The sequence below is a fragment of the Erythrolamprus reginae genome, chromosome 1, assembly GCF_031021105.1.
Source record: "Erythrolamprus reginae isolate rEryReg1 chromosome 1, rEryReg1.hap1, whole genome shotgun sequence".
In the NCBI taxonomy this organism is placed as follows: domain Eukaryota; kingdom Metazoa; phylum Chordata; class Lepidosauria; order Squamata; family Dipsadidae; genus Erythrolamprus; species Erythrolamprus reginae.
Window position 1 is genome coordinate 125,550,968 of NC_091950.1, and position 253,693 is coordinate 125,804,660.

Consider the following 253,693-nt stretch of genomic DNA (forward strand, 5'->3'; position numbering starts at 1 on the left):
TTAGATGGGTAGCTGCTGACTTCTTTAGGCGCCGAACAGTAAAACCCCCAATGAACTACTCACTCATACCTGAAGTTGGGATGCGGTTGGGATCAATTGTGGTTGAGTCCCGGGGGGGGGGGGGGAGAGAAGGGAAAGAGAGGAGGCAAGGAGAGGCAGGCCTTGTGGATTGCACCAGAAAGGGAAAGGGGTTATTCACTTTTAGAGAGGATCCAAATGATAAGAGTAAGAGGCGGAGAGAGGACCCTGAGTGGGGATTGAAATAAACTCGAGGGAATCCCTCCCAAGTTTGGAAGTCACACTCTGCTTCTAAACCTATGGTGGAATGAGTTTAACTTTACTGAGCCGAGCCGAGAAAGGTGTGAAGTGGACCATTCCCTTAAAGAGCTTCTACCGACGACGCCCGGAGTCGACGGAAGGCAGACGCTTGGAAGGCCGCAGGAACTACTCCGGAGTAAGCAGGCTGCGCTTTAAGGGCAGATCGTTCCAGGCGAGCGCCTAGATTCTGCAGCAGAATTTATCTCAGCTATTTATCTCCGTCTTAACTGCGGGGGGGGGGGGGGGACTTGGAAAGGAATGCGTGAAGAGAGAGTGGCGCGTGAAGAAAGCGAAAGGGAAGACGAGAGACAAATAGGCAAAGTATTGGATTTAAGTGATAGACGACCACTGGCCTGTGAAAGGGGCGAAGTGAGGAGCCCTGGCCAGGGGACAGCTAGAACCTGGCCGGCTATTCGTAAAGGCTGTGAAGGGGACAGTTGGGAAGCCTGACCACTCCCACTCCATTTTCCTGGCCCGCAAAAGCAATTCTGGACATTCTGACGAACTTTTGGGTTCTCCTTAACAACCGAGGGGGAAGAAAGGCAACGCAGCGCTTGAAAAAGAGACGGGGAGGAGATTTAAAACACAACCTGTTGCTTGAAAGGCAAAAGGCTCGTCCAATTTTATTTTTATTTTAGCAATTCTTCTCCTCCCTATCCCGAAAGTCAGTTCCCGAATGTTCTCACGGGTGGGGGGGGGGTTTGCGCCACTAAGGAAATAGAAAGTGACTTTCCCTTTTTAAAGGCACCGAGGGCAAGGGGTTTTTTTTAGTGTGGGATGCAGACGCTGAATTTACAAAAGTAGAGAGAGCGTTGGGGAGGGAAGGGGTGGCTTTTGGGGCTTTGTATTTGGGGTTTCGCCTCAGCCACCCCCCACCCCTTCCACAAGGTCTCCCCTTACCCGCCCCGCCCCTCCCACCGTATGTCCAGAAAGTGACACGGAAACTTTCCTAAGACTCCCACTCCCTTCCTAAAGGCCAAGCCTCAGCGCACCACCCAAATCTTCTGAAGTCCACCCATATGTGTTTTGGGAAGAACCCGGACAAAGTCTAAAGCATTTTTTTAAACAAAAACAAAAAAAACCCACAAAAACATCCTAATGTTCTCCCTAATTGGGAAGAAAAAGATGGCAGGAGCTTGCTCTGATCTGGTTGCGTTTCGATTCAGCTGGGAGAAGAAAGTGCGTGCGCGCGTGTGTTGATTTTTTAAAAGAATCTAATAAAAGCTTTTCTTTCTCTGAAACCCGATCGAGGCTCTTCAAAATATTCCGATCCATCTGAAGGATGCCCCGTTTAGAAAAATCGGTATTTTAAAATTCTAGATCATTAGAAATAGACGGTCTGGAATTTAAAATCTGACATTCCTCCCAAACTCAAAAGGGAGTGTCCCAATTAACATATGGTATCCTACAATTTTTCTGCTTCTTTTGCAAATGAGAACTTTTTTGTATATATAATTTTGGATGGATATTTTGTAATTCCACGGATGCCGTTTTTGCAACAAAACTTATTTTACAGCATTTTTTTCTACTCAATGCAAACAGTTTGTCTTACCTACAGTTTGTACCTTGTGCCCTGAATGATTTTTATTCCTGTGCAACGTTTCTCCTTTTTTAACGATCACTTCATATTGAAAACGAGAGAGAGAGAGAACACGACAGTTAGGACATTTTTTTAAAAAAGAAAGAAAGAAAACGCGCACAGGTATTCTTTGAAAGATTTCCCCCCTTTTTGTAATAAAGAGAAAAGTTGATACACAGGTTCGGAGAATGGCAAAGATGCGCAAAGCGCGCTTAAGGTCCGACCAAAATCGGTAGATGATGAAGCGACCTGTGTGATTCACAAATGCGCAGATTCCTTTGGCTGCCCGCGAATGCGCGTCTAAGTAGAAGACGGTTACATATCTAACTCTTGAATGTGTTACTTTGCGAAACCAAGGCGGTACTTCTGGTCCTTACACCTGGATGAGTAAAAACAGATCCAGAGTCAAAAAGTACCATATCTGACGCTCTTCCATCAGTCTGGCAGCGCACTGCCAGGCGTGAAACCAGCCAAGGCGCCAACAAAGCATCAGGTGGGAAACGTTTATTGGCAACCCAAGCGCATTTCCAAGGCGGAAAGGGGCCAATTTGGAAACCTCGCCTAAATCTAGAAGAGACAGTGCGAATGATCTTTGCTAACCTGGAAGGGGGGGGGGGAGAGAAATTAGGATTAAGTTACAAAACAAATGCATACTTGTTGCGTGGGGCTCAGGTGGGGAATTTACCACGCCTGCCCGCTTAATTTGATTTCAGCAAAGAAGCCTCTTTTTCCCCCAAGCCACAGTATGACTTCCCCCCCCCAAGATGTTTGCTTTTAGAGGCGATGGGGTGGGGTGGGGGCAATCTGAGCCTTTCCCAGATCGGAGAGGAAGGGAGCGCGCGGTGTTTTTTGGTCGCCCCTCCTGATCTGGAGGAACCCACGGATTTTAAAAAGCGTGTCTATCTCGTCCGGGTAAAAGTTCCAAACCCTCTAGCTCGCCTCACTATTCTGGACCTTTTTATTAATTCTCCCGCCACAGGATTTTGAACTGACGGGAGGGAAAGAGACGCCGCTGCTCCTTAAGTGAGATGCTGCGTTGATAAAGCCCCGAGCGCAACTATCGAGCTATCTTGTCATTTCCCCCTGCTCTCCGCCGGCCAAAAAAGAAGAAGAAGAAAAGACCCCACTGAGTTGTTTCGTGGCCGAGATGGACAGAGGGGACCAAAGAGAGTCTTGGCGAGCTATCAGGGCACGTGGAGTTTCAACAGCATTGGGGAGCGCAACAGCAGTTTGGCAGATCGAATCTCATTAGGCTCAAAGTTGACTCAGCCTTCCATCCTTCCGAGGTGGGTAAAATGAGGAGCCAGATTGTTGGGGGCAATATGCTTATTCTCTGCAAAAAAACGCTTAGAGAGGGCTGTGAAGCACTATGAAGCGGTATATCAGTCTAAATGCTATTGCTAACATCCCCCAAGGTGGGCCAACCCGACGGCCCTGACCTTCTTTTCGTTGATTTCTTCATACAGTCTCCCTTCTCCACCACTGTCTTTCCTCCATCCCAGTACGCCAAGGAAGCCAGTTCTCGGTCAGGCAAAGGTGGGAAATGCCACCCCGGAGCCGTCTCCCTGGACGGGCAACCCGGAGCCTATTTCCAAGGGTGGGAGGGCAAGGCGGTTGGCTGCGAACGAGGAGAAGGGCGAAAGGAAAGGACCAAGCAAGCCCCTCGTCGCCTTGTCCCAAAGCTCAGTAGGAGGACTAACAGGACTTCCTTACGTTCCTGTAAGTAAATCAGCGGGGCTTACGTTGGAATAAACGTTGAAAGAGGTGATGGGAAAAACTTATTCCCCCTACCTGGGATATCGACTGGTGTTTCGGGAATAGGGGAGGGACCGACACGTGAGAAGGAGGAAGGAGAACGCATGAAACCCGGTTTAAACAACTCAAACAAAACTTTCAGAATAAAAACCGCAGGCAAGACCCGCTAACATAAGTCCTAGGCTTGAAAAAGCGGAAACCAAAAACCGCTTAAAAAAAAAAGGTGACACAAAAGTTTTGTCAGGCCAAGGATAGCGGATTCATCCTCCCAGGACGAGGGTGCCGGCGGTCGATCGGGAATCCACTCCACCCGCAGCTTTTTCCTCCTCCGAAGAGATTGGGTTGGGGAGGGGGAAGTAAATCATCCCAAATCATTCCCCCCTCCAAACTCCATCCCTATGCGCACAGAGACCTTGCTGAACTCTCTCTCTCTCTCTCTGTCCCACTCTGTCTCTGTCTCTTTCTCTGTCTCTCTGTGTGTCCCTGTCTCTCTCTCTCTCTCTCTCTTTCTCTCCCTCCGGTTGCGTTTTTGTCCCCGCAGCGACAGTGACACCGCAAGCAATCAACCACCAAAGTGACTCAATCGCCTTTACCTGCCTCCCTCCCTCCCACACACTCCCGGCTCCCTCCCCCATAAACAAAAGCGAGAAAATCATCTGGTTTTTCACCCCCACTCCCATCCACCCCCCACCCACCCACCCTTCCGCCAAGAGACAATCCCAAAGAAAAGTTGCGCGCGAGACCTTTCCCCTCCTTGGGAAAGTTACTCGGGAAGACATCCCCCCCCCTCTGCTCCACGCGTGAAGTTCAAAGGCAAGCACGAAGAAAAAGCTGTGGCATTGGGGGGGGGGCGCGGAGGGGGAATCTCCCGCTGCTGCCACTGCTGCTGCTACTACTACTAGTACGACTACTGAGAGAAGGCTGGGGTACTTACAGTGCGAGAGGGCAGGCTGCCTGCGGAAAGCTGCGATTCACCGAAGCTGTTTGGAGGGAGGGAGAGAGAAGGAGGGGGGAGAGCGCCAAACTGGATACACCTTCGCCGCGGTTCATCACATCTGCCAGCCTCGCTCCCCTCTCTCTTTCATTTCCACATTCCCTTTGTTCCTGCCAAAAAAGAAAAGAAAAGAGAGAGAGAGAGAAGTCTACACGTCACATCAGAGTCCCCAGATGCAGTCTACACCAAAAGAAGCGGGGAGGAGAAAGAGAAAAATGAATAATTCAATCAAATAGTAGATCGTCTCCAAGGCAAAAAAAAACCCCAACCCATATACAGTACAGTATTGTACCTAAAGCAACATAAGATAACAGAGACATCCCAAGCAGGTAGTCCCTAGTAAATACTCCTAAGGGAAGTGTCCTTTGCACAAGTCCGGGGCCCAATTCAAAACAAAGTTTCCTTTAAAAAAAAAAAAAGTCACCTGTCGCCTCACCTTTCTTTCCCCCCCCCCACCCCCAACATCCACGTGCCCACGCGCTTCCTCCGCACCTACCCTGAAAAGGGAGGAACGACGCTCGCTCTGAATGGAAGGGGTCAGAAAGTCCCCAGAAGAGTCTCCGCGGCGGACTTCAAGAAACGCTTCCAAAATCCAGGCAGGGCCGGCTGCGTTGAAGCAGCCCGAGCGGAAGGAAAAGCGGCTTTTCTGGAGAAAGTGTTTTAAAATCCCCTCCCGGGCTCGCGGTCCCGCCTCTCTCCCCGCAGCCCGACCACTCACGCGCCCTCCGCGCCCTCCCGTCCTCCCCCTACCCCGCTCGCTTCGTCCCTGCTTGCCACTCCGCGGCATCGCCCGGGCATCACCTTACCGCTTCCTGGATGGCACGAGCAAGCCTGGCACGCAGGGCAAGGGAGGCTCCCGCACCGGCCCCCGGCTACGGGTCCGGGTTCTCTGAGACTACGGGGCGCGGGTGAGGGGCGGGTTAAGACCGCGGCCGCGAACTGGGGAGGCGTTGGGGGATGGACGTTAGTCAATTGACTTCTGGTTGAGCTGAAGGGGGGGAGGAAGAGGAAGAGGAGGAGGAAGAGGAGCAAAAGGAAGAGGAGAAGAGGAGGAGAGGAGAAGAGAAAAAGAGGAGGAGGAAGAGGAGCAAGAGGAAGAGCTGGAAAAGAAGGAGAGGAGGATGAAGAGCAGGAGGAGGAGAAGAAAGAGGAGGAGGAGGAGGAGGAAGAAGGAGAAGGAGAGGAGGAAGAGGAGGAAAAAAGGAGGAGGAAGAGGTGGAGGAGGAAGAAGAGGAAGAGGAGGAGGAAGGGGAGGACAAAGAAAGGAAGAGGAGGGGAAAAGGAGGAGGAAGAGGTGGAGGAGGAAGAAGAGGAAGAGGAAGGGGAGGAAAGGGGAAGGAAGAGGAGGGGAAGAGGAGGAGGAGGAGGAGGAAGAGGAGGAAGAGGAAGGGGAGGAAAGGGGAAGGAAGAGGAGGGGAAGCGGAGGAGAAAAGGAGGAGGAGGAGGAGGAGAAAAGGAGGAGGGGGATGAAGAGGTGGAGGAGGAAGAGGAGGAGGAAGCGGAGGAAAAGTGAAGGAAGAGAAGGGGAAGTGGAGAAGAAAAGGAGGAGGAAGAGGAGGAGGGGGGAGGGGAAGAGGTAGGATAAGGGGAAGGAAGAGAAGTGGAGGAGAAAAGGAGGAGGAAGAAGAAGAGGCGGAGGAGACGGACGACGAGAAGGAAGAGAATGGAGAGGAGTTGGAGGAGGAGGACAAGGAAGAGGAGGAGGAAGAGGAAGAGCAGTAAGAGGAGACGAGGAGGAAGAAGAGGAGGAGGAGGCGGACGACGAGGAGGAACAGAATGAAGAGGTGTTGGAGGAGGAGGAGAAGAAAGAGGAAGAGAGGAAAGAGCAGGAGGAGGTGGCAGAGGAGGAAGAGGATGTGGAGGAAGGAAGGAAGGGAAGCGGAGCTAGAGAAGCAACCGGCTCAGATGCCCCACAGCGGCCCAAGTGAGCGAGGCAGCAGCGCCAACCTTAGCGCCTCTCGTCCCTTCCTTCCCCCATTGAAACTGCCCTTCCTTCCTTTTGGGGAGGTCAGCTGAGCTCTCCTCTCAGCCTTTGACACAGAGTCGGTCTATGTGCCCCGCTGCCTCACATTGACCCTCCTCCATCCTCCTCAGCGCGCCGGCCTTTGCCAGAGAGGTGTGGGACTCCAGCCCCCATCGTCCTCCGACCACAACCTAGGCGCCACGGCGAGCAGGGAAAGCCCGAGCCTTAAGGAGGGCGCCCCGTTGTGGGAAGAGCGGCGCGAAGTCACGCAAGGCCAAAGGGGAGCCAGGTAAGGAGCGGGAAAGGTGAGGCGGCGGAGTGAAAGCGCGTGTTTTCAAAGCGGGGCTCGGGCGGTTGTGACTGAGGAAAAAAGCGCGTCGCTCCCGCGTGCTGAGTGAGGAAAGTTAAAGAGGAGCCTCTCCTCTGGAAGCCTTTTTTTTTTCCCTTGGCGGGCGGGCGCAACGGATCTGAAAACCAAAACATTAGCCTCCCGGTTTAGTCAAAGGAAAGCCACGCCGGGGAAAGACGCCTGAGCTTGGCCAACTCCTGACGCCCGCCGGGGCAGAGCGATCGGCTTGGTGTGGCTAAAACGCCACCTGGAGGCCGGTACGCGAATAGCAAGACCGTGGGCGGTGGGGTGTGGGGGAGAGGCGAGAAGAAGAAGCAGGAGCGGTGAATGGACTTCTTGCAGGACCATAAACAGCAGCAACAACAACAATACTCTGAGCTTTAAAATAATGACAGGGAGGCCAGCAAAGGATTGGAAAAGGTATATAGCAGAAGCGCTATTGAGCGAGGGAGAAGAAATCGTGCAAACCTGAACCTGATGAGGTTTGAGGGAACCTTCCAAATCTAGTAGGTTTCTGCTGCCAATCCCTGGATTGTGGCAGGGGAAGAGATCAAAACTGCCGCCATCCACCTTCAGGTGAGCCATGGGTGGGCACCCTCCAATCAGTTCAGTGGTAGCTGGATTTGTCAGTGGATCTGCTTCTCACTATTCAGAAAGTTAGTCCTAAATCCTCTTGTCTTCAACTCAAGGATTGCGCTAAGCATTCTAACCCTCCAGCTATTTTATTTCGGAATAACTACCATTGAATTTAGTGGGATTCGCTCTCTAATATTAATTAATTAAATAACATTATGAATCATTGACAAAAGGATGAACAAATTCAAAACGACAAGATTTGAACTCTAACTCAAGTTTAGAAACTTAAAACTTTCATCTATGTTGATAGTAAAGATCTTAAAAGCTGTAAAGTAATTTATAGATATGAATTTGTCTCTTCTTTCTTCTTTTTTTGTTTTTAATTTTTCCTCTTCTCTTTCCTTCCCCCTTTTCTCTCTTTTTCTTTCTCTCTTTAGCCTTATTTTCTTCTATATATGTAAGCGTGTATTTTGATGTATAACTGTATACTCTAAATTCATATACATTTGTACCAATATTTGCATAGTCCTTTTGCTTTATGTATCCCCTCCCCTATTTATCTTCAATAAATATTTTTTAAAAAAAATTAATTAATTAATTGGATTTGTAGGCCACCCAACTCTGGGCAGCCAACTGCTGATTTAGGCAACCAATTGCAGTCAGCCTCCATATCCATATATCCTTGTAATATTGTAAGGGAGGATGTTATGTGTGTATAATTCAGGAGTAAGTTCCAGGAAGCTAGAAAAGTGGGGTTTATTTCCAGCGAAACGTGTACAGGTTTAATAAAACCTAGCCGAAATCTGGGAGCTACAGTTTTGTCCGGAAATATTCTTTCCAACTGTACAGTGGCATTAAATAAGCTAGAAAGCAATACAAACGTTCTCTAGAACTTAAAATTAGGAAGTATTGCTTGTACTAAACCACAATGGGAGTGTTTCTTATTTAAGGGGTGGCAAATGGACTGCCTCTCCAACCAACATTTTTATCTGGAGAAATGTTCATTTCTTTTCTATGCTTGGTTAATAGCTAGTAATTCTGAAAGGGAAAATAAGTTTACTTTGACAGGCACCAGAGTGGAAAGCTAATAATTGAATAACGAAGGTAGCCTTCCAGTAATGAAAAATTAAGTTTCCTATTTGGAGATCTGGGTGACTTTGAGCCAGTCACTCTCAGCCCAACACACCTCAGAACTTTGTTGTTGTGGGGAAAATAGGTGTGTTGGATTTGTTTATTGCCTTCACGTTGTTTGTAAAAATAATAAAATTGAGATACAAATGCCTAAAAATAAATACCGGTATATATTTCTGAAATTGATCTTAATGTTTTAAAAATGTTCTTTAGGACAGTCCTCCATTCTTCAGCTAAACATGAAGATTCATGAGGAATCTCTATTCCTAGATAGTCCTGCTGAACAATAAACACTGAAACATTTCCTGTTAGATGTTAATATCTCCTATCTACAGAAAAGGCCATAATTTTTTTGTGTGTTTACCTAGGGAGTCGAACATGCTGAAATAATAAGTAGTGAATAAGTACTTTCTGAATAAGTAGTCATAAAATATGGAATTTTTTTCCCATAATTCAATTATAAGAGCCAGTATTTCTTCTAAAGGTTATAGCAAGGGTCTCCAAACTTGGGAACGTTAAGACTTGTGGACTTCAATTCCCAGAATTCTCCAACCAGCATAGCATAGCTGGCTGGAGAATCCTGGGAGTTAAAGTCCACAAGTCTTAAAAGTTGCCAAATCTGAAGACCTCTGGGTTAGAGACACTTGGCTAGGAGCTGAGAGATTGTGAATGAGTTCCAGTCCTGTCTTAATCATGAAGCCAAGTTTTGGCAAGTCATTCATTCCCAACCCTAGGAATAAGGCAATAGCAAACCACTTCCAAAGTATATCACCAAGGCAACTGCATGCTCTGCTCCATGTAGTTAGAAATCAAGACTGACTCAGAGTTACACAAAGGGGTTGCGGGGAATGAATGGAATGATAAGGAAAACCGAACCATGTTCCAGAGTTAAGAATTTAACTAAGGCATGAGTTACAGTTACTTTTTGGTTTCCATAGCATGAGTCAAAGCAACTGTTTTTTCCACTAGCTAAAGACATAACCCTGAGATCATAGAAGTATCCAGGTAAAACACTGCCACGTTGTGGTATCGCTGAGCTTTTAGTCCTGCCTAAAAGCAAAGTTGTATTCCATAGTCCAATCCTCTACCTTTCTCCATGTTCTAATTTCAAGAATGTGAGGATGCCAGACCATCGCATCCCTAAACATCTCCTCTATGGTGAGCTGTCTAAAAGAAAGCGATCACATGGGGGACATGTGGAAAGCCTCTTTCAAGTCCCTCGATATCCACACCACCACCTCCTGGGAAACCTTGGCACAAGATCGACCAACCTGGCACTGCCAGACATTTGAGGTCAGAAGAACATTCAGAGCAGAAGAGAAGCGAGCACTCTGCAAAGCCAGAGCTGCAAATGCGGCAACAATGGTGCCCACACATGTGGCAGAACATTTCGTGCCCATGTAGGCATTACCAGCTACCTGAGGACACATCGCATACAGCCCACAACCCATTAGATGTCAAGGTCCTCTTCGAACACGATGGACAAACATCAATTTCAAGGAAGAAACAGTACCCTTGAATGTTACCTAATGTCCACCTTGCATTGGACAAAGGCAGACAAACCAAATCTAGATGAAACTGTTGGTAAACAGAGACTCAGACTTGGGGTGCAGAGATGGAACTTTTTCTGAATGCAAATAATCTTGGGGATAACTTTTTTCCCCCCCAATTGCAGCAAGAACAATGACTGCAACTCTTCCTTGGTGGGTTAGACTTGAAGAAAGACCTTAATTAAAAGCTGTCTTGACTACTGCAAATGCTGCGACAATGGTGCTCACACATCTTGAAAAGTGCCTGGAAATGCCAATGGGGCAAATTGCAGCACCCAGCTACTGACTGATACAAAGTCCAGAATTCTTATGATGCCTACAGTGAAACAGCAATGCTGTTACATAGCATTACATAGCAGGCACACAACTAAAGAAGCTGAGATTGATGGTTACTGCTCTAAATAGCTACCAATGGGATTTCCTGCAAAAGTGCTTCTCCTTTCTGGTATCTCAGAGATAATTATGTCAAGAAGGGAGTTTCTTCTTGAGATTCATCTCCCCAAAGTTTAGCTACCAGTTACATAGGAAAAGGAAGGTTTTGTCTCTCATTCTTCCAGTAGGTAGGGAGAAAGTTTAAAAAAACATCCCGTCAAGTTGGTGATTAATTAACAGCTTGCCACACTATTTATAGAAGGCCTGACATTTATGGGAGCTTGGGAGGGGCAGTTTTCATGAGGGAACAGCCACAGCCACAATCACAAAGCATTCTTTTGAGTGGGTCAAGGCTATCCAATATCTACCCACCTGGGTGGAAGCGGAGGAAGGACCTGCCATGCTGGCACAATCTGAGTGGCAACGTGACAAGTTAATAGATGTTGTGATTCAGCCTGAGGCTCCTCAGGGACCGGCTGGATCTTTGCCGGATCCATGCCCAGAGGAGGAGGACAGTGAACAGGAGGGGGAGGACCAGGCAGACGGGGGAGAGGAACGTCAAGAAGAGGAGGAGGGAGAGCAGCCTGAGACCCCTGGGGGGGGGTTTCTCCCCAGCTAGTAGCCTGGATTCATTGGATGAAGACGCACAGGCTATAATAGACATGAGACAGCGACGTGCAGCTCAAAGACGGGGCCAATTAGAAAGGTATTTCCATCCCTGAATTGGCAACAGCTGGGTTTGGGTGTGGTTCTCCTCAGCAGGGTTGAAAAGGCAGGCCCGCCCTTACAGTCTTGTGGAGAGTTATCAACTAGGAGTCCTGTGACCTTGCTTTGATTCTCGGCGTCTCTGATCTTGGCTTGTGGCCTAGAAGTCTGGAAGACTTGGGGGAGGCGTGGGTTTTATTATCTCCAGCGTTGTTTTTGCCAGCAAGAATCCTGTTTTATTGCCTGGCCTTCGTGAAACATCTGTGAAGCTTCATAGTGTTTCTGTTTTTGTTACCTGTGTTTGCTTTGAATTATATAAACTGCCTTTGCTTTTTACCAGTGTGTCTGGATACTCTTTTTGGTTGGTGTTGGTGTCTGGGGGGACCCAGACAGAACAATAGATAGGAGCCAATGGATGTGAACTTTGAACTGAATGAGAAACTCAGATTCAGGTTTTCCAGTGTAGGTGCCAGGATGGCTTCAGAAATAAATTGGAATTTTGAGGAGTACTTTGACTTGGATTCTAATTTAGTTTGGATGTTACCTGATACCTTGACACATCCCTTTTTTTGTTTGTTTGTTTATAATTGCATTAATTATATCACGTTTTATACTCCGGATCTTTGTTGTGATAAGCTGTCCCAAGTGTTGAGATGGACAGAAAGATAAGATATAAATTTAAAAAAATAAATAGACGTTTATCACTTCTAGGAAGATTAAAACATAAGTTAATGTCTACATCTCTGGGAAAATCAAGGGCAGAGTTTAATTGATTTATGTAAATCTGGATTGCTAGCATTTCCTTTGCCTACCATTTCACTCAGCTCACCCTATGTTCAAATAAATCAAGCTATTACTTTATCTGAGCACTGTCAAGAGACTCCTAAATCAATTGATACTATATCTGTGCTTTAACGCGAACAGTTCCACTCATCAAACTAAGCTATACTGCACAGTCTGTAAGGAAACAGATCCAGTAGGTTAAAAAAACACAAGTTTAGAGATATATACTGTATATATATATAGAGAGAGAGATCTAAACCTTGTCTACAAAATCATGTGAGAATATTAAAACAAGCACGCCCTGGAAAGTTTATCTGCTCAAACCTCATTGGAATAAATAAAATGTGTTAATGTCTCAGTAGTGTTTGATGCATTGTACTTTAACCACTTTCTTATATGTACTATATACTGGGAGAACATGGTTTCAATATCCCTTTTATATGATTGTTATATATGCATTATTTTACTTGCATTTTGATGCCATCTGCATATAATTACCATAATAATCATTTTAAAGTAACGCATTGTAGAAAAATTGTTGCAAGATGAGCCTGATTCTGAAAACTCTTGTTTCTCCTTTCTTGTCGTGGTATATTTCAGCTAGATTCCAAGACAAAGCTGAAATTTACATCTATTTAAATAAGTAAAACAAACTTTTGTAACTAATGTAAATGGACCAGCTATTGCAGTCGTTGAACTCATATTTATTCTGTTTCCCATTTTGGCTGATATAATTTGAATGCATACTTACAGTACTTTGAAGAAGATATTTCCAGTAAATTTATAAGCAGAGTTATAGTGATTTTTTTTAAAGCAGAAGTCTTAAATGACATTGAAATAATGATGTGCATTATTATTGCTACAGAACTATTAAAATGAGCTCATTGTCATGATTTCTCCCACTTACCTAGAAATTAGCCACAGTGAAATCAATGAATCCATTTGTGGGTAAACAGCAACGATAGATAGATGTTAGAAAAGGTCCATCAAAATCTGCCTTACAATGTAAAGTGAATCATTAGAGTCCAAAGCAAAATGCTTCTTCCTATTGAAACATGTCTCATTGACTAATGGGAAAAAGTGTTGGGCTTAAATATAATAATGTTTTTAAACTGTCATTTCTTTCAAACTTCTTCGTTGTGGTTCCTAACTGTATAAATACGAACAAGAAACAGATATTTTTTTTCTGGAAGAAAGACAATTAATAAATGAAAGTGTAAGAAACAGACATTAAAAGTACTCATTAGCACTTTCCAAATGAAAGGTGTTACTTTATTGCAGTGTATGCTGAAATAAAATCTTTGGATAGAATCTTCACAGGATCTAGTGACAAATAACTTGAATCAGGCAGCTGTGTGTTTTCCTTTTTTTAATTTTAAAAAAAATACAAAATAGCTTTTGACATACAGAGTTATTTTTATTTGTACGGTAAGTAAGTATGCAACCTTTGCAATATGTCATTTGACATTCTGTGATTGTATTCATTGTCGAGCATTGTATTTGTGATATGTAAACTTATGTACAAAATGCATAGGGTGTTATTTGGTTTATTCTAAAGGCTATCTCAACTGTCAGTTAACATCCACACTTGCAAGTGAGTATGGCAGGGGACACAATAGATCAAACACTATAGATCAGCAAATCAGAGCAGAAATTATAACTGTGTAGGCATTTCTTTAATATATTAAATATAAATATACAATGTGACATTTCTTACCTAACACAGTATGCTAGTTTTTATACTTACCTTCTTTTTTCCTTCTTTCCACCCTGAAGGATTTTGTCAGCATGCCATAGCATCAACATATAAAATTTACAAAATATAAAATATATGTTTTATTTTAAAATTTAGTTAGATAGATGATAGACAGAATTTAAAATAAAAGTGAATAGATCGCTTATATTGCAAGCAGTGTTTTCTAAAATTTAATTCTACTATGTGGAATTTTACTAGCTATGACAATTTATTTAAAATCAAATTTAGGTAGGACCTGAACTTTTTTTTTTAAAAAAAAGCTTAAATCATACAATGTTAGTTCTGATCTTTCTATTTCATATTGTTTTGGATAAATTTTAGGAATCATTGCCATTATTGTCTGCATGTTATTAAAATTGCATTTTAATTACACAGCTTTGCAAGCAGCAACAATATGTGTAGTTTCATAAAACAACTAGCATAAATAAGTACAAGAGGAACATGAAATAAAACAGAATAGTGCATTTTCAATGTCTGTGAGGCAATGAACTAACAAAACGATGCAATATCATATTGAAATGTTAAATTACAAGAAATTCAATATATTCATATTTCAAAAAGGCTATTATTGAAATAAATACATTGAAAATATTGAATTGTGTGATTCTAAATAGTTAATTAATGCTAGGTGAACCAACATAGATACAAAATTCAAAGTATTATATGGTTCTAGGATGGTTGAAATTTTTCATGAATACATTACTTTTCTACCTAATTATATAAATGTAGCAATTTTTTAAAGATAGACTACTGAGGCAATAAAATTCTGATTTTTAATAAAGGAAACAATAAAATACTATAGACAGCATTTTATAACATAAATAAACAGGAAAGATTTCTTGTAATCATTCCTGATTGCTTTTCACAGCACTTGGGTTTCAGTAGAGAGCTTACTATAGAGAACGGTGCCCAGCTTTCGGCAAGATTCAAGTACATAACTGTGGGGCTTTTTAGGACTTTGTGTTTTAATGAGTACTTTACTAAGGTTATTTTTGTCAAATAGATGGCATCTCTGTATGATAAAACTATCAAAATATCGGTAAAATTCTTCAGTTGTTCCATATAAAAGGCCAAATAGATTTAGATGAGCAGAGTGCCACAAAAAATCAAAGGTTTAATGCAAAACACATTTCCACAGGCTCAAATGAGGTACGTCCATCATAATCAAGAGGGGGGGGGGGAATGCCTGGGCTAGAAAAGACAAGAGAAGAACATAGTGCAGAGGTAGAGCTCAGGCCTTAGCAGAAAGTCTCAAACTGAATTCCCAGCAACATTTAGTGGGCATCTGCCCCAAAGCCCCTGCCAGTCACGGCCAGCGCAGAAAAGGAAAGCAAAAGGATTGGGATGCCATATCAGGCCTAAACAACAATCCTGTGACAAGCTGGTACTTTTCTTCATGGGAGATTCTGGGAGCTGGCTACAAATAGGCCTTTCGCTCATTTTCTCTGACAATCAAGAAGGAAAAACAGATGTTTATATAAAGCTGTTTGATCTGCCGTTTTGCAAGATATGCTCAAGGTTGATTTGTGGATGTCAAGGAGGAAGAACTGGAGAACCGCCTGCCTGGTGAGTTTCGAAAAAGTCTTTCCATTGGCTCAGTTATTGTCACTAATGAAAGAAACACTTTGTGCTACATGGCAGAGCCCAAATTCCCTCCCATGCAGTCCTCAAACACACCAACACATATGCACGCCACCCAGCCAGCCAACTCTTAAGATGTAATTTACAAAGATAATAATAATTTCACTTCTCTGAATGCTCCACATTTGCATACCGGGACTGTGCACAATGCACTCATAATGACAAGGGATCCTTAGCAAGGCAAAGGCAGCCGGAGAGCAGCATGTTGAAATCAATTTGAGAGCATGTTTCTCCTGCCCAGATCCCAGGTGCGGCGGGGCCTGCACAAACAAAACTCACATTCAGTTCCACACCTTTGCTGCACATGATAATCTGAATGATAATGCTGCCTTCCATGCTGCACCGCGAAGCAATTACAGGAGCCGTTCTTTTATGCAGCGTGCCGGGAGGGTGTGTGGAAAATTGTCGTTCCCATTGATTGTTTACCAAGCATTATTATTGTCATCTCCGGAGAGCACTTTTCATAGGATAAAGTGCCTTAAAATTGGCACTGATTGAGCTTCACCGAGGGCCATGTTGCATTATCGGATTCCAACACAGGCAGGAATTAACACAAAACAGCTGCACGGAGAATGTGCAGTGGTTTTTTTTAGCCCTACGGACAACGTGGAATCATCTTTGTGATTTAGGGGACTCAACTTCCAAATCTGCATTTATAGCATCTTTAAGTTTTTTTTTTTAATGTAATGCATAAAGAAGGCTAGAGGATTATAGCAATAGCACTTTTTTTAAAAAAATTATTTATTAGACTTCTATGCCACCTTTCTCAACCAACTCATGGCGATGTACATAATAAATATAGTACAAGTGTGTAGAAATCTAATATTAAAATACTAAAAAAATACCTAAAAAGTTGTAATACCCTGTTTATCTTAACACAGCCATCCACATTCATCCCAACTGTGCCAAGCCACTCATAACATCGGGCGGAAATAAGTCGATGTTATCAGTGCCTGCAGACCCCCATGCCTGCCAGCAGAGATGAGTCTTCAAGGCTTTGCGAAAGGCCAGGAGGGAGGAGGCAGGATGTATCTCCGGAGGGAGTTCATTCCAAAGAGCCGGGGCTGCCACAGAGAAGGCTCTTCCCCTAGGTCCCTTCAGACGACATTGCCTGGCCAATGGGACCTGAGAAGGCTTACTCTGTGGGACCTAACCGGCCGCTGGGATACATGAGGCAGAAGACAGTCCCGTAGGTAATCTGATCCTAAGCCATGTTGGGCTTTAAAGGTCATAACCAACACTTTGAATTGTGTCCGGAGACCAATGCAGCTCACGGAATGATGTTGAAATGTGGGCAAATCTTGGAAGATCCACAATAGCTTGTGCAGCTGCATTCTGCACTCTTCAAAGGTAGTCTTATATACCACTTGACAGTGTTTTGCAGCATCTCTGAGCAGTTTGCAAATGTCAGCATGTTGCCTGACAAACAAACAAACAAATAAATAAATAAATAAATAAATACATACATAAATACATAAATAAATACATAAATAAACAAACAAGAAAAAATTCCTTTCTTTTTTATTAAAATCCTTTCCTTCCACCCATGTCTACTGCCGGCGACTCCCCGCCCCCAACTCCCACGCCTCCGCCCCCAACTCCAATTCCCGGCTTCTTGTGCGCCCTTGGAAAAGGGTGCATGGGGGGTATTTGGGGGCGGGAGTGTGCACGCACGCGCAGCTTACAGGGAACAGTGGACCCAGAGACCTTGTAACTCCTTGAACTTTCAGGAAGAGTCAGTAGAAGTGAGTCAACAGCCAATGCAACAGATACGGCAGGAGCTTTGTGCTACATGGAGCCAGGGATAGCATTCTCTCTTGTCACTACAGTAATCCCTCATTTTTCCCAGGGGATGCGTACCAAGATTACCCATGAAAAATGAATTTCCGTGAAGTAGAGGAAATATTTTTTTTTAATGTATTTAATGAGTATTTGGACTTTTAAAACCCACCCTTTGCATTAAACAGTCATTCTATAATGTTTCTCAGCTGGAACATGTTATATCCTACCAGTTTCTTTAATAGAGTATAGTAGTAGAAGAATTTTATGAATTTTTAATGGATTTAAAATTTTCAATGGATTTAATGGATTTAAGCCCCCTTTGAAAACCCGTGAAGTAGCAAATCCGCAAAAGGTGAACCACGAAGTAGCGAGGGGTTACTGTACTTACACAGAACATTCACATTCATTAAAATATAATGTGGCTTGTTGGATTTATGGCTTAATGTTCGAGGAATTCAGTCAATAGTGCAAGAGGTGAACAAAGCTCAGATTGCATATAGTCTTCATCCTAGTTACTCTTACACCTCCATATGTAAATTTACACAGTTCCCATGCAGATTACACATTTCCACTTCACACAGCAGCTATTTGACAAGTTACAAGAAGCACAATTGTGATGGGATAAAAGAAGGTATGGGATGATTTTCCTAGCCTACTTTTGAAGAGTGAAGCAGTGGGATTAAACGAGGTAGCGCATGAAGCTCCTCATGTCACACAGAAAATATCTGCAGACTGTGTGATTCTCCCAATCTGCCTAGACCAGGGGTAGGCAAAGTTGGTCCTTCTATGACTGGTGGACTTCAACTCCCAGAATTCCTGAGCCAATCATGTTAGCTCAGGAATTCTGGGAATTGAAGTCCACATGTCATAGAAGCGCCAACCCCTGGTCTAGACAGTTTAATATAAGGTTAGGGTTTATTATTTATTTATTTGATGTATAAGCAAACAAATATTCACAACTCATAATACAACAGGCACATATATAATCAAATCATAATAAGCCAACATAAAATCAACTATAAACAGAATAGTTCAGTAAAAAAAATATCCAGCCACATCTCCTCTAGGTACAAGTAACAGGAAATCTAAGCCTCTAAATCCCTCCAGAATAGCTCAGTTTTTACTGCTGTATGGAAAGGCACTGCTTTGTAGCTGATAAGGCTTGGCAAAAGGCATGGTGAAGTGATTTGATAAGATCAAGGCTAGAACTGAGATGCGGTGAGTTAAACCATAAAATCTGCATCATAGTTTTTGTACCACTATTGATCCACTGCCTTTTCTTCTATGGCCTAAGGTCTGGTCAAAACCCATCCCCTCTTTTTCCTGTGAAGTGGACACATATGTCAAATGTGTACGTGTGAATACATAAATGCAGCTGGTATCCAAAACTATGAAAAGAGTGTCAGATACCCGATCCTTTACTATCCATGTACACATACTGGTTGAAGATTGGAGAAAGATGATCTACAGTAGTTCCATATTATCTGCAAAGACTGAGAGTGGGAATAAAAGAAATAAATTGTCCAGTGCTCAACACACAATCGTGATATTTACTTCCATAGAAATGAAGTCCAAAGAGAAAGTTACATCTTGGAAACATTCTTGTCTGTCACTATCTTTTCAGCTTTCAGATCAATCTGAGAAAGATGGCACCGTGAGTGCAGATGAATGAATGTATGACAAAAATCCCTAAATATTCAGACTTCCAGCTGATGTTGTGGCGAGATTGGACATGAGAAGCGGGTCTCCAAGTTCTCCCCATTGGAGGGCTCCGAAAGGAGCTAAAGCTACCCTGTAAGGGTGGTAAAGAAAAGAGGGGCATCCCTCAGGTCACAGAGAGCGGCAACTTTCCTGCTTCACCCAGGGCTTCTTCCCTCTCATCCACAATGAAGAGAAGAGGCAGCCATCAAGGCTGCCATGAAGCTGGGACAACTGAGGCAACAATGAAATGTGCACAAGCTGTGTAGATGAACAGCGACTAGAACTGGCGTGAAAAGATTCCTTTTTTATTCAGACAGTAACCTTAAAATAAAAGAAAAAAGAGGAAAACCCAGGAAGAGAGATTCTTAGAACTATTTCTTAAAGTGGTGAACAACCATAGAGAAGAAAATCCTAGACCCAAAAGAAAGGAACTAAGGGGAGAAAAGCTAGTGACCTTTTAAAACATAGAAAATTATTTTTTTAAACTGAGTAGGCATTGTTTTGGAAAGGCATTATAAAATGCTGGAACTATCTACTTGATATGTACTTGAATAGCCAACTTTGCTTCCATAAATGGAACTAAACATGGATTACCAATCAATTTATCAGACTTGAAACAATGCTGAAACCCAAGCTAAGAGTGCCACCTACTGGTGAATGGAAAATATACAATATCCCTACAAGACTAGGAAAATTCTTGAAACAACATTCATCTGGAGGACTGTGGTGATACTTACTATAACTATCTACTTTATGATTCCTGGAGACTCTATTGTGAGAATAAGAAAGACTCTTAAGTAAAGTAAAGTGACTCCTGATTTATGGAAGCTGCCTGGACTACTTAAATGGACCAGATTATCTCTGGGACCGCCTTCTGCCCCACGAATCCCAGCGACCAGTTAGGTCCCACAGAGTGGGCCTTCTCCAGGTCCCGTCAACTAAATAATGTCGTTTGGCGGGACCCAGGGGAAGAGCCTTCTCTATGGCGGCCCCGGCCCTCTGGAACCAACTCCCCCAGAGATTAGAATAGCCCCCATCCTTCTTGCCTTTCGTAAGCTCCTTAAAGCCCACCTCTGTCGTCAGGCATGGGGGAACTGAGATATTCTTTCCACCTAGGCTTCTACAATTTATGTATGGTATGTTTGTATGTATGATTGGTTTTTAAAATAAACTGATTAATAATACTGAGATGTAAAGAACTATGATTATTTAACTTTCTGAGGAGCAACATTGGACTTGAATATACTGTACTGTATTGTGTTTGGACTTGAGTAAGAGTGTGAATGATTAAAATAAGACTGGATGCTCCATCAGGGGGGAAATAGTGAGATTACAAGAGAAATGGTGTTGATGTTTCAAAGCATATGGGAGTACTATGACAAAGAATCAAAGAGAGACAAAGAATCTAATGCAAGACATAAATGGGAAAATAGGAACTATGGTACAACTGATAATGAATAAAGATCAAACAGCCAAGGAAAGAGAGGAGACAGCAGAAAGACTGGAGGAAAAAGATACAACAGCAAACAAAGCAAGAAGATGACAAAGATGATAATGACTGATGAAATGAACCAAGAGAAAAATACTTTAAGAGATTTAAACATGGAATTGGATAACCTGGAACATACTTTTGAAAGGGAGATAGGGTTTTGGGTAGACACTCTGGAGACCTGGCAGCTTAGGAGGCTAGAAAGGGAAGACTATTCAGACTGAATGGTTAAAACCCAGATGCTGATAGAGACAAAGATCCAAGAGAGGAGTATTGGAGGCAAGCCAACAAATGAGTAAGAGTTGAAGTATTAAAATGGGCAAGAGATGATGGTTAGAAAGAAATTATTATCACTTTTTTTTCTTCTAATACTGTGTAATGATGGCCTGATTAAAAACTAGAATAGAGGTAGAAATAGAAATACACACTTTTATTTAAAGCAATAGTTAGATGGAAAGATTGGAGTTTGAAATATGGTATTATTAGGTATGTTTAAATAATAGACGACTGGTACTTGAATGGCGTGTTGTGACTTCGAACAATAAAATAATGAAGGACTATAGATAGCTAGGTTAGGTTAGGTTAGGTTTATTGGATTTATATGCCGCCCCTCTCCGCAAACTCGGGGCGGCTCACAACAATAATAAAAAACAGTACAGTACACAATACCAAATCCAATGCCCACCCATCCAATTGAAATTAATAATCTCATAAAAAACAGTATATATAAAAAAAAAAAAAAAAAAAACAGGCACACAGTCAATCAATCAACAAAACAACATGGGCAAGGGGGAGGTGTTTTAGTTCCCCCATGCCTGACGGCAAAGGTGGGTCTTAAGGAGTTTACGAAAGGCAGGGAGGGTGGGGGCAATCCTAATCTCAGGGGGGAGCTGGTTCCAGAGGGTCGGGGCCCCCACAGAGAAGGCTCTTCCCCTGGGTCCCGCCAGACGACATTGTTTAGTCGACGGGACCCGGAGAAGGCCAACTCTGTGGGACCTAACCGGTCGCTGGGATTCGTGCGGCAGGAGGCGGTCCCGAAGATATTCTGGTCCGGTGCCATGAAGGGCTTTATAGGTCATAACCAACACTTTGAATTGTGACCGGAAACTGATCGGCAGCCAATGCAGACTGCGGAGTGTTGGAGTGATATGGGCATACTTGGAGAAGCCCATAATTGCTCTCGCAGCTGCATTCTGCACGATCTGAAGTTTCCGAACACTTTTCAAAGGTAGCCCCATGTAGAGAGCGTTACAGTAGTCGAGCCTCGAGGTGATGAGGGCATGAGTGACTGTGAGCAATGACTCCCGGTCCAAATAGGGCCGCAACTGGCGCACCAGGCGAACCTGGGCAAACGCCCCCCTCGCCACAGCTGAAAGGTGTTTTTCTAATGTGAGCTGTGGATCGAGGAGGACGCCCAAGTTGCGGACCCTCTCTGAGGGGGTCAATAATTCCCCCCCCAGGGTAATGGACGGACAGATAGAATTGTCCTTGGGAGGCAAGACCCACAGCCACTCCGTCTTGTCTGGGTTGAGTTTGAGTTTGTTAGACAACTAGACAGACAGATGATAGATAGATAGATAGATAGATAGATAGATAGATAGATAGATAGATAGACAGACAGACACCAAGTTAATGGATATTTATTTCTAAAATGTTTTCTATATCATATACTGTACGGCTGGCACACTTACGTAATGAATTACAGTACATTGAAATATATTATTTTAAAAACTACATCACTGGTTATATTCTACAATTTTAACAGTTGATTGAAGATTAGAGCAATACTGTCAGCAAATGCGTATCTACTGGGAAATCAGACTTATTTGTTTAAGAGGCTTTGCATGTGTTAAGATTCTATATATGTAATACAGAATTACTTAAGGTGCGTTTATTTATTTGTTTATAACATTTCTATAGCCTCCCATTTTATAACAAATTTGGGGAGGAGCTCCCAAAATGTCCTTTCATGATCTCAAAAATTGTCCATCCTTGGCAGAAGGTCAACTTCCGAGATAAACAACCGTATCACAATGCCGAGCATGATCCCATGCAGAGTGACGCATAGGGTGGAAGGGCAGGGACAGAAGGGCAGCGTCAGAGGACAGAAGGATGTCACTCTTCCCCAAAAGACTCTCAATGAATTTGGTTAGCTACAAAAGATGTAGAAACATGTGCGGCTTATCTAGACCATGCCTAATATAAAGATGTTTCAAATAATTAAGATGCAAATAATTGTTTTTCTGCCTTACTCAATTTAATGACTTGGGCATAGTAAGCAAACAGTATAAGCCATGCCAATTTTCAGTTTTATAGCCTCATCTTTCAAGTGCCTTTTGCTGGTGCTCTTGAGTCCGTTTCTTTCTTAGAAATAGATTCCTACGACAGATTAACATAATGCATCTTTTCAAGGATCGGGATCTAACATTTTTCAAAGGCTGTTTCATGAAGAGCTTGACTTTCTGTTCTTCCCTCCATCAAAATGAATAAATATGCATCATTCTGATTTGACAAGAGGTCTGGGTTTTTGCAACATGGTTTAAGGGAAGCTACTGTTGATATTTTTACATTAATTTATATCATTGATCTCTGCAGGGCAGTGAAAATGTAGGAGTTGCTTGGTTTATGTGGCAGGAAATAAGTATCTTTACAGACAGCTCTTGGAGGTTTTATTGTAAAGTGCAACATTCCCATTTTTAGTTTAGTGTTATAAAGCTGCAGAAGGTTGGGGTTCAATTTCAATTTCAGGATTCTGTTAAAGTGCTCCTGAGCTGCTGCAAAGTGCATTTCCCCTTACCATAGGAAAAGAGAGCAACTATTATCATACTGTATAGCAGAATGAGGCAGCAACCAAATGCCAGAAAGCTGCAAGATGATGTTTGAAGCAACCCAGCCATGTTTAACAGTACCATCTTCAAGCTGTGCTGTAACAGAAACATTAGCACTTCACGTGTGGTGCTGTCAATCTGTCATGGATGATGATCTCATTGGCCAAGCACTCTCTCAGTGTTTCTTATGTTTGGAGACCACAGAGCCCCAAGCTATTTTTAAAACATGGAACAACTATCATCACCTCTTTTAAACAAAGAAAACACAGTGAAATATTGAACAAAGCATGTTTGAATAACATGCTTCAGTTTTCATGCCATTGAAAACATGAGGAATAAATCTTAATGGGTTGTGTGATATACACTCGAGACATATATTTCATCCATGTGTGGATTAAGATTTATTAAAGAAATAAAGAAGTTTAACCAGACAGAATGGTGGAGTCCATTGTTGCAGTAGAATATGTAGTCTTGTTACCAGCATGGAAGAGGCACCAAAATGCTATTTTAGGTACCTTTTGTCTCATCTTTTCATTTTTGGATCTTTTGTGATCTTGTCTGTTACCCAGGGAAGCAAGTCTGGTGTAACCTCCAACCTCCGAAACCACACACACACACACCAGAAACAAGAATGGCACTATAGGTGAAAAAGTAGCAAGTGAAGAAGTGGTGGAGTCAAAAGAGGAAGCAGTCTGGAATATTATGTTCCCAGAAGCAATCAAAGTCCAGCCCACCTTGAATTGCATTAACTCTTATCTAGCGTCAATTTAATGCTGAGCATTAATTGACTAGATTCTTGTGTATAAGTTTGAATAATAAAACTTTTTACCTGGAATTTAATGAGTAGTCCTCTTTTTTCACACTGACAAGCGCTCTCTTAGGGCTCCAGAAAGTTTTAAAAACCTGGCTTTGACCACAAGCCTGAGGTTGATATTATTCATTCACCGTTTTGGTTGGTTGGTTTTGGTACCTATCAAATATTGTAGCCTGGGCTATCTGTTTAATGTTTTTAGCAGATGTTATATTTTGTCTAGTTTTATATGCTACCCAGAATTCACTGTAGTTGGGCAGCCAACAAATTTAAGTAATAATAATTCACCAGAAAATATTCCAACAAACCAAGGTTGAAGAGACCTTTTTAAAGGAAAGAACTATTGAGAATGAAGTTTTCTCTGTATGATTTATGGGACAGCCCATGTAAGTGTTGTCCTATCCTTAGCAAAGCACTGTATGTCTCTGTTTGCTACACTTCATTTTGAAAAGTTAACTAGATTTTCAAGCACCATTACTGGACAAAGTAAACAGTTGTAAATGTATCCCTGGAATATTACCAAATTGCAGCAGTTAAATAAATGGCATCATTTCATTTTAAGTTTTATGTGGAAATCTTAAAAATACAGTGTTTTAAAATGTTTACATTACTGTGTGAAAATTCTTTTGGGGAAGGCAAACTTTGCAGTCTCCAAATTTCCCATTAAAATAATTATGTATAATATTTTATGGAGTAAGAGAACAGAAAATATGCTATTTTTTATTTCAATGGGAGGGGCCAAATATGGCAATATGGGTGGGAAGGGAACACACAAGGACTAGCAGATTTTAAAAATTTTAAACATCTTAAAAGATGAGTGAATTAACGTTGTATTTTATGTAATTGCAAAACGTGTAGAAAAGAAATTTGCTAATACAGTGGGTTTTGCCCCTTTGACTTGCATTTCTAATATACAGATTCAGCCAAACTTCAATATGTAAAAAATTATGCTTTGGAGACATAATCAAAATTGATTTAAAATATAATAAATGAGGGATGAGGGAAAAATACATAACATTTATATTATGATACAACTAAAAAAAATGCTCTTTGTAATGAGCAACAAATCAGAAAGACCTCAGGAATTCCCTGAATTGTTCTATGCTAAATTCACTTGATCAGGAAGTTACAATCTTGTCAAACGGTCAGATTTGGTCAGATTTCACCCTCAGGCCTAAGTTGCTTATCCCCCACACTTCTCCCAGCTTTTTCTTAAGCCAATTTCAGAAATGGCAGTCTAAGATCGAAGTGGATGGACAACAGAGCTTCTCTGTTGGTAGTTGGCACCAGTTACTGGAGAAGAAATGGTAGGCCAGGCACCGAAGCCAATCGGAATTATATTGTTCCAACATTCAGGGAGTGGTGAGAATTGGAGCTGCTATTTGAAAGTAATGAACTACAGATAGACCTTGGGTTACAACAGCTATTGGGAAAGGCATTACTATTGTTAAGCAACACGGTCATAAACTACAACATCACATAACTACATTGTTCTGACAGTCCTGGGTGCCATCATTAAAGATGAACCTGCTGGTTGTTAAATAATGATCTCATGTGACTTCAACTTCTGACTTCCTGTCAGCTTCCCAATGACTTTGGGAATTGGCTAGGAATGGGGGAAAATACAACCTCATCGTCTATTCCAGGATTGTCAAACTCCCGGCCCACGGGCCAGATGCATTAGCCATGCCCATACCTGGTCTAGCAAAGTGGGGAAAAGTCTCAATAGGTCATGTGATGCCGCCATAACAACATGAGTTTGATACTCTGATCTATTCCTGCACTGAGGAAGTGGTGATAGGCCCCTACTGGTCAAGCTGTAGAACTGCTCTTTTTTTCTTGCCCATTGTTGGTTACCTGATGCTTTCATCGTCAGCTTCAATCCATCCTCCTCCACTCAGAGCCCATTCCTGCTTCCCATCCTGTATTCCAATGAATGTTATGCATCTCACAATGCACACAGAATTCACGGCAAGAAACAACTTTTATCTGGTGGAGAAATCAGGGTTTGGTAATACCTTGTCTTCTCCTGCAGTGAGATAAAGGTGAGAGGATGGCAAACTTTGCAGTTCAGAGAAGGTGTTTTATTTGAGGTCATGCAGGTTGGACCAAGAGACCTGACAGTTACATTTGGCTTTGGTTAAGATATCTATCATCCTTGTATCAATTATGTGCACACTTCTGAGGCTACATTTTCTCCTTTCCCAATTCAGAGATTAAAAATACCTAGGTTTTGCAACTTAGTTCTCTATATATCAAATATGCATTATTTGGGGGTCACAGGGACAAAGTCCAGTTGGTCAGCATCAAATACTAAATACAGTGGTACCTTGTGATACGAACCCCTCGTGATACAAACTCCTCGTGATACGAAACCGGGGTTTGGAAATTTTTTGCCTCTTCTTACGAACTTTTTTCGGCTTACAAACCAACCGCAGATCGCAAAATGGCACTCCGCTGGGCACCACCGCCCAGCTGTCACCTTTTAAAACAGCCGGGGGGCTTCTCGGCGTTCTCCCGAACCCGAACCTTTTGGGTTCGGGAGGCCACCGAGAAGCGCCGCCACCCAGCTGTCACCTTCTGAAACAGCCGGGGGGGCTTCTCGGCGTTCTCCTGAATGCCGAACACGAAAAGTTCAGGTTCGAGTTCAGGTTCGGGAGAATGCCGAGAAGCCCCCGGCTGTTTTAAAAGGTGACAGCCGGGCAGCGGCACCCAGCAGAGCGCCATTTTGCGATTTTTTTTTTCTTTTTGCATAGATTAATCGCTTTTATATTGTTTCCTATGGGAAACAATATTTCGTCTTACGAACTTTTCGCCCTACTTCCGGAACCAATTAGGTTCGTAAGACGAGGTATTACTGTATATTATTTCTGAAAACCCAAAGGTATTTCCTTTGATGTTACAACACAGTAAATAAATTACAGGGATGGTTTTCATTGTGCTTGGATGAATCTCCCACAATCACAACTATTTAGGAAACCTTCCTCAGCTCTGCTACCTGAGGCTGACAAAGGTCCCACGATTTCTTATGGCCAAAGGGCAGCCTTACTTGGGAATTGTAACCAAGTCTAGCTTAATGCAGAGTGACACAACTTCCCCAAGTGGGAAAAGCTGATGATGGAAGGGAGAAAAATTTTAATAAGTCCTTTTAGGAAAGCTTGTTGCTTAGATAAATAGTTTCTGACTTGGAGCAAAGCCAGAATCTAGTCTAGAAGGAGTTTTCCTAGATGGGCAAATCGACTCTGCTTCAATTCAAAAGGAGCACAATTTTGGCAATACATAAAATCAATCAATCAATCAATCAATCAGGGCTTCCATAAAATGATAATCACCATGTCTCATTTCAGAGCTCCACATGAAAAGAAATTGCATTGTCATGACACATAGCAATTACTTTTAAAATTACTTATTTTAAAATTTTAAGGTAAAATTTTGTCTGCCTGGTAGAAAGGGTTTTTTTTAAAAAAAATACTTGTTTGTCACAGTGGCTTAGTCAAATATTGAGCATCAAAACACAATTCCTTGATAGGGTTTTTGTTTGGTTTTTTCTTTTAAAGAAAGTTTCAGGAAGAAACCATCCAGCAAACATTAACCTTCCCTGAATTACCCTATAAAGGCAAATTGGGTGACATCCAGAGCCTTGAAATGCTTTTATTTATTTGTTTGTTTTGTCAAGTACATATTGGTAGTATACAAAGACATAACAATGTTTATATACATTATACTAGTAAGAGAGAAACATTAGGACAGGGGACGGAAGGCATGCTGGTACACTTTCACACAACCCTATGTTTTGAAGTGGTTCTCTATATTATATGTATGTGTGCGACTGATCTACAAGACAAAAGCAATTCGCAGTCAGCCAATACAATCAGGATCTGTTGTTAGTTTTGAAAAACTTCTTCAATTGAAAGTTTGATGGTTTCTTCACATCACACACAATCCAAACATAGCATTTCGGCTCAATGGGTTTCTCAGTGCTTACTAATTCAAGGCTCACAGATAAGATAGCACGTTGCAAGAAACAGGGTCCCTATCTGCACACAGCTACTCTTTGTTTCTTTGGCATATCTCACAAAGGATACCAGGTCTTTTGAAGTTTTGCCAGATGCTTAAACAATGCAACTAATTAAGTAATCAACATGTTTAAAGATGTGTGTGCATGTGAAGTTGGTGGATCCTGAAGATATTCCTGTTATAAAATAAAATAAAAATATTTTAAAACTTGGGCATTTGGAAAACACTTAGGATATTCTATTTCTAGACCTGTATTAATGATACCTTAATCCCCTGGGTTTCAGCTCTAACAGTTTCAGTACAAGTGTATCAATGTGAGTGCCCTTGAATTCTCTGCTTCCTGTTATTGCTTACACAATAGAATTACAAATCAGCTAATTCTTTCCTTATATTAAAAAAAAAACTCCAGTTGTGACAGATGAAATGGCTAATTTTTATGGCACATATTGAACTTTTAATGAATGGACTGCTTAATGTCTAATCCACCTGTCTCCATACATATTTAAACCCCCATTAAAACATTAACACACATTCACAGAAGCAAATCTTTTTCCTAGTTACATGAAGAATCAACTATTTATTCAACTATTCTTTCTTTACTATCTATATTGTACACAAAGCCATGAAATGGTTCCGCTTGGCTATTTATTCTGGTTCTGCTATTGTGTGGCATTTGCCATGTGCAGAAGACCCTCAACTCATTTCATTCTATTTATTTATTTATTTATTTATTTATTCATTCATTCATTCATTCATTCATTCATTCAATTTTTATGTCACCCTTCTCCTTAGACTCAGGGCGGCTTACAACCTGTTAGCAATAGCACTTTTTAACAGAGCCAGCATATTGCCCCCACAATCTGGGTCCTCATTTTACCCACCTCGGAAGGATGGAAGGCTGAGTCAACCTTGAGCCAGTGATGAGATTTGAACCGCTGACCTACAGATCTATAGTCAGCCTGCAATACAGCACTCTACCTGCTGCGCCACCCCGGCTCCTATTCTAAATTCTAACATTAAGTGTGGCATAAAATGTACCACACAAGCACTTTGGTACATGCTTCATATTACCAGGGTTTTTTGAAAATAAATACACTCATTTTGAGCCATATCATGGTTGTGGAACTCTACAAGACCATGACTCTGACCCTGAGAATCCCACTCATCAGTAGGATTGCTACTAGGGTTGCTTCTTCATAAGCCTCGGAGCACATTCATTCTTTTGTTTACTGGAAAATTTACTTTGTGGGGCAGCAGGCTTGGCTTGACATATTTGGTTTTCCAAGGCTTTTCCATTCAGCTTCAGTTATTCCAGCTACAATGGCTTCTGGACAAATTTCAGCACTACATTTGAAGACATCCTGGAAGCTTCAACTAGTTGGTTGTGCTTTTAATTTAAAAGGGAGATTATTTTACAGCTATGACAAAGCCAACTTTAGTGATTCAATCTGCTTTAACAATAATCTCTTCTACCTTGGCTGAGAGAGCTTGTCCACTAGCCATACTCGCCTCTAGTTATTTGTCTGGGTGAAATCTGAGATTAAAATATGTTTTTTGCCTAAATTCATCACTGTCTATTGGCCAAAACAGGCTAAACTGTTTGAGGCATTTTACTTCACTAGCCAAAAGCTCTTTATTGTTGTCCCAATGGTCCTAATGTTCCTTTCCATTCTGCCTCTAGATTTTAAACCCAAAACTCAGAGCATAGAAAGCTGTAAAATCAGGAAACTGAGTTTATTGAAAAGAGAGTAGCTATTAAATATCAGCATCTGTAAGATCAGCTTTCTGGTTAAAGATTATACTGTACTTAGCTTTGTGCACCTAACTTTCTCTCGTCCCTTCTTTTTCTTAATAAATCTAGACATTTGATTGATAGTTGAATGGTAGGAGGTCTTAGCTTCTATACAGGACCTTTCCTCCCATTGCCTAAAAAAATAAAACGTGAATTTTTATAAACAATTGTATTTATAAGCTTGACTAAAGAAGTAGAAGTGAGATAATTTTCCCCACTCACAGGTTCCCTGGTAGCTTGGAGATCACAGCTCCAGGATCAGGAAAAATTATGAAGTTACCTTTGTAGTTCCAGTAGAAGAGAGCATCTATAGCAGTGATGGCGAACCTTTTTTCCCTCAGGTGACAAAAGAGCATGCATGCATGCTATTGCACACGCGCAAGTGCAGACACACATAATTCAATGTCTGGGGAAGACAAAAACAGCTTCCCCCACCCACCGGAGGCCCTTTGGAGCCTGGAAATGGCCTGTTTCCCAACTTCTGGTGGGCCCAGTAGGCTCCTGTTTTGCCCTCCCCAGGCTCCAAAGGCTTCCCTGGAGCTGGGGGAGGGTAAAAATGCCTCCCCCATCCCCTTGGAGGATCTCTGGAAACCAAAAATACCCTCCCAGAGCCTCTGTGTGAGCCAAAACTAAGCACATTGGAGCTGAGCTAGGGCAATGGCTCGTGTGCCAAGAGATATGGCTCCCAGAGCCTTCTCTGTGGCGGCCCCGGCCCTCTGGAACCAACTCCCCCCGGAGATTAGAACTGCCCCTACTCTCCTTGACTTTCGTAAGCTCCTTAAGACCCACCTGTGTCGTCAGGCATGGGGGAACTGAGACATCCCCCCCGGGCATATACAATTTATGAATGGTATGTGTGTATGTATGTGTGTTTAGAAAATGGGTTTTTTTAAAATGTTTTTAGCAGTAATTTAGATTTGTTGTAAATTGTTTTTCACTTTATTGTGAGCCGCCCTGAGTCTGCAGAGAGGGGCGGCATACAAATCTAAATAAATGAAATGAATGAATGAAATGTGCCACCTGTGGCACCTGTGCCATAGATTTGCCATCACTGATCTATAGCATCTGTAGCTCATGGTTGAATTATGGAATCCTAGGTACTCTCTGAACTTTGTTTGCTTGTCTTGTTTTCTGACTAGGTAACATTATGTCATTTAATTAGGTAAAGAAATATTTGCAAGCAAATCACCAAACTTTTAGAGGACCAAGGACTTTACCGTAGTAATTCTCTGTACCCATCACAACTTATTTCACAAGGAGCTCAAGGAGCAGATGGAAGAGAGAATCTCTGTTTTCACAGTAGAATTCATTTTGAAAACTTAATTCGTTTTGTGTGCTTCTGCAAATAATTTAAAGCCTTTGTTTTTTCTCTGCCCAGAAGTATCAATGCATTTTTAGGCTCAGTGATATTAATGAAACTTTTCCCTGATATTCCTCCCATTAGAAACAGTTTCAATGTTGCTCCTTTTTCCAGGAAAGTTTTATCCTTATGCTTGTTTATTTCTGGTTAAAATCTTTCGGTTTTTCAAGGCAGATAAAATCTTGCAAATGGGTGTTCATTTTTAAGCTATAGTTTGCTATGTATGGTCTCTGTGTTTTTCTCTCAGTATTTTGATGGCATCACTTCAGTTACTTGTAAATTACATTTTTTATGATCTGTAAGTTGTCCATTCAAAGGTGAGTTCTGATTTAAGCCATTCTTGTCATTATAACTACTTAGGTTTTGCAATGGACTGCGAAAGCATCACAGCAGCCAGATCCACAAGGTACGGTTTCTCAAAGTGCGTAAATGTTCCTAGAACTTGAAAGAAATTAAATTATGTCCTGTTTTTTTTTTAAAAAAAACTTTTGTTTTTACATCTATAAAGTATTATTAATTTTAGATGCCAAACTTGTACGTTGTTCAAATCCTGACTAGATGTCAAAGTGAAAAAAACAACTCTAATGAATGGTCTTAGAAAAAAAATATATAGGCTGGTCCTATTAGTTTAAAGACACACAGAAAAAGCCAAAGATGACAAACATGCATAAAATTCAAAACATGATGGAAAAGAGAACAGGCAACTGAACCACATAAATCAGTGTTTTGAATTTTATTTCTCGGTGGGTATAATTGTACCTTAGTTTCTTATAATGATTTATTGAGGTAAATATTCTGTATGGTTTAACAGCTACAACTTCAAAGGGTCAGGCACACAGTCTCCCTTATTCATGAAGCAGCTGAAGACTGCTTGTGAATTAGCTCCTGTGTTCTGGGACTTGACAAAGTTTGTTTTTGAGATTCTTATAAAGGATTCATATTGATGCAGCTATTCAGATGTGAAAAATACTGTGCTGTAATGGGCAAAATAGAAAATCTTTATTGTAATTCCTCTGGAAAAAAAGTAAATATATTAAAATAAATGATGCAGAATGGCTTTTTAAACCAAAAATAGAGAAATGCTCCAAAGTTGTTTTCCAATTCTTCTTCTCTCAGTCCAGAAATGGAGAAAAGGCTTTTAAACAATGATATTTGCATTGAATGTCAAACTACTTTCCAATGCTGTCCAGCCATTAACCAATTTAAAAAATTGTGGTGATCCGTGATATATTGATTTTAACAGTTCTTCGTGTAATTCCTGCTATTTAATATCTACATGAAACTGCTGGGTGAGATTATCCAAGGGCATGGGGTGAGGTATCATCAGTATGCGGATGATACCCAGCTTTACATCTCCACCCCATGTCCAGTCAATGAAGCAGTGGAAGTGATGTGCTGGTGTCTGGAGGCTGTTGGGGCCTGGATGGGTGTCAACAGACTCAAACTCAACCCTGATAAGACGGAGTGGCTGTGGTTTTTGCCTCCCAAGGACAACTCCATCTGTCTGTCCATTACCCTGGGGGGGGGGGAATTATTGACCCCCTCTGAGAGGGTCCGCAACTTGGGTGTCCTCCTCGATCCACAGCTCACATTAGAGAAACATCTTTCAGCTGTGGCGAGGGGGGCATTTGCCCAGGTTCGCCTGGTGCACCAGTTGCGGCCCTATCTGGACCGGGAGTCACTGCTCACAGTCACTCATGCCCTCATCACCTCGAGGTTCGACTATTGTAACGCTCTCTACATGGGGCTACCTTTGAAAAGTGTTTGGAAACTTCAGATCGTGCAAAATGCAGCTGCGAGAGCAATCATGGGCTTTCCTAAGCTTCTGGGATTTAGAAGCCTTTTTTCAGCCTTAATAAGATGCTTACCAGTGAAGCGATCTTCCATGCTTTGCTAGCAAAGAGATATTCCCTTTGCCTGCTTTACTCACTGTTTCTCTCTCTGAATGTTTTAGAAAATATTTTTTATCCCCAACCAGGGGGTAAAAAGCAAGCATGTGTGCTTAAAACCAGCAAAATAATGTGCTGAAGCTGACCAGATAAGGACTAGTCACATGAATACCTGGTAGGCAGATTATTTTTTCCCCCTATTTTCCTCCCCCAAAACTAAGGTGCATTTTATACTGTGCTGCATCTTATACTCTGAAAAATATGGTATGTTAGTTTCCCATATTTTACAGCATCAGTAAAGTCCAATAAAAATATTTCTGACTTCATTATAATACTCATCTGTACTATCTTTTGCATCATTGTATGAATTTGTGCCTAAAATTCCATTGCTTTTTGAGCAACCCACTCTATGTGGGTAAAAATTCCCATCTTCATTTTCACTTACAACACTTTCTATTCCTGTGTATGATTTTCTCCTGGAACTGCTGGAAATTATGGCATTATAAAAATATAAACTATAAATCAATCAATAAATGTTTCCAGTCACCAGCCAAAATTTTTAAGGCTTGAGGCTCCAAGTTCACAACAGTGGATCCTGAGATTATGTTCCACTTTATTTAGTCCTTTCTGAGGAATAAGGCAGCTTTGTTTTCAAAACTCTCCATAACACTGTAAAAGTAGACATACTGATTTACTTGTGAATGTTGGACTTCTGTTTGAAATCTTTATTTTTATTAACAGGGACTATGCATTTTGCTCTTGCATTTTATACTGCTTCCCTGGTTTTCCCGGTTTATATATATATATTTCTAGATTAGTTTTCAGATTTATATATTATAAGTCACCCAGATGATTTTATTTTATGAAAATACCTATTTCCATAAACTGCAAATAACTTTCTGCTAAATCATACAGTTCAACAATCAACAATACAACTGGATAACACAGGACTGGAAAAATCAGTTTTGAGTTGCCTTTAATGTCATATTCATGGCTTTGTCATAGTCAAACACTGAGGCAAACTGGAGTTGTAGTATACAAAAGGGGGGCAAATCAGATAATAAAACCATTTTACAGGTCAGTACTATACTTTCCCAATATTAACTTCCAAACCTTTGTTGGGTTTTTTTAACAAATGCTGAGAAATTACACTATCTACAATCTACTCAGGGATTCTCAGTCATCCAGGTCATAGTTGTCCTAAAGGTGCTTTTTCAATAGGCAACTGGACTTTCTGGTTTTTCTTATTTTTAATTTATCTTTTTCTCCATCTCCACATAAATTTCCATACATATACCACAAATCATATTGAAATATGTATAATTATCCATTTCTATCCAATATTTCATAAACAAACATTCTAATTTTGTACCTTTTGTATTTCTATCACCTGTCTGTTTCCCCCAAATACTGTATTTCTTTCTATTCCTCTCCCTCTATCTCCCTCTCTTCCCTCTACCTTCTTTTCCCTTCTCTCCCTTTCCTATTTCCCTCCTCTCATTCTCTCCCCTTCCTTTTCTACTTCCTCTTTCTCCCTTTTATCCCTTCCCAGAGTAAATCTAATCATAATTCATTTTGTGGTTGACAGGCTGGTAACACAAATACCTAACTTCATTTAATTACTACTGTTATAATTCTGCCTTCGTTAATATCTCTTTTTGTCGCCTGGGTGTACTACGTTTAATTTTCCTTTTTTTTCTATTTTCTATTGCTTATCTTCAAAACATATTCATTTTCAAAATATACCTCATTTTATACATATCCTTCAAATACATCCTTTTTGAACTTCTTTTCCATTAACCTTCCCCTTTTCATCCATTCTCTTTTGGCCTCTTGGAAACTCCATTTCTGGTGGGTTTCCCCCTTTCCTCCCCTTCTCCTAACTTCTCTTTTTGGTTTACTTTTATAATAATAATAATAATAATAATAATAATAATAATAATAATAATAATAATAATATAATTGTTGTTGTAGTAGTAGTAGTAGTAGTAGTTGTTGTTGTTGTTGTTATTATTATTATTATTATTATTATTATTATTATTATTATTATTATTTAGATTTGTATGCCGCCCCTCTCCAAAGACTCGGAGCGGCTCACAAGAAAACAGTCCAAGGTTGGAAGGCTGAGTCAACCTTCAGCCTGCTGAGATTCAAACTGCCAAATTGACTCCAAAGACTCAGGGCGGCTGACAACAATAGCATTTAGACATATGTACGCTTCACAGTGTTTTTACAATCCTCTCTAAGCAGTTTACAGAGAGTAAGCATATTGCCCCAACAATCCTGGTCCTCATTTTATCACCCTTGGAAGGATGGAAGGCTGAGTCAACCTTGAGCCTTCTGAGATTTGATCTGCCAAACTGCTGGCAGGTGATTAGCAGTAGCAGCTTGCAGTGCTACACTCTAACCACTACACCACCGAGGTATACAAATACCTTCTTTTTTTCCTAATCCCTTTTGTTCCTTTTGAATGTCATTTGCTTAAATCTGCTCTCAATTCCTTCTAATCTCTTTTTCCCAATTTTTTAATTGATTCTTCTGAGCCCTACACTCCCCTCTATCAACTCTTTTCTTATCACTGTAAATCCTAGTGTAATCATCGTTCTGCTTTTTATTTTCAGTCCCTTTTTCTTCCATGTAGTCTCCTTGTTCCTCATTTTCCAACATTGTACATTCTAAGTGTTCTTTATATTTGAACTATGATTCTGTTTTCTTATCACCTCCATGATTTCCAAAAGATAGGTTTTTATGTCTTCATGAGTGTATTTTAACACCCCAGTTAATTCTTAATACATACAAGCCTCCATATTATCAAATTTAGTTATCAAAATATTTTAAATTGAAGCTTAAATCCATATATTTGTGTTTCAGTGTTTTAGTCTAACCATTCCAGTGCAAAATCCTGTTATCTTCTTTCACCAAAACCATAGCACAACGCACACTCCTTTCAAGGCCCAGGTTATCTTTGTAAACAAGGTCAATCTCCAACTCTCCATAAATAATATCTTCCCACAAACTGTTGCAATGTTTTCTTTTAGCCAGCAGATGGCACTGCTGGTTTCCTAATATATCAAACCAGTTGTTTTACTGAAATTTCCAAAAATGCTTGAAATCCACATAAATATTTTTTTCCAGATCCATTATTCTTCTTTTGGATTTCTCTAATTTCCACCAAGTCCAATTGCAAATATATCAACAATCTTCTTGGGCTTTATCTTGAGCTTGAATAATCTTCATTTATTCAAATATCTCTATGGTATTCCCAGTTGCTAGATAGCCACTAGTTTCCATTCTGGGATATCTTTTTCTGTCTCGTTTTAAATCTTCTTTTAATTTTAAACTGGCCAGTCCCTTAGCCAAATCCAGCACTATACTTTCACTCTGCTCCTTCTCAGATGCTTTGATCTTTCCCCCCAGACAATCCACAATCTCTTTTCCAATCTTTCCATTATGGCCATCTCTACTAATGGCGATGATTTGCCTTTTCAAGCTGCCAGTCAAAAGACTAATGCTGCCTTCCTGGAGGAGGGGGTGGAAATCCCCCTGGACCATTGCCTCTGTTCTTCACCACCACCTTCCTCCAGGGGGGCTCCATCCCGTTCCAATGGATCCGGTCCCCAATGGCTAAAAATTTGGTATTTCCCTTAGAGCTTCCAAGGAAAACATTGTGGCACAGAGACGACAGCCACACCTTCTCCCATTTTCTGGTTTTTCTTTGAAGACATTTCATTTCTTATTCAAGAAGCTGAAGAATCCAAGAAGCTGAAGAAGCTTCTTGGATGAGAAGTAAAACATCTTCAAAGAAAAAACAGAAAAACCAGTTGTCTCTTGAAAAAATACCTTTGGGATATTCAGGCGATTGCCCACTGCATTAACTCATGGACATCAATACCTGGGAAGCAAAAATTCATTTACTTAGATGCATAAATGTCTAAGTGAAGTTGCTGTTTGGATTTTTGCAGCTTGAAACTTTAGCTTTACTCATAAATTATTCTGCAATCCTGGATTTGAATTAGTGGCTTTCACTACAATGTGCACAATCAACTTCACTTCTGGAATGTATCTTCCACAACAATGAGTTTCCTAATTATTGCATCTGAACTATAGGGAAAAATACATAATCTTGATTATTCTGTACCAGCAGCATGCAGTATCATGAGGAAGCGCTTTCCTTCTTTAACCCCAGACAGGACTAGAAGAGAAAGGAAAATGATTTTATAGCACAATCTCCAAATCACCTGAAGGCAGGACAAGAAGCAATAGATAGAAACTAATTAAGGAGAGAAACAACCTAGAACTAAAGATAAATTTCCTATGAGGACAATTAATCAATGGAACAAGTTGCCTCCAGAAATTGTGGGCTGTCCAACACAGGAAGTTTTAAAGAAGAGATTGGACAGCCACTTGTCTGAAATAATACAGTATCCTGCATGAGCAGGGGGTTGGATTAGAACACCTCCAAAGATCCCTTCCAAGTCCCTTATATTTTCCCAAGAAAAATGCTACTAGCTAATTCTAGCTACAGATTTTGCTACCCTTTAAATTGAGAAGCAAGAGGCAAAAAAAATGAATTCAACCGTTGAATAAAGGCGGAGGAAAGACAGCCCAAAATGTTTATTCAGGGACCAATCGCTGATCAAATTCCCTCCCCGCCTAAATCCTTTTTATAAACCAACCACAAGTGACCGAAGGAGCGCGACGAACGGCGAAGAAAGACCTTCCCCAGCTCCATGTCAGAGAGGCTTCCGGGAATTGGAGTTCCTGTCTCCCTCCCAGAGGTTCCACCGCGAACGTTTTCCCCGCGTCTTCGCGAGAGAACTACAACTCCCGAGAGCCCTCGGTTGACCTGCGCCGCCGAATTGTGGGGTTTTTTCCCTCCCCTTTCCTCCCTCGCGCTTGCGCTGTGCAAAAGCTTGCAAGAAGGCGAGAAGGAAGAGGCAGGGTCGGCGGCGCCAGGAGCAGCAGCAGCAGCAGCAGCAGGAGCGGAAGGGCCGGGCAGCGGCCGTTCACAGGACGGTGGTCGGCCGTCGGGAAGATGAGTGCCACCAAGGAGTCCAAACCCGAGCGCGGCCACGGCGTGAAGCGGCCGGCCTCCCCTGATGTGAATAAGGGCAGAGGGAGAAGTTGGGCGCTGCGGGGCGGGGAGTTGGAAGTGGGGATCCGGGCAGGAGGGATTCTTGGGTCGCCGGTGGAAGGAAAGGGGTTGCTCTTCCCATCACGTAGAAGGAAGAAGAGTGATGATAGGGATTCCTTTCCTGGTTATGTAGAAGGATTTGTTCCCCCATGCCATGCATAGGTTGGTTTAACCTAGCCTCTCGCTTCAACACCGTCCCTCCTGCAGGAATGGAGGACTACAATTCCCATACTGGGGCAAAAGGGAGGGATTACAACTCCCAATGGTATTATGCGGGCAGGTGTCAATCGATGCATCTGGTTAAGAGGGGGTTCCAGAAGATGGCCCTTTCCTTGTTTCAACACCGTCCTTCTGCAGGAGTGGAGCACTACCACTACCATTCTGGGGCAAAAGGTAGGGACTACAACTCCCATGGAGTGCAGGCCAGTGTCAATCAATGCATCTGGATAAGGGTGGGTTCAAGAAGGTGGTCCTTTCCTTGCTTCAGCACCGTCCTTCTGCAGGAGTGGAGGACTAAAACTTCCATACTGGGGCAAAAGGGAAGGACTACAGCTCCCATGGGGTGCGGACAGCTGCCAGTTGATGCGTCTGGACAAGAGTGGGTTCAAGAAGGTGGCCCTTTTTTGCTTCAGCATCATTCTTCTGCAGTAGTGAAGGTCTACAAGTCCCATACTGGGGCAAAAGGGAGGGACTGCAACTCCCAGGATGCACGGGCAGCTGTCAATCGATGTGTCTGGATAAGAGTGGGCTCAAGAAGGTGGCTCTTTCCTTGCACATTAGTGCTTGAGGGGGGGAAACATCGTTTCTACTAGGGAAATGAAGAATTAAGAGTTTTTCCTGTTGAGATACAGAGAGGGAGACAGAGGCGACCAACCAACCCTTAAAATAGCTTATTATCTATCATGATTAATCTGAACATTGAAAAGCTCTCTGAGAATCGGCCTTTCGGCAGCAAGACCTTGGCATCCTCTCTCAGGCTGAATAAGAGTTGGCATTAAGTCTTCTGAAAAGCAGGACAAAAATATTGATGCGGCATAGCCAAAATAGAAAGGGGAGAACATGGTGTAAATGCATGTCCACTTGCAAAAATAGGTTAGTGTGCATTTTGTGTAGGAGTTGGTTCCAGATTTTCAACAGAAAAAAATTGAGATGCAACATACAGTATATTATTGCTGTAGAATCCTTATAGAAACATGCTTTTCCAGACTTTGAGGAGCTGAGAGGTACCATCCCAGTTATTAGTTAATGTGATGGCGACAAGTAGATTTTAGTATAAAAGTTGCTTTGGAGTAGGCTTCCTCTGCTGGACCTTGGAGATCTATAACCAGGAAGGTTTTTTTCTACCAGAGGCTGAATATGGTGCATGTTTGTACATTATGGACAATGCTGCGCTCTATGATTTTTATTTTCTTAATGCCTTCTAAAGCTACAGTATGCACTTGTAAGAACAGACTTTTAGCAGACTAGAATAAGATGTTTCTTTTTGTAATGTCATCTAAGTAGCATTGTAGAAAGGGAAAGAGAACTGCTCCTGGCAAGGTTGAAAATAAATGCCGGACTTCAGTTAATTAAAAGAGTGTGTTTCATTAAATAATTTCATTAAGATAGATTTATCTTTATTTCAATAGAGGAGAAAATTGGTAGCTCAGGGTTGTGAACTATTGGATTCTTGGTATTCTCTGAACTTGGTCATTTTCTTACAGATGTTTCATTGTCTGGCTAAGTAATACGGTGGTACCTCTACTTATGAACTTAATTTGTTCCATGACCAGGTTCTTAAGTAGAAAAATTTGTAAGAAGCAGCAATTTTTCCCATAGGAATCAATGTAAAAGCAAATAATGTGTGCAATTGGGGAAACCACAGGGAGGGTGGAGGCCCTGTTTCCTCCCAGGAGATTCCTAGAGAGGCCCCACAGAGGCTTCTCCCCGCCTTTTTTGGCCCTGTTTCCTCCCAGGAGATTCCTAGAGAGGCCCCACAGAGGCTTCTCCCTGCCTTTTCCGGTTACATTTTCGGAGGCTCGGGTTTGTAAGTGGAAAATGGTTCTTGAGAAGATGCAAAAAAATATTGAACACCCGGTTCTTATCTAGAAAAGTTCATAAGTGGAGGCGCTTGTAGGTAGAGTTACCCATGTATTTCTCACGCTCACACTATTCCTCCACTTTCATAAAAGGGAAATTATCCATCTCTTGAATTATTGCCATATTTTATGTTTAAAACTCTAATATATATTAGTCATTGGAAGGTGTCAGCAGGAAGTGTTTGCCAGGCAATACTACGTAGCTTTGTTGATTTGTGTTCTAATGGCTGCTAAAAGTATATTATCCGGAATTGGAATATTTTCCTTGCAACACATGACAGCATTTATTTTAAAACTGGCATTTATGTGAAATAAATAGGCAAACATGGTGCAACCATATGGAGCTTATTACATGTGTAGCTGCAATGAAAGTTGCGCTATAAATATTTATACTATCTGTATAAACTAACTGCTTGATTTCCCCCCCCTTTTAATGTGTCTAAAAACTATATTTCTTTTTCAGCCGGGAGCTGGGAGCTGGGAAGCAGCTGACCTGGGTAATGAAGAAAGAAAACAAAAGTTCCTGAGGCTGATGGGTGCTGGAAAGGTTGGCCTTTAACTTTCATCCTAGCAGTGCACAACTTTCAAAGTAGATTTGCTTGATTTTCTCTCTTTTTTAATAAGAATACAAGTTCTTCTTGAAATATCAACATCTAATAACTAAAATTTCAGAGGTATGATATAAAACTTTGTGTGTCAGAATCAGAACACCTGATGGAAAAGTTGTGCCAGAATTTAATTGCATTTTGCTTATGAATTAACACTGACCTTTTTGGTGATGTTTTGTGTAACTGTGTATGACCATGAAATCTTGCAATTATCTTTCTAAATGGAATTTTATTACTGTCTCTATCAACTTTATGTGAATTAACTTTTCAGGTCAGGACCTCTACACCTTCTCAGTAATACAATTTCCATTCATCTTGATGTCATTGTAAAGTACTCATACTTCTAACGCAAGTAGTCATCTGAACCATAACCCAGTTATGTACCTAGTACAGTTTAATATTTTTAAAGAGCATTAAGTAGTAATACTCTCTACTACCTTAAGTTTAAACAAGAAAATTAATTTCTAATATATACAGTAAATGTATACATTCATTTTTTTTCAGTGAATATGGTTGAATGGAAAAAGGTTGGAGACATTAACTCAGTGTTTCCCAACCTTGGCAACTTAAAGATGTTTGGACTTCAACTCCCAGAATTCCCCAGCCAGCAAATGCTGTCTGGGGAATTCTGGGAGTTGAAGTCCAGATATCTTCAAGTTGTCAAGGTTGGGAAACACTGTATTAACTAATTGTATGATGAAGTGAATGAATCTTATTGCACCCATTCATTGTTACAATTCACGGAGTGTCAATGCAATACTTGCATTGCTTACAATTCGATAGAATATTACTAATAGTAACACTAGTGTAAGCTTATTTATGGAAAGAAAGCTCATGCTTTCAGCATGAAATTGACATGTTCTTCTAGTTTCTCAGCAATTAATATTTAAAGCATATCTTGAACCATGTTATCAATGGGACCTGTGATAAAAATTATGGGAGATACAAGCAAGATCTGTAAGAAAATAACACAATTCCAACTTTGCTTTGGAGATAATTATCTATGGAGATTTTCAATCATTCAGGTCATGGTTATTGCAAAGGTGCTTTTTCAAAAAGAGCAACTTGACTTAATTGTTTTGTTCTCATGAGTCAGTTAGAACTAAATAAGTTTCTTGGATGAGATTGAAATGTTTTCAAAGAAAAAAGTAAGAAAGTTCACTTGCCTTTTTTTGAAAAAGCACCTTTGGGTTCAGAGTTAATTATTTTAATTAATTGTTTTTCTTTTAATTTTTGGTAAGGATCACTGTCATTTGAAATGTAAATAATTTTCAAAAGGAATTTATGGAAGTACAATGAAATGGATTGTCTTTAAAAAAATTCAGAATATTTGGCTTGTCTTTCAGTTTATTATCATTGCTGCAAGTAGCATCTGGATAATTTTGTTAAATGATTTTTATTGTTCCTTTGGCAGAATCATTTTAATTGCTTATTCAATGTGTTATGTCCCCAAATACAAACCCTGGAAATTGTGGTGCAAAATAAGAACATAAGTAGTTGCCCTCCTGGATTGGATCACTGGGCCATCTAGTCTAACAGTCTCTTCTTATGTTGGTCATCCAAGCACACAAGAAAATCTACTAGTCTCTAATCAGACAACATTCAGAGCCCCATCACACTGTTATGAAAGTTAATAGCTGTCGATTCCTGTAATTTCCATCAATTGGTCCAACTCTTTTTTGAAGCCAGCCAAACTGAACAGCACCACATTTAAAGGTGGACATCAGTAATCACAAAAATCTAAAGTTGAGTTGTGTAATTTGAGTATGATTTGGTTGATTAATGGCATATGTAAGTCTCCCTTAGCGTTGCCTGATACATATTTGAAACATAACATGGTAATATTGACAAATAATGCTTCGGAGAAAATGGTCTGCAACCTTGAAAACCCTTGCCATAATAAATCAGTCTTTAATAGAAAAATAGAATCATTGTGTTGGAATAATAATGTATGCTTTCTTCTAGAAAGAACACACTGGTCGCCTTGTTATTGGAGATCATCGATCAACTTCTCATTTTAGAACAGGTTAGTTTAACCAAAGTTTTGAAGGGGAATAAGTGTTCATACACTTGAATGAAACAAAAATGTTTTCTAGGGGACGTTACCTTTCTGATCGATTTACCTATACGCCATATAGATTTGATATTTCTATGCTCAAAGCCATCTTTTTGGCCACTAACTTCTACTGGCTCTCCACCATTCTTCTGAAGTACTATATTGCCCCCATGTGTAAGTAGCGCTATAAAACCAATATACCCTGTGACTGATTGTATCCTGAAGTGTCAGGGTACATGCTGTGTTTGTGCAAAAGGTATCAGAAAGTTTTGTTTATAGTTGGAGTTCTAGTTTTGTCCTCAAACAATATTATTTATTGCTATTTCATTCAATACATTATTATCTATTACCTAAATTAAAAACAATTACAACCTGCTGTATTTCCTTGAAAATAAACCCTCCTCCAAAAATAAACCCTTCCCGAAAATATCTAAACGTATGCGCAGCCACTCCCCGCCATTTCCTTTGGTTAAGGTTGGGGGGACAGAGCTGAAAATCAGGTAAGACAGTGCCCCAAAATAACAAGACTTCCTCCAAAATAAGGCCAAGTCCTTATTTTAGGGTTCCAAAAAATATAAGACAGGGTCTTATTTTCTGAGAAACACGGTAGACAAAGAGCCATTGTTGGCCCCAAGAATGAGACACGGGGTTATTTCTGAGCAGTTCCTTTATTGTTCCTCACCTGTAGACAGAAAATTTGCCAAACTAAAGCAACTGTCTGAATCAATATAGATCAGAGGTGAGTTCGTTCTAGTTCAGATCACCTGAACTCCTAGCGACCCGCTGGTGAGTTCAGGATGGCGCCACGGACCCGAATCAGTCAGTGCCAGTCCTTAGGTGCCACCATCTCTTTTTTGGAATTTTTGATGATTTTTTTAAACTGGACATTGTTTCCGCTGCTGCTGCTTGAACAGGGGCCCTCCCGCCCGACCCTGGGTTGAAACTGACCTTTATTCCTTAAGACGAAGCACAGCTGATCAGCTCCTCAGCTGTGTTTCGGTCCGATTCCAGCTACTGGGCATGCGCAGAAGCCAAATTGGATGAGGAAATGCGCACGCATGGACAGAGTGTACACATGCACGCAAAAGTCATGATGCGAACTGGCAGTGAGATAGGTAGGAACCCACCCCTGCTATAGATATACCCTAGGGATAGCAAGGGAAGGAGCCTTCTTAACTCTCTTCTTCCCAACCAAACTTTCTCTGCTTAATTGCTCTTTGCATTCTGGAATGCAGTCCCTCCCTCCTGGGAATCCGGACTATATTTCACCGCACATTAAATCACAGCACATCAGGTCCCCCACAAAAACATATTTAATCCGGGGCCAGGTTTAAGGGCTTTTTGAAACCCCAGGTGAGTGGAGATCACCCATATATCTGGGCAGATGCTGTTCCAGCATCCAGAGAAATTATCTTCCTAGGTCCTAAAAAATGGCAACATTTAATAGAAATGTGCGCCCATTCTGCACCGAATGGACAAAACCAATGGGAGGGAAGTGACCCTTTGCCATTAGGAATAAACTCTCTTATGGATTGGATAAACTCTAATGCTGCTTCTTTCTTTGTTGAAATTCAGGATTTGTTATTTGACTGTATGGTAATCAACATCTGTAACTCTATAGGGGAAGAAGATAAGAAAATCAATGATGAGCTGGAGACTCAGTTTCAGCAGAGTGTGGATAGCACCATGTCAGGAAGGAACCGGCGGCATTGTGGGCTTGGCTTCAGTGAGGTAATCTTCCTTTGGCTGGAGGCAGGGGCTCAAAAAGTCCTTCTTTGCCGTATTTCACTCTGTATAGTACATGTTTATGTAATTTACTTTGTATTGGCTAATGCGGTGATGGTGAACCTTTTTTTCCTGGGGTGCAGAAAGTGCATGTTCTCAAACACTATAATTCAATGGCCCCTTCCCATGTGCCCTACCCTCTGCGCATGCGCGCACAACCCCTGCTCTCCTGTTCCCTGACTTCCGGTGGACCCGGTAGGCCTGATTATCAACCCCCACAGGATCCAGAGGCTTCCCTGGAGCCTGGGGTGGGCAAATACGGCCTCACCTGCCCCCCCTCCTCCTGAAGCCCTCCGGAGCCTGGAAACGGCCCATTTCCTGACTTCGGATAGGTCCATTTTTCACCCTCCCCAGGCTCCAGGGGCTTTCTAGGAGTCTGAGGAAGGCGAAAATGCCCTCCACCACTCCCTCTGGAGACTGAAAACACCCTCCTGGAGCCTTTGCGTGAGCTGAAAGTTAGCTGGCCAGTGCATAAATGCATGCTGGAGCTGAGCTAGGGCAATGGCTCGCATGGTGGCAGGTATGGCTCCATGTGCCACCTGTGGCATGCATGCCATGGGTTCACCATCATGGAGCAAATGGTTAAATAGGACAAACTTTCATGTATCTGCCCATTCTTCATCACATAGATATTATATAGATAGCAAATATCATTCTTCTTAGCCAACATGGGGTTTCCACCCCTCCCCCTGTAGATGATGATATTAAAATTCCTTTGCTGTAGCCTAAAAGAATACTGCACTAGGAGATTATTGAAGTTAATATATAGAGTGCTGGTGAGACCACACTTGGAATACTGTGTTCAGTTCTGGAGACCTCACCTACAAAAAGATATTGACAAAATTGAACGGGTCCAAAGACGGGCTACAAGAATGGTGGAAGGTCTTAAGCATAAAACGTATCAGGAAAGACTTAATGAACTCAATCTGTATAGTCTGGAGGACAGAAGGGAAAGGGGGGACATGATCGAAACATTTAAATATGTTAAAGGGTTAAGGTCCAGGAGGGAAGTGTTTTTAATAGGAAAGTGAACACAAGAACAAGGGGACACAATCTGAAGTTAGTTGGGGGAAAGATCAAAAGCAACATGAGAAAATATTATTTTACTGAAAGAGTAGTAGCTCCTTGGAACAAACTTCCTGCAGACGTGGTTGATAAATCCACAGTAACTGAATTTAAACATGCCTGGGATAAACAAATATCCATCCTAAGATAAAATACAGGAAATAGTATAAGGGCAGACTAGATGGATCATGAGGTCTTTTTCTGCTGTCAGTCTTCTATGTTTCTATGTTTAAATGCCTGAGTTTAGGTTTCTATTACCATACACCAGAGATCCCCAAACTTGGCAACTTTAAAAATTGTGGACTTCAACTCCCAGAATTCTGCAGCCAGCTTAGCTGCCTAGCTGGCTGGATAATTCTGGGAATTGAAGTCCACAAGTCTTAAAGTTGCCGAGTTTGAAGACCTCTGCCATACACAATATATTATCAACCTGGCTGCTGTTTTGTATGTATTGATATTGGAAACAAATCACAAAAGAAAAGTATCTGAAAAACAAAACAAGCTCATATAAAATTGTCTCTGTCTCCGACTTTTGTTATTTTTAGCTGGAGGAGGATAAAGAAGAAGCACCAGAGGAGCCACAAGATTCCTCGGGGTCAGAAAGTTCAGAAGACTCCGAAAGCGATTCCGAGTCTGAGCAAGACGAAGTTGCCGAAGATCCACCATCTGCTGAAAAAGACAGCAACACCGAGGACCTACAAGCCAAGAAAGATGCAAAAAGCAGCTATAAAATGATGTTTGTTAAATCCAGTGGCACTTAGCTGCTTAGAGTAAGCCTTCTGGTTACAGTGCAAAGTCTTGGACTGCTTACGGCACAGATCTTCCCTTGGTGGTTTTAAATAAGGCCTTTTAGAGAAAGAAGGGTGTTTGCATTTGCAACACCGCACCAAGAAGCTATTTTTCTCAGCATGACTGCCCATTTTGTTTTGTAAGATATGAAAATAAAATTGAGCGGGGGATGTGCTTAGTTCTCAACCTGCCTTTAGATTCTTCTTCTCTTCGTATTCCCCGAAGGCTATTGAATTTTTCTTAAGTTTGACTGACTTATTGAAATGGTAATTTAATGTCCTTACGGGTGCTTTATTTTTTAAAGCAGTTTTTGCTGGGGTTTTGGATGGTATAATTATTAAAAAGTAAGAACGGGAGTTTCTCTTGTCCTGCTTATCATCCAAAAGAAACTGTATTGTAGGATATGTGCTGCATTACATTTTGCAAAGCTGTACAGCTGTTGAACGCGCGTGTATGAATGAACTGATTTCAAAATTATGTCGAGACAAGGAATGGCAGAACAATCTTTTAAGGAAGAGAGGAATTTCTTGACGAGGCATTATGGGTAAATTGTGCTATACCTATACATTAGCCCTAAATAGGTATGATTTTAATAAAGGAAAAATTAATAAAGTAACTTTTCTTTTCACTCTAGAAAAGAAAATCATAAGTATTGTAAGTTTCTGGGAGTTAATTAGTGCATTCATTGAAATCCATGAAGTTTAACATGGTTTATCCAAATAAACCATAACAAAGCATATGAAAGTATGTGTGTGTGGGTGTATGGATTAGTTTTACTACTACAATTTTCTCCAAACTGATGCTCTTCAAATATTGGGGGGCTGTTACATATCTAGAAGACATTTGGTTGAAGAAGCTAGGCTATAGCATTGTCACTCCTTTTATTATGATTTATTATTAATAACATTATTAACGACAACATATATACATAGTAAATATATTTTTGCGTAATAGTTCTAGCTGACTAAATATTTTATATAGTTTACTAGTTCTCTGCATCAGTCAATGATCAATTCACTTTGCTACTTCAAATAAAATTAGATTCATGAATTAATGGAAAAGTATGTTATGGAAAAGTCACAAATTTGTACTTGATACAAAAGGAAGCACTAATTTATTGTTCAGTTCATGTTTATTCATACCCTCTGTGCTGTTCTGTCCATCTTGTCTCTCATAATGCTCTTGGTAGCATTGGCAGCCTTTCCAAGATTTTCTTTCCAAGTTTCACGGTGCAGGAAATACACCTGTATTTGGTTTCTGTGTTAAGATCTAACACAGGCTACTGTTCAGAAAGAATTGAAAGAAGAGAAGTAACTGGCAGCTTGTGGTCAAAGGGAATGAACAGGAGGGCAAATGGGAACAGGATAGTTTTTGAGGGAGGAAGTGTAGATTTGATCAAGTGTGAATAAGAATTGTGACTAATGGAATGACGTTACTATATTTTTTGGAGTATAAGATGCACCAGAGTATAAGACACCTTAATTTGGGGGGAGGAAAATAGGGAGAAAAATCTACCTACTACTGTGTTTCCCCGATAGTAAGGCAGTGTCTTACTTTCTTTTTACCCCCAAAAGCCCCCCTATGTCTTACTTTCGGGGTATGTCTTATATTGGAAAAAATAAGACACACCCGGCCAACCCACCTACCCGAACCCGCAACACCCGTGTCCCGTAAAAAGTAGTAGCACCCTCCCCCCCACACACGGACACACATCCGCATCCCCGCCTGCCCACCCCATCCGGAGCTGCCGGAAAGGAGGCGGGCGAAGGAGGGTGCAGCTCCGGCCCCTCGCCTCGCCCGCCCACCCGGCGTCTCCGAAGCGCCCTTCGCCTTGAGCTCCCTCCGGAGCCTGCCGCCGCCGCCGCGCTTCCTCCGCCGGCCAAGGAGTCCTCCTTATCCGCGCCGGGTTTGGAGTAAGGCTTGAAGCTGAACTTGTCCTCGGCGGGCGAGGCGGCGGCCCTGGCCGAAACGGCGCGGCTCTGCCTGCGGCATGAGCGGGAGCTCCGACTGCGCTTCCTGCGCAAGCCCAACGCCGACAGAGACGTCCAAAGGCGGACGCTTGCAGCTCAGCGACATCGCGCCGAGGACAAGTCCAGCTTCAAGCCTCCTCGGCCGGCGGAGGAAGCGTGGCGGTGGCGGCAGGCTCCGGAGGGAGCTCGGGCGGTGGCCGCTCCGCCGCTTCGGCCAGGACCGCCGCCTTGCCCACCGGGTGGCCCTTTTTTAAGATGCACTGGAATATAAGACGCACCTAGATTTTGGAAGAAACAAGAAAAAAAGTATTCTGAGCCAAATGGTCTAGTAACATCACACTTGGCCAATAAAGAATTCTATTCTGTTTTATTCTAATGTTTCCTTTGTAAACACTTTAGCTGAAACCATGTTCATACATTCAACTTTAAGACTTGAGGACTTCAACTCCCATTCTAAGCTAGTCCTCCTCTAACTTTGGCCACTTTGCTCTATTTACAAAGAGCCATAAAGATTATCACAGGAGATTCAGGAAAGGAAGATCAAAGGGGGAGATAGCAAAGTGACAGTACCCTGTTAGTTGGCTCTCGCTAGGGTAGCAACTGGGGTGACAGCTCCTCAGGTAGTCTGGGAGCAGGCTTTGTGCAGGAAGGGCAGCAGTGGTGGGAAGGACTCACTTCAGGCAGCAACTGTGGCAGCTTCTCAGAAATCTAAATATTTAAATGTACATGTATTTTTACTGCTGCTGAAAGGAATGCTCACTAGCACAGCAACAAAGAGAGCAGCTTCTCAGTAATCTTTATTTATGTATTTATTGGATTTGTATGCCACCCCTCTTCGGAGACTCGGGGCGGCTAACAACATTAATAAAACAATGTACAATAATAATCCAATAAATACTAAAAATGATTAAAAAACCCATTAATATAAAAAACCAAACATACATACAGACATACCACACATGGAATTGTAAAGGTCCAGAGGGAAAGAGCATCTCAATTCCCCCATGCCTGGCGGCAGAGGTGGGTTTTAAGGAGCTTATGAAAGGCAAGGAGGGTGGGGGGATTTCTAATCTCTGGGGGGAGTTGGTTCCAGAGGGCCGGGGTCGCCACAGAGAAGGCTCTTCCCCTGAGTCCCGCCAAGCGGCATTGTTTAGTTGACGGGACCCGGAGAAGACCCACTCTGTGGGACCTAACCAGTCGCTGGAATTCGTGCAGCAGAAGGCGGTCCCTGAGATAATCTGGTCCGGTGTCATGAAGGGCTTTATAGGTCATAACCAACACTTTGAATTGTGACCGGAAACTGAACTAAATACACTGCTAAAAAAAAAATAAAGGGAACACTTAAACAACAGAATATAACTCCAAGTAAATCAAACTTGGTATTAAGGCTGGGAAACATTTGGAGTATAAGATGCACCCAAATTTTCAGCCTCTTTTATACTTCGGAAAATACGGTATGGATTTTTTCTGGCTGTGCTGGGTACACAACCAGAGTCAGCAAAAGGAGTTCAAATAGGAACAAGATACAAGAGCTCGTCTCAGGTTGCTGATATAATCTTAACCCCAACTGCAAGTTTAGACTTAACAAAAGAGATGAGCTGCTGCTTCCCTTTAAATTGGAAAAGTGGGAGTAAAGCCCCAAACCTTGCTGCCTCTGTTTGCTATGGATAGATTCACTCATTTGAGATTAGAGGACTAAATCTTGTGATATTCCTGTATGTGGATTATATTGAATTATTCAGAATAGTAAAAAGTCATTGATGAAGAGCTCCAGGAGGATATTTTAGACTGATAAATGGTCAACCAAACAGAAACCCTGCAATTCATCTGGTGGGTGTAAAATAATGCACCTGGGACAAATTTAACTTTATTATTTGGGGGTCATGATGACTAGCTTGATGATGATGTTTGGCAACTACCAACAAGCAAATTGCACATTAGCAGTCATTAAGAAATGAACTTAGAATAAACTCATCATGCCTAAATGTACATTTGCACATTCAGTTCTGGAATACTGTACAGTCAAATGTTTTGGGGGGGGGGATATGACTGCAAAAAAGTAAGCAAAGGAAAATAAAATATTTATCAATCATTTACCTTTTGAGACTAAACTAGAAGAAAATAAATAGGAAAGGGGACACGGTCAAGATAAAGTGGTACCTCTGCGTACGAAATTAATTCATTCAATGACCAGGTTCTTAAATAGAAAAGTTTGTAAGAAGCAGCAATTTTCCCCATAGGAATCAATGTAAAAGCAAATAATGTGTGTGATTGGAGAAACCACAGGGAGGGTGGAGGCCCTGTTTCCTTCCAGGAGATTCCTAGAGAGGCCCCACGGAAGCTTCTTCCTGCCTTTTCCGGCCCTGTTTCCTCCCAGGAGATTCCAAGAGAAGCCCCACAGAAGCTTCTCCCTGCCTTTTCCAGTTACAGTTTCGGAGGCTCGGGTTTGTAAGTGGAAAATGGTTCTTGAGAAGAGGCAAAAAAAATCCTGAACACCCGGTTCTTATCTAGAAAAGTTCATAAGTAAAGGGGTTATTAGGTAGAGGTACCCCTGTATATGAAATCCTGCAATCACTAAGGTTATTGGTAAGCCAATGAAACTAATAAAGAGAATACATCACATAGCAGTACAGTAAATATTATTTTGCATTTACAGTGAAGTGTGATGGTCACCAACCTGAATGGCTCTGGAATGGAGAAATTCATGGAGGACAAGATGAGTAAAGGCTATTGGTCTCCAATTCGCCAATTTATTTCTGAATAAATAACACTGTCAGCCAGGGAGCAATGTCCTCTTCTGTCATCTGGCTATAAGCATTCTAGAAACATTTGGGCTGATGAGAAACAAAATGCTGGGCTAGGTTGGGACTTGACCTTCAAAGTACTGAATTCCCAGCCTGCCTAAAAGGGCAATTTAATAGGATATATGTCATTTTAACATGGTGGAATCCAGGTCATTGTGGTTGGCTCGCATCTGGCTCCTTTGATCATGGACTTTGAGGAGAATGAACTGGGTCCATCTGGGTATCCAGTGTGCTTATCAGGAAAATTGGAAAGTGAGAGAAGGGAGAGTTAGGGCCTGGGGAACCTGCAGAGACTGCAGAACCCACAGTTGTGGTAAGGCTTGAGTCAGATGAGGAGGGGGATATTGTGGACTCAATATTAGACATAGGGTAAGAAGAATGTGAGTTAGTCAAGAATATCTCTAGCAATGTAGATCTAGGCATTGAATACTTGCTTGTCATCACTGATATAAAAGGGAGGATTATGGGAAACCTCAGTGCCGAAGTTCAATGTCCCTATATATAGAGAGAGAGAGAACTAGCAGCCAAAGAATCTCTCTTAAATCTGTCTGCAATCCTGATTTTTGAAGGCATTCGTGAGTACCTGTCAATGCCAAAAACTTGAATAATTTATTGAATTTAAGGTTCAGGAGGGAAGTGTTTTTAATAGGAAAGTGAACACAAGGACAAGGGGGCACAATCTGAGGTTGGTTGGGGGAAAGATCAGAAGCAATGTGAGAAAATATTTTACTGAAAGAGTAGTAGATGCTTGGAACAAATTTCCAGCAGACGTGGTTGGTCAATCCACAGTAACTGAATTTAAACATGCCTGGGATAAACATATATCCATCCTAAGACACAATACAGAAAAAAGTATAAGGGCAGACTGGATGGACCATGAGGTCTTTTTCTGTCGTCAATCTTCTATGTTTATTAGCTTTTGGATTTTATTAACTGTGCTGATAACGGTGGACTTTTGGCAGTCGGACTGACATTCCTATGATTTTGCTGCTGTTTCCAGCACATTTTTTTGTAAATAGACCAATATACATAGTGATTTTGCTTTCGAGTCTTCATTGGGTATTAATTACTGATAATCTCCCGGACCGCCTTCTGACACACAAATCCCAGCGACCGGTTAGGTCCCACAGAGTTGGCCTTCTCCGGGTCCCGTCAACTAAACAATGTTGTTTGGCGGGACCCAGGGGAATAGCCTTCTCTGTGGCGGCCCCAACCCTCTGGAACCAGCTCCCCCTGGAGATTACAACTGCCCCCACCCTCCTTGCCTTTTGTAAACTCTTTAAAACCCACCTCTGCCGTCAGGCATGGGGGAATTGAGACATCTCCCCCGGGCCTAAACAGTTTATGCATGGTATGTTTGTGTATGTTTGCTTTTAATAAGGGTTTTTTAGTGTTTTTAAATTATTAGATTTGTTGAACATTGTTTTATTGTTGTTGTGAGCCGTCCCGAGTCTCCAGAGAGGGGCGGCATACAAATCTAATAAATAAATGAATAAATAAATAAATAAATAAATAAACAAGCAAGCAAGCAAGCAAGCAAGCAAGCAAGCAAGCAAGCAAGCAAGCAAGCAAGCAAGCAAGCAAGCAAGCAAGCAAGCAAGCAAGCAAGCAAGCAAGCAAGCAAACAAATAACTAACTAACTAACTAATTAGGCTGGACAGGACAGGTCTTGAAACTTACCTGCCCAGGGAAGTATACATGGGGCTTTAAAGCAAGTTTCCATGAATGTCCATGTGTGTTTGTTTGTTTGTTTTTCATTGATAAACCAAGGTTTAAAATTAAAGAACATATAATTTTAATAATTTATGCTGCTTCTTTGTGTATTCTTAGCTAGCCCTTAAAAAATGAGCTATGCATTCAATTGTAAATTGTACCTTGGAAATTATTAGGAGCCAACTGATCAGCAGTGCTAGTAGCAATACTTAAGGTGATGGCTGGCAGAGCCACCCTTACATGCATTCTATCTCAGCCCAAACTACCTCATAGAATTGTTGTGAGGATAATCAGGGAGAGGAAGCATTTTGAACATTGTCTTAGAAAAAAAAGGAGTTAGATGAATTAAATAAAATCACCATCCAGGCATCTGAAGGTAGCCTGGCTGAAGTCTGCTTTCTTCATCACAGTGGGGGAAAATGATAAATATATCTACTGAAGATAGTGCATTTCATACTGTGGAAGCAACACCAAAGAATTCAATCAATGTGAACTAATTGAAACTCTAAACTTAATTATGATTACAATGCGGAAAAAAACATGTTCCAAACTGATAGCTCTTAAGATATGACGTCCACAGGTATTCCGTGGGTGAAAAAACACCTAGATATGTGATCCAACAATATGACAAATGTTCTGTTTGAACAATCCAGTTTGGAGTGTCCTGCTTCAGGAAATGATTCATAAGATGAGGGAGGGGGGGAGGGAGGGAAGGAAAGGAAGGAAGGAAGGAAAGAAAGAAAGAAAGAAAGAAAGAAAGAAAGAACTTTTTCACCTAAATAATTTTCAGGGAGATTAGGTGCCTGATTTTGAGTCCTATAGGATTGGGTGGCATGGTCAAATAAATTATTATATTTTCCCTACCAAAATAATTTTCATGTATTTTTAGGGCTGTTCTTTAATATGATAGAACAGTCAGATTTGTCTTGTCCTGCTATGGTATGAAATGCCACGATATGCCTAGACTTTTCAAGATTCTTAATAAAAGACCAAATGTCAGTTTAAAATAAGAATAAAATAAAAGGAGTGTAATAGCTAGGGGGAAACATACTTTGCTGCATTGCACTATGGGAGGAAAATCCTTCGACGGCCTCAGAAAATAGGATCACATCAAGTGTTTCTAAGAAAGGAGGCTCAAAGTTTCTTTCAGAAAGCCCAATTTTTAGGGCAGCATCAAAGGCCACAGGTCCTTCTAAGGCTATGGTTAGGGAATTCACATCAAAGATCGTGTGCACGCTAGTTCTCATGTCAAGGAGGGCTGCTGGTGGAAATCTCTTGTGGATTTACTACAGTCCCCAGAAGAGATTAAATTATGCACTGAAGTTGCCTCTATAACATGGAGACAAAGAGAATCAATGCCCCGGCTGGGTTTCCTAATCAAAGCTTGGCATCTTTATTTGCTTTGAGGTCTTATGAAGCGTTGGGAGAAACGTAGCAAGCAAGTGCTTCAGCAAAGATGGAGAGGCCAGGAGATGTGTTTGGTTTGAAGAAAGCAATCTCCTTTTATCAAACCTTCACCTGAAACTTCAAGCCTTTGCACGTGGCATCTAAAAAGGAGTCTCTTCCTTTGCCACAAGGTTGTTGGTACCGTATAGGCTTGATAATCATGAAGATTCATCCGAAAGAAGACAAACGGGCCTAGAACTACGGCAGCCAATCAGATCAGAAACAGTATTCTGCCTTCCTCATTTCATGATAGCCTTGTGAAAAAAAGATACTTTACGTTGTTGAACAGAATATAAAGGCAGCAAAGTCTGCTCTTCAAGTTAGTTCATGGGATTTTAAAAAAAAATGCCAAAGAGTGTGAAAGAGGTTATGACACTCCTTTTATCAATTGCTTTATTATTTCTTAAGAAACTAATACAAGTTTAGATTTATGCAGTTAATGTATGATAAAACAGCAGATGAACATACCAAAAAACAAATATACCAGCAATGAAATAGTGTGCCACAGGTTGGTTCCAGTCTTTATAATTGTCAGTTATACCATTCAGGTTTTCATATTTATTGAACATAATCCTCCCTCCATTAAACATTCTGCATTTTATTCTGCTTTGTATCTTTGCAAAGCCTGCTTGTGTTTCCAGGTGGCATCTGGAGTGAATTGGTCAGAGAATGCCAGCGTTTATTATTATTATTATTATTATTATTATTATTATTATTATTATTATTGTATTAGATTTGTATGCCGCCGCTCTCCGCAGACTCTGGGCGGCTCATACATAACACTAAGTTACAATACAGTGATTATTTATTTTTTCAGATCCTAAAGCTGCCTGCTGCTGGACTCTGGCCAGTATACAACAGGTAAGGAACTGTAAAAAATTTAAGCAGGATAAAACAAAACGCTGAGACAAAATAAAACCAGTGCTGGTTGTAATTAGTGTGACCTCATACCAGCCTAATTCCAAACCAGATCTTAAGTTTCTTTCTACAGTGTGGTTAGGACAACATGAATATTGAAGGATAGTACCAACTTAGTCCTTCATATTTCTCAAATCTATAAAATGCACCATGTAAAAATATATTTGTGCAGCAAATTCTAAAAAATCCAAATATTCAGTGCAATGAAAACCAAACCACACCAAACCAAATATAACTGCAATAAAACAGAGAAGCTCAAACATGTTCAGCCAGTTTTAAATATCAAAATTTAAAAGTAAATCGACTGAGCAAAATAAAGAATATAACATTGACACACGTGCTCCCTTTTTATATAGATTTACATCTCAGATTACTTTGTTCAGCTGCTTCAGATGTTAAAAAGCATAAAAGAGAAACAGATCCTTGTGGGGTTTTGTCAATAAATATAAGAGTGTAAAGTTATGATTACCAGAATGTTATTATAACCAACTTTGCTGAATAAAAGTATTATGTTACCTTTTCCTACCTTACTCAAGTATCCATAGGTGATTGTATTAAAAGCAACTGAGAAACAAAGGTGAATAGAGGGATTTTATTTAGGAAAGATTAGAATGGCCATGGTTGCCTTCATTAAAATGACCCACCTCCCAATGTCAAGTGGTTTCATTTTCTTAAACTGTCTTAAACAACTTCTGATTAGATATGCTGATTTTTAAAAAAATAGTATCTCCTTAGACTCAGGATCTATTTTTGATGACTTCGTAGAGACAGCCATGTATTTTTCTTGACAAGGTTCCTTTATCCCCCCCCCTTTCCTCAGATTCCAATACAGTGGTACCTCTACTTACGAACTTAATTCGTTCCGTGATCAGGTTCTTAAGTAGAAAAGTTTGTAAGAAGCAGCAATTTTTCCCATAGGAATCAATGTAAAAGCAAATAATGTGTGCGATTGAGGAAACCACAAGGAGGGTGGAGGCCCTGTTTCCTCCCAGGAGGTTCCTAGAGAGGCCCCACGGAGGCTTCTCGCTGCCTTTTCCGGGAACAATTTCGGAGGCTCAGGTATGTATGTGGGAAATGGTTCTGGAGAAGAGGCAAAAAAATCTTGAACACCCGGTTCTTATTTAGAAAAGTTCATAAATAGAGGAGTTTGTAGGTAGAGGTACTAGTGATTTCACTATATTTTTAAATATTATAATATAGTTCACCATATTTAACATGAATTAAACTGAGATAGTAGTTTCTCTATACAGTATATACGGTAGCATTCTAATTGTTAAACACAAAAGATTTGAAAAATGTTTAAAAATTGTAAAGCTTCCCTTGAAACACTGAAATCCAAGCCAAATAATCACAGTATGAAATCTAATATACATGACATCCAAAAGTATAGCCTTCTGGATGTGACAAATTCTCCAGCAATTTGAGGTTTTTATGTTTACAAATACTCGGTTTCAGTATTTTAGAAATGTTTTACCATACACTCATATCTTTAGCTATAGATATAGCTACCGGCATATATCTATATCTATCTCTGTAACATATCTATCACCTATCTAATCAAATTATCTGCATCCACCTATCCATCCATCCATCCATCCATCCATCTATCTAATCTATTTATCATTTCTTTTCTTTTTCTTTCTTTCTTTCTTTCTTTCCTCCCTCCCTTTTTTCTTCTTTCCTTCTCTATTTGGGTGTAAATAAATAGCATTATTTCAGGATAAATCTATAGATGACCTCTATAGAGTTGTTTTCTGTTAACAGAATCATCTATTTACTCATATTCCCATTTCTCCATACAAGAATTCTGTCCCAAATTATCTGTACTGATATTTAATGACACCATTAATTAAAATGCCAATTAAAATTGGAAATCAAGAGTTCATTTTTTAAAAATTCCATTTATGATTAGATCTTAGATTCTTCAGAATTTAAACCTCCTTTGCTTGTAGAATCGGTGTCTCTATCCGTATGTTCATGTGGTTTTCATGCAGCACAATGGTTTACAGTCCTTTAAATGTGAAACAAAGTTTCATATGTGCAGATGTGATCTCTTTTGTTAGTAATAGGTGAAGTTTGAAATTCTGGGAAAAGCATGTGAATCACGATTTACTGAAGAGTCACAATGAATTTCAATGAATTGTGACACATTTGTTAGGTACTTTCTAAATGATTGTTCTGAAGTCCCACACTATTGCCGCCTAGGCTAGAACAAAGTTCTCTCTCAAAGCATTATTTGACATTTTTATTTATTCCATGGGTCAAAAGGTTTCCTTTCCTTCCCCAGATCATGATTCTGCTCTAATGTCTTCATTTCCTCTTCTTCTCAGACTTACCTGTAGTTTAAAACATTCAAAGTGTGGCTTGGGCATAGAATACCTCAACAGGCTGTATTAAAAATGCCCTTTAAAAATCCCAAAGCTTTGAACTAAAAGAAATATCTCAAGAAGTTTTCATAGAAAGTTCATTGCAGTTGGTTCAATTCAGCCAGACTTAGATGCACCTTTTCAAATAATAGGGGGGGAGAAGTGTAAAAAAAAGAGGTCAGGCCCAATCAATAGGCTTGTTCAAACAGAATTCCAGTCACTGTGATGTATGTACATTTTGTGCTCTTCCTTTGTACTGAACACTATGAAGAAAGGTTACTTTAGCTAGTAGGCAGTAAAAGTCTTCGTCTTTTGAACGCACCTCGGCAGTCGCAAGGTTGATCAGGCAAAATCGCATCACAATATTTTTGTGTCTTCTCTGTGCTTCTGATACCTCTGTAATACACACACACACACCATTTGCAAATACTTTAAAAGAAGGAAGACAGAAAATCAAGGCGAGTGAACCCTCAAAAACATGCTTTCCTGATCTCTGAAGCTGTGCTTCTCTCGCAAGCGTGACAACATTAATTCACAGAGTTTGAGGAAACCTTTTCTAATAGCCGTTGTTTATTCTGAAACTATATAAATGCGGTTCATCACCCTTTTAAAAAAAATATTTGTTGGAACAGAAAGCTGCATTGGCACAGGAGGTAAGTCATTCGTCATAAACAGCTTGATAACGATTACAGTTGTAAATTAAAGAGTTCTCAGTCCTGAAGTGAGTGCAAACAGAACAGGTTTGTCTTGACCATATGGCCATAATTAGGACTTATTTCTGTCACTAAGCAACCTGATTGCTAAGAAAATTGCATCTGATTTTGCAATGTTTTTGCTGTGGTGGTTCAGCAATCCAAAACATGATACCATGGTCTTTCAAGACTGAAGGATGCCAATGTAAGAAAAGGTTCAGCAAATCACACAAACATTAAGCAAATCGCATCCAGCTTTGCCCCATTGATTTCATTTGTTGAAAAAGAAAAGAAAGTTACAACTGGTGATCATGTGACCCCAGGATGATAACAACATGAGGGCTGCCAAGCATCCAAAGTTTGATCATGTGACGGTGGGGAGGTGGCTACATTCGTGTGAGAACTGGTCCTATCCCTTTTTTAAAACACTTTTTCAGTGCTTTTTTTTCATAATTTTGAAAGGTTACGTAAAAAACAAGGATATATAGTATAAAATAACAGAATAACAGATTGGATGGGACCTTTGAGATCTTCTACTCCAAACACCTGCTCAGGCAGGAAATCCTCTAAATAAAATAAAAGTAAAGTAAAATATACTTCATTGTTGCTGATAAGTGGGGATAAGCAGCAATACTTATAATACGAGTCCTCGGAGAGGGGTGGTATATAAATCCAATAAATAAATAAAATACATTCACAGTATTCCTTAGTCTGAACCCAGGTTATATGCAGATAGGGAAACACTTCTTGAAAATTGGGAAACTCGGATTGAGGATGGAAGTGAACATTTTGCTGGAAGAGCGCAATTTAGAAGTAATGAGATCAATAAGAAAATAGTGGCAACGCTGGGGTTTGTTTCTGAATCCTCTGGGGCTTTTCCTAACCCTGATGTTTGCAAAGCCCTTAACAAATTAAGCAAAAGCTATTTCTAATCCATATTTATTTCATAAAGAAGTTTTAATATATATTGTAAGATCACCAATATCATTAAGAAGCATGATGTCTGTAACATAAGAGGTAAGGAATCAGTGGCCACTGGATGGTTTGGCCAAGGGACTCAGCAATTTATTTGAGTTCTAGGCTAGGGATACAAAGTCTTGTGTGATAAAAAAGGCAGAGAAAAACTGTGATGTAGTTCAATGTGGACCCTGAGAATGAGGGACAATATTATGATAGTAAAAACCAAATGCAAATTCCATTGCAGTCAACATTTGAAGAACAAATGATAAAACTCCAAAGGCAGATCAAATATAATGTTAATAGTTTAATATGTACATATATATTGTCTCCAAATTGTTACCTTTCATTTACATTAAAAATTTCTTACAAAATATTTCAACATTTTAATAAAGAAAAAAATAAAAGAATATCATTTTGACAAAATGTTACATGCTTGACACTGGCAGTATTCAATTAAAATATATTGCATTTTCTAAATACATTTATCAAGAATAGCTTCCAAATATAGCCAAAATACAATACAAATTCAAAAAATAATTTCAATCCAGTTACTATTTCATAAAAGACAGAGTCAGGTAGAAATTGTATCTCTTAACTTAATGACAGAAAACAAAAACTAGTGTTTCTCTTTATGTAATTTTCTTTAGTTGCTAGAATAAATATGTCCAATTACATATTGTTTACCAACTTTAAGAAAAGAATTAACAATGCAGTGTTAGATTTCAACAAACACCATTAATATAAATCTAAGGGAAAAGTTAACATAATCATTCTTATGAATTTATTCAGAGTCAATTTTGCTGTAAGAAACACTATTTATATTATCATTTGGGATAAATAGAGAATTTTGTCTAAACAAAGAAAACTATCATTGGCTTTTACGAATGTAAAATGAGATGATGCTACTTCATTCCAACCTGGTTTAAATTAAATTAGCCTGTTCCTCACATGGAGCTGTATGTGCTTCTCAATGTATTGAGTATTAGTATTTATTCTTGGATATTTGAATTTTCCACATCTGTTTTAATAATTCCATTCTAATCTGAAACAAATAATATGGACTCACTTCTACAAGTAAATACATAAAAGGCATGGATTGTAATACAGAAAGGGTTTCATTCTTTTTGAAAGATTTCTTCATTGACCGGTAGCTGCAAGGCAACATCACAAAGAGATTTTTAAAGTACCTCAAACTCTCAAAATTAGTTTGCTATGTAGTGTGCGCCTGTTCAAAGAACATCAAATGAAAGACAACACGTAATTCTCTGCAAATCTTAATTTGGGAAGTCAGCATGGAAGCTCCCCTCCCAACATACACATGAACTCTTCTTATATTACATTCCTTCTACATTGATACAAGTCATCAAAACTTAAGTACATCATTAATACCCACGTTCATAAGGATGTATATAAAATCATGACTACAGATCCTTTGCTGTCTGTGAAATTCTGTTCTCCATACACAATGTGGTTTTAACAGGAAATGTTAGGAAATTCCTTTAAGTATGTGCATTGTACTACACCACGCAATACCTACAGGTTTCATCTTTTCTGTAAAAGATTCTGCAACTTTAGTTGCACCTTTTTAACAGCTATCAGTATGAATGTCTCAATAATTTATACTGGGATTTTCTAATAAAAATAGTCTCAGGCTTATATGTAGTGGTAGTAATGTTATAAGCCAGTTTTAAGGAAACAACTTCTATTACACATGGACACACCCTGTGGCTTCTACAAAACTATACGTATTGTGATATTGTGGTGAACAGCCATATTTCTCTCTGCACCAATTCACTAATTTCAATCCACATCCCATCGCACAGTCTATGATAAGCCCCAGAAAAATAATCCTTGTATGACCGATTGTGCAATCTTCACAGCTACAGGTCTGAAGAGTCTTCTAGAGACTAAACCTGTCTCCAAACCAAATGTGAGCCCACCGTGACTTAAATCCATATTTGCTTTACTCCAGATAATTTGGATTATTTTTATACAACTGGTATAAAAATAGAGTACTAGAAAGCTGTACTAGAAAATACAGTACTAGAAAACTGTAATACATTGAATTCACCTCTGCAGGAGTATGAACAAGATACTGGACAGTTGTCAGCCCACATTTTTAATATAGCACACAATCACTAACTGCTTTTATTAGCTTTTTTGCCTAAGACCCAAGAAGAGAAATTTTACATTTTAGATTTTAATTGTCTGGGCCAGGAGCTAAATCAACATAGCAAATTACAAATAGTTAACAATAAATCATTTGTGCTGCCTTTGAGAATACAGATATTAAGAAAATAAATATTTGAGTAAAATGATGTATTAATAATTGTTTTGGTTATTTTAAATATTTCATTTTAAAGTGGGTGATCTGCACCTCCTGTGGGTGCAGGACCTTTTTGATGGATCACTTCCTAGGGGGATCAGTAACAAACAGCTTCCTGCTGAATATACAGGGACAAGTACCATGGCAAGTGTTGTTTTATTTAAAAAATAGATTTTGTGCGTAACTTATGCCCTCTTTGTAATAAATGTGGTGAATGTATGCATATGTATCTTAGTGCTGGAGGAAAAATTGCATGAGAATTGTATTTACATTGGGAAAGGGACTGGACTGAACTGAATCTATTTCATTGCTTATGCCCCAAACTCAAAGATGATATTTTAAAAATGTATTTCTTTTTACAACAGATAGACAGTGTTGCTAGATTAGTGATGTCATGTAGGACAGAGGTCTATAATGATTCTCAATTATAATAGACTATATAATTTATTCAAATGGGTCCATCTTTTGCATATGTTATATCTAGTTTTTGTATTTGTAGTTTTTGTATTTGTATGAGATCTGGAGCTATTGAAATGCTGATTGCTTCAATAAAATGTGCACCTGATTGTGGTCACAAAACCATTACCCCTTCTAAAATATATAAAAACTCACTATATATCTATCTAATGGGATAATGGTTTTCAAAACGTTCTTTTCTAAACACAAAATATTCAAAGAATATAATGATGCATCTTCATAGCATGCATCCAATTTTAAACATACACAGCCCCTTTTCAACTACTCTAATACATACCTTGTTTCTAAAAATATATATATTGTAATTTAGTGTAGCACATAAATCTTTAAAATCAATGAACTGATCAGCAAGACCTGCACATGTTTGAAGTATGGCCATTGCACATATTTTATATCAGTGTTTTAGGTCTTGGCAACTTTATGATGGGTGAACTTCAACTCCCAGAATTCCCCCAACAGAATGGGGTGGGGAATTCTGGGAGATTGTCCATATTCTTAAAGTTACCAAGGTTGAGAAACACTGTTTTATATACTATATTAAAAATGCTGTTAATTTATCTGATACAAAGTTTTTTTCTTTTTTGTTGTAAGAACGTTCTCTATACTTATTTATAAAATGTGTTCAAATAAGAGTAATTATGAGAGAAGGCTAGCCTGGAGGGTGCCTCTTCCTTCTTTCTGGTTGCATTTGTTCATTAGGCGATTGTTACTGGCACATTCCAGGAATCACTGTTCAGTTACTGCTTTGGCTAGCATAAAGAAAAACACAATGCAATTAGATATCGATGAAGCAAGTTTGCCAAAAAGCATAAATTTCCCAATTGCTGTAGTAATAGTGCACAGAGGTACTGAAATTTTGGACTGGGATAGGAATAGCTTATGATGGGGTAGTTAGATTAGATCAACTTATTGTGCTCTTCTGCTTTTTTATATACTTGATATATTACAGAAACTTCCCAAAAACCCCAGGAAACAAAATAACAGTGTGTTGTTAACCGGTTTTAATAAAAAGAAAGAAATCTCCCAAGCATGTGCAATTTACTCAATTCTAATATAGCACTGTATTGAATAAAATTTAATAGGCAGTAAAATTCAATGTGTATATAATATTCTAATGCAAAACACATAGCCTCAGAAAAGACCTAGACCTAGCAAAATTTTCTTTCAATGAAAGGCAATATATTTTAAAGGGAAAAAAAATAACACTATGAAACTGTATACAAACTTGGTTTATTGCCAGGGCAAGCCGCCAAAAGTATGGCAGGATTTGTTTCTGTGATAATGATTGCCATAACCTTTGTTCAATTTATGGCCTAGCATAAGGAAATGAAGGCTCTTTTTAGTTCTGCTACCAATGAGAATATGTATTTTATTATGTAACATTTATTTTACATATTTAATATTTAGTCTGATGTTGTTTAATATTTTAGGATTTTCCAGTTTCCAATTCTAATGGCAATTCCCATTTTCAATATGTGGTGCTGCTATTACAAAACCACATGTACACGTTTCACCTAAAATAACATCATAGCGATAAGGAAATTAAAACAATTTGCAGTCTCGTAGCAGTTCTTGACAATTTCTGCAAATACCTTGCAGGAATTTTTACTTTTCTTAATTGAAGGAGCAAAGATTCTTTAGATCACTAAAGTATGCATGCAGTTATTATTACATTTACAGAGAGATCCAACATAGGCAAAGCATATCATTAATGGCAAATATAGGCAGCAAGAGCAGTTAGTTCTTACTTTCAAGGTGTTTAGACAAATGTGTAGTGAAATCCATTGCTTAAAGGGAGAGGCTGAGGTACAGAAAGTGAGGGTGCTTTAGTTGGGTAAATCAATTGCGGAGCTAGAATGGATCACACAAAAGAATTAGGCACCACAATTCCTCTTTGTGTTTTTCCTCTTTCACACACACAGATATACACAGCTTAATGGGCTTGAATACAAGATAACAGGGCCAGCCATTGGTATGAATTGGAATACCTTTAGCAAATCAGCAGGTATTTTCTATACCAAAAGAATTTAGTTCTACAATATGAAAAATCACTGAGTCATTTTTATTTTATTATTTTATTTGTTGTGCCTTCCGCAGAAAAGGAAGAAAGAAGTATACCCTCTGATTCATCGGAGTGTGGCTGAGTGCCAAAAGCACATTAGAAAACTGTGCAAACCAAGACTCTATTAAAGGATATTGTGAGATTGTGGAATTTCTTGAGAATCTGTGTACAGTGTTCCCTCAATTTTCGCGAAAAGTCTATACCACGGTTTTTCAAAAATATTAATTAAAAAATACTTCACGGGTTTTTTCCCTATACCACGATTTTTCCCGCCTGATGACGTCATATGTCATCGCCAAACTTTCATCTGCCTTTAATAAATATTTTTTTAATAAACTTTAATAAATAAATATGGTGAGTAATAATCTAAATAGTTGCTAAGGGAATGGGAAATTGCAATTTAGGGGTTTAAAGTGTTAAGGAAAGGCTTGTGATACTGTTCATAGCCAAAAATAGTGTATTTACTGCCACATCTCTACTTCGCAGAAATTTGACTTTCGTGGGCGGTCTTGGAACGCATCCCCCGCGAAAATCGAGGGAACACTGTACTGTGTACTTTGGTGATCAATCTACCAGCCCTATAAACTTGCTCGGTGATTTGAGCCAATAATTGTCTCTTGGCTTGGTTTACTTCAAAAGTTGTTATAGCTTTGAAGGAAAGGTGGGATGTAAATCTAATGAATAAACAAATGTATACGTTCACTTTCACTAAGACATTTTGTTCCTCCTAGATGACCTGCTTGACTTTCTACCTATGTGAATCAAAAGATGTATATCACAGTGGAAATAATTCTAGCAAAAATGTCTTTCTCTAAGATAAATGTAGAACCTTTCCCCCCCTGAACTAGAATTTGCCATGGATATTAACTTGGAGTGCTGGCTTATTTTTTGAGAAGGCTTTTACAATAATCAATTTGTGGTATACTATTTTTTTTAAAAAATCACAGAAATCAGAGAGTATTTGCTGACATCATAAAAAAAATGTTGATGTGATTTTATGCTGCAGCTCACAACAGAAATCAAGATGAAATTGAAATTAATTAATAAAATATGAAATTAACTCGGCAGGCAATAGATAATACTGGCCCTGCTATACACTATGAAAATATCATGCTGTATTAGTAACACAGTGAAAGATTAAAGTATAAAGGAAGCACCATTTAGCAATAATAACGTCATCTGCCATTTCCATATACATTTAGTTTCCAGAAAGATTTAAAAAAAGCTTCACCAAAATTTCAAAAATAATTTGCCAAATCCAATTTTAAATCTTGGAATAGTTCAACCAATCAGTCAAATTTCACTGATTTGTTTTATTTTTATGAGTTTTACAACATTTTGATGAAAATGCCCGAACATGATGTGAACAGAATAAAGATGAGATGTTATACAAAGATAAAACAAGGGTCTCAGTGCAAACCTCTCCCTGCCCCCAAAGTAACAACCCTCCAAAGCCATGCTGATTCTATTGGAAACAGCCTCACCAAAGTCTAGGTTAGTAAAGGGCTCCTTCACTAAGGATTGCTTTCAATATGAAGACAACCCACTAGCACAACAGTTCATGGAGCACTAAGAGAAATACATTGTTGAAAACACATTTTTTCATCTTAATGTCTGATGCTGCAATCTATACACTGTCTTAGCAGATGAAGACGTCATAGAGAAAATTTTGTGTCGCATCTCTAGTCAAGTAGAAGGAAACTATAGCCAACCCTGAATACTTATTAATACAATGCATGGTTAAAATCCAGTGGTTCAGCTCCATAATGAAAACTATCCAATTAGGATTACCTAAGTAACCCAAAAAGTTATGGCCCTGATATGTGCAGTAACCCAGAAGAAAGGTATAAATGCTCATTGTGTAGCAGTGTAACTAAAACAATGCATTGTCACAGCCACTGCTTTATAAATAGAGCAGTACCTGCTACCTCTTTGCTCCGCTGAGAGGCTTCAGAAGCCAGTGCGTATGATATGGTAATCATGCGTTCTTGCTCATGTAGCTGTGAATCTACATTTGAAGAGATGTATTTGTCCTGAATTGGAGGCTGTAGGTTGTGAACACTAGGGTAAACATAAAAAGAAAAGTAATTAAAATGTGCTGTAGTCTCAGTCCACACCACTTTCCAATACATTTTCAATACATGGAAATAAAAAAGACTTCGGGGTTATCCTGAAATTATGAACGTGGGGATTATAATAAGTTCTTACAACATATTTATACAATTGGTGTTGTTGACAATTATTAAAAATACAGAGTATTAAAAATACAGAGAAGCTAATAGAAAAATAACAAAATCAACAAATGAAGGTTGTTGAGTTAAAAGCCTAGAAGTTAAGCTGCTGGCCTAGAAACCAGGAGACTGGGAATTCTAGTCCTGCCTTAGGAATGAAAGCCAGCTGGATGAATTTGAACCAATAATTCACTCAGCCCAGCCTGTCTCAGAGGGTGGTTTTCGAGGGATAAATAGAAGGAAGGAAGGAGTATTATGCATGTTTGTTAATAAAGTAATAAAGGCAGATAATAGATAATCTAAAAGATGCATAGATAGATTATCTAATAAATAAATAAATCTAATAGATAAATAAACAAGCTAGCTAATCAGCAGCAAAAAAAATTAACAAAGCAAAAAGTTTAAAGGCTTAAAATAAATTTTAAATGCCTTAAAAAGTAGAATGGCTCTTATAGGGCCTTGGGCAAGGGTGAAATGCTCCTGGTTCGCCCATGCCTATCGGTCGTCAGAGAGCCAGTTACAAAGGGAACGCAAGGCTCCGCCCACCTGCCCAGATACCGCCATTTGGGTTCTTTTACCCTCTGCACATGCACAGAATGATTTGCGAATGCGCAGGGGATAAAAGAATCCAAATGGTGGCATTCAAATGGGTGGGTGGAGCCTCGCACTCCCTTCGCAACAGGTTCTTGTCGACTGGTAGACACGAGTGAACTGGAGGATTTCACCCCTGCCTTGCAGGGATGATCAGCCTGGATAATTCACTAAATGCTGTCTTTGGCAGGGATCTACAGAAATGGAACATTCCCCAAGAAGCAATTGACATTTGGATTAGAGCCAGTTAAGGATTGTGAATGAAACATCTTACAACAAAAGGCGGACAGAAAGCCAGGATTTTACAGGTCTATGTTTATAACATATAGAAACAAGCAAGATTTGTTGTTCCAGTAGCCTCTTCCTACAAGATCTACGGAAGCAATAAAGTTGATCATATGTACATAACATAGCTTTTCATGTTTCCTGATATTATAAAGAGCAATTATGCACAAAGCCTTACCTTGATCTGGTAAGGAGATGCCTAATTTTTTCTGCCTTACGATGTCTTGCTTCCAATTCTTCAGGAGTGAGGGGGTCTTCAGGATCCATATCAATGTACCGTTCTGGAATGGCAACCTTGTCTGGCTTTGACAACTGGGGAGAGGGTTTGGGGTGGGTTTTTTTTAACAAAAATAATTATAAATGTTTACTATACTATGTACAGAACATTAAAACATTTGTATGTTCAAATACACAAAAGGGAAAAGAATATATAGACAATTTTTTTCTGATGCCTTCTTTTTCATCACAATTAGGGTAAAAGGAGTGTACAAGCAATACTAGTGAGAAAAATCTCAGATATATATGATTAGGTATAGTTGTTACATAATGAGACTTTGAGAATTCAACTTAAGAAGCAATTTCACTCTTGTTATCAAGATACCTTTTCAGGTATTTTACTTTTTAATAGAAACATAGAAGTCTAATGGCAGAAAAAGACCTCATGGTCCATCTAGTCTGCCCTTATACTATTTTCTGTATTTTATCTTAGGATGGATATATGTTAATCCCAGGCATGTTTAAATTCAGTTACTGTGGATTTATCTACCACGTCTTCTGGAAGTTTGTTCCAAGGATCTACTACTCTTTCAGTAAAATATTTTCTCACATTGCTTCTGATCTTTCCCCCAACTAACCTCAGATTGTGTCCCCTTGTTCTTGTGTTCACTTTCCTATTAAAAACACTTCCCTCCTGGACCTTATTTAACCCTTTAACATATTTAAATGTTTCAATTATGTCTCCCCTTTTCCTTCTGGAATAATCTTGGAATAATCTTCAGGAGTTAGACCTCAGATACAGATAACAATTCCAAATCCAAGCTGACATATTTAGAATTAATGGAGTAATTTTATTTGTTAGTTTCTCTTAATCTGACCATTTTTTCTGTTCTTTAATCTTTCAGTGAAATAAAATATTCTTCTTTTGGGCCACAAGATGGCTCTGTAGGTTTCGAAATACCTTGTTAAGGAGGGAAACACTCTCTCCCCCCAAAAAACCCCTCCTGATGATATTCTGCCTTCGGTGATTTCCTTCCTTCAATTTCTAAGTTTTCTAACATTATGCAACGTGCAGCATAAACCAAACATGGAACAAGAAATAACAATTTAAATAATCAGGATTCGGTTTTAAATCTGACGATTTAAACATTTTTAACATCCATAATTTCAGGGGAGTAGGAACCTTTTTCTGGAATATTCTAATTGGGCAGGCTGATTCTGATTGGAGGGCTCAGTTCTGAATGGACCATGGAATGAAGTCATATGCAGCTTTGTAGTATTGTAACTTATACCCAGAAGCCTACTGACAGCCAGTACAAAGTCTCAAGTACATCTATAATATGCTGTTAGCATTTAATGCTAATTAGGTGGGTCCCTGCATTTTGTACCAAGTGCAGTTTTTGAGTGATGTTTAAAGTTAGCTTTTAAAAAAGTAATTAGAGCTGTCCATCTGGGAAATGAAAAAAGCAAGTTACCATAGGTAGATCCTGCTCTTCTTCTCCCCCCTCCTCCTGGTAAAGCCATCAAACACCAACCAATTGGCAAAGTTGCTCCTGGCAACAGCCTCCACCTACTCATGTTGCAATAGCCATGAATCTAAAAGGGATCTTTGATTGGATCTACTACGGCCTGTTTCTTCCCATTACGGGAGTAAACAGTGCAACATTACCATTCTATAAAATTGTGACTAGTAGCATTTCTGTGGTTTATTATTTATTTATTTGCTTTATTTTATCAGTCCTTTAATACTATGGTAAGCATTGGTGCTCAGAATGATGCAACCAATATCATGGTGTCCAACATAATTTTTGCCTGTGGAAATGACATGAAATGGGGATGGGAAAAGAAGGCCCTGTCACATGCCTCAGAAAACAATCCTATTTTAAAATCACAAACTTGCTGAAAACTGTTGATTAACACTAAAGGGAAACACCTGGAGAGAAAAATAGTACAGTATATCAAGTTTGGAAAATAGTCAATCTATTTATTTATTTACAAGTCCAAGAATACAAGGCGATGCCAATAATTAGCCTTACCTCTTTGCTAATATCCAATTTATAATCTTCGGGCTCTAGATTTGTGTCTGTTGCTGCCACAGAGTCAATTTTTAACCAGTTATCTCCCATTTTTTGTTCTGTACACATTGCTCTTTCCAATAACTGCATGTCAAATTCTTGCTCCCGTTTCCACTAGTAACAGACAGGAAACAATGACATGTTTAATCATTGTGAGTAATAAATTAGCAAGTATTTATCATTACCTTTGAATAGGTAAAATGGAACCCAAGGGCTACCATAGTGTTTATTCCTGGAGTCTCACTTGATAGATCCTCTGATGAAGTCAGCCACATTTCCAACCAATAGAGATGAATGTAATGTCACGTTAGGAATCAGAGATAACTAGATTTATCTACAATCAGTGGTTCTCAACGTTTCTAATGCGGTGACCACTTAATACAATGTTGTGGTGACCCCCAACCATAAGTCTAGCGCCAGTTCTCCCAACAGAGCTTTAAACTGATTGGCAGGAAGGTCAGAGGGACACCCCCATTGTAAACACCTGATTGGTCGGATTGTAGAAATATGTTCCAAGGCGCCAGAATAGAAGCTTTAGTTTCAAACACCATGGGAAATTTGTCTTTTACCATGGTCTTAGGCGACCCCTGTGAAACGGTCATTCGACTCCCGATCCCTAGGTTGAGAACCACTGATCTACAAGAACAAAAATGTATGCCTTGGGGACAGCTCTTGGAAAATGTGATATATAAGGGAAATGCAGTACTTTGCTTACGAGAGACACATAACCTACAGTTGGATCAGATGTAGCCCCACAATCTCCAAAAGTTATTGTCATGTAATTCTTTTAAGTGAATGAGATAGACAGTAACTATATTAACTCTGTGATGGGATTCAATTTTTTAAAACTACCGGTTCTATGGGCGTGGCTTGGTGGGTGTGGCAGGGAAAGGTTACTGCAAAATCTCCATTCCCTCCTCACCGCAGGGGAAGCTTACTGCAAAATCCCCATTTCCTCCCAATCAGTTGGAACTCAGAGAATAGATGGTGGCAGGCCAGACACTGGTGGTATTTATCAATTCTCTGAACTACTCAAAATTTCTGCTACCAGTTCTCCAGAACTGGTCAGAACCTGCTGAATACCACCTTTGCATTAAGTACATTTAGTTAAGCAAACAAATGAATTTTTGAGATTTCCAAGTGGAGGAAATGCCAAGAGCAAGAGCACAAGACTTATATACCACTCCATAGTGTTTTACAGCCCTCTCTGAGCAGTTACAGAATCAGTATATTGCCCCCAACAATCCAGGTCCTCATTTTACCAGCTTCGGAAGGATGGAAGGCTGAGTCAACCTCAAGCTCATCAGGATCGAACTCCAGGCTGTGGGAAGAGTTAACCTGCGGTGCTGCATTCTAACCACTGTGCCACCTCAGCTCTTCAGCTGGTAAACTAACATATGTCTGAACAGCAGAGACACAGCTAGGGCAGGCAATGGCAGCCAGACAGTCTGCCTGGGCCAGTAGAGCTTCTTTGGGCAACCAAAAGGCTGGAGGATCACCCATTTCCAAAAGCAGCTCCATGCAAGGAACTGGGGGGAATCGGTGGGAAACTAGCAAGTAGAGCACCAGGAGCAGAGGAAGAAATAACAAGCTCACAGTTTCATGCAGAACCAATTTTAAAGACACCGGGTTTGCTTAAAATTCCATTGCAGTTTGGATTATATAAAAAATTAAAAGTTCCAAAGGTCTTCAAGTAGCAGAGTAACTAAACTACCTGGTGAGTGTTCCTTTTGCCTGAGGGCAAGACAAGATTAAAATAAAAAGTGGAGGAACAATTATAAGGATTTAAAAACAATTAAAAGCAAAAAAGCTTGCCAAGAGTTTGAACTACAGAAGTTTAAAACAGATGTTCAGGGAACATCTGAATTTGATAGATTATTTTAAAGCACTTTTGAATGAATGAATGAATGAATGAATGAATGAATGAATGAATGAATGAATGCCTCCATTCCAACAAGGACTGTTTAAATTTTATAAGAGGGATGATTGGTTAGTCTTATTAAACAAAGAGAATAAGGAAAAGTTGTGAAAAATCATGTGACCATACAACTAAGATGTGCTTAAAGGGACTTGAGTTAAGGACATAGAGAAAAAGAAAGAAAGCTTCTCATTACTTTTTGAAGGTTTTTTTCCCCTCTCTAAAATATATATATATTATGGGGGTGGGGAAGATTTGACCTGTTCACATTTTTTGGGGAGGAGACTTAAGGAAATTGGGAGAAGAAAATTGAAGCTTCATATACTCTAAGAACAAAATAGCCTACCTAAATTGCTGAAAATTGTGACAGAAGCCACAAAATGGTAAAGAATGCCCTTTTAAGAATTTGTTTTAAGTTCCCCACAAATGTTTATCATACCAAATACAAGTACATAGAGAACCCTGTAGAGAACACTGAAATGCTACACCTGCTTCTAAGGGTAGATTGGTTGGTTCACATTAATGGTGTCTTACCAATCACAGTAAAAGCAATCATACCTTTGTGTCAGTCATGGCTAGATGCTATTTTTAAATGTGTGCAGTAAAAGATGATAGCAGGCAAGCAAAATCACATCATTAAAAAAGAGATATTTGAAATGAACGGGGTTACTTAAAATACTAAATAATAAAAAGGAAAAATGTAATCCTGAGAATGAATAAGTTGTGCTCAAAAGGAAAAAAACCCAATCTGGTTTCTTATTTTAGAAGGGAATGAATCAAGAGTCTCTAAGCAACAAAATTAGACTCAACTTGCTCTGGGCCACAAAACAAAATTAGTTGAAACTAAGGCCTAATGAAATTTGAATTGGAAAGTTTCCAATTAAAATTAGGAAGAACTTTCTTGCAAAAACTCATTTAAAAACAACTTATTAAACAACTGCTGGGTGTAGAAAACCTGTAACTCATGCAAGCCAACCATCTCAGAACTGTTGCCGTTGTATTCACAAGAAGAGTACGCCACTCCTCTGCTTCTAATAAAATACCTTTACTAGGCTTGAAATTTTAGGCTTGGACAACCTAGAACTATGCCGCCTATGGTCCGACCTAAACGTACCACACAAAATTATCTGCTATAATGTACTACCTGTTAGTTCAACTTCAACCGCACACAATAGATACAAACTCAAAGTAAACCGCTCCAAACTCGATTGCAGAAAATAAAACTTCAGTAACAGTATGGTCAAGGCCTGGAATGCACTACCAGGCTCTGTTGTTACCTCCCCAACCCCCCATAACTTTAACCTTAGACAATCTACTGTTGACCTCACCCCATTCTTAAGAGGTCTGTAAGGGCGTACATAAGCGCACCAGAATATTTACTATTTTCAAATCTATGTTTACACTATACCTGTATCTGGTACATGTTTGACAAATAAAATACTATCTACCCTGTTTCCCCCAAAATAAGACATCCCCTGATAATAAGCCCAATTGAGTTTTTGATTGCATGGCAATAAGGTCAAGTGCTTATTTCAGGATTCAAAAAAATATAAGACAGGGTCTTATTTTCGGGGAAACACAGTATCTGTCTATTAGATGACTTGAAAAAATTATGAAGCCCATCAATATTTCAAATCAGTATTATGGATTGGATTGGATTGGATTGGATTGTTTTTACTTCAGATATGATGTGGTTTAGAAAATTATCTACTAAAATCAAATAATATAGATCACTGCCTTTTATGTTTCTTACTATTTACAAGCACTCCATGCTAGGAATATTTTTTAGTTTTTCCAAGAGATAGAACTTTAGCAAAATGTAAACTTACTTTCAGAGTCCTTGAATACTTTCAAAATATGATAACGTTCAGAATTACCATAATATACATTAAATCTATTAATTGCTTCCATCTTTTTATCTGATAGCCTAACTTTCAGACATCCTATAAAGCCATCCTCCAACTAAGATATGCTAACTCTACAACACTCATACAGTGATAAAGTATTACATTTATTTACATGTATATCAGGAGTATCTTTGACTATAAATGAAAGCCTAAATGAAATATGAGGGATTTGTGACATATAAATGAGCACATGTGATAAATGTATTTTCCCATTCAACTGCATTATTTCACTCCTTAGGCCACAGAAAATGTGCCCTACAAGGCTGGATGTCTGGACACTATATTGTTCAAGCAAGGCTTTTATCATGAGAACTTCTGAAAGAAGTATGTTTCAGAATGCTTATAAGACAATAAGTAGCCCCCTTTTGTTCCGAAGAAAAAGAAAATATAATCTTGTTAAGGTCTGCATGCAGTAGTAAGTGCATAATAGCTCTTGGGATTGCAGCCTGTTATAATTGGATCATTTATCTTCTCATTCAGTAGCATATTATTTATATGTAACAACAACAACAACAACAGAGTTGGAAGGGACCTTGGAAGTCTTCTAGTCCAACCCCTGCTTGGGCAGGAGACCCTATTACTACTTCAGGCAAATGGTTATCCAACATCTTTAAAACTTCCAATGTTGGAGTATCCACAAATTTTGGAAGCAAGCTGTTCCACTGATCAATTGTTCTAACTATCAGGAATTTTCTCCATAGTTCTAAATTGCTTCTCTCCTTGATTAGTTTCCACCCACTGCTTCTTGTTCTACCCTCAGGTGCTTTGGAGAATAGCTTGACTCCCTCTTCTTTGTGGCAACCCCTGAGATATTGGAACACTGCTACCATGTCAGCCCCAACCCTTTTTGTCCTTAGACATACCCAGTTCCTGCAACCGTTCATATGGTTTAGCCTCCAGCCCCCTAACCATCTTTGTTCCTCTTCTCGGTACTCTTTCTAGAGTCTCAACGTCTTTTTACATCATGGCGACCAAAACTGAATGCAGTATCCCAAGTGTGGCCTTACCAAGGCCTTATTAAGTGGTATTAACACTTTGCGTGATTCTATCCCTCTGTTAATGCAGCCTAGAACTGTGTTGGCTTTTTTGGCAGCTGCCACACACTGCTGGCTCATATTTAAATGGTTGTCTACTAGGATTCCAAGATCCCTCTCATAGTTACTACTGTTGAGCAAGGTATCACATATACTGTACCCATGCATTTTGTTTTTGTTGCCTAATATATCAATGTGTAGAGGTGTAGGGGTGTGGTGTGTGGTGTGTACTGAAATTTTATTTTAGACCAGAGAAGAAAACACAAGAGACTCAGTGATAGTTACCTTCTCCCATTTACTCTGGGCAACAACTTTGTAGAAGCAGTCTAAAGTATTTGGGAGAAATATATTATTCATGCACAAGCTCTTGATTTTTCACTCAAAATACACCTACATTTTATTTGTTAGGAATAGGAGCATCTAGTTAATTTGAAGGTAACTGCAGAAATAAAAATTGCAGACTTTAAAAATGGAGGTATTTCTGCAAGAAAAGTTCAATCATTTTCACAATTTCACAATTAAAGCACACGCTGTAACAAATGCCTACTCAATGTTCAAGCCAGGCCTGATTGCATCCATAAATGTAATATAAGGCAATATTAATCTACATGTTATGCTCAAAGAAATAACATGAAATCAGTATTATGAAGCATTTTTATTGTTGTTGATACGGAGTCTTTTACATCAATATCAAATGACAACCCAAGTATTCTGCTCAATATTTTAATGCCATATTACATTTAAAAATTGATCTTTTAAAAAAATAGTGCACTGTATTAAAAGTAGATTTACACATACAATTTATGTAACATTACAAACTGTGCAATCTAATTACATATTTCATTTTTACCATTTTGGTTGCTAAAGTTATTGTAGTGCTGTAAATTGTGCTTTCAAACATTATGTTTTGTGCACTGGAGCCCTTTGGGTAAATGATTTGTTTCTTCCTGGGCTGTGCTATTTTTTATTTTTACAGCAGAAATGAAGACCAACATGGTATGAAAATATGCTACATCGTTTCAATTGTTAAAATATTATGAAATGTTTGCATTAGAAATTATTATAAATTTTGAGAGCCATGGTTTTTAAAAAAAAAAATCAGGTTCAAATTCTGCTACTTAAATATGTGGTATGGCAGGGCTTTAGTTTTTTCTTATGTTTTAACATTACTTTTTAAAAATATATATATAACTGCAAAGGTAAATATCTGAATGCACCAGTTTCCTTTAAGTGTTTACGTAATTACTTACTACATTAATGGCTCATGAATGCCTTATAAATTAATGCAACCAAACAGTTATTTAAAATGGGAAACAAAGGTGAAAAGTTAATAACCAGCAACAAAAATTAGAAATTTAACAAAATGGATACCAAAATGCAATTAAGCCTGGCAGAAATTGAGTTTAGTTAGAAATAGTTTTAAATAATTAGAAACTAAAAAATATATATGTAGGATGAGTGACTTCAAAAGCAAGAGATCTTGTGCAATGAATTAGGCAGGTGATGAGCATAAATAATTCTAATATGCCAAAAGGAAAAGACAAAACAGTGATTGCATAAACACTCAGTTTTGAAAACCTAAATAAGAAGTCCTGTGGCACTTTGAAGACTAACTTTCACAGATCATGACGTATCTTACAAACAGCATGGGAAAAGAACAACATTGTTTACTTTTAAAAGAGGATAAGACCAGTAAGTCTCGCTCCTATAGGCTATGAATGAATGGGAGCCAGTATTGGGTTTAAGGAGCTAGACTAGAATTGAGAAGACTCTGATTCTAGCCCATCCTTATAGGCATTTTGTTTATTTATTTATTTATTTATTTATTATTAATGTATGATTAAATATTTATATTGCCTATCCCCACCACCTCAAGATTTGGAAGTTATCAAAATGACTATTTGACATTTTCTCTTGGGAAATGGATATCTATCTACTGTATGTCACCAGCAGGGCAGACTATATCTACAACAGGTCCACAGGTCTTAAAGTTGCAAGAGGCTTATAACATTCAATGAAAAGGTTTTCATCTGCAGTGGATTGATTTAGGCTGATTATGTATCAATAGAAAGTGAGAGACGTTGAAACTCTGTTGTTCGTGATACAACCATCAGAGTTTGTTCTTACTAAAAACAGGGAATAGAAATATCTTACAAGCAACAACCAAGGCCAAAAGGAAAGGTTTTCTTTGAAGATGGGGCACAATAGAGATTCTGAGATTATCATGGATAATATTCCTAACATCATGGAAGCATACAATGTGAGCCATTATTTATCCGTAAAACTATATCAAAATCGCAGAAGATAGGCCACCTGTAATCCCACAGACTCATTTTATTTATTAAAAAAATATGTTCAGAAGAATTGTTTATTAGCGCCAAACTAACCTCAATTTTGTATATGTGTTGTTTATTATTATTATTATTATTATTATTATTATTATTATTATTATTATTATTTATTAGATTTGTATGCCGCCCCTCTCCGTAGACTCGTTTATACATGCATGGGTGCCCCTACATAAATTAGATGTGTTATGACAGGGCACTATTGCAATCATCAGATCCTGATTTCTTTCTGTCATGCATTTCTTATGTAAATAATCAAAATCTGATATACTAAATACATTCTTATATCTAATCATTGAACACATTCTCATTAATTAGCTTGATTCTTGGATGATTATGTATTTAATGGACCCTCCTTTAACTCCAAAAAAATTATCATAACAAATATGTAAGTGTTTTGCAGTAACAGCCTAATGTAAGCTACTTCCAGTTTTTTTATAATCCTAAAAAACATGACCTATTAAAATTTAAACTCCTAGGGCTTCCTTAAACAGTAACGCTTACATATTTGCAGTAATTTTTTAAATTTATGGTTATAACTAGATTGCTTTATTTCAATTTTAAACTTACTTTACTTTCTATAGCTCCAAATTATGAAAAATGGAGACTTGCTGTGATTTGAGGACAGTACAGGAAACCAATCCCACTGAATTTATCTGAGATCATTCCTTTATTTAGGAAAAAAATCTTGGTAACCTAATCCTAAATTTTGCTATCCAAACTTTGATTACTGAGTGAACCTTCATTCACTGTGTCCGTCACTGACAGACAAACTGACATTTCTAAGACCAACAATATACCCTTTATTTGACAATTTTAAAAAGCAGCCCTAGTAATTTTAAATTGAATGTCTCTTCTGAATAAATACATCATGTCTATGGATTACAGCTATTTCCTGTAAATAACTTATGTTAGTATTGATGGAATATTCTTTTATAAACATATTTATTGGGTATGTAAAATATCAGTGATTGCAGTGGGAATGAATAATTGTCAGTTTATATTTAACTTATAATTATTTTTCCCTAATTGAATAGAGAGCCTTTCTAGAATATTGTTCACACCTTAGACATAAATGATCATTAGCAACTATATGAAATCATTAGATTTATTCCTATGTTTAATATTAATATATAAAATTTCTGAAAACCTAAAATGATAACCTATGAAGTTCTTATTTAACATAACCATACATACTATATTTTTTACTTGTGCTAATATTGTCTACTGGGCTCATTCATTTATGGTGCAATCAGAAAAAAAGTATTCTACTTTCATAATCTTGTGAGAAAAAAATGATTAAACCAACTTATTATCTACATTGAAATATAGATAATATATACATAGATATATTTTCTCACTGTACTTTTCTTATGCCAATTTATTTCCTACTTCCTATGTTAAATTGTCAATAATTATAGACCGAAGCCATTTTCTGTTATGCAAGCCCTACCTATTGAAATACCACCATTATATAATTAAATTAAGTAATACAAGGTGACATGCACTCTCAAATAAAAGTGCTTACTAGAGAAGCTACAGATCGTTTTGTTTTATCTAGTCCTGTTAAGGCATGTCTAACATACTGAGCCTATGTCTGCAGAACCAGGCTGGATGAATGGTCGTGATGAAACCGAATGTCTTTCTCCTTGACCAAGAGTTCTTTTGCGTTCACGAACTATTGCCTTTTGATGACGCTTCATTCTTTCTAATTGTTCTTCAGCACTCATTTTTCCTCTTCCGGGATCTCCAGAGTATAAACGTTCCAAGGCACTCTTTGGTCTTTCCTTGAAAATCACACAGAACATGTTTTTAATTATTTTAAAAATAAAAAATATATATATATGTGTGTGTGTGTGTGTGTTGTGTATATATATATATACACAACACACACACACACACACACACACACACATAATGATTCGACACAAAAATATGTAACCCTTCCCTGGTGCAGAGCTGAAGGGATTGGATACTGTAGCCTAGAGGATAATTCTCTGCCTTACAAGGCAACGGTTGCAGGTTCCGAAATAGATCTATCCTAGGCTCCCTTAATTTTCAAATTCAGCAAAAAAACATATGACATATATATATATATATATTAGTGTTTACTTTTTAATTAACTTACTGTGGACAATATTGCCCTACAGCTATGTTAGTTTAAGAGGCTGAGGATGACAGAACTATCCTTTCAGTGTTTTCCTTCAATGTAAACTAACCAAAAACACAGTATGTAAACTTTACAAATGTTTGTTTGGAAAGTATATAGCTTGGGAAAATATCTGATTAAATATCTAGGAGGAAGCAAATAACATAGAAAATAATATTGTAATTGGATGTGCAATTACCTAATTTTTCAGGAGAACATACAATTAAGAATTATGTTATATGACACAGACTTCAGTCAGGTCCTCCATTCTGGAGGGAAAATACTGACTGCTGATTGGCTGGACTATCTGGCAGCTCCCTATAGAAGGGCTGGCTGTCAGACAGAGCCTTTGCTGGATTGTAAATAGTTGCCAAATAAAGAGTTGATGTTTTGAAGCCACTTCTGTCTGCCTCTTCCATTCACTCTATTCAACAGAAACTGTAACAACCAAACTAACCCAAAGTGAGATCTATATCCACAAACTTATCTTGAAGTGTAAATAAATGCAGATTTAAGATGCTTCCAGAAAGATGGCTACTAAGTAGAACTACAATTCCAAATGATATTAGATAGAAATTCTGTCTTTCCCTCCTTAATTTTTCTAATAAAAAGGGAACAAGCAATGAGAAAATATGGGGAAATTTCAAATGGTGAAATTTCAATAGTATCTAAATCCTCAGCCCTATAAAAATCTATAAATGTGTAGGCCAACAATCTTAAAGCAGTCATCATCTGAATGACGCTTGTAGGTGGATAATTTCAAACTCGAAAGGATTATCAAATGCTAAAGCAAAATGACACTACTAAAGTATGACTCAAAACAAATGGCATCCTAATTAACGTATTTTACCTTGGAAGCATCCCTTCGAAGCGTTGAATATGATGAAACTGTTGATGACTGATGGAGTCTAGAAGTTGAACCAGATAATCCTTTAAAAAAGGCAAAAAATCTCTTCTTAGAAAAAAAATCCAGTTGGTATTGGTTAAATCTACGTTTTGTGGTAATTTTTTAAAAAAATAATCAGTTCAAATGTGGAGAGTGTTTAATGACAAAAGTTGGGAGTAGGGATGTGGACATTTCCATTGCTGCATTTCCTTCCTTTCTATGTACAACATACATGTACATGTATGCCGGAAGTGGCACACAGAGCCATCTCTCCAGGCCTGCCAGCCATCAGCCATTGCTCTTCTGGGTTCCAGCACAAGCATGCGTGTTGGCCAGGTAATCTTTGCAAAAGAAGGAGTGCCAGAAACCGGAAGAGCAGCTTCCTGGCATGCATGCATGAATTGGGAAGGTGAGCTTCCAATTTCCAGCATGGACATGTACACTGGCCAGCTAGTCTTCAAACGCACATGCGCCAGAAACTGGAAGACCAGGTGCAAACTGCTATTCCAACTGCTATTCCGATTTTCGGCACTCCTATGCGTGTGTGCTAGGTAGCTGGTCTTCCAGTTTCTGGCGCTCCACTGCGTGTGTACGCTTCCTTTCAGCACTTGGTGCCAAAAAGGTTCACCAACACTGCACTATGTCCTATATTGAGACATCAAAATGTCTCAGTTCTTCATTGAACTATATCCATTAAGGACTTAACAGGAATCATTGATTATTCTTTGCTTCCTAGATGCTGTAATCTGAATTTCATAGTTTAGTGTTTTAGGAGCAGGGTTTATGCATATATTTATTTATATACATATACTTTATTTTTTAAACCTTGCCTTTTTAAAGTTGTATCTGGAGTTTCAACCCAGCTGTGTGTCAAATGGAACTGTTATTTGGAAATGCAAAATCATAATAAACATGATTTTCTAAAGTGCAGAAATTTCAGTCTCTTCACTCACCTCGGGTAGGTAATGTTTGGTATCTATTATCAGTACCACGAAATCCGATGGAAGGTTGGCTCAGATCACTGCCTATTGTTACCAATTCAGGTTCGCTCACATATGAGCGGAGTTCTACCTACATGAGTAAATATACAATTCAACTGGATTGCAACATTTTTCATATATTGCCTCCCTTCAATTACAGCCTATTGGAAGACTGTAGTAGAATTGCAGTAAGATTCGAACTACAGTCTTCAACCTGGGATGGAATGCTTACCCTGTAATCCCCATTTATGTACTGTCCAAGTTCTCGGTCTCGTTTTCTTTCATCAGATTGACGTTTGAGACCACGCACTGATGTGTGCCTTATTACTGTAGCTTCTTTAGGAAGAGGTGGAACAGCTGGTGGGTTATCATCAGTGCTATATAGCTGTGGGAGAGGAGGTCTTGGTGGTGCTTCATCTTCCTAATATTGCATTTTTTAAAAAAAGAAATCTGTCCATTAATTCACGTGGAAAATAAATCAATTCTCCTGCTCAAATCATAGCAAATAATGTATATGAATTTAATACCACATTCCTTAAAGAGTTTTTTTTTCCTTGGAAATTCCTCAGTCACAAGATTTATAAGCAGATTAACTCAAAGCTTTAATTGCAACCAAGAACTTTATAAAGAAACCTATATGTTATTTATCTGACTATCTGTGTTCATTATCCCATGTACTACACAAAAGGAAATCCAATACCATTCTCTGTGAATTTTATACCATTAACTACAAGTAGGTGAAATAATAACATTTACAACCTTTGGTTTTAATTTCACTGGTGACTGGACTGGAGGTTCAACTTTTTTCACTTGTAAGGAGGGAGAAAACATTCTGGGCTGTGTATAAGGCTGAGGAAAAAGTCTGACTTCCAGCGAGGGTTTGACAGGACTAGTTGGTGGACTTTGCTGAGTAGAAAGTTTGCTGTCTGTTGACATGAGAGTAGTTGATGATGAAGGCACTAGAGGCTTTGAAAATGAAGGCACTGTTTTTCTTTCTGGAAAAATACACATTACATTCAGGGGAGCTCGGAAAAATGGTAACCATTGATAACTCCATAATAAACAGTATGAAAGTAAAACTAGTGCTTGGAAAACCACCTTAAGATTTATTGAAATGTGTTTTTTGAAATATGCAAGTACAGTGATACCTTGGCTTATGAACTTAATTGGTTCCAGGATGTGGTTCGTAAGGTGAAAACTCGTAAGACGAAACAATGTTTCCCATAGGAATCAATGGAAAAGCAATTAATGCGTGCAAGCCCAAAATTCACCCCTTTTGCCAGCCGAAGCGCCCGTTTTCACGCTGGTGGGATTCCCCTGAGGCTCCCCTCTATGGGAAACCCCACCTCCGGACTTCTGCGTTTTTGCGATGCTGCAGGGGAATCCCAGCATCGCAAAAATGGGCGCTTCGCTGGCAACGGAAGTCCGGAGGTGGGGTTTCCCAGTGAGGGAAGCCTCAGCGAAATCACAGCAACGGAAGTCCAGAGGCGGGGCATGCCAGCAGTGGTGGCGGGTTTGTAAGGTGAAAATACTTCGGAAGAAGAGGCAAAAAAATCTTAAACCCCAGGTCCGTATCTTGAAAAGTTCGTATGACGAGGGGTTCATAAGACGAGGTATAACTGTACATACATTTTAGGACACCATCTCAGAAAATAAAAGGCATCAGTAAATTATTATGTGAGAATGTTAATATACCAGAAACTTCATAAGGGAAAGTTAGCTTAGCATTTATGTTGGAAACATTATGAATTGCAAAAAGTGTGCCAAGTTGTTCCTTCTGTGATTCAGATATCATTAAAGGTAAAAGTTAAGGTTCCCCCGCACATGCATGCTAGTTGTTTCCATCGGATTACTCAGGTAATATAAAAAATGGAAGCACACATATATTGATTTGATAATATTCCGGTAGCTAGACATCAGCATTAAGCTTTCTTACCTGGATTCTTGATAGATTCGATGATGACTTTATAGTTGGATTTATTTGTACTTAGGCCAGCTGTAACATCTTCAATTCTCCACAAATCTTTCTGCATTTGAGTTTTCTCCTAAGGAAAAAGTGAGGGAAGGAGAACCAAACCAATATTGATTATACCAAAGAAATCAAGGACATTTTCTTTGCTAGAAAATAGTACACAATATAACAATTCTTAGATTGTTCGGCATTCTAACAAAAATATATATTTACACATAATTTGTATAATTTTCCTCTGAAAAGGTACAGTGAAATAAGTCAGTCATGCCTGCTGGATTGTGGTTCCTTGTTGGCTGCTTAAAGGAAGGAACAGAATAGAGCTGTTTACAGGATAAAATCCCCAAGAATCTATCATAACATGTTTTAAAATATAAAATTAGCAACCAAATTATAACATCAAACAGTAACTAAACATAACTAAAAACCTCCCCAAATGAGGTGCCATCAGCAGATAACAATTTATTTGATAGCAATAAATTAATATAATATACTTTGCACAAAGGAGACCACTCATATTTCTAATAAAATTTCCTTGGCAAACTAAAGATGTCTGGTCATCCCAGAAAAAAGGTCTTATTTGTTATTTTGTCATAGCATTGAACAGCTACCCGAGTGGGACATCAGATACTTATAAAGATTTGATGTATTTGCACATATGTATAGTTTTGGCATACAGTGGTACCTCAAGATACGAACCCCTCGTCTTACGAACAACTCGTGATACGAACCCGGGGTTCAGAAAAATTTTGCCTCTTCTTACGAACTTTTTTCGAGTTACGAACCGGCGTTCGGAGACTGCTGGGAAGCCGCGCGGCTGTTTTAAAAGGTGACAGCCGGGCGGCAGGGCTTCCCAGAAGCCTCCCGAACGCCGGTTCGTAACTCGAACAAAGTTCATAAGAAGAGGCAAAATTTTGCTGAACCCCGCGTTCGGCTTCGGGAGACAGCTGGGAAGCGGCGCGGGTGTTTTAAAAGGTCGCAGCCGGCCTGGGGGGCTTGCCAGCCCCCCCCCGAACCCGGGTTTGGGGTTTTGGGGGGTGCTGGCAAGCCCCCCAGGCCGGCTGCGACCTTTTAAAACACCTGCGCCGCTTCCCAGCTGTCTCCTGAAGCCGAACGCTAAAGCCCAACTTCCGCGTTCGGCTTCAGGAGACAGCTGGGAAGCGGCGCGGCTGTTTTAAAAGGTCGCAGCCAGCCTGGGGGGCTTGCCAGCACCCCCCCGAACCCTGAACCCGGGTTCGAGGGGGTGCTGGGAAGCCCCCCAGGCCGGCTGTCACCTTTTAAAACAGCCGCGCGGCTTCCCAGCAGTCGCCGAAAGCCGTTTTTTTTGCGGGGGGTTTTTTGGTTGCACGGATTAATTGACTTTACATTGTTTCCTATGGGAAACAATGTTTCGTCTTACGAACCTTTCGTCTTACGAACCTCCTCCTTGCACCAATTAAGTTGGTATCATGAGGTATTACTGTACTGTGATATAATATGCACCTGAAGCATTTTTCCCCTCTGGAGAAAAAAAGGCTCTACTTCCCATCAAAATTAGATCTCCCACCCAGTGAGATGAGTTTTGACTAAAGCTGCAAACTATTTAGGGAACTACAAAGTGCAAACATTGAAAATAGCCTCACCTGAGAATAACGTGATTTATTCATCTGTTCTTGCAGACTTTGTTTCAGCTGGTTCACATCTTTTTCCAATTTCAGATATTCATTCCAAGCATTTTCCATTTCCTATTGACAAAGACAACAAGCTCACTTTGCCTTTTCATAAGCATAAAGAACTATATGAAGCTGCTGGTTAATGAACCTATTTAAGCAAGTACTTTATGAAAGTGTAAATACAATTAAAAGTACTTTAGGCTACAAGCACACCGCTCATATGTACATGTAAAATTGGTCAATATAAAAAATGGCTTATGACATAAATGCAGAGCTTTCGTTTCCTTTCATTTCAACATCTACATGATAGCACTGGGTGAAATCATCCAGTTTTGGATTTCCATTTCATTATTGTGCTGATGATACCCAATCATATCTTTCAAATTCAGATTGTGAAGCAGTTGAGGTTCTGTCCTAGTACCTGGAAGCTGAGTAGGATTGGGTGGAGAGGAAACATTTCCAACTCAATGCTAGCAAGAGAGAGCAGCTGAGTGGGTCCCCCAAAGCTGGGTATCAACTATCTTTGATCTTGAATAGGATAGCACTTACCCCTTCAAGGTTAGTGTGCAATCTAGGAAACTTCCTGGATTTGCAACTCCACTTGGAGAGGAGCTATAGCCAGGTAGCTTTGCACAGCTTAACATGTGGTGCCAGTTTTTTCCTAGATCAGGGAGCCCTTCAGACTATCATTTATGAGTAGTCATTTTGGCCCTTGATATGCTCTATATGGGGAAATCCTTGAAGACCATCCAGAAGCTTCAACTGATCCAGAATGCAGCAGCATAAGTTGTGATGGGCATGTCTCAGTATGTCCATGTAACACTTTTGATTCATAAGATCCAGTTTGCTTCTGGTTGTAATTTTAAGTATTTGTTATTACCTATGAAGCCCTAGGTAGCATAGGGCCTGGTATGCCTATCTCCCACATATCGGTGTAGCCATTTTAATTTTGCAGGGCTGGCATATTCCAAATTCCTTCAATGAAACAATGTCATCTATTTGTATTCTGGAAGTATATCCTCTCTGTAGCAGTGCCGGCCTCTGAAACAAAGTTCTCCTGAAATCCACCACTCTGGTGTTCTACAGAAAAGCAGTAAAGATCTTCACCCAGATATTTGGCAAGGGAAAGATGAGAAAATTGTTTTTCATAGTTAACCAATCCTACTTCAACAACCACCAAACTACATTGCCATGCAGTTCCAGTAGGCTGGATATGGAAATTAGGATTATATATTAAAATAATTCTTAAAGCACCTTCTACTTACTGTAGATACTTTGGATATTTCAGCCCGAATACGTATGAGATCTTCTTGCAAAAGTTTCTGCTGATATGTAATTTTTTCTGTGTGCTGTGGTTGGTCTTTATATTGTTCCATCTGTCTATGTAATACTTCCAAGACAGATTCCAGCTGATCCTAAATAAAATATTTTAAACATTTTTTAAAAAATAAACTCCGTACAAGAAAAATTGGAGGACATTTTAGAGGATCTTCCTTTAATTTAGTGTTTTTTAAATATTAATTTTCTACCCCAAATATAAATGTCTGCCTGCCTGTGTCTTCCTCTCTCCAACTATCCATCCATCTCATATCTTATATTCTTCAAATCCAGTCTTGGATTTAGATACTGAAGGTGAAGAAATTTGTTCAACTACTATATATCTGGGGGGGAAAGACCTAGTTTGCATTATATACATCACATCTCAATTACTGCAATTTATTTTATTTAGGGAAACTTTCCAAAGAACATTGGTTCAGAATATATTGATTGATTTGTTAATGGGGATGGTGTATACAGTTTGTTTCTAGGTGCCATTTAATATATTTGTGAACAATTTAATAGAAAAATGTCTAATACAAATCTTTCCTCTTGCTACAGCAGTCTTCTGAGGCTGTTTTGTGGACTTTAACAAGCACAAAGATATGTTTAACTGAGACCATGAATAAAGTTTGAAAATCCCTTTCAGAAATTATACCTTCAACTTGTCTAAAATTTGGCTTTCTATAAGCTAGGAAAATGAGATAGATATACTGGCATCATTCAGTATTTTCCTATGGTTTTTAAAAATGTGTTCTTCCAGTTGGGAAGTTATTTAAAACAAACAAGATTATCAAATTCTTATAGGTAATCTTTTAAATGAGAGAAAAGTTATGAAATAAGTAACTTGAATGCAATCATGTTGCTGTCAAGCAACAGGGAAATCGGGATTCACGCAGTTTAAAAGAGTATAAAGATTTATTGCAAGTTTAAGCTCTCTACAAGAATCTGAGTGACTAAGAATCTGGGGAAATTAGCGGGAGTTAAGAATAGAAAGAAATTTAAAGTGGGCTGGACTTAGATGTCTCGTGGGTGCTCAGAGACTCATGACTAATGATGTGTTTGATCCCATCCTTGGATTTAGCCTGTTCATCTCCTAAAATTATCTACTTTTGGCTTGGAATAAATTGGAATAATTTATCAGAATAAATTATATCATAAACTGTATAATTACAAAGATCTAATTCTAGTTTTACTTCCTACATACTCAAAAATCAAAACTGGCCTTCCAGACATAGAAATCCCACAACAAAATACTACAAAAATAAGATGTAATGAGTTGCAAATGTGATTACTTTATTTTCTTTAAGTGCTCTTATTTTGTCTTCTAGGTCTTGCAGAATCCTGTCTTGTTCACAGAAGACACTCAGCTTTACCTAGAAATAAAAATAAATATGCACACAAGGTTAAATCAGTAAAACAAAATGAGATTTTGCAAGGATCAGAAAGAAGAAACTTTATACTTACATCAATATCACTTTCTCCTATTTTGATGGGTTTTCCATGTCGTTCTTTGAATGTATCACGCCCCGTCATCTAAAATATAAAGATTTAAGAATAAAAATCTGGAAGCCATAAAATGTTAGTAGCAAAAAAAAAATAATCCCTCATCCTTTTCTCTGCAAAAAACATTTTTCCCTTCTAGGAATGATTTGGCATGTTTGGTCTGGAAACAGCTAAAGACTTTTAAAAAGTATATAGAATAGAATGAATGAGCTGGAAGGGACCACGGAGGTCTTCTAGTCCAGCCCCCTGCTCAAGCAGGAGAACCTATACTATTTCAGATAAGTGATTTTCTAAACTCTTCTTAAAAACATCCAATGATGGAGCACCCACGATTTCTGGAGGCAAGCTGTTCCACTGGTTAATTGTTTTCGCTGTTAAGAAATTTCTCCTTAATTCCAGGTTGCTTCTCTCTTTGATTAGTTTCCAACCATTGTTTCTTGTCCTGGTCGCTGGTGCTTTGGAGAATTATTTGACCCTCTTCTTTATGACAGCCCCTCAAGGACTGGGATACTGCTATCATGTCACCTCTAATTTTTCCTTTCTTTAGACCAGTCTAAAGATCTAAATCTTGCAGCCATTCTTCATATGTTTAGTCTCCAGGCCTTTGGTCATCCTAGTTGCTGTTCTCTGAACTTTTTCCAAAGTCTCAACATCTTTTTTGTAGTATGGTGACCAAAATTGGTTACAGTATCCTGAGCATAGTTCCCTCTAAGCTGAGGGAACTATGAGCAATCGCTCACTTAAAAATCATCATCAACTCAGAGTTTTCCAAACCTGCCCAGAAGCCGAGAGGGAAAGAGTGAGAGGGAAGGAGAGAGAGAGGAAGAGAGGAAGAGAGAGAAACAGAAAAAAGAGAGGAAGGAAAAGAGAAAGAAAAAGACTGGGAGTAAGGAAGAGAGAAAGAAAATCAAAATTTAGTTTGAAACTAGCTCAACTATTTAAGTGGCATTTTGATATTGATAGAGTTGCCCTATTATGAGCTCACTGTTATAGACACACAGTACAGTATTTTATTTTGAAATTCTCTGAGGCAAAACAGGGTGGGTTTTTAATTTGTTTGTTTGTTTGTTTGTTTATTATTTGTGTGCCACCCAGTCCCGAAGGGACTGCCGCTCAGACACTATACTTTTCCGCCCATCCCCCCCAAAAATTAGAGGGAACACTGATCCTGAGCCAAATATATGTTATGGGCAAATGCTAGATCCAAGAGCTTGCTTTAAATTTGGTTCTGTTCAATATGGCAAATTTTCACATCATATAATTTGTATTTATAATATGCATTTGCATGCTCCAGGTTCTGTCTATTAGGGAATGCCACCGGGTGGGGCTCAGGTAGAGATCCTTTTCTGTAATGGTACCCGACCTTTGAAATATCATCTTCTCAGAGATGCGATAAGCTATTATTTTAAATACATGCTTTTGTCAGGTTTTGCTATCTGAATGCTCAATCAAACCTCTACAGTGGTTATGTTAAATGTTGTTAAGTGTTTTTATACATTGGTTATAAATTGTGTTATACTGGGGTTTTTTACATAGTTTTAATATTGTTTTTAATAATCATATATTTGAGATGGGCAGTGAAATAAATTCTTGTTCACATTACAACTTTCCTGAGAATTCATGTGACTTACAGAAAAATAACCATCATGTGATAAACAAAGGATTTTTAAATGTTATTTGTTCTTCAGGAAGCAGAAAAGAAATATGTGAGTGGGAAATTCGGAAATTATCAGTTCAGAATGAATCCCACATTAATTTGAGTCTTCAGAAATTACTACATGTGAATTGCAACTATATAGTTAATATTAATAATGCTAAACTCACCTTAGAAATCTGTTGAAATTACTGAGATAATGTATGTAAAATGCTTTGGACATTCAGAAACTGTTATTTAAATACTAGTATTAATACTATTATTTCTATTTACCATTTATGACTAACTGTCCCAGCTCCATCTTCAAGTTTCCATCATTGTAAACTGATAAAATGGAAGCCAGATTATCAAATATAGCGAGGCTTGTTGCCTTTTGTAAATAATTATGCTTTTCATTGTGATAAAGTACTGTTTTTAAAACTCTTGCTTAAAATATTTTGTACTTTTGACACTTTCTAAATTAAGCAAAAATTGAAACACGCATATTGACATAACAATAGAACAAATGTTCAGGCAACAAAATCTTTCTCAAACCTAGGGATTAACATTAAACCAAAGGGGGGAAATGCAATTTTATCCAGTACTGAGACATGTAAAATTACACTGTTGTGAAAGCAACAAAATTAAAGCACAAGAGCATGCTTTGTATTTCTGTAAAGGCAGAAATGGAATCACCAACACTAGTTCCCAACACATGAGAAAATGAAACAAAGCGCTATCAGGCCAGCCAATAATATTACAGAAAGCCTCCCCAAATCACACAACTTGCAAAAAGCTCGGGTGTTATATATGTGTCATGAGACACCTGTGAATGCTTAGCTATTTCAACACTGACGGCCACTCGAAAAGCAATGGAATGATTACATTTCTGTTACAAGCACTCTTACATTTATACTGGATAGTAACCCTTGCGCTGAGCTCTTTAGCACTTTGTAAATCAAGTTGATCAGAGGTCCATTATTTTTTATCTGTTTCAAACAAAATTTACATATAGATATCTTGTTACAGAGGTAAAGCTGGCACCAGAAGTCTATAAAAACAGAGAAATCAGAATACGGTATGATTTTTTTAGCATCATTTTTCTCCCTGCTGCAGTTTCATGATGCACATCAAAAACAATGTCAACCTTGAATGAAAGGATGTGTATACTGTAGCTGTGGATCAAGAACTGTGGAGAATGTGTATAGCCCAATGTGCTTAGAATAGGATGTGATAATAATAATAATCATCATCATCATAAACTAAGGTGGCAGAAAGAAAGGAGACGGACAAAGGCTTGTTTTCTTATCCTGTGCTATTCTCTGAATAAAACAATGTTCAAATCCTAAAGTTAAGTAGTAGTACCTACATGAAAAATTTATAACAACTACACAAACATTTTATTGTAAGTACAAGCAGAGTGATCTATTGGATTCTAAAAAGTTTTAAACTTGTTCAACGTTTATGAACTGTACTTGTTTTTGACTTTGAACATACTAGGATGATACAAGTAATCCTATCTAATGTAGCTGCAAATGGAGCCTGGGATTAGTCACCCAAATATAAATGACATCTGGGCAATCTTACCCAAGTTTTCCTATGAATATCCAAGGTAAATTGAAACTATGCAGAATAAGACAGAAATCTAACCTGAAGCATTCCAATCCAGATCTTGAAATAAGTATTTGAACTTCCACTCCACTACTTGATGTGGTGCAAGGATACTACAAGGTACTTAACATCCTACAGAATATTTTAGAATATCACAGATAAGACTCTAAAATCTCTTTTTCATTTTTATATAACCTCTGAGAAGGACGTGCGCGAAGCAAAACATTTGAAAAATTGAAGAAAAAAGATGGTGACATCCATAGGACTGGCTTATATTGTGCAATCTGGAAGCCGCTACCAATGTACAGTTGCCTTCCGCATTGGTAGCAATCCATCCCATATATATGTTTTTTTTCCCTGCCGAATCACCCTGCTATACCCAAATATGGGAGGGAGCATACAGCTTACTTTTTGCCTATGCTCCCTTCCATATTTGGGTATATCAGGATGATTTGACAGAAAAAAACCCCATATAACTCTTCCTTGGTACAAGCTGAGAGGAGGAGAACCTGTGGTCTAAAGGTTAAAGCTACTGCCTTACAGGCAAATTCCCCAGGTTCAAATCCCAGAAAGGGTCTGGCTAGCTGATAGAGCAAACTAGCTTGAAATAGATATACAGTGGTACCTCTACCTAAGAACGCCTCTACTTACAAACTTTTCTAGATAAGAACCAGGTGTTCAAGATTTTTTTGCCTCTTCTCAAGAACCATTTTCCACTTGCAAACCCGAGCCTCCGAAACTGAAACTGGAAAAGGCAGGGAGAAGCCTTCGTGGTGCCTCTCTAAGAATCTTCTGGGAAAAAACAGGACCGGAAAAGGTGGGGAGAAGCCTCCGTGGGGCCTCTCTAGGAATCTCCTCGGAGGAAACAGGGCCTCCACCCTCCCTGTGATTTCCCCAATCGCATGCATTATTTGCTTTTACATTGATTCCTATGGGAAAAATTGCTTCTTACAAACTTTTCTACTGAAGAACATGGTCACAGAACGAATTAAATTCTTAAGTAGAGGTACCCCTGTATACTAGTCTACCTTCTTTTTCATTATCAGTAAAAATATATTACGTGTGTATGGTATGCATTTATGTTTTATTTTCTTATTGAACCACGCTGGTATACCCAAATATGGGACGAAGCATACGCTTCTTCCCATATTTGGGTATACCAGGGTGATTCAACAGAAAAAAACCCATATACAATTCTTCCCTGGTACAAGCTGATAAAGTAGGAGAACCTGGCTTAGAGGTTAAAGCTATTGCCTTATAGGCAGGCAGCCCAGGTTCAAATCCCTGTAAGAATATGGCTAGCTGATGAGAGCTAAATAGCTTGAAACAGATCTATACTAGTCTCCCTTCATTTTCATTGTCAGCAACCTGACGGTGGTCAGAAAGACAGTCACTAAGGCAGCGTGAGGCTTCGCCCACCCTCCAGGATGCTGCCATTTGGTTTCTTTTACCCTCTATGCATGCACAGAACGCTTTGTGCATGTGCAGAGGGTAAAAGAAACCAAATGACAGTGTCCAGGTGGATGACCGGAGTTTCACGCTGCAACTGGCTCTCTGACAGTCTTCGGAGAGAGGTGACATACAAATCTAATAAATATTTAATACTTAACTGACAGGCACAAGCGAATCGGCAGCATTTCACCCCTGATATATATATATATTTATCCATCTATATATTTTTTATCAAGATAATGAAGTCTGGTGGATTTAATGCAGTGGGTTCTTTAATGCAATGGATTCTGTTGACAAGCTAGAAGGGATCAGATCTTGTTGCCAAGAAAAATACATGGATGCTTCTCTGAAAGAATTGGAAGTTGAACTTAACTTCTCAGAGACACTTAATTTCATCTTTGTAAAACACCAAAAATCTGTACAGACGGATTCCATTTAAAATATTCACATGATAAAACCTTGTTTTATCTAATATGACAGATTAAGATGACATTTAGTCTGAATGCAGTGCGACAGAAATTCCTTTAAGATACCAGATTCACAGCCTGAGTGCACAATTAAATTTGACCCTGAAACTGATACCCAAATAGAGCCTCTGATTAGCTAACAATTTTTATTTTAAAAATGTGTTATTATTATTTCCTCTTGGGGAAAGATGATCTTTTAAATGCAATCTCCAAGATGATTTACTGCAAGTTTTTTTTAAATCTGAGACACATTCAGAAACTTCAAATGTGATAGTAGATTCTTAATGGAATTCTTTTTTAATTTTATTTTTTTTAAAAAAACTAAATCTATCACTGTAATGCTTAAAGAGTTTTGTTACCTTTCTGAATACTGCTGGGCATAATAAAAAGCAGAGGTGAAACCCACAATGTCCTAAAATCAATATAGCCTTTTTTTGATATATGAAAGAAAATCATTATACTGAGATTCTAATAGTAAGTTATTTTCACGGCTTTACTTATTTTTCATACCTTACTATAGTTATGATTTGTGTGGTTTATCCTTTATTCCTATGACCCCAGAACCCCATAAATTTTGAATTTCAGCAGCAAAACATAAAAACGTGGAAGCTCATGGCAAAAAATTGCCTCGAAGCTCTGCAGATTTTCCCTTTAAATTAATATCAGAAATCAGCAATGGATAAAGGGATCAAGCAACTGACTGCTTTGCTATAATTCTCTTTTCCATGGCACTTGGAATAGGGAAGAAAAAAAATAGAATTCTTCTCCAAAAAAGAAGTTAATTTTTGAACTAAGTGAAAACCAACAGGTGTTCTTTTCTATGCTTTACTTAACATTCCCAGGGTCACTTACTTTATTCTATTCTAATAAACCAAACCCAGAAGTCAGGGCTTTGTTTTTAACTTCCAATTATTGGCTTGCTTGGTAAAAGCAAATCAAAGGTTCTGTTATGCAAGTAACACTGAATAAACCACAGGTGGAGCTCCCAGTATCTTGTTACATCACCACAAAAGTGCTCTGATTATATAATTGCATCCTCTTACCAATATATCTAGGTTGCAGTAATTGTGTGGTGTGATCACATTTTTCTTTTCTAATTTGTCTTCCTGCCCCTAGAAATACTGACCAGGTTAAACTAGATCACTGACCAGGTTAAACTAGGTTCCAATTGCCCCCATTAAAAATGAAATCGCCCCCCTGTGGGGCATGGGCTCCACACTGAGAGCCAGAATTTAGGTGTTCTACCGTTAGAAGGTATCCAGCAATCATTAGTCATCATTAGCCATGACTTTCACATGTCCAACCTGACATTAAGTAGCAGTGAGCAGATGCTCTTTCCCCATAGGTTGGTAAATAAAGAAATATGCTTTTGTATATACAGCACTTAAACGTTTAAGACTGTGTGCCAACATCAAATTTTAATTATAATTTTTTGAATTGTCATTATTTTGTTCTCTTAGAAAATTACATATTTAATTGGTAAAGGAAAATTACCATGGGTTGGATTTAGACAACTGGATATGGAACGTTTACTTACTCTCCTTTGCATTTCTACCTAAAAAGCTAGTTAAAAAGGGGAATGACAAAAAAAACCAAAGACCATCCTGGTAACAAAAAGAAGGACCTTCAAATTTTTGTATGGAACTTCCTGGATCTCCTTGAAAGAAACAGACTGAGCTTTGTTTTCATTTTACCATGAATATTTTATTTGCAATTTATTCTAGCTATGAAGAAAAGAAATCTAATTAGCAAGTGACTTATAAAGCAACCGTATAACATAACGAGTCTACGTATGACATAGCGAGTCTACGGAGAGGGGCGGCATACAAATCTAATAAATAATAATAAATAATAATAATAAACCACTAGGGAAGTATATTTGGGAAAAAATGAAAAAAGTAACATTGCTAGAATGACATTTTATGTGGACATGTTTTACCTTCAGATCCAAATATTCAAGGTCTTTCTTCAGCTGGATATAGGTATCGTCAGCCTGCAAATAAAACGATACAACAATATTAAAATATAATTTACTGCATAACAAGATTCTGTTTATCAAATATGCTTCGGCTAAAATCTGTATATTCAAGTGGTAGATCTGGTATGAAAAAATATTGATGATCACTATAGGGCAGCAAAGAGTATTGAATTTTCCGTTTCTCTTGGCTGCTGTTTATGATCATTTAAAGTTTTGCAGCTCAGATCTGATTGAACATAAATGAAAACTATCCAACAAGGAAGAATAGTTTGTTCTTAGCTTTTCTAAGTGAAAGTTATAGTCAAATGAGGTGAACAAGTTAATCAATGGAAGCAAACACTCAAAAAATAAAGACTTGTTAGCTACCAAATTGGTTAACATGCAGTACTACATAAATCCGCATATCTGAAATTATTTTTAAAACTTTACTTTTAGGAGTTAGGCTTAATGTTAGACTACTTAAATTCATCAAGTGACGCCACAGTCATAATTTTTAACCACGTTCATTATTTAAAGCATATGCTTTCCCTCGGGTTAATTCCAAGTATATTAAAAATACAGTCTGGTGACCACAATGGTTGCTCATTAACATCCTGAAACAGTGCCACCCTGCAAGCCAAATAGATATTTTTTTTCTAGTTCCCTGATAAGTAAAAGTTGAGACTAGGAGTTAGCTTAGTTTCTGATAGGAAAAATTCCATAGAAAAGTGAAAAGGCAAAGGGAGGGAAGATGTCTTTCAGAATAATACCAACATAGGACCACGCCTGCCCCAAGAAAATGCCTAAATTATATTTTGCATTGGTCCCAACAGAAAGTAGGAATGGTAACGATATAAATAATAATATATAAAGCAGAATCTTCTTAGGCATTTGCAATGGGAAATAAAATGAATCTGAAGCATTGTACAACTCTAAAAATAATTATAGAAGATGACTGACATTTTCTGTATACTAATTTATTTAGTCCGAACGTCAAACTGACATTCCTTACTTTACATAAATAGTAACTATGTGAAACTTCTCTGTTAAATTACAATTGGTTTCTGATGCAAACGAACCACCAATATAAGACAGAAATGACATAATTCTGAAATATATTATATGAATCCAAGAGGAAAGGAAAAGGGCTTTTTTCCCAAATGAATATTATAAACCAGTCATTTTACATTTGCTTATTTGGTTTCAACAATTTCAAATTTTTAAATTGTTGAAATCAAAGAAATGAAAAAGATGAAAAAATAGATGAAAAAATAACCAACAGGTTTTTTTAATGATTGCTTTGAACACTTCTCTACTGAATTAAAATCCTATAATGGACTTATATTTTTTTCTCTTCAATATCCAGTTATCTCTTTACTTGTCTTATCTTTGATTCATTTTGTTCCAACATGTTCGCTTCTCTTCCCTTTCCCTTCCCTGAATAGATAACATGCTTCTATTCTATGGTCATTATAATTTTCTCTACCATCTGCAAGGGAAGAGAAGATTGTATATGTATATATATGTTTATATGTGTGCAAGCAATAATGGTTTTTACTTTTTATATGCAGGTGAGGATCATTTAATTTTGCAAATATAATTTTCAAATAAGTTAAATATAAACTTTACAAATGTGCAAATGCATATTTTATAAACATAGATTTAATTTTTATTTCAATTAATATGCATATATATTTGTTTCTGTTATAGTGTGTTGTAATGCTCCTAGGAAAACTGCCCTATAGAAGTTTACAACAATCCATTTTTTTTAAATATGCCTTATTGCAAATACTGTATACCAATTCTATTCCCAGAGGTGAGATGAACCTCCAGAGTTAAGTTCTGAATCTGCCAATTAAGATGAATGTCTAAGCATGTTAGACAACTCTGTGGATGGCTGGTGGCACGAGGGTACTCTTGCTGCCTTTCAGTGAATATTTTAACTTCGACTCTTCTTCCTAACTTGCAATTTTTAACCTTGCTTTTAATTTTTGTTTCGTCTTGTATTTTAGTTACGTCTTTACATTATTTTATTATGTTGTTTGTAAATATCTCAGAGTCACTAGATAAGATGGGTTGTACAGAAAATTGATAAATAAATAAATGTTGTCCCTGTCCTTTTTGGGGGGGATGTGGCTTTTGATGGAATATTTCTGGGTGAGACAGATAGGATTATGAAAGAGAAAATCTGTATGAGCAAAAATGAATGATAACACCAGAATGACAATTTTGAATATGTGGTACCTTATAGGCAAATATTTATATTAAAAAGTTATTAGGTTAGTTAATGCATTTTTTGGAGTGTGGCTTCTGCCAGATACGCATATACATGTACATACATCATATAGACATATGCACATATGTATTTGTGTGTGTGTGTGTGATGTGTGTGTGTAACGCCCATCCATACATTGGTAACAGGAATGGAAAACCTCTAAAATTAGCCTCAGCTAGCATTGGCCAGCCCAGATTGATCTAGTGAAGAAGTTGGATACTCAGTAGGGTTTTGCCTGGAGGCATAGTATGCCTACAAGCAGTCCTCAATTTACAACCAGAATTTCAGGTTGCTAAACAAATCAGTTAAGTGAGTCATGCCCAATTTTACAACCTTTTTTGTCACAGTCATTAAGCAAATCTGGCTCCCCCCATTTTATCAGAACCCGACTGGAAAGGTTGCAAAAGGCAATTCCACCCCAAGACATTGCCATGGTGGTGAATTCATGCCGATTGCCAAGTGCTTGAATTTTTGCCATATGATCATAGGGATGTTGTGACAGTTGTAAGTGTGATGATTAGCCATAACTCACTTTTTTCAGTGCTGTTGCCCCTTTGAATGGTAGTCAAACAAATTATTCTTAAGTCAAGGACAATTTGCACTTTCACTTTTGGTGGCAATATCTACAATTTAGGGCCTCTATTCTTTCAGATAAGTATCATACTAACTATCCTGGTGGATTTAGACCACCCCTCATTGTTAAATCCATGACTGAAGGAAAGGAAAAAAGCAGGATGTGACAAATGTTGGTTTCCACTGTAAATTATCAGAAAGGCTTACCGGTACTTTTTTTTAAGTCAAAACAGATGAAACTACAAAACAATAACTTATTTTTTAAATAGGTTTTGTTTTAGAACATAACGCAGCATTCACAAAAGTAACACTGAAGCAAAATAACAGCCAAAATGCAGTTACTCATATGCCACAGCGCCTATAGTATAAAAATGCTGATAATTATTTGCGCACAGGAGCAAAGTAAAATTATGAATGATCCAGGGACTTGAACGGACGGAAGAATGGGCAAGGAAGCACGGACTCAAGCATGGCACCAGTGAAGCACTTGCAGAGTCACAGAACATCATATGCAGCACAGATGAGCCAATCAGCAGCTGACCTGATAAGTGGAATTGGTTGGCAAGTGCTGTAGTAACTGGGCGATTGTGTAATTTCGTATATGAGCCAACTTAGCCTGATGTCTCCTTAATCGAATGAGAAGCAATGTTAGCTCTTCAGGCTGCAGGTATTTGGACACATTGCAAAGAGGAAATTAGCAGTTTTCAGGGAGAGTCACCATAGTTTAAAAATTCTTTGCTTAACATGCCAATAAAAATGTTTAACTGACATGATGGAGCACTTCTATTTTTCTACTTTTGTGTGAAGGCTAAAAATGTACAAACGCACAAAACAGGGCCAATCCCTCTACTGGAATTCTATTTACAGTTCTGCTTTAAGAATCCAGTAGTAATGAAAAAGGCCACTATTAGTGACAGGAAGTTCAAATTACTTCATGCCATAAACATGACATGAAAAGTCAATAAAGATTCAGACAACCTTAGAAGTTCTATCAGAATCTACTAATACATAGACAAGGAAACATATATAGTCAATGCTTACCGATTTCCCATGCAAACTTGGAGCACTTACAGTATGGGTCATATATCCCATTGTGGGCATAGAACGTCTATCTATGTGTAGAGAGTTCTATACAAATGGAAAGGCAGCATTAAAGAGACATTTCAAATGGGAAAAATATTTTTCTATTCTTTTACACTTCAGTACTGGACTGATTTATACAACTATCTTCCTAAACAAGAAAATATTAATTTGTTAATTAATGTTTTTTTTTACAATATATGCACTTTTTCTACCTTTTTATATGAATATTATATCTTTTTACAAAGTAGCATTGTCTGTGGAGAGGGGCGGCATACAAATCCAATAATAATAATAATAATAATAATAATAATAATAATAATAATAATAATAATGTCACTGGTTTTTTTACATGGAATGTCTGTTTAAAGAACTATCACTGGAAACTTTTTTGCTTAATAATTAATATTTTTGTTCTAAAAGCTTGGACAATTTTTTGAAATCAAGGAGATTAAATGTAACATTCTTATAATTGTGTAGTGTGCTCAACCTTCTGTCTCTCAGGAAGTGAAAATATCTGGTTCTCATTCAGATAACATTAGACTAACGAGCAATTAAAACCTATGGGTTTTGTTTCTCTAAACCTAAAATAAGCTACATACTACAAGATCTGATCTTAATAAGAAAGTGGCAATAGATAACATACAACTTTACAGTACCCAATTATCAAATAATCTGCAGATTATGCAGCATGGTAATTTACATTAAATTAATTGATTAATAAGCTAGGAAAAACAGGTGGTTTTTTTCCCTATGTACTCACTTTTACAGTCTGGTTTCGAATCTTCCTTGGTGAGCCAACAAAAGGAACGTCTATTGTTTGTCTCTCCTCGGATGGTTTGACAGTAACCCTTTCTGCAGGTGTATGCGGTCTTCGTGATATAAAAACTTTAGGTGGTCCAGGTGGAGGTATTTCAGATGGGGAAGGGGGAACCGAAACTGAGCGTGGAACGTCTAATGAACTTCTTCCCTTACTACTATCTGTAAAGTCTGGAGAACTAATATAAACAGGTGCTGTTGGGCTCCCATGTTTAAACTGCCTTCTTTGTTGCCATTCGTACAGCTGCCAAACAGTGCCATCTTTATTAGCTTTCCTCTCATCGTGGGACATCTTCAAGTGGCTTACTCGATCTTGAGCATATTTGTAGTCACTTGGCAAATCACGATTGGAGGGAGGGGAGCTTCCAGAAGATTGCCTCGTATTCTTTGGCAAAGTATGATAATTTTCAGGAAAGGATACAGAATGGCTTGGTACTTGGCGAGTAAGAGTCTGGTCAGATGCAAGACTGTAAGAAAGTGGCCTTGTTATGGATTAAGCAAAAAGCAACTCTTATTAAAAACATTTGCAAAATTGAAATTTATAACAGATTTGGTTGGACAGATTTTTACAAATTTTGGAATATAGATAACAATGGTCCAGAATGTATGATCCATGGAAAACAATGTTTATAAGAAATCCCTCCATTATTATTATTTTTTAAAAGTAACTACAACAAATTTGTTAGATGTCACTACAATTTTGTATTCATTCACCATGAACACTTACCACTAGGTGGTAGAGTATACCATTCAACAAAATACTTCATCAACTTGAATTGAAAAAAAGAAATTTCAGAGCTTAATACTCAAATCAGTATAAATACACTGAATATAAATGTGGAGAAAGGCCTCTTACATACAATTATTTATTTACATTGATCTTATCTTGCAGAAGCCATTTCTAAAATATGATGTTCACCCAAAACGAAGGAATTGAAGTTGCTTTTGAATGGTAAATGTTGAGTCTACGGAGAGGGGCGGCATACAAATTTAATAAATAAAATAAATAAATAAATAAATAAATAAGTAAGTAAATAAGTAAATATAGTTTCATTACCTGACTTCATGTAAATTATTGTTTATAGTTCAAGACAAAAAAATAAAAAGTATGACAAATAAATTTATATAGTCTAACCTTTTGCACAATTAATAGACGGTTAACTTTGTCATGTTTTCAGAGAAAAATCTTTTACTTTGTATCTCAAGAAGTCAAGGAAAGCCTTGTAAAACCTAACCGCAATCAACCCCATACAGTGATTAAGAGTGGTAAGCATGACCTCTTGTTCAAAATGAACTTATAGAAGTGTACAAATAAGATTGGGCAAAAACTATGACTGCCCCAATAAACACAAATATATATTTTAGACCAAAGTTATGGTCTACCCAGGCTATAAAATAGAGAAAGCCGAAATGGATTGAAGAAGTAAAAGGTAACCTTTTATGAGTAACTGTTTAATCTGTGAGATCCTTGATAAGCAATTAGATAGGAGATTAGAAACTTTCATAGTTCTGATTTTTCAACCTGACCTTTAGAAATTTCTTTCTCCCGTACAATTTTCTAGACTCCATAATAGGAAAAATCACTTTCTCTATATGTGATGCCCAATCTAGTTTTATAGGTATTTCCTACCACTACCACTTTCCTTTCTGAAGAATTTGTATCCAAAATCTATATAACACTTACGGCTCTAAATTGTTCTTTTTAAAACTACTCGGTGGAAAAAAAACCAGACGTTGTATGAATATATATCACACTCAGAAAGATTGGCGTTACACTGGTCTGCACATTCTAATCACTAAATTCCAAGAACGATTGTTTTCAAGAAAAGCTTTATGTTGCTGCTCTTCCTATGTAATTTTGCTAAAAAGAGAATTAGGAAATCAGGAATATTAACTGGGACAACCAAGAAAAAGTACCAAACCTCTACTTTAAAATAGTGAAATACAGAACAAACTGTCCTAGCATACTAACCTTTTTGTGTCTCCTTTCTGGACCTTTACCCAATGTTCTACGTGAGTCATATTACTTTTCCTTTGTGTCTCCTTATTTTGTGTTGATCTGGGAATAAAGCCTCTTTTATAGGCACCGATACCATTCTGCTCTACTGGACCTGCATTTAATGAACTTGGAGGCATTCCATTCTTCTCAAGAGTTGCTTGAGGCCGAGAGAAACTTGATGCGGGATTCAGTGTTCCACCAGGTTCTAATGGTTGTTTAGGTTTCTCCCACTTGGAATCCACAGCCTTCTTCCTTGCAGTGTAGTGTTCATCATCTCTTACTTTTTTCATTTCTTCATGTTTGCCATATGCAGACATTTCGGCTGATTTTCTGTAGCCTCTTTTTGCATCAGCAGGTTCTAACTTCATAACTTCTTTGTAGGCATCAATATGATTAGCTTGAGGGACAGCTTGCTGATCTGTGCTTTCTGTACCTCTAAGGAAAAAATGAAATCCACAGACACTAAAGTCAGCACAATATTTTGAATCATTTATGTTTGCTCAGATTTTATAATTTAACTGAACAGTTTTACTGAAGAGGCTGCTAATACTTTCTGATCCCAGGCCTTTTAATTCCTTACCTTTAAAGAATAGAATAGAATAGAATAGAATAGAATAGACCAAATGTGAATGTACACAAGGAATTTAAATAACCACCCCCCAAAAAAAAAATCTCATGAAATTGATGGTTTCGTATCAAAATAGAGTTTTCAAAAAGTTTACAATTAATTTAGTTCTATATAAGTTTTAGAAGTCTCAAATTCTCTTGTAACTTTACCAGTTGCAATGCAATGGCTAAAATAATCAACATGCAGAAGAGCAGCATAGTGCATTAGCATGATGTTTAGTTTTTAGACATTATATTTGATTTCTTTTATTGCTTTATACATTTTTATATTGTATTATTGTTTTGTAAGCTGCCCTGAGTCCTTCGAGATTTGGCGGCATAGAAGTCAAATGAATGAATGAATGAATGAATGAATGAATGAATGAATGAATGAACGAATAAATAAATAAATAAATATACAAGCCTGGCCAGAGGTGAGATCAGAAGGGAAATGTGTATATATAAATATATAAATATATATTTTCTATATGCATATACATGATGAGCCTAGAACACAGGTGTCAAACTCGTGGTCTTACATTGCTGTCATGTGACATTTCACAACTTTTCTTTTCATAGAGCTGGGGTGGGCATGGCCTGCAATGCAAGGACTTTGGAATAATATTGAGGAACAAGTAACCAGGACTACAGAATCACTCTGGACTCCTCAAACACATATTACTTAAAACATCTGTTAAATGCTTTGTACAAATAGTCCCAATCAAACATGTTTCTGATTATGGAAGATTCTAAGTAAAAACGTTTGATGTGAAATTCAACTTGACAATACAATTAATTCAATATATATTTATTCAAGTCTTCTGCTGTTCAAAACTCAATCTTTGCTAATAATTATTTATTTTTACAGTGTTTACCTTTTAATAATTATCTTACATTATTATAGAAATCCTTTCAGATACGGAAATTACCAAAAAAATAATAATTATGCAACCTTAGAGGAAGAACTATGGGAGAAATGTATAATTATGGGCAGGCTATAAAGTGTGAAGTTTTAGATATTTATATTTAATTTATATTTTGCCTACAAGTCAATATTGATCCCTGGTGAGATCCTTGACTAGTCCTTGCAGTTTTCTTGACAAGGTTTTCAAAATGAAAATTATTATGCAAAGTCATGGAATCAATTATAAACCAATCAATTACCCTCCACCTTGAAACTAATAATCTGCTCTCTAACAAACAATTTGGATTCAGAAAAAAACTATCCTGCAACCTACAGCTCCTCCACTGCAAAAACATATGGACTACTCATCTTGACCAAGGAAAATATATAGATGCAATTTATATTGACTTCTCCAAAGCCTTTGACTCAGTGGTCCACGATAAACTACTCCTAAAACTCAAATCCTATGGCCTCTCAGGAGCCCTCCACAGCTGGATTACAGCATTCCTATCAAACAGACAACAAGTGGTTAAAATAGGAAGCACCATATCTACCCCTGTCCCTGTTAAAAGCGGTGTCCCCCAAGGTAATGTACTGGGACCAACTCTCTTCATTCTCTACATCAATGACCTTTGTGATCTCATTACAAACAACTGTGTTCTCTTTGCAGATGATGTAAAACTCTTCAACACCACCGATAACACAACTACTCTCCAAAAAGACCTAGACTCTGTTTCTGATTGGTCTAACACATGGCAACTCCAAATCTCAACCAGCAAATGCTCTGTCCTACACATCGGCAAAAAGAATCAGAACTCCAAATACAAACTGAATAATCAAATTATCACAGATAACCCCCTTTCGGTTAAGGACCACAGAGTACTAATTACAAAAGACCTAAGTGCCAAAACCCACTGCAACAACATCGCCAAGAAGGCTTCAAGAATAGTTAATATAATCCTACGTAGCTTCTGCTCTGGAAATCTCACACTACTTACCAGAGCATACAAAACTTTTGCCAGACCCATCCTAGAATACAGCTCATCTGTTTGGAACCATACCGCATCTCAGACCTTAACATCCTCGAAAATGTCCAGAGATACTTCACTAGAAGGACCGTGCATTCCTCCTCCCATAACAGAATACCATATGAAACTAGACTTACAATCCTGGGCCTAGAAAGCTTAGAACTAAGACGCCTTAAACATGATCTAAGTATTGCCCACAAGATTATATGCTGCAATGTCCTGCCTGCCAACGACTACTTCAGCTTCAACCACAACAAGAGCACATAACAGATTCAAGCTCAATATTAACCGCTCCAAACTTGACTGTAAAAAATACGACTTTAGTAATAGAGTTGTTAAAGCATGGAACTCATTACCGGACTCCGTAGTGTCATCCCCTAACTCCCAACATTTTACTCTTAGACTGTCCACGGTTAACCACTCCAGATTCCTAAGAGTCAGTAAGGGGCGTGCATAAGTGCACTAGAGTGCCTTCCGACCCCTGTCCTATTGTCTCTCCTATATCTTCTATTCTATCCCTATATCTTTCTTACATTCTCTCGTTGATTATTTTATCCTATACTCTCTCTTCTATTCTTTCTCTAATTCTATTTCCTCCAAGGTGTCCTCTATTATCTTCATTGTGCATTATTGTGTATTGGAATAAATAAATAAATAAATAAATAAATAAATTATTGCTCATTATTGTAAATAAATAAATGATTTTCTGCAAGCGGCAGTGACATGCAATATCCTAATACTGTATTAAAAGTTAAAGAAGTCTTTTTAAAAAAGACAATGTTTTTTAACAATGTATGATTGAAAGTATTTTTTTCGTTATGTGTGTATGTATGTGTGTGTGTGTGAGTTTCTTTGTTTGTTTGTTTGTTTGTTTGTTTGTTTGTTTGTTTGTTTGTTTAACAACCTCATAATCCCTTGCACGGTGGAGTCTGGACAACTGAATGGAGTTAGCAGAATCTTTACTGGCCGGATGGCCTTCCTGATGCTAACACGGAGATTTGTTTAGCCGATATATTCTCATTGGATCGAACTCACAGCCTCCTGATTGTGAGGCGAGAGCTCCACCTCTAGCCCACCGCACCACTCCAGTTATATCTACATATACATATATACACATGCAAATGCATGTACACGCACACATGCACACGCGCGCGCGCACACACACACACACATATACACACATGAACTTGCCTCTTTGGTGAAAAATGGATTTGCATAAGAGCAGCTTGATTCATAGCATGGATCCAGTCATTCATATCTTCTTGAGTATCTGCACTAAAGTAGTATGTGCGCATTCCTGAATGCTCTGCCTGAGAGCCAATAACAGAACTCTTATTATAAATATAAGCCCTCATTCCTGTATGGACGGCCTGTAAATAGAGAGAGAGATATATAAGGCATTTTAGACAAGGTCGAAGGATAAAAAGACCATGCTTTTTAAAGTACAGTAGCTATTTAAATTGCAAAATGTTTTAAATAATCAATATGGCCTGTGTTACAAAATATCAGGTGGTACCATTAAAATCACTACCTTAAAGTTTCTGTGTAATAGGATAATCATGAGTTTCCAAACAATCCCAATGATGCCACAGCTTGTTTCTGGCCTTTGTATTAGCTTAACGTTTTATAACATTCCCCTTATCTCAAGGAAATGGATAACAAAAATTACACTGATAGGCCAGCAGACTTTATGTTTTTTCATTCTTTAACTGAAATTATAAATACATTAGATTGCTGTGTAAATAATATATTGAGAAGAAGAAAATTAAAAATCTTTAACACTATCAATTTTTATTAGAATGAATATTTTTAAAGAGTTATTTTCTGTTTTTATTAAAATATAAAATGTTTATAAAACTGTTACTAAGATTGGTTATGATCATTTTTACATTATGTTACTGCACAATACAGTTTTATAAATGATGGCTAACATCCTTTGGATCACATCACATTTCAGGAAACATAAGTACAAAGATTTGTTTGTTATGATAGTTGATTTACATGCAGACAGCCACAACGTTCAATGAAACACAGAGTACAGAATATTTTGGGGAAATCAATGCAAGAAGGAACATCATACAAATTATGATACTACTACATACATGCCACATTAGCAATGACAAGGAAGGGAACTTAATGTCACAACTAAATCTGTTTTGTTATAGAGGCATATAGAAACACTTCCATTGCATGAGTCAAAAAGAGGGCTGCGAAAATGTTTAATGACCCCTCGCATCCTGGACATAAATTGTTTCAACACTCAAAATTATGTTATAGAGCCCTGAACACCAAAGCAACTATTCACTAAGGCAGCATTACTATTACTAATTTTGCTCATCATTCCTATCAACCATCTTCTTCCACTTATGACTGTATGACTGTAACTTGTTGCTTGTATCCTTATGATTTATATCAATATTGATTGCTTCCTGGTTGCTTATTCGTACCCCATGACAATCATTAAGTATTGTACCCAGGAGTTGGCTACTGCCAGGATGCGGGGAGAACATAGTGGGGTAGTGAAAATGGAGCTTCACCCTAGAGCACCCAATTTGCACTGAAAGATGTTGAAAGAAAATTCAGGGTGTCCTACATAAGCCACGCCCATAGTCTGGTAGTAAAAAAATTGGTAGCCCTTCATTGGTTGTACCTCATGATTCTTGACAAATATATCTTTTATTTTATGTACACTGAGAGCATATGCACAAATTCCGTGTATGTCACACTTGGCCAAGAAATAATTCCATTCTATTCTGTTCTGTTCTATATATCCAACACAGAGCTTTAGCATGAGAAGAAAATGTGTGAATAAATAAATAAAGCTAGCAAGCAGCATTTACAAATTGGCAGAATTCAGTTAAGATCTATGACAAAAGAAACTACTTTTATCTTTTCAGATTGATCAGATATGTATGGAAACAAAGAACTGAAAGTACCTCATTTTCTTAAAATGCTCATCAAGATACTCAGACCGATTTCCACTTAACTTTCTAAATGCACATCTACTCACATCTATTCTTCATTGCTTATTTGACCCCTATAATAATCATTAGGTGTTGTACCACATGATTCTTGACAAATGTATCTTTTTATTTTATGCACACTGAGAGCACCAAGGCAAATTCCTTGTGTGTCCAATCACATTTGGCCAATAAAGAATTCTATTCTATTCTATTCTATTCATACATTGTTTACTAGTACACATTGTCAAAGTTGATGTTGGTGATTCTAATCTATTTTGTTGTGAGCTCTTGTGTTCTCTCTATCTTGGTTGTTTGCTTGCAGATTATTACCAAATTATGTAATGCCATCACTGCTAGTGAGGGTAAATTTTACATTCTGTTTCTATACAGTAACTTGCTCTACCCATGTTGAGGTGTGTTTTTCTACTTGGTAGTTTTTTTATTAGGTTATTGTTTTCTGCTATTTTGTTTGTCTGGTGTTAATGAGCCGGGGTGGTGCAGCAGGTAGAGTGCTGTACTGCAGGCCACTGAAGCTGATTTGTAGATCGGAAGGTCAGCAGTTCAAATCTCATCACCAGCTCAAGGTTGACTCAGCCTTCCATCCTTCCGAGGTGGGTAAAATGAGAACCCGGATTGTGGGGGCAATAGCCTAGCTCTGTTAAAAAAGTGCTATTGCTAACATGTTGTAAGCCGCCCTGAGTCTAAGGAGAAGGGCGGCATAAAAATTGAACAAATAAATAAATAAATAAATAAATAATCACTGCTTATCTGGGTATAGATAATATAGGCTGTGGGAGATATGTATTCTGGTCTTTTTGTTTCCATCTTAGTTTTTTCATTTTATTTTATTTTTATTTTTTATTTTATTTTTGAGTGGTGTGTAAATGTGGTCTATTTTATATGTTTATTGATGGTTGAGATTAAAATGTCTAGCTATTAGTAGCGCACTAAAACCTCTTAAAGATAACTATCCCAAACCATAAAAATAAAGAGTCATTCTGTGAAAGGGGAAGGCAGTTTTAAAATAAAATAAATAAATAAAAATAAGAGCAGATTTATTGACTAGAATCAAATCTCTCACTACATACTTTAGAAATCAGTACTGAAAATGTCAGAGTGTGAGTTACTTTTCATTTAGATGAAATTGTTAAAAAAAATACTGCTTTCCTTAGCATAGACGTTGTATATGAGCCTCTTCGGGGGTTTTATGCAATTAGCAACAATAATGTGGTCAGTACTGGTCAGCATATTCTAGAATTAGCATAGTTATCCAAGTAATGGTGAGAATGACCAAAGGAGCCATAGCTGGTCTGATAAGCCATTTGCAGCTTGTATTAGTAAACAAATAAATTATGCCTGCTTTTAGTTGTGGGCTTTCTGAATTTTAAGTTGAGTTATACAATCATAATAAAGACTGACTGGTTCCTAATGCAGCAAACTACTTCCTTCAGTTGAGGGACTATAGAAAAACCTTTTCATTGGTAGTCCAGTTAAAAAAGCAGAAAGGAGAACTTTTGCCAATGTCCACATTTGGTGGTAAAAGAAAGCAAGCTTATACAATTAGAGTAAGCAACACATATTATGTTATCAGCCAACCTGCCACTAGAATGACTATCTCCACCATGTGTAACTGATAGCACAAAACAGCAATGTCTAAATATAAGCCAGTTATCTTTCAGCAGCACACCAAATAAGCAACACAAAAAGCTATGATTATAAGTGCTGAGACAATCAGTAACAGGAAAACACACAAGAATTTTGTGAGCCACAAATTGGGATACATAGTTCTAATTCACAACCATTTTCAAATACATCACATACACATTCACAACAGGGATGAAAAAGTGATATTTTGTACCTATTCATGCATTCAGATGCCCTTATTCGGGAAAGTGGGAGAAGGAAAGGCAGTCTCTTTCCCATATTGCACAAAAGAAGAAATAGAGAACAAACCCAAAGGACACATCAATAAGAACAGAACAAGAACAAAGTTGAAAAAGTTAAAAAAGATGGAAGCCTAAATCATTAATAGGAATTTGGTGTAAGTTCCAACCCTTAGAAACAGCCATTCACTCTTTTTATAAAATGACTGTGTGGAATTTTAATTCTTCTGAAGTTCATTTAAAATACCACCCTCCACAGTTTTTCTCATGCAAACATTTGGAACTGAAAAACAGCAGGACTGGTGGATATAATCAAGTGGATAGTCCTGGTTGGAAACAGTAAGGAATCAGCTGAGAAGACAGTTAAATAGAAAGCACAGAAAGACCATGTAATTACTAGCAATGTGCTTTTAAGATTTCCATCCACCCAAGAAAAATCAGTGCAATGTTTCCTAAGATAAGAAATATGCAAAATATTATTTTAACTGTGTTCATATATAATGTAGGACAACAACCATTATTACATAAATTAGCCTATGTAATGTTGGCTTTAGGCTTTCTGGCTACAGAATAAAAAATATACAGTGATACCTTGTCTTACAAACTTAATTGGTTCCAGGACAAGGTTCTTAAGGTGAAAAGTTTGTAAGACGAAACAATGTTTCCCATAGGAATCAATGGAAAAGCAATTAATGCGTGCAAGCCCAAAATTCACCCCTTTTGCCAGCCAAAGCGCCCATTTTTGCACTGCTGGGATTCCCCTGAGGCTCACCTCCATGGGAAACCCCACCTCCAGACTTCTGTGTTTTTGAGATGCTGCATGGGAATCCCAGCAGGGGAATCCCAGCATCGCAAAAATGAGTGCTTAGCTGGCAACGGTAATCCGGAGGTGGGGTTTCCCAGCGAAGGGAGCATCAGTGAAATTGCAGCAGCACAAAACCCCGGAAGTCCAGAGGTGGGGTTTCCCATGGAGGGGGGCCTCAGGGGAATCCCAGCAGCGCAAAAACGGGTGCTTCGCTGGCAACGGAAGTCCGGAGGCGGGGCATCCCGACAGCAGTGGTGGGTTTGTAAGGTGAAAATAGTTTGTAAGAAGAGGCAAAACAATATTAAACCCCAGGTTTGTATCTCGAAAAGTTTGTATGATGAGGCGTTTGTAAGACGAGGTATCACTGTATATTGGATTCTATAGATTCTTGCGGACAAAAAAAAATATTTCAGGAACGGAGGGAGGGTTAATAATGGGGGTATTTTTCAAACTACCAATGTATTTCAGACATGCTAGTTTACATTAAATCTACTATTTAGAAAATCATCTAATTTTTAAATGGAAAGCCATTAGAAATAAGAGCTGTTGCATGTTTTACTTCATTGGGAAAGACAGTGGGAGTAAATCCTGGGTTTTACTTCTAAGTAAATATATGAGTTTGTTCTACTAATATTTAATGTCAATCTATCTACTGGAATATTATCAATAAAATAACCTAATTACGCAAGGATCAATAATTCTGAAAGTAGTAGTTGTGACAATAAGTATTTGGAATAAATACTGCCCACATTTTTATAAACAATGCAAAATATTAGACAGAAGTATTTGACTTTAAAGATGGAATAATTTTATAATAATACATAAACTGATTTGGATGCAACGATGGAAAATAGAACATAGAAAAGAGAAAAGCACCGCATTACAACCAATCTGAAATACTGCTTTTACAGATTCATTCAGACACTACATTTCCCACCAAAGAAATAAGAAAACTAATTTGTTTATTCCACCATTTCCTACTATGAATAGCAAATTTTAATGCATGAGTATGCTGCTGTTATAAACATTAGCAATGGAAATTCATGCTAATATGACCCCTAAAATAGATTAACTACAATGTAATCTCCATCATGTCACCTTGAGAGACTATTTCCAAACCGCAGTTGGTGTGGAAAAGCAATAGCAGTGCACTTAAGACTTATATACCGCTTTACAGTGCTTTACAGCCCTCTCTAAGCGGTTTACAGTGTCAGCATATCGCTCCCCAACAATCTGGGTCCTCATTTTACCCATCTCAGAGTCAACCTTGAGGCTGGTGAGATTTGAATTGCCAAATTGCAGTCAGCCGGCAGTCAGCAGAAATAGCCTGCTGAACTGCACTCTAACCACTATGCAATCGTAGAATGCAGTCCCTGGAATGATGGAGAAAGCGGCTATAGTTAGGTTAGCCATACACTGCAGGTGCTGCAAGGACTATCTACGGTTTCCATATATAATTCAAAATATTAGTTTTGACTTTTAACATCCTCAACGGCTTGGCTCCTCGGTATCTGCAGGCATGCCTTTTCCTGGAAGAGTTATCTTATCCAAAGAGTTCATCCCAGCTAGAGATATTATCTGTACTCACTATGTGAGAATTTACAGCAGTGGGAATTCTAAAGGTTAAGGCCTCCCATATCCTGTTCGAAGTAAGTCTTGTTTCAACAGAGACATACTTCCATAAAGTAGTGAAAAGTGAATTATTTTGTAGAGCGTTGCAGCTACATAGTGTTCACAGAGATCAATGAAGGTGAGAATTGAACTTGAACGACATTATATTGTGTTTTTTAAACTGTATTATTTTCATTGACTGCTCTGTTTTTATTCAATCTAGTTTTTGTTTTATTTCATAAATTTAGCCATGATACCCACATAAATAACGCTGAGTGAGGTACACAAAGTTAAATACACCAGAACAATGCAACAAAATTACTGATAGTTCTTGCCTTATCACAGTTCATTTAGCAACTTCTTAAAACCCACCTCTGTCGTCAGGCATGGGGGAATTGAGACATCTCCCCCAGGCCTATACAGTTTATGCATGGTATGTTTGTGTGTATGTTTTGCTTTTAAATAAGGGGTTCTTAGATATTTTTAAATATTAGATTTGTTACTGTATACAGTACTGTATTGTCTTTATTATTGCTGTGAGCCGCCCTGAGTCTGCGGAGAGGGGTGGCATACAAATATAATAATAATAATAATAATAATAATAATAATAATAATAATAATAATAATAATAATAATAACAACAACAACAACCGTTCAAAGTTACAAAAGCACTGGAAAAAATGACTTATGACTGTTTTCTCACACTTAACAACTATTGCATCCCTGAGGTCACATAATCAAAATTCCGAGCTCCGATCCTTTGGAATCAATTACTCCCAGGGATCTGCACTGTCTCCAACTTAACAGTTTTCTGGAAAGCCATTAAGACCTGGCTTTTCCAGCAGGCCTGGGATTAGGTTGATTGCAAGTATGTATGGTTTTCTATAACCTTACTGCTTTTATTGTACAGTGTTCCCACGATTATCATGGGTTCAAACTTCGCAAAAAGTCTATACCACGGTTTTTCAAAAATATTAATTAAAAAATACTTCGCGGTTTTTTCCCCATACCACGTTTTTCCCACCCAATGACGTCATATGTCATCGCCAAACTTCCGTCCGCCTTTAATAAATATTTTTTTCAATAAACTTTAATAAATAAACATGTTGAGTAATAATCTAAATGGTTGCTAAGGGAATGGGAAATTGTAATTTAGGGGTTTAAAGTGTTAAGGGAAGGCTTGTGATACTGTTCATAGCCAAAAATAGTGTATTTACTTCCGCATCTCTACTTCGTGGAAATTCGGTCTCGGAACGCATCCTCCGTGAAAATTGAGGGAACACTGTATCGTTGATTTTATTATTAGATTTTAACTGTTTTTTATTGCTATTGTATTTATTTCTGCTGTTAACTGCTCTGAGTCTGTTTTGGAGTGAGTGGCATATAAATATATAAACAAACAACTGTGGCCCAAATTCACTTAAAATGTGTCACTTAGCAACATAAATTTTGGGCTCAATTGTGATTGTAAAACAAGGACTACCTGTAACCCATTTAAAAATTTAAAACCATTACAAAAAAAAACACTGCACATCAGCAGGAGAGCACATTCCATTTCCCTAGCAATACAGCCACTTAGCAGGTCCCACTCCCATGTCCTGGGATCACCAGACCAGATGACAAAGCCAAGTTTTCAGGCTTTACTGGAAGACCATCAAAATGAGGGTTAATCCAATCTCAGGAGCAATGATCTTCTAGTGCAGTATTGGTGAACCTTTTCAGCACCAAGTGCCAAAATAGGAGCATGCAAGAATGTGTGGGGGAGCACTGGAAATCAGAAGAGCAACTCCCCAGGATGCACGCACTGGAAACTGGAAGACTAGTTTCTGGTGCACAAAAAGATCAGCTGTTCAGCGTACATATGCGCCAGGGATATGTTTCCAACACTGCCGTGTGTGCAAAGACCAGCTGGCACATGGGCACACTGGAACCCAGAAGAGCAATGGGCAATGGCTGGCATGCCCAGAGAGTTGGCTCTGCGTGCCACTTCTGGCACGTGTGTCATAGGTTCACCATCACTGTTCTAGAAGATAGGTCCTGTGCCACAAATTTGTTGCCTTCCAGTCTCCCATCAGTTACATTCCTTTGTGGATGGGACCTGCAACATGCCTTTATTTTTATTATTTATTAATTTTTATATTTAAACTGTTGTAAATTGTTAGTTTCAAGGTTCACTGGGTAAACTGTCAGGGAGGCTAATTCATCTACCTCTATTTTTATCTTCAGGATCAGGAGTAATTTGAACATTTATATCTGTGAAAAATGGAGCATGTAATTTATTTTACTAATCAATACTGTACAATTTTCTAGAGTATAATTTAGTATACATATTTTATAAGGAAGTTAAAATTATGTATTCATTACAAGTTCAATGACACTTTCTTCCATCTATAAAATATGTACACTGATAAAATATAATACCACCTAATTAACCCACCATAGTAATTAAACTTTTGGGACTACCGGTATATTATAGATAAATAAATCTATTATCTCTTCTGGAAGCACTGCTGCCTTACTTTCCACTTGGGTGCAGTTTGTGGGTTAGCGTTTTTCATACACGTAATGAAACCAACAAACTACTTTGCAATTGCAAGAACTGTGGTTTAAGTTTATGATTATTTATGTAACATAAAATTAGCACATTCAGTGCTAATTACAGTTCCTGAAACAAAATGAAGAAAGATAGCCATGTAGCTATCTTAAATCACTTTTCCATTGTAAAGCAGCTAGCCAAAATCTTTAGCGTTATATATAACGTAGCATCTAATTATTTTTGGAAAGCAGAATACAAATATAGATGACATGTATTTTTAATTTGACTTAGATTTTCTTTTTAGTTAAGAATACTTCCAACCACAATATACCATCTCTTATGAATTATTAATTTGTTCAGCATTATATGTTTCTGGGTTTTAATATTAAGTCACAGTACTTAGTATTGTATACTACATAATAGCAACAATGCCTAAATTTAACTAAGAGTTGAAATGATTTTCCAAATGCAATCAAACTAATGCTAGTTGTGTTAATTCCATTCCTGATGACAAGCAGGGAAAAAAAATATTGCATATGCAACAAGGGTAAAACTTTGGAGTTTTCTAAACTATTATGGCAGAACTTCAGAAGCCATCCTCTTATCTAATGAACTTGTTTAAAAACATAATGTTTATAAATAAATTACTCTAACTACATACTTAGCATTTAGTTCTCTGAGAGGGGCGGCATACAAATCTAATAAATTATTATTATTATTTCAGTACAACACAGCAAACGAGATCACTATGCTGGATTTCGTATTTCATCACCAGTCGGGCACTTCCCAAGCACCTAGGACTGCGTGATGTAGCGGCAAATTATGTTTGCCAATCCCAGTAAAGCGGCCTTTTGCAATTGACAGATGGAGATTTTGTCAATTCCGATGGTTTTCAAATGTCCGCTGAGATCCTTTGGTACTGCGCCCAGCGTGCCAAGTACCACTGGGACCACTTTCACTGGCTTATGCCAGAGTCATTGCAGCTCGATTTTTAGATCTTTATATTTCACTAATATCTCTATCTGGTTCTCCTCAATTCTGCTGTCTACTGGGATTGCAATGTCGATGATCCATACTTTCTTTTTCTCCACGATCACAATGTCTGGTGTGTTGTTGTTGTTGTTGTTATTATTATTATTATTATTCATGTAATTTGCCAGTTGGAATCATTCCAGATTGGCTCAATTCAGGGCTCAGTCAAGGAAAATAAAAGTCCAAACCAATTGTTTTGCAAAATCAACCCAAAGACATTTTAGATATTGTTTTAGTTGCAAGTCTCAGAAAATTAACTAGCTTCTTTTATGACATTTTTTCAAGAATATAGCAAGTTTAAATTGAAAAAAAAAATGCCACAAAGATGCTTGAATTCTATTTTTCTATTAAATATAGAGGAAGATCTATAAACTTAAAACTAAGATATATGTGTATCAAAATGCAACACATCTGGTTGCTTAAAAAAACCATATAGTTTGCAATTAGTACATTTACCTTAAAGGAATATTTGCGATTTATATGATCTTCAGGTCCCACAGATGAAATTACATAACTAGGTAATGGTATACTTCCAAGAACAGCGTCTTCTCTGCTGTCTTTTGAATAAAAGAAATAATCAAGTTTCAATTTTTTAAAAAATTAAAACACAATATGCTTACAGCAAAACTAACTGGTGTGGTTTAAAACCTAAAAATAGTACATGAAGGACTTACCTGATTCATTTGGGATTGAAGCGTTTGAGCAAATATATACACACATTATCAATAGCACAGGAGCTACTAAATATTCACTAGATTCAAATGTACTTTCCAGTTGAGAGAGTGAGTACTTTAAAAACTAAGGAATGGTTACAATATAGATGCAGAAGGCTTTCGATTCAATCTTTTGCATTTCCAATAAAAAGAATAGTGAATTGAGAACTAGAATAAAATGTTATCTAGCCCTCTATTAAGATGATTTCAATTTCCATGTTGTTAAATATACTGCAAATACATTGTAGTATATAATTTGATGTAAATTACTTCCCAACAATATAAAAAATATAATCCAATGTGCTGTTTCCAATTGTCTTCAGTACATCCTGCAAAGCTTAAAGCAGAGAATAGAATAGTAATTTCTCAGTTTGGAATTGTTTCCCCAGGCCTCAGCTACTAAGTTTCATACCAATTCAAGGTCCTTGATCATGTTAATAACTAAATGATTACTCTTCTAATTCATTACTGCTGTCATCCATTTTTTCAAACAAAACTTGCCAGCTGACATATGAGACAAAATGAAGTATGTATGAAGAGCACAAACTGATGCATTAAGTGTCCACTTCACATTTTAAAAAGAAGATCAAGGCCTTTGTATGTTTCAGTTTGCTCTAATTAATCATTATTTAATGGAATCATGCAACACTGTTCACAAGGTTAAAGTATTCAAAAGAAATAGTGCTAGTGAAGATGTATGCAATGCCTGAATAAACAAACAGGATTCTTTTTTTATTTTCTCTACATGAAGAATACATACAATATTTGATCTGTCAGCGTAATTTCAGAAATGTATATATATAAAATACAACAGGCATTGAGGATAACCTTCCTCAAACATCATATTCACCCAAACAAAAAAAGAGTTAAATTCCAAATAGCTAAGCCCAAACCAGTAGTGGATAAATATATAAATATTTATATAATAGCTGAAGGGATTGGATACTGTAGCCTAGAGGATAATTCTCTGCCTTACAAGGCAAAGGTTGCAGGTTCAAGTCCCAGTGGGTATGGCTAGCTGATGAGGCCAAAATAAGGCTGAAATAGATCTATCCTAGTCTCCCTTAATTTTCAAATTCAGCAAAAAAACAAAAAAAAACATATGTGACACATACAGATAGAATTGTCGGCTATCAATAAAATTAACTGCCTTGGAAATGGCCCTGGGTTGGGCCGAGAGGCAAATAAGGGGCTGTGATGTTCCTTCAAATACACCAGGGTGATTCGACACAAAAATATGTAAGCTTTCCCTGGTGCAGAGCTGAAGGGATTGGATACTGTAGCCTAGAGGATAATTCTCTGCCTTACAAGGCAAAGGTTGCAGGTTCAAGTCCCAGTGGGTATGGCTAGCTAATGAGGCCAAAATAAGGCCGAAATAGATTCTATCCTAGTCTCCCTTAATTTTCAAATTCAGCAAAAAACAAAACATGTGATATATAAATCTGGTATGCTGCTTGTGCAAAAATCTTGTTCTCACTTATAGAATACAATAGAATAGAATAGAATAGAATAGAACACAACAGAATAGAATTCTTTATTGGCCAAGTGTGATTGGAAGGAATTTGTCTTTGGTGCATATGCTCTCAGTGTACATAAAAGTAAAGATAAATTTGTCAATAATTCTATTCTGTTTTGTTCTATTCTTTTTTCAGTCCCAAAAAGGGGAAAGGCCAGAATAAAATAAGTATTAAATAAATTAATAACTAATTAAAAGGAATTGTCTAAAAAAATATGTTGTACATTAATGAATGCATATCTGACTATACAAACCTCTCTCACAAAAAAAATAAAACAATACACCTATTTTCTGTTGTTTCTGCAGGAAGAATAGAGGGGGAAATGGATCAGGATTAAGAAATGGATGAAGAAAAGGGAAGGAACTAAGCAGGGAAGGAAAAACTAAGGAAGGAAGCCCTGTTTGTACTTAACAAAAAGTTTAATTTGTTAGAAAAGGAAATCTTCTCAAGCCATTATTCAGGTTTAGTTTAATAATAACTATATCCATTTGTATTTCTACCATTTTAATAGCTGTCTTTTAAAATGCATGGCTTCCTAAATTAACTGGTAAGTATATAAGGAAAATGTCTATGGAGATTCTCGGTCATCCAGGTCATGGTTGTCCCCATGGTCCTTTTTCAACAGTCAACTGGACTTTCTGTTTTTTCTTTGAAGACATTTCACTTCTCATCCAAGAAGTTTATTCTTCCCCAACATCCAGTCAGAACTGAAGAAGCTTCTTGGATGAGAAGCGAAACCTCTTCAAAGAAAAACCAGAAATTTCACTTGCCTATTTGAGGGAAAAGCTTCATCTTCATACATGGTAAATATGGTAAGTAGGAAATAAAAGGCTGGTTTCTATAGTCTCCAAAGACGATTATTTATTTACTTATTTTAAGCAACAGAAGCAATATTCACAGTTGCAGAAATATTTTTAAACATGATTTATATTCACTAACCTTTGTAATAAAATAAACAGTAATCAGCCAGCACAAACCACCTTCTTTTCCATAATCTCATTCCAGAGCTATCCTGAAATACAAATGACAATAGGTATCTAATAAAAACTTAGAATAAAATAACACATAAATATACTAAATAAAATCTGGAATGACTATGTGCCTCTTTAATGTATGAAAATGTGCTCAAAAAGAGCCAGCTATCATAGCATATCATAATCAAACCTACTTCTGAATGTTTTACAGCCTTTCTAGAAGGTAAGGAAAGTTAGAAATTAGCATAAAGAAATTAGTATACTGGAAAAAGAGCCTGTGTCTTGTTAGAAATGATTAATGCATATGTACTAGACATGGAGAAGACCCGCGTACAATATGCTTTGTCCCACTTTTGTTCCACTGTAGTTTTATATCCATAAATCTGTTATATATCACTATGAATATCGGCATGGTTTAATAGCAAGAATATACTTCTTAATTATAAAATAGACTTTATTACTATGGTGTGAAGAATTTGGGGTTTACCAGCATTGTGTGTAATAAAAAAGGGTACATGACTCCAAATTGCATGCTCAGGAGGAGGTGAAACGTATCCAGAGTATTCCCCTGGTCATTGGCCAGTTCCTAGAGGCGGTGGATCAGAACACAGCCATTGTTGGTTCTACCACAGGTACAATGCTCGTCCTTTTTGCTAGCTCTTGATTTGTGGAAAGTTGAGAGAAAATAACTTCTCTTTTCTTGAATTGCCTCCCTGGTAGATCGCAAACCCATTTTGATTTCTGCTAGATGGTCTAAGGCAGGGGTGTCAAATTCGATCCCATCATGGGCTGTATCAGGATTTTGTTTGCCCTTGGGCTGGGAGTGGACGGGATAGGCTGGAGATGGGGATGTCCCTTATCATTTCCTGATCTGGCCTGCGGGCCATGTGTTTGACAGCCCTGATCTAAGGGATGCTATTTCAATACCAAATGCCTCAAAGCAGCATTCTAAGTCATGCAGCTAGACTTCATGATCCCTGCTGCTCAGGGAGAAGGGAAGGACACAGCCCTGTATGAATGATATGTCCAGCTAAGTGATCTTCCATATTCCCCATTCTTTGGAAGTAGAATTAGGACCCTGTCTAATCTTGTGAATGTTTAGATGACTCTAAAGTGTGCAATAGGGTTGATATTCCTGGAGGGGTCTGTAATATGGTAAATGATTTAGCTTTACTAGATAAATGGTCAAAGCAATGGAAACTGCAGTTTAATGTTTCCAAATGTGAAATAATGCACTTGGGGAAAAGGAATCCTCAATCTGAGTATTGTATTGGCAGTTCTGTGTTAGCAAAAACTTCAGAAGAGAAGGATTTAGGGGTAGTGATTTCTGACAGTCTCAAAATGGGTGAGCAGTGTGGTCGGGCGGTAGGAAAAGCAAGTAGGATGCTTGGCTGCATAGCTAGAGGTATAACAAGCAGGAAGAGGGAGATTGTGATCCCCTTATATAGAATGCTGGTGAGACCACATTTGGAGTACAGTACTGTGTTCAGTTCTGGAGACCTCACCTACAAAAAGATATTGACAAAATTGAACGGGTCCAAAGACGGGCTACAAGAATGGTGGAAGGTCTTAATATAAAACGTATCAGGAAAGACTTAATGAACTCAATCTGTATAGTCTGGAGGACAGAAGGAAAAGGGGGGACATGATCGAAACATTTAAATATGTTAAAGGGTTCAATAAGGTCCAGGAGGGAAGTGTTTTTAATAGGAAAGTGAACACAAGAACCAAGGGGACACAATCTGAAGTTAGTTGGGGGAAAGATAAAAGGCAACATGAGAAAATATTATTTTACTGAAAGAGTAGTAGATCCTTGGAACAAACTTCCAGCAGACGTGGTTGGTAAATCCACAGTAACTGAATTTAAACATGCCTGGGATAAACATATATCCATTGTAAGATAAAATACAGGAAATAGTATAAGGGCAGACTAGATGGACCATGAGGTCTTTTTCTGCCGTCAGTCTTCTATGTTTCTATGTTTCTAAATTTATAAATTTGGATTCATGATGTATGTGAACTGACTCTACTGACTAATAGAAATAGAAAAATAGATCAGAAAGATTCAGCAGGATTAAAATTTAATGATGTGTTTAAAATGAGTTGAATGACTTTCCTCACAGTTATTAGTATGATTTTCTCATTTTATCTTTTCTTGTTTAACTTGATTCTTCTTTTATTCCCCCTACTTTGTAAATTAAAGCAACTTTTTAAAAAAATTTATAATACTCACTTGTTTGTGAAGCCAGCCTCTGACCACAACAGGAATATTAGGGTTTCTCCTTATAGCTTGATCCCTTTTCCCAAAGCTATGAACTTTATTGCTAGCTTTTACTAACTAAAAAAAAGCATATACAAGTTAAGTAAGTACATATGAACTATATTTAGGATTAACTCAAAAGAAACAGTAGAATAATACAAGAATTTACATTCCATTTTAATAGTGTAATTTACACCAGTAAAATAAGTATTAACAAAATAGTAGAAGCAAACATTTGACAACATCATAGTGAATTACTGAATGACAAATTTACAACTTTCCAGTCCTTCAAATCTTATCATATAACTTCTACAAACTGGGAGGTAGTAAAGACAAGAGTGAAGTACAGGTAGTCTTTGATTTATAATCACAATTCAGCCCAAATTTTACATTCCTAAGCAAGACAGTTAAGGGAATTTTGCCCTGTTTTACAATCTTTTTTGACACAGTTGTTAAATGAATCACTGCAGTTGTTATGTTAGTAACACGGTTAAGTGAATATGCACATATTTATATATTTATACTCAGATCACTGCAAGTTTTCTGTTTTAATATTCATGTGAACCTATAGAATAATGTTTCAGTAAGTTCAGAAAAAAGACATTTTGAACACAAAATCTGTAGAAGATGACCAGACTGAACTTCAGGAAGGGATCAAGCATGTCATCAGACTTGAATCCCTGTGTACCCATAAACGATCTGTCAAGCCACCTTGAATTTTATTGACTCTTATTTATGGCCAATTTGCTTTGACCTTTTAGTAATTCAGATCCTTGCAGGGAGATCTGGCATGCAACACACCTGTATTCATTTGAACTCCCCTTTCTCCTAATTTCCCATGTTTGACAAAAGCCCTGTGATAAATTTTCATTCATAAATGAAAAAGAACAAGCTAAATGCAAAAATGTCATAACTGGCCATTTGATACTATAGTACAATAATTCTTGGGAACATTTTCGAGTTATTTTGGGATTTATAATAGGGCTTGTAAGAATAAAATATAAAAATACTCAATTTATTATTTTTATATATCTGTTTGTCTTGCATAATAGGATGGGTATTCTTATTTTTGTATTAACAATTTTCATTAAAATATTTGCTCTCTGGGGTATAAAATTGGTATTTTCTTAGAAGTGTTTACATCAAACATCCCTCCACATAAGAGATGCTTATAAAACTAATGATTTGGACTTTTTTTTGCCCAGAAGAATCAACAGTAAATCCAAGCATCAAAGTATATTTTAAACAAATGCTTAGTACAAGAGCACAAGAGCAATGCACACTTATGATCAACCCCCACACATCTTAAAGAACACAGAAAATAGGTAAGAGGGATATGTCTAATTCAAATCTAAACTCATCCCTAAATTTCTTCTACAGATTTAATATAGCACAATGCCCCCAAATAGAGCTCATTCTCTTATTATGCTACATTTTGCAAATTTCATTAAAAACTCAAATTTACCTTGGATCCAAGTTTTGTCTCTGTAGTTGACGTAGTTACAGCAGTAGATGTCTCACTGACCATACTTGAAGGTCTTTGGTTTACCTGATGTTTGGACATATGTGAATTATGCCTGAAAGAAAGAAATCACAATTTAATTGATTGTTAATCTTTTTTGGAAACTGTGATACTGGGATAAACTAACTCTGAAAATGTTTCAATGTTTCTTGCTCACCAGTTCAATAAATAGCTTAAGCTAGATGAAACATATTAAAAATGGTAAAATCTTCAAATCAAATTTTATTCCTGATGGTTTACAATCCATATAGCTTTCTTAGCAGCAGTGGTTTGCTATTGTGTTTCTTCAGCATGTTTTTTTAAAAAACTTCCCAGTTTATTTTACAAACTTGGAATCCACTGAAAGTCTCTTAATTCTCTTAATATTTACATCCTAATCAGGCCTGGCCCTTTCAAGGTTCAAAAAAGCTTAGTCAGGTGGTGCTGTGTAATTGCATTATTGGCTTTGAAAAAAGGAAAGTATAGTCCTGGGAATGTAAACTAGATTAGGCCTCCCATAGGAACAAAGATTGCAACTTTCCCACCAAACTCTAGATTTAAACTGAAATCTGCACTCTCCAATTTACTTTCTAAAGTACGCCTCCTCCTTTCTATTTTCTCCCCTAACAACAACCTTGTGATGTGATTTGAGCTTAAAAAGAACTGACTGGCCCAAAATCCAGTATCTAATCCTGCGTAGCTTCTTCTCTGGCAATATTAATCGACTAACCAGAGCATTAAAAATATTTGCTAGACCAATTCTTGAATACAGCTCACCAGTCTGGAACCCGCACTGCATACTAAATATCAAAACAATCAAGAGAGTCCAAAAATATTTCACAAGAAGAGTTCTCCACTCCTCTGCTTGCAACAGAATACCTTATTCCATCAGACTTGAAATTTTGGACTTAGATAGACTAGAACTTCGCGCCTTTGATCTGACCTAAATGTAGTTCACAAAATCATTTACCACAATGTCCTATCTGTCAATGATTTCTTCAGCTTCAACCACAACAATACACAAGCACACAATCGATTCAAACTTAATGTAAACTGCTCTAAACTCGAAAATAGCAACAGAGTAATCAATCATCATGTCACTTATCGCGATTTCCCTCCCTTCACTAAACCAGGTGTGGGCTTGGCCAGTGTGTGACACATCCAACCTGCCAGCCACACGCTTGACTCCCCTGCCATATTGCATTTTATTTTATTTATTTTATTTATTTATTTTGTCATACAAATATAGTATTGTATTGTAGTATGTTTAACATAATATAAGTATAAAGTAGAGATAGAAAAGATAAAAAAGACATTTGGACAGGAACGGTAGGCACAAAGGTGCACTTATGCACACCCCTTACAGACCTCTTAGAAAATGGGAGAGGTCTATTGTAGATAATGTAAGGGACCGCCTTCTGCCGCACGAATCCCAGCAACTGGTTAGGTACCACAGAGTTGGCCTTCTCTGGGTCCCGTCGACCCTGCAGTCTAGTTTGGAGCGATTTACATTTAGTTGTATCTATTGCATGCTTTTGTGTTGATGTTGTTAAAGGTGAAGTAGTCGCTAACAGGGAGTACATTGTGATGTATGATTTTCTGAACAACAGTTAAATCAGTTCGGAAGCGGCGTAGCTGTAAATTTTCTAAACATAGAAATTGAAGTCGGGAGGAGTAAGGTAATTTGTTGCGTGAGGAGGAGTGGAGGACTCTTCTTGTGAAGTATTTCTTGACTCCTTCAATTGTATTAATGTCTGTTATGCAGTGTGGATTCCATACAGGTGAGCTGTATTCAAGAATTGGTCTGACAAATGTTTTGTATGCTCTGGTTAGTAGATCGGTGCTTCTAGAGAAGAAGCCACGTAGAATTAAGTTTGTGTCTATTAGTAATTTTTTGGAAATGCTGTTGCAGTGGGCTCTAGCACTTAGGTAATTGGAAATGAATACTCCAAGGTCTTTGACTGAGTGAGTCTTCTGCAAGTTCAGTTTTTCCAAGTGTGTATTTAGTATTCGGATTCTTTTTACCAATGTGTGGGACAGAGCATTTGTTGGATGAGATTTGCAGTTGCCAGTTGTTAGACCATTCAGCTACATGGTCAAGGTCCTTTTGAAGGGTAGAAGTATTATCAGAAGCATTAAATAGCTTAACATCATCAGCAAAAAGAACACAGTTGCTTGTAATATTGTCACAGAGATTGTTTATGTAGAGTATAAAGAGAGTAGGTCCTAGGACACTTTTCAATCTTCAAGTAACAGCACAGGTTGCAAAAGAAAATATGAGATTTAAATTGGCAATATGACAATTTTCCATCAGGGGTTATGGCTAAATAAAGTCATGGGATATAACATATTGCTGCACTGAAATCTCACTAGTCTTATCTAGCTTAACACAACCAAATAAAAGGTCTGACAAACGTGATGTCCAGAACGTTTCCATTGTTGTCACTGATATTCAATCAAGGAATACATAAAAACAGCAACTAAAACAGTTATTGTGTCATTGTTCATTATTTCCCTTATAAAAGACCAAACTATCAGGAGAAAGCAGCTAGTGAAACCATGACAATGAATTTCATGGTTTCACTCAAGTCAAGAGAAAATTGACTGCCGTCTACCTTCAATTTAATGTTTTTTCAGGACTCAACCATTTAACTGGTTATATATTTTAAGGATATGGAGTTTTTAATGTGAAATTTATTTTTCCACAATTACAAAGCATTTTAAAGGTATAAAACCTTTTTAAATATCGCAAATATAATACTGTGCATGAAAAATACTGAAACAAGGATGAAATATTATTATGTTCATAGCATTTTCAAAAAATGATCTGGTACACTAATAAGAGTACATCTTTTGATTTCTTATGTTTGTATCTGAGGAAAATACTAAAGAGTTGCATTTTCTTTGCTTCTATCTTTGTTTTAGCCCAAATCAATATTGTGAAGACTGCTTTTTTTTTGCTTGCTAACTTATGCACTTTTTGAAAAGGAATACACAATCTTTTTCAGGCTGAGGGGTTTACTGGGTCTATGAATAACATGATGAGAACTGTGATGGGAGATTACCAAGACAAAGAACTAAAATGAAGTCCATTATCATTCAATTAATTAAATAATATATGTATTATTACTCATATGTATCTAATAATTTCCCTTTGTCACAATATAAAATGTAATTCAGCCTCAGTTTTTTTTAATACAAGAAAGAATTATTATTTTTGGAGCCTGGGAGTAGTATAATGGGGAAAAATTGTTCCATCATTCATTCATAAGCAATTGGAATGAAACAAGAATAGACACTAATAGGCAGCTATAGAGAAAGCTTGTAGAATTTCAACTACTAATTAGAGGTTAAGCATAGTTATTAGATGTGTAAGCAAATCAATCTACTTACTCCTCTTGCAAAATGAACTCCACGTTTTCTGGGGAAAACTGGCCAGTCACTGGATGTTTAAATGTGGTAGTTTGGTGGTTGTGGCTGAAAGGCAAATCAAAATCTAGTTCAATACCAAAGCAAGCACTAATGACATAAAATAACATTTTACAAAAATCTTATTATACCTGAATGGCTTCTGCTTTGAATATGTTTGTTTCTCCCATTAAGCTGGAGAGATGAGATACCAGTAGTTTTCTGAATGTATTACAGATCAACTATTTATTTCAATCTGCAATAAGGATCCATTTATTATGCTCCCACTTCTGATATTGAAGAAAAATAAGCAATGCATGTTCCTATACTCGCTTTCAAAAACATTGTTTTTGTTTTTGAAAGATTGAAGTTATTAACATTTGTTTCTCCTAAATCATGGGCATTGCACTTACTGCACAGTGCAGTATGTCCTCACCCTATGGCTTCAGGGAATCCTCCCTGGGCTATAGTTGGTCAGTAAATAATGGCAAGACTTGGAGCGCTTGATGGTGCGCTGGCCAAAAAAAAAATGGCAAAAGACATTATCATGTGGGCTGGAAGAGACTGATGGGAGGGAAAGAACAGCACCCAGGATCACAGCAGGGGTAAGTTCTGGTTTCTTTTGCTGCCAGGGGCATGCTGCCAGGGGCATGCTGCCAGAAGGAACATGCGCATTGCATGCTCCACACCCAGCATATGCGCACTACTCACACAGCGTATACTCCACAAGCAGCGTATGCGCCCTATTTAAAAAACAAAATAGCGGCCTCTATGATGCTGCCAAGAGAACCAGCTCGGGGTGGTTCCAGAGACGCAGGCCGCTAAATTACTACCAATTCCATAGAACTGGTTTCTAACCAAGAGAAACCCACCTCTGGGTCACAGTAAAGGTAGTCCTCCGCTTAGCAACAATTCATTTAGTGACCATTCAAAGTTACAATAGCATTGAAAAAAGTCACCATTTTTCACACTTATGACCATTGTGTCTTTATGGTCATATGATCGAAATTCAAACGCTTGGCAACTGACTCATATTTATGATGGTTACAGTGTCCTGGAGTCACCTTTTTTGACCTTCTGACAAGTGAAGTCAATTGGGGAAGTCAGATTCACCTAACAACTGGGCTATTAACTTAGCAACTGCAGCGATTCACTTAGTTGTTAAGTGAACTAAGGCAAAACTTAACAAACGTCTCACTTAACAGCAGAAATGTTGGGTTCAATTGTGATGGTTAAGTCAAGGACTACCTGCACTTTGCCTTTTGGAAAAAGAAGGAGGGCATATGACAAAAGCCATAAGGTGGGCTGAATTCCCGCCACCTCTTCCACAAGTGAATTCCCGCCACCTCTTCCACAAGTGAATTCCCGCCACCTCTTCCACAATTCCAGTGGAAACGCTGAAAAATGCTCTGATTTTTTTGGTGTTTCTTCAGGAGCAGCAGTTGAGCTGATTAACTTTAAAAATTAATTGGATCAGGACCAATGGAAGTGCGAGGCCACTGTGGGGACACAGGATTATCTACTGTACTTCATTGCTGGTTAGACTTCATTACTGGACTTCATAAAGCAGATTTAAATGAACAATGACAACTATAGTTCCAAGGCTCTTTTAAAAAAAGAAAGGAAACCTGCACACTATTCAGTTAAATTCACAATAGTTGCACGTGCTTATTGGGAATAGTAAGTTTCAAAATGGTTTTAATGTCGGTTACAAACTGCAAGTGACAAGGTAGAAGAATAAAAAGGAGCAAGAGTTGTATTTTTAAACCAAATTTTGGTCTAACGAGGGGCCATCTTGGTTTTGGACTCAATTTCCTAATCGTTACATACAATAAATAACATAATAAGGCCAGTAGGTTATTGGATTGTCCTGCAGTGTGGAATTTTTGCTGTTCTCTAAGCTTGGCTGTTTGCTTGCAGATATTTCAGGCATTGATGATATTATCTAATTGGGTAATGAAATATCTGCAATCAAGCAAACAAGCTCGAAAAGCATCAAGAACTCTGCAATTCAATTCTGAGCTACAAATACTCGCTGCTGTTAGGTTCATCCTGAAATCCTACAGGTCCGCCACCGCTCAAGTCCATTGCAGTTCTATTTTACAATCATATTTTCTTTGTTGACTTACAATCTTGTCATGATTCCATATTACTGGTCACAACGTGCTTATTAGTGCTTTTGGGAGGCTCCTGAGATAACTGTACAGTTGCTATGGACAGCAAGTTTGCCGATGTTGCTGCATTTTATGTTTAATTGAATGAGTTTACTTTGCTACCGTACTTGATGTGCGGGGAACAGAACACTAGAACAAAATACATCCACACCGGCGTCCATGTATACAACAGGCACACACGCTGCATCACGGATTTCGAACAAATATTTAAACTGGCTAAAGTTCACTTGAACAAGGCACACTTGCTTATAAAGGTCAGCTGATCTTTTCTGTTAGTAAGATGCTTTCACGTTCTTTATTTTCTACTGGTTAATTATTCATACAAGGCTCAAGGTTAACTGTGCTTTGTTGAAGACTGGGATCTAATCGGCTGGAGTACAACTATACAAAAAAAAGTTGGCTGTGCATATCCATGTTTGATAGGTTAACTCCTATGTGAACATAAACCATTTGTTTGTTTTATATATGTATTTCCACATCCCTTTTTATCTCTTCACTAAAATTTGATACCCATTTGAAATGCACGATTTATAAAAATGTACATGATGGAAGTAGGAAACTAGATTCATGATGCTGAATTCACAGAATTAAAAGCAAAGTGCTGCAAAAGTACTGTATCCATTTAAAGTACTGTAATATAGGGGGTTATTCAGAATAGATTAATTCTAGTGATGGATATTTTATATAACAATATTCTACTAATAAAATGGTTCTGAATTACACATAACAATTTTGTAGAGTCAAGTTCTAACATGCTCTTTTAAGGAAGTTCAATTGTTTGAATGAAAATCTTTCTTCTGAACATTTCTTTCTTCAAAATAGCAAACACCACTGTCAGTGATTGTGAACCTTTTTTGGCTCGGGTGCCAAAAGGGTGCGTACGCTAACAACAACAACAACAACAACAACAACAACAACAACAACAACAACAATAGAAACATAGAAGTCTGACGGCAGAAAAAGACCTCATGGTCCATCTAGTCTGCCCTTATACTATTTTCTGTATTTTATCTTAGGATGGATATATGTTTATCCCAGGCATGTTTAAATTCAGTTACTGTGGATTTATCTACCACATCTGCTGGAAGTTTGTTCCAAGGATCTACTACTCTTTCAGTAAAATAATATTTTCTCATGTTGATCTTTTGATCTTTCCCCCAACTAACTTCAGATTGTGTCCCCTTGTTCTTGTGTTCACTTTCCTATTAAAAACACTTCCCTCCTGGACCTTATTTAACCCTTTAACCCTTTCTCATATAATAATAATAATAATAATAATAATAATAATAATAATAATAATAATAATAATAATTTATTAGATTTGTATGCCACCCCTCTCCGAAGAGCCCATACCCATAATGCAATGCCCTTCCCCCACCCATACACATAACCCCCCCACTGCCCCCCATGCATGTCCACAATCCCCCCACACTACCCTGCACATGCCCACAGGCCTTCCTGAAGACTACAGACTTGGGCTGTTTTTCGCTCTCCCCAGGCATCAGGAGGCTTTCCTGAGCCCCGAGGAGAGCAAAAACAGTCAAAAAGAAGGCCAAAAACTAGTTGGACAATGCATGTATGCTCGCTGGAGCTGACATAGTACAATGCCTCATGTGCCCTCAGATATGGCTTTGTGTGACACCCGTGGCACACAACTGACCTATGTTATGTACAGTGTATAAATAATGATCAACATTCTTAGATTTTTGGTTAATTGCACCAAGAGAACATTCAGAATCCATTTGGCCTGCTTTTTAATCTTCACCACAAACACAGATGAATCAGTGAAGAAAGCCAAAATGTATTATGGGTTTAAACTTCCAAATACATTTGCTTTTAAAATTACAAAACTCTTCACTGTCTTCATTTCTATTAATAAAATATACTCAGGCAGAATTGCCACACCATTTTGGATTTAGCTTCCAAAATTATCCTCTAACTTCTCATATAATTTAAAAGCAATTATTTATTACGTCTTTACTTTCATAAAGTAATAAACCTCACGCAAAAGCCTACTGCATACCTAATACTCAAATATTGCTTCTACATTTGCGTTCAGTGGTAATTACAAAAACACAATCATAGAATGTTAAAATCTTATGTAACTATTCTTTTAAACACTTTATGTATGCCTATTTATGTTAAAACACATGAAAAGCTAGCAATGCTAACAAACAGATATATTTTGGGATTAGAATTCAAGACCACCTAACCATGCCTGACAGAAATTTATTAAAAATTCATTTTTAAGGCCCATTTGGGATAATGGCAGCTAAAAGCTAACAATGTTGCTAGGTTTTGAATATTTTAAAGACAGTAACTATGGTATTAATATTAGCAGCTGATGCACGCTTGTAGCCTTTCTACTGCAGCTACAGACTTATGTTTTTATCTTTCATAACAATAGGTTGTATGCCACTAATTTTGTTACTTCAAGGAGTCTGGCTTAGAAGTTATTCATGAATGTTCTAGAGCAAGGGTGTCAAACTGGCGGTTTGCGGGCTGGATGTGTCATTCATAGGTCACACCCACCCCAGCTGCGCAAAGGGAAAAACATCATGATACATCACGTGACGACAACATGATGCGTCGAGTTTGACACCCATATTCTAGAACTAGAATGTGGTAAAATATCATCTTAACAACATATGTTTAAAACCTCACCTCTGTGTTATCAATTCTTTCGTGAAAGGGATTTAGCATCATTTGGTATGATGGTATCATTTTGTGCCTTCAATCTTAAATAATTTATTTAAGCTATTTAAATAAATCCTTGGAGGGGGAAGCATACAAATGTAATAAATTATTATTATTATTATTATTATTATTATTATTATTATTATTATTATTATTATTATTATTATGTCAGTACAACACAGCAAACGAGATCACTATGCTGGATTTCGTATTTCATCACCAGTCGGGTGCTTCCCAAGCACCTAGGGCTGCGTGATATAGCGGTGAATTATGTTTGCCAATCCCAGTAAAGCGGCCTTTTGCAATTGACAGATGGAGATTTTGTCAATTCCGATGGTTTTCAAATGTCCGCTGAGATCCTTTGGTACTGCGTCCAGCATGCCAAGTACCACTGGGACCTCTTTCACTGGCTTATGCCAGAGTCGTTGCAGCTTGATTTTTAGATCTTCGTATTTCACTGATTTCTCTAGCTGCTTCTCCTCAATTCTGCTGTCTCCTGGGATTGTGATGTCGATGATCCATTCTTTCTTTTTCTCCACGATCACAATGTCTGGTGTGTTATGCTTCAGAATTCGGTCAGTCGGAAGTCGGAAGTCCCACAGTAGTTTTGCTTGCTCATTTTCAACCACTTTTTTGGGCTATTATTATTATTATTATTATTATTATTATTATTATTATTATTATTATTTTCACTGTGCACTTTTTATTTACTTCAAGTGTGCACACTGGTTACTCATAAGATATTTATTTGTTTGTTTGCTTGCTTGTTTTATTTATTAGACTTGGAAGGGACATTGCAGGTCATTTAGTCCAACCCCTTGCTGGTGCAGGAGACCCTATGCCACTCTAGACAAATGGAAGTGCAATCTCTTCTTGAATGTCTCTAGTGTTGGAGCGTTCACAACCTCCGCAGGCAAGCCATTCCACTGTTTGACTGCTCTCATCATCAGAAAGTTCAACCTTATTTCCAGGTGGAATCTCTCCTTGGTCAGCTTCCAATTGTTGCTTCTTGTCTGGCCCTCTGGCGCTTTGGAAAACAGTGTGACCCACTCCTCTCTGTGGCAGCCCTTCAAGTATTTGTAGACTGCTATCATGTCTCCCCTGGACCTCCTCTTCATATGTTTTAGTTTCCAGTCCCCTGATCATTCTAGTTGCTCTCTTCTGCCCTTTCTCTAGTGTTTCAATGTCTTTTTTGCTCAAATATGTTTGCAAAGGATTTAAAAAACAACAGGAAGTAGAAAAATATTATTTTGGGATATCCACTGGCATTTTTAAAGTTCTGCTAAGTTCAATCTTTTTTAGAGTTCTCTATTCATTCTTCTAACCTTGTTTCCAGAATAATTTACATTTTGCACCCATTATTTTGGTGCATTGCTGCATGGAAAGGAATCATCCTGAACTGTGCCAACTGATGTAACCTTGGAGATCATGAACAGGTCATGTTTCCCTCTTTAGGTGAAAATACTGCGATTAATGCTTCTTAGCAGAATGGAGGAGTAACTAGATTTTAAAAGAGCATCTTAAATTAAATTATCAGGACTATTATTACGGCAGATAAAATTTTCAATTACATTATTCAGATAAATGAATAATATTTAGAAAGGTTATACATTTGGCTAACAGTTTTCTGCGGCAAATTGATTAAGAATTAATACCTAGTCAATACAATGTTACTGATTTGTAGCTCAACAATTTTTTTTTAAAAAGCCCGAGAAATGAAGTGGATTAGTTTTCAAGAGCTTTGTTAATGTTAAATGGAATAATCTATGATTCATCAAAACAAAAAAGTATCTCTCCTAAATGAATGTACTGTGCCAGAAGAGAAAAGGGGGGAGAGGGAGGAGGAAGAGGGATGGAATGAAGTATGAAGAGGAGGAGAAGGAGGAGGAGGGAGAAGAGGAGGAGGAGGAGGAGGAGGAGGAGGAGGAGGAGGAGGAAGAAGAAGAAGAAGAAGAAGAAGAAGAAGAAGAAGAAGAAGAAGAAGAAGACCACAACCACCACCTTAATTTGCTAATTACTAGATTCATGTTACAGCCATTATTTGCCAAATGGACATCTATACATTTACAAATACAAGGTGATTAAGAAAACTTCCTATACTACCACATCTTACAATACTGGACAACAAAGTATCAACAGTAGAGTCCTTCAAGTATCTACACTGACACTGACATCAAAAAAGCACAACAAAGAATGTTCTTTCTGTGCCAACTCAGGAAGCTCAAACTGTCCAAGGAGCTGCTGATACAGTTCTACAGAGGAATTACTGAGTCTGTCATCTGCACCTCTATAATTGTGTGGTTTGGTTCTGCAACCCAACAAGACAGACACAGACTGCAGAGGATAATTAGAACTGGAGAAAAAACAATTGCTACAAACCTGTCTTCCATTGAGGACATGTATACTGCACAAGTCAAAAAGAAGGCTGTGCAAATGTGCAAATACATGGCTTCACATCATGGCATTAAAATGCAAGAGTCTGTTTTTCTATCACATTTTCAAATAAAGTGCATTGGGTGTAGAATTTATGTTGTAATGATGGGATACATATTTCTTCACTTCTCCCTCTTAACCTCTGCCATGGATGCATATAATCAGGATATGATATCAGCGCAAGGAACAGAGTTTAATATATACAAATGAGAACCCAAAGAAGTATGAAAAGAGATAAGTTACATCACAAAAATGTAATTGTTTACATTACACAGAAATTTCAAAGGGGTAAAGATCCAAGTAGCTTTTAAGACATGCTATCATAATATTCAAAGGAAGATGGAGGATGAAAGCTAAGAAATATGTACAATGATTGTATACATATTTCTAACATCAAGCAACAAAAAAGACCATATTCCTGCCAAGAATGTCAAAAAATAAAGAAAAAAAACAAGACAAGAAAAATGTGCTGGAGAAATAGAAATTAATCCTGCAGAAAAAAATCAATGACAAACTTAGTGAAGACCACAAGGAAAAGTGTAAAAGCTGAACATTGAGAAAAAATTATGGTCAACTGAAAAAAAATTAATTTGGAGAATTGGGATTAAAGCCATTACTGAAATGTCTTTGGATATGAATTATTACATATGTTGGCAGAAATATGAGTCAGCAAGATAGTATCTAACTACTAGGGAATAAGTATTTTTATTTCTTGTGAACAGAACTATTTTTCCTGCTGAACACTATCTGAAATCTATTTATAGTTCTGTTTATTGGGAATCAAATACTTCCAATGATCTGACTAAATTTACTCAAAACCAATTTACTGTAGCAGTAAATCACAAGCTAAACATTTCACAAGCGTATTGATGATTACAAATTTTTGAAAATCACAAATAACACAGTATAAGACAAAAACATGATGATGATTTTTCAAATGCCCTAAATGCGTGTTTACAGAGTCAGCATATTGCCCCAGTAATTTGGGCCCTCATTTTAACGACCTTGGAAGGATGAAAGTCTGAAGCAATCGTGAGCCAGTCAGGATAAAACTCCAGGCAGTAGACAGAGTTAGCCTGCAATCCTGAATTCTAATCATTGCACTACCACATCTCATTGGCTTACCCCTGTGATTTTCAACCTTTTTTGAGCCGCGGCACATTTTTTACATTTACAAAATCTTGGGGCACACCACCAACCAGAATGACACAAAATGAGACTCTAACACAGTACATGTTATACGTATACTGCAGTTAATAATATAGTTTCTAAATGTATTTATACTCAGTGTGAAACCTGGGCCTGTTTCGATGAACACAAAAGGGATATCCTGGCAGGAATGGTGGCAACATTTACCTCCAATCCTGACCAGGATTAGAAATCGGGACCATGGGGAGGAGTAGCAGCTTCAACTACTCACCGCAGCCACACAATGACAAGTGTGCGGCAGCCCGAGCGGGGACCTTCTTGGGAGTGGATGAGAGGTGGCCTGCTATTGGTTCATTGCTAGTGGTCGGGATGAATCCTAGAAGGTGATTGGTCAGTGAGCGTTCCCTGTCCGACTCTTCCTGTCGTTGATAGCTGGAGGGATTGTGAGGGGAATGTTTATGTTCGGATGAAGGTGGCTGGCCAGATAAATTGCCTCCACAGGCCGTATCCGGCATGCGGGCCGTAGTTTGGGGACCCATGTTTAATTTCCCCACGTTACACCTGACCATGTCTCACGGCACACTAGTGTGCCGCGGCACACTGGTTGAAAAACACTGGCTTACCCAGTTTATGGGTAAAAACTGATAACAATAATGATAGTGTTGGTCTGTTTTTGTGTGTTTAATAAAAGCTTGATATACAAAGATTATCAAATACAATTTTTATGGCATGTATAAACTTTATCACTTCTCATTGTTTTGGATAAAAACATTGCTGAAGTATCTTTTAAACTTTGCTTTTATAAGTAGCCTTTTTACTTAACCAAGTCTTTCAAGAAAGTATGAGACAGAAATTAGGAATTTTAACTATGCTTCTTTATGGGTAAAGAAGCTACAGTATTTCAAATATTTAGGTAAATTAATTCTCAAATTTAATATGAAATTTTAAGAAGTCCATTAAACAAACATCCACATTTTCATTCAGAAAATTTTGTTCAATTGGTTGTATTCATTCTTTTTTGTTCAAAGTATTTACTTTTATCTTGTCCTCAAATATCACTATGGCAACTATTTAAAATCTTCTCTTAACTAGGAAGACAACAGAAATTTAATTACCGCAAATCATTTTGCAGTTCAAATGAAAATGTTTTAAAATGTTGCCAATAGTAAAGATATAGCCAATATAACTGAGATTTAAGTGAAACTACGTCATGAATAAAATTTATATACATTTTATATAAATTCACTTTTACATTTTATACAATTTATGTCTATGTTATTGACCCATTGAATTTTTATTAAGATGATTTATTGCTTATTAAGGTATGAGGGCCAAAGTACTTAAGCTAAGTTATGCCAGGTGCTCCTAGAAAAAAAAATCCCTATACTTCAGAATCCATTATATAGTAGAAAAGCACTCAAATGTATCTTTGAATGTGTTGTTTAAAGTATACAAGGAGTGTGGAAAACTTAACTGGGGAAAAAGCAGGAAAACTGGAACATGATGATAGGGGATTTGACATAGCCTTTCAGAATAGAATAACAAAGTTGGAAGGAATCTTGGAGTTCTTCTAGTCTAACCACCTGCTCAAGTAGGAGACCCTGTACAATTTTAGACAAATGGCTATCTAATCTCTTCTTAAAAACTTCTATTGATGCAGCATCCACAACTTCTGAGGACAAGCTATTGCAATTCTAAGTGTCAAGAAATTTCTCATTTCTAGGTTGGATCTTTCTTTGATGAGTTTCCATTTATTGCTTGTTGTCCTGCTTTCATCAGGTGCTTTGAGAGTAATCCTTGTTTAATGACCAGTTACTTAATCCTATTCTGGCAGAAAATAGCAAGGTACACCCATTGGATTTGCTTAACGACTGCAGTTATTCACTTTAAAACCATCAGAAAAACAGTGGTAAAATTGAGCGAGGTCACATGATGACTGCAATGACAACAAAAAGTCCTCAGTCGCTTTTGGTAATTAAGCAAGGACTACTTGTATTCTACAGGAATTCGTGTTTAAGGATCGGGTTAATTTCTTTTTTTATGTTTTCAAAGTTTTGCAGTCTTGATGGATAGTTCCTTTGCATTGGATTGCAAAGGTGTGTCTATAATAAGTTAATCAATGCAATATGAAGATAGGAATCATTTATACTTTGCATCTCTTATACCAAATTTGATATGCAAAGAAATCTCAGAGACTGCTTTAGCCAAAATGATTCGGTCCCTCCTTGTTAACTCAAACATAGAGGTCCTTATTAAGACCCTATACCCACATGAAATGCAGAAGTGAATAGGAAGGAAGGCCTTCTCAGTTGTGGCCTCTATTTTGTGGAATATATAGTTCTTAGAAACTGACCTAATGTCTAAGTTCATAGCCTTCATGAAACTTTTGAAAACTTTTCTTTTTAGGCTACTGTTTTATATTAATTACCAGACTACACAAATGTATATGCTATAGAGAAGATAACTAAGATTCTCTGTGTTATTTATTGATTGATTTTATTTATTTATTTATTTATTTATTTATTTATTTATTTATTTATTATTTGGATTTGTATGCCGCCCCTTTCCGAAGACTCGGGGCGGCTCACAACAAGTGAAAAAACAATCCAATACATAATCCAATTAATTAAAATATTAAAAAGTTTAAAACCCCTATACTAACATACACACACACAAGCATACCATGTATAAATTCGGCGGGCCCAGGGGGAGATGATTGATTTGATTTGATTTATATGACGCCCCTCTCTGAGGACTTGGGGCGGCTTACAACATATAAGAACAACAGAATACAATAGATAAATCCAATTATTTACACTAAAAAAACAATTTAAAATGCCCAGATATGCTAAAATCAATCATACACATTCAGACAACAGCCATACAGAAATTCGTCGGCCAGAGGGTAAGATCTAATAATCCCAAGCCTGGCGGCATGAATAAATCTTAAAACTCTTGTGGAAGGCGAAGAGGGTGGGGGCAGTGAGAATCTTTAGGGGGAGGTAATTCCAGAGGACAGAGGCCCCCACAGAGAAGGCTCTTCCCCTAGGCCCTGCCATGAAACATTGTCTAGTTGACAGGACCTGAAGAAGGCCGACTCTGTGGGACCAAACCAGTCGCTGGGACACATGCAGCAGAAGGCGGTCCCACAAGTAATCTGGCCTGATGACATGTAGAGATTTATAGGTGATTACCAACACTTTGAACTGTGTCCGGAAACCAATCGGCAGCCAATGTAGTCCGCGAAGTGTTGGAGAAACATGGACGTACCAAGGAAGGCCTGTGACTGCTTGAGCAGTGGCATTTTGAACAATGCATAGTTTCAGAACACTCTTGAAAGGTAGCCCCATATAAAGAGCATTGCAGTAATCAAAGCTTGAGGTGATAAGGGCATGAGCGACTGTGAGTAGAGACTCCCTGTCCAAATAGGGCCACAACTGGTACACCAGGCGAACCTGGCCAAATGCCCCTCTCACCATAGCCGAAAGATGATGGTCCAAAGTCAGGTGTGGCTCGAGGAGAATCCCCCCTCACCTGAGTAATGGACAGACAGGTGGAAGTGTCCTTGGGAGGCAGAACCCACAGCCACTCCGTCTTGTCGGGATTGAGTCTGTCCAGAGTTATTCGATTAAGTAGACTGGCAATAAAGACAATTCACTAAGAAAACTTCTCAACTTCAATGGAATAGTTTACTCCTTAATTTTATCTGGAATCTTTGCAAAGGTTCTCTGTTTAACATATAGCGTGAAGCAATGCAGCTAGAGATTTGATTTAGTAAGGTGCTACCTTAAACCTTCAATCCCTCAGCTATTGAGATTTCAATAAATTGATCCAAAAGTGGGTTGTTAGCGAACAAATGGAAGAACCGTTGTACCTACCTGAACGGTCTTCTCAGTGCACTGGAAGGAGAGTCCAACATGGGTATTACTCCAATCCTATTGGTAGAGACTGAGTTAAATTTACATATTAACTAGCACCGCCCCCTCTGCTCTTCCCATGAGCCAGTTTTAAAAACAAAAGAAACCATAGTAAGAGGATAACCAAATTTTATTATAACAACTCTTAACTGATAACTGACCACTCCGGCGTCCCTGTACCCAAAACTAAACTGGGTGGGTTTGGACTCTCCTTCCAGTGCACTGAGAAGACAGTTCAGGTAGGTACAACGGTTCTTCTCCATTGCATCTGGAAGGAGAGTCCAACATGGGATATACCAGAGATTTACGGCCCATGGGAGGGAGAAGGTCTTGTCAGGGACGTTGGAGATAAGCAAACCCTTTGTAAAACACGCCTCCCAAAAGCTGCCTCTGCTGAGGCAAAGGAGTCCAACTTATAGTGTCGTATGAACGTTGATGGTGCCGACCATGTTGCAGCCCTGCAGATGTCATCTATGGACGCCTGGGTAGCTCAAGCCGCTGAGGTCGCCACACTCCTCGTTGAGTGAGCAGTCACTCCTGTTGGTACTGATTGGTTACGGGCTCTGTATGCCTCGGCAATACACTCCCTGATCCAACGACTAATTGACCCTGATGATACTCCAAGTCCCTCTTTATCCGAAGCAAATGACACAAACAACTTTTCTGATTTCCGAAAAGCTTCTGTGCGTCTGATGTAAATCTTGACCGCACGGCGTACATCAATCTTATGCCACCTTAATTCCGATGGGTGACTGCCGTGGGTGCAAAAGTCTGGAAGAATTAATTCCTGTTTCCTATGAAACTCCGAATTGACCTTCGGAATGAATGAAGGGTCTAATCTCAACACTACTCGATCTGGATAAAAGACACAGAGGTCAGGTCGAACCGATAAGGCCGCTAACTCTGACACTCTCCTTGCTGATGTAATGGCCACTAGGAAGGCTGTTTTAAGTGACAATGTCCTCAATGGTATAGATCTCATAGGTTCAAACGGAGTTTTCGTCAAGGCTCTGAGAACCAATGTGAGATCCCACGAGGGAAACCTCCGAATCGGTGGAGAGTGTTGGTTTGTTGCTCCCCGCAGAAAATCCTTCACCCAAGGATGGTAAGCTAAGGAGCGAACTCCCTCCACTCGTATCATAGTCGCGAGAGCCGCCACATGTCGTCTCAGAGTGTTGGGAGTTAGTCCTCGATCAAGCCCAGTCTGTAGGAACTCCAGAACTGTAATGACCGATGCCTGTTCAGTGTTGATGTTTTGTTTGTCGCAGAAACTGCAAAAGGCCGCCCATGTGGTCTGATAGATCCGAGATGTAGATGGACGCCTTGCAGCCTGCATAGTGTCTATGACCTTCTCTGGTAGCTTCAATGCTCGTAACCTGACCCGTTCAAGTGCCAAATGGTCAGTTGAAGCCACTGGGGATCGGGATGTTGAAGTTCTCCCTGACTGAGGGATATCATGTGGTCCGGGATCCTCCAAGGGGGTGACATCAATAGTGCCACGAGGTCGGAGAACCACGGCCTTCGAGGCCAGTGTGGAGCTACCAACAACACCTCCGCCCTCTCTCGCAGTAGTTTCTCCACTACTCGTGGTATAAGATTCGTTGGCGGAAATGCGTAAAGTAGTCCCGGTGGCCAGGATGTCCGGAGAGCATTGACTTCCTCCGCTCCTGGCTGTGGAAATCGCGTGAAAAACCTCGGAAGCTGGGTGTTCTGAGAGCTGGCGAACAGGTCCACCATCGGAAGACCAAACCGCTTCACTGCCTGTTGGAAAATGACCGGGTCCAGCTTCCACTCTGACTGATCCAATGTGGACCGGCTCAGCCAATCCGCTTGTGTATTGCTGATTCCCGCGATGTGTTCCGCTGCTAGGGACCTTAGATGTTGTTCGGCCCAGCGGAATAGCGCCTCTGTCTCCTCCATGAGACGCTGCGACCGTGTACCCCCTTGATGATTCAAGTGGGCCCTGGTCGCCACATTGTCCGTAAGAACCAACATGTGCTGTTGATGTACTAAGGGTGCAAATGTCTGTAGGGCTAGAAACACTGCCCTCAATTCTAGAAAATTTATATTGACTGAAGTGAGTTCCTCTGCTGTCCACAGGCCCTGAGCCATGTGAGCTCCGATGTGGGCACCCCATCCGGTAAGACTGGCATCGGTGGTCAAAATGATCTGATCCTTCGTCTGGAAGGGGGATCCTCTGCTGATCGCGGCAGACGTCCACCATTTTAATGAGTCTCTGACTTTCTTGGGTAAATGAACCGTCCTGTGGCAATGGCTCACCTTGATCCTTTGAGCAGGGAGCAGGAACCATTGCAGCGTCCTGATATGGAACCTGGCCCAAGGGACTATGCCAATGGCGGATACCAGGGTTCCTAGTATCTTTGAAAGCAGTGAGAATGGAACCGGTCCCCGCTGAACACTGGATATCAAGTGTCTGATGTTGTCTTGCCTCTCCTGTGAGAGCGACACTGTGCCCTCCTGAGTGTCTATAATTGCTCCTAGGTGTAGGAGCCTGGTGGTAGGTACCAACTGGCTTTTCTCCACGTTGACTGTGAAGCCATGGAGTTCCAGTGTACGGATTGTCTCGTTGAGGTCTTTCTCTGCCGCCAGTTTGGACCTGGACAAAACGATAATATCGTCCAGGTAAGCCATGAGCCTGATGGATCTTGCTCTTAGGCTGGCGGTCAATACGTCCAAGAGCTTCGTAAACGTCCATGGAGCTGATGACAGGCCGAACGGCATTGCTCTGTATTGGTAATGTCGTCCCTCGGTGTAAAATCGGAGGAACCTGCGATGTTCCGGATGGATAGGGACGTGCAGGTATGCCTCCTTGAGGTCGATGGATGTTAAGATGTCCTGTTTCCGGATGGAAGCGAGAATGGTCTGCAGCGAATGCATCCTGAACCTTCGGTACCTTACAAAGAGGTTCAGTTGCTTTAGGTTGAGGATCAACCGGCAGCCTCCGGAGGATTTGGGCACGATGAAAATCATGGAGTAGAACCCCTTGCCCTCCTCCTACTGCGGGACCCGTTCTATAGCACGGATGTCGAGCAGGTGGGTAATCTCCCTGCGCAGCTGTAGTTTCTTTATAGTGTCCTTTATTAACGGGCAGCGTAAGAAGCGGCTGGGCGGTGGTTGGAGGAACTCCAGCTTGAGCCCGTGTGTGACCGTGGCTAGGGGCCATTGGTCGGAGGAGGTTAATTGCCAGACATTGCTGAAGCCCTGTAGCCTGCCTCCCAAGGGTTGGGGGGCAGCTGAGTCACTTCGTGCGTTTGAACCCTCTCTGGGTGTTACCGCGAAACGGTCTCCTGGACTGATGATAGCCTCTCGGCCTGTCCTGAAAGGATCTGCGGTCGCTCCTATAGGTCTGATTGTATTGACCCTGGGAAAAAGAACGCTGGCCCTGGTTGGAAGTGGTAGGATCCCAGCGAAAGGACTGACGCCTTGAGTAAGGAGTAAACCTTCTATCTGGTCGTCTGTTGGCCCTGGGAAGAACCTTCCTCTTATCCTTGTCCTCCACTAGTACCTTTTCCAACAAATCTCCGAAGAGAGTGGAGCCCTGGAAGGGTCCGGAGGCTAGGCGCCATTTAGACTTAAGATCAGCCTGCCAGTTTCTCAGCCACAAAAGCCGGCGTGATGACAGCGAGGTTGCCATGCTCCTCGTGGAAAACTTGGCCGTGTGAAGAGTAGCGTCTGCCGAAAACTTGGTCGCCGCCAATAATTTACTTAAGTCCTGGCGGAGACGCCCGTCTTCGGGTCCTAGTTGGGATTGCATCTCCTTGATCCACATTAGCGATGCTTGATTGATAAATGATGCGGCTGCTGCTGCCCTGAATCCCCAGCCGGACATCAAGTGTGACTTACGCAGCAATGTCTCCGCTTTCCTCTCCTCCGGTCTGAGGCTTTCCCCGGTCTCCGAGGGGACTAAGGCACTGGAGACAAGCGTCACCACTGGTTGGTCGATTGGGGGGAATTCAAGCAGCTTTTCCACCTCCTCGTCAAAGGTGTAAAATTTCCTTTCGAGGTTGGAAGGCCCCTGTGCAGCTGCTGGTTGCTGCCAAGGCCTCTTTATGCCTTTTACGAAAATGCCTGAAGCGGGAAAGTGGTCGGACTCGGGTTGAGGTTCCTCGAGCAGCGAGGCCGAGGTCTGGCTTGTCTCAGCGGCCTCTGCCGTTTTTGCAGTGCCCGGAAGGTTCATGACCTGCTTGGCCTTAGATAACAAGGTCCGGAATAATGCTGGTTTGAACAGCCCAACTGAGGGTGTCTGATCTGGTGTAGTTTCATCCTCTGAAAGGCCAAACTCCGGGTCACTGTCCTCAAACTGATCCTGTTCTTCCAACAAGGACCCCAAACCTGAGGGGGGCGGTGCCGACCAAGAACACGTGGCCTGCTGAGGGGGTCTACCGTACTGTTGAGCCCCGGCTATGTTTTGTGAGTACGCAGTTACAATGAGATCTTGCAGATCTGGGGGCAAACTTTGCCACGCCCCAGGCTGTGCTCGTAAGCCTGCTGCTGTGGGGGTGAAGGTGGCTGCTGGCCCCTGGTAGCTCATTCCTGCAGGGCCGGCCGACCCTGGTCTAACCCAGGATGTGCTGGGTGAAGGCATGCTCGGAGGCAGGTGCTGGAACTGCCGGTCTGGGGACCAATCTCCCTCTACTTCAGCCCCTGTAGGCCCAAAGGTAGTTGGGGGTGAGATGGGATCTGCAGAATGCCTCTGAGCCAGAGGGATCCCCGCTGGGGATGATTGCAAAGCTGCCTCCAACTTTTTTTCTAGCGCCTTAATGCGCTTCTCAGCCTCTTTGATGGAGGTAGATGAGGCAGATGAATGAGCTCTGGCCTTCTCTTTAGGTTTTCCCTTGGCCTTTTCTTTGGAAGGGGCAGGAGAGCTTGGGGGATCCTTCCCTTGATTCTCCTCCATGGTACTCACAAGTGCCAGTCGCTAGATTTTAAGGCTTTCCTGATTTCTGACCTCCGGTAGCTTGTTTCTCGCCCACCTCGTCAGAATCGCCAGAAAAAATGGCACCCTCGGTCTCCCGGGCTCTGCGCCTGCGCACTAGGGCGTCTTAGCCCGTTCGCGCCAATTCCGCCTCACCGCCAGCCAATTTCGCGCCCAATGACGCTCTCGCCGCACCAGCGCTCCCCCAAAATGGCGGCGCCCAGCCTCCGCGGCTCCGTGGGCTGCCGTCCGGGTCCTCCGACCCTGGGGCCTCTTCTGGCCTCCTCGGGGGCTGGTATGCCACTTCGCTGTGACCCCGCTCGTTCCTGGTGGCCGCGGAGCCTTCGGCGGCGGCGGCTTTCCCAGCGGCGCGGCGCTCCCGTTGCCTCATCAGCTGTGAGGCGCTCGGCTTCTGCCTTGCGAGCCGGCATCTAGCCTCCTAGTGGGGAGGGCGGACCTCCCCACCTTCGGCTGACAGCCTCGGTATGGCCTCGGAGGCCAGGGACCCCCAGGCTGGATGCTCCCCTACGGGGTGTTCCCACTGGGGGAATTCAAAAACCCCTGGGGAGGATCGTTGGGGGTGTTGCCCGCTGAGGGCAGAGACCCCAGACCGTCTGGATCCTCCTTGTCTTCACCCTGAAAAACAAAGAAAAGAGGATTAAACCGGTAATAACAATTTATTCACAATTTCTGTTTATTATTTTCCTAAGCTACAACTCAGTATGTCTCTACTCATTGACTGAGTTTTTAAAACTGGCTCATGGGAAGAGCAGAGGGGGCGGTGCTAGTTAATATGTAAATTTAACTCAGTCTCTACCAATAGGATTGGAGTAATACCCATGTTGGACTCTCCTTCCAGATGCAATGGAGAATATTCTCTGCCAAAGAAAAGTTGTCTAAGAAGAGCAACTATTACTACAGTATTGTTTTTAGGAGACAGAGATGGAGGACTTGGTATATCAGTAGCAGCACAGTGCTGGTGATCATATTTGAGGCCTAGTGACATGTTATTGTTTGGAGAGGTGAGACCTCAATCTCATGATATGATTGGACAAAAAAAGCCCTTTAATTACCATGTTGCCTAAGTGGGGATTTACTGCACAACATGTTTTATTAATAACATGTAGAAACCTTTTTATATTACAGAAAAAAATGGAAGATGAAAATATAATCTGCTACCAAACATTGTAGCTATTCAAGAGGCCGCATCAACCTCCGAAGAAATCCAGATCAGAAAATTGACAGAAACATTAAAATTCTAATTTCTGAATATTTGCTTCAAGCCAATCTTCTTGGCTTTCTACACTGGGATAGTTCATAAACAGTTGCTTTTTAATAAATATCTTTATGAATAAAGAATGAAGAACTTCAAAAATATACCCAAGAAATATACTGTAAGGTTTAATATAATAATCAGTTCTGTGAAATAATGTTTTTTTCAGTCATGTAAGATGAATCTTTTGGATACTGGCCAATTTAGATTACACGAGAGCTCTCATTTCCAGGAACAGATTAATCACACTTCATATGGAATTTGTACTTCTGAATCAATAATTTCAATAAGAGAAAAAATTGTGAAATAATGTTTTTTCCAGAAAACTAAACTAAGACAAACTTTTTTTTCTGCAAATACAAATTACCATAATATCATTATTAATAAGAATGCTGTGTAGCCTGGGATAGTCTTCTGTACAGGAATGTTTTTAAAAAAAATTGATCCCAATTTTCTGAGATTAGATACAAATAAAATCTAGAAGTACCATAAATGTTTTGAATTATTAGAAAAGTCTAATAGTGCAATAGAGTTAAGAATGCAATTTCAACTGTAGGCAAGAAAGCCAATGTCCAACTCTTACGTTATCTCCTGTTTCAACTCACACCTCTCTGTATAAATATACATGTAATCCTCAATTTACGGCCACAATTGGGTCCAGAATTCCTGTGTTAAGTAAGGCAGTTATATGAGTTATGCTTGATTTCATGATCTTTTTGCCATGGTTGTTAAGCAAATTACTGTAGTTATGTCAAGGTTGAGCAATTAATTTTCTCAAAGGCGCCACATGAGAAGCTGGGAATGTAGTGGAGGGCTGAATCAAACTAACCTAGTCAATGAAACCTGGTTTGATATCCTCAAATTCCGTCATGTCAGCTCCTCAGGCTGCTCCAAGTAAGAGGTGAGAATTGCACAGGCATAGAAAAAGACTTTGTCTCCTTGCCCTTCTGCGGCCACTGACTGACTGAAGGAGTTCACCAGGACTACACAGAGTTGGACCCAACCCAGCTTCTTCTCTTGCCCCCTGGGCATGCTTATTTACATTAGCTTTCTAATTTTTGATTGACCTCGTGGGTTGAACAGAGGCAAACAAAGAGCATAAGGAGCCAGAGGCTGTAAAATGTTCAAATCTGTGTTAAGCGAATCCATGTGGTTGCTAGTTAAATCTGGCTTCCCCCCATTGACATTCCTAGTTGGATGCTGGGCTGGCAAAGCCACAAACGGCAATCGCATGAGATGCTGCAGCCCTCTTAAATACATGCTAATTCCCACGTCTTCGAATTTTGATCCTGTGATCATAGGAATATGGCAACGGTCATGTGAATATTGGTAGTAAGTCACTTTTTTCAGTGCTGTTATAACTTCAAACAGTCATTAAACGAACAGTTACAACTCAAGGACTACACATAGAATTGGAACTCCTGAAGCTGAAAAGAAAGCAGGTAATTCTATTATGGGCAGATGTAGCATACCAAGAGAAAGGAACCACCTCCATGTGATTTTTTTTTCAGTTGAAAAGACAGTGAAACAAGGAGCCATCTCAGTGCAAAAGATGCTCAAAGATAGTCAGCTGAAAGCATCCTCCTCTCCAAGCCCAGCCTATCCCTAACCAAGTGACCATGAGACGAGGCAAGGAGGCAATGAAGCGTATTTTTTCCAGAAAGAGAGAGTAGACACTAGAAAACAGCAAAGCATGAGGAGGGTGAAGGCCCTTGTTCATTGAATATTGTGTGGAGCTTGGGAGCACAAATACCTTTAAGGTTTATGATACTGTAGTTGTTGGGCAGGATGCAGATCCCTGGTTTCTAATTTAATAAAACTAGATATTTGGGAAATAAATTGCTAAGGGTGCTTGGACAGCTCCTTAGACAACTCCTCCCACATTTCTGATCACAAACTTGCAAGCAGCTGGTACTAAAAAGATTGAAATCACACATTTCCTAGATTAAGTGGAAAAATAAAACTGTCAGGTTATCAGAATAGTTTTTTTTCTCAGCAATTTTATTAAAGAGCCTTTTTTTCTCTGATTCTCTAAGAAAAACAGCATTTCAGGCTTCTTTCTTCTAACCCATGATTTCTACAAAGTGAAGGAACTGCAGTACAGTATATTCATTGCAGGGTGTGTGGGGGAAAACATACATTACATACAGTACATACATACATGTAGGTCTATGCATATTCAGGTCTTTTCCTGTGTAAAGTTGAAGACTCCTGGCGACATTTCGACGAGGTCTCACTGCGTTTGGGGATGACTGCAAAGTTGAATTCTTTGACAAATGCCATAAACACATAGCCAGACTACAAACTCGAAACCAAACCAAAACAGCTGACTAGTCTGCAGGCATCAACTGCCACAACTACTCAGGATGTCACCCCTAATCTGCAAACATCAACTACAACAATTACTCAAGGTGTTAATTACCCCACCAAGTAATCAGGATGTTTCAACGCTGCCAATCAACCTGCTTGCAGCATCTGAGCCAGCACTCCACACCTACCCAGCAGTATTTATAGAGAGATGGCAGTTCAGACCACGCTTTGTGGGTCATCCCTCTCCCCCCTGCTGTTTAATATCTACATGAAACCGCTGGGTGAGATCATTCAAGGGCACAGGGTGACTTACCACCAGTATGCTGATGATATACAGCTCTACAACTCCATCCCGTGTCCACTCAATGAAGCAGTGGAAGTAATGTGCCAGTGTCTGGAAGCTGTCAGGGTCTGGATGGGCGCCAACAGGCTTAAGCTCAATCCAGACAAGACGAAGTCGCTGTGAGCACTGCCTCCCAAGGACATGTCCATCTGCCCTTCCATCACCCAGGGACCCCCACAGAGAGGGTCCACAACTTGGGTGTGCTTCTCGACCCACAGCAGACATTAGAACATCATCTCTCAGCTGTAGCGAGGGGGGATTTTGCCCAGGACCACCTGGTGCACCGGTTGCAGCCCTACCTAGATAGGGAGTCTCTGCTCACAGTCATGCATGCCCTCATCACCTCAAGGTTCGACTACTGCAATGCTCTTTACATGGGGCTGCCTTTGAAAAGTGTTCGGAAACTACAAATTGTGTAAAATGCAGCCGCACGAGCAGTCACGGGCTTGCCCAGACACTCGCATATTTCTCCAACACTCCATGGTCTGCATTGGTTGCCAATTGGTTTCCAGACCCAATTCAAAGTGTTGGTTATGTCCTATAAAGCCCTACATTACATGGAGCCAGAATACCTCCGAGACCACCTTCTGCCGCATGAATCCCAGCGACCGGTCAGGTCCCACAGAGTCGGCCTCCTCCAGGTTCCGTCAAGCAGACAATGTTGTTTGACGGGGACCAGGGGGAGAGCCTACTCTGTGGGGGCCCTGGCCCTCTGGAATCAGCTCCATCCGGAGATTCGTATGGTCCCCACCCTCCTTGCCTTCCTGGGGCCATTAGATCTTTGCCTCCTGCCCAATGAATGTGTTGATAGAATGTGGAGTAAATGGAATGATTGTTTTTTATGGGTTTTTTTGGGGGGGTGTTAGATTTTTAATTAGTTAATTGGATTATGATATTTTGGATTTTATATTTTATATGTTGTGAGCTGCCCCGAGTCTTCGGAGAGGGGCCGCATAGAAATCCAATTAATAAATAAAATAAATAAAATATTGTTTCCCCAAAAATAAGACCCTGTCTTATATTTTTTTGAACCCTGAAATAAGCACTTGGCATGCACTCAAAAGCTCGATTGGGCTTATTATCAGGGGATGTCTTATTTTGGGGGGAAACATGATAGGTATGTATGTGTATATGTATCCTCCTGTGAGTAGGTTTAGAGGATTGACAATAGGACAGACTTTTAATTAAATAAGAAATTTAATTAAATCGAGGAAACAGCTAAGTTTCTGAAGTTAGTTACTACTTTATATTGATGATAATGGCCCCGTGGGTTTCCTCTGACTTCAACATTCTAATATAAAGTAGACATCATTTATCTAAATATCCTTGCTCTCTGCAGAATTTGTTCCTTAGTTTCCAAAAAAAATTCAAAGGAATAAAACAGATGAGATGATAGTGGAAAAAGCCACCCTGCCCCAACATTTATCCTAAAAAGATGTGTTTGATAGGCACATCAGAAGACAATAAAAACACTGAGGAATGAGAGTGGGGTTAGTCTTCAGTAACCAAAAATTGGGAAGATCTGATAGCACCTTTTTATGATCAACAGATGTTATTAAAAGACATGAGATTGTGAGAGTTCACTTCATCAAATTCTCTAATGTTATAAAGGTGCTTCCAGACTCCTTCTAATAGATTAAAAACATGGAAACTGGGGGGAAATAAATGAAACAAAGCCGCCCCGAGTCTGCGGAGAGGGGCGGCATACAAATCTAAATAATAAATAAATAAATTCTATAAGGACCAATGTGGGTTTTTTGGGGGGCAAAAAAGAACAAGGAAGCATTTCATCTAAATAGATTTCAGGAACAGTGGCATTTGAAATACAGTATTATCAAATCTTAACAGCAGATCAAAGTAAGGAAGTTCTGAAGCTGAGCAGCAGGTTTCTGCTGCTTGCTGTAGAGCTTATTCTGAGGCCAGGGTGATGGCAAAGATCAGGAAAGAAAGTTTTCTAAATATCATGTCCTCACATTCCTACAGAGAACATGAATCCAATTTTCCATCCAGATCAGAGTATATTATTTGAGAATACTAGAATAACCAGTTGCTTTAATGAATGTGCGAAAAGCACTATCTCATCACCACGTTTGGCTGTTAATACTGCTAAAACTGAAATGCCAACAAAAATGGATTAAATTATGCACATAATAAATAAGTGTAAGTTTGAATTCTCGAAAAATCTTAAGCAATCTTCAAGTAATATTTTTATACTCTAAAAAACCCGTTATGTTTTAGTCATCTATACGTGTAAAGGAAAATACGTATGCATTAACAATTCGATGGTTTGCAAGAATTTGTTAAAGATATTAATATATTAACACTTTAAAAACAAAGTGCACCACATTGTATGTTTTGGCATTTTATTTATTTCTGGTAAGAACTGGACACTACTGAAAAATAGTCTCATAATACTGCACTGTACTGTTGATATACTGCTATTTTGTCATTGTGTTTACATTGTTAAACATCTATATGCTTATATTATTAATATTATCTATCTATCTATCTATCTATCTATTATCTATCATCTATCTATTGCATATCATCTATTGCATTATACTCTTTGAGATACTGTATATAAGGACTGCTATTATGTCTAATCTTAATTTTTTCATCTCTAAACCAAACATTAGTTAAACTATTCTTTTTAGGATTTATTTCCCAACACAGCCTATTAAAAAACAGGACAGGAATTCTTCCTTCTAAAATTTGGAACTATGCACACTTAATGCAGAAGTTTTTTAAAAAGTTATACCCCAAAGACCATCAAGTTGTTACCTACGGTAATTAAACTATGAAAGGACAACATCATTAATAATATTTAAAATATAATTGAATTCAAATACTGTCTTGGCTCCATCCATTACTTTTTGGCATGCAGTCTTTCATACACTCAAAGATCAAGTAAGGTCTTTAGTCAGAAAGAGCTGAGTAAGCCTATACCAATATAATGTAACATCATTTATTTTAATAATTTATATGGTCACACATCTTCCAGAATCATATTACATTTTAATTATCACAACATTGTTTTGGCTTTGGTTTATAATTAAGATATGCAAATTCTCTCAGCCTAACATTTCATCCCATGAAGAAATCCTTCTACTTCTGATGGGCAAAGATACAACACATTACTTTAAAAAAAATTAAATCTACCGTATACGTACCGTGTCAATTATTAAGAAATGGAGTTAGCATTATCAGTTGCTTTCTAGAAATCATGCTCTAACTAGTTTAAATCTGAACTCCCCCGATCTATTAATTAATATATAATTCTTTTATATTTACAAGAACAAGGGGACACAACCTGAAGTTAGTTGGGGGAAAGATCAAAAGCAACATGAGAAAATATTATTTTACTGAAACAGTAGTAGATCCTTGGAACAAACTTCCATCAGACGTGGTAGATAAATCCACAGTAACTGAATTTAAACATGCCTGGGATAAACATATATCCATCCTAAGATAAAATACAGAAAATAGTATAAGGGCAGACTAGATGGACCATGAGGTCTTTTTCTCCCATCAGACTTCTATGTTTCTATGTTTCTATGTTTCTTTCTGGTGATCTAATATTTAATTATGAATATTGTTGTTCACATTGTCATCCTTTCAATATGAATTCTTTCCTCACTCCTCCAACCGGAAATGTTTCCACCTACTAATTACTTGAAATTTCAACCATGTACACTCAGCTCGGTGAGCCTGTCCTTATCAGGGATAGAGTTCTTCTAGACTTCCTTCCATTCTATGTTATTCAGACATAACAGAACTGGAATTACAGCTAAATGCAAAATGAAGTCGTAACACAGGGACAAAAAAAACATAATCAAACTTTGGGGGGGGGTTGTTCAGCTGGGGTGGTGGTGGTCAGATGACACAAACATTTCCTGACTGTTTCTTCACGGATCAAGGAGGGATCTTGGTAAAAAGGTAAGTTTTCTCTGGCAGCAGTAAGGCAATTTGAGTTTTGAAAGAGATTTTGATCTTGCAATGAGAATCAGTCAGGTGAACCTCACTACTTTCTGGGCATCTGCGTAACATACGATTCTTTGAACACCTGCTCCTGCCCTCATTTAACTAACTCCACATCTCCTGCAAGGAGAGAAGCGGTAATGGGGAGGAAGCGAGTGTTCAAAGAATCCCATGTTGCACAGATCCACAGAAAGGAGTGAGGTTCACCTAGTTCCTGATCGATTCTCCTCCCAATCTTTTCCAAACTCAAATTGCCTTACCGTTGCCAGAGAAAATTGACCTTCTGAGCAAGGAAGGATCCTCGCTTGATCCGTGAAGAAATAATCAAGAGATGTGTCAGCTGAACACCCCTCCACCACCACCCAGTTTAAGCAAAACTGCTTCCATGAAGCATCGTATGGTGTAATTACACCATAGGTGCAGCCTCTCCCATTAGAACCCTTCAGTTCCCCTCCCCCGCCCGCCCACTGGAGTGATGGTGGATTAAAGTCTGTGGCAAATCTTTGAGTTCTTTCCTCAGCTGGCAAAAGTCATGGCCCATTTTTGGTCTCCCCAGCCCGCCCCCACCGAAGCACTCTTCTGGCCAATATCAGGGCGTGAAGACACTCTCCGGAGTTTCGACCTGCTCCTTCTTTGGCCTCCTCCACTGCCCAGAAGCACTCTTGCCGGGCTGCAGAAGCACTCTAGGCCAAGTGGCCAAGTGCAGGACCTATGTTGCCAGCCCTCGCAAACGTAAGTCCTGCCCTTGGAAAAAGTGGGGGGTGGCAGGTGGTGATCTGGGTGGGGCAGCCTCATAGTCCCACAAGGCCGGTTTAATGACTTTGGCGGGCCAGGTCTGTCCCGCCGGCCGTAGTTTGAGGATGCCTGAACTAGAATGTCACTGTCAAGTTTGGCAGCATTTATTTTATTACATTTATTACACAGGAAAATAATCTCTGGTACAGATCACAGACTTAATTAAATATACAAGGAAAAATATTCATTCTGATACACAGGTGTCCAACAACTAAGCTATTAAAGATTGAAACTGTGCATAAATTTAATATGACCATATGTAGCACTCAGAATTGCCTAGCCAACAAAGCCATCTTCGATGGCTCAGCAAGATTTCAAAATTTTAGCAGATTTTCTCATACTTTAGTCAAATACAGCACTTTCAAGAATAGCCCCAAATTGGTAACACTTGCTATTTCATCTGTCTTGTCTAGGCTCAGCTTCAGATTATTACCTTGTTTCTCTAGTACGTTATTATGCTCAGGCACTGATGCAAAACACACAATGTCTTGCTTGAATCTGATGAAAAAAATCTGACACATAATAGTAAAACACCAGATCTGCAAACAACCCATTTAAGCTACTAAGAAACAGCAGAAAACTGCAAAGAAACGCTCCACCATTGTCAACCAGGCATCCAGATAGAAATGCAGTGGTTGCCAAATTCAGTAGCTTTTGATATAATATATAATCTTGTTTAATGGCTTATAGAGAAAAACCACCATGAACTGCCTTACAAGTTTTAAATTATTAAATTATACCTTGCCTTCAAGGCTGCTTATCCCATCCTACATTAGAGGTGGATATACATTTGGATAGAGTCCTTTTGCATACTGGTACTTGAAAATTGATTTCAGACTCTTTTTCTTTCAAAATGGATATTCCCTACTCTTAATTAATTGTAAAGTTGCTGTTTAAAAGTCTGTTTTATTTGTTTTTCTAAACTAGAATATTTAAGAGGATGCATACCGAGCCATACAGTAAAAAGAATCACAGGATATTTCCCCAATTAAAGTCTAAAACAGGAGTGTCAAACTCAAGCCCTGGGGGCCAGATCTGGCCCACAGGGTGCTTAAATCTAGCCTGTGGGGCTGCCCGGGAAACAGTGAAGGACCAGCCTGCAATGCCTCTCCCAGTGAAAACAGCTCATGAAGGCTGCACGAAGCCCTCCCAAGCTCCATTTTCATTGGCAGAGGGCTGCAGGAGGCCATCCCAGCCAAAAATGGAGCTTGATAGTCTGTTTTCATTGGCAGAGTGCTCGGACCACCATAGGCGCTCCCCAACACAAGTGTCATCATGCTGGCCATGCCCGCCCCAGCCTAAGGCAAATTTAACCTTGAGGTCAAACACAACCATCAATGAAATCATGTTTGACACCCTAATCTAGAACAATGGGGACAGTAGATCACTAGAGTCATATCCAACAATGTTAAAGTTTAACTATTTAAATATTGATTTAAAAGAAGTGGGGCTTTAACTACCCTGTCATCAGGTGGACGACAAACTATGCACCAAGTGGGAGATCAAATAGGTCCCCCACTCTTCTGCTCACAACAGAATACCTTATTTCACACCAGGTTTGAAATTTTGGGCTTAGATAGCCTAGACCTTTGTTGCCTTCGATCTGTCCTAAATGTAGTTCATAAAATCATCTACCACAATGTCCTACTTGTCAATGATTCCTTCAGCTTCATCCGCAACAATACACAAGCACACAATTGATTCAAACGTAATGTAAATCGCTCCAAACTCAACTGCAGAAAATACGACTTCAGCAACAGAGTGATCAATGCCTGGAATGCACTACCTGATTCTGTGGTTTCTACCCCAAACCACAAAAAAATTAACCTTAGACTGTCCACAGTAGTGCCTACCATCCTGTCCTATTGCCTAATTTACCTGTATCTACTATGCTAATCTGTATGTTTATACTAAGACCTACTATCTTGTTCATGTTTGACAAATAAATAAATAAATAAACAAGCAAGCAAACAAACAAACAAACAATCCTAGCAGACAATTTAGTCATCCGAAAGGAAGAGGAGAGGGTCAGCTATACTGGACTTAATTCTTAATAACAGGAATGAAATGATAGAACTTAATTCTTACTAACAGGAATGAAATGATAGAACTTAATTCTTACTAACAGAAATGAAATGAAGTTGTGGGATCCAGGTGACCATGTCATATAGGAATTCCATATAATATAAGCACAAGTAATTGAACAAAGTCACACTAGCATCTTAGACTGTAAGAGAACTGATTCAATAGTTCTCCAGAGAGGGCTTGGGGAGGATTTCCATTGATGGAAATCTTAAAGGAGAAAACAATTCATGATGCTTGGAAACTCTGAAAAATGAGATTATAAAAGCCCAGTCTAGCACAATACCACTGGGGGGGGGGGAGACACCCCAGCATAGTTCAATTAAAAATTATCTGATAAACTAAGGGGCAAAAATGATAAATATGAAAAATGGAAAGAGACACACATAACTAAAACAGAATACCAGCAAGTAGCCTGAATCTGCAAGGATAAGTAAGAGGGAAGCTAAGGCTTAAAATAAACTACTTGCAACAAATGCCAAAAATAAGTTTCTTTCAATAAGTAGAAAAACCAAGGGGAAAAAAGTCAAGGGAACAATCAGTTCACTAATGGGAGAAATTGGGAAGGAGGTGAGGGATAGCAGCAAGACAGCAGAATTGCTTACCGTAATTCATTCTTTGTATCTGTCTTTACCCAAAAGGAAAAAACAGACAATCTATTAAAAGCAGTACCGTAAAAGATAGAATCAGAATATAAATCAGAATAAGTAAAAAAATGTTAATAGAACACCTATCCACTCTGGATGAGTTTTGGTGGCCAAGAACTATACAACATTTTGGAAAGACAATGGCAATAATGGACTGTGCAACAATGGAAAGTAGATGGGATTGTGTTAAGGATGTTTGGGGTCCAAGATTGTTCCTATTTTCTTGATCTTAGAAGGTAGGGCCTGGAATTTTACTTAAAAATGTATTATTATGTAAAACACATTTAAGGCTTTTAAAGCAATATTCACTTTTTCCCACTTCAGGCCGAACTGTACCATTGATTTTTGGCAATTGTAATACGCACACACAAACTTCCACCCAAGTAAAAGCAATATGTATCACTAAACTCTCAAACTGCTTATTATTTGAAATTATGCAGATAAAAATGAATAATAAATAAAAAATTGTCAAAATTTAAATAGCCACATATTCACTGATTATTATAAGGAACCATTTATCAGCTATGCTGTGCCTCCCTAATCAATATCGGATAGGCATCCTGCTGAAGTGATTTGTAAGCCATATCCAAACCAGGCTGAAAAAGACCTATGACAACTACTACCATCATCTACCTCAAAAATTGAATGATGTACAACATCTTTTCATTCTCCAAGTGACTTCAACATAGATATACAGTGATACCTCGTCTTACAAACGCCTCATCATACAAACTTTTCGAGATACAAACCCGAAGTTTAAGATTTTTTTGCCTCTTCTCACAAACTATTTTCACCTTACAAACCCACTGCCACCGCTGGGATGCCCCACCTCCAGACTTTCGTTGCCAGCGAAGCACCTGTTTTTGTGCTGCTGGGATTCCCCTGAGGCTTCCCTCCATGGGAAACCCCACCTCTGGACTTCTGTGTTTTTGTGATGCTGCAGGGGAATCCCAGCAGCGCAAAAACGGGCACTTCGCTGGCAACAGAAGTCCGGAGGTGGGGTTTCCCAGCAAGGGGAGCCTCAGTGAAATCGCAGCATCACAAAAACACAGAGGTCCGGAGATGGGGTTTCCCATGGAGGGAAGCCTCAGGGGAATCCCAGCAGCACAAAAATGGGCGCTTCGGCTGGCAAAAGGGGTGAATTCTGGGCTTGCACGCACTAATTGCTTTTCCATTGATTCCCATGGGAAACATTGTTTCGTCTTACAAACTTTTCACCTTAAGAACCTCGTCCCGGAACCAATTAAGTTTGTAAGACAAGGTATCACTGTAACTGCTAATTAAGTCCTTCAACATCCCAAAGCAAATGTAGCAGTGTAGCCAGGTATTCCTGTTCCTGCCATCCAATATGAAGTAAGAAGATTAGTCCCTGACAGTGTGGTCACATTTTATGCATCTGGAAGGATACAGACTTCTGGGATTTCTTCCAAAATTATTTCTTTTATTTATAAATCCGTGCAAGCCACGAAATGAGGATACAGCGATTATTTACCATTATCTTAGTTTTGGAGTCTTCTAAAGTGGTAGCAGCTCACACTGGGGAGGAATGGTCAATGTTTTTTCAAACTGTATAGCTGGCCTATAGACAATAAAGCACTCCACTCATGATACTTTTTAATTATTGCTATATAACACTTAATAGAAACCAGCATAAATGCAAACATTCTCAGTTCTATTGCCAGATAAGTTTTTGTGCCTTGGATGCATTAATGATTAACTTGATTTCCCCCCCTTCTTCCTCAAACACATTTTGAATGCATGAGTAATTATACAGAAACTCCAGCTAAACTCCAGCTCTTACTTCTTATTTCACTCTTCACTCTTGCACTGGGAGACACAGGCATGAAATATATAGTAAACAAAGACTGCATTCCTTCATAAAGGTGTGCCAGAAACCCAAGATATCTGGTGAAAGCTGAGAATATGACTTGCTTAGCTCCTTTTTTGTTCTTCATTACTCTTTAGACATCAATACAAGAAAAAGTAATTTCTTTAAGTCTTGAAACCTATTAGCCTTGTCACAACATGCCTATAAAAGGTAGATCTGAAATTATTTTAAATATAGTATTTATTTCTTTCTTTACACAAAGGGACTTAACAATGTTTGTTTATATCAACCTTCGTTATTTTTCCACATAAAATATTTAAAGCCTATCTTGATCTAACCTTTGAAAGCCTAATCAAGTTAGTCATTGCAGAGCTGATTTATTGGGGACACAATTTGGCTGAGGAATGTTTTTAGTGGAATAATGCAATAATTACATTTTTGCAATAGCGTTCAGTGAAATAGACTGACAAAATAACTATCACATATGCAATAAATACCATTTAGAAAATGCTACAGTAAATGGATTTATTTTGAAGCAATACTATTTGCAACAAAAGAAAACAATGGGTTGGAGTCCTGAAGACCAGCTTCCTGTTTAATACGTATCATTGTTTTTTTTAATAAAACAACAACTAAAATTAGTACAAAAATGCATATCAGAAATTTACTGTTAAATGTTGCCTTTGTTCTCCATTCAGAGAGTTTTCCGGCAAGTATTCATATGGCTCCAAGCAAAACAAGACACCCAGCAGAGTTTCATGAGGTTACATTTATCACCAAAACAAAAACCTAAACATGTACATACCTGCAGGAAAACTGGAAGAATGGGTGTTCTGGCTGAGAAACAGATTTTGAAAATCCAGACTTACTTCCCATTTCATACACTGGGGTCACATTTCTTTCATATTCCAAATATTAGAGGTATTAACACAGGCATCCATCGGTAGAGAAATCACTCAGCAACCAGCCAAAGAAAACCCAAGTGCATTCTGAGCTGGTCTTAGGATTCTGCTGCATTTCTGGTTGCTTCTTCCTGAGCAGCAAAATTTCCCACAATCAAATCCCTCCTAAATAGCACCAATCCACAAAATCAGAGATGTCTCATTTCTCAAGCGGGAACAAGCAGCATCTCATTTCCAAGAGGATTTAAAAAACAAAAAAAACCTTATACGGTATTCTTCTTGCAAAGACAGGACACAGAATGCAGTCGGGAGAGAACAAGGGCGAGAGAAAAAGAGCGAGAGAGACCCAGTACTGTATCTTAAACAGCAGCCTGGTTTGGCAGCCAGCCAACCACCAGCATAACTTATTGCCAATGCTGCAAATCCCCCCTATCAGCTAATGAAGATCAAGACTGCAGGTGAAATATGATTTTTATCTCCAGGATGAGAATTCTCCTGGAAACAGAAAGACATATGACCTTGAATTTTGGAAAGAAAATAGTTTGTAAAGAAAATAAATAAATAGCACCTAATGCTACTATGTATGCTGTTGTTACCGATCTATTGTTTCTACAAACTCCTAACAATACAAAGATTCTTCGGCTAAGCCAAATATGTTTAAAATGTCAGCTCTTCGGTCATATAAATCAATGCATGCAATTTTTTACAGATTTTATGTAAATCTGCGTCAAATTCATGTTATTTTTTCATGTCAAATTCTTGTTATTTGTTTCATCTATTTTTTTGTTTTGTAATGAAGATAAAATTAAGTGCAAAATTAAGGTTTGCCTTCTTTGAAATGTCTCTATTTTGTATCTCTTCAGAAGTAAATAAAAATAAATGGAACGATCAACAGAAAACATGAGCAATTAACCACTTATCCCTCTCCCTCAATCTTTTCTGCACTATCCACTGCCAGTAAAACTTTGGCATTATGGAAATGGTGGGTTACACTGTACATGATTGCATTCTATAAAATGGGGCCGAATTTAATATGCTAAGTAGAAAAACATTATCAAAACATTCCTTACAAAATTATACAGAAAACAAGCAGGAAGATTTATTGCGGGGTGGTCTGTGGATTGAAAACAGCACACTTAATCAATTGAGATGACAGTAGGTGCTATGCATAATGATTTGTGTAATGGCATATATCTGAAACTCCCAAGAGCTTTGGTGCAATGAAGACTATGAAGCACAGTACTGAATTGTCACAAAGAAAGAATTTGGTATAAACTGGTATGCATCACATATATGGTATCACATCTATTCCCTGTACCCGATATATGCCACTGAACCAACAAGGTCATACTGTGGTATCCACTTATTTGCAGATGGGAGGAGGGGACTGCATTGCTGAAAAATATTTGGCATATTGGAGAGTAATCTCTTTGGCAGGAATGATTTCACCTTCATGTTATGTTTCAGAAGTTTAAGATCCTTCCCATGCCAGTGAATAGAAACTTTCATAAGGGAAAAAAATGCCTGTAATGGAAATTTGCTTTTGTTGTTTGCATATGATCTATTTGAAAATGTTTGTGTCAGGGAAAAAGCGACAAATACGCATAGTTTCCACAAAGAAATAGATAAGAATAAGCTACTCTCAATACAGTATTTGTAGTTACAACTGTATTGTGACTGATCGTGTTCACAACATTTCAGTTTCTCCCAAAATATCGAAGTGGCCTAATATCATTAAGGATCCAACCTTAGTTTTCTTTCTCTCTCGAGATTTCACTATAGAGTCTGTCTCTCTCTTATTACAGAGTCTTAATATGGTCTTTTGACAAACAATAACGTCTCTGAGAGAGTCATATTATTTAAAATTATCCAAGATAGAAAAGGAAGTTGAAAAGCATGCCAGAAAATGTTATGGCAAGCAATTTTTTAAAATTCTAAATCTACTCATTCAACATTCAGCATTGTTGTCGTTGTGAGTCACAAAGTCAGAAGCCAGGGTGGCACAGCAGGTAGGGTGCTGTACTGCAGGCCACTGAAGCTGACTGTAGATCTGCAGGTCAGCGGTTCAAATCTCACCACCGGCTCAAGGTTGACTCAGCCTTCCATCCTTCCGAGGTGAGTAACATGAGGACCCGGATTGTGGGGGCAATATGCTGGCTCTGTTCAAAAGTGCTATTGCTAACATGTAAGCCGCCCTGAGTCTAAAGAGAGGGGCGGCATAAAAATCGAATGAATGAATGAATGAATGAATGAATGAATGAATGAATGAATGAATAAATAAATAAATAAATAAATAAAATGTCCGACCTATCGCAACCCCATGGATAACGTTCTTCCAGGCCTTCCTGTCTTCTACCATCCCCATAGCATACAACATCAAAAACAAAGATATAAAACATCAAACTAGACAAGAAAGGAAATATTGTCCTTCTAGTGGAACAAGCATTCGCTAGAGCAGTGACGGCAAACCTTTTTTTCCTCGGGTGCCGAAAGAGCATGTGTGTGGGCTGTCACGCATTCGCGAGTGCCCACACCCATAATTCAATGCCTGGGGAGGGCGAAAACAACTTACCACAGCCCCCGGATGCCCTCTGTAGGCCGGAAATGGCCTATTTCCCAACTTCTGGTGAGCCCAATAGCTTCATGTTTCGCCCTACCCAGACTCCAAAGGCTTCCCTGGAACAGAGCAAGCGTAAACACGCCCTCCCCCATCCCCCCCCGAGGCTCCCTGGAAGCCAAAAACGCCCTCCCAGAGCCTATGTGTGAGCCAAAAATCAGCTGGCCGGCACACACATACACGTTGGAGCTGAGCTAGGGCAATGGTCCACGTGCCAGCAGATATGGCTCTGCGTGCCACCTGTGCCATAGGTTCACCATCACTGCACTAGAGGGCTGCAGAACCTCTCACAGAGAAGCTCACACCCGAGCCCTGTCCAGAGTTTTGGGGAAATCCAGATCTTCAAAGCATGTTTGAAGGAGATCAAATTTTGCCCTTGGGGGGAGGGATGCTCCAGAGTACACTCCTGGGTCCAAACAAATAACATTGCTTAATGGAAGGGACTTAGAGTAAATTGCTCTAAATTTGACTGCAGGAAATACGACTTTAGTAACCGAGTAGTTGATGCATGGAACTCGCTACCAGACTCTGTAGTATCATCACCTAACCCCCAAAACTTTACCCTTAGACTATCCACTGTTGATCTCTCCCGATTCCTAAGAGGTCAGTAAGGGGCATGCATAAGTGCACCAGAGTGCCTTCCGTCCCCTGTCCTAATGTTTCTCTCTTACTAGTATCATGTATATAAATATTGTTATATCTTTGTATACCAACACGTACTTGACAAAACAAACAAACAAACAAATAAATAGAGCATGCCAATCTGCCTGGTTAAATGAACTATGGTGGCGCAGTGGTTAGAATGCAATATTGTAGGCTAATTCACTGCCCACTGCCAAATGTTGAATTCTGACCAGTTCAAGGTTGACTTAGCCTTCCATCCTTCCATAATTGGTAAAATGAGGACCCAGATTGTTGGGGGCAATATGCTGACTCTCTAAACCACTTAGAAAGGGCTGTAAAGCACTGTGAAGCGATATATAAGTCTAAGTGCTATTGCTACATTTTGGGCAGAAACAATGAGAGACACTTGGGCCCTCAAATAAATGGATCCTATGCCATGTAGTAACTAGCAACCTGAGAAGTATTCAGAAGCATTCAGGTAACTGGTGCAGCTCACAGGGCAGAGATGTCACTTGGATGTACTATCGCATGCTCCAAAGGAATCACACCTTCAAACCAAGTGATGTTCTATGTGGTCTTCAAGGGCAGCTCCAAAGGCACCCTACTACAGTACTCCACATGTGAGCTAATCAAATCATGAATGATGGAGAAAAGGGCCACCAAGTCCAGGAATGGACACAATTGGTACCCAAGGCAAATCTAAGCAAAAGTATTTCTGACTCTTTGAGCAGGACTCCAGGAAGAATCCCAAACTGCACATCAATTCCATCTGAGGGCGTGAAATCCCATTCAAAATTAAAGATGGAAATTCCCTGGGCCCTGATGGTCTATATAATCACAGACATGGTGGCACAGTGGTTAGAATGCAGTACTGCAAGCTACTTCTGCTGACTGCCAGCAGTCTGCAATTTGGCAGCTCGAACCTCACCAGGCTCAGGTTGATTCAGATTGACTCGGCTTTCCATTTATTTATTTATTAGATTTGTATGCCGCCCCTCTCCGCAAACTCCATCCATCCGAGGTCGGTAAAAATGAGGATCCAGACTGTTGGGGGCAATATGTTGACTCTGTAAATTGCTTAGAGAGGACTGTAGAGCACTGTGAAGCGGTATATAAGTCTTAGTGCTAGTGGTGCTTAAGTTTACTCCTCCCCACCCCAACTAATTGATGCAATACGGTATTTAAAGGAACTACAAAATATAATGGTTACAGAACAGGCACACTTAGAAAACCTTAATAAAGATCTCTGACTATCAAGAAGAAAAAAAGTATTCATGCAGTAATATTTATTAGTATTCCTGGCTTGTAAATACAATGACTGTTCCTTGAGATGAAAATGCAGCTACTGTTTTAGGTAACTGACTAAGAAGAGAAGGAAGGCAAAACTCATACAGGTAGTCCTCAATTTACAACAGTTCATTAGTGACCATTCAAAGTTACAATAGTACTGAAAAACATACGCCTTATGACCTTTTTCCACACTCACGACTGTTGCAGATCCCCATGGTCAAAAGATCAAAATTCAGACACTGGAAAAGGCAGATTTACTTAATTAACATGTATCTGACTAACTAACTAGCTACTGCAGTGTTCATTAACATCTATGCAAGAAAAGTCATAAAATAGGCAAAATTCGGTGTCTCACTCAGCAACAGAAATTTTGAGCTCCATTGTAGTCGTAAGTCAAGGACTACCTGTACTGGAACTTCAATTATCAACTTTGATCAGAGAGCCTTAAAATGAAGCATGTTGCAGCTATAATTGCGAATATTTCAGAATTTATGCTGAGATATTTACCGATAATTTGAAATTAATCTACAATTAGTCTGACTCATAATATATAATGTATGTTTGTGTTCTATGATGCCTGTTGAAAATGCATCTAGCCACTGAAATAAATTAATAAATAAATTAACACTTATTCATTGCAATATGTTGACATTCTTTGGAAGGTATTATTTGGTGATCCAAAACTACCTAATAATCACTTTCCTACCAGGAAAGCATACTGTGCTAATGGAAAGAAAGTTATTCAGAAGGCATGACTAAAGAAGAAAGATAGAACTATAATTTTCTTTATAGATTGATTCCCTTCTCTCCATTTATATTACTGCAAAAGCATATTCTCTTTAGAGCAAGTCTTGTAATTGCTGTAATCAAGGACAATATTCTTTCTGAACAATTATATAATTAAGAAAAGTAAGACAATTTGTCTACAAATAGATTTCTGTTAAATGTATTTCTTTTACAAAAAAAGCAAATGCAGGTAGTTCTCAACTTACAACTGTTTTTTTCAGCAACTGTTCAAATTTACAACCACTGAAACAAGTGACTTACAACTAGTTTACACATTATGACCATCACAACAACCCATGGTCACCTAATTAAAATTCAGACCCTTGGCAAGAGGAATGTATTTATAATAGTTGCAGGTCCTAAGGTCATATGACCACTATTTGCGACCTTCCTAGCTGCCTTCTGATAAGCAAAGTCAGTGAGGAATGCTGGGCTGGCTTAGCAACTATGTGATTAACTTAGCAACTGCAATGATTTACTTAACAACCATGGCAAAAAAGGTCGTAAAATTGGGCACAACATACCTGTTTGGCAGATTCTGTTGTTATAATAAAAAAAGTAGTCTTAGTATTCATGATTCAAACACCAGAGTTATAAGTGTTAAACCTACTTTTGTTAGATGCTCCGGTCTACACCAATTTTGCAGTTCTTGATGTATCCCCACCCCCGATTCCCTTGCTTTTTATCCCAAGGAGAACCAGAGAGAATCAAGTCTGGGATGCTTTATCAAATTCTGTTCCGCTTTGGGGTTAACATTTATCTGACTGTTGCCTTGACTGTAGCACTTCCTCCTCTTCCTCAAGGTTATTTCTCACAGCTCATTCCAATAGCAGATCCAGCACTAGTCTAGGCCAGGGGCCTCCAATCTTGCCAACTTTAAGACTTGTGGACTTCAACTCCCAGAATTCTGGGAGTTGAAGTCCACAAGTCTTAAAATTGCCAAGGTTGGAGACCCCTAGTGTAGGCAAAACAGCAGGCTTAGGGTCAGTAAATCAATCAGGGCACAATAGCGGTTGCAATGTACATTACATCTTCTACCAGTGAAAGATAGTGTCCACCTAATGCAGTTCTAAATAAGATAATGAAAAGATATTGATTGCAATCTGAATCTGATCAATTAGGAGAAAGGCTCTTCTAACGGTGGGATCTAAGAGAGTCCTCATGTACCTCTGTAGCTGTACTTGTTACAGATGGAACTGTACATTTTTCTGATTTGCAAAGAAGGCTCAAGGATTCAGGAAGAAAATCTCAACAGATGGATAAATATCTCATTAAAGGCAATCGTAAGGATGAAGCAAGAAGCCGTTTCCAAATAGGGGTACAAAGACACATCATAGCTTTTCCATGTGAAAATATTAAAGTTGCCAATTTTAATAATTTTAAGCAAATCCGTCCTGAAAAGGAAGGAGGGGTAAAACTTAGGTAACAAGGCTAAAGCAAAAAGCATTTCTGTCCTCTTCACAATTGTGAAAAATATAAGTGATGCAGTTGGATGCTCTAATTTTGGGAGGGAGGAGGGAGGAAGGGGGCTGAATCCTACGGAATTAATTTATTACATGATGGAAAGAATGTACCTTTCTGTTATTTTCAAGGATATGGAAAAGGGAACAAGGGGGCCAAAATGAGATTATGACAGAGATAGGATGAATCAGTGTGTGCGTGCGTGTGTGTGTGTGTGTGTGTGTGTGTGTGAGAGAGAGAGAGAGAGAGAGAGAGAGAGAGAGAGAATGTGTGTGCATGTATTCTTCAGAATATTTAATCTTATGCCATTAGCCTTCTCAAATTCAGAGAGATAAAGGACTTCAGTGTGCCTTTGGTAATGGCATTTGTTCTTGAAACAGGAAATGAGTTAGATTTAAATAAAGTGATTATCCTAAAAAGGATGGAGGAAATTGGATCAATGAATCACTTGGAGCCAAGTCCTTAGTAAGGTGTGAGTTGGAACACTGGCTTCCTTCATGCTTGCTTCCAGAATTGGAGCCTGGATCAATCAATTCTGGAAGCCATTGATTTTGGTGACACTGCGTGTGAAGTTCTGGTAATATGAATAAGAATCACAGATCAAACCACAAATAAGCATTCCTTATGAAGCGGCCAAAGAAGTAAAAATGGGAAATGGTGATCCCCCCCATTGGTAATTAGGCAGTTGTAGGAAGATGTGAATCCACCAGTGTGACAAGATGAACTGTCTCAGATTTAGTTTTTCCATTTATGAGATAGATCATTTAACAAAATAATGGAAGAATTAGTATTATTTTTGTATGGTCCAGATTCAATGATTACTATAGCAATAAATTATAAGGTGTTTTATTCTTTGTTCTTTTTTTTAAAAAAACCTTCTTCCTTTTCTCTTTCTTTTTTGTATATTTAAAAAAACAATGTAATGACCAGAGAATAATTGCCTATATCTTACTGATTGCTTGCTATCTGAAGAATAAGCAGAAGAAAGGAAATGGAAGGATAAGTGTTGGGAGTCTGAAAAACACATAGAAAGCCTTCCATATGTCAACTGCTGCTATGGAAATCACACAACAGACAGACTCAGGAACTGTAAATCATGTACAGTGGTACCTCTATTTACAAACGCCTCTACTGTAATTACAAACTTTTCAGGATAAGAACTGGTTGTTTAAGATATTTTTGCTTCTTCTCAAGAACCTTTTTGCACTTATAAACCTGAGCCTCCAAAACGGTAACTGGAAAAGGCAGGGAGAAGCCTCTGTGGAGCCTCTCTAGGAATCTCCTGCGAGGAAACAGGGCCTCCACCCGCCCTGTGATTTCCCCAATCGCACGTATTAGTTGCTTTTACATTGATTCCTATGGGAAAAAATTGCTTCTTCTTACAAACTTTTCCACTTAAGAACCTGGTCACAGAACAAATTAAGTTCGTAAGTAGAGGTACCACTGTAGTTTGATTACAACCTATCTCACATACAATTAATATTATTTTATTTTTGCTATGTAAAACCAATGCCACTGCATGCATTCAGAACGTAGGATATTCAGAAGATCATTCTTCTCAGATGCTTCTTGTTAGATATGAGAACTTTCTATAGAAACTTTTCTTGATTGTAAACTGTACATACATAAATTTCCCGAGATCTCCTTTCATGGGTTTGAAGAACCAAAACTAGATAGTTCTGTCATGAGTAATTCCTATCATAAATTTTCCTGTTCATAGTCAAAAGTTTAAAGTTTAACTTGGCAAACAGCAATAGCAGAGCCATTGTGCTGCCCACATGTATTTAGTATCTGTTCCAAAGCTCAGCAAGAAAATCAATGAAAAAAGGGTTAAACAGTATATTTCCCTTCTATTCCTGTATTGAAAGTCAGTCTCTTAAGAAAATGCCAGAATACACAAACATACACACATAAACACATACCCCTATCATCCATCCATCTGTCTGTCCATCCACCCATCCACCCACCCACCCACCCACCCACCCATCCACCCATCTATAAAATAAAACTTTTGCTCTTGTCAAGCAAAACAGAGACAGTATGTAACAATTTGAAATATATATTTTCTTTTCCACATATTCCATGTTTTCATTTTAATCTTATACTTTTCGTAGTTTGTATTAATTTTATTTGTTCTTATTGTAATCTCTAGAAATATACCTTGGATCCGATCCAATTTTATGATTCCTATATTCTTTCTAATTTCATATTTGATTTAGGAATAGTTATGTTGTGTAAAAGCTATATAATGCCCTTAGTTGTAATTCCTGGTTAAATCTTTCTCATCAGTTCTGACAATAAAAAGGCAATGTAATTGTTTCCGTAAATAATCCATGTCTAGTAAAGAATATTGCATTCTTTGCTGCTAAGTGCAATTTTACAAAGGGAATTTATTTTCACAATTATTTTCTACTATTTAATCTAGTTATATACTCTAATATGGGAAGTCCAGAGCATGATACCATGGTCTTTTGAGACTGAAGGATGCCAGTGCAATACTCTAATATATGAAAAAAGAAACAGAGAGCAAGATAGGTATGCAATTACCTCAGTGATGTATCTTGTAATTTCATGTACCCAGAATACCCACTCTATTTTATCTCTGATTTTTAAAATAATATTTTTCTATTTCTGTAAGGAATGAAAACTAGGCTCAGCTGACAAAGTGTAAGTGACATTCGGGAGATTATTCAGCTCAAATGTTTTTCTTGGAACTTACGCACAAAACATTTATGCCTTTGCCTCAACCTCCAATCGAAAGACGCAAGCATACAGAAGTTTATAAAACAAATGAGTAAACATTGCCTTGTTCCTGTGTAAATAACTGTTCTATGAGTGAGTGAACAGGGAGAGCAAACATGAGTTGGGCAATGAGTTGCAAGACAAAAAAGAGAGAGAACAGATTGCTAATTGTTTGCTGCAGCTTTCTGTTTGACTGCTAACTACTGCTTAGAAGTTCCTGAATGATTGAGCATGGCATTTCATTGGGGATGCTGCTCTTGATGACCTAAACACTGTGCGTTGTCCTCTAGGACACAGAACTACTAAGCAGAGACTGGAGTTTGGCAGGGCAGGTCTTTTTTTATTGGCCCTTTCCTTTTCTTTCATCCTTCTTTCAGTTCAAGCTAACCCTCATCCAAAGAGAAAGTTCTAAGACCGAACAGCCTAAGCAAGAAGGTCAGAATTAGAGCAGAATTAGGATTAGGTCATTCTCTGACACCACCCAGGCCAGTCCCTCCAGTTTTCTTGGCAAGGTTTTTCATATGTGGTTTGCCATTGTCTCCTTCTCGGGGCTGAAGGAAAGTGAATGGCCCAAGGTCGCCCAGCTGGCTTCATGCCAAAGCAGAATTAATAGCAGTCTTAAAATATCCAAAAGGTTATCAAATAGGAGAGATTAGATGACCTCGATATGGTCTTCCTAACTTTATGATTCTATAATATTCTGAACAAAGTTTATCACCATCAAAAATATAGCATTATGAAATCCAACTTAGTTGTGATTTTAACATACATTCCATTTTACTGTGTTAATATACTGGGCTCTTATAATAATCTGTGTAAAAACTATTAACATTTCATTGGAACTGTAGTCAATCACTTACTGAATATAAATCAGCAGTGTAAAATTCCTGCAAAATAACCACAATAATTCAGGGTCTATTTGGATGCAAACACATGTTGAATACGTAATGTGTTCTCTGTGGAGGACTCGAACAAGATGAAACTGGTACAATAGAAAGGCTACTATTGTGATAAGAAATGGTCCTACAGGTAATATGAATAGACCTGGTTATGGTTAGCCTCAAGAAAAGGTTACTGTTCTCTCAGTACATGAGATGGTGTCCCAAAGAAATATTACGTGGCTTCCTAGATTGCATGACAACTTGATGAGTTTCCATGAATGAGAACTTAAAAAACCTCCCCACCTCCATCCCAAAATTCATACAAACACAGTCAAATTTCTGTTACTAGAACTTTGGCTCTTGAGCCATGGGTTGGATATATTTTTAACTAATAGGTTCCTTAGACTTAAATAATTTGAAGACCTCAAGACACTAAAAGCAACAATTTCTTGTTCTGTAATCCAAAATAGAGGACAAGGAATGTTGATTTTCAGTTATAGTAAGCCAAATTCCAAGTGGAAGATGGGGGGGGGGGGGATTATAATGGTAAAACAATTTGCCAGTTGAATTAATTAATTAGTGAGATGAATGTATTCATGAAAAGCTTGGAAAACAACCAAAGAATTTGCTGAGGATGCATTATAAAGAATATTAGATTCGATTGACTAAAAGGCTCTTCCCAACCTTATGAATATATGATTATTTCTTCTCTAAAAATGTATCCTGAAAAAAGTCCCAGTTCAACTCTGGTGATATAAAACTAGTTTTGCATGACAAGTAGTGACTTTAGAGAGAAATCTGCCATTTATTTCAAAGGAAACATCAAATTGTTTCATTAAGATGCAGATGCGAACAGTGCATTTAATCTTATTTGCTCTACTGACTTGCATCTAGACACTCGCAGATGACAGTTCTACAAGAAATCAAAATAGCTGTCACTTTGACTAAAGGATTTTTTTAAAAGTCTAGTTGTTAGCAATACAATCCCTTTCCATAAGGCAATGTACTGCATATAAGTATTCGGAAATGCATTCCTCTTTAACGCAGTATGAAAATTTTCCTTTTCTTTCTCATTTCGTCCTAATGTAATTCTTTTGTCAAAAAATGAGAGGCCAGGCGAAATAACGCCTGGACGAAAATTGCCAATGGCGGGAAGCAACTCGGCTCTCCCCATCAGCTGTGGGGCGTTCCCCGCGTTAGCGCGGGAACGCCCCAGAGCAATCAGCGGCCGCTCGGGCATTCTGGGAAAGCCGAGGGGGCGGGGCGTGTGCCCTTTATCAGGGTTTGCTTGCCCCCCCGGCTTCTCTTGCCCCCCGAGCTCGCCGCAGAACGGACACCCACCCACCCTCCGCTCAATCCAGGATGTTTTTTATAGGTCGCCTGGTAGGGGCCGAGTAGGAATTTTTGCAATCTTTGGGCATTTGCTACGGATTGTTTTTCGCCTACTCCATCCTGGACGAGGGTAAGGATTTGTGGTTATGGGGTGCATCTGTATGTAAATAGGTTCTGATTCAGCAATTTGATGTTTATATTCTTGGTCACTATATGGCAGAAACGGGGCGGAAAGGGTATCAGTAGCAACTGTGTGTTCTCCTTTGGGCATCTTTTGTAAGATGATTGGCACCCCCATTGCACAACTCATGCTTCCTCCACGGACAGAGAGGTGTAAAGGGGGTGCCCTTGGGGCTCCCTACGTCATTTCCGTTTCCGGGTCATGCAAGGCGAGCCCTCCCACATGCTGGGCGTGGCTTACTGGTCGGGAGTAGGCGGAGCATGCCTCACCCTGACCAGGCATGGAGTAACGCCCATTTGAGTTGCCCAAGTATGTTGTGTTCAGGAAACTCCGCCCCATTTAGCGACCCCTGCAGGTCTTTCTATTAATATTTAATAAAGTGACCCATTTTACCCAGCTTGGTGTCCGAGTGTTCATTTCCCGTCCAAGGCAAGAATGTTTATCATATTGATTTTAGGGTACAAATAAATGCACCAATGTCTGAATCTATTATTATGTCATAAATTGTACATAGCTACACCACCATAACATACATGCTGAACAGGGGTGAGTTCTAGATCAGGTTTACTCAGGGTCACGCCATGCTCACGAGCGCCCACAATAATAAAAAAAATAGCTTCTACACAGGCGCAGAAACAAAATCCAATATGGTGCCCACGGAGACACCAACAGAATCGGCTATGTGACATCATCACCACAGTTTTAAAGAACCAGTTAGAATCAGTAGGAAACCACCTCTGATGCCGAAAAGTAGATTGTGAACATTTTAAAGACTCAGATGATCACACTACTGTAGAAACTAAGCTTAACATGAAATGGAGCTTGAACTAAATTCAAGGAATTTGTTTTGTGCTAGACAGAAAGTCCTCTATTCCAAAAAGGTCAAAAACCCTATTCATTTGTAGATCATTACATCTGCTGCCGGTAAAATTTGCAAAGCTTTCTATTTGTTATTTCTGATCATGTGTTTAAAGTGCTTTTATTTACTTAATTACAAATTAAACAAACAGCTAGCTAGACAGGCAATTATGAATTCTGCATAGCAGCAAATGGAATGAAGTTATTAAAATGCCAAGCCCCTAAGTTAAAGAAGTAAGAACAAAAAAAACAATAAAAGCTCAATTCAGATATTAGTATTGGTCCTCACAAAACCACGTGCATACTTCCAATTTTCAAATCAAGTAGTATCTGTAATGGAATTTTTAAAAACATTTTGTAAGTTAAATTCACAGATGTCAACAAGCGTTTACAATTTAAGACTGAGTTAAAAACCTCACCAAAGTGTTGACAAGAACTGATACAAGTCTGAAAAACTCCTGGACATAATAGCCCGATAACACAAGAGCTTCCAAAATTAGTATTCCTTATTAAGGCTTAGGAAACTGTTGGCTGACGTTCAACTACCATCAGTTCCACAAACAATCCAAAATACTCCTGATAAAATATTTGAAGTACTTATACTTCTTGGCTCCAACCTTCAAAAGCATATTGAAGGTCATTTCAGCCCACAAGAAAATAAAATATCCTGGGGGGAGGGAGGGAGTTGTCATTTATTGACCCTCATTTGGATCAATAACTCCATTGTTAAATGAAATGATTGTTAAGCAAATCACATGACCATACTGACTTACAATAGCAGTTCCTGCAGTCCCAGTTTTAAGTTGTTAAACAAATCACCTACAATTATTAAGTGAGACATCACATGACTTGTCACCTCCTGCCACCTCGTTGATTTCACTTGTCACAAGCTGCCTGGAAGGTCACTAATGGCTATGACATGACTGAAGGATGCTGTGATCACTGTAAACAGACAATGTCTGCCAAGTCTCCAAACAGTAATCACAGGGACACTGTAACAGTCATATGTGTGAGGACTGGCTGCAAATCAACTTTTTAAAGACTATTGCAACTTTGAACATCTGCTAAATGAATGGTTCTTACGTGAGGACTTACCTGTATATCAGAAAGTAACTAAAGGTATTTTTACAAGAATATCTTTAAAATATGCACAATATATGTATATATTCTAGATATATATGAACTTAGTCTGTATTGCTTTTATTTTGTATATGGAATGGAATGGAATAGAATAGAATAGAATAGAATAGAATTCTTTATTGGCCAAGTGGACACACAAGGATTTGTCTTCTGTGCATAAGTCTCAGTGTTCATACAAACAACAAAGTGATAGGTCACAGATCATAAACCATAGTTATAATCATTAATCATATGATACAAGCAGCAAGAGAAATCGTAAGATACCAATAGAAGAAAGTAGTGGGAAAGATGAGAAGATGATAAAAGAGAAGATGAGAAAGATGAGAAGGATAATAGCAATAAAGCTTACAATATGGACAAATACCTTTAGGTCTAGGACAGTGCTGTGGGAATTACCATATTTTTCAGAGTATAAGAAGCACCGGAGTATAAGACGCGCCTAGATTTTAGAGGTGGAAAACAAGCAAAAAGGAATTCTGAACCAAATGGTGTAGTGATATATTATTAAATAAAATGCCAATGTAGCAGAATACTTTTTTCAACCATGTATACTTTTTACAAACTTCAAATCTGACAGCTTTAAGACTAGTGGACTTCAACTCTCAGAATTCCGCCACCAGTCTTGCTACCTGAAGAATGGGAGTTGAAGTCCACAAGTCTTAAACTTGCCAAGTTTGAATACACTTGCACCCCTAACCCAGGGATTTTCAAACTTGACAGCTTTAAGACTAGTGGACTTCAACATTATTTCCTTTCCTAGGTGCCATGTTTTCCGCCCCTTCCATCCTTATTTTATTCTAGATTTCAATTTATGCTTCAAACTCCATTTTTGTAGTAGAGCCTACACTTAAGAGCAGCCATTTGTAGACAAATTGAAGATGCAATCATAAAACACTTTTTGAAGAACTCTGATTGGTTTTATATACATAAATTGGTAAATATAAAAACCAGAATGTATGATGAAATATAACCTAAATTGTTAACAGTGTTAATAAAATAAAAATTCATACAGGATAGTGATTAAATAAGCAACATTTGTAGAAACTAAAATATATATCCACAAAATGTTAACAAAGAATTACTCACTCCTTTAACTTAACTATAGTTCTTAATTCTATCCATTTAGACCATCTATTGATCTGTCTCCTCCATTTTTAAATATCTTATTCAATACAATGATATTTATAGTATTGGATTTATTGTACTGTATATTGTTCATGATTGTTGTTACCTGCCCCGAGTTTTCGGAGAGGGGCGGCATATAAATCCAATAAACTTGAAACTTATATATTATATGTATTCTTAATTTTGCAAACAGTATATAGAATCTTATATTTTTTATTTAATACAGATGAAGTAGTCTTTGTTTTTTTAGTTTCAAATTGTTCCAAAAGGTCAACATATCCAATCATCAGCAATATTGCTGCACAGACTCCTGGGTCTCGGGAGAAGGGAGGCATAGAAAATAAGTAAGTAAGTAAGTAAGTAAATAAATAAATAAATAATCAAAGTTGACATATCTGTGGCAACAATGAGTCCAGGTAGATTTTTGTTCTGCGGAATAATTTAATATCTGAACACGTCTTCCACTGTCCAGTAAGCTGTGCAAATCTCTTCTGGTTCTTAGATGTACCCAAGGAAACCACAGAATTAATATGAAGCAAAGTGATGTGGTCTAACCAGAGAGAGGGCAATTATTTTTTTTAAAAACTCTTAAAAGGAAGCACCATTTAAAGCTTTGCACAACCTCAGCATACACAAAAAATCTAAAATAGCTATAAGCAATAGATATTTTCTCTATTTCTTAGTCATTAACAATCAGCATATTTAATTACAGAACTCTAAGCCAAATAATTTATATACCATAGCGGGGAACTAAAATTATTTTATATACACAATTATTTTAATTATAGTTGGTTTACTGGTCCACTAAAGAAGAATACTGAAGAATTAGGATAGTAGGAATGTGGAAAATACCTTGAATTGAAAAGCTTTTCTGCACATTACAGGGAAGCTATATTTTATCTGCCATAGACAATAAACTAGAATAGATTATAGAGAGGACTACAAATTCTACAGTTTTAATATTGGCAATTTTATGTGGATAAGATTGTTAATATTTTTGAATAGGAACATGCAACATTTTTCAAATCTGAACTACTATGAATATAAAAGTTCTTTTTAGTGTGAAACTCAAAAATATTTTTTAGTGCAGCAGGCCAATACACTCTCAAAATAGTCAAATTACATTATTTTACACATTTTCTTTCAAATGTAATTTACATGCAGAACAGAGATCTCAAGATAGAAGAGAATAAATTATATTCCCTTTACAATGCTGCTGCTTTCCAGTCTGTAACTGTACCGTTTAATGAGCTTCCCACCACTACCTTGCATTATCATGAAGAACAGGATAGTTAAATGTGCATCTGAAGCAGGGGTGGGTTGCTACTGATGTGGTAGGTGACTGCACAATAATAGCAGCTGCCAGATTGCACAATTTGCATGCAACACTCTGGTGCCAATCCTATGGGACCGCCATATATTTTCTTCAATTTTTCGTATTTTTTGCTTCGTGCGCATGTGCAGAAACAAAATCTTGCGAGGGGATGCTTTCACGCATGACCCCACAGGAAATTTTGGCACATTTTTTTTTATTCCTGCACTTGCATAGAAGCAAAAACATGCTGGGGCGCATGTGCACGCAAGACAATCGAAGTGGACGGTAATAGCAATCCGCCCCTGATCTGCAGCTATATAAGGATTGCATATGTGAGTCTGAATGCACAGATTTGGCTATAGAAGATTTTCTGCCTATTTTCTAGGGCTAGGCAAAAAGTCAATGTGGATTCCAATGAATTTATTAAGTATACAATATTGGTACAGTCAATTAGATTAACCTTGCTGTATTTGCTTTCAGGCCATAGGAATGAAAAAGAAAAGAATGAAATGAAGGGTTATTTTTTAAGTCCCCCTGATTTTAAAGCATTGGAAATTTCCCTATAGCCTGGCTTTACTCTGCATTATCACGTTGGACATCATTCTATCTGACTGCATTTGGCTATGGAGCAACTGATCTTCCCTTCTCATATCCTATTCACTTTACATCCTTCTTTTTTAAATCCCACTGCTGACATGCCTTTTGGTTTTGCCTGCAATTCTTCGTGACTACAGAAGAGTGTTTAATCCAAAATCTCTCGACTGATAAATACAAGTCCTCTCCACACTCTTTCAAAGTAATCCGCATAACTCTCCGTCTGAGTATGTGAAAAACTGCTCAGTTAAGTCTTAGGTTTAGAGACTTACAGAAGTTTCTGTTAATGGCGGAAAATATTAATGTGTACAGAACATTGTCACATAAAAGGTGGTGATAAAAATGTCTGAGAGTAAGATAACAATATAGATATACATATATGCAATTACATTCCTTACTATATTTATTATCAATGACAAAGAGCAATAGACTTCAACCTAAATACCACTTCACAATGCTTTACAGCTCTCTCTAAACAGTTTACAGAGTAAGCATATTTTCCCCAACAATCTGGTTCCTCATTTTAGGACTGAGTCAACCTTGAGGCTGAGTCAACCTTGAGCTGGTTGAGACTTGACCTGTCAAATTGCAGGCAACTGGCAATCAGCAGTAGTAGCCTGCAGTACTGTATTCTAACCACTACGCCACTACAGCTCTATGTAAATGTAAATTCTAAAGAATAAGCTTTGTTTATCCTATATTTTAGTGCATTACCATTCATTATGTTGTCTACAGCAGGGGTCCACAACCTCTGAACAATGAGCTGTTTGCAACCGGGTTGAAGAAATGGTGGATGAGCATGTGTGCACATACCCACATGCATGATCAGGTGAGCACATGCACATTTGTATGAGCAGCAGAGCTGTGTGCACATCACTAGCACAAATGGATCCAAACGTAGGCTTGCCGGCTGCTCGCACAGAAAACCCCCCTCGCTGGTCTGTAAATTAGGAAAGGTTGAAGAATTCTGGTCTATAGGAGCTATGGTGGTGCAGTGGTTAAAGTGTGGCATTGCAGGTAAACTCTGGCTCAAGTTTGACTTAGCTTGGTAAAGCAAGAACCTAGGTTGTTGTGGGCAACATGCTGACATTGTAAATAACTCAGACCTGGGTTATCTACAGTACATTTAATTTCCACCTAATTAGAGCAGGACAAGCATTTAGGCTTTTAGGGTGCTTAGATATTACAGATACCTAGATGTGCTGGTTTGGGCTCATGTCATTTCTGTTGAACTGGTGTGGTTCATTTCCAATAACAATTTTTAGATAGGTCAGAGAAGCTAATAAAAACTAAAAGAGCTTCCAGTGAAATTGTTTTTTAATAACATGCAGCATTTGAAAAGTAAGCCTAGATCAATTTATGTAAACTGATCAGCTCTTCTCTGCTCATTTTATAGATTTAGTCATGCAATCTAAAAAAAATAAAAGCCCAATACAGGAATAAGGAATAGTTTTCAAGGTTAAAACATTTTGTACTTTCCATGTGGGCAGATTCAAGAAGTACAAATGACTTGACTTTAAAGGGAAAGTAAATTTTAAATATGAATGGAAAGAAATTACGGCTATATATTATTATGTGTAATTGTAGCGTGGAAGCAATGGATTAAGTATAATGATATTAAACTACATCTCTTCCTAAGGAAATTTTTTGACCAACTCCTTAACATCAAGGTTAATACTTGACTAACAATCAAGCAGTAAATAATACCCAATCAGAGAACTACCAACTTAGACACATATGCTAACAGTAAATAACAGCTTAATCAAGAAGCTACCAAACCACTCTCATCAACACTGACAAGGCAACTACTACCTTATAAACACAGAAGAAAGCCCAATATCTTCTAGCACTGATGATGTTATTTAATTGAGTGATAAAATGTAAGAAAACAACCAAGCTCAGGAAGCACCAAGGACCCCACAATTTTTAATATATTGCTCGTTTATGCAGCATTAGTATTATCAATTTTAAATAAATTATCTGATCTCATCACCAGTTTTATTTACAACATTTTTCCCCTGATGCACGTATTCCTTATTTTAAGGGGAGTCAAATTGTTCTTAGTTAGATATAAAATGTATTGATATGCTCAGTTTTAAAATTGGTATTTATTTCTGTCTATATTAATTGGTTATATTATCAATTTTAATTGCAATATGTAATGCTCTTTAACTGCAATTAAGATTTCTACTTTTTCTTTATACTGTATATGTAAATTAAATTCAAAATTGCTGAATAAATTGCAATGGTCATGGGTATAGCTAAGTTATGACTCATAGTCACTTTTATGATTTACAGTAGTGTAAAATGTTTTTATTTCAGTATGTCTATATCGACATACTGGAGAGCTTTCCAAGTCACTCATCTAATTTATTATTTGTATGTTCCATTTAATTATTAAGACATTTGTAAATCATTATGGCATCTTTTTCCATATCATTCTTGCAGTCTGGCATTTTAAAATCCATTTTAAAATCCACATTCTGATAAACCTCAATGTCTATTTCATTCTATAAAATCTGCTCCTTTTATGCAGCATCTGTTAAATCTTTTTCTATTATGGCAGACTATTTTAAGAATAGTTTCTGGGTTCCATTCCCAAATATTCTTGACTTCTTCTATAGTAAAGTAACATTGCTTCATTGCATTAATGGGCCACTTCTGCATTAATTGTAATCTGTACTTCTCTCTGATTCCTTCTAGTCAACCTTCAGAATCTCCGCTAATCACATGTTTATTTTCCAAACAACAATACCTTTCTAAAGGATTTCTTTTAATTAATTTAAAATTCTTCGTTATACATGAATAACAGGTTAAGAAATATTGTTTCATGTCCATTTAGCCCCTTAACCTTCTAAAATCCACATCTAGACCTTTTTTGCTATTTTTTTCTTTTAAATCCTTGAAATTTACAAGAAGCTTCACTCATCAAAGATAAAAGGAAATTCCCAGCATGGTAAAACTTGTTCCGAAGGCTATTAACCTCAGAACCATAAATTCCAAGACATTTTCTAAGGTGGTTAAGAAAGAAAGTAGGTAAACCCAGTGTACAATTGAAGGCACCAAACCACAAGTTTGGCAAGCTACTTTCCCCCACCCTTAGGTTCCAAAACCTGCTAGACAGTATTAATTTATAACCTCTTCATAGGGTGACTTTGCACGGAGTAAACTGTGGGTGACCCTAGTCCTCCCCTTGTTTTCAAGCAGCCAATCAATTTTCCTGGTCCTTCATCTACCACAGGCATCAGCTCTGCTCCTGTGGCGCCATCTTCAATGTATAATTGCTTTTCCAGAAGTTTCATTTAACTTCTTTTTGAATGATAGCACTGTATACTGTTTATATAATCCTGTTTGTTGCCATAAAAATGTAACAGAATTTTTAACACTTTCAACATGCAAGCAAAAATCAGCAATTGCCGCTGAGTTCAAAGATTACAATCTGGGCTCAGAAGACAGCTGGTTGGTTTTGTTTAATACTAGGATGGCAGGTTTTGCGAAGAGTAGGGCTCTAATAACAATACGAGGTCAAATAAACATTCTGGAAGAATCTTCTTGGGTTATCTAGTATACTGATGAAAATTACGCTACGTACTAATACCTACAAGACTGATAAACAGTCTGGTTTATAATAGCTAATTGAAAATGGGTATTGAATTTGATACAAAAACAGTCTGGCTTGAATATAAATGTTTGAATATGTTAATGATGACCAACTCAACAACTTTGAAAGAATCTCTCCTGTTAGTCACCCAGCACATTACTGCTGTTCCATAAAAACATGAATGTTATATGGTAATTGCTTATTTCAGTTCCAATATGAAGTGAGATTCATCATCAGAACTTGACATTTTTGAGATGATATAGAAAGCTGGCAGGTTTAATTCGGGTCTCATGCAGGTTGGAGCTGTCACTATTTAACAATCCACATTTCTCCAAGTGTACTGCTATGGCAAATTAATTTGGAACTTATGGCAGAAGCACCATCAATTTTTTTTACAACTAACTACCGTATTTTCCGGCGTATAAGATGACTGGGCGTATAAGACGACCCCCTAACTTTTCCAGTTAAAATATAGAATTTGAGATATACCCGCCGTATAAGACTACCCCTCTTCTGTACATCATAGACCTGACTGAGTCTAGGTCTATGATGTACTTGCATTGAGAAAAAAATCATTTCTGAACATGATAACACAATATTTTAATTACTAATGATGAAGATCTTATTGTTAAAATTATGAATGAATTATTTAGAGAGAGAGAGCCAAGTGGGAGCACTCTTCTGTCTATCTCTCCATATGTCTCTGTCTATCTGTCTTGTCTGCCTCTCATATTTCTCCTCACCACAATTAAGTTTATTATTATAACTCATCATAATTTGTCAACACAAAAAGGTGAACCTGGCTATTTTTCTTTCTCCTACCATCTATTCTGCAGGTATCTTTCAGTCTAACATGCAGCATGCTGACACCTATATGAGAATCTATTATGGAATGAGAATCTGTATGTGATATCATGATATGGCAATCCAAACAGCCCATCCATTTTTCCTCTTTCCGCACTTTCTGTCTTTATCCTCTTGCAATGTCACTTAAACAGATTTTAACTTGTCGGGTTTAATTAGTGACCCTGCCAATTTTCAGTACTGTGCGGTGTGCTATGATACAGAGCAGGGTGAATAATCTGACCTCAGCTTTTAAAGTTATTTTAAAATGTTGCCTAAGAAATATGGAAAGATGATTCTTTTTGGAGGAAAAGTACATTTTCAATGGTTAAACATAAGAACAAATACAAATAGGCAGAAATAAATGCATCCAGTTTAACATTCAATTTTGCAACCACTAATAATGTTGGTCAAGTAGGTACAAAAATACCTGGGGAAATTATCAAAGTCTGGGAAATGGGTCCCTTGTCAGTTAAAAGGAGTGCTGATTTACCACCTGCTAGAGCAGTGATTTTCAACCTTTTTTGAGCCGCGGCACATTTTTTACATTTACAAAATCCTGGGGCACACCACCAACCAAAATTACACAAATCTAATAAATAAATAAATAAATAAATACATACATACATACATACATACATACACACACACACACACACACACACACACACACACACATAAATAAACCCCTCATATATACAATCCCATGTAACATCCCCTTATAAATACAGTCAATCATCAATCATCCCTCCTCAAATTTATACCACTGTCTCATTTCTGGGTTCTTCTCCTGTCTTTCCCCCTTTTCTCTCTCATGTTTCTCATTTCTCTCTCTTCCTCCCTTTTTCCCTCATTCCTTCTCCCTCTCACTTCTCCTCTTTTTCCATCCCTGTCTCTCTCCCCCCCTTACGTGTGTGTGTGTGTGTGTGTGTGTGTGTGTGTGTGTGTATATACACACTCGAACCATTTCCAAAACCAGTTGAGGGCTGGGGTTTTTTTCTCTTTTATTCTTTTCAAACACAGGTGTGGGCTGGGGGGGGGTGTTTCTTATTATTTGGGTGCTTTTTACCATATGCTTCAAGAATCACCTCTCTCCCTCTCTCTTGTTCTCTCTCTCTCTCTTGTTCTCTCTTATTTTCTTTCTGAGGCTCCTCCCACAACGGTGGCTACAGCGGCGCTGGCGATCCGGCCGCTAGCCGCTCCGAGCACTGTGGGAACGCCCACCCCTCTCACAGTCCGGTCCCGGGCTGACAGTAAAGGGGCTGCTTCCCATCCTCCTTCTCAGAAGGTTTCCTTCTGAGCAAGCTGGCAGGAGGATGGGAAGCAGCCCCTTTACTGTCAGCCTGGGACCGGACTGTGAGAGGGGTGGCCGTTCCCACACCGCTCGGAGCGGCTAGCGGCCGCATCGCCAGTGCCGTTGCAGCCACCGCTAATGTAAAGGGGCTGCTTCCCGGCGGCAGGAACTGCGGGGGGTAGCCGGCGTATGCTCCGGCTAACGAGCCCTTGCCGCAGCTATCCGCCGCTTCTTTCTTCTCCGCCTCGCCTCCGCTACTCCCACCGCCGCCTTTGCTCTCCCCGCCGGGCAAGAGACAAAGGCGGCGGCGGGAGTAGCGGAGGCAAGGTGGAGAAGAAAGAAGCGGCGGATAGCTGCGGCAAGGGCTCGTTACGCCGGCTACCCCCCGCAGTTCCTGCCACCGGGAGTGGTTGGCGCTCGCCCGACGCCTTGTTTTTTAATTTCCCCCTTTGGTTTCTCTTCACAGGCGGGAGTTCGGGAGGCAAGGGAGCGCTCGAGGAGACAGCGTCTTGCGGCATCGCCTCCCGTCGGGTTTACGACGAAGGGACGCTCAGCAACTTCTTTTTCCTTTCGGCGCCATAGCCACCCGCAGTCCCCGGAGCCGGCGGGTTGAGGCAAAGGGCTGCGTTTCCCTTCCCTCCCTCCCTCCTGCCCCCGTCCTGAATGGAAGCCCCGCTCGGCCAAGCAGCCCGGGATCTCCGCCGCTTGCAAACCGGGCGGGCGGAGCGGACCCGCGCTCACTTTCGGCTCCGGGGACTGCGGATGGCTATGGCGCCGAAAGGAAAAAGAAGTTGCTGAGTGATGCCGCAAGACGCTGTCTCCTCGAGCGCTCCCTTGCCTCCCGAACTCCCGCCTGTGAAGAGAAACCAAAGGGGGAAATAAAAAAACAAGGCGTCGGGCGAGCGCCAACCGATTCCGGAGCTCCCTCACCGGCTTCATCAACGCGCTGCTGTTGCTGCTGTCGCTGCCGCCTGAGGCGGCGGCACTCGAATCTGGCGTGGTGGAAAATCTTTGCCTGCCTCCAGATTTTCCACCATGCCAGATTCGAGTGCCGCCGCCTCAGGCGGCAGCGACAGCAGCAACAGCAGCGCTTTTTCCTTTCGGCGCCATAGCCACCCGCAGTCCCCGGAGCCGAAAGTGAGCGCGGGTCCGCTCCCCCCCCTCAATCCCGCTCCCGGCCTCCTCCCGCCCGCGGCTGTGGAATGGGCGCAGTATCCGGCCTATAAGACGACCCCCCACTTTGGAAAAGATTTTCAGGGGTTAAAAAGTCGTCTTATACGCCGGAAAATACGGTACTATTGTTACAAACACAGAACTTTCATTTCCATGGAATGACACAGGGCAGCTATTCTTCTCAATGCCTTTCTAATCTCTGTCCCTTCTATAAAGTCAAGGAAAGTGATAAACACGTAATTACCTTTTTCGACACGTTTGCATCTAGGAACAGTTTGTTCCTGCTTTTCAGTGTTCCTCAAATGACAGAGACATTTTCTAAATAAGGTATTCAAAGATTCAACCATGAATGCAGCAGAAGTCTGCAGCAGAATATTGTACTGCAAACTAGGGCATGCAAAACCTTTGCTAGACCAATTCTCAAATACAGCTCATCTGCCTGGAATCCGCACTGCATATCGGACATTAACCCAATAGAGCAAGTACTCCTTTGCTTGCAGTAAAATACCCTATGCCACCAGGCTTGACATTTTAGGCGTGGACAACCTAGAACTACGTCACCTATGGTCCGACCTAAATGTAGCACCCAAAATTAAGACTACACTGTACTCTTAATTACTACTTCAGCTTCAACTGCAATAATACATGAGCATACAATAGATACAAACTCAAGGTAAACCGTTCCAAACTCAATTACAGAGAATACGACTTTAGTAACAGAGTGGTCAATGCCTGGGATGCACTACCTGATCCTGTTGTTACATCCCTAAAACCCCATAACTTTAACCTTAGACTGTCTACTGTTGGCTTCACCCCATTTCTAAGAGGTCTGTAAGGGGCATGCATAAGCACACCAGCGTCCCTACCATCCCTGTCCTGCTGTCTCCATTTTTGTACCCATTTACTATGTTCATATTTATGTTTATACTGTACCTGTTATCTTGTACATATTTGATAAAATAAAATAAAATAAAATCTGCAGCTTATAAGCCTAGTGACCTTTGGGAGCAGCAGATGAAATAACAGGTAGCAAAAGAAGTTGACATGTTACCTCCTTTCCTTCCACAAAAATCATTTTCTTTTCTCCAGTTAGCATGTCTCTTATTGGCCAGACTGACATTCTCAAGGCTGTCATCACTTCCCTCTCTCTTCAACTTTCTCTGCTCCCTTTCTTTCCATTAATTTAGAAACATCACACTAGTACTAAGATACTGATAGGCCAAGCAATTTGAACTGTGCTATCATAATGCCACTTCCTATACAAAGGTTATCTTGCTACTGTTTTCCTTCATGCAAGATTCCTTCTACAAACATTTTTTTTCTTCTAAATGTTATCTTTTCTCTGTAAGGACACTCCATCACAGTGGAAAGCTACCTGCCAACAAAAGAATGTTACTGGTGAGCAATGTAGGTTTTTTTTAAATGCTGCTAGGAAACATGTTATATGAAAAACAATATTCAGAAATTCAGGATTTTGTTGTTAGTTGCAAAGTCATGTCCAACCAATTGCGACCCCATAGACAATATTCTCCAGGCCTTCCTGTCCTTTACCATCCTCTGGAGTCCATTTAATCTCACATGTACCGCTTCAGTGACTTCATCCAGCCACCTCATTCTCTGTCATCCTCTTCTTCTTTTGCCCTTCTTTTCCCATCATTATGCTCTTCTCCAGTGAGTCCATGAACTAAAAAAACAGGGATCTAGAATACTATTTTTTGGTAACTGAAGTTTATTTATTTTAATAGATCTGCTGCTTAGAATTATCAGTGATCAAAACTACCCAAAACTGTATACTATTCTGCTAGTATTTTTCTTTATTAAGTGGGCAATCATGCATAAAAGTGATAAACATATTGTTCTAAAAATATACAGTATAAAACTGTAATGACAAAATTGAAGAAAAGTGCTGACATTGTGAAAATATGAGAGCCCTGGCCTAGGATATCTATTTCCCCCTACCTGTGTTGAGAAAAAAATAGGTTCTGAAAATTATATGTTTCCTGTCCACGGAATTCTTCCTAATATTCTCAAGATGAAGAGAAATTCTCGAGCTAAAGGGTAGAGCTTCTGCTTTGCAAAATATAAGACCTAGGTCTAACCTCTGTCATTCCAGGTATAGATTAACAAGACAGAACAGAGTTAGTGCAGCTTCTTTGTGCCATAACATACAGTAATCAAAACATTATGACCCAAGATTGAGATGTAATGTATTTGTTTGTTGCATTTATATTCCAAAATTTGGAATATAAGTGGTACACAAGAATATTGCCCTTCACTTTATCTCCCAAAAACTCTTTTGGATAGGTTAGGCTGAAAGATAATGACTGGTACAATATCACACAGTGATCTCCTTCTTCATCATTCAGTAAAGCTCTGAATTTAGAAATTCTTATAGAATTATCTCAATATAATTCCAATTGTTACAGGTACTGATTATATTACACTTTCTGCTACCCACATCAGTTTGAGCAGATAATGTGAGATCTAATGTAGAAAGCAGCTAATCAGATAAGAGTATGCCAATAAGACCTCCAAACCTGAATCTCGTCCATTATAGCAGAGATTAAAGGTGCTATGCCTTGATCTACACTCAACAAACCCAGCTGGATTAGAATGGTAAATATATTACTGAGAAAATAAATCCTTAGTATTCAAGATGCCATTGATGAGGTGCAGGCTCAAAACAAAATGTATAACCTTGTTAAAGCCTCTTAAATGTATTAAATTATTAAAACACAAATACTCAATTTAGTAACAAAGCAGCAGATATTGCAACTAATGCTTCTCTGCAGAATGGGATGGGGATTCATTTTATTGTTTTGTGCCATAATGTTTTGTGCTCTTCAAGAGATTCACAATTTGAAACTTGAGTTCTAGACCGGCCTTAGGCATGGAAGCCAAATGGATGACTTTGGGCTAGTTACTCACCCATAGTCCTAGGAAAGAAACACTGGCAAACTGCCCACAGACACAAAGGCAAAAAATGAAAGAAAATTGTGTGAGCATAAGTTAATTTTAAGGAGCCCTATGTGATTTTTGGTATCTGTGTCTGGATCAGTAGGTGATTCTACTTACCTTTACTACTGATTCGAGAGCAGGAGAGTGCGGGTGTGCGCAAGTACTTCTGTGCTAGCACAGAACATTTTTTGATGAAGTCCGGGTAGGAGGAGTCTCCCACCGCCACTGCTGCCGGTTTGCTGTATTGGGTAGAACCGGGAACAACCCACCATTGGTCTGGATCTACACATGTGATTTCAGAAGATTTCCAATTAAAGTCCTACCAGATCCTACTGAATAAATGAATGGTTTCTCTTAAGAGTGTTTCATTTCTTTTTCATTCTTCCAGAAGTAGGTTTTTCCATCCTTTCTAACTTCAGTTTGCAATACAACTGATTTAATGTTTTATAAATTTACTACTGGGATTTTTCTTATTAGATAGTTCTTATCTGGCCCACATACAGTGTTTAGTTCTACATAAATTCGTATTTTGGGGAAATATTCTGTCTACAGTGTCTTTCCTGTCTCCCCCCTTCCCCTTTATTATAATGCGGCTGCATGAATAGAGTTTGTGAAGCACACATAATGATCTTATTTTGTCTCATACAAGATCTATTCTTCAATTTATGCACAAACTATGTTAATTGCAATAGATTCAGAATTTACAGCATCCATGAGGTGTAAAGTAGTAATTCAACACACTGAGGTCAAGTAAGGTAAAATAGGGAGCTAACTAAAAACAACAGTATACATTCAAGTTTTTAGTGCTCAACACTCACAGCAGTCTATTCCAACCCACATCTTGCTCCATAAAGACAACATTGTTAAATCCTGAGAGTTCATTTATTAAATGCACCAAATGAAAAATGTAAATATTTTTCTGTCCAAAGAAATGTAATTTTTCACCATCTCTTTTTAATATACTTGGCAATAAAATCTTTATTAGCTGTACACTTTTTCTTTATCACCATATTTAAAAAAAACTATGGTAGCCTCTGAATTAAGAAAAAAAGGTTTGTTTTAAAAACTAAGAGGCACTTATGGTTTAAAGAAAACTTGCTGGCTTATTGGCAGACTATTCTATATTATCAAAGCAAGGATTTGGATATCTCAAAATAGTGCAGCCCTGGCATGCCTCACTTTTATAACAAAAATCTTAACTCTGGGAATATTGTCTTTCTTGCCCAAATGCCATATGCTGTATTTCGGTGTGTTATAATGTTCTAGTCCTCTGCAATGGTAAGTCACAAGACCCAGGGTGGGTTCCAGATTTTTCTACTGCCGGTTCGCTCAGGGATGCACCACGTGGGCGTGCCACGCATGCACAGGACTAAAAAAACCACTTCTGCACATGGGCAGAAGCAAAAAACAAGATGGTGGTGCTTATGGTGCTGCCAAGAGAACTGGCTCAGGGGCATGGCAAGCCTGGGTTGCTACTGGTTCCAATAATATTAAAACCCACCTGTGTCGTCAGGCATGGGGGAACTGAGATATTCTTTTCCCCAGGCCTATACAATTTATACATTGTATGTTTGTGTGTGTGTGTGTTTGGTTTTTAATAAGTTTTTTTTAGTTATTTTAAATATTAGATTTGTTATATGCTGTTTTTATTGTTGTTGTTAGCCGCCCCGAGTCTACAGAGAGGGGTGGCATTCAAATCAAATCAAATCAAATCAAATCAATAAACAAACAAACAAACAAACAAACCCAGGCTGCCAACTTACTAACGATTCTATAGAACCAATCCAAACTGTTAGGAACCCACCTCAACTTAAAATCAGTTACAACAGACCACTTGAAAGATACTTAACCTGGTTCCAAAGTTCCAACAGCATTTGACATGTGACAGCATTTTGTGCACTCAGCAACTGACCCATAATTTTGGACCATAATTACTTGTAGTCATATAATCATGATTTATGAGGTCATAAACCAACATTTACAGCATTGCCAAAATCCAGCATTTACTTCTGATTTTTGGCAAAGACGCCTCATAGCGAACAATGGGGCATTCACTTAACCACTGAGGGTTCACTTAATGATCATGGTGATTCATTTAATAAACATTTATGACCAAAGGTCAAAAATCGGGTCGTCACATAATGACCCACTCAATCACAAGTTACAACTGTAATGGATAGACCCCAATAAAATGGTAAATTGAGGATTATCTGTACATTGATTTCAGTTTTGCTTTGTCAAGTTTGGGTATAAATTTGAGTTTACAAATCATACTAAATTACTTCATTACGTCATATCATTAATTTGGTTCAAGAAACTGAACTTTATAATAAAGGTTCATAATATGATTGCTAAGAAAAAAGAATCTGATGATGGGGAATAAATAGTTCAAGAGGAGTTAGAGTATAGAGAGTGTAACAGATCATGCCAACATTAATAAGGGCTCAAGTTATCCAATATACTACCACTACCATCCCAAAATCTCAAAATGTGAGTTTATTTGTACAGTTTAATAACACACGTCTGTACATTTATTCAATGGGCTTCTTTTAGCTGGTTATTTAGTTGACAAGAATTATATGGTGGTAGTCCTCACTTACCAACCTTTTGTTCAGCAATCATTCAAAGTTACGGAGGTGCTGAAAAAATAGTTTTACAGCCCATTTATGACCTTTGCAACATCCCTCAGCCACATGATTGCCATTATAATCAATACATATTGTCCTATGCCCACTCTTTTTAAAGTTTTACTCCCCCGCCCCTTGCTGAGCAGATTAATTGGAGAGAAATGGATTGTCTTTCCACTGCTGGGGTGCCTGCAGTGCTCTCAATGTGCAGAAGAGCAAATAATTTACTCTCTTGAAATCCCTCTTCCAACCCTCTCTGCTAAGCAGGGAGAGGGAGGAGAGTAAAAGAGAGATTCCCCACAGAAATTGCACTGTGGATTTACTCTTTACTTAATGTAATACTGAAACAGATATTTCAGTCATTTTTCCTGTGAGAAATAAAAGCCTTCCATTTGTTCTGTTATTTTATTTAGCAATAATGAATTAAAATGTCATTGCAAGCAAATTCATTAAGTTTCAAAATTATTTGAACATATAACATATATTTATATATTATATATAGAGAGTAGAGAGAGTAAAACAGATCATGCCAACATTAATAACATTAATAAACACGTGATTTATATATATAAATCCCATGTTTTTGCTGAATTTTTAAAATTAAGGGAGACTAGGATAGCGCTATTTCGGCCTTGTTCTGGCCTCAACAGCTAGCCATACCCTTACTGGGATTTGATCCCGAGGCTTCTGCCTTGTAAGGCAGAGAATTATATAATTTTATTTTAACATTTGCTTTATTTTATGTTAAATCTTTGAATTTCATTATATTTACTTGCATATTTAAAACCTAATTTAATGTTTAGAAGAATCATACATGAATATAATCTGCAAATAAGGAAAATTCACTGATTGTGGGACAAAAACGTATCAGGTTCATATAATATAGCAAAAAGTGTATGTCTTCAGCAGAGGAAAACATATTTTCACAATGAGTCATGCCAAAACTGACAAGAATGTGGTTAAAAGTAGGCATCCAAATTATTCAGTTGAAGTAGCCAAACCTGTTAGGATTACTTAATTTGAGGAATCTCGATTCTCAGCAGCTGAAGCACAAAACATTTGGCAAAGACTTCAGATTATAAAACAGAACAAGAAGGACCTTAGTATATTTTTAGTTTTTCTCCTATTATCTTAACCATATCTAAAGCCACAACAATGTGGGTCAAAAGCTGTTTACATCTCAGCTGATCTACATAACCAAGGCAAGTAATTGTTACTGTAAAGCTATTACAGTAAAACTTTTTTTGATTAATATGAATCCAGCAGATACAGAAAACATAGACTGCTATATTTAGTTTTTATGTAATTCAAAGCTACGGTAAGTGGCAAGGAATTTGGAATAGACTATTGGATTCAGCTTGGTACATGAACTACTGTATATTTATTGGTCTGCCCATTAAAATAGCTCTTTTCTATTCTTCACCAATAAAGATGAGATGAGATCCTGAAACTAGAAAAACTCTTCTGGGATTGGAACAATGGCTCTGAAAAGGCATTCAACTAAGAATTTTAGCAAAGTTTTATATTAATCAACACACACACACACACACACACAGAAAAGGAATCAATAGAACATCTTATCTATAAATAAAATCATTCAAGAAATAATGCCCTGCTGTTATATTTTAATGACAAATGTCCTTGCTTATATGGCCATATGTTGTCATATTATCTGATCAAACCATCACAGAAAAAAAATCAACAGTGCCATTAAAACAGAGATGAAAAATGAACTATAATTTCTGAAGCTGTGGGCTGTCAAATTAGTTTGACACAATAACCTTTGTGCTGCACATCAAGACCTACAACTTCAACGTTGGGTTCTCTATCAAATCTTGAGATATATGAAATTTATAAAACAGCTGACCAAGGAAAACACAATAATGCTATTTTTTAAGAATATAATTTTAACATTCTGTGGAGTTGATGGGCAATTTGAGGAATGGAGAAGATGGTATCTCAAAAAATACAAGAAGCATGGCAAGGATAACAGTTCTCAATGGATAATCTAGTTATAATAGTCTGCAAGGAACAGGAAGTTTTTTGTAATATTAAAACAGTTCCGATAATGGCATTTGACAGATGCATTATGAACAAAATTTGTAAACATAATTAGGAATATCTAATACTGTACTGTATAATAAATGCTAAAAAAATACCATTGAAGACCAAAAATGAGGACAAAAGAATTATGACGTGGAATGTAAACATTTCCAAGTCCTTTCAGTTATTCACTTCTTAATAAGCTAGTGGTAACATTACTGATAACATTTATGGTTTCAATGGAGCTATTAAAAAAACAACTAAGAAGTAAAGGAGGATAAATATAATGATGGGTAAATGGACTGAAAGTTCTTAGTAGAGGCTGATTGTTTTTGTTTTGGTTGCTCAAGCAGCTTATCACACTCCTTTAGGAACCCTTAAGGAAGCCAGGAATTTTAAATATTTTTTTGCTAAATCCAGGTTTATAATTCCTGAGCAGCAAGAACACTAATCTATTTACTTTCTATTTAGAAAATAAAGTAACATCTAGGAAACATAAACATGAAATATCCTCTTAAAACAATGCATTATTCAGTGATAAAACATGCTCCTGCATTTCTACTGATACCAGAATCTTTACATCTATTCACCAATCTATCTGGGATTTTTTTTTAAAAAGACACTACACTGATAAAAATAGGAAAGTTGTAAAATTTTGCAAAAATAGGAAACAACATGGAAAACAATTTGCTATTTATAAATGGCATATAAATGCAAAAACCATAATGTTTGCCAATATTATGGTAATGTCTCTAAATACAGTATTTGGTAATTCAGTAATATACAGTGGTACCTCTACCTAAGAACGCCTCTACTTACCAACTTTTCTAGATAAGAACCGGGTGTTCAAGATTTTTTTGCCTCTTCTCAAGAACCACTTTCTACTCACAAATTCAAGCCTCCGAAACTGTAACCGGAACAAGCAGGGAGAAGCCTCCGTGAGGCCTCTCTAGGAATCTCCTGGGAGGAAACAGGGCCGGAAAAGGTGGGGAGGAGCCTCTGTGGGGCCTCTCTAGGAATCTCCTGGGAGGAAACAAGGCCTGGAAAAGGCAGGGAGAAGCCTCCCAGGGGCCTCTCAAGAAATCTCCTGGGAGGAAACAGGGCCTCCACCCTCCCTGTGGTTTCCCCAATTGCACACATTATTTGCTTTTACAATGATTCCTATGGAAAAAATTGCTTCTTCTTATGAAGTTTTCTACTAAGAACCTAGTCACGGAACAAATTAAGTTCATAAATAGAGGTACCATTGTATAGCAGAATCTCTATAGCATATTTGGAATATCTGAGTAATGAAGAATAAATTCCTCATAAATTGACACTATATACACAAGGCCAAAAGCACTAGCCTGAAGATGACGAGTGGGATCTCGTCGAAACGTTGCCAGGAATCTCTGAAATTTACATAGGAAGAAACTCGAATATATCAAGACCTTCATATGTGTGTGTGTGTGTGTGTGTGTGTAGGTAGGTAGGTAGGTAGGTATGTAACATATTTTTGCTGATATTTTTGCTGATTTTGTGGAAGAGTGAGAAGTTTGCAAACTATGAACCACATATAAGTATAGAGAAAGAATAGCTTAGTCTGACTATACTACCCAAATAACATTGCAGAATGTAGTAGACCTTCTGAATTATAATAAATCAAAAATATGTTGGACAAAAGGAGTTTCACATTTCAGGGTGTATATGATAAAAAAAAGAAGGTAGGGTAACAGAGACCATTTATCTACTATCTCCTCCCTCCATTTTGAAACCATTCATAAATGTTTTGAATTTGAATGATTGCACACATGGTTATTTAAACAAATAAATAAATTCCAACAAATTCCTGAATGAAGGTAAAGATGATACTATTGTGCCCCCCCCCTTTTTTTTTTTTTTACTGATGCCTACTTTTCAGTGTGTGCATCCTAGGGACATAAACAGAGTTACTGGAGGAGAAAAGTCCAATGTGTATACTAATCTCTTGTTCTTTCTAACTGGTGGAAGCAGACAAAGGAAATTTAGAGATATTCATTAACCAAAACCATTAATGACTCAGCTTACAAAATTGCACCAGCATAGCAAAGTTGTGGTTTCTGTTGAAACATATCTACTATACTATGGAGATTTGACAGGCTATCCCTTGATCGCTAACATGCTGATTCTTAGGAAGTGTTAGCAAGCCTGGTTTTGATTATCCTGGAAGATTATCTAGAGTGTGAACTAAATATAAAAAGCAATTACCCTTTTAGGCCTTTCTTAACATGAAGAGAATCCAATTCCACTGTTTGGTTTCCTGGCTTTCATTATTATTACCCAGAGAATCCTTTCTTAACTTGTTGAATGGGGAAAAAACGATGTATAATAATTCTCATCTTTTTAAAAACACTTTAAAAACATTGGCCTTCAGCCAGAAACCACAAAATTTTAGATCTACTGTGTTTACTAGGATCTATTTACTTTTAACATATGGAAAAAGTTGAATTTTTGTTTGTTTGTTTGTATTGTGTTATGGTGGCATATACTGAAATCTTTATACCCCCAATGCCTGGATATTTTAATTAATTTGCAACTGCAAGTTCCCCAAACATTTGAAATAGATGATAAACAATCAAAATGGGACACGGTGGCCTAGTGGTTAAGACACTGGGCTTGTCAAACAAAAGATTGGCAGTTCAAGACTCAACTACTGCATAACAGGGTGAGCTCCCGTTCCTGCCCCAGTTTCTGCCAACTTAGCAATTAGAAAATATGCAAAATCAGGTAGATAAATAGGGGGGGAGGGAACAGTGTTCATGGGCCTTGACATATAGTGATGCCAACCATGTGACCACAAAATTATCTTCAGACAATGCTGGCTCCCTTGGCTCGGAAATGTAGATGAGCAACCACCATGAGTCAGACATGACTGGACAAGGGAAATCTTTATCTTTTACCTTTTTAAAATAAATAAAATATGTTTTATCAATATTTAATATGCTTGGAAAGATGCAGAAAGCTCTTAAAGCATTGTGTTATATTTTGCCCTAGCAAGCCCCAAAGAGTTTGTCCTTCTTATTAAGACTTTGGGAGTGGCCATAATGTAAATCTCTCACAGTTGGATGACTTTCTCTGGGGGATGGAGAGGCTTATGATACAGAAAGAAGAAAGAAGGCACTCATCCCTTCAATTTCCCATGTTACACTGTGAAGGACTGATTTTTTAAAAAAATTAAAGCTATGTATGATGCAATAGCCAGGAATAATTATAAACATTTCATCACTTAGATCAGTGATGGTGAACCTTTTTTGCTTGGGAGCCAAAAGGGTGCGTGCACATGCCCACACCCATAATGCAATGTCCTCCCGCCGTGCATGCACCCACAACACATATCCTCGTGTTCCCCACCCCTCAGCACATGCGTGCAGGTCTCACTGAAGCCTCCGGACTTCTGGTTGGCCCATTGCACCGTATGATGCCTGGGGAGGGTGAAAAACGGCCCAAAGGTCCAACCAGAAGTTTGTTTCCAAACTTTTGGTTAGCCCATTGGGTCCGTTTTCCGCCGTCCACAGGCTCTGGGAACTTTCCTGAAGCCTGGAGAGAGTGAAAATGGCCTTCCTCCACCCTCCAGACAGACAAAAATCAGCTGGCCAGTGCGCTGAAGCTGACATAGGGCAAAGCCTCACATGCCCTCAGATATGGCTTTGTGTGCCACCTGTGGCATAAGTGCCATAGGTTCGCCATCACGGACCTAGACAAAATAAATTTCTAAAGATACACAATATACAGTAATGTTGTTAATTGCAATCTATACATTCAGAGAGTAATATAAGTCTAGGTGTAAAAACGTTAGGATTCACTGGCCTTGGGGAAGAGTGTGTACGATTTTTAATTTATATTGACAGAGAAACTGGAGAATGTACTCTGCAGTGGAAAAAAGGCATGAAATGCCTGTATGGCATCATAACCTACCCAGTCTGCCTGTCAATAAAATGAATGTCTTTCCTGTAAATTTTCAGGAGAGAACTGAATGGTGGGAAGGGAACCCTGCTGCTATGTTTACTCAATTATGTTCACTTTTCTGCAACAGATCTAGTACGGTAGTAATGGACACCCTCATGACACCCAGGTAACGCTTCAAGAACTACACTGGATACCAAGCACAGTTCAAAATATTGTGAAAGTGCTTTGAAGCCTGATATGGTTTAGGATCTGTGGGATGGTCAACTCCAAGTCCCTTTAGTCTTGAATGTGCATATTCATCTCCCTTCTTTTAGATATTGCCATCTACACAGGGAATGTGGAAAAATGGCTTTTCAGTCATGGCATTTCTCCTGTGGAATAACCAAAATATCTGAATGGCCTCTTTTCTCCTGTTTTTTTTTTTAATCCAGATTTTTTTCCTCAGGACTTAGCAGAATGTTATAACTGCTTCCCCTGGTGTTTCTTTCACATTGGCTCTGGAATGATGTACAGTATATCCTATTTTTTGCATCTTATTTCTTCTATCGGTTTTTTAAAAAAATGTTGTTTTATTATATATTTACCATGGGCCATGTTGACTCCTGGTGACTGCCTGAACAAATCCCTGCAGTTTTCTTGGCGTGCTTTCAAAAGCGCCTTGCCACTGCCTCCTTTCTAAGGCTGAGATAAAGTGACTAGTCCATGATCACTCAGTTGGCTTTGTGTCTCAGGCCAGACTAGAATTCCCAGAGTCCCAGTTCTTAGCCTGACTCTTTTACCACTATACCAAACTGGTTCTTTGGACTGTTATTATCTACTAATAATAATCTGAATTATGAACATGGGAATGATATATCATTCAGCACTATTTTGATTGGAATTACTTACATCTTCTAAAATAAATACATAAAATTTAATGTTACTCTTTTATCTTGTAAAGCAAACAAAACAAAACAAAACACCCATATATCACTAGCAATATTGACAATCTCTGGTTGCTTCAACAGCCAAGTGATTATTTTAATAAAATATAGAAACAAAGTAGTCCCAACTTCCAGAATTTCAACCTTCATGTCCAAATATTTAGACAAAGACAAAAATATAGTGTATCTGCATGACTGTAAATTACTGTTACCTGCAATGAATGTTTTTGGAAACATTCAAAGACAGTTGAGCTATAGGCTGAATTCCAGCACTATGTTAAGTCATTATTAAAATATGATTTGGCCAGATGACTAATTTAACGATTCATCGTTTCCAATAAATCGTAAACTAGAATCAAAATATATGGTGTAAAGTAAGTGTTAACTATGATTCAGGATGACATTACAATGACTGAAAATTATTTTTTGATGTGTTTCACAATTTGTCACAAAGCTTACAATTCTGAATATTCTGTGACAAAATGAGAAAAAAACATTTAAAAATCCAATGATAACACATAACCATTGACTAATAATTAATAAATGGTGACTGATAAATGATAAGCCCTCATAGGCCAAACGTCAGTTGAAATTAAACAATCTTCAGAGCATTTCTAAATGTTGAAAAGAATATGGGAAACCATATTGAATGTCCAGGGAAAGTACAAGTAGTCCTTAACTTATGACTGATTGCTTAGTGACCCTCCAAACTTACAACCCCTTCCAAAAGTACTTATAACCCGGTTCCAACATTCTAACTGCGCCCTGCCATCACATGATTATTGCATTCTGGGCACTCATTTACAACCATTTACAGCATCCTGCAGTCACGTCACTGCAATTTATGGTGTTTTTGCTGAAAACTGGCATTTACTTTTTTTGGGGTTTTTTTTGGCAAAAATGCCTCTTAGGGGACATTCCGTTGTACCTCCTGTGGAAGAGAGGCCTTCTTTTAATTACCATTTTGAGGCAAAACCATGTTTAAGGAATTGTTTCTTCGTAGATCCTTGCCATATACATTTTACACTTCCCTTTGAGCCTTGAAACTTACTGACAGCTAGTACAATGGCTTTAAAATGCATGCACTTCTGCTGTCATGGGTTTCGCCAGCGAAGTCTAACTATTTCAAAGTTGTCTTCAAAGGCAGACCCATGAAGAATGCATTGCAGTAGTCCAGTCACATGGTGATCAATACAAGAGTCGTTGTTCTGAAACTTCCTAGTGCGGGTAGAGCTATTTGATTCAAAAGCCCATCTGGCCATGACTAACATTCTTGGGTGCTTGCTTATGAATGTACAACTTTAGCAAGTTTAACTTGAGCTTACTTCTCCCCATCCAATGTCTTTCAGCCTCCACACACCAATTCTAGTTTTCCACAGCATCTCCAGCTTAGGTCAAGGTATTGATTTTAAGTTGAGTGTCATCACTCAACTTATTGATGAGACATATTCCAAATAGATAGATGACATTTCACAGAGATGCTGGATAGCATGAGAGGGAAGACCAAGCTTTGCCACATCCCACTTTGTGGCAACAAGTGTTTGAGTACTCATCACAGCTGTGCTTCCTCTCCAGAGGTGGGTTCCTACAGGTTCAGACCGGTTCTATAAAAGAGGTACTATCTTGGTGGCCTGGGTTGCTGGGTTGAAACCAGCAGCGACCCAGGCCTGCCATTCCCTCGACTCAGTTCTCTCAGGGGCACCATCAATGTCACCATCTTGTTTTTTGCATCTACACATGCACAAAAGTCTTTTTTTAGTACTCAGCATGCATGTGCACGAAGCATCTGTGCGGCGCATCCCTCAGCAAACCGGCAGTTACACAATCCGGAACCCACCTCAGTTCTTCTCCTATTTCAAACAACTCACTCATGCAGGAGAGAAACTACCATAAAACTGCATCCCTTCCCATTCTTGCAGGCAGTTAATAATATCAATAGCACAGACAGTTTAATAGGACCAGGAGATTCGCATTCATTCATTCATTCCAGGTCCCAATGATAGTTATCAGCATGCCTGAACCCTGACTGAAAGAATCAAGACAATCTATTTCGTCTGGGATTCTCTGTAGCTGATTTCCCATCACCTTCTCAACAATCTTCCCCAAAACAAAAGATTGAATAAACACAGTTGGATTGAGGGATAGCTTCTTCAAGAGAGGGCTAAACTCACTACTTCTTGCAGAGCATATCACACTGTCAGATATGCACACCAGGTTTGCCTAATTACCAAAAATCGGAGACCATAGATGCCTGACAATTCAGCCATCTAGAGCAAAAAATGTGCTCTATCATCCCTGTTCTTTTTATCAGCCTATTCAGTAACCCTCACCATATTTTTCTCTCCCAATAGAATCCCAATATGAGATTCCCACTGTAACAACTTTAGATTCTGACACTGATTATTCATTCTCCAATCTCTTTATGGCTCTGACAGTTCACATGATTACTCTGCATCAGGAACCTTTGTAGGCCAAGCCAAGTTCTATGCCCAGCTCACAGCAATCCAAGAAAAGTCAGAAACCCAAACTTCCAATCACATAAACATTTTTGTATAATAAAGCCCTCCCTTGAAGTGTATAATTACCATTAACCTTTCAACCCCACCACAATTTTAGGATTCTGAGAGTACTGTGTATTTTCCCAGTCAAGACTGAATACAAATATGACTTGCTGCCTCTTCTCTCATTTATAATTCTTTTGATATATTTTGATATATTTTGTCCATCCTAAAAATCCTAAAAATCCCTTCAGTTCCTCCAAAACACTTTCAACAACTTTATCTAAAACCTCTCCTCTTTCCCTGCTGCTATGTTTACTCAATTTTGTTTAAATCTTGGCTAAACTTCCCTTAAAACAAATTTTACTGGCTAAAAACTCTATCTCTAACTAGCTTTAAAAAAAGAAGAAAAGGGAAAAAAACTATTGTTCAATAGTGACAATGTGAAAGAAAAGTAAACATGAAAAAGGATAAAATTTCTGAAGAGTCCAGCCTCGAATCATTGTACTTTTACATTTATATAAAATTTGTCAAATATGTGCATATATCCTTGTATACATTTAGATACAGAGATGTATAACTCAGACTGGTCTTTCTCAATTAATAACATTTGCAATTCTAATGCGATTAATAATTTTAATTCTCGTATATGTCTAAACAGATTCTTCAACTCTTAATATTTTCTAAACCAGTTAAATATTATAGAATTTTACTGTACCTTAGGTACAAAATATAACATTCTAATTTGAGATAAAGGGATAATGAAGGTCCAAAATCTATACTCAAAATAACTATACATATAAACTTAATACAAAAACAGTTGCAATAGGTAAACCTACAATTCTTGCTAAATGAAAGATCCTGCTAATTTGTGAATAGCAGCAAGATAAAGCGACAAATACAGCTGCTGAAGTCAAGCATGCCAATCATTTTCAACCCTCAAGTTTCCATTTATGCTGTACTATTCTGAATCAGCAAGCTAATTTATGAATAGCAGCAAGCCATCACGACAAATACATTTCAAATCCTTTTTTAAAAAATTCAAACAATACAATTTCTAAAATGTGCCAATCACCTCCAACCCCTATTGTTTTCCAGTTGAAACAGCCTTCATAGGCATCAGTTTATTTATAAGATAGCCCAATACAGCTCATGGGAATTCAGTAATTTTAAAACAGTATCACATACTGAATAGATGCAAAAAATAATCCTGCACATATATCTGTCAAGATGAATGCAAGCTTTTGCCAAATGACCTTCCATCTAAAAACAAATTCATCTTTTATGACAGAGAGAATGACATGGCAATGTGCTACTCACTCAAATTTTTAGACTAGTACCATATACAGTATAAACCAAGCCTTGTCTCCATCACTAGGAAAAACAAAAGTTTGAATTGCAGCGCCACAAGGAAGCTGGTTGGATTGCCACAAGGAAATCACAAGCAAAACAGTTTCAGAAATTCAACTGGATCTATCAGCCGAACAAGTAGAGGAAGCAGCAATATTTTTGCTTTATTCAGAAAATGGAAATGACTGAACAGATATAAACATGAAGACAACATGCTTTGTAAATTGTTATTCTCCTTCCCTTTCTGCAATAGAGAAGCTACAAAGTTGTTATATCTCTGTTTTTCTTAGCTACTGCTTGAATTTCATTACGGTTTTTCCTCAATGTTTTTATTGTTCTGCTGTCACTGAGTTTTGTAATCTCCTTTCATAACTTCAGCAAGCGTCTTGCACGATATCAAACGGCCTTTTACCATCCAGCCATAAATGGCATGTATGATTTTTCTTTACTGGAGGTTTTAAATTGTCTTAATTGTTTTTTAGATGCCCTAATATTATACAGTACTGTGTTTCCCCCTCCCCCTTTGGTTGTGAGCCAACTCCCTAGGGAGTTGGACACATACAAATATAAATAAATAAATAAACAAACAAACATTCTTTAATAGCTTCTACCTTTCATTGCTCTAAACCTTTTCAAAAGAGACAATCCACATGTTGGAAGACCCTGCCTTCTTCTGCCAAGGTCCCTGTAACACTTTATTCAACTCAACCATAGGCAACAGGTTATTTGGCCAAATATAACTGAAATCCAGTCCACAAGTCACTTCAACAGCCAGAAATTTTGAAGCAATATAAACAACCGACACAGGAGGGGAAACCTGTTGCATGGGTCTGGAGAACACAAAGGAAGTTTTTGAAATGAACGGGAGGTGCACACCTGAGGTGCTAAGTAAAACTAAATAACAAAACAAAAAGGCATCCCAAATAGAAGCACCAAAACCCCACAGCTCTCATATACATTTTAAAAAAAGCAGTATTTCTTTCACTTCAGTCACAGGGGGGGAAAGACTACCCCACCCAACCTCCCCACCTGTGAGGTGGAGACAACTGAACGAAAGTCAGATGGTGTCTGGAAAGAAACCGAACACAACAAACAAAACGTCTTTCTTTCTTTCTTTCTTTCTTTCTTTCTTTCTTTCACTCTCTCTTTCCTTTTCTATCTGTTTTTCTTTCTTTCTTTCTCTCTCTCTTTTCTTTCTTTCTCTCTTTCTCTCTCTCTTTTTTCTCTCTTTCTTTCTCTTTTTCTTTCTTTCTCTCTCTTTCTTTTTCTTTCTCTCTCTCTTTTTCCTTCCTTCACTCCATCCTTCTCTCTTTCTTTTAAATTCCTACGACTTTCGGCTTTTAGGGAAAACAAAACACTTCGAAAGTGAGACCAAATACTCACTCAATGAAATAGCTGGCTCCCTCTTCCGAGAATCCCTCCTCCCAGCCACGGGGCAGATCTACGAGGAAAAAAAGAAAGAAAGGAGAAAGACGGGGTGGGGTGGAGGGAAGAAAGCCGGGAAAGAAAGTGCCCAAGAAGGAGGGAAGTGAGATGTTTGCGCCCTGGAGACAGAGGCGAGCATAATTCCCAGCCACACAAAGGTCGTTATCCTCCCGGCCCCCCCCCCCCGCGCTCCCTCCCCAGAGAGAGAGGGAAAGGGAGAGAGAGAGAGGCAAACACAAACACCCAGCGGGGGGGGGGCTCGCCGGGGGAGAGGGAGGGGAGAGGAGGGAGAAACACGCGTGGGGAGGGGTCCCCCCACCCCCGAAGCGTTTCGTTTTGTCCCCCCGCCGCAAGCAGCCCCCCAGGGGCTTTAGGGCAACCCACCTGAGCGGATCATGTGGCCTGAGTTGACGGGCTCCCCGGTGCGAGGGTGCAGCCAAGTAGTTGCGCGGGTCAGGTCGCTAAAGAGGGAGAAGCGGCAAACATGCACCTGTTAGTCAGTCCAGCCCGGGGGAAAGAGAAGTCGGCGGGGGAAGTAAAGGGAAGCGGAGTCGGTTGAGGAGGGAGGGGGGAGGAAAGGGAGGAAAAGGACGCGCTGAAGCGACAACCGCCCCCCCCCCCTCCACAAGTCTGCCCGTTGTTGTTGTTTTTCTCCCTTTGCTTTTCCCGCCCGGCGTCTTACTCGATGAAGAAGACCCGGCCGTCGCTGCAGACGCCGTAGGACCAGTGCTCAGGTAGAGTGTCCCGCCCCACCGCCTTGGCCGCCGCCATGTTCGCCGCGCGCCCTGCCCGCCGGAGAGGCTGCGGGGGGGAACGGGAGGGCAGGCCAGGCCAGGCGGGCTACTCCGGTGCCCCTTGTGCCGCTCAGCAGCGCCACCGGGCAGCGGTTAAGCAGGAGGCGCGCAAGCACACACCGAAAGCCGCGCGACGTGTCTGGCCGCCCGCTGCCCTTGGGCGTGTGTGTGTGTGTTTGTGTGTGTGTGCGGGAGGAGGGGAGGACACGCAGCCTTTCCTCGGACGGACGATTCATTGCCCGGGTTGGGAGGCAGGCAGGCGGACAGGCAGCCGTTTCGTTCGGTCGCCCGTGGCGATCCGGGCAACAGGTTCTATCGCCCCTCCCCCTTTGTTGTGTTCTTTCCAATCTCCAAAGTTTTGAGGCTCCGGTGCGAAATTGGGGCACGGCGTAACCGGAGCTGAGGGAAAGCTGCTTCGCTGAATGAACGCCGGATAACTTTTTTTGTAAGAAAGCAAACGCTTTAAAAAAAAAAGCCTCGAGGTTTCATGGTTGTCTCTTTCGGCTTGGAGTAATTTTACTCAGCTGTGTTTTTTTTTAACCTTTTTATCTACCGGGCAGCAACACTAAGTTGGGTACTACGAAAGTATGCCGGGTCGACATTCCACACAGGTCGCATAATTTAAAGAAAGGAAGAATTTATAAAGAATTTCATACTTGCCGTGCTTCGAATGACAAAAGCCAGCCTCAGGGCGCCCTCGATTTGCAGAAGCCCCAATTTGCATGGGTTTTTTTAAAAAAAAAAACTTTATGTCATGCAAAGACAGAAAATTGGCTAAATTGGATCATCGCGGTTTAACCGATCGGTTCTGAGAGAATAAAGCCGATATTCCTTTTCTTGAGTCGCTTCTTCCTCTACTGTAAGCATAAACGTCAGCTTGTTTGAACAAAAAGGTGACTGTGTCTTCTTACAGAAAGATTACTTTCTGTTTTAACTAAAGCTCACCTGATCTGTCCAAGATATTTTTTCCTGAATTTTATATTGTAAACCTGCTGACCATGCAAAATTTTAAAATTTGAAGTTCAGTCTCAGAATAATCAGATCAATAAAGAATAGAATAGAATAGAATTCTTTATTGGCCACGTGTGATTGCACACACAAGGAATTTGTCTTTGCTGCATATGCTCTCAGTGTACATAAAATAAAAAAGATACATTTGTCAAGAATCATGAGGTGCAACACTTAATGATTGTCCAATAAAGTGTCCTTTATTGCCTGTAGTATGGAACAAGTTGTAAAAGTTATGAAATACCAGTATTTTTTTCTGGCCCTTCAAATATTTCAGTGGACTTCTGTTGCAACCTGTCAAGCAAGAATTCCTAAATTAGAGACAAGATGATACACATTTGTTTGCTTAACATACCTTGACCCAGATCTACACAAGCTTCTCTCTGGACAGTGACTTGTTCTTGCTCACTAGAAATTATTTTTCTTTTGCTGCTTCTGTCTGTTCTAGATGAAAATGTCATATATAAAAATATAAGGGGGAAAACCCCAAAATTAGATTTGGAGAAATGGGGAGTGAACGTAACTTTGTTTCTTTGTTCCTTAAAATATAGGAAAGTTGAATTATCATCTTGCCTGAAGACTTAGAGCACTATACATTACAAATTACCAAAAACATGAGACAGAGATATGTTTAACATACATTCATTAGTAATTAAGCATGTGTGTAGTTGTTTAGTTTTGTTGGAAATTTCTATTGGCTTAGCATATGACTCAAGAAGACTCTTCACTTCCTGTGTTGTCTTTGTTCCAAAAAGCTCATTTAAAATTTAAATTGTTTGATGTTTAAAAAGAAAAGAAAAATGCATACTGTAGATTGATAAAATCAGAGTACTGTACAAGCAACATGCAACATTCTATAGATTTCTTATGATTGACAATTCAGTAATTTTTGCAACAAATATATTTATTTAGAAGATATGCTCTTTATCCACCATGTATAGGATCATTTATTTATTCATTTATTTTATATCCTGCCTTTATTTTTTTTAAATATATAACTCAAGGAAACAAACACACCTAATACTCCTTCCTACTATTTTTTGCACAACTTTGTTAATTGTTGCATCTGAGAAAGAATGACTGGCCCAAAGTCATACTGCCAACTTTCATACCTAAGGCAGAACTAGAACTCATGGTCTCCCAGTTTCTAACCTGGTGGCTAGGTTAGATAAATTGGCTCTCTATATTTTTGTGGATATAATTTTAACCATTATAGACAGTCCTTCAAATATTGAAGCCTTGTATAAAGAGATGCTACATTTTCTATTTAAATTACATTCTTTTTTTCCCATTTGGAATAAGGGTAACTTCAGTTTACTTCCTAGAATATGTAAACTATGTTTGAATTTTAAAACTCAGACAATATTTTAAAGTCCTGTATAGTATAGAATGCCTTCCACTCCTGTAGGTTTTTGTCCTTCCCTTTAAAATAATCAATTGACTTGACTTCCCTAAACTTTATCTGTCAATTCTTCTATTTTTTCCACTTCTTATGAACTTTCCTTGCTTAGTTTCATTACTTACTTAACTAAAGATAAAATTATATGAAATGATTACTAGGTTTTTTGCCCATATGAATCTGGTCACTTCTCAAACTACATTTGTGTACCCATATTCATTTATTTATATTCATCAAATTTATTTATCAAATTTATATGCTGCTCATATCCCACTTGATATCAATTGTGTTCTCAAAACTTTTTTTTTTACAATTCCTCTTTTAAATCTCTTTTACTTTTGTCATCTTTGTGCACTGTTTTCCTTTGCCTGTTTCTTTTGATTATGAGTTACAGTTTAAAGGGACCAGATGCAGTTCTTATTAGTAAGATATTTGAATAGAAATAGAAAATTATAATTCTATGTATGCAGTATATATGTACAATGTATGTACTACATAATACTATGTAATTATAATACTATATATGCACAGGACTGCAAACGTTGCTTGGTTTGCAGCTCTGTAATTTCAACCACTCTCAATCTAGATATTAAAGAATAAGCCCTATCAAACTCTCTGGGATGTACTTTCAACAATCGAATAAAGTCAATGGCTGGGAAGAAATGCAGAAAATTAGCTACTTTAAAACAAAAGTTATGGAAGCACAGAGAAGGGGAAAATAGGATAATGACTAAATGGAAAGACATGAAATAGCAAGATCATATTTTTATATCACCACATTAAAATGGGGTATGCTGTCCTAAATATGTCTGTAAATGACAATTTTTTAAAAAACCCTTGAATGTTTGTGGAAGTTAGGCTCAAATGGGAAACATTTTTCATATAAGGAGTAGGTTCCTCTTATCTTTTCCTCACATGCACACGGATCCCCTTCTGCAGTTTTACTTCCAAGCATGCGCAGAGGTACGATTTTCCTTCTGCGCATGCTCAGAGAGCCAAAAAATATCAAAAATTATCCAAAAAAAGATGGCAGTGTGCCCCGGCCCGGCAAAAACATCACTGGATCCATCCCTCCAAAACTATGCAATCGGCAGGCTACTACCGGAGAGACACACCAGACTGCACCGGTAGGAATCCACCTCTGCTCTATCCAGTTAAAATACAGATTGACCAAGTACTGTATATCTGAGAACCATTTTGATGTAGTGGTTAAGGCATTGGGGATGCTAGTCCTGCCTTTGGCACAAAACTATCTGGATGGCCTTTGGCAATCATTCTCTCTCTGCTGTGGGAAGAAGGTGGTGGCAAGCCGCTTCCAAAAATCATGCCAAGAAAGCTAGAATACAGGAAGTAGCCCAAGTAGTCACCAAGAGTCAATACTTGACTCAAGAGCAAAAGAAAAAAAGGACATGTAAATAACTGATGACTAAAGGTGTGTAAAGGTATTCCCTTGCAGAATACCCAGTAATGGAAAAAACGTTTTTAAAAAATCCAAATTTTTATTAAAGTGATATACTAAATCACAGTTACATTTTAAACTTTGATAAAGAAAAGAATCAAAGCGCGACTTGTTTAATTTGACTTCAGCTTAAAAAGAAAGATGGGACGAAAGTAAGAAGAAAAAACAAAAATTGGATTTTTGTTTTCGCATGAGAAGGGAAAATATTGGTATACAAGCTGGATATTAAGTAGGAGCATAAACCCTTGGAAAAAAATAAATGAGAATTTCAGCAGATCCCTCTATTGATGTTACTAGAACTGCATTGGCTTTTTTTTGGGCAGCTGCAGCATACTGCTGATTCATACAAGCGGTGGTCCAGATCTCTCTTATAGTCACTGCTGTTGAACCAGGTACTACCTATTTTACATGTGTGCATTTGTATTGTTTCAAAACTATTCGTAGCAAATTATTTTAATTATTAGTATATGTAGTCATATACATATATAAAATAATAACTTGTCTTGGCAGCATAATTACAGCTCATTAATAACTATCCTGGAGTCCATACTAGATGGAAAAAGAAATATCTGTCTGTTAGCTGGTGGCTAGTCATCAGCCAATAGATTCTCGTAGAAAACAGAGACAATAGGCACAACCCAGCGTGAATGCCAATGTATTGAATATAAAGAGTTACAGAAACAAAAAAATTATGACAGGTTATATTGCCAAGAATCCCCCCCCCCTGCCCCCAGTGATACTAACTTAGTTGGCTGCTGTTGCCTAGACCAGTGTTTCCCAACCTTGGCAACTTGGAGATATTTGGACTTCAACTCCCAGAATCCCCCAGCCAGCGAATGCTGCCTGGGGAATTATGGGAGTTGAAGTCCAAATATCTCCAAGTTGCCAAGTTTGGGAAACACTGGCCTAGACTTTCCTGAATCTTTGCCTTTATGACAAGATTCAAAATGTCTGGAGTCTCTTGCTACTTATACTTTTTTCAAATAAGTGGGACGGGAGGGGCGGGTTATACATAACACAACATCTTGGTTCTGTGGCTCAGCTTATCAGTGGTTTGGTTACAGGTTAGATAGTTGACTGCTAAAATTGTGATATCTTAAGCTGGCTGGGTCATTCTCAGGCCAACTCAGCTCATAGGGTTGTTGCGAGGAAAATAGAAGGAAGGAATATCATATATATCAGTGATGGTTAACCTTTTTGGCACCGAGTGCTGAAACTGGAGCATGTGAATGCCAAAGCACCAGAAAAGATCACCAGAACCCGGAAAAGAGCACTAGAACCCAGAAGAGAGCATAGGCACTTGGTGACCATCTGTTCTTCTGGGTTCTGTCGCACGCGCTTCTGACAGCTGATCCTACATGCATGCGCACCAGCCACCTGCTCTTTTCCATGTTCTGGAGCATGCATGCATATCAGACAGCAGATCTTTGAAGACCAGCGGGCCGGCGCATATGCATGTACCAGAACCTAGAAAAGAGCAGCTGGCAATGGCAAATGTGCCCACAGAGTGGGCTCCGTGTGCCTCCTCTGGCAGGCATGCCATAGGTTCGCCATCACGGATGTACATTCTCCACTTTGAATTAGAGCCAAGGTGGCACAGTAGGTAGAGTGCAGTACTGCAGACCACTAAAGCTGACTGTAGGTCTGCAGGTCAGTGGTTCAAATGTCATCACCAGCTCATCCTTCTGAGGTGGGTAAATTGCGGACCCGGATTGTGGGGACAATATGCTGTTAAAAAGTGCTATTGCTAACGTTGTAAGCTGCCCTGAGTCTAAGGAGAAGGGCAGCAGGAAAAAACCCCAAATAAATTTATAAAATTAATTCAAGGTGGTGTACTACTCAAATTATGACTGTAACGGAACTGTTGAAGTTGTAAGTTGTGCTGCTCATGAAGTAGGTAATGACATTTTACAATCTTTTTAGTGGTGGTCATTAAGCAAATCACTATGGTCATTAAGTGAATCCAAAGTCATTAAATGATTGCCATCATGGTTAAACAAATCCATTGTTTACTATGGTACATATTTAATTTTTTTAAAAACTGAAGTAAATGCCAGCTTTCAGGAAGAAAAGTAGTAAATCGCAGTCACACAACTGTGGGACCCTGCAAACGACCATCAATGTGGGCCAATTGCCAAGCTTCCAAAATGAGATTACAGGTCATAAGTCGAGAACTACTGTTAAAGAAAAGTGAATTATATTATATTTACTTTTATTCTGTGGTGGCTGAAATGCTGTGGTTCCTGGGTCGTGAAGAGGCAGACATAACCTAGCAAATGAACTACAACAATTGACTCATTCAATTACAGTGATAATAATCAAGTGAAAACTTAATAAAGCTAATTCCACTTGTGCAGCAATAATTATTCCTCTGTCCTCTCAGCTGAAGAGTTTTACATTACCGTATTTGTTTCTCCAGTAAAATATCTGCACACTTATTTGCACCATTAACCATTATTATGTGGAGTGTGGAATGTTTCACACTATTATGCCTTACCTGATAATGCTTTATAATATTAATACAGGGAATATCCCAAAAGCAAATAAGAATTAAACACTAGTAATACAAAGCTATGTATTGGAAATATGGCTTAAAATTCAGAATTGCAGTTCCTTTATATGCACAAATTCACCTGCAACATTTGGCAGCCCTTTTTCAAACTGAACTATTTCTCATTTTCCAAGCCAGTTTCCCTACATTACACTATGAAGGTAAATAAATCAGGCTATCTTGGGGATGGAGAGTCTATAGACAAGCCATCCACTTTCTCTATGCATTGCATAGAGAGTCAAAGAAAGCTATTTTATATAAATAACTTTAGAACCCAGATGTGTAGCTACAGCAGTTAAATATTTATAGTGGATTGATGTATAGTGTAAGTGGGCATGAAATGTACTAAATTAATACTATTCTAACTGAAGGGGGTCTATTTGTCACTAAGCAACCTGGAAGAGGAAATAGGTGATGAAAATAGGTATAATTTGCTTTGTGCTTCTTTCATGTTTCATTTGTTTTGAGAGTTGGCAAAAACGTTTCATATGTTACATGTTGCAGAATATCTAATTGTTTTTATCATCCCATGTCTTTCATTTATATATCATCTTTATATCAAAAAATGAGATATAAATGAAAGACTGAATCAGTACATTAGTAATCATTAAATATTATTGGCAGTCTGCTAAAAGGGGTTTTCCATTCCCTTGTAGCAAAGAAAAGCGAACCAATTATTTAAGCTATAGGTAGATTAGATCTTCTGTATCCCATTATGGTCAAATTATGAGAATTCAACTGCACAAGAAAAATAAGCATGTAATGCAGATGTGTGACACTTTTCTTTGATTGAAGTCTGCATTTGGTTTACAATTGTACAATGTGGACTGCATTCTAAAGTATGTATGCTAGGACTAGGACCAAAACTAAATTTAATTTGATTTCACTTCCATTTAACTAAAATTTATCATTTTATGTATTGATAGACATAGGATCTTTCAAGCTTTGAAAGATCTCTCTTTTTCTCCCCCTCTCTCCCCTCCTCCTCTCCCCCTCTCCCGGCCCTCTGTCCCCTCTCTGTCCTCCTCCTTCTCCATAAAAGTTATAATCAGGGGTGAAATCCAGCAGGTTCTGACAAATTCTGGAGAACCGATAGCAGAAATTTTGAGTAGTTCAAAGAACTGACAAATACAACCTCTGGCTGGCCCCAGAGTGGCGTGGGAATGGAGATTTTGCAATATCCTCCCCCTGCCATGTCCATCAAACCATGCCCCCCACACCACGCCCACAGAACCGGTAGTAAAATAAATTGGATTTCACCACTGATTATAACATACCTCTTGTTCATTTAGAAGTGGACATAGGAACATAAACCTCTAGTATTCAGTCACCCAGAATAAAATTACCGTAGCTGGCAGGCCAAAGTCTCTAACTCCAAACGATGGCTTCATGCAAAATAACATTTATCCCCAAAGTAGCCACTATAATGACCACAACATCTGTATTTTTCTGTATTTTTGCACAGTGTCTTATGAACCTTTTTGGTATATGCAATGATTTTTTCACAGGGGTGGGCTTCAAAATTTTCAGCAAAGGGCTCTCTGCCCCGGTGCTGGGTGGGCGTGGCCATGGTAGATGTGGCCTAGTCAGTCTTCTACACCATGGGGGGGGGGTTGCCCTCCCCGGGCTCCAAAGGCTTTACTAGAGCCTCCAGGAGGGTGAAAATGGCCTCCTCAGGCTCTTTGCATGCATGCCCTGCATTTAGCTGCATCCTAAATGGGCCGTGTGGGGACTTCTAGGAGGGAAGGGGTGGTATGGGCAGGGCCAGCCAGGAGTGGGATTTGGGGATTCTTCAAACTACACAAAATCTTAGAGGTTTTCCCAAACCCCTGTGAACCCCCAGCAGCCCAGCCCTTTTTATTCATAATTAAAATGAACAACTAAAATACATGTAATGTTTTATTTAGGCATTTCTAGGATTAATGGATGATGAACATTGATGAAATCATACAACTATCTTCAAGAAGCCCAGAATATCAATGATGTAGCAGGTCTGGAATGTAAACTTCTAATGTTTTTCTCTACTTACTCATTTTAATCCTGGATAATAAAAAAATGGAAAGAGATAAAGAGACTTATAATAAACTTTCATATGCATTCCAGCAGAAGAAGGTTTTTCAAAAAAGATTAAATGCAATTTTTAGTAACTGGGAGAGCAGACCACCTACTTTTTAGCAACTGAACAAGGTACTATAGGTAGTCTTCGCTTTAGTGATCTTTGAAGTTGCAACAGTGCTAAAAAAACAATTTAGCAACCAGTCTGTTCATTTTCACTTGCTTATTTTCCTCACACCAAGGTGTCCTCAAAGTGAAATCGAAAGAGGCCAAATCTGCTGACGAAAATAACAAGCAGAAGAAAAATTAACCATAAGCACAGTTGCAGTGGCATGATTTTCACTTAGCAACTACTTTGCTTAATGACCAAGTTGCTAGTACTCATTGTGGTTGCTAAACAATGGTTAACTGCAATTTTCTTGGGTAGGTAGAAACAAAAAATCAGCAATGCAAGTGCAAACAATCTGGATTATTGTCAACCTTCCAAGATAGGACAGAAAGTATGACCAGATTAGATAATTTTAATTTATTGTAAGACTATATTAATGGAATCTGATAGTACAGATCTCCCACCATCTCCTTTACCACCTGAGAAGAGAGGGAAATTTATTTCTCTGTCCATTATGCAGCTGTGGGCTATGCTCTCTCTTATTTGATAGTTCCCTAGGCAGCATATCTTACCTTCATCTCCCAAGGTCATTCCCATGTACCATTATAGTTATTTATCACACTTGCTACTGCATTATTAAAATAGTTCTGCAAAATATTTGCATTTGCATCTGGTGACATTTTTAATCTAATAAAACTATCCTACCAAAATAAATAACATTTTGCTGCCAAAAGGCTGCTGCATAAAATTAACATGAAAGGGTACAGTAAGGGAAGCATTCAGATAAATCATTTTGAAATTTCACAAGGAAATGAAAGCCATTTAGAATAAACATTTATTACCAAAACCATTTGAAATGATTTATATACAGTTTCTGAGTGACAGCAGACATAATAATTACATGCAAAGATATCAGCATATTACTATCATCACAATCACCCCACAAGAAAATCTGCCAAGAAACTTAAGCATAATCCTATTTGATGACTAAAGAAACATGAAAGATGGAAAGTGTAATGGGTTACATTGTTTAGTGTTATCTGTATTTTCTTATCAGTTGTTAGCTGTATTGTCTGCGTTATTGGAAAAAAACATAAGGCACAAATTATAGTTAAAGTATTACCAATAATGATGATCCAAGCAATAATTAACAAGAAAAGGAACACAATATTTGCTGTTAATAGTATTTTTATAAGCCTAATCCATTCTAGAGTTACAGTGTCTCAGAAGAACTATGCCATTAGTTTTACCTCAGAAAGGTGCTGAGACACAATCTTATGACCAAAAGAAAACTTGATCAAAGGAGAATTGTGACTAAAGGAGAACTTGACTGTATATTTTTGTTGATAAATGTTAAAAAAGTGTTTTTATTTCAAATTTAATTTCTTAAATTCTCTGAATAGTGCTCTACCTACAAACGCCTCTATTTACGAACTTTTCTAGATTTGCCCCTTCTCAAGAAAACTTTTCCACTTACAAACCCAAGCCTCTGAAATTGTAACCAGAAAATGCAGGTAGAAGCCTCTATGGGGCCTCTGTAGGAATCTCCTGGGAGGAAACAGGGCTGGAAAAGGTGGGGAGAAGCCTCTGTGGGGCCCTCTAGGAATCTCCTGGGAGGAAACAGGGCCTCCACCCTCCCTGTGGTTTCCCCCATCGCACGCATTATTTGCTTTTACAATGATTCCTATGGGAAAAATTGCTTCTTCTTACAAACTTTTCTACTTAGGAACCTAGTCACGGAACGAATTAAGTTCATAAGTACAGGTACCACTGTATTTATGTATGTATGTATGTATGTATGTATGTATGTATGTATGTATGTATGTATAGTACAGTCTTTTCTTGAAGGTCACTAGTGATGGAGCATTCACCACCTCTGCGGGCAAGCCATTCCACTGGTTGATCACTCTCACAGTCAGAAAGTTCCTCCTTATTTCCAGTTTGACTCTCTCCTTGGACAGCTTCCAACGTTGCTCCTTGTCTGGGTCTCTGGCACTTTGGAAAATAATGTGTTCCCCAGTATCATGTCTTCACTGGATATCATGTCTCCACTGGACCTCCTCTTTGCTAGACAATCCATGCAGGGGTTCTAACTTACCGCTGCTCTCGGTGCTGATGCATGTGCAGTTCCGGGTGATTGGTGGATGCGCCCATGGTGAGTTGGAGTGAGATTTGGCTTCTGCACATGCGCAGGAAACAAAATCGCACAAAAAACATGCGTACGCATGCGCAGAAGCAAAAAAATCACCGAAATCTCACACACCTGCACATCTTTTCATGAGATTTGCTTCCTGCACATATGCAGAAGCCAAATCTCGCTCCGACTCACCATGGGCGCACCCGCCAATCACCCGGAACTGCACATGCATCAGCATCGAGAGCAGCGGTAAGTTAGAACCCCTGCCTGGTTATATGGTTATAAAACTCCACACTAAGTCAATTGATTAAATAACATAACTTTATTATATAAACAAGGGGAGGAATTTCAAAGCCCCAAGATGAAAAAATTATAGGAAAACTTAAATCTGATCTGTAATTCAAGACTCAGTGTAGAAAGTGGGCAGCAGCGGTGAGTTGCTCCTGGTCCAGACTGGTTCTTAGAACCAGTAGCGGTGGCAGTGGGAGGCGCCACCCACCCACCTGGAACGCTTCTGGACATCTGCAGAAGCATCACGTGTGCACGAACCAGTGGCAAACTAATTCAGAACCCACCACTGGTGGGCAGAGATTATCAGAGTATGAAAATGAAATTCGGAAGAATCAATCAACAATAGAAATATTTCCTTCTCAGGTAGGCCTGAAAAAGAGGACAAAGCAATTCGATTTTATCCTTACTCTGTAGTTTTTTCCTCTGAGCAGGGCATATTTTCTGTCTGGCTAATTAAATCCATTATTATCAGGCACAAACAACACATGTGCAGAATTTGAGCTAATTATTATGTTCTGCCTTTGATATATCCCTATAACTCCCCAGTTTAGCAGCCTACTCCTGGGCACAATTAGATAAGGTTCCAGGGAACTTAGGGAGATCAGCCATAGCTCTTAGAGATTGTGCAGTGGCTTCAGGCTAGCTCCATGCTTGATCCCTCCTCCCTACAAAGCTGGGTGCTTCCCAATTATTATTTGTTCAAGCTGAAGACTTTCATTTACTGTGGAACAGAATTCTAATTCTAAGAGTTATTCTGTGGAGTCCTTAGCTCTCTGTGAGCTTAGTTGCAGGCATTTCATTATTGAACTAGGTAGCATCATCATGCTGGTGAGTGTGTGGTTTGCTTCCTGCTTATATAAAGAGTTGCTGGTTTCAGAAAATCAAGTTCCAGACAATAGCCAGGCAAACAATCAAGCAAGCAGAAAACAATATCCTACTCAAGAAATTACTGAGGAGAAAACCACACCCCCACCAACATCTGTAAGCAAATAATCAAACTCAGAGAGCACCAAGGACTCTGATGTTTGTCTTCTGCATCAATTACAAAATTCATCAGCTGGTTGACCGCCTTTCATAATACACCTTAAAAAAAATCGGATAGTGTTAGATTCAACCCTTTTCTATACAAAGAATGCTAGTCACAGACTTGAAAAAGACAAGCATCAAAAAAGAAAAAAAACTGAACACATAGCTTATATTTAAATGTAAACTGGTTTCATAATGTGATGATTGCAATCCAACACTCACTTAAGTAGAAATAACTCGATCATTCAACTGTAATATTATTTAGTTATTCCAGGATAAGCATTATAGTATTGGTTGTCAGATGAGGGGTAAGGATTATACTAATACATCCATCTCCCAAAACACACATCTCAATCCTATTAAACATAGGGGATACAATCTCTTATTTTCTTCATTGGAATTGCTAAATTGGGGGGGGGGGGTCACTGTGGGAAGCATGCTTTTCAAAGGATGAATGTCAAAATAAATGTGTTTATACATGCAGGGCTTCAAATTATTTATACCACCATCATTTCTCACACTTGCATATGTTTCCACTTCCTTTTTTCCAAGATGTTTATTCCAGCTTCAGAATTGTAAAGAGGATTAGTTTTTCCCCCATTTTCAAATTTTACAGTTGAAGAGATTGTAAGAGATTTAAAAAACTAAACATACCATTTCAGGTCTGCAAACAACCAAATACCCACTAGATGGCATCAGAAATTATAGGGTTTTGGTTTCTCTTTGCTGCCATCTAGATTTCGATGTAAGTTTGGATTTTTGCAGCTCAAATGTGATCTGCCTTCATGTACACCCGGCCAAATATCTCATTTCAAGATATCTCAGGTAGGCATAATTTCCCAAAGTAATCTTAACAGATGTTAGTTTCCCAGCCATTATTCCACAAGTGCATATAAGCACAGATGACTGAATAGTGGATTATGATTATTTCTGATAACAGATTCAAAATGGTTCTTATGTAACATGGTTCTCCTGGGCCAAACTCTGAGAAAGTCGTCTACTATTTGCAGTGGCATCCAATGTTTGGTGGGTGGTTGCACATAACCAGACCTCCATCTGCTTCTGTTACTTGAAACTTATTTAAAAAATAAATTTGTTTAAAAATAAATGAAGTGGTGAGTACATTTTTTATTTATATATTTATAAAATGGGTGTCCCAAAGTTGGAGGGAGAAAGAACACAGTAGCAGCACATTTATTATCTTTATCACCCATTTTCTACTTGTCTTCCAGCCTTGTCATTTTTTAAAAAGAAATGTCATTTGCTTACCTAAAGGGGAAAAAGGCTGTATCACTACTCTGCCGGTTAATAGTACATATTCAGTGGAACTTTCCCCAAAGGAATGTGTGTCTAGAAGCTAGTTGGTCATGATAAGTATTTGGCATTATGTTAAAATTCCATCCTACCTTGTTATTATTACATAACTCCACTGTCAACTTTTTATCAGACTACTGGAGTGTGTACATCAAAAATGATAAGATCATAATTTAGAACTCAGAAATTGAAAAAGAGAATTGTGTTCAACATGAATTACTGGTCAATTGTTCTTGCTGTTTTAGTTTGTTGAAGCAAAAAGATTTTCAACACAAGGAAGGAGAGACTATGCTTCTGGACTTAATTATCTTGTGTCAGTATTATTCTAAAATTTTAAACATACCTATCATGATATTGGCAAACAGCCAACCAACCTTATGGGATACGGAAAAGGAGTAAGAAACAGTATGCCAAATAAATGAAAATCATAAGAATGAGATTTTCTTAAATTATAATAAAAAGGAAAGGAAACATACTGAAATCTAATACAGGTATACACTATTCCTCTTTTTCTGTTACATCCTTGCTTCTCCCATCAATGTGCACTGCTTTATTTGTCATATTTTGCTCATTGAATGGTCCTTTCTTTGGGGGATCCCATCAACACCATCTAACAATAGTTTTCTTAATCTTCCTTTCTTCTCAACCCATTCATTCTTCCCCTGTCAATTTCTCTTGGATCAAATCTCATTGACATAATTATTTTATTTGGGTTACTCCAATCCGGGTTACTCCACTCCACAACACTCTCCATAAAAGTAACACAAGTTACTTTTAAACAAGTTACTCTACTCACTCAACACCCATTCATTTTTTACCCATCTCTTTTATCACAAGCTCTTCTTGAATGCTGTCACTCTGCTAAACAACTAGTTCCCACAACGCTCTCAAATTATTTACTAACACTTTTCACATTATTATTATTCTAATCTTTCCTTACATTCAGATGTAAGAGTCAATTTTATAAAGAAAAACATGTAAATTGTATACATAATGTTATCCAGTGTGTGTGTGTGTATTATGTGGGTAACAAAACTCCCTAATTTGATAGTTTCAGATGTTTTCAATTGCAACCTTCAAACTTCTGTCATGTGTTTGTTGCTAGTAAAAGGCATAGTCTGAATGTAAGTCAGTATACTACATGTATCTCTTAGCTGATGGGAACTGAACTACATGACTTTGACTTGCAATTTACCCTCTAAATTAAGGAGCTGAGGTAGAAGTGTTTAAAGGTACTGGGAAGTAAAATGTACCTACTGAAAGTAACTATTCTTTATTCTGAGCAGATAATACTATAGGGAATGTTAGTACGATTTAGGCTGTTAATCTAATCTTTAATTGGTTTAAAAAATGTGAAAGCCTTGACTCAGCTTTACCATGATGGGCAACATCAGTCAATATTTATAGGTCCATCTGGTGATGATGACCATGGCAGATGGCAGGTGGTAATTTGGAATATGTGAGGGATAGAGAAAAATAGCACAAATTATTAAGTAAAAATAATGAGAAAATATCTACGGTATATCTGTAACCAAGAAAACGGGGAAATGCAATAGGCCTGAATGAAGGTGGCCTGATCTTATAAGGTAAAATTGATGAAGATACAATTTTAATTACTATATGAATTAAAGTGCCAAAGGGTATGTCAGGAAATATGAATTGGTATCATCTTCCTTTGGTCTTTTGTGTCTGCATATGAAAGTAAGAAAAAGAGGTTTATTACAGCCAAAAGCCAGCCAGAAAGAACACTTGGACAACACCAAGTAATAATACAAAAAAATCTAAACATGTTATTAGGGAATATGCTTGCATATATAGGCATATATAGTTATATTTGCAATTTTAATCCACTCCAAGAACAGACAAGATATCAATTAAACTATGATCAGTCAATAATCAAATGGCCAATTCAGGAAGGTGACTCAGTTATTATCTTGTGTCAGATTCTATATGCTACATACAAAATTTTGCAACATTGCATGTAATGAAAATTTTTTTGTCTCATGGTGGGAAATATTAACATAAATGAGAAACAATACACATCTTAAAATATAACTGAGTTGATCTTTTATTATGAAAGATTGAGAGGGTTACTCATTGATATTACATGGATTCTAAATGTAGGCTAAATGTTGGGAAGTTAGTTTCAAGAATGTATCTTGGGGCGAGTTGAACATAGAAGAAAAAGAAAAAAAATGAAAGAAGTGAGAGTGAAATTAGAATGACTACAGAAAACAAAGTAAAATTCGGTAGGAAAAAGAAACCTTTTGACAAAATGAATGCAGAGTGGACAAATGACCAAGCAAATGCTTTATAATTTGGAGTCATATTCAATGTTTGGGGCAATCTGAAGTACACAGAGAATGATATAGTGATCAAAAGTGGGAAGAGGTGTATATTAATGGGTATGGGGTTTTCCATTTTTTAAAAATTTGGGCTATTAAAAGGTGAGGAAACATACCATGATTTTGCTAGTGAAATTAGAGGGTACTTGGGTTGCGGGGAAAATCTTGGTTTTGGCCCAAAATTTAAAAATAACCCTCTAGTTAGTAATTTTGATAAATAAATAGATATAAATTTTGTGGGTTAATTTTTCAATTACACCTGTCATAACATTTGCATATTTATCTGATGAATTAATGTGGAAATAAAAAGAAAACAAACAGGACAAATCTTGCAGAATTACTCACGGGGTATTTCTCTTGCCCTTGAAGCCCTTTGCCCAACCCCATTAAATTGACAGGGACAGGGAATAAGATACTGTATAAGGGAATGCAAAGAGAACAAGAAATGATAAAAAATTAGAATGGAATATAAAATATTTATGAGAATACTAGATTTGTAGCATCCTGTTTATGGGAATTTAAGATTCAGGTCAATGTAGTTATTTGTACTTTTCTATGTTCCATTTTATAAATACAGTACATGCCAATAATTCTATACTATAAAGTCCAAACCAATTCTTTTTTTAAAAAGCCTATTGGATCAACTTCTACAATATGCATCACTCCACTACGTCTTGTTTAACCCGTGCTCAGCAAAACATGCAAATCCCTTTAACATAAAATGCTGCAAAGCCAGGCCTCTTTTATTCTCTATTTGTGCTTCTTAATTTTCCTCCTCAGATGAAGAATTTCACATTTGTCCCTATTAAATTCCACCATTTTTCTTTTCATCACATTGCTCAAGTCCAGGGGTGTCAAACTTGTGGTGTCACGTTTTCGTCACGGGACGTATCACAACATTTTTCCCCCTTTGCTAAAATGGGTGGGCCAGTGTGTGTGATGCATCCAGCCCGCAGGCTGCAAGTGTGACACCCCTGCTCAAGTCTTTTAAGATTTTTAAGAATCCTCTCTTTTATTGAAAATATTATACGCCCCACCTAGCGTCGTTTCATCTGCAGACTTTTTAAGTGTCCCCTCATCCAAGCTACTGATAAAAAGTTCAATAGCAAAGGGCCTATGACAGAACTATGTGGCACTCCACTCAATTGATTTTTAGCCAAGCTGAAGGAGCTATGAGCACCCTATACATGAGGTCATTCAGCCAACTGTGAGTCCATCCAAGAATAGTATTATCTAGCTCATATTTTAGCACTTTAATAAGGAGTCTATCATAGGCACTCTGTAGAAGGGTTTGCTGAGGACAAGGTACATTATGTCCGTAGCATTCTTCTGATTTACTAAGCATGTTGCTCTATCAAAGAAGGAGATAAAATTAATCTGGCGTGATTTATTTGCAACAAGTCCATGCTGGTTTCTGTTAACCACAACAGGTCTATCCAAATGCTGACAAATATGTTGTTTGATAATCAGCTTGGTGTAGATGTCAATCTGACAGGAATGTTGTTAGTGCTCTTTCTTTCCCCTTTTGAAGATATTGGCTCTCCTTTGGTTTTCTAGCCTTAGTAGACCTCAAGGATTTATCAAAGTGTACTAGCAATCCCCCTGTACTTTTTCTTAGTGCTATAGAAAGTAATTCATCTGATCCCGGAGACTCATATTCAGTTAGTTACATGGAAACATAGAAACATAGAAGATTGACGGCAGAAAAAGACCTCATGGTCCATCTAGTCTGCCCTTATACTATTTCCTGTATTTTATCTTACAATGGATATATGTTTATCCCAGGCATGTTTAAATTCAGTTACTGTGGATATACCAACCATGTCTGCTGGAAGTTTGTTCCAAGGATCTACTAATCTTTCAGTGAAATAATATTTTCTCACGTTGCTTTTGACCTTTCCCCCAACTAAGTTCAGATTGTGTCCCCTTGTTCTTGTGTTCACTTTCCTATTAAAAACACTTCCCTCCTGAACCTTATTTAACCCTTTAACATTTTTAAATGTTTCGATCATGTCCCCCCTTTTCCTTCTGTCCTCCACACTATACAGATTGAGTTCATTAAGTCTTTCCTGATACGTTTTATGCTTAAGATCTTCCACCATTCTTGTAGCCAGTCTTTGGACCCGTTCAATTTTATCAATATCTTTTTGTAGGTGAGGTCTCCAGATCTCTTGTCTTTTACTTTTGTTTATCATAAGTAAACAGTTCCTCCCCTCTCTCAGGAGCATGAGGATAATCAGGAAGAGCTTTTTTACCAACCACGTCTGCTGAAGTTTGTTCCAAGCATCTACTACTCTTTCAGTAAAATAATATTTTCTCACGTTACTTCTAATATTTCTCCTAACTAAACTCAGATTGTGCCCCCTTGTTCTTGTGTTCACTTTCCTGTTAAAAACACTTCTCTCCTGAACCTTATTTAACCCCTTAACATATTTAAATGTTTCAATCATGTCACCCCTTTCCCTTCAAATGCCTGTACTTATGAACTTTTCTAGATAAGAACCAGGTGTTCAAGATTTTTTTGCCTGTTTTCAAGAACCATTTTCCACTTACAAACCCAAGACTCCAAAGCTGTAAGTGGAAAAGGCAGGGAGAAGCCTCCGTGAGGCCTCTTTAGGAATCTCCTGGGAGGAAACAGAGCCAGAAAAGGTGGTGAGAAGCCTCTGAGGGGCCTCTCTAGGAATCTCCTGGGAGGAAACGGGGCCTCCACCCTCCCTGTGGTTTCCCCAATCTCACGCATTAATTGCTTTTACATTGATTCCTATGGGAAAAATTGCTTCTTCTTACAAACTTTTCTACTTAAGAACCTGGTCACGGAATGAATTAAGTTCGTAAGTAGAGGCACTACTGTACATACGTGTGTGTGTGTGTGTGTGTGTGTGTGTGTGTAGTTATTGGCATATTCAGATCTTTTCCAATGTAACGTTGATAGAATTTGTTCACCTGAGCACAAAGCCGAAAGCACCAGCCTGATAATGGCAAGTGGGACCTCGTCAAAGCATCATCAAGATTCTATCAACCTTACATGGGAGAAGACCCTAATATGCCAAGACCTACATACCTATACCCATGAAAATTTATGAGTATATATATTGTCTCCCTCTCTCCCTCTCTCTCTCTCTGTGTATACATAACATATTTTTGCCGATAATGAAAATGAAGGGAGACTAGTATATATCTATTTCAAACTATTTATCTCTCATCAGCTAGGCATACCCTCCTGGGATTTGAACCTGGGCAGCCTGCCTATAAGTCAGTAGCTTTAATCTCTAAGCCACAGGTTATCCTCCTTGTATCAGCTTGTACAAGGGAAGAGTTATATATGTTTTGTTTTTTTCTGTCAAATCACCCTGGTATACCCAAATATAGGAGTGAGCATACTGTTTCCTTTTTGGCCCCTCTAGGGGCATTCAGGCAGTTGCTTATAGCTGACAAATTATTTTCTATAACATATTTTTTATGATAATTGAAGAATACTCGAGACAGGCAGGTTCAAAGACGGTTCCTTTATTAAGCTCTTTTTGGAAAGTGACATTCAGCAGGGAATGCGTCTGACTGTCAATGAGAAAAGCCGCTCTATTTATACATTTGCGGCTCGCGCCAAAAGGAACTGTCATGCGTCTGAACCAATCAGACGCGACCTCTTGTTATTTACATTTTCTGCCCAGAGACAGCTTTGTATAAGGTTTAAACTATTTACATGGACTCAACACCCCTCCCTCCTTAGTTCAGAATATGTCAATCAGTTAACCATGTGATATAGTCCTCCAATCTGCTTGGTCTACACGAGGTTCTCTCCGACCTGCGCAGATCAGTTGAGTCCTCGCTTTCAACGGTGGAGGTCGGTTCGCCTGTACCTCCCCAATGCGGCTGGGGCCGAGTTTGAGCTCCGGCCCGCTGGGTTGAGTGGGCAGGCACAACACCGATCTCTGAGGACGAAGATGGCTCGGCGTCGCTGGAGGACCTTTCCTGGCTTGGTAAGTCCATTTGTAATTCCAGTAAATCGGGTTGTGAGTAAGATTCTGATAGGGGGGAAGAGTTTTCATTAGCGGTTTGTCCCTGGGAGGATTCAATGCGTCCTCTTAAGTGATCAATGTGCCGCTTCCACATGCGGCCATCCTCTAATTGCACATAATACGTTTTGGGAGCAGTTTGCTGCACAATCTTGCCCTTAACCCAGTTTAACCCCCCATCAAAGTTTTTAGCAAAAACATTTTGTCCTAGGTATAAATTCCTTTCAGGAGTTACAGACATATCATCAAGACATTTATTATTACAATATCGTGGGTGTAATCTGTCCAGAGGTGATCTGAGTTTTCTCCCCATTAAGATTTCTGCAGGACTCTTGTGTGTAAGGGAATTGGGTGTGATGTGCTGCATTAATAAGAATTTGTCCAGATGTTGCTGAACTTCTCCAGGGCCTGCTCTGCACAAGGCCTCCTTGGCCACCCTTACGTACCGTTCCGCCAGACCATTAACCCATGGCGAGTAAGGTGATGTGAGTGCGTGTCTGACCCCCAAGTTACTTAAAAATATTTCAAATTGTCTGGCTGTCAATTGGGGCCCATTGTCTGACACCAAGATGTCAGGACAACCATGAGTGGCAAACAAATGGTATAAAACCTTTATGGTGGCACAAGTAGTTATATTACTCATTGGAATTATTTCTACCCACTTTGAGAAAGCATCTACCACAATCAAAAAATACTGAGACCCTATTGGACCTGCGAAATCAATGTGTATCCTGGACCAAGGCCCCGCAGGTTTCTCCCATTCTACTGGAGCTGTTTTGGGGGGATTAGGTCGTGACTCCTGGCATGGGTCACACTTGGCTACCCACCGTTCAATGTCTGTGTCCAGACTTGGCCACCACAAGTGCCCCCTGGCTAAGCTCTTCATCCTGACAATCCCAGGATGGCCCACATGTAACATAGTGAGTACTTTAGTCTTTAGGCTATCAGGAATGATTACTCTATCACCCCACAATAGACAACCCTTAATGTATGATAATTCCAACCTTTTGGTTTTAAACTCACTTAATTTTGTCTCTTCGGGATCTCCCAGCCATCCCTTTAGTACACAATTTATAACTTATTGTAGAGTTGGGTCTTGCTGGGTGTGCGCTGCCACCTCCTTTGCTGTGGTTAGTGAATTTTCCTCAACATCTATTATTAACACATCTGCAGATGGGGCTGGGTCCTCCACTAATTCTGACATAGGACACCTACTTAGACCATCAGCGTGGTTGATGGTTTTGCCCCCTTTGTGAATGAGCTCATACTGATACCCTGACAGGAATAAGGCCCACCTAATTAATCTGGGGGACATAAATGGAGGTGTTGGCTTGTTAGAAGCCAGAAGGCCCAATAAAGGCTTGTGGTCAGTGATTAATTCAAACCTCCTTCCAAACAGATAGTTATGGAACTTTTTAACACCAGCCACTAAGGCTAAAGCCTCCTTATCTAGTTGGCTATAATTTCTTTCAGTGCTGGTCATTGTTCTGGAAAAGAAAGCGATTGGGGCTTCAGTATTATTGGGCAGTACATGAGCTAATACCCCACCTACCCCATAAGGTGATGCGTCGCACATAAGCCTGACAGGTAGTACTGTACTATATTGAACCACCACGCTTTTGGAGGTTAATAGTTGTTTAATTTGAAAAAAGGCTTCATGCTCAGTTTTGCCCCAGGTCCAGGGAATTCCCTTCTGAAGCAGCCGGTGTAGGGGTTCTGCTGCCGTTGCCTTCTGTTTTAAAAAGATCGAGTAAAAATTAAGAAGGCCTAGAAATGCTTGTAATTCTGTTTTATTTGTTGGCTCTGGCGCTTCCCCGATTGCTTTTAATTTTTCAGTAGTGGGGTGGATGCCATTCCCATCTATTCTATATCCTAGGAATTCCACACTCTCAGTTCCCCACATGCATTTGTCAGGTTTGATCCTCAGCCCTTTAGATTGCAGCCTGTACAATACTTCTCTTATTCTTTGGTTTAGTTGTGATTGGTTTTCCCCAGAAATAATTATATCATCAAAGTAGGGAATAGTTCCCTTAACCCCAGACAATAAACGTTCCATTATGCTTTGAAAAATCCCAGGGGCTATGCTTACCCCAAATTGTAGTCTGGTGCATTTAAAGGCACCCCTGTGTGTGACGATGGTCTGTGCCAGTGATGTTGGTTCATCGACTGGGAGTTGCTGGTAAGCCTGTGCCAGGTCGATTTTTGCAAACACCCTCCCTTCCCCCAGGGAGTGAAGGATTTGTTGTACCACTGGAATGGGGTAAGGGTGATGTTGTAGGGCTTTGTTGAGTGTGGATTTATAGTCTGCACAGACTCTTAAGGAGCCATCTGGTTTTAGCGTGGGTGACTATGGGTGTTTCCCAAGGCCCTTGCTCTACGGGAACCAGGATGCCCTGGGCGATGAGTTTATCGAGCTGTAGGTCAAGCTTGGGAAGAAGAGGTAAAGGTACTCTTCGGGGCTTGAGTCTGACAGGGGGAACCTTAGGATCAAGAGAAAACGATATAGGGGGCCCTTTATAAGTACCCAAGGTGGGGCTTAAAACCTCTGGAAATTCCTGTAAGAAATTTGGAATGTTATCAGAGTTAACCGTACAGATACCCGAAATTTCAATGCCCAATGGTTCCATCCACGTTAAATCTAGAAGAGAGTGTTTAGCCCCTGCAACCACAACCATAGGAAGGGAACATTTAACATGTTTAAAGTTAATAGGTACAGATACTTTCCCCAAGACAGGTATGATGTTCCCTTGAAAATCTCTTATTACCAATGTGGTTTGCGATAGATCAGATTTTAAGAGGTTAGGCATGTAAATCTTAACTTTTTCCCATGGCATAATAGTATATTTAGACCCCGTGTCCAGTTCCAGATTGCATGGTCTGTTGTTTAGGAGCAGCGAGATTACGATTTTGCTCCCATTTTTCGTTGTTGTGCTATTTACAGAAAATTGTTCGTTACCTCTTGAGTAGTCGCGGTTAGTGGTTGCATAGTTTCTGTGGATGGAACCTCGGGGAAATCTGTAGTCTCACGGTTGGGGTGTTTGGTTGGAAAATCGAGGAGGACGAGGAGTGGAGAAGGATTCCTCGGGCAGGGGGGCTCTGCAGGCCTCAGCGATGTGGCCACGGCGGTTGCAGCGGCGGCAGATGGCATCCCGGAAGGGGCAGCGTTGGCGTGGATGGTTCCCTCGGCAGCCGGAGCACGGGGCGGTGGGGCGAGGGTATCTGGGCTGTCTGGATTGGTCACTCTGCAGTAGGAGACAGTTGTCCTCGGTGATGGCAGGTGGGCTGAGGTCGTCTGGGGCCTCGGCGCGGGAAACAGAAGAGACGATTTTGGAGACGGTTTCTCTCTTGTCGTGTTCTTTCAGCTCTTTGGCGGCAGCATCGGCGACCTCGGCGGTTTGTGCCAACTTGATTACCGCCTGGAGAGTAGGCTCGTCTTCGGTGAGGAGCTTGTTGCGGACTGTGGAATTTTTCATCCCGAAGATGAGTGCATCGGTGAGGCGAGCTTCCGGGCTATCAAACTTGCATTTTGACAGCACCGTTCGAAGTCGCGTGGCGAATTGGTTGATCGTCTCGGAATCGAGTTGTGTCATTCTGGAGAACTGGTGCCTGAACACGACGGCTGGCTTCGTGGGTTTGAAATGGTTGGCGAGCCTTGTTTGTAGGTCGTCCCACGGAACGGATTTTGCTGGCAGCGAGTCGGTTAGAGTCTGGGCGAGGTCAAAAATTTCTGGACCGCAGTAATTCAAGAAGATTGCCCGCTTTTGGTCGGCCTCAGCGTCCCGCATTCCGGCGGCTTCGAGGAAAATCTCGAACTTGGCCATGTAGGCGTCCCAGGATGACTTCTCCGGATCGAAGAATTCAGGAGCCCGGCCGATTTGAAGGTTGTTCATCTTGCACGCGTGGTTCCTCCGTCCGTCGTCGCCAGTGAAGAATACTCGAGACAGGCAGGTTCAAAGACGGTTCCTTTTGGAAAGTGACATTCAGCAGGGAACGCGTCTGACTGTCAATGAGAAAAGCCGCTCTATTTATACATTTGCGGCTCGCGCCAAAAGGAACTGTCATGCGTCTGAACCAATAAGACGCGACCTCTTGTTATTTACATTTTCTGCCCAGAGACAGTTTTGTACAAGGTTTAAACTATTTACATGGACTCAACAATAATGACAATGTATGTTTACATATGTACACACAAATACACATACGCACATTAAGTGTTTCTGAACTCTTTCTGATATTGGAGAATTCAACATGTCCTTTTTTCCCCTTTTTTGAATAAAAAGTGAATAGTTACTATTGATAAACAGTTAGAATATTGTATTCCAAATTAGTTCAAGTGGGCGGCATGGAATGGAAAACAACATTGGCCTTTTATCAACTACATTTCAAATTGGTGATTAAGTCTCAAAGATTGTTAGATAGCATCTACTGAACAACTATGCATCTTTGCAGGAAGTATGGTAGATTCAGCTATTAATTGACAAGGTGACACTGAAACAGCTGCACCCTTTTATGGTGTAAGGACATGCTGTCCCTTTTCAGCCAAAATTATTTCTGTGTTAATCATTTAGGAGATACTTTGGTTTATGTTGATAGTCATGTTATTTTGAATTTTATACTATCAATTTGTAACATTAAAAGCGCATAATGGAAACCGATATTCCATGTATTTAAAATCACAATTTTTATTATAAAGATGAAGCGACATCAGAGGTAGGTTCCTCCTGGTCTTCAGAGAGGGGCAGCATACAAATCTAATAAATTATTATTGCTATTATTAATTATTATTATTGGACAGGTTCTATGGAACTGGTAGTAACTTGGTAACTTGGGTCACTAGAACCGACAGTGACACAGGCCTTCCATGGCCCCGAACTGGCTTTCTCGGCACCCCCATAGGCACCGCCATCTTGTTTTTTGCTTCTGTGCACATGCAAAAGCTGGTTTTTAAGCACTGCACATGTGCGCCCGCATGGCAGGTCAAGGAGGAAACTGGCAGCGAAGAACCCACCCTGGAGGAACATCTACTATCTTACTAGATTTCAAGAAATCATTTTCTATTGTTGAACAAACATTTTACCTCCAGGAATCCCATTCTGGAGGCTGTATTAAAATTATGAGAGCATATAGTAGCAGATGTGTGTAATTTCCCATTCTTCTATTATTTAGATGAATAACTTCAGTAAGTAATTTAAACGTGGGATGTGACATAACTATATATGTCTTCTCTTTTTTTAACCACAAAGCAACATTTGCTTTAGGGTGTGTTTTTTCTTTTGCCCTTTTTCAGCCTTTTAAAAAATGAAAATATGCAATACACCAGACTGCTTGGTTGGAGAGTTTCAAACAACTGCTTCATAGGTGGGCAAATCTTTTTCCCTTAAGGGCAAAAAGGTTCAGTGAGAGGAAGCAGGATAAGAGAATTTTAGTTGTTCCATCTCTCTCTTTGTTTATATCTTAGCAAGCTTTAACATGTGCTCCTGGTGTTTCTTTGCAGTGTTGTTCAGAATTTATCATCTCCTATCTCCCCGATTCACTAGCTGGTTTCACCTGCAACCAACATTAAAAGCTTTTGGAAAATCATATGCTTGCAAAATTCATGTCAGGAGGCTGTTGATGACATTTTCTCTAAAATAGGAATGACACTCTCTTAGTCAGCTCTTACAAATACTTAAAGCTCGCTTGTGTAGGAGATGACAGCTTGCTTGTTTATTGTGCAAAGGATAAAACAGTCTAATCCAACATGTAAAATATAGATGGCGGAATTTTTATTTCCAGGGCCTGAAGTAATTTGTGGTAAACACTAAATAAATTATAGTTTTGTGCTCTCTTGTTAATTAGGTAGGTGAAGGGCATTATTCAGCTGGCAGTCTTCCCTAACTATTCTCTCAGTTTTAATACCTGGTTTCACAACTATTTAGAACAAATGGAAATTGGGGATAATAGCAATAGCAAAAGCACCTAGACTTATATTCCATTTCATAGCGCTTTATAGCTCTCTCTAAGCAGTTTATAGAGTCAGCACATTGCCCCCAACAATCTGGGTCCTCATTTTACAGACCTTGGAAGGATGGAAGGTTGAGTCAACCTTAAGCTGGTCAGGATCGAACTCCTGGCAATGAGCAGAGATAGCCTGCAATACAAGGCTCACTTGGCCTAATTATATTGCATTAGATTTCAAGTACTAAAATGATGCATATTGATTCAGTTCTTGCAAAATTCTACTTGAGAAACAAAACTGTTTGTTTATTTATTTATTTAGTTATTGGATTTGTATGCCGCCCCTCTCCGTACACTTAGCAGATTCCCAGTCCCTTATCTCAAATCCCTTATTTTATCTCCCATAACTTCAAAGGGAACTTTGGAGGTAATATGGAATGGAAGGGAATTACCTTGATCAGAGATAATTTAAAAAAGGATAGGTGGCTATCTACCAGATAATTTAAAAAAGGATAGGTGGCTATCTACCAAGTATGCTATAATAGAGTATACCTTCATTAAACCAAATAACCTTCAAGATATATCCCAATTCATTCATTCCCTGACATATCGTACTCCAGACATCTTTAACAGAGATGTTGTATAGAAGACAATTTTAAGCAATATAGCTCTTCCTGCACATTTTTTCTTTTTTTCTGAATATGAATATGAAAAGAATATGAATGCTCTAAGTGTCTCTCATATGGAGTTTACACTATGGCTATTATCCATATGACTGAACTGTCAAGTAAATTAAAGATCTAGTGGTTGTGTATATTCACAACAATGGGTTTTATTAAGCTGTCAATATTGGCTCATGCAATCTCCCTTTCCCCTTGTCAAGAAAATAGGACAATTGGTAATCTTTATTTCTTTCATTCCACAGCTTTAAAATTACATTACTGAAGATCAATATAAGCACCATTTATGGTGATCCAATATTTATAGTAATTATAAATTCAAATCTTTAGAGTATGTTTATGTCAGTGGTCTGATAATTTGACACATCACAGTATCTCTTCATCAAATTTGCATGCTGCTGCAATTAGTCCTGGTTATTGTCTGTTTATTTTTCATGCTGGGAGTGTGAGCAATGATGACTAATAACCAGTTAAGAGTTTTAAAAATCATACACTGGTTTAAGGTACTGTAGTGGGCAGAAGAGGTAACGTGAGAAAGCCACAATCAAAATAATGGTCAGATAAAGAAATTTGAGCCTGGAGCAGAAGTGTAATCTGAGAAAGCATCTCAAACATGACCCTCCATTGTCTTCAGGAAGGTAGAAGGAGGAAGTGGAGAAGCACGCTCAGACTTGTAACATTCTGTTAATGTAATCCTATAATAAAAGTAGCATTAGCATTTATGACTTTAGTTTCCTACTTGGATCTACTTTGGAGGGCTCCCAAAATTGCCCACTTTTCAAATTTATTTTCATTGTCCAGAATACTAAATACTACATGCATTTTAAAAAGTGCACTTACAATTTTAAAAAGCTGTGAATAAATTAGGCTAAGCAGGTGCCTCAACAACACTACTCTCTAATGGTAAAGGTCTTGAAATAATATAAGTGCTTCCTGCAAATAGCATAATGACAGAACAGCTCATGTTCTGCAAGGTGATTCACAAATAAATCATAGCAGAACGTCACCTAATAAGTGAGGGGGCACAGGAAGCAGATTTGCCAAATTTTAAAGTTTAGCAACTGTAATGGCAAAAACCTGATAGAATCTTAAATTTTAAAATTGCCAAGCCTGCTTTTGAATCTTGAAACTAAAGGTACTAATTCTTCAATGCTCCCAGGCTGCATTTTCTGTGACTCTCTTCAGAATGATGGGTTTCAATAACTGAAGGAAGAGAGAACATAACTTTTGAAAAGCATTCAAGTGCATGTAAAAATGGATCAATATACATTCAGTGTTTGTAGTGATAAATAATATGTGGATAATTATCTAAAGCAGGCATGCCTACTTCATCTATTGAGGATAAACAGCTCCAGGGATTTTAGCCCAGGGAATTTATTAAATTGGAATCTGGAGTCATTCACACAAATCTGACTTGTTGTCTGAGGCTTCTCTGTTCACTACTGCAGACTGATACATACACTCATAACTTTGGTTTGCTTTTAGTTTGGTTTTTTTTTAAAAAAACCAATGATTTTGGGGGTAAGATTTTGGAAATGGCATGCCTTTGGTTGTTTTTGGGGAAAGGTAACTGGCTCAAGTTGGGTTTGTGCATGAGGTAGTTCTAGAACTCATAGTCTCTTGGTTTTTAGCCTGGTGCCTTAATGAATGAACCAAAGTGGCTCTCATGACTTCGTATTTCATATACCAAAATGTTCTGTCGAGCTCTCTGGTAGAATCCTCCCCAAAATGCACAGATACAATTTCAGACACACACACGTTTGAAAATTCAAAACAATGTTCTTTATATCGAAAATGCAAATAAACAGAGCACTCTTTTTGTATAGCAAAGAGCACTTGTCTCCAAACAAATTGGTAATTTGTACAAGTCCCTTATCAGTTCTGTGATACTTAGCTTGCAGCTGTGATGTAATTCACAGTCCTTCTTCTTTCACAAAGTGAAACACACTTTGCTCTGGTTTAGTTTCAAAGCGGGGGGAAATCAGCACACAAAGATCAAAGTCAGTAAAGCAGTCACAAAACACAATGATCAGATAATCCTCCACAATGGGCAAACCCACAGGCTGCTATTTATAGCAGCCTCACTAATTACCACAGGTGGCCTCATTTTCTTTGATAATAATCTCTCAGTTGTTGTTGCCTATGCATCGCTCTCCGCATGCGTGGCTGTATCATTAACTCTTGTTCTGAATCCAAGGAGGCGCTAGATAATTGATCTCCTTCTGAGCTGTCTGCCACACTCTCTTCCTCCCTGTCACTCATGTCTTCTTGGTCAGAGGAGCCTTCATCAGCAGATTCCACCAGGGGGCAAAACAGGCCTGCAGCATGTGGATGTCTCCCCCACATCCACAGTCCTTGGGGCAGGAGCTGTGCCAGAGCTAACCACAACACCAAATCCGAACAAAAATGCTAAATGCTTTGGTATGTGCATAAACTATTAATGCTGGTTAGCCTTCAAACCCTGTGATTGACATAGGTTCCAATAGACTGCAAGGAAGAGCTAAACTGAATCAATTGGGAAGGAGATAGTACTGAAGCCCACATCTTGGGGGGGGGGGGAAGTGCTGGAAGGAATGCTCAGAAGGAAATTTTTTAAAAATGGTAGCACCCATGGACTGACACTGACCGATCCAGTTCAGTTATGTCATTGTGATGTCACCAGCAGGTCACTACCAAATCAGGCGAACTGGTCTGAACCGGGAGGAACCCACCCTACTATAGCGACCAGGAAAAGGGCTGTCAAAACATAAGACCAAAACACATAGGAACAAAACAAGAGGGTGAATTTCACTTCATGGATCCTTCTCAGTTTACTTGAGAATTTTTCCTATGACGAGGAATCATATTGTCTAAGCAACTTTTGCTAGGAAGCTGTTGGAGAGGGACCTCTCATTTTGACCACCCTGGTTGTGCAACTGCAGTATTTCCTCTAGATTCAGCTGGGATATGCAGGAGGTAGAGGTGGGTAGGAAACGGTGAGAGTTGAAAAAAAATATGCTTGTGCAGAAAGGCAGTTGCACAAATGATGGCAGAATTCTAGAGATAAACAGAGGTTGTTCTCAGGTGAAGAGATGCTGTCAAGCTCGTATAAAGACTTCTCCCTGTACCTTCCACAGAAGAAATAAGCAAATAATAATTGTGCCTCAGTTTTTGCTAATACAGTGACAAAATAAACAGGAGAGGGTGAGTAGTGTGTATTATTAAATAATGCCTGTTAAATAGGAGAACAGTTGCCCACAGCTTGTGAATCATAACATCATTATCCAAATGTCATTAATTTGATGGGAAATTGTACTAAGTGAAGTTGCATTTCAAGTAGGCTTCAACATGGAGCTAATATGCAGAGCATCAGCTAGGGCTATTTTTTCTAAGCCACAAATTGATACAAAAAACAAGAGTGTCTGGGAGTCATCCAAAGTTTTGCAGTCTAGATCAGAGGTCCCCAACCTTTTTTGCACCAGGGACCGGCTTTAAGCTAGACCAGTTTTCCATGGCCCGGTGGGGGGGGGGGGGAGCTAGCTGTCAGCGGCGCCGTAAAAGGGGCGATCAAGAGAGGAATGGGTGAATGAATGGACGGAGGGTGGGAAGGAAGGAAAGAGGGAAGGGACAGGAACAGAAGAAGGGTGCAAAGGAAGCAAGGAAAGGTGTGAAAGGGGAGAGTAAGAGAGGAAGGAGTGAAAGAAGGGAATGAGGGAGGAAAGAAGGGAGGAAGGAAAAGGAAAGCAAGAAATGGAGGGAGGAAAGGAAGGAAGGAAAGAAAGAAAGAAGGGGGGAAGGGACAGGAACAGAGGAAGGAAGCAAGGAAACTTATGAAAGGGGAGAGTAAGGGAAGAAGGTAGGAAGGAGAAAGAAAAGAAGAAATAGAGGAAGGGAAGGTAAAAGAGAGAAAGAAAAAGAGCAAGAAAGAAAGCAAGAAAGAGAAAGAAAGAAAGAAAGAAAGAAAGGCAACTTCAAAGAAAGGCTCACTGAGCATCTCTCACTCTCTCTCTCTTTCTATCCCTCTTTCTTTCTTTCTCTTCCTTTCTCTCTCTCCTCTTCCTTTATCTCCTCTCTCTCTCCCTCTCTCTTTCTCTCCCCCCTCTCTCCCCTTTCCCTCTCTCTTTCTCTCTCTCCCTCTCTTGCTATCTCTCCCCCCTTTCCCTCTCTCTTTCTCTCTCTCCCTCTCTTGCTATCTCTCCCCCCTCTCCCTCTCTCTTTCTCCCTCTCCCTCTCTTTCTCTCTCTCTCCCCCTCTTTCTCTCTCTTCTTCTCACTTTCTCTCTCTTGTTTTCTTTCTGTCTCTTTTGCTTTCTCTCTCTCTCACTCTTTCTTGTTTTCTTTCTCACGCTCTTTCTCTCTCTTGTTCTCTCTCTTGCTATCTCTTTCTCCCCCCCTTTCTCTCACTCTCTCTTTCTCACTTTCTCTCTATCTTGCTGTCTGTTGCTATCACTCACTCTCGTTCTCCGTTCTTCTCAGCGGTGACGCGCGCACGCCCTGCCCGCCTCACCTTTGCGAGAGCACTTTCGCCCCGGGCTCTCAGCAAGGGGGTTTGCAGGAGAGGTGGGGCCGGCGAAGGTGATATTCAATGTCGGGGGCGCACAGGCGGTTGCACGCGCTCCCTATCTCCCTGCTAGCCCACTCGGAATATTCAAAATAAGAAAAGCCTTCGCCGGCAAAGGTTTTTCTTATTTTGAATACTCCGAGTGGGCTAGCAGGGAGATAGGGAGCGCGTGCAACCGCCCGTGCGCCCCCGACATTGAAGACCTCCGCTGAGAAAAGCCTTTGCCGGCATTTCCTCTCGGCGTCAAGGAGGCGCAGCGGCGGGCGGAGAGAGGGAAGGGGGAGGCAGCGGCGTCCCTCCTGGCCTTGGCGGGCCGCCCGACCCTCCCCACCTCCTGCAAACGCGGCGGGCGGCGGGGGGAGAGCGAGGAGCCGGTTCCGGCGGGCGCGGGGCTTGGCTGGCTGGCGGGGGGAGCGCCGCTGGTGGTGCGGAAAGGCCGAGGGGGCCCTGGCGCCGCGGACCGGCTGAAAACCCCCAACGGCCCGGTGCCGGTCCGCGGACCGGCGGTTGGGGACCTCTGGTCTAGATCAAAACTAGATCTACACTACATCTTACAACATCTTGAATCTCCAATGACCTACCCTAGGTTCCTCTTTGTAGACTTCAGTTAAGCATTCAAAACCATCATAGCGGACATTCTCTTAACCCAGTGTTTCCCAACCTTTTTTGAGCCGCGGCACATTATTCATATTTTCAAAATTCTGGGGAACACTGAACGGGGGGTTGGGGTTGGGGGGGCTAAAGAAAAGTTTGGACAAAAAAAATATCTCTTCTTCCATTTCACTCTATTTCTCCCTCCCTCTTTCTCTCTCTTCCTTCCTTCCCTTCTTTCTCTCTCTCCATCCCTCTTTCTTTCTTTCTTCCTCTCTTTTTTGCTCTCTTTCTCTCTCCCTCCTTCCCTCCCTCATTGTCTTTCCCTCTCCCTCCTTCCCCCCCCCTCTCTCTCTTGCTTTCTTTCCGTCTCTTTCTCTTGCTTTCTTTCTCATTCTCTCTCCCCTCCTTTTTCTCTCTCTCTCTTTCTCTCTCGTTCACCATGCCGGCAACAGAGAGAAAAAGAAAGAGAGAGAGAGAGACGGAGAGAGAATGGAGGGCGCGTTGTCTTCGCCTCCGCCCGCCGGCTCTGCAGCTAAGAGGCAGCAGCCATCAGCTCCCTCGCCCTCCCAGACATCCCCAGCGCCCGGCCACATGCCGCCTCCCGTTAGCCCGGCCGACTTTTCCCTGCTGCCGTTTTCTCTTCATGGCGCAAAGCCACATGGTCCCGGACTCCCGGATCGCTTGCTTCTCCGGCCAGCAAGCCGGCTGCCTGGAAAAGCATCGCGCTTTTTCAATGCGCGGCGCTTTCCTGGGCAGATGGCTTTGCTGACCGGAGAAGCGAGCAATCCGGGAGTCCGGGACTGTGTGGCTTTGCGCCATGAAGAGAAAACGGCTCCGGCAGCAGGGAAAAGTCGGCCGTTTTCTCTTCATGGCGCAAAGCCACACAGTCCCGGACTCCCGGATTGCTCGCCCCCAAGGCAGGAGGCGGCGGAGGAGGAGAGGCGGTGGATCGCGCCCCAAGGCAGAAGGCGGCGGCGGAGGAGAGGGGGCAGATCGCGCCCCAAGACAGGAGGCGGCAGAGGAGGAGGAGAGTGGGCGGATCGGGCAGGCAATGGGGCAGGGCGGAGAAGCCAGGGGCGCGTTTGGCCGGAGGCACCGTGGGGAGGCAGGGGCGGACGCGGCTCCCTTTACTCCTACTGCCGCACCTCCCCGCCCCTGCCTCCTTTTTCCCCGCCTTCCTTCTTTGGGGCCCAGCAGGAGAACGCCGGATACGGCGGTCCGGCACCGGCAGCGCCCCGCCCAGCTGGAGCTTCCCTAGGAGCTTCGCGGCACACCTGACCATGTCTCGTGGCACACTAGTGTGCCGCGGCACACCGGTTGGGAAACGCTGTCTTAACCAAACTAAATCAGCTAGCGGTACCTGAACACACTTGTAAGTGGATCACAAGATTCCTAACAGACAGGAAGCAGCAGGTGAAGCTAGGAAAAACCACACCAGATACATGTACAATTAGCACAGGGCCCCCCAAGGCTGTGTACTCTCACCACTTCTCTCTATACACCAATGATGCACAATGCATCTCAAACGATCATCTGTTAAACTACTGAAGTTTGCAGACGATACAACAGTGATCGGACTCATTCAAGACAATAATGAATCCACATATGGACAGGAGGTTGAACAACTAACCCTATGTTGTGGCCGGAACAATCTAGAACTGTACTTTGTTGCTTGTATTCTTAAGATTTTTTAAATATTGCTTGTTTCCTCATTGCTTATTTGACCCCTATGACAATCATTAAGTGTTGTATCACATGATTCTTGACAAACATATCTTTTTCTTTTATGTACACTGAGAGCATATGCACCAAGACAAATTGGGAAGTTGGGAAGAGATTCAGCCAAGTGGAGACCTCAGACACATTATTGAACTCCTGGACTGGAAATATCCAATCTATACTTCAAAGACAATCAAGCAGTGAGGCTCACCAGGAGCTTTATGAACAACTTTACAACTAACGTGCTATAAGAATGAACCTCCTTTACTTATCTTTCAGTTGTCTCTGTGAAGCTCTAACTTTTGCTTTTATAAGCACATATCTTTTCAAAGATAGTTACTTGCAAATGGAGTGAACTGGAGGCGGAATAGCACTCCTACCTTCTGTAGCAGAGGTGTCAATCTCGCAACCCATGGCCAGATTCATCAAGCACTGGCCACCCCCACCCCCAGTTTAGTGAAGGGGGGGGGAGTCACAACATCTCATGTGATAATAATGTGATGCTGTGACTTTGATACCCTTGTATCAAGCCTAATTCAACTTATGCTCTACTAGAACTCAGATCCTTTTCAATGTGCGACTGTCAAACCAAGTCTCCCTCATCCTATATTTAGCCATTTCATTTTTTTCTGTCCTAAAATAGCTAAATATGCCATGAATGTTTTAATATTTGAATGCATAAATTGTGATGTCAAGTTGTTTTTGACTCCTAGAGACCACATTGGAGTCCCAGGCAATAGGAAGGTTGTATGCTGTTTATACTGGACGTGAATAATAATACAATTCTATGCATGGTATGTATGTATGTATGTTTGGTTTTTATATTAATAGATTTTTAATCATCAATACCAAATTACTATTGTACACTGTTTTATTGTCGCTGTTAGCCGCCCCGAGTCTCTGGAGAGGGGCGGCATACAAATCCAATCAATCAATCAATCAATCAATCAATAAATAAATAAATAAATAAATAAATAATAAATAATAATAAATAAATAAATAAATAAATAAATAACTTCCTTGTTGTTTTACCTATATTTATTGTTTTAAATAGTTTACACAATTCTTAATTTGATTGTACATTGCCCAAAAACACTTCAACTGAGTTGGGACAGCCAAGTAAATGCTTATAAATAGCTAAACAAATTAAATAGATTTTCTAAATAATAATAATAATAATAATAATAATAATAATAATAATAATAATAGTAGTAGTAGTAACAACAACAACAACAAACAACAACACAGTTTGAAGGGACCTTGGAGGTCTTCTAGTCCAACCGTCTGCTTAGGCATGAAACCCTACACTATTTCAGACAAATGATTATCCAACATCTTCTTAAAAACTTCTAGTGTTGGAGCATTCACAACTTCTGGAGGCAAACTGTTTCACTGATTAATTGTTCTAACTGTCAGGAATTTTTCCTTAGTTACTTCTCTTCTTGTTTAGTTTCACCCATAGCTTCCTGTTCTATCCTCAGGTGCTTTGGAGAATAGGTTGACTTCATCTTCTTTGTAGCAATCCCTAACATATTGGAATACTGCTATCATGTCTCCCCTGGTCCTCTTTTCATTAAACTAGACATACCCAGTTCCGGCAACTGTTCTTCATATGTTTTAGCCAATAGACTAGACTAGACTAGAATAGAATAGAATAGAATAGAATAGAATAGAATAGAATTCTTTATTGGCCAAGTGTGATTGCACACACAAGGAATTTGTCTTGGTGCATATGCTCTCTAGTCCCTTAATCATCTTTGTTGCTCTTCTCTGTACTCTTTCTAAAATCTCAACATCCTTTTCGCATTGCGGTGACCAAAATCCAATGTGTATTCCCATGTGGCCAAGGAATTATAAAGTGGTATTAACACTTCGCATGATCTTGATTCTATTCCTCTATTAATGCAGCCTAGAACTGCGTTGGCTTTTTGGGCAGCTGCTGCACAATGTTGGCTCATATTTAAATGGCAGTGCACTAGGATTCCAAGATCCCTCTCACAGTTACCACTGTTGAGCAATGTACCACATTTACTGTACCTGTGCATTTTGTTTTTCTTGCCTAAATGTACAGCCTTACTTTTTTCACCATAGAATTTCATTTTGTTAGATAGTGCGCAATGTTCAAGTTTGTCAAGATCCTTCTGTAATTTGGGCCTATCTTCTGGAGTGTTGGCTTTTCCTGCCAGTTTGGTGCCATCTGAAAATTTAATGAGTTTTACATCAATCCCCTCGTCCAAGTCATTGATGAAGATGTTGAAGAGTACTGGGCCTAAGACAGAGCCTTGGAGTATTCCACTGCATACATCTCTCCATTTGGATGCAATTCCAGTGAGCACTACACGTTGAGTGTGGTTGGTTAGCCAGTTTTGAATCCATCTGGTGATCCCACATTTTTCTACTTTATCTAGTACAGTAGTAGGTTATGGTTTATTTTGTCAACTGCCTTACTAAACTCCAAGTAAACCACATTGATAATGATCCTTAAACTGGTCCTTTACGTTTCCAACTGGTCTTTCAGGTGCACAAATGAGTTCATCCATCTTGCTGCTGGTCATCCTATTCTTCTCTTTCCTTCCCATAATTAGAGCCTTTTCTGGAGAGCCAGGTATTTGTATAATGTGTCCAAAGCATGATAATTTAATCCTGGTTATTTTTTGCTTTGAGTGAGAGCTCTGGATTGATTAGTTCAATGATCCGTTGTTTGTTTTCTTGGTCACATTGTTCTCAGGAGTCTTCTCCAATACTAAACTTCAATGGCCTTAATAGTCTTCTTATCCTGCTTCTTCTTCAACTTTCATTTCCATAGAGTGTCGCAGGAAGAAAACCATCTCCTGCATAATTTTGATCTTTGTAGGTTTTTCATTGTACTGTACTTCAGTATCTTTTTCAAGGTCTTCGTGATTGCTCTATCAAGTGCTCTCTGGCATATTTCTTGAGTATGTTCTTTTATTGTTGAAAGTTGATCCTAAGGCAGAAGCCTTGATGTCTTACTGCCAGTTCCAATACTGCTGGTTCTGCCTGTGTTTATTAATTTGTGCTTTTTTAGATTTTATCTTAGTTCCACGATTTTCACTGTTGCTTTTTGACTTCTGGAATTAAGGCGTAAATATCATTTGCAATTAGGGCCGTGTTATCAGCATATTCAGTTTTAAAATAAAACTCATATTTTCCCAAAGAAACTTCCCTTATTCTCATATTCAGCAAATAGAGTACATAAAGGCTTGCATTTAATCTGGGAAATATATTAATCCAAAATATATCATTAAAATAGATCAACTAACCTGTTTGAAGATATTATCTTTTGCAAGGATAACTCTACACAAGTCTATTTAGAAATAAGCCCATTGAAAGCATTGGGACATGTTCTTTGTTAAATATACATAGGATCTCAACCTTTATATTTTAATGCAATAAGATTTACTAGAAACAACACAAAGTAATTACTGACATTTAATCATTTGATAATGTTATTGCCCTGCCATCAGTGCAGCATAGATGGAATTTGCTGATTCAGCCTCATGAATAATTACGGATCTTGTTGATAGATATGAAATTCAAAAAATATGTACTGGACCAATAAATATTTCTCAGCAATACCAAAAATTGCACTTATGTCTTTCGAAGGCAGTATTATTTTTAAAAAGGCTATTCTTCCTTGGAAGAGAAGCTGACTAATAACATTCTATTATCCTTACAGTGGTTAAAAAAAGCAAACTTTTCAGATTGATATGGATGCTAAAAACTGAAAGGAAAAAAAATCACATAGTAAAAAATAAATCTGCATCTTTCAAAGAGAATGACAATATCAAAAAGAATGGCAAGACAGGCAAGTCTATCAGTTAATATAATAAACATTACCACAGATTAGAAGAGATTAATGAAACACTATCAGACAGGAGATCAAAGTGAAACATCTCACGTTGTATACTTAGAATTTCAGCCAGATTCTGGCCAATAAGAGAAGCTAATCTAGTAACCAATTGAATCTAGTAACCAATTGGATTTTCAGTACAAGCATAACATAATTCCTATAATTTAGACGAGATATTAGCCTGTTTTTTCACATTGCACCCAGTCCATCTTTCAGACATTTATCAAGGCACATATACAGTGAGTTGCAATACATTTATTTATTTATTTATTTATTCAATTTTTTAATGCCGCCCTTCTCCTTAGAATCAGGGCGGCTTACAATATGTTAGCAATAGCACTTTTTAACAGAGCCAGCATATTGCCCCCACAATCCGGATCCTCATTGTATGTACCATTTTATGTAATAAATAAATTGCCATGCAATTATGTTAGCAGAATAACCAAATCTGACAAACTCAGTAAGAGATGCATCCCTTCTCTTGCAGCTGCCACCAGGAAATGGAGTGGCAGGCAAGATGATCAAAGTGCAAGTCTGGTATTTCAGAAGGAGCACAAAATAGGCCCTACTTCAACCTAGAACCCCGCTTCCTATTTATCAGCAGTCCCTTTTGCTTTTCTAGAAGATAGAATTCCTTCTTCTCTTGCAGTGCTTCTCATTATCCAATGTAGGTAATGTTAAAGGATACTATTTATTTATTTTATTTATTTATTGGATTTGTATGCCACCCCTCTCCGGAGACTCGGGGTGGCTAACAGCAATAATAAGACAGCGTACAATAATAATCCAATACTAAAAATGATTAAAAACCCATTAATATAAAAACCAAACATACATACAGACAGACATACCATGCATAAAATTGTAAAGGCCTAGGGGGGAAAAGTATCTCAATTCCCCCATGCCTGGCGGCAGAGGTGGGTTTTAAGTAGCTTACAAAAGGCAAGGAGGGTGGGGGCAATTCTAATTTCTGGGGGGAGTTGGTTCCAGAGGGCCGGGGCCGCCACAGAGAAGGCTCTTCCCCTGGGTCCTGCCAAGCGGCATTGTTTAGTTGACGGGACCCGGAGAAGACCCACTCTGTGGGACCTAACTGGTCGCTGGGATTTGTGCAGCAGAAGGCGGTCCCTGAGATAATCTACTAACTGCTTCCTTGAATAAAAAGATATAATAGAACTGACTGTGTACTAATGACACCTATTCCCCAACCCTTGATGATCTCTATTAGTGTTTAAATGATAAACATGGGTTGCTCCTGGTTCGGCCCAGTTCTGCAAACTGATAGCGGTGGCAACAGGATGACCCATCTACCCGCTCAGGACGCTTCTGCATGTGCGTGAAGTATTAGCAACAGGTTTTAGAATCCACTTCTGGATGGAACCCTGTGGAACTGCATAGATCAACATTGTCAAGAGTTTTTGAGGAAGCCAAAGAAGCTATCAGAGTTTCATATCTTGCTTTTCTAAGAGCATACACTCAAAAGGTTGGTCTTAAATAGGATAGAAACAAATGCATACGTGTTTAGTAACACTTGCCAAGACTCTAGAGCACACTGTTCCCCAAGGTAGAATACTATGTATGTCAAAGAACGGAAGTTAGCTTCTACAATGCTACTATTTGTAGCAGGGAGCTTTCAAGTTCATGAAGCTAACAAAGAACAAGGGCTATATATCTTGCTCAAACTTTTTAAGGCAGCAAAGAAACAAATACATAAAGCAGACTAGAATAAAGCAAATTAAAAATAATGTAAAATAAATCAAACAAAGAAAAAATATACTGTAACAACTACAAAGTCAGATAATGGAGGTGCCATTGCTATGGGTGTTCAAAACAAACTAAGGATATTCATGAGAAGTTGTGTTATAGAGAAAGGACTGGTTACTTCCAAGAATTAAGATCTAGCCAGTAGCAAATTCAGACCAACATTTGGCCAAAGAAAAAATGTCTGTATGCTTATAATGCACTGCACATTTGTGAAAATTAAAACAAAATTAATCTATTTTTATTATCCCCTGACCTACCCCTATGTTTGAATTGCTACTCAGTTCTTTCACTGCATTATTAAATGCATCTCTTCTATTAAATTGTTGCAAATTTAATGAGGAGGCAATGTAACATCAATCAGAATTATTCTCATATCCATCTTTTCAAAAAGCATAATACAGTGGTACCTCTACTTTAAGGTGACTAGACGTCCCACATTCAGTGGGACAGCCACGCTTTTTAGCAATTTGTCCTGCGTCCCGGGGCATTTTTTAAAAGTCCCGATTGCCCCCCCCCCCTTTTATTTTTCTTTCTTTCTTTTTATTTGCTCACTTCGCCTCACATCTTCCACTTCCACTGTTGCTCGTTCCTTGCCCCGGCTCGACACTTTCCTGTGGCCACCGCCCTGGGGCTGAGCTGCCCAGGCAGGAGGGCTGGCTGGCCATGACAGCAAAGGCAGGGGAAGGAAAGGGAACCGCAGCTGATGCATTTGCCCCCCTGCTGCTCTGACAGCCCATCTGCTGTGCTTGGGGGCAGGTGGAGGGATGGAGCAGCATTTGCGCCAGGCGGGAAAACCAGCTCGCCCACGAATAAAGGTGGGTCTGTCTTGGCCCGGCGTTTTTCCTTGCCTTCTCCCTGGCACCACGAGTGGAGAGACTGACCGTGGTCTCTCATTGATGGGGCGAGAGAGAGAGCAAGGGACAGAGAGAACAAGAAAGAGAGAGAGAGTGAGCAAGAGAGAGCAAGACAGAGAGAGAAAGGAGAGAGAAAGAGAGAGCAAGAGCCAGAGAGAAAGAGAGTAAGAGACAGAGAGAGTAAGAGAGAGAGAGAGTGAGAAAAAGAGAGAGAAAGAGAGTTGGAAAGAGAGAGAAAGAAAGAGGGGGGGAGAGCAAGAGAGAAATAGCATGCGTGCAAGAGAGAAAGAGCAAGAGAGAGAGCAAGAGACAGGGAGCGAGAGAGAGAAAGAGAGAGAGAGAGAGGGAGAGAGAAAGAACAAGAGAGAGAGCAAGAGGTGGGAGAGAGCAAGAGAGAGAGCAAGAGAGAGAGTGAAAGAAAGCAAGAGAGAGAATTTTTTTTATTCTTATTTTTAGCTAAACTTTTTTTAGCCCCCTCTCCCCTCGCTCAATAGTGTCCCTCTTTCCCAATCTTAAAATCTGGTCACTTTACTCTACTTACAAACTTAATTCATTCCATGACCAGGTTCTTAAGTAGAAAAGTTTGTAAGAAGAAGCAATTTTTCCCCATCGGAATCAATGTAAAAGCAAATAATGTGTGCAATTAGGGAAACCACAGGGAGGGGGGAGGCTCTGTTTCCTCCCAGGAGATTCCTAGAGAGGCCCCATGGATGTTTCTCCCCACCTTTTATGGCCCTGTTTCCTCCCTGGAGATTCCTAGAGAGGCCCCACAGAGGCTTCTCCTGCCTTTCCCAGTTACAGTTTCGGAGGCTCGGGTTTGTAAATGGAAAATAGTTCTTGAGAAGAGTCAAAAAAATCTTGAACACCCGGTTCTTATCTAGAAAAGTTCGTAAGTAGAGGCCTTAGGTAGAGGTACCACTGTACTTTCCTGATATAAAAAAATATGCTTTGTCTGTTTGGAAATGGGGTTGGAGAAAAATCCAGAAAATTATTTTCAACTTTTGAGAAAAGCTGAAAAAGAAATTTATTCTAAAAGTGATTTAATTTATCCAACCTACAGCCTTTCTATATAGGATAAACATAACATATGAGCAAATACTTCATTTTTATTTCTTATGTGGAAATTGTCAGTTTGATCGAATAAATTGTAAAATATTAGTTTTTAACATTGAGGTTTCCTATAGAATTGTTATAAAGACAGGTAGGTCCTGCCTTGTTTAACAACTGTTTGATATTACAATAGTGTAAAAAAAATCAGCTTCAGAACAAATCCTTATACTTTCTTTCCCACAGCTACTTTTCAAAAATAATCTTTATTAATTTTCCAGTGTTAAAAAACACAAATACAAAAAAAGACAAAGAAAAATAAGTAAAAGTAAAAAATAATAAGACAAAAAAAATCAAATTTAGCAGATATAGAATACATACGAATATAAACATTAAGGACAGTATACAATATATTTTACAGTACTTCATATCAATATGTATATACCGCTTTCCTACTTCACCATTTAAGTTGGTAGATGTTTTTTGCCATTAGTAATTTAACCTACGATTTCACAGCTATTTTAAGCAAGATCTCTGTCTCCTCAAATTCTTACTGTATACCTGGACTCTGTTGAGATTATTATAAACAAAGACCATATAATAGCTACATTCAGACCTAACAATAAGCTATACAGAGAAGACGGAAGAAGGAAATAGCAAACCAACACCCTAACATTGCCAAGAAAACTGCATAGATATACTCACTGGGAACACAGACTGAGGGAACTTGGTGAAATTAATTCTCATATATTTGGTAATGTTCCCTTCCTCCACTAGTTTGGCCTCTAGGAAAGAAGTACTCCTTTTCATGTTCAGTCAGGCACAATGTAGCATCTAAAGCTCAAACGGCGGTTGTTTTTAATTAAGATATAATGGAACAATTGTCCTCCTTCAGGTTTCAATTACACACCCCAACAGCTTCTTCAGAATCAGATTCGGAGTCTGAATTCTGGGCCATGACAACGATAGCGTTTCGTAAATAATGGTTTTGAAACTGGCAAACTTCAGTAAACCGTACGGAAGATGCCCACTGTTCGTCTAAAACAACCCTCCGCCTCAGATTTTATTTGAGTTCCCACAACAAAGCAAATTGAGGGTGGTGGACTGGACATATCGTCTCTCTCCCTCCCCCACTTTTATTGTGTTTCATCACATCTCACAATACATTTTCATACAATGGACTTAACCAGACTGCAGTCTGTGAATCTACACCAGGGGTCACCAAACATGGCAACTTTAAGACTTGTGGACTTCAACTCCCAGAGTTCTCCAGCCAGCTGTGCTGGCTGGACAATTCTGGGAGTTGAAGTCCACAAGTCTTAAAGTTGACAAGTTTGAAGACCTCTGATCTATACGTTGCATTTGAAACTTGCCATGAAGATTTTAAACCATGGTTTATGACATAATACATAAGCAGACACAACCAAGTCTGAAATACAGCATGGTAGTTGTTCAATAGTACCAGGAGACAATTTGAACAAATAGACAAGAAGATTTCCTGGATTAATTGTAGATATTATTCACTTTTAGGTAGAGGTTTGCCTCCAAGTTTCCTGCTTCGCTCAGGACATTTCATTACCAAGACAGATAACATCTTCAGCTGGGTTTTATTATTATTTTTAATGGTTAAGAAACATTTCCTCAGGTTGAAAACTCAAAATTATTTCTTATACATTACAGAAAACAGATCTCACCTGTTTCCAAGGTGCAACTTGAGGGCAATAATGTATTTTTTCTCCTTAATTAAGAACAAGACAATATATTTGTAACAGGTTTAAGCAAACAAACATGTTTTGTTTCCATAGGAAGTGGTGCAACTTAAACAATTTTTCTCTTGTGTTTATATTAAACAGTATAATGATAACATCCAAAATATTGCGCTTTCTTCTCTGTTGTCCCCCAGTTCACAAATACATATAAATTCTAACCTACTTTAAATAAAACAGCAACATAAATGTTAAACTAGAACAAAATTACTTTAATGGAGACTCATCAAGATATTCCTTTTTTGGAGTAAGCTGTATTACACAAAGAGCAAAGAGAAGTGAGAAGTGGTGGGGAAAAAGAAATTAAAGGGTGCAAAGAAGTGCAAAGAAAAGGAAACTTAAACTTTTCTAGTTTGATTATAGAGATCTCCATCTTTCTCTTGCAAACATCCCTTGTGTTTGTCACATTTAGACAAATTCATACAGTGCCTTTTGTTTTTTAAAAATCCCTACCTACTTGAAATAAACGCCTTGCTTGTTGCAATACATTGCCGAATCCTTAGATTCTGTTTTTACTTCATTTTATTTCCGTGCTTAATAATAACTCGGTCCCCTGGATGCAGACAAATAAAATGGTACACACACAGAGCCATCCCCTTGTGCTCCAGGCCTCAAAAGCACACTTAGAAACTCCTGGGCATCAACAGGCCTATGATTTGCCCCAAGACTGGAGGGAAATTGGTCCCTCCAACTCTGAAGCATTCAATGCGCTCAGAACACGTTGCCTCAGAAAATCTGAGGGAGGCGGCTATTGCTGTGTTTGCAAAGGCCCGGCTTTGTCTTGCTCCCATGGTTTCTTTTGGTTCAAGTTTAATTTGCACGCTTTGAAAAGCTCTTTTCAGGAGTCATTAATCTAGCCGCCTAGAAAGTCTTAAGCACAAGCTACTCCTGCATCCCTGGTTTGCCTGACTTTTAGAGCAACCACAAATCTCACCAAAAGCAACAGGAGCTGTAGACGCCTCCTGTTTTCCTTACAAAGTGGCAGCAGCCTTTAAAGCTGCTTGGAGGAGCTTGCCCACCAGGGAGTGTGTCTTCTTTGATTATCCCTGTGCAACCCTACCCACCTCTAGCACATTTATTACACTCCAATTGCCTGACAAGGCCTCGGCTCAAAGTTTGCCAGGCCAGAGCCCTCCTATGCTACTGGGCCATGAGCCGGCATTGGAGGCCTATTTTTCCCCCTACACCTGCCTTTTTCAGATTTCATTATTTATAAATTGTTAGATTTCCTTTTATCCGTTTATTACTTTATAAGTAAATAAAAGCGGCAAGCATGCCTAATATTTGTTCTGTCTCCCGTTTCATCCCCACAACAACCTTGTGAGGTGAGTTGGGCTGTGAGAAAGTGACTGATCAAAGTCATCCAGTCAGTTTTCATGCCTGAGGCAGGAATAGAACTCACGGTCTCTTGGTTTCTAGGCCAGCCTCTTGACCATTACTCCAAACTAATTCTCATATTTGTATATTTTATACTAATTATATTATATCACAACAAACCAATCGTCTTTGTTGCTCTTCTCTGTACTCTTTCTAGAGTCTCAACATCCTTTATACATTGTGGTGACTAAAACTAACTGCAATAGCAATAGCATTTAGACTTATATACCACTTCACAGTGCTTTACAGCCCTCTCTAAGTGGTTTACAGAATCAGTCAACCTTGAGCCGGTGGTCAAATTTGAACTGAACTAAAGCTAGCAGTTAGTTGAAATAGCCTGCAATGCTGCACTAAGGAGACCAGATGTACTGCTTTTGGTGGGACAGTCCCGATTTTTAATAATTTGTCCCGCGTCCCGCAGGGCTTTTAAAAAGTCCTGATTTTCCTTTCTCTGGAGTGCCAGAGCGAATAAAGCGTTTCCTTTCTCTCAGAGAAAGGAAACGCTTTATTCACTCTGAGCATGCCCAACAGTGAGAGAGAGAGAGAGAGAGAGAACGAGAGCAGGCAAGCTACCTTGCTCTCTTCCCTTGTCTTACTGTTTTTATACTTTTCAAAAACGGGAAAGATAATAAATTCATACAAGTGCCGGACTGGGAAGCAATACAAAAAAACAAATTTATTTATTTTTATTTATTTATTTTGTCCAATACACAATAATACACAATGAAGGTTATAGAAGATATAGTAGAGAAGAAATACGAGATATAGGAGAGACTACATGACAGGGGACGGAAGGCACTCTAGTGCGCTTATGTACGCCCCTTACAGATATTGAGGTAAAAATCTGTAGAGATTTTTCAGTCGTCTCTCATCTGTCCCCCCCTCAATGGTGTCTCGCTTTACCAAAGTTATAATCTGGTCACCTTATTCTAACCACTATTCCAAGTGTGGCCTTATGAGATACTTGTGCTAAGGTTGCCGAAAGGAATATTTCTGCACCTTTTTTGCATCCATAAGTAGCCTTTAGCAGCCCTTCTGGAGAAGGTACACTTGGTGGTTACTTGTAAGGTTCCTATGAAGAATGCTAGGTAGCTACTGGATAAAGTTACTCAAATTAAGTTCATTTCAGGACTCGGGCCTTGAGGCAGGTCCCGTAGAAATGACTGAGGCTGATTATGTTGAATGAAAAGTCGGCAGGGTTCTTGAAATTGTACGGTTGACCATATACTTGTTAAATCCCTGTCCTTAGGGTTAGCTAAGGCTAAGGAAGTGGTTGGTGTCTGACAATAGTGAATGTTTCCTTGAGAGATGATGTGGCCGCACTGGCACTTAAGGAGGTAAGGAAGAAGTGGTTTGTTGTCCCAGCAAGAAGCCATTGCCGGACCCAACCGGACTGGATAATTTTCATCCAGTCTTCAATTGTTCCTTTTAGGGAAGTTTGTTAAAAAGGTGCAGTTTCAATGAACTCTGAGGGAAGCAGATTATCTGGACTCTCTCTAGTTGAAGTCGTATTAATTGCATTTGTAGATAACTTCTGACAGGAGCTTTTTTCCCATTAATTTCACCTACGTTTCTTCTTTTATGCATATACAGTAAGTTTCTCCAACAGTGTTATAGTTCATGCGCCAACTCATTATTATGTGTTATTACTTTGTAATGTAATTTTAATAGATAATCACTGGTCTTTGCCTCAAAAACCACATGTTATATGGGGTTCAGGCAATAAAGTCTTCCAGGGTTAATCATCCTGCGTTTTTTCTATCTTCTCTCTCACCTTTTGTTCTCACTACAGAAAATACATGAAAGAGACAATGCAGCGGGAGCAGCTATTTGGAAAGAAAACGGATGAAAACAGAATTGCATTTGCTCCCTTAGGCTGAGGTACTGTCCCTTTAAAAGAGGGTTCCATGAACAGTATTATTCATTTGTCACTCAGCTTTCTGCCTGAGTGGAGGTCATGTTTGGAAGCTGGCAGTTGTTGTTTTTCTCACCCTCCAGGATCCAAGCTCTGACAGCGAGAGCAGGAATTAGATGTGGGCTAGAAGAAACGACTTAAGGTCTTATTTGGACCTGAGGCCTGTGTCTTTTCTCCCTATTCCCTCACCATTCTTTTTTCTAAACCATAAACTAGCCAACTATTTGTTTTAAACTAGCATGTTCTGTAAATAATAATAATAATAATAATAATTATTATTATTATTATTATTATTTATTAGATTTGTATGCCGCCCCTCTCCGAAGACTCGGGGCGGCTCACAACAGTAATAAGAAACAGTGTAACAATGGGACAAATCTAATAATAAAAAATATATAAAAACCCCAACAATTAAAAACCATATAGTACATACATACCAATCATGAAATATAAAAAGCCTGGGGGAGATGTCTTAGTTCCCCCATGCCTGGCAATACAGGTGGGTCTTGAGTAACTTGTGAAAGACAAGGAGGGTGGGGGCCATTCTAATCTCCGGGGGGAGTTGGTTCCAGAGGGCCGGGGCCGCCACAGAGAAGGCTCTTCCCCTGGGGCCCGCCAAACGACATTGTTTGGTTGACGGGACCCGGAGAAGGCCAACTCTGTGGGACCTTATCGGCTGCTGGGATTTGTGCAGCAGAAGGCGGTTCCAGAGGTATTCTGGTCCAATGCCATGTAGGGCTTTAAAGGTCATTACCAACACTTTGAATTGTGACCGGAAACTGATTGGCAGCCAGTGCAGACCACGGAGTGTTGTAGAAACGTGGGTGAATCTGGGAAGCCCCACGATAGCTCTCGCGGCCGCATTCTGCATGATCTGAAGTTTCCGAACACTTTTCAAAGGTAGCCCCATGTAGAGAGCATTGCAGTAATCGAACCTCGAGGTGATGAGGGCATGAGCGACTGTGAGCAATGACTCCCTGTCCAAGTAGGGCCGCAACTGGTGCACCAGGCAAACCTGGGCAAATGCCCTCCTCGCCACAACCGAAAGATGATGTTCCAATGTTATCTGTGGATCGAGGAGGACCCCCAAGTTGTGAACCCTCTCTGAGGGGGTCAATAATCCCCCCCCCAGGGTAATGGACAGACAGTTGGAATTGTCCTTGGGAGGCAAAACCAACAGCCACTCCATCTTGTCTGGTTTGAGTTTGAGTAAATCAGGGACTGAGTTGGGGGGGGGGGAGAAGGCTTTCTAAACTATGGTTAAACATGTCCTAAGAAGGCAGCCTTTATCAATCCTGCAAGTTTGAAATACAGAAACATTGGCAGTTGGGAGGAGGGGATGCCCAAGAGGATCCTATCCAACAGAGGCGGACAGTTCACCGCCAGGTTTTAGAGAGTTCATATGCGCGATTGGATCCACGCAAGAACTTTCCATCCAAATACTGTACCAACAATGCAGCGGAAGGATTCATCGTGATGGTGGAGCAGTACTTTACGGGACAGCCTGAGAGATATCCAGTGAAGGGCTGAAATTTTTTTTACTACCACACTATGGTGTGGCTTATTTTGTAGGAGTGGCTTGACGATCATGTGACGAGGTGGTTTGAAGGTCATGTGACTGGCGGAACAGATCATCGTGATGGTGGAACAGTACTTTGTGGGGCAGCCTGAGAGATACCCAGTGAAGGGCTTCAATTTTTTTTACTACTCTATGGTGTGGCTTATTTTGTAGGAGTGGCTTGACGATCATGTGATGAGGCGGTTTAAAGGTCATGTGATTGGCTTAAAGGTGGCCAACTTGACATCCATCCCTCACGTCAAGGGATTAGGTTAGGGTTAGGGTGCCTGGCCTCTCCTTGCCTCAAAGAGATACAATTTCTTCATGTATTTACTATTACTGAACATCCAAAATATATTATTTAATTCTTTGTGTATATTCCATGTGTACATACATATTACACACAGGCACACAAAAATATGCATTATCTACTATATAAACTGTATGTGTATATGCATACGTGCACATACACACAGACACACGCAGCTCTTTTAAAATTATACACATTCAACCTCATTTACTGCAATAGGAAAAACATGCCCAGATCCCAGAAGGGGGGGGGAAAGAAAAATATTCAAAATATTTCTACCGGTTCTGCATACTTGTCCATACCCTTAGGAGCCCATCACCTGAAGTAACTGGCAAAAAAATCAACCCCAAAACCTCTTGTTGGATATAATAGGATTCTTTTAATGACTGAAGTGTTTGTGTCAAAACTGACACAAACAGTTATAAAAATCAGGCACAATTAAATTGGTAGTGATCAATTTAACAACTGCAATGACTTCTAACTATAATTCGGGGCTCTATTAGGGTTTTAAGAGTACAGTACTCCCTGTATACAATAGTCAATGATGCAAAGAATACTGCATTACCAGTATCCTTTGCCTCATTTACCATGAAGCCAGAATGATTGCTACTGGATTTTCTGTATATATAAATGTGGGGAATTAATATTGCTTATAATAACTGTGCAGGATTTTTGTGTACAAAAAGATGGAAAAGCAATGAAATATTTACAGCAGAAGACTGGATTACAAAATTAACTGAATTGGTGGAATTGGTGAAGTTGATCAGTTTGGTCAGTGGAGGAAATAAATATTTTGAAAGATTGAAAAACCTGATATGGACTTTTTGTTGAAAGTTGATGATTTTTGGACAGGAGGATTAAGAGGATGTGGAAATGAGTAAAATAGAAAGATGAGTGGAAGGCATAACTATATAAAAAGAGCCGAGATGGCACAGTGGGTAGAGTGCAGTATTGCAGGCCACTAAAGCTGACTGCTAGATCTGTAGGTCAGCGGTTCAAATCTCATCACTGGCTCAAGGTTGACTCAGCCTTCCATCCTTCCGAGGTGGGTAAAATGAGGATCCGGATTTTGGGGGCAATATGCTGGCTCTGTTAAAAAGTGCTATTGCTAATATGTTGTAAGCCGCCCTGAGTCTAAGGAGAAGGGTGGCGTAAAAAATCAAATAAATAAATAAGCAAATAAATAACTATAAATTTTCTTTCACTTCATCTTTCCTTTTTCTTATTTTTTATCTTTTTTTCTATATTTTACTATATTTTAAAAAAAATATTATCTATCATCTGTCTATCACAAGGATAGGCAAAGTTGGCTCGTCTTTGATTTGGGGACTTCAACTCCCAGAATTCCTGAGCCAATCATGCTAGCTTAGGAATTTTGGGACTTGAAGTCCATATGTCATAGAAAAGCCAACTTTGGCTATCCTGATCTATATACACCCACACCTATATATGGATGGGGGAGTGATAAAGCTATGGAATACACATTACCAACTGCAATGAAAAATGATGGAAATTCTTTGTCTTGAACTGTTGCACTCATGTGAGGAAGACAGGAAGAGCAACTTTATCAGATATACAGCAGACTGTTTGCATGATGTTAATATAGATGCAGCCCTTCAGTTTCCGGTGTTTGGCTCTTTTCGAAAAATGTGTCCTGTCAGAGTTGTTTAGCCACTATAGCAACGTTGATAGACTTAGTGCTGTTTTGCACATGTCTCCGTTCTTGCTTACCAAATCTCCACCCTGGAATTCTTGCCATTTTTTTCAGAAGCATCTTGCTAAACTCTTGGAAGAAATTAAACAAATTACCGGATTAACGTCAGTAAAGCACCAGCTCTTACATTTTAATCAGGATCAAGAAGGAATATCTTGTAAATACATTGTCCTGCCCAGGTTTTTTTAATTGTGGAGGAAGTTATGTATGGCAGGCTCTTCAGTGCAATTAGTCTGAAGTGCATATTTTAGTAGATCTAGAGTACAGTACTCTTAAAAAACCCCAGTGGAAAAAAATTGGTCTGTGGTTAATTTTTAAAGATATGGGCGGCACAGACTTACAATTTGGGGTGGTATTTAAATGTAAAACCTAAAATAGGAAAGTCAGAGTCAGCTCCGTTTTTAAATATGGAATAAATTTATTTGCGTGCAATCGAGATTAACAAGTTTCCTGAAGTTTACTGAGAAGAATGATGTGATAGAAGTTATTGTTTCCCAGACTTTTATGCAGGGAGTCATGGGCATGATGTAACATCTGCAGAACGACATATGGTGTGCCCGTACCCTCCATGCTTTAAAAGAGTTTAAAGACTCACCTATGCTGCCAAGCTTGGGGTTATTAGACTCTACTCCCTGGCCAATGAATATATAGTAAGCTTGCTGAATTAGATGTGTGCATGTTAATAGGCTTTTGTTTCTTTTTAAAAGTAACTCTTAATTTTAACTTATTTTTATCTCGATGTATAGTTTTTTATATGTTATGAGCCACTCCGAGTCTTCGGAGAGGGGCGGCATATAAGTTTAATAAATAAATAAATACCTGTAGTAATAGGACTTAGAAAGCCCCATTCCAGAAGTGCATTGTATCAAGAGGCTTCCCAGAGTCATCAAATCTAATTTACATGGATGAAACCCTTAAAAGTTGTCACGAGCTGGACCTGGAGAAGTTACAATTTTCTCACTGGGATCAGTAGAAAGAAAAACAGGAAAAAGGTGAAAAGGAAGCCGAGTCTCCAATTTCGGCTGTAGGGGAAAAAATGGTAGGCTTTATCCTTCATCAAATTTCTCATCGAACCGCCAGTTAAGGATTGCAAAGAAACTTTGCCAACTTTTTGCCAACTAACTGAAATACAATGAATTTCAATTTTTAATAGCCAACTGCTATTGATTTCAATGGCATTTAAGTGGGCCTAGTTTTTTGGATTCAATGAGCACCTTGCTCTCAGTTTATAAAAAGGTAGACTTGTTTCAGCCAATACTTCTAACCTGGGACTGTAATAATGCAAATAAAAGAAATGCCTAAGCTTTGCCCAGCAACCTTTTTTCAATGAGGATAAATAAAAATCAGCAGTCTCAGTACAGCAGCAAAAGGAAGCCAGTTCAGTTTTGCAAGTGAATTCCAGGATTTTGCCATTTAGAACAAGTACAAGGACTTTGATCTGGCTTTAAAAAACAAACACATACCACCTTCTGCTTTTTCAATATACTCCTTGGCAGCATGAAAGAGAATTGGCTGCAAAAAAGGAAGGAAAAGTCTAAGCAGAGTTTGCATTCTAAAATGTTCCAGGCCAGCATCCAAACAGAAGACTCCTGGAAGCATAGGGACCTCTGCTGATATTTCTGAGCACTATCCACATACAGTATGTATGTAATTATTTAAAATAAATTAGCCCTGGAGGCTCTTTCTTAGTATACAGTAGTATTTTTTAACAATTGTAGCTAGCAATGAAAGCTTTTCTACTTATTCTGTTCTGACAGCATATTTTGTTTAATTTTAATGTGTAAAAAATATTTAATCCACTGAAAAGCATGTTCTGCAAAACTCAAAAGACTGGATCCCTTAGGAAACATTTGATCCGGCCAATTAAAACACTGCTGCAGTAGACTTTGGAGGTCAGTCATCCTTAGGAAGAGATATTTACAGCATGTTTAATTTTGGGAAGAGGGAAGAGAGGATTTCATTTTTTAAACATCTAAAGGACTATCCCACACAAGAGGGCCATGACATGAAATAATGTTCAAAAATGAAATTCAACAGCAGCTTTTTCCTAATGACGAAATCAATTGCCTGTAGAAACAGTAACAAGCATCATTGCATGCATTGTAACAGAACCTGCTCAGCCATTTATCATCATGAAGTTGGACCCAAAGGGCAATTCTATATTAAGCATTTTACTGGATAGCTAGAGCTATCAGTATTATGTTTTTTTGCTATTGGAAGAACTATAGGTTTCTGGTGAGATAAACATATATTCAAAGTGAATATACCAATTGCCTTTTCTTGTTCTTTGTTTATTTTAATGCCAGTTTCTTTTGTGATATGGAATATTAAAGGGGACACATGCTCAGCTGAAGAATAATCCGTGGTTGCGAACAACTTGGATGGAGGGAGCATTTGCAGATTGAAGAATGCACAAATATACTGAAATTTTAATTACTGGTAGCATTCACAAGCTGAGGGGTACAAATATCCAATTAACTTGCCTTTAAAAAAATATTATTATATTAAGATCAATGATTAATGCTATTGCATTTATAAATATTCAACTTTAGACTTGGTACCAGTGTATTTTTGCCAAGTTTGTATAGTACATCAATGGATTATGAATTACGGCAAGGCTGGGATTAGATTGACTGCTGTGTGTGTATGGTTCTTTTTAAGATATTATTTTATCGTTATTATATTACTGATTTCATTCTGTAATTTTGATTGTATTTTAATATTATTGTATTTATCCCACTTGTTAGCCGCTCCGAGTCCACTTTGGAATGAGCGAGCGGCATATAAAGAAATAAAGAAATAACTATTTTTGGACTAGACACACACACACACAAACACACACCCTATGCATTAAGATTTTGTCCTCCCCGGCCCCCAGGAGCACTTTGCAGGCTTTCCAAACCCTGTGTGCACCTGTTTTTTGCAAAAATGGACCAGTTTTTCCCCGTTTTTGTGAAAAATGGGGAACACAAAGGGTTTGGGAAGCCTGCGGAGTACTCCTGGGAGCTGGGGAAAGGCAAAAATGCCCCCTTTTCACCCATTTTCCTGAAAAAACGGAAGTGCTTTTGCCTTCCTCCAGCCTCCAGGAGCATTCTGTAGGCCTCCCAAACCCTCTGCACCACTTTTTGTGACAAACGAGCCCATTTTTTCAAAAATGAGGCGTGGGGGTGGGGCTTTGGGAGGCCACAAATGGCTGTATTTGGTGTATAAGATGCAGAGATTTTCCTCCTTTTAGGGGGGAAAGATTGCGTCTTATACTCAGAAAAATATGGTAGGTCTAAATCAAATTCCAGAGCCCTTCTTCACATTGTAAACCTACACTGCCACCTAATATTCCAAGTATTTTCTGGAACACATGCCTACAATTAATCTTCCAGAAAAATAGAACAGAATAACAAGAGTTGGAAGGAACCTTGGAGGTTTTCCAGCCCAACCCCTTGCTTAGGCAAGAAACCCTATACCATTTCAGACAAAAGGTTATCCAATCTCTTAAAAAACTTCTAATGTTGGAACATTCATCAACCAGTATTTAAGTTCTACTCCAAATTGCATTCTGTGTACATCTGGGAATCCTTAAAGTGGAGAAAGTATGTTCACAAAGGTGTTGCCTAAACATCTGCAACCAACCAACTTCACAGAGCACCAAGAACTCTATAGCCAAATGAACTACACTGCTCAAAAAAATAAAAGGGAACTCAAAGAACACATCCTAGATCTGAATGAAATATTCTCATTGAATACTTTGTTCTGTACAAAGTTGAATGTGCACACCATGTGAAATTGATTGTTGCTTCCTAAGTAGAGTTTGATTTCACAGAAGTTTGATTTACTTAGTTATATTAAGTGTGCCCTTTATTTTTTTGAGTAGTATATATGAAATCCCCTACAATGGTGATGATGCTGAGACAACCAAATGAACCATGCAGACACTGCTTAATTGTTAAAATTATGTGCCAAACAGTTATGTGCCATCAAATTGATGTCCATTCATCCAGGATATAGATTTCCTCCATGTATATATGTCTTTAACTTGGTCATTCAGGTTAACTTATCCAATTTAAATTCTTTTATTCTGCTGACTAGTGGGCTTTTTCCTTAATCCATGTCAACTCAGCTAAGATTATTCTAAATGATTTAATATGGCAAACCATAAATGATCTTAAAAACACACGTTATTTTCCATTAACCCTGCAGTTTACTATAATATATACCAATAGTATTTATAACTGAACAGAACTGAATATGGTAAAAAGAAGCTTGAGGCATTGAATGCCAAATATGTTTTCCCAGAAATTACAAACTTTACATATTGAAGTTCAGACGTTTAATGATGTGGAAATACTGTATATAAAAGCTTTCAACGATAATCTCTGAATTGCTAAATATAAACTTAATGAAATTAGGAGACATTAGATATTAGTAAACCTCAGAATGTCATGACCATATTTGGCTTGAGGGACAAGTTTAGATACACACAATGACTATCTTCATAAGTCTATAGTAATTCCTTTAACCCAATCTAAGCAGCATATATTAGGTTAAACACATGCAAGAGGATTTATTAAACTACTTTAAACCTAACATAGCTAATTGTGCTTGAGAAATAAAAATTAGCTTAATCTCTGAGAGAAAAACATCTTAGTTTTCTCCCATCTACAATTTTGCAAACAAGTGCTAAAGCGCTATTCAAAATTATTTATTTTCCAGCTCTGCATCGATTTTATAGTTGGAGGAAAAATATTCAGGTGGTAATACTATGCAATTTTATAAAAGGGCATTATAGAACTGCCCATTGCATCTTCTACAAGAGTAGACAAAACCCTAGTAGTCTCTCTCTCTCTCTCTCTCTCTCACACACACACACACACACACGTAAGAAAAAAAAATCTTATTGTTGTTCCCCAAAACTGAGTTGAGACCTTACTGGATATTCACTATCTAATAAAAATATGTTTTAAGCAGAGGCAGAGACCTGTGGAATGTTATTTAAGAACTCAAAATAGAAAATAGCTGCATTGACAAAAGATCTGAAAACCTCTTAAGGCATTTCTACCCTGTCCCTATATAATTCAACAGCTGTCTCTGCCTTGCTAACTAAATTAATTTGTAATTCATAAAATGTGTAAATCTACTCTTAAAACCAATTAGATTAGTTTTACTATTAGTCCATCTGAAAGCTAATTGATTGGTAAATGTTTCTCTTCTCTTTTAATTAAAATTAAAAGCTAGGGGAGGCGTAAAGATAAGTGGCCCTTTTCATTACCATAGCTGCATTCTTAATTAAAGGAAAATCCACTTTTCCCAAATTAAATGAAAAATTTATATAATTCTTGTTTTGAAATAATTATTTTTCATGTTAAAAGCCCCCCCCCCTTTTCCCCCCAACTCCCAATATGGGCAAAGAAGCATTTTGAAAGATT

The 253,693-nt window shown here is 38.9% G+C and overlaps 2 protein-coding genes and 1 long non-coding RNA gene across 17 annotated transcripts; 2 read left to right on the top strand and 1 right to left on the bottom strand.

The window, feature by feature from the left end:
* The first annotated feature begins 38,034 nt into the window (after positions 1–38,034).
* On the top strand, positions 38,035–46,842 carry C1H11orf58 (chromosome 1 C11orf58 homolog). The gene is made up of 5 exons (XM_070764311.1): positions 38,035–38,242; positions 40,817–40,900; positions 42,927–42,987; positions 44,639–44,748; positions 46,413–46,842. Exons 1-5 carry the CDS (start codon positions 38,177–38,179, stop codon positions 46,626–46,628), a joined length of 537 nt encoding a protein of 178 aa, XP_070620412.1. The 5' UTR covers positions 38,035–38,176; the 3' UTR covers positions 46,629–46,842.
* A 12,974-nt stretch (positions 46,843–59,816) lies between these two features.
* On the bottom strand, positions 59,817–199,704 carry PLEKHA7 (pleckstrin homology domain containing A7). 15 transcript variants are annotated; one of them, XM_070764197.1, is made up of 28 exons: positions 199,581–199,704; positions 198,515–198,591; positions 198,089–198,146; positions 125,047–125,130; positions 121,618–121,729; positions 120,126–120,230; positions 117,858–117,930; positions 115,145–115,245; positions 105,050–105,228; positions 101,294–101,755; positions 99,266–99,788; positions 98,464–98,550; positions 94,557–94,610; positions 87,416–87,484; positions 87,244–87,324; positions 85,897–86,046; positions 84,602–84,703; positions 82,947–83,055; positions 81,770–82,005; positions 81,243–81,431; positions 80,984–81,101; positions 79,995–80,074; positions 78,582–78,782; positions 69,750–69,902; positions 67,676–67,809; positions 66,312–66,451; positions 64,077–64,179; positions 63,004–63,077 (listed from the first exon to the last, which is right to left on the bottom strand). In XM_070764197.1, the coding sequence occupies exons 1-27, from the start codon at positions 199,646–199,648 to the stop codon at positions 64,088–64,090; spliced, it is 3,837 nt and encodes a 1,278-aa protein (XP_070620298.1). In that variant the 5' UTR covers positions 199,649–199,704; the 3' UTR covers positions 63,004–63,077; positions 64,077–64,087. The 15 variants fall into 15 exon arrangements, 13 of the variants coding, with proteins under 13 accessions (XP_070620304.1, XP_070620357.1, XP_070620374.1 ...); XM_070764230.1 differs by lacking the exon at positions 199,581–199,704 and adding an exon at positions 198,813–199,010 and having other exon boundaries at positions 78,681–78,782; XM_070764187.1 differs by lacking the exon at positions 199,581–199,704 and adding an exon at positions 198,813–199,010.
* LOC139174169 (uncharacterized) lies at positions 198,783–207,333 on the top strand. The gene is made up of 3 exons (XR_011560313.1): positions 198,783–198,864; positions 203,114–203,182; positions 207,249–207,333. It is a non-coding gene; the product is annotated as an uncharacterized lncRNA (long non-coding RNA).
* Positions 207,334–253,693: the final 46,360 nt, after the last annotated feature.

What these genes read in the sequence shown, in the direction of transcription:
- C1H11orf58 (XM_070764311.1), top strand. Translation starts at nt 38,177, where the DNA reads ATGAGTGCCACCAAGGAGTCCAAACCCGAGCGCGGCCACGGCGTGAAG. An exon ending in AACTTCTCATTTTAGAACAG is followed by an intron (nt 42,988 to 44,638) that starts GTTAGTTTAACC and finishes GTAACTCTATAG; the next exon opens with GGGAAGAAGATAAGAAAATC. An exon ending in GTGGGCTTGGCTTCAGTGAG is followed by an intron (nt 44,749 to 46,412) that starts GTAATCTTCCTT and finishes TGTTATTTTTAG; the next exon opens with CTGGAGGAGGATAAAGAAGA.
- PLEKHA7 (XM_070764187.1), bottom strand. Translation starts at nt 198,901, where the DNA reads ATGGCGGCGGCCAAGGCGGTGGGGCGGGACACTCTACCTGAGCACTGG. An exon ending in TTCGAAGGGATGCTTCCAAG is followed by an intron (nt 78,783 to 79,994) that starts GTAAAATACGTT and finishes GTGATTTTCAAG; the next exon opens with GAAAGACCAAAGAGTGCCTT. An exon ending in GCGGAGCAAAGAGGTAGCAG is followed by an intron (nt 64,180 to 66,311) that starts GTACTGCTCTAT and finishes GATCCATTCTAG; the next exon opens with CTCCGCAATTGATTTACCCA.